Source organism: Lepus europaeus, chromosome 5 (genome assembly GCF_033115175.1).
Source record: "Lepus europaeus isolate LE1 chromosome 5, mLepTim1.pri, whole genome shotgun sequence".
Taxonomy (NCBI): domain Eukaryota; kingdom Metazoa; phylum Chordata; class Mammalia; order Lagomorpha; family Leporidae; genus Lepus; species Lepus europaeus.
This window is the reverse complement of record NC_084831.1, coordinates 32,361,778-32,644,890: the sequence shown is the minus strand read 5'-3', so window position 1 is coordinate 32,644,890 and position 283,113 is coordinate 32,361,778. Positions and strand designations below refer to the sequence as shown.

Below are 283,113 nucleotides of genomic sequence, written 5' to 3'. Positions count from 1 at the left end.
TTAAGGAGAAATAGGATACCTGAAGCCTCAAAGCAGCTTCGAATGACTACCATGCTGGTTTTAGCAGATGTCCACACATTCTTTGACCCTTTTTCTTTGGGAAGGTAGAGCTTCATTCTCTTCACCGGAAAGGAACCGGACAGAGTGACTCACTTCCAGAATATGCAATGAAGACAAACATCAGAGAAGCCTGGCAGACATTACTGCACCCAGGTGATGAAGGCTAGCATCACCAGCAGCCAGTCCTGCTAATGTCAGCCGTCCCCTGATATGAGTCAAGAAGAGGGAGCGTCACCTCTGTGGTCTTCTTCCCCAGTCCCTAACGCCTTGTCTAATCACGAGGCTCATCCGACAAAGCCTCAGGGATGTTCCACAGAACACCTAACTGGTGCTCTCAAAGTGACCAAGTCGTGAGAAACAAGACTAAGAAATCGCCACCAGGTGGGCTCGTTCTGCCGCTCTGTGTGACAGGCTCCGTCTTTTGCGTCTTTCTGGGCTGCTTGCTTCTTCCCAGGCTCCCTTGCAGTAACCAGAGAGTTCCATGCTCCTTTTCCTGAGAGCCAAACACCGAAGAAGCACAACGACACTGTGGAGCCACTGCAAAAGCAGCACCCAGCCTTGACCCCAACGCCTTTTTGGATGCCCACGGGAGAAGATTCTGAGAATTCAGAAATGTTAACAAAGGGCCTCAATAAGTTGCCACTCAATCCTACTGCCGGATTCCCCTCTCCCGGACCAGGATATCCGCCCCAGCACACTAGCAGAAGTGTGAAGATGGTGCAGCAGAGGCCCGAGAGGAAGACGGGGTAAGGACATTGTTATCCGAGTGGAGACGAAGACTGGCTAAGCTGAGATACCTCTTTTTTTAAAAAAAAAAAATTATTTGAAAGGCAGAGTTAGAGAGAGAGAGAGAGGGAAACATCTTCCATCCGCTGGTTCACTCCTCAGATGGCTGCAATAGCCAGGGTTGGGCCAGGCTGAAGCCAGGATCCAGGAGCTTCTTCCGGGTCTCCCATGTGTGTACAGGGGCCCAAGCACTTGGGCCATCTTCTGCATTAACAGGGCGCTGGATCGGAAGTGGAGCAGCCAGGACTCTAACAGGCACCCATATGAGATGCCGGCACTGCAGGCCCACTATGCCACGGCACCAGCCCCGCTGAGACACATCCTAACACACCAATATTCTCAGCTTAAAGGAGAACGCAGACAGTGATCTTAATGGAGTTCAGAGTGAATCGAGAAGTGTGCCGTTTAGATGTTGCTGCCGCTACTGCCTATTTCATGGTTGGGATCCTTTGGAGAATGCTAAGAGAGGAATGGATTATGACCAAGAGTCAATTTAGGTAGAATCCTTATTTTACTGTTTTTGCTAGTAACTATAGTAGCAATCAGAGAAAACTATTCTATGCTGAGATAGACTCATATACCAATAATTTTGATAACGTGTTATATTAGATGTGATGGCTTTCTCTTCCTACCTTGAGACCAGTAATTTGTAACGAATCTGTAGTTTGAATGTATTTGAATGACTTCCAATATAATTTAGTTCTTTTTGTCTGTTTGATTTGACCTAGAGAATCACCAAAAAGTTTCAAGTATTCCCAGGTGTTCTCGAAGACTGAAGTCAGTGAGAGGAAACCCAGCACCAAGAACTGACATGCAGAGTGACTTGTGGGAAAGGAATGCAGAGAAAACATTGGGTGTTTTGTCTGGGGAATAACAGTTAGGGCAATGATGATATATCCTGGTTTTCAAGTGTTGGAACTGCAATAAAAGGACATTTTGATGTACTATTTCAATTTTCAGTGGTAGATAAATAGAGAACATATGAAAATATACGCATATGGTTAAAAACCATAGACGGGACAACAATAAGAGACACGATGACTAAATGCAACTTGGAACCCTGGGACAGAAAAAGGACCTGAGTGGACAGACCACGGGACCCAGATGGAGATGGTAGCCTACCTAACACTGTGTGTCAGCACCAATGTCTCAGACCGATATGCCTCGGCTACGCAACATTAAGGGAAGTTGGGTGAAGGTACACGGGGACTGTCTCTCTGTGCCATCTTTATTAGTCTTCTGTAAATCTGAAATCATTTCAAGATAATACGCCAAAGATATTAACAAGAATAGTAAAGCCATCAAGGCATCAACATTTCTCACTTAGGGGCGAATAAGCAGTTAAGATGCCACCCGGGACGCCCAAGTGCCATATCAGAGTGCCTGGTTCTTGTCGTCCACTCTCTGCTAGTGTGCACCCTGGGAGGTGGCAGGTGATGGCTCAAGCACGTGGGTCCCTGCTGCACACGTAGAGACTTGGTTGATGTTCTTGGTCTTGGTTTCTTCCAGGACCAGTCCTGACTATTGCAGCCATTTGGCAAATGAACCAGTGGATTTCTCCCATGGTCCCAGAGCAGCCTCTTCAGTAGATGTCCCAGCCCCAGCCCCAGCCCCAGGCCCAGGCTTGCCTTCCTGGGGTCTCTGTGCTTCTCCAGTTGTCAAATACTGTCTAGCCAATTCTTTCTACTAAATCCTTTCTCTCAGAACAACCAGTATGGGACTGTCTCTGTTTCTCTGTCTCTCTGCTTTTCAAATAAAATGAAAATTAACACTTTTTTTTAAAAAAAAAAATCCATTTAAAAAGTGTTCTCTTTTTAAAAAAATATTTGTTTATTTGAAAGGGAGAGAGAGAGAGAGAGAGAGAGAGAGAGAGAGAGCTCTTCCCAAATGGTTGTGAAGCTAGGAACGCCATCCAAGACTCCCATGTGGGTGGCAGGAACTCCAGGTACTTGAGCCACCATTCGCTGCTTCCCAGGCACATGAGCTGAGAGCTGGATGGGAAGTGGTGTAGCCAGTACTCAAACCAGCACTCTGATAGGAGAAGCAGGCATTCCAGGTGGCAGCTTAACCTGCTGCACCATAATGCCAGCCCAAAGCAATCCCGTTCAGAGGTTGGGAGCAGCATTTCTATAATACTGGGTGTTATATAAATATAATAATATATTATATATAATATATCATAACCGGGTGACAGACACCAACAATACTAACCGAAAGTGATTAGCCACACAGATGTTTCCAATCACCCCGACAAATGCACAGCCTGGTATAATGTGTGTCCTCTGAGATGGCATGGTTCCCTCTCAGAGCTGTCACCTGTGGGAGTGGCATGGGGCTGGGTGGGAAGGCTCCAGCATGAATGGAGGGAGACGGCAGGGTTAACACAGAACACACACGTTGAGCGGAGCCCTGTGCCTGATGGTGTAACCACTCAATAAGCATTCATTAAGCTTAGCAGTGGCAGCAGTTCCATTTATCAAATACCTATTATTTCCCAGGCACTGTGCCAAAAACCTCCCATCCATTATCTCAAATCTTCACAACGTCCCTGTTTTATATAAAGTGAGCTTAAGTGACTTGCTCAGTGCTGGGCAGAGTATAGACCACAGGAAAAAGCTTCTTCAGGATTTCAAAGTCTTCTCTTTAAATACAAAGACATGAAACTGGGAGGACCCAGGGAACCAAAGTCTTACCGAAGTCGGCAGTTTCTCCCATCAGACATGAGCCCTCCTGCCGGTTGAGACTAAGAGGGAACAGGAGCCTGGGATTCGAGTCTGGGGTCTGCTGCTGAACCCTCTGCCAGGTGAAGGCAGAGAGGAGACCCCAGGGCAAAGGGCGGAGTCGCCCTTTCTCTGGTGCTGGAGTGGAGGCCACCCTGGAGGCGGAACAGCAGCGAGGCTCACTGAGGGCCAGAGGGAACCTGGCATTCTCTCAGCCCAGCCCCTCCCTCTGTGCACTTAGCCCCAGCCCACCCCCTACACTGTGTCTGCTGAGGCTGGGGCACGCACTGGGCCACTCCATCTCTGTTTTGCCGACAGGGGGCGCTAGAGAGCGCACCACCGGCTCCAGGAAGCAAGGACTTGCTCCTTTCAGGTTGCTGTTCTAGCAATGGCCCTTCAGCTCAGCGGTGGCAGTTGGTCCAAGTTTCCAGGATTTGACCCCACAGCCCCAGAGCCAGCCTCTTCATCAGATGCCCCAGCACCGCCCCAGGCTTGCCTTCCTAGGGTCTCCGGCCGCAGCTGCAAAGTTCCACTGACCTGGCTTCTTGCCTTTGTCCTCCCATTCGGAGGGCTGGCGTCAGTTTCATGTAGTTTCTACCTCTGATTCTCACTGTTTGCTTCTCCAGTTGTCAAACACTATTAACCAATTCTTTATACTAAATTCTTTCTCTTAAAACAATCAGTATGGCACTGGCATTGTGGTGCAGGGGGTAAACCATTGCCTGCAACTCAGGCATCCCATGTCGAAGCACTGGTTCAAGTCCCAGCTACTCAGCTTCTTTTTGTTTTCTTTTTAGAGATTTTATTTACTGGGCCAGCACTGTGACATAGTGAGTAAAGCCAATGCCTCCAGTGAGAGCATCCCATATAGGTGCTGGTTTGACTTCCAGCTGCTCTACTTCCAATCCCGCTCTCTGCTATGGTCTGGGAAAGCAGTAGAAGATGATTCCAGTCCTTGGGCCCCTGCACCCACATAGGAGACTCAGAAGAGGCTCCTGGCTCCTGGCTTCGGATCAACACAACTCTTGCTGTTGTGGCCAACTGGGGAGTAAACCAGCAGATGGAAGACTTTCTCTGTTTCTCTGTCTCTCTGTCTGTCTGTCTGTCTGTCTCTCTCTCTGCCTCTCCTCTCTCTGTGTAACTCTGACTTTCAAATAAATAAATAAATCTTTTAAAAAAGATTTCATTCATTATGTAAGGCAGAGTTACAGACAGAGAGGAAGAGACAGAGAGAAAGGTGTTCCATCTGCTGGTTCACTCCCCAAATAGCTGCAACACCCATTGGGCTGATCTGAAGCCAGGATCCAGAAGCTTCTTCCGGTCCACATGGGTGCAGGGGCCCAAGCACTTGGGCCATCTTCCATTGCTTTCCCAGGCCACAAACAGAGAACTAGATTGGAAGTAGAAGAGCTGGGACATGAGCCAGTACCCATATGGGATGCTGGTGCCACAGGCAGAGGCTTAGCCCACTATACCACAGCGCTGGCTCTTTTTCCTCTTCCTCTTCCTCCTCCTCTTTCTCCTCTTCTTCCTCCCCTTCTTCTTCTCCTCCTTCTGCTTCTTCTTCTTCTTCTTTAAGATTTATTTATTTGAAAGGCAAAGTTACAGAGAGGCAGAGGCAGAGAGAGAGAGAGGTCTTCCGCCTTTTGGTTCCCTCCCCCAAAATGGCAACAACAGCCAGGGCTCGGCCAGGCTACAACCAGGAGCCAGGAGCTTCTTCCAGATCTCCCATGTGGGTGCAGGGGCCCAAGGACTTGGGCCATCCTCCACTGCCTTCCCAGGCCACAGCATAGAGCTGGATAGGGAGTGAAGCAACCAGGACTTGAACTGGCACTGCAGGTGGTGGCTCTACCAGCTGGTCACCCTGCTCCAGCTGTCTGCTAATGCATGTGGGAGAGCAGCAGATGATGGCCCAAGTATTTGGGTTCCTGTACCCATGTGGGAGATACGGATGGAATTCCTGATTCTCAGCTCTAGCTTGGCCCAGCCCTGGCTGTGGCAGCCATTTGGGAAGTGAACCAGTGGACGGAAGATCTTTCTCTTTCTTTTACTCCCCCAACCTCTATAACTTTGCCTTTCAAATAAATAAAGTAAATCATTTTTTAAAAATCCCATTTTTCTGGTGGGACTGACTCATTCAGGCACCCAATCCCCCCAAGGCCTCTGTGGTCGAGGCTAAGCATCAGAAGTTTCCAGTGGGGCCTGTATCTCAGTACTGAAAAGACAGCACTGGTGAGAGGCTTGTGGTCAGGAGGAGGAGGCCCAGGGTCACAGCCTTGACAGCAGACACTATGACTGTGAACTTTAGGAGCGAGGCATGCCCAGGCCCAAAGCTGGGCCAGGCAGCTACACCCACAGAGACACAATGGGGAGAGACGTCAACACAGAAGCCCAGGGAGGGTGGGATGGCCAGCAGGCCACCAAGCCCCAGAACGTAGGCCCAAGACGGTGGATGTTATCAGGGTCCTCTGCTACTGGTGTCACCCTGGGCCTGGGTGTGGGCGCCACCGAGAGACTCTGATACGAAGCTCAGATCCTGAGGTGACCATTTTCTCACTCAAGAGTACATTTATAACACTTCTTCTGCCGTAATTTCAGATTCACAGCAAAGTTGCAAGAATAGTGCAGAAAATCCCAAGATACCCTTTATCCAAATCACCAAATGTTAACATTTTGCAGGAGCTGGCACTGTGGCGTAGCTGCTGCCTGCAGTACCAGCATCCCATATGCGCACTGGTTCGAGACTCAGCTGCTCCATTTTGGATCCAGCTCTCTGCTATGGCCTGGGAAAGCAGTAGAAGATGGCTCAAGTCCTTGGGCCCCTGCACCTGCGTGGGAGTCCTGGAAGAAGCTCCTGGCTCCTGGCTTCGAATCGGTGCAGCTCTGGCTGTTGCAGCCAACTGGGGAGTGAACCAGCGGATGGAAGACCTCTCTCTCTGCCTCTCCTTCTCTCTCTGTGTAACTCTGACTTTCAAATAAATAAATAAATCTTTAAAAAAAAAAAAACACTTTGCTACATTTGCTTTGGTGTTCTACATGTGTTGGACCTCTCAGTTGTAGAGATGCCCACTTGCTCGAGAGGACGCCCAAAAATCCAGACTCCAGACCAGTTGATGCAAAAAGCATGAGGTATTTATTGTACGTTTGCGCAAACGGGCCCCCACCTAAGGCGGTGAGGAGCCCTGAGCGGCAGTTTCACACAGGTTATATAGAGGGATAATTAGCATACCGGAGAATGCTGAGGAGAGTGCTGAGGGAACCAGCTGAAGAGAATGCTGAGGAGAGTGCTGAGGGAACCAGCTGAAGAGAATGCTGAGGAGAGTACTGAGACTCTCCGAAGGGGGAGTGGCAGCTCTGCTCTGGGCATGCCTAGAGGTTCTCTAAAGGGGATAGACTTTTCCTTCCCAGAGAACGTGCCCGCTGGACCCTGGGGAACATCTAACCTCTTAAGAAGCCCCTGATATCTGCCCAGGCCTAGTTTCTTGTCCCTCTCCCCCATAAGGGTCCTTCACATGTGGGTGCCCATATGTGCATTTCCCCCTGAAATGTTTAAAAGTGGTGGACATGACCCCCCACCCCTAAGTCCTGCAGAGCCCATTCCAAAAAGAAGGCTGTGTGCCTACACCACAGTGCTGATATCAAAATTGGAGAAACAGCTTTATACGATTCTACCTTCTATTCTACAGACTTACTCCAGTCATGTCAGTAGTCCCCAACTGTCACTTGTCACAAAGAAAATGCAGGGTCGCCCACTGCATCCAGTTGTCACAAAGAGAATACACTTAACTCTGGGGATAAGCCAGCAGAAGGGGAACCGTGATCCAACTGAGTTCAATCGCAGAAGAAAAGTTTTGTTTCCACACATCTGAGCCATCCAGTGTAAATGCGGACCGTGCTAACTTAGCAATTGATGATACTATTAAGGATAATAACAACGATGTTCATGGTCCTTTCCATCTTCTGTCTTTATCTCTCTGAGACACACGTGTGAGCCATTTGGTATCAGCCAGGTCCATGAGAATGGCTTCTGTTGAGACAGTGTAGCAGAGTGGGAAGGGCAGCCTCGGAGTCAGCCCAGGGTTGGGGAGCTTCCACGCGTGCTGAGGGTGTGACCTCGGGCACGGCTCAAACCTTTCTGAGTCTCTGCTCCATCGCATTTAGTGTGGAGGGGAGGTTGTCGGCTCAGTGGAACCAGGAGCTGAACAGATCCAGGCTCACTCTTGGTTCCTCACCGACTCATTCTGGGACCTTAGGCAGGTGCTTTCTTGCGTGTGCGTTTGGAGCACCTTGCTGGGTATGATTCTTGCTAGCAATGGGCTTGGCTCAGAGCAGGTTCTCGGTAAAAGGTTCATTCCTTGCCGTCAGCCCTTCTGAGAGTGGGTGATAGTTTCCACATCTGTGGGTCCTCAGTTTCCACATTTTTTTTTTTTTGACTGGCAGACTGGACAGTGAGAGAGAGAGACAGAGAGAAAGGTCTTCCTTTTTCCGTTGGTTCACAACCCCCCCCCCCAAAAATGGCCGCTGTGGCCAGTGCACTGTGCTGATCCGAAGCAAGGAACCAGATGCTTCTCCTGGTCTCCCACATGGACTTGGGCCATCCTTCACTGCACTCCCAGGCCACAGCAGAGAGCTGGACTGGAAGAGGAGCAACTGGGACAGAATCCGGCACCCCGACCGGGACTAAAACCCGGGGTGCCGGCGCCGCAGGCGGAGGATTAGCCTATTGAGCCACCGTGGCCAGTTACCACATTTGTAAAAGAGGCAGGAGTATCCCCCTCTCAGGGTTGGGAAGAGGAGCCGGACCAGCATCCCATATGGGTGCTGGTCCAAGTCCCCAGCTGCTCCACTTGTGGTCCAGCTCCCTGCTAATGCCCCTGGGAACACAGAAGAGGAAGGCCTGAGTGTCTGCATCCCTGCCACCCATGTAGGAGACACCTGCAGGGAGTTCTGGGCCATTGAGGCCATTTGGGGAGTGAAGCCATGAGTGGATGAGCGCTCTCTCTCTCTCGCTCTCTCTCTTTCTTTCTACTCTCTTTCTCTTTCTGTAACTCTGCCTTTCAAATAAATAAGCAAATCTTAAAATAAATAAATAAGTAAATAAATATGGGGAGCCTGGTGCACTTGGACTTTGGCCTTGGTAGAGTATGTGACTGGCAGGACAGTGACAAAAACAGAAAGTGCTTTGGAATCCCAGGGTCTGCCAAGAATGCGGACCAACCCGTTCCTGCCACTGGCCCAGCGCCAGACCCTTCCATCTCTCAGCCCAGCCAGGTTCCTCCACTCCCTGGGCGGGCGCGTCTGACGCTCTGCGGCCTGTCCCCAACTGCCTCCCTCTAGGATGCCACTCAGCCCCATCTCCAAGAAGGAATGAAGGAAGGGCATCACCTTGTCTGGAGCAACTTGTCAAGAACGACAGTGCAGCCCCAGAGCTGCCCCGCTGCTGGGAAGAGGGAGGGACCTGCGGCCCAGGCAGGCTTTGCCCAGAGGAGCCCCAGCCAGGCTGCAGCCCCAGTGAGTTCCTCCCCAGTTCACTGGGAGATCAGAAGAGCTGACAGGCATCGTGGGAAGGGCCATGGGGAGGAAAGTCCACCGTGGCCTTCACAGGGTCAAGGGAAGGCTCGAGGCCACGGGGCCAGCCGAGGGCGGCGAGACACCGGTGTGCTTCCGGAGAGGACAGACAGCCACGCCTCTGCCTCCTGCCTCCATGTTGGATGTGCCAGATCTCGGGTCACGCTCTTGACATTATCTTCCAGAACCTTCTTAAGTCCTGGGAGCCTGGGGGCCCTCTCCTCTCTTAGTAACCGAGGAAACCAAAGCCCAGAGAGTGAAGCTGTTCAGGGACCTGCCTGGCTCCAAAGCTCACGTGTGCTGGTTTTCTGTGGGGTGGAGGAAGGCGCTGGGGCTGGGCCCAGGGCTGCTCTTACCTTCCAGGACCAACGCCTTTCTGAATGCCGCCCCATAACCCTCCCAAGTCACTCACGTACTCCTCTCCCTGGACTGACAGCTGCTGGGGGTCCCAGATGGGGCAGGGACTGTCCATGTCACGTGGCACTTATCACACCTGTTCGTCGCTACATGCGCTTCTCTCCGCCCACCCCGCAGTCTGTGGATTATCCCAGGACAGGGTCCAATTCTTCCATCTGCCCATATGCCAGGCAGATGCCAGGAAGGTGGTAGGGACTCAGCCCTGAATGAACTCATGGATGAGGTGGAGTTAAACCCTCTTGTTCATCAGAGGAAGCACTGAGACCCAGCGAAGGAGGGAAGGGACTTGCCCAAGGTCACTTAGGGCCGTCTAGCTTCTGCCCAGGGTGCTTTCCCCACATTACTCACTCCCAGCTTGGACCCAGGGTTTTGCCAAAAAGGAAAGCTGCATTTGGGGATCCCCACGGCAAACCAAAGACACCCTGTGGGCCCTCAAGCCCTTCCTCTCTGTAAGCTTAGGGTCAAGGGCAGAGCCAGTCAAAGGAGGCAGGGCAACCAGACCCGAGACGCTCAGCTGGAAAGACGGACTCTACCCAGCGGCAAGAATTTGCTGACCTGGACGAAAGAGAACTGCCTGGCAAACAGTCTTTGTCCCACCCACAGGGCCTGTGCAGGTGGGGCGGGTGAGGCAGGTGTGTCGTGGCGCTGATAACTCTCTGGCTTGCAATGAGAGGACTGGGGAACAATTGTGGATCAGTGAGGACGCAAATCCCGAGTCCCCCCGTCGGCCCTGAGCTGTCCATTTCTCCACAATCCTTTCACTCCCCCACCCGTTCACCGGTGCAGTGTCCCGGGTGTCGCTCCTACTGAGTGCTTCATGAGGCTTATCTGGTGCACCCTGTGAGGCTTTCTTACTCCATGCTTCTCTTCATTTGATGACTTCACTTACCCAAACGTAGCCTCCATCTCAGCCATAGCGCAGTTTGTTTCAAAATAGCTGTTACAGCGCTGATGGGGGTCTCTCTATGTGCCACACAGGACCCTCTCCTGCGCCCACGCGTCTCCCCTCTGCCTGGGACAGAGTGCTGGACGCAGTGCCCTTCCACTCCCCACCTCCTGGAAGTCTGGGACTCAGCATGACAAGGCAAGCACGGAGCCCAGATGCAATCGATGGAAAGGCGGCTGGTCAGAAATGACGCATTTGTCTGCCACGTGTCCACGGCTGAGCAGTGGCTCGGAGAGGCCACACAGGAAATCTCTCAGGGCTGGTTTGTAACAAACCACCCTCAAGGGACTAAGGAAAAGGAGAAGCAAGTCCACCAGGAGCCTCTACCAGCCTCCACCCCCAAAGCGTGAGCTACATATACTCTACAAGACTGGCTCAGAATCTTCTAGAGTTTCTGGAGGCCCTCGGCATTCAGCAGCCAGATTAAAGGCATGTTCTCCCTGCAGAAGCCCAGCACTGAGAAATGACAGGGCAGAAAAAGCACACAACCGGCCTCCTCCAAGTCCCCAGGGCCGGGCAAACTGAAGTAGGCTCCTCCTTGGGTACCTCCAAGCCCCTCTCCTGACCCCATCCAACAGGCTCGGGGGCCCCTGTGTGTTCTCCGCAGCCCAGAGCCACTTGGGCCAGCTGTCTGGGTCGGAGGTGGGCACCGGGACCTGGGAAGTAGGGTGAGGAGAGCCCAGACAGCCAGCTGCAGGTGCAGGGTTTGCCGAGGGCACCTGTGTGGGCCTCCCGTTTGAAGGAGATGGACGAAGGCAGTATTGTGAGAGACGCACAGGGAAAGGTGGGCGTTTCCAGATCCTTCTGTCCTCGGAGCACTTGCCAGTACTGGGAGCAAGGTCCTTGTGTGCCTTGCCTGTCCTTGAGATCTGTGACGTTAGCCCTGATTCCTTATATTGAATTTCCCTTTTTGCTTAAACCAGCTGGCGTGGCCTTCTGTATCGTGCAACCAAATCGATCACTACTGACGCAGTGAAGCCCTCCCTTCAAATCCCCTGAAGCAGACTTGGCAAAGCCAGGTGACAGGAGCAACGGCAAGGACGTCTCCTTACATTGGCTGGGTGCTGTATAATTTATAAGGGCCTAGCACGGGGGCCAGCCCTCCAGCCTGGGGTGACTTGTGCCAGACCCGTGCCTGCTCAGGACTCCCTGCGAGGCCTCCATCTCCCGAGAGCAGAGGAGGAATGGCCCAACCTTGGGGCCAGGTAGACCTGGGTCCACATCCTCGTGTATCCATCACTTGCTGCCCGTGTGACCTTGGCGAGTTGTTATCCTCTCGGAGGCTCACTTCCGCAGGACCATGCGGACCCTGAAGCCACCTCCCGGCTCTGCCGCCTGCTAGCTGGTGCTCTTGGGAAATGATGGCGCTCCTAAATGCCTGGGTGTCTTCAGCAATAAATTGGGGCTAATGAAGCCTGTTTTAATGGTTGTGGCAAAGCTTGAATAGAGCATGCAAAGTGCTCAGCACGTAGTAAAAGAGCTCAGTCTGTGGAGGCCAGAACAGTAATTCATTACGTAAAGTATCTAGCGTGAGGCTAGACACGTAATTACTACTCAAAAACAGCGTGGCATAAAGTGCACCCTGGTCAGTGCAGAGGGTTCCGCTCCACCTGGCTTAGCAGGGTTGCTTGGAAAACAGACAAAGCAGTCAACAGTGATCACTAACGTGATCTAGGCCATGTTAAGAGAAGTATGGTCTTGAGAAGATGGGAGGGGTTAGTGTGGTTCCCCCCCCCTCCCCAGCCCTCATCAGATAGCACAGCTGGAGGTGGGGAAGAGAGGGGGCCTGGTAATGTGACCCCTGAATTTCCAAGGGAAATAACATTTCTTGATAAGTGTGCTTACTTCAAAAGAAAAACGTCTCTAGGCAAAAACGTCTCTTTTCCTTCTTTCTCTGTGAGAGTAGACTGCAGTAATCCAGCCTGGTATTGGCAGAAAGATAAAGTAGGCAAGCACCGCAGTGGCACAGAACACTCTAGAAATACACACAGACCTTTTTAACAAGTGACTTTTGACAAAGATGCAAAGGTGTGGCCATGGAGAAAGGCGAGAGAAGACAACTGCTTGTCTCTACATCAAAAATGTAAAATAATGATAGCAACAAAAGCAAAAACCAAAGTTCAATCACTCATCACATGATATCGAATGTATGGATTTCAAAACTTTTTACATCAAAATAAACCTTTCAATTCCATTTTCCATGACGTTTTGAAGTACTCTTGCATAAAACCGAACTTGAATTCATCAAGCTTCACGTCAAACCTAAACCCATAAAACTTCCAGAAGAAAATATTTGTTGCCCTGGGTTAAGCAAAGTTTTCTTAAATATATCACTGAAAGTATGATCCTTTAGGCAGCAGGGGGCGCACACCAAGTCACCTCTGCTGGCCTGGCTCCTCCTGGGGGCCCGGGCGGTCCTGTGTGACTGAGAGGGAAAGAGTCTGAGGGGCGGCCCTGACCCCCTGGCTGAGGTCCTGGAGCCTCCCTCCTCTCAGGATTCCGTACACCGGAGCGCCCCAGTGCCCTGGCCCAGCCAATGGAATGGTTGCGAGGCCCGGGGTGGTGGGCGTCCGGGTACCATGTGAAGGGACTGGGGAGATTTGAGCGACCCCTGCCCCTACTCCAGGCACAAAAGCCCCTGCCCGGCAAATATGCAGTGTCAGTATGTCTGTGTCTGCTGACGCTGCTGTAAGCGCCTCCCAGACCCCAGCCTCGGAGCAAGCGACCCTGGCTAGACCACAGCCACTGCTTCTGAAGCTGTGTAAGTCAGCTGGTGCACAGAAAGACACCTGGGCCCTGAAAGAGGACTCCTTGGGCGTGCATGAGTTCCCAGGTTAAGAACTCTGCACCAGCGATACGAGTACAATACAATCTTTCTAGGGTAGAGGTCATCTTTTATCTTGGCCAGTGCATTATGACTGAAGGATTCTATGATGAGAAGCAACAGCATATTGTATATCGTGCACATGATCTGCTTGGGGGTTTACTTGGATCCCACGCTTCTCTGTGACAGAGCACAGGGAAATCGACACAATGATCTACAGAGCTTGGTAGCAGTCAACCAGCAGGAGCGTCAGATGCGGGTACACCTGCGAGTGAAAACAGAGCTGTGGGCAGAGACGCCTGCATCTTGAAGCTTGGTGTCCAGACTATCTGCCTCACCTGGAAGGAGAGCAGTCAGTGAGACAGAAGAAAATTCAGATGAATGGCTGGTGAGCACACAGAAAGCATCTGATAGCGCTCCCCTTGCCTCTGATGAAAGCCCGGCTATGTGGGCGACGTTGTAAAAGGAGCAGTGGCAGTGAAGCGACAGAGACGCCATGGAATCCGGACCTTGACGACGGTGGAGGTGAACCTGCGGGACACTAGCTGGCTCGGGAATCGCTCTCGGGTCCCTCGAGTGCAGAATTTGAAGCTGAGTGTCTAGACTCAGCAGGTTACAGCCTTGGTGAGGAAGGACGGCACTCCCAGATGAAGACGCCGAGGTGCACCGAGTTGCTGGGTGTCAGGCAGCGGAGAGGGATACAGATTCATTCGAAGATCCTGGATTGCTCAGCTGACTACTGAGCGTGTACTGCCTGCAGAGGAACGAGCCCTCCCCCTCCACCACGGTGCAGCTGATGTGGGCCCTTGCTGAGAATGGGCTTTCTGGGGATACAGGAGGAATCCCTGAGGAAGCCAACCAGAAAACTCAACACACGCCGAAGGCGTTAATGCTCCTGACTGTAAAAACAAAAACAAAACAAAAGCTATGGTGGGGATTCCAAAGAGGCCTGTGTTGAGGAAAATGAAGATAAAAGCCCCCAGACCTCTCAATGACAAGAAAGTGAGGCCTCTTCTCGGCCTCCAACCTCTAATACCATCATTTATAGCAGCCAAGAAGATGTCAGAGAGTCTGAGAGGGAAGAAACACAAGACAAAGAAGAAAGGCTGGAATCCGATTTCCCCCAAATGCCAGTGAGCCTTGTGTGATTTGCCAAGGTCGACCTAAAAATGGCTGCCTTGTTCATGGCAAGACAGGACACCTGATGTCACGCCGCACATGTGCCAGGAAGCTAAACACAGGAACAAGTCGTGCCAGCGTGTAGGCAACCAAGCAGGCGATCGTGCTAACTTACTTCAACTACTCGACCTGTCTGTAGAAGTGGAATTAAATATTTCTAACTACAAAGCCCTAAAAATGTTGACAACATGGAATCTATTTTTATGTCCATTTATCGAAGTGAGGCATTGGCTCAGTCTATGTAGATTTTCCCTTTACGGTGTAATTTAACTTTGGGAAGGGGAAAGTGAATATTTACTTTGTCAAAGAAAGATTTTACCTTATTTGATTTTATATTTGGGTTTTAATGTGATTTGTGTTGGATAAATGTCTGTAGCTCATCTTTTACTCTTACCCTTGACCTGAAATAGTTGCCACTTTCTCCTAAATGTAAATGAGAAGTATCTGATCTTAAAAATGCATATATAAGTAGGACATTGGAATGTAGATTTAGTACCTTTTGTGTAAGGAAAGAAAATATTTGTGAAAGATTGAATATTTAAATTTTTGATACTCTTTATTTTTTTTTTTAAGATTTATTTATTTATTTGAAAGTCAGAATTACACAGAGAGAAGGAGAGGCAGAGAGGCAGAGAGAGAGAGAGAGAGGTCCTCCATCCACTGGTTCACTCCCCAATTGGCCACAGTGGCCAGAGCTGTGCCAACCTGAAGCCAGGAGCCAGGAGCTTCCTCCAGGTCTCCCACGCGGGTGCAGGGGCCCAAAGACCTGGGCTATCCTCCACTGCCTTCCCAGGCCATAGCAGAGAGCTGGATCAGAAATGGAGCACTGCAGGTGGCAGCCCCACCCACCACACCACAGCACCAGCCCCAGGATACTCTTGAAAAAAAAGTTTTAAGGGGCTGGTGTTGTGGTGCAGTGGGTTAAGCTGCTACCTGCAATGCCAGCATACCATAGGGATGAGTCCCGGCTGCTCCACTTTCCATCCAGCTCCCTGCTAACGCGCCTGGGAAAGCAGCAGAAGATGGCCCAAGTCCTTGGGCCCCTGCACCCATGTGGGAGGCCTGGATGGAGTTATGGGCTCCTGGGTTTGGCCTGGCCCAGCCCTGGCCATTGCAGCCATTTGGGGACTGAACCAGCAGATCTCTCTCTGTTTCTCCCTGTCTCTCTATAACTCTGCCTTTCAAATAAATAAATAATTTTTTATAAATCTTTTTTAAAATTTAAATGTCAGGGTCAGCACTGTGGTATAGTAGGTTAAGCATCCACCTATGGGTGCCAGTTCAAGTCCTGGCTGCTCCACTTCTGATCCAGCTCCCTGCTATGGCCTGGGAAAGCATCATCTGATGGCCTAGGAAAGCTGGGGAATGAACCAGTGGATGGAAGATCTCTTCCTCCCTCCCTCTCCCCCTCCCTCCCTCCTTCCCTCCCTCCCTGTCTTTCTCTAGGAAAGCAGTAGAAGATGGCCCAAGCCATTGCACCTGCATGGGAGACCCAGAAGAAGCTCCTGGCTCCTGGCTTCAGATGGCCCCAGCTCCAGCCATTGAGGCCATTTGGGGAGTGAACCAGCAGATGGAAGACCTCTCTCTCTGGCTCTCCCTCTCTCTGTCTATAACTATTCCTCTCAAGTAAATAAATAAATCTTAAAAAAATTTAAATGTCTGCTCTTTGAAAGTCTGTTATGAGAATGAAAAGATGATCTGCAGATAGGCAGGAAGTATTTTTAAGTGATGTATCTGATAAAAGATGTGTATTAGGACATATAAAGAACTCAAAATAATTGAAAAATAATTGTAAAAATGGGCAAAATATCTGAACAGACACTTTACCAGAGAAGATTTATGAATGGTGAATAAGCACATTAAAATGTGCTCAACATCATTAGTCATTAGTTAATGCAAATTAAAACCACAAAAGATGGCACCATATGTCCATTAGAGTGGTGAAGATGAAAAAGACTGACCATATTAAGTGTTGGTGAGGACATGGAGGTCTGGAACTCTCATACGTTGCTGGTAGGGATGTAAAATGACACAACTTCTTTGAAAAAAATTTGGAAATTTCTGAAAAACTAATAATATCTATTATATGACCTGGTCATTGCAATACTAGGAATTTTCTCAAGAGAAAAGAAAGCATGTGTCTGTAGGTTGACTTGTGCATGCATATTTTTCTGCAGCTGTATTTGTAATGGCCAAAAGTTGGAAATTCACTTTTCCATCAGTAGGTGAATTCATTAACAAATTCCGCTCTAGCCATATAATGCATAGTACTCAGCAATAAGGTAAAGATGAACTGTTGATAGATGCAATAAGATGGATAAATCTTAACATAATTATGTTGAGTGGGAAAAAGAAACAGACTAGAAAAGTATATGAAAATATCCCAAAATTTGGTGGTGGTGATGGAGGTGGGGCAGGGGTGTTTAGCCTAGTGGTTAAGACACCTCATACCATATGGGATGCTGGCGCTGTAGACGGTGGCTTAACCTGTTTGCGAGTGGCAATGGCTTCACACACACATATATTTTAAATGCATGTAGTTTATTATATCAGCATATAGTGCCTCAAAATGTCTTTATTAGAGAAAACCAGGAGGGCAGGCAATCTGACACAGCAGGTCGAGCTGCTGCTCTGGTTACCCTCACCCCACACCTCCACTTCCAGTCCAGCTTGCTGCTAACCACACCCTGAGAGGCACAGGTGACGGCTCAAATACTTGGGTCCCCGCCACCCACGTGGGAGACCAGGATGGAGTTCTAGGCCCCTGGCATCAGCCTGACCCAGCCCCAGCTCCGGGCATGTGGGGAACGCACCAATGGATCGAAGCGCGCGCGCTCTCTCTCTCTTTTCTTTCTCTCATTATCACTCTAAATAAAGCTTAAAAAGAAAAACAGTTGCAGATTTCATCCCCTCAAGTCTGGGACAGAAAAGAGGAGCCCCTCCCTGGGCTGGCACTGTCCTAAGAACTCTGTGGACAGTGTCTCTTTTCACCCCTGCACCTCCCTGGCCTGGGGAAGGGAGCTGTGATTGCTCCCCCATTTTACAGATAAAACACCTGAGGCTCAGGCAGGGGCAGAGACCTGCTTGGATCCCACGGCTCGGGGAGCCCTGGGCACTTCCGCTGCTGCCTGATTCCTCACTTCCTCCAGAATACAGCATCTGGGCTTCAGGGAGGCTGCAGTTGGAGGCGGGAGCTGTAGCGGATGGGGTGACTGTCCTGGTCGCATGAGAGCTGGGCACCCCCAGAAGCCACCCTGCCAGAGAAGGCGTCCGTTGGCAGGGATCCCCACAGAAGGCGCCCCTGTCTGGGAGCTGCCGAGTCACCGGCCCCGGAAAAGCTTGCGCTCATTCCATCTGCTGAGCTGAGCCGGGTTCCAGAACTCGCAGACCCACACAGCAGCTGCCAGTTAGCCAACACTCGCGCACTACGGCAAAGATTTCAGCGGGTGTGTGCTCCACGCAGCAAGCAAGGGGGCTGGCGTTTGGCAGCAGGAAATTAGCTGCTTGGGCCTCGGGTGTGCTGTCCCGGAGTCCCTGGGTCCGAGTCCTGCGTCTGCTTGTGCCGGTTCCAGCTCCCTGAGAAAGCACGCTCTGGGAAGCAGCGGTGATGGCTCCAGTACCTGAGTCCCTGCCACCCACCGAGGACACAGACTGAGCCCCCATCTCCTGGCCTGGGCCCGAGAAGTCCCTGCTCTCGAGAGGATTTAGAAAGGGAACCAGCAGACAGGAGATTGTGTGTGTGTGTGTGTGCGCGCGCGCGTTGGTCTGTCTCTGTCAGTACGCCTTTCAAATAATTAAAAAATAAATGAATTTTTTTTTTTGACAGGCAGAGTGGACAGTGAGAGAGAGAGAGACAGAGAGAAAGGTCTTCCTTTGCCGTTGGTTCACCCTCCAATGGCCGCCGTGGTAGGCGCGCTGTGGCCGGCGCACTGAGCTGATCCGAAGCCAGGAGCCAGGTGCTTCTCCTGGTCTCCCATGGGGTGCAGGGCCCAAGCACTTGGGCCATCCTCCACTGCACTCCCTGGCCACAGCAGAGAGCTGGTCTGGAAGAGGAGCAACCGGGACAGGATCGGTGCCCCGACCAGGACTAGAACCCGGTATGCCGGCGCCGCAAGGCGGAGGATTAGCCTAGTGAGCCACGGCGCCGGCAAAATAAATGAATTTTAAAAAGCAATAGCCAGGAAATGGGATAGAGAGCCCCAGGTAGGGGATGAAGGAGGATTGTTACTTAAATGCCGTGGTTGGGGAGGGTTCTGCCATGAGGGTGACCGGGATCAAAGAAAACGGAGATCGGGAGAGGGACCTCCAGACAGAGCGAGTGGCACGTGTGGGACTTCTGAGGCTGCTGGGGACTTGGTGCGTCAGGGGGTGGCAGAGGACAGGGAGGCTGGCGTGGAGGGAGAGGAAGAGCGTGGAAGAGGAGCCCCAGCGAGAGGCTGGGCAGAGGGCCGAGGCTGTACAGGAACCCTCCTGCTGCTGCCAGGCCCCAGGCAGGTCTGAGCAGAGCCGGGGACCTCAAGGGACATCATACTTCCTGCCCTGTGAAGACTGGACAGAAGAGGCAGAGGCGGGAAGGGGGTCAGTCAGAGTGGGGAGCAGAGGGAGCCGGGCCCAGCTGGCGGCCGCAGGTAGGCAGAAGCGGGGAGAGTACACGCCCTATCAGAGCGCCTCATTCAAAGTCCCAGCTACTCCGCTTCTGATGCAGCTTCCTTTTAATGCACACCCTGGGAGGCAGCAGATGTTGGCCCAAGTACCTGGGTCCTTGCCACCCGTGTGAGAGGTCCAGACTGAGTTCTGGGCTCCTGGCCTCAGCCTGACTCAGCCCCGGATGTTGTAGGTATTGGGGGAGTGCACCAAACAGACGGGGAGATGTCTCTCTCTGTCTTTCAAAGGAAATAAATGAATAAACATTCTTAAATAAATAAATCAGTAGAAGATCATGAGAATTCCAAGTTTGAACGCCTCCCGTGAGGATCAAGGGCGTTCAAACGCTTGCTCACGTATTTCAGCGGGACCTGGCAGGTAGCAGCACGCCAAGGTTAGCGCTCATCAACGTCCTTTATGTCACTCGGGCTCCCGGCTAGTTTCCTGCATGGTCAGCTTCATGCCATTGTCCGAGTGGTTGGCCAGACTGATCCTTCTAAGGCACAAACCCAGCCATTTCACCCTGCTCAAAGCAGGCCCTGGCTCCCCGGGCCTACAGGGAACAGTGCCCCCTTGGTAGACTGCCCCCAAAGCCTCTCCTGATGCAGTCATGACCACCCTCACCTGCCCCGAGTGCTGCCCCTCCCCCACCTCCCACTGTGTCCACCTCCCACTTTCTCCTCCAGCAATCATAGGGAACCCTTTGTTCGCAGCTTGGTGTCTTTGAACTTGTGGCTGCCTCTGCCTTGACTTGTCCAGCAGCAAACCCCAGGTGATTCTCACGTCTGCTCAGAAGTCTCCCCAGCCGGGGGCTGTCCCCCTGCCCTGCAGCTCAGCCTCCCCCCTTCGCTGGTGTCCCTTCTGCCCTCACTCCTGCAGCACGGAGCCCTGAGCCGGCACAGTGAGGTGCTGGCTCGGGGAGGGAAAATGAACGAGAGTGGTTCTCCACGTCGTTTTATCATCATTAGCATGCTGTAGCTCACAGAGGCCCAGGTGAAGGCACTTGCCTGCATCACTCAGCTGGAAAACACTGTTGGCAGGAGCGGATCCCAGGCTCATCTGCTTCCAAGCTCTGGTCTCAGCTACCCATGCACAGATGTGCATGCCCGTGTGTGCGTGCACACACACACACACGCAACTGACAATCTTGGGGGGAAGGGTCCTTGGCCCCTGTTCTCTACTTAGGAAGATATCTGGGAAGAGGGCAAGAATTTAGGCTCAGGGCAGGTGTTGTGGCATAGCGGATAAAGCAGCCACCTGCAGTGCCGGCATCCCATATGGGTGCCGATTCAAGTAACAGTTGCTCTACTTCCAATCCAGCTCTCTGCTATGGCCTGGGAAAGCAGTAGAAGATGGCCCAAGTCCTTGGGCCCCTGCACCCATGTGGGAGACCCAGAGGAAGCTCCTGGCTCCTGGCTTCAGATTGGCGCTACCCCAGCCATTGCAGCCATCTGGGGAGTGAACCAGTGGATGGAAGACACCTCTTTCTCTCTCTCTCTCTCTCTCTCTCTCTCTCTCTCTCTGTCTCCCTAAAACTCTGCCTTTTTAATAAATAATTATTTTTAAAAATTAATCCATTCATTTCATTTGTGACTAGGGATCTGGGATTAGGATTAGGCCTGCAAAAACCCTAAGGATCAGATTATCAGGTTGGGATTCAAGGAACAGTAAAAGCCAGCTACTCAAAGGAGCAGAACCAGCACCTGCTGGGCTTTGGGTCTTGTTTTCCTTTCTGTAGCCAGATGTGCTGGGTTACTAAAGTCATATAACCCTCTGGGCCTCCTAATGCATGCATACTTTGTTCATGATACACATTTTCCATGACTTTCCTGAACACTTTGCCTAGGCACGGATTTTTAATTATTTTGCACCAAAATAAATTTCCCGTTTAATTCCATTTTCCCACAAGCTTTATGAAGTGCTCTCACTTTCTGTATTTTGAGCATCCCTGTGGGCCAGGTGCCACGGAACAGTCCAGGTATTCTCTGCTCCCGATAGGAACGGGACAGCCCAGCCCACCCCCTGGCCTACAGCGTGCAGCAGGTGCACCCGGCGCAGGCCGTCTCCCCTCCAGTAGTTCCCACACGGCCTGCTCCAGGAGCCCCTTCCCGGCGGAGGCGGCGCAGGGGTGCTGACTCACGTTTCTGGAGGAGCGGGCTGCCCCCTGCCCCTAACCCCGCCCCCCGCCCCCCAAGGCCAGCGCCGCGCAGCCGGGGTCCTGAGCCGCCCCAGGCAGGGAGCAACGCAATTACCCTAATTACAGCCCAGCCTCAGCGGCGGTGGCGAGCGCGGCCACGCCGTCCCGAAAACACCCTCGGCCCCGGGCCCGAGCGTGGGAACCGCCGTGCCCTCTGCCCGGGGCGGCGGCGGCAGCCGCGTCGCGGACCCGCCCGCGAGGCCAGGGCCGGCGATAAGCCCGCCCCGCCGCGCACTACGGCCGCTAATTACTGGGCGGCTCGGCGCGCTCGCGGCCCCTTTCATCTGCAGATCTCCTCGCGCCCCGCGCCGGGTGACTCCTTGTCCCCACACCTGGGTGGGGAACAGCGCCCGGCCCTCTGCCCCGGTTGCCAGGGGAAGCTGAGGGACCGAGCGCCGCCAGAGGTTCCCACGCGCCTGGGGTGCAGAGGAGAGAAGTTCTGGGCCCCCCGCCTGGCTCTCCATTCATTCGTTCCTCCATGCACCCTCTCACTCATCACTCATTTATTCACTAGCCAGTCTTTCTTTCTGTTTCTTTCTCTCTCTCTCTCTTTCTTTCTTTTTCTTTCTCTTTTTTCCTTCCTTCCTTCCTTCCTTCCTTCCTTCCTTCCTTTCTTTCTTTCTTACAAAGATTTATTTACATACTCTAAAGGCAGAGTTAGAGAGAGAAAGGGAGAGAGAGAGAGAGAGATCTCCCATCAGCTGGTTCACTTCCCAAACAGCAGCAACAGCCTGAGCTGGAACAGTCAGAAGCCAGGAGCCAGGAGCTTCCTCCAGGTCTTCCACTTGGGTGCAGGGGCCCAAGCACCTGGGCCCTCCTCCACCACCTTCCCAGGCTCACGCATTAGCAGGGAGCTGGATCAGAAGAGGCGCAGGCGGGACTGGAACTGGCAGCCACATGTGATGCCGCAGCTTTACCCTCGACCACGGTGCCGGCCCCTGAGTGTTTTCTGAGTACCTTCTCACTACTGTTTCCTTTTCTGTGAGATGAGAGTAATAATCTCATGCGCGGGTTCAACTTGTCTTTGAATTCCATGTTCCAGGAGCTTTCTGCAGCCCTGCGGGTGTCTCGGAGGGTGAAGGTGGGTCTGCGGAGGACGGAGGACGGAGATGGCTCATTTGTTCAGCACCAGCCCCCTGGAGTTGGTTCTCACGAGGACCCTGAGCGGGGTGAAACTCAGGTCATGGGCGTGCAGACCCGGCCCAAGGAGCACTGAGTTTGCCAAGGTCTCGCAGTATCAGGTGGCAGGCTTTTGTCCTCCTTGGCAGCTCTGTTGCCCTGCCACACCACAGCAAGTGCACAATGTCTGTGGCACCAAACAGAGAAGTGGTAGCGGCTGACGTTCCCGGGGCACCTCCGCAGCGCCGGCTCTACGCCAAGGGCTTTTGGTGCATACCTCATTTAATCCTTGCCACGGCCTCAGGAGCTGGCGGCATTATTGCAGTCCCATTTCACAGATGAGGAGACTGAAGCTGAGAGCCCGTCACTTGCTCCAGACCACACAGCCAGCAGTGGCCAGAGGGAGGTTGCAAACCCCCAAGAGAGAGGGCCTGGGAGGGTCTTCGCCACAGGGTTGAGCTTGAGCATCCCCCTCTCTCCCCCTCTCCCAGGATCCTTTCCAGTCTCAAGCTTAGGATTAGCAAAGATCCACCCAATGTCATCTCTTTGCCCAGTGGCTTCTCACCCCAGTGACCAGCTCAGAATACCCAGGTGACAGTTTTGAGATTTGGTGGCAAGGAAAGGCACGAGATACAGAACGACCTGAGTGGATGCTCAGTGCTTTGGCTCCTCATCTATGTTACTTGTGGGTTCTTTTTTTTTTTTTTAAGATTTATGTATTTATTTGAAATTCAGAATTACATAGAGAGAGAAGGAAAGGCAGAGAGAGAAGTCTTCCATCTGCTGGTTCACTCTCCAATTGGCCGCAACAGCTGGAGCTATGCTGATCTGAAGCCAGGAGCCAGGAGCTTCTTCCAGGTCTCCCACGCAGGTGCAGGAGTCCAAACAGTTGGGCCATCTTCTACTGCTTTCCCAGACCATAGCAGAGAGCTGGATCAGAAGAGGAGCAGTCGGGACTCGAAGCAGGGCCTGTATGGGATGCTGGCACTGCAAGCAGCGGCTTTACCCACTACGCCACAGCACCGGCCCTCATGCATTCTTTAGTTCCCTGATTTCATTCATTCACTTAGAACATGACTGAACTGACCAGGCATCAGGTTGGCCTCAGACTGAGAGGTTCCCAGTAGGCACGACTTGGGGTACCAAAGCTGAGATGGTCCAGAGCAAACCAGATCAGCCAGGCGCCCTGCCTGTGCCGGGTGCTGGGGATTTGAGCCCCATCAGAGCCTGGCCTGGCCCCTCGGGGGACTGGTAAGACTCTCGCCCAGCTGTTGGCACTGGGAACAGGGGGAGGGCGAGGTACCCTGGCGATGTGCTGTGCTCAGCTTTTTCCCAGCCTCCTGGCTCCAGGCCCAGGTGGATATGCTAAGGCAACCCTACCCATTGCCTGGCTGGGAAAGTCAAGGCAGAAAGACTGGCAGTGGCTTTCCCACAGCAGCTGCCATGAGTCAGCGCCCAGGGGCAGAGTAGTGAATCCTGCCCACCTGTAGCCACCCACGCCCTGTGACCTTGAATGCCACCTGACCTCTGAGGGCCTCCTGGGCAACGGGGTCCTGGGTGGCCGAGGGGCGTGGCGGCTGTCCTCCACCAGGGCGACTTTCCAAGGAACCTCTGCTTGGCCATGAACCCCCAAAGGCAAGGGCACCTACCAAGAGCGTGGTCACTGCTGGGTGCTTGGTGGTAGCCAGGTGGGGACATGCCAAGAAGCATCTAGAAAAATTGACCTTTGGAATCAGATAGTGTGCATCTTAACCCACGCGGGTCACCGAACCTCCACACACCTCATTTTCCCCAGCTGTAGGAAGGGGAAGGGTGGGGGGCCACCCACCTCCCGCTAGTGGGGAGTGAGAGAGGTTCCCAAGATGAGGGGACCAGCCAGTGCTCAGGACACACCAGCCGCTCTCCCCCCTCACCACGTGCCCCCAGCTGGCCTGGCTCAGCCCCCACGTGCTCTGCATCTGTTTCCCTCATTCCCCTCCTCTCAGGGGCTTCCCGCCATGTGCGTGACTCGGAGGTCAGGTGCGGCAGATGAGAAAAATGGAATCTCCCTTCCTTCAGAGGAAGCCATGGGGCCCCTGTGTGGGGGTGGGGAGGAGGAAGAGCAGCAGCAGTCACCGCCCATGGGAAAATGGGAGATCTGCTCTGTCCTTCTGTCCTTCTGTCCATTGCTCCTTCCTCTGTTCAGACAATGTCTCCAGCAAGGAGCCTGCCCTCAGGCAGAGCTAACTCCCCCCCCCCCAGGAATTCTGAGCTCCTGTGCCTTCCCCCCAGGGTCTTCCAGCTTTACAGCCTGCTTCAGCCAGACACAGGGTCTCACTGGTTGTAGGAACCATGGAGAAAGGGCAACCCAAGGGAGGGCTGCCTGAGTCCACCCGCATTCAGGTTTGGGAGTTCCCAAAAGATCCATTCTATGCCCAAGCTGAGATGCTCCGTTCAGGAAGGGAGAGGGGAGAGGGTGTCGGCTGGCGGCTGGCGCAGGTCCTTCTACCTCCCTCCAGCGTCTTTCTGCCTTCTCTCTTGGCCCAGCCCAGTTACACCTTGATGGTGGCTGGCAGGGGGCCGCTGGTTTAGGGAAGTTACCTCGGACACACAGGTGCCATGGATCTCCTTGAGGAAAGTCATTTCCTTGTGTTCAAGGGACTTGGCCAGCCTTGAAGTCCTTCCAAAGGCAATCTTAAGAGCGGAAATTCTGTGACTCCTCATAACCAGAATCCCTGGTCTGAAATTGCCCTAAGATGTAGCCACTGGCCACACATGGCTATTGAGCACTTGATATGGAGCTAATCAAAATTGTAGTGTAAGTATAAAATGTATGTCATATTTCAAAGAAAAGAACATGAAATTGCTCATTAATAATTTTTATACTGATTACTGTTTCCAATTATGCTAGTTTGGATATATTAAGTTAAATAGAATTTCTTATTAAACTAATATCAGACAGCCATTTGATATAGCAGTTAAGACACCACTTTAGATGGCCGTATCATATCAGAATGCCCGGGTTCAAGTCCCAGTTTGGTTCCGAATTCCAGCTGCCTGGTAACACAGACCCTGAGAGGCAGCAGGTGGTGGCTCAAGTACTTGGGTCCCTGCCACTCATGTGGGAGGCCTGGATTGAGTTCTTGTTTCCTGGCTTTGGCTTGGCCCAGTCCTGGCTGCTATGGGCATTTTTTTAAAGATTTATTTTATTTATTTGAAAGACAGAGATACAGAGAGAGGCAGAGACAGAGAGAGAGAGGTCTTCCATCCACTGGTTCACTCCTCAGATGGCCGCAACGGCCGAAGCTGCGCAGATCTGAAGCCAGGAACCAGGAGCTTCTTCTGGGTCTCCCATACAGGTGCAGGGGCCCAAAGACTTGGGCCATCTTCTACTGCTATCCCAGGCCATGTTATGGGCATTTTTTAAAAAAGATTTATTTTATTTATTTGAAAGGCAGAGTTTTAGAGAGATAGAGAGAGGGAAACACAGAGAGAGGATCTTCCATCTGCTGGTTCACTCCCCCTAAAGGTTGCAACAGCCAGGGCTGGGCCAAGCCAAAGCCAGAAGCCAGGAGCTTCTTCTGGGTCTCCCACCAGGGTGCGGGTGTCCAAGCACTTGGGACATCCTCTGCTGCTTTCCCAGACACAGTAGCAAGGAGCTGGATCAGAAGTGGAGTAGCCTGGACTTGAACCGGTGCCCAGATGGGATGCTGGCACTGCGGGCAGCAGCTTAACCTGCTATGCCTGCTGTGGGCATTTAAGGAGTGAACCAGTGGATGGGGAATTTCTCTTTCCCTCTTTGCCTTTGAAATAAGTTTAAAAAATAAGCACATGCTTTAAATTATTGTTTAAAAAAGCTGAATTCCCTTCATTTCTCTTACTGTTTGGATTATCACAACTGGAACATTTCCAGCTTCGTGTGTGACTCCCATTTACTTGTGGTGTCTTCAAAAAGTTTATCGAAGGAGGGGCTTAGCCTTGTCCCAGGATGCTTTACGAGAAAGTTCTGCTTCTTCCCCCCTCCACCAAACAGCAGCAACCCCATCTGCCTCTTCCCCCTTGAGCAGCTCATTGCCAGGCTGTGAGGTGCAGAGGGGATCTTCAAGGCTGGAATTCCAGGAATTCCAGCCCGACTAGAGCCAGGCTGTCCCACTCAGGGAATCCCAGCTGCACCTTCCTGCCTGGCCCAACTCTGTCTCCCAAATGTAAGCTCGGCTTGGGGAAGCGCAGACAGCTCCTCCCACACACACCCTATAGACCCCAGCCAGGCTGGCACTAAGCTGGGCACTTAAAGGGGCGTGTGACTCCCCCTGGGGATCCACACAGCAGCCAGGGCGGCGGTCACAGCCACAGGGACACTGGAGACGAGCACGCCATACCTCTGCATTCTGGGAAACAGCAGGTCTCCCAGGAGATAAGGGCAGATGTGGGCCCTGTTTTTTTCCCCATTTTGAGAAGGAAGTGATGATGAGGCGCAGTAGTTAACAGCAAGGCCTTGACCTTGACCTGGCTCAGTTCAGACAGTTGCTTGCTGTAGGAGCTTGAACTTGAGCCTCCCTGACTTAGAAGAAGTTCCGTCCATTGAGTTGAACCCTCGGCCTGGTGATGTCCACCCACTGGGCCTGCATTCCTTTGTAGAGGTCACCCAGAACTTGCTGCTGCCATTGCCTGGTGACTGCCATTGAGAGACCTGTGAGCCCCCGGAAGCTTCTCTGCTCTCTACCCACACTCCCCTCCGTCTGTGGGGTCTCCCCAGGAACTCCAGGTGAGACGCAAGCAGTGTGGCCGCTGAGAGCATGGACGCTGAGCCAGCCATGCTGTGGCTCCCGGTTGCTCCTCTCACTAGCTCTGTGACTCTGGGCAAATTACTTGGCCTCTCCATGCCCCAGTCTTCAGTTTCTGCATGTTGAGGCGGACATAATGACAGCTCTGGCAGGGCTGTTGTGAAGGTGGAGTTGGGTAACACCTGTTAAGCCTTAGGACAGCACGTGGCACGTGGCTGTGCTCAGTGTGTGCCACCTCGTGTGTGTGTGTGTCGGGGGGAATCCTGCCTTCCCCACCCCATCACCGGTCACTGGCCCAGAGGTGAGTCTATTCCCCAGGATTTTTAGGCCTGGGGTGCAGAGAGAAGGAGTCAGTGTTACTCTGTTAGCTGAGGTGCAAGGTACAAATCTGCCACGCTCCCTGCCTCACGAAAGAGCAGGAAGCCAAACATGCAAAAAACAGCACAGGTGAGGCAGAGCAAGAGTCCTGGGCCAGTGACTCCTGACAACCAGCCCCACCCCCTTCCTATAACTTCGTGGTTTACGTCAGTTACCTTTTGCTGGGGAACCAAACTTAGGGCTCAGCGCAGGAGTGACTTATGAGCTCGTGCGTCTCTGCGAGGCAGATTGGCTGAGATCAGCTGGGCGATTCTTCTGCCGCTATCTCCTGCACTTGTGCATGCAGCCGCAGTCAGGATCCGGGGTGGCCCAAAGGTGACCTGGCATCTGCTGAATGTCTGTCATGCGCCAGCCACTATGGGAAGTGCCAGAATGGAGAAGAGTTAAACTCACTCATCTACCTTACTGTAGGTCAGCGATAGCAACCTTAGATGTGATATCTCACTTAATCCTTGTCAGTACCTGGTCAGACAGTTGATGTGTTTATTCTTTTTTCTTGTTTTAAAGCTTTATTTATTTATTTGGAAATCAGAATTACACAGAGAGAGGAGAGGCAGAGAGAGAGAGAGAGAGAAGTCTTCCATCCACTGGTTTACTCCTCAATTGGCTGCGACGGCCAGAGCTGTGCCAATCCAAAGCCAGGGTCCAGTAGCTTCCTCCAGGTCTTCTCACACAGGTGTAGGGACCCAAGGACTTGGGCCATCTTCTACTGCTTTCCTGGGCCATAGCAGAGAGCTGGATCGGAAGTGGAGCAGCTGGGACTAGAATCGGTGCCCATCTGGGATGCCGGCATGCAGGTGGTGGCTTTACCTGCTATACCACGACTAGTTGATATTACGGCCACCCCCATTTTTACAGACATGGAAACTGAGACCAAGAGGAAGAATAACTGGCCTGAGATTTCAAGACCCTGAGAAGGCAGAGCTGGAATTCGAGGCCAGGACTCCCGAGTGTCTACAGAACCCACGCTCTTGCCCTGCCTCATCCTGACCCTTCCCTCATAGAAGAGGAAAACGTGGCTCTCTCCTCACACTGTTAGTGTTCTGAAGGGAACTGAGAGGACACGACACCCAGTGGTGTAAGACTCAATGGTATTCATTTGGCAAATGTTCCCTCCACAAGACACCTATTTTGTGCAAGGCACCATGGAAGGTACTGGGATGGGAGATGACTCAGCCCCAGAACGCAGCGGCAGCAGCGTGGAGGAGGAAATGATTAATGTGGCCTCGTCCGGGCCCAGCATTGACTCGCTCACCAGGCTGACTCCCAAGGGCTGGGTGATGCTGGTGAGGAAATGCAGTTCCCAGGAACTCCCCCTCCCACAGATGCACCAGGTCTCCGAGTGCCATTATTCAGCAATCGAAGGCCGAGGTCATCGCCAGAGGAGGGTTAAGGTTCTTGAGCCATCCTTTGAGCCTGGCTACAAAGATGGGCACAGGCATTTTCCATGGATGCCAGCAGAGGTGACACCTGTGCCATCCTCTGAGGCAGCTCGGGGATTCCCGGGTCCGAGGGAGAATTTGTGCCAGTCCAGAGCTGGGTGCTCGGAGAGGCAGCATCCCTACACCAGGAGCTCTGTCCCTGCGAGGGGCGGGGGCAGGGTGAGCCATGAGTTGAGCCTGACCTGTGGATGAGCCAGGCCTGCTGCCCCTGGCCTCCACCCCAGAATCCTGGAGGTGACCGCACCTCTTCCTGCTCCTGTTCTGGTTTCACTTTAGCTGTCTTGAGATGCACGGAAAGTGTGGCTAGATGGGGACGTTTTATCCCCATCTACCAGTGTTGAGGAGGCCCTCCAAGGCCTCACCTCCCCCAGTATTCTGGCTCCACCTAGCTACCCTGAACTTCACGCTGGGCGGTTCACACCTTGGTGCCATCACCCTGCATGGTTCACACTTGGTGCCATCACACCAAAGCTGTGCTCCTCGTTGAGAAAGCCCATTTCCCCGCCTAGTCCCAACTGTCCATGAGTCTTTCTCCTTTGCTATGTCTTCCCCACCCTCTGGGCTCGTCCACCTTAGAAGGCTGCCCTGGGGTGGGATGGCCTCCGTCCCTGCAGTCTCTGCCGATCCCCGCACTGTTTGCTGCAGATCAGGTCCTGCGCTGGGGCCTCAGCGTGCACTCAGACCCCAGCTCTACTTTCTCTTGGGATCAGAGCCCAAAAGCACTTGATCACACGCGCAGGCTAGAATCGAGTGGTTAGGTGCACCAGCCCTGAAGTCAGACACACCTGGCCTTCAATCTCAGAAAGCAAGGAACAGAAACCTAACTCTGGTGGATTAATAAATAATGTTATCCCCAGATAATTAAGAAGACCAAGGTGAGGATCCAGGACGCTGCTGAGATTCCATGGTACATGGAAGACCCTGGTTTGTTTTCTTTCTCTTTCTTTTTTCCTTCCTTCCTTCCTTCCTTCCTTCCTTCCTTCCTTCCTTCCTTCCTTTATTTTAAAGATTTATTTACAGAGTTACAGAGAGAGAGGGAGACACAGAGAGATGATCTCTCATCTGCTGGTTCACTCCTCAAATGGCCGCAACAGCCAGGGCTGGGCCAGGCTGGAGCTAGGAGCCAGGAGCTTCATCCAGGTCTCCCACATGGGTGCAGGGGCCCAGGGACTCAGGCCATCCTCTGTTGCTTTCCCAGACCATTAGAAAGGAGCTGAATTGGAAGTGGAGCAGCCAGGACTCGAACTGATGCCGATATGGGATGCCAGTGCTGCAGGCGGCAGGTTTACCAGCTGTACCACAGCATTGGGCCCCCTGGTTTCAACCAGATTCTGCTCTGCCACCCTGAGTGTGGGCCACCATTTTCTTCACTGCCCAAGTCTCCTTTACAAGAAAGGAATCACAGTACCAGCCTCATGGGGTCATTGTGAACATTAAATTAGTTGATGTGTGTCAGGAACTAGAATAGTATCTCACACATACTAAATGCTCTGTATGTATTAACTACTATGATGATGATGGTGATGATGATGGTGGTGATTTTGTCCTCATACTGAAAACATGGCTGCTGCTCCTCTAGGCATCACATCCTCATCCCTGGCAGGAAACGAGGAAAGACAAAGCACAACAGTGAGTGCTTTTTTTTTTTTTCAATCAAGATGAAATTTACATAATATAAAATGTTCCATTTTTAATTAGGTAACTCAGTGACATCTCCTCCCTTCACCAAGCTGCACAGCCACTAACTCTATCTAGTTTGAAAACATCTGTATCACCCCAAAAGGAGCCCTGCTCCCCATTCAACACTTGCTCCCCATTTTCCCCTCCCTCCAGGCCCTGGCAACAGCCAGTCTGTGTTCTGTCTCTCTGGATTTGCCTATTCTGGGTCATTCCACCTGTTTTTTTTTAAAGACTTATTTATTTAAAAGCCAGAGTTACAGAGAAGGAGAGGCAGAGGGAGGGAGGGAGGGGGAGAGAGAGAGAGAGAGAGAGAGAGAGAGAGAGAGAGACCTTCCATTCACTGGTTCACTCCCTAGGTGGCTGCAACGGTCAGGGCTAGGCCAGGTTGAAGCCAGGAGCCAGGAGCTTCCTCCTGGTCTCCCACATGGGTGCAGGGGCCCAAGCACTTGGGCCGCCTTCCACTGCTTTCTCAGGCCACAGCAGGAAGCTGGATGGGAGGTGAAAGCAGCCAGGACTCAAACGGGCGCCCACGTGGGATGCTGGCACGGCAGGCGGTGGCTTTACCTGCTGTGCCACAGCGTGGGCTCTCTGCCTAGTTTTTAAAGAGCTTGCCAGGAAGCCCTACCCAGCCTCTGGCACTCACAACTCCTCATCCAGGAATGTATCCGATTTGGGGCTGGGCACATTACAAGACCAGTGTGTGCTGCTCCACAGGCCGGTGCGCAGGGCACCTCGGTCGCACTTTACTGATTCTAAGGGCCACAAATTCTTCTTCACATTCTAACCTTTCCGAAATAAGGATCTCCTTAACTGCTAGTGTCTCCTATGCAGGGAAAGACAGCATGTGGCAGGCGCTGTCCTGGATGCCCAAAGGACAGAGCCCCTGGGGAGCTGACACCCGGGGTGTGTGTGTGTGTGTGTGCGCGGAGATTAACAATTCAACATAATAAAGACATGAATTGCTTGGCGTGTTAGAAGATGATAAGTGCTCAGAAAAAAAAAATTAAAAGTAGAGCAAAGTCAGGCCCATCTGGGCAATGGAAGAGACAGTTGCTGTACTCATGTACTAGTTATCAGTGTAACTAATTACCCAACACTCAGCCGCTTCAAATCACAAACGTTTCTCATCTCAGTCTCTGCGGGTCAGGAAGAGCCTGGCTCGGGCATCCTGGCACAGGGTCTCCCTCGGGGTTGCAACCAAGATGCTGGCCCGGGCTGCAGTCATCCAGAAGCTTGACCGGGGCTGGACCCTCTGCTTCCAAGATGGCGCCCACACACAGCTGTTGAGGGAGGCCCTAGGTCCTCTACTCAGGGCTGCTTGAGTATCCTCACAGCATGGCAGCCAACCTCCCCCCACCCCCACCCCCACCCCAACCCTGACCAAGTGGCGAGAGAGAGAGAGAGAGAGAGAGAGCAAGGAGGAACTCACAACACCTCTTAGGACCTGGTCGTGGCAGTGACACCACCTGTTCGGCCCTCTTCTGTTTGTTGGAAGTGAGTCACTGGGTCCATCCCGCAGCTCAGGGAGATGGGAACTGAAAGCAGGAGCATCACAGTTAGGATAAGGGAAAGGAAATATTTGAACAAAGACCTGCAGGAGGTGAAGGGCTTGGCCAAGCACACTGGGAAGCAGTGGAGCCGCGGGGCCAGGAGCTTCCCAGTCATGTGGCAAAGAGAAGGAGAGCGGCCACGGGAGGCTGCTACACTCCTTTCCTCCATCACTGCTGTGTGACCCTGGACAAGCCCCTCCCATCCTCCGTGGAATGGAAATGTCCCTGACCCGAGATGCTTGCGGCCGGAAGCGTTTCGGATTGCAGAGTTCGGACTGGGGATCTGGGGGCTGGGGAAGCTGTAATAAGTAGTCCCAGGTTTATTGGAAGTGTTGAGTGTGGGAACACCTGCAAAGCACCCAGCCCGTGTCTGGCGCTCTGGTCCACGCCAGATGCCCAGCACCTGTTATCCAACGCCTTTCTTGCAGTGAGCATCAGGGGCAGTGCCTCGTTCTTGTCATCTGGGCATCAGGCAGCAACAGAGCAGACCACTGGCCAGGGTCTCTTGGGGGACACGACCCTTAGGGGGTGTGGCAGAAACGTCGCCTTCCTTCTGCAACCCAGAGAAAAAGCAGCAGAGGGGACGGAATCTCTCTGAGTTGGATGGAATCTCTCAGTTCGTCTGGGCCTCAGTGTCACAGAGGCTGCCGAGTGGCTTGGATGGGGGGAGAAGAGGCTCAACCAGGGACCAGGGAGCCAGCTCAGAGGTTCTAGAGTGACGTCCTCCCCGGCACCGCCCCCGAGCACCCCCACGTGAGGTCATGGACAGTACTGGCTGAATGCTGTTTGAGCCTTGTCCCCCGCTGAGTGCTAGAAATGGGGCTGTCAGCAAGAGTAAACCCTGGGGCCCCACGCTCTGGCGTAGTGAGTAAAGCCGAAGCCTGCAGCACTGCAGCTCCAGCATCCCATATGGGTGCCGGTCCAAGCCCTGGCTGCTCCACTTCTGATCCAGCTCCCTACTGGTGCACTTGGGAAAGCAATGGAAAATGGACCAAGTGCTTGGGAGCCTGCACCTGTGTGGGAGACCCAGAGGAAGCTCCTGGCTCCTGGCTTTGGATTGGCCCAGTTCCTGCCATTGTGGCCATTTGGGGAGTAAACCAGCAGATGGAAGATATCTCTCTCTCTCTCTCTCTCTCTCTCTGTAACTCTGGACACAGAGAGGAGAGAAAAGGATTGCACCCCTACTTGGCAGCACACAATGACCCCAGGACCCCCAGTTCCTTCCATCACTTGGTGACCACATGGGCCAAGAGCTCTCAGGCCCTGTGAAGTCCTACATGCAAGGGTGTGGCTCAGGGTGAATGCAGTCCACCCCAGCAGAGGGGGCTGTGTTCTGAGGGCTGCAAGCCTCTCTTCCAATCCCAATTCTGTGCACACACACACCCACCTCGCAAGGGCCAGCCATTTTCTGGGCCTCAGTTTCCTCTTCCATCAAAGGATAATAGCTTGTTCTGTGCCTGATTTATTCACTCAGCAAAGACCCAGTCCCCACTACATGTCAAGCGCTGTTCTGCTGCCTTGGAAGGACCGTGCATCTCTAACGAGGAGCCTCTGTCCTTGCTGTGGCCTCGTGGGTGCTGCGCCAGGCTCCCCCTGCTCGGACCCCACCAGCCCGGACACCACGTGGCCCACGCCCTCTCGCTTCGGTCCTTAAGGTCTCAGTGAGGCTCACGCAGCCCATCCTGCGCAACCCCACAGCCCGCAGTCCCAGTCCCTCCCAACTCCATTTGTCCTTCTTCCCACAGCGCCTATCATTGCCAACACGGGGACCCTCGCTGTGCACCGTGACGTTCTCAAGATCCTACCGGGCTCCGCGGAGGCCTGAGCACTCCTGGAGCGCTCCTCCTTGCCGGATCTGTCAGCGCGCTGCGTTCATCTGCGGTCCAACTTGAGCACCCTTGACACGGCCATCTGAAATGCTCCTAAATCTGCAGCTTTGGGGGTGCCGCCCTGAGGCCACAAGGGGAAAATTACACACCGTGAAACTTTGTTTCATTCACAAAATTATAAAATTACCTCCAGGCTATGTGTATAAGGTGGATATGAATCATAAACAAATTCTGTATTTCGACTGGAGTCTCATCCGCAAGATATCTCATCGTGAACGTGCACAGATTCCAAAATCTGAGATCTGAAACACTCGGGTCCGTAGCTCTCCAGGCAAGGGATTCTCAACCTGTAGTTAGTGACCTTGGTATCTGTAACATTCGTTAGATTCTCAGAGAAGTGCGTGCCCTTGAAAGTTCAAAACCAACTAAATCAATGCCTGGCAAAGAATAGGTGCTTAATAAATACTTATTGACTAAATTAAAGAACTTTCAAAACGTTCTCTCTCTCTCTCCCTCTGTGTGTGTGTGTGTGAAGGAAATCTGGTGATGGAGCTGGTGTCCTTGAATCAACTCTATAAGAATGGCAGAATGACTTTTAAAAATTCAGATTTAGAACGTGCTTTTTTTTTTTTTTTTTTTTTGACAGGCAGAGTGGACAGTGAGAGAGAGAGAGAGAGAGAGAAAAGTCTTCCTTTTTGCCGTTGGTTCACCCTCCAATGGCCGCCGCGGCCAGCGCACTGAGCTGATCCAAAGCCAGGAGCCAGGTGCCTCTCCTGGTCTCCCATGCAGGTGCAGGGCCCAAGCACTTGGGCCATCCTCCACTGCCTTCCCGGGCCACAGCAGAGAGCTGGACTGGAAGAGGAGCAACCGGGACAGAATCCGGCGCCTCGACAGGGATTAGAACCTGGGGTGCCAGCACCGCAGGCGGAAGATTAGCCTATTGAGCCGCGGTGCCGGCCAGGATGTGCTTTTGGTACAGAGGTTAGGATGCCACTTCGGTTGCCCAAATCCCACATCAGAGCACCTGGGTTCAAGTCCCGGCTCTGTTCCTGATTCCAGCTTCCTGCTAAAACATACCTGGGCAGCAGTTGGTAATGGCTCAAGTACTTGGGTCTCTGCCACCCACGTGGGAGATCTGGATTGAGTTCTGGGCTCCTGGCTTCAGGCTGGCCCAGCCCCCGCTGTTGTGGCCATTTAGGGAGCAAACCAGTGGATGGAAGACCCCCTCTGTATATGTGTGTCTTATAAATAAAATGAAAATAAATTCTAAAAAAGAACAAGTTTGTGGAAATGGAATTATAACTTTATTCTATAAGAAATAGATAAATAAAAGCACAGATTTTGATGATTCAAAAGTACCCCAGAGTCTGAATGAGGATTCTGTGTTTTTCAAGCCCCAATGCAGGCGAGTCTGACATGCAGCCAAGGTGAGGGATTTCTGTGTGGGGCCTTAATTACAGACACAGGGGAGTCAGCCCTAGTGCGCAGCTCTCACACTTCGCAAAAGCAGGTGATCACACCCCGCAGTCATCTGTGACTTTCCCACCTGTGGTCCTCTGTGACCTTGCCCCGAGCTCTCAGGGTGGCTGGGCAGGGGTCTCTGTCTCACTTTCACGGAGCAGAAAGCTGAGGCCCTGCGGAATCAGGAGAAACCCCGCCCAACACCCCACAGTCACACGCCTGCCGGCGGTGGAGACAGCACTAGAACGCGGGCCCCTGGCCTCTCGCTCCAGTGTTCTCCCCTCTCCGCCAAATAGACAAACCCCCATTCCAGGAAGTTCCAAGGCCACGACAGGGGAGGGGGGCCGGAGAAGGGAGGGAAAGGATGGCAGGTGGTGGAGGGCAAGGTTCGAGGACTCGGAAAACACACTGTCCTCACACGCCGACTTGCTGCCTCTGACCCTGCACAGCTGCCTTCTTGTGGCGGGCCTCAGTCTTCTTATCTGTGAAATGGGACTGGTAATCCATGCTTGCAGAGTATAAGGCACTCTACAAAGCCAAGTTTTTGTTGCTATTAAAGGAAGGTGTGAAATGTCCCATGGGGGAGGTCTTCCAGGACAAAACCAAAGCCCGGCCTTCATTGGAAAGACACTTGTGGGCACCCACCACGTGCCAGGCACTACAGTGGGCACGGCACACACAGCCCTGATCTCACCCTCACAACACCTCAGCGGGGCAGGTGCTGCCGCTGCTGCCTCCTTGGACCCATGAAGAAGCCGCAGTTCCCGTGAATGGGTTGCAGTCCACGCCTGTTCATTCACTCAGCCTTGCCTAAAAGCCTGCTGGGGGCCAGGCTCTGGGCCAAGTGCTGAGGATAAGATGAACAAGTCCTCCAGGAGCCGTGCCCATAATTACTTTTAATAACAACTTGGTACATGCTTCGACAGCCCAAGCGCAGCGGGAAGCCAGAGGAGGGCTCACCGGTTCCCTCGCGGGTACAGGGACCCTGCGCTGCCTGCGTGCCTGTGCCTCGTGGATGTGGCCCTCACGAGGTCTGGGGTCCAGTCTAACTCCACCACGGCGCTGCTGTGTGTTTCCAAGAAACTTCTTCCACATCTGAGCCTGGATCTGGAGAATTACAAGGTTGAGTGGGCCTATGATCCTGCAACTCTGGGACCCTTAAGCTTCTGGCCCTCTCACCCCACCTTCTGGTCAGTCCAATGCCGGCGACGACCCAGCCTCGCGTCGGAGCCCCTCGAAGGTCCCTCACACCCCGCCCCAAGGTGGCACGCATCGTCTGGGGCGGGGCCTGGAGCCTAAGGGGCTGGGCTCCTGCCAGGGGCGGGGCCGAGACCTACAAGACGGCGCAGGGCCCGCCCAGAAGCCTCTGATCCAGCCAATGAGAGCCAGGGGGTGGGATGACCCCGCCTCTTGGTATAAGAGGTGGCCAAGCTCTGCGGAGCTGCGCGGAGCTCTGGAGTCCGACCCGGGTGTCTGTGCTGTGCGCTTGCTGTGCCGAGCAGCGGCCGCGGGGTTCGCAGGAGGGCGGAGCTCGGAGTGTCCAGGGCCAGACAGGGACACCGGTCGGGTTCCGTTTTCCTTCGCGCGGCTGAACTGCGGGGACTGCACCGGGCCCGACTATCTCGCCGCAGAGGAGCAGCTGGCCGGGGCCGGGGGGCGCCCGCGCTGATCCTCCGCCCGCCACCATGGCCGACCACTTGATGCTCGCCGAGGGCTACCGCCTGGTGCCGAAACCACCGCCCGCCGCGCCCGCCCACGGCGCCTACACGCTCCGGACTCTGCAGCCCTACGCGGGCCCAGGCTTGGACAGCGGGCTGCGGCCACGGGGGGCTCCGCTGGGACCGCCGCCGCCCCCGCCCGGGGCCCTGGCGTACGGGGCCTTCGGGCCGCCGCACTCCCTCCAGCCCTTTCCGGCCGGGCCGCCTCCGGCCGCCGGCGGCCCGCACCTGCACCAGGTGGCGGCGCTGTACCCAGGCCGCGGCCCCGCGCCCCCCGGCGTCCCGGGAGGCGCCCCTGGGCTGCAGCCGGCGTCCGGGGCCGGGGCCCCGCCACTGCCCGCGCACGCCCTGGGAGGCACGGACGCGGAGCTCATCGACGAGGAGGCGCTGACGTCGCTGGAGCTGGAGTTCGGGCTGCACCGCGTGCGTGAGCTGCCCGAGCTCTTCCTGGGCCAGAGCGAGTTCGACTGTGTCTCGGACTTGGGGGCGGCGCCGCCCGCCGGCCCGGTGAGCTGCTGAGCGCCGCCGGTCCCGCCGCCCCGCCCGGGTGCCGCGGCGGGGCCCACTCGCACCCTCCGTGAGGGTGCCCCTGCGGACGGCTGCGCGGACTCACGTCTCGGACCCGCGCCGCCGCCGTCCGTGAAGGAGTCTGGACCAGCTCTGGGACTCGCCCCACTTCCCTATCTGAGCCATGCCGGGCCTCTGCCTGACGACCCTGCTGCTGGATGGGTCCCCGGAGCTCGCTTGCAATGAGCGCCCACCCTCGCCGGGGGCGGGCCCAGCTCTGCGGCGTGCAGCAACGCCGCCCCGCCCGGCCAACGAAACCAAAATAAACTGGGTCACTTTACAGCCTTGCGTTTCGTTTCCTTATCGCTCCAACCCCCGACTACAGTGCGAGGGGGCCACAGTCCCCAGCGGCACCCAGGAGAGGAAACCGACAGTTCAGTTCGAAAATCTCTTCTGAGTTTTGCAACTGTGATATCCTGGAAGGCACAGGCTGCTGCCGGGTAGCAACCCAACCCGCTGGACTGCGGGGCTCCCTAGGGTGGGAGACCTGGCCCCAATGCCAGAGAGGAGTTGGGGGTACCTGAGATGCAGACCCTGGCTTTTTCTTGTGCAAGACACCATGCATTCAGATTTTTTTTTCCCTTCCTTCCTTCCTTCCTTCCTTCCTTCCTTCCTTCCTTCCTTCTTCTCTCTCCCTCTGTCTCTGTCTCTGTCTCTCTCTGTCTCTGTCTCTCTCTCTCATCTTTTAAGGTTTGTTTGAAAGGCGGAGTGACAGAGAGAGGGGAAGAGACAGAGATTTTCCATCTGTTGGTTCACTCCCCAAATGTCTGCAACAGCCCTGGCTGGGCCAGACCGAAGCCAGGAGCCTAGAATTCCGCTCTGGTCTCCCATGTGGGTGGCATGGATCCAAGATCTTAGGCCATCTTCAGTCACCTTCCCAGGCTCATTAGCAGGGAGCTGGACCGGAAGTGGAGCAGCCAGGATTCAAACTGCTGCTCCTGTGTGGGATGCCAGCATCCCAACGCCAGCCCCAGATTCAGATCTCAGGCTATGTCCTCAGAGCCAGCCAGTCCTCCGGTAGGGCTGCTGCCAGACACCCGGTGACAGTGGTGGGGGGTCTACAAATCAGTTGGAGCCTTATCCTCAGCTCTGGGCCAACCAGGTGCAGGTCCTCATGGCTTCACACAGCACAGGTGGCAGCAGGAGGGCAACAGACCTGGGAGTAAACCAATCTTGGTACAAACAAGAGAATGAGGAGGCCTAGGAAAGAGGTAGGAGGCCACCCGGAGGAGGGCGCTATTCCAGCTGACCAGGGTGGGGCTCCCGGAAGGCAGTGACATATGATGAGAGAGACAGAGTCTTGAAGGAAGACAGGTGTTTTATTTATTTATTTATTTGAAAGGCAGAGTTACAGACAGGCGAAGGCAGAGAGAGCGAGGTCTTCCATCCGCTGGTTCAATCCTCAAATGGCCGCAACAGCCAGAGCTGCGCCGATCCAAAGCCAGGAGCCAGGAGCTTCTTCTGGGTCTCCCACACAGGTACAGGTGTCCAAGGACTTGGGCCATCTTCTACTGCTCTGCCAGGCCATAGCAGAGAGCTGGATCAGAAGTAGGGCAGCCGGGACTTGAACTGGCACCCATATGGGATGCCGGCAGTGCAAGCAGCGGCTTTACCCGCTACACCACAGCTACAGCCACGGCCCCTAACGGTGTTTTTAGAGGCTGGAGAAGAGCCTGTTTAAAGGCGGGGGAGGGAGACATCCAGAGAGTGCTCAAGGAAGGCACACAGTGTCTGGAGGGACAAGAAAGGTCTAGAGGTTTTGCGACAATGTTGTGAGGAAAGCGTGGTCCTCACTCCACAGTGGGGGAGGTGCAGCTGGCCTTGCAGTCCTGGTCACCGGCACAAGTCCCTGGCCACCCTCTGCTGTTGGCTGTCCCTGGAACGGTCCTTCTAGGGGTGGGGGAGCAGAGCTGGAAACAGGGGGAAGCTGGGTCAGAGGCGCCGTGGACTGCGCTGGCACGGGCGGCAGGCGTTCTCTAGGTGAGAGCAGATTCCAGACGGTGGACAGGGACAGCCGCCAAGACCCTGCATCCCCTGAGGTTGTGCTGTACTCTGGCCCCAGGCTGCGTTCATGGACGGGACGTCACCAGCCTGGGGGTTCTCCCGGAGCGCTCTGTGCAGGGGCCCAGGGGGCCTCCTGGGGCAGCATGGAGGGAGCAAGGAAGAAAGTCTTCCGGGAAGGGACTGGCCTGAGCTCAGGGCTCAGTGAGGTCAGTGTTTGCTCCTGCTCTGCCTAGGACCCCAGGCTGGAGACAGAAGACAAGAGGCTGCAATGGAGTAGGAAGCTTTGACCCTAGGTTACACACTGCCTTGAGTTCCTTCTCTCTGGGCCTCAGTTTTCCTATCCATGAAATGGGGCTAATATCCTCGCCCTCCTACTTTACAAAGCATTAAGCCTCGTAACAAGCGAGGAGCCAAGTCAGGGGTAGGTTGCCAAGCAGTTGTTAAACCCTGGCAGGCCTGCCACATGGAATGGACCGCACTGAAAATCCGACACCTGCCCTTGGAGGGGGGTGGGAGAGCGGGCAGAGGAAGGAGCCCAGCTGCTGAGTTGGACAGCAGCCAGGAGGCCCACCGCCTGGATCCCCAGTTCCTTGACATTCTAGAAAATTCTGAAACCCCCCCCACACACACACACACTGGAGGGGAGGAGAGACTGTTGAGGCCTTGGACACAGAATCTAGTTCTGGAAGCAGCCCTCGAGTTGAGTCTCCTCACCGTCCCTGTCTTGGTTGTCCTAAGGCAACCACACCAGCTTCCTGAGTTTCGACAGGGCTGGCGGCTCGCTCTCTCTCTCTGTCTCTCTCTCCTCTCTCTCTCTCTCTCTCTGTCTCTCTCTCTCTCTTTCCCCTCTCTCCCCAGCCACCCTCCTGAGGCCACCTGCTGCCCCTTTGTCCTGTGGTTTTTATCCTCATACTTGGCCTGGGTCTGGTGGGGGGCAGTCAGGAACTGAGTCGCGGCCCAGACAAGACACTCTCCATCTTGTAACGGTTTCCGGTTCATCCGGACATTTCGCAGGCTGATGTTCTTTATTTTGAATCACCTTTTGGTTGACTGGGTTTTATCACCAACTTGGATTTTTTTCCCCAGGAAAGTGTAACATCCGTGAATCTTGTCTATAACACAGGGGTGCTGATGACAGCGCCCTCGCAGAGCTGCTGGGCAGTGGGGCAGGGCAGGGAGTGTGTGTTTGTAATGGGGACACTTTTGGGGAACACCTAAATAAATAAATATTTACCAAAAAAAAGTGCCACTCTGGCAAGTTGGGTCCCCCAGAAGCACTGTGAGACACATCCAGCTTGCAGGAGGCCTCTTGGGGCGCTGGGGATCCACACCTGTGAGAGGGAGGGCAGCAAAGCAGAATCCACAACTCAGACCCAGCGAGTGCCTCAGCTGGCCCCGAAAGGGCCCCTCATAGACCCCGTTAGACGCCTGCCCGTCAGTCACAGGATGTGGGCTGCCCGGGGCGAGAGCATGGGGTGGGACCGGGCTGAGCAGCTCTCCCAGCTGAGCCCACCCCTGGGAGTGCTGCGGGGAAGGCTGTCAGCCCTCGGCCATCCCGGCAGTGACCCCAGGGAAGGGGGCTCTGGGCGGTACATGGCAGTGTCGCCCCCTGCCCCCGGGGTGGGGCTCGGGCTGAGTGGTGTCATCCGAGTCCCAGCGGCAGGTGCCTCCTTGCATACATGCTCTGGGGGTCACATTCGCCTGCTGAGTCTCCGACCCCAGGAGCACCTTCCCTGTTACAGAACCAAAAGAGCTTGCAAAGGGACCTCAGCCCCGCTTATGGGCAGCTAGTTAGTGGCTGGTCCGTGGGAGATTCTTGGTAATGGAGCGCTGCCGTCACCAGGGTCGCTGTCACGCCAGCTCGGCTCAGCGTTCAGCAGATATTTGTTGGGTGAATTAATGAGCCTTCTGCTCATCGTCTTTTCCCAGGCAGCTTAAGAGGTTTAGCTGATTACTGAGTAATCCCCTTGAATTCCTTAATCCACCCCACCTAACTTCGCGCCACCCTGCTGCCGTTGGAAGTGCTGGGTCAGGCTGACGCCCGACTGCAGGACCAGGTCGGTCCTGGCCGAGTGCCTGCTGTGTGCAGGCATGGTGGGAGCTCACGGGGAGTACCCAGCAGGCGCTCTTCCTCTTCCAGCCTCTCGTTTCCTCACCACCCAGCCCGACAAAAAGCACCACTGGGTATATCTCCCCATTGCAGAGGTCAGAAAACTGGGGCGCACACAGCAAATGTCTGCAAGTCACACCCTCAAAAGTAGTGGGGTGATCATGCCCACCTTGGTCTCGCCAGGGACCCTCCTTTCCCCGGCTGGGTCTGGCCAAGGACCTGAGCCCCAGAGGAACAAGAGCAGCGGCCTGGCTCTGTTCTGCCACTTGGTGATGACATGCAGAAAGTAGGAGGCTCCTTGGGCCTCAGTTTCTCCTCCCAGACCATGGGGAGAACAACCCCAGGATCAGAAGTGTGCACGCAAGGATCTGGATGACCCTGGGTTTCTGAGAGCTCCTTTGCAAAGGGTGCAGTGCTACTCGGCTGGGGCGGGTGTGTTCACGGCCTCCACTCTGCACCTGACCTGGGGAGAGGAGACCTGCCCATGCTTTGGGACTTGAGATCTGGCAGGCGTGGTGCGTGCAACCTGAAGTCGCAAACCATGGGAGCTGCTGAGAAGGCCCTGAGAGGCAGTGGGATGGGCAGTGGGCGGGGTCAGCTGGGAGTCCAGATCAAAGGCCCAAGGCCCAGTGGGTGCCCTGAGAGACAGAAAAAACAAAGGAAGCTCCTCGGGGCTCAGTCTGGCAGGTGGAGGCAGCACAGGTGTCTCGTGAGCATGAGCCAAGGTGACCCAGGGGCCACCCTGTGAGCTGTTCCAATGGGTGCTGCTGGGGAACACGAGCTGGCGAGGAGGGGAGGCCTTGTCCCAGTCACCTCCAGGGCCTTCCCTGCCTCAGCTCCAGCCCCCCAGGCTGCAGAGGCTCTGCTGTGCCTGCTGTCTGTCTCTGGGCCTTGGCCTGCGCGTCCTCCCCAGGGCCTTTGCCACCCATGGAAGGCTTGTTTCGTCACATGTCAGGGTGGGTGGGGGTCTTCCCAGCAAAGTGTGAGGCTCTGAGCCAGAGCCTCGTTCACCCTCACCCCCTTCCACTCCAGAGGGGACACCGCGGGTGTCAGAGGTGCTGGAGCTGAGGCCGAAAGAGCGCCTGGACCTGCAGGTCGAGCTCTGAATTCCAGGCCCTGTGACCCTGATTTCTCCAAGCCTCGTGCCAGGAGGACTCCATTCCCTGGCCTCCCTACGTCATAGGCACTGGGAGGCAGCAAGGCTGGGCTGAGGGAGCCACGAGGCTTCCCCAGCACAGCGGGGACACACACGGGCAGAAGGCTTGGTGCACCTGCCTCTTCGGGGCTCACAGCCACTCCACGTGGTGGGTACAGCTATTGTGCCCATTCTAGGCAGCCGAGGCTCAGACAGGGTAAATGACCTATTCACCACCACACAGCCGGCAGGGAGGATGGACGTGGTGAGTGCTCGGGGCTCCTGGGGGACGGCCACTCTTATGTGGACGGTGTGGGAATTGTGGACATCTCGCAACAGAGGAGTGAACAGGCAGAAAGCTCCTCACGGGGGCCTCCCCAGGGGCTCATCCCTGTGCCTCTTCCTAGTGGGCAGCCCCGGTTGGGCTTTGCCATAATGGGCACACCCAGAGAACAGGACCCTCCCCTTTGCACACACACCCCCAGCCCATGCAGGCCCAGTGGAGGAAATGAGCCAGTCATTTCTTGAGTTTTTTTTTTTTTTTACATTAACACATGTTTTTTAGGCAAAAAGCATATATGCTTGAGGCTAAACAATTTGGAAAATATATAGTAAAAAATAACAAAGACCCCCAAGTTTTCCTTACTTGCATATAATGTATACAATTATTACATCTATGTTACATACAGGTTCCTAACACACATCACTTTTTTATGTAAAGATAGTCATAATATTTCATATTACTGAATTTTCCCCCTTAATATATTTTAAAAATCATCCCATATCAGTAAATGTGGTTCTACTTCATTCTTTTTTTTTTTTTTAGATTTATTTCTTTGAAAGTCAGTGTTACAGAGAGAAGGACAGAGAGGGAGAAAGAGAGAGAGAGAGAGAGAGAGAGAGAGAGAGATCTTCCATCTGCTGGTTCACTCCCCAGATGGCCACAATGGCTGGGGTTGGGCTAGGGTCAAGCAGGAGCCAGGAACCTGGAACTCCGTCTAGGTCTCCCATGTGGGCAGCAGAAACCTAAGGGCCTGGGCCATCTTTCACTGCTTTCCCAAGTGCACCAGCAGGGAGCTGGATCAGAAATGGAGCATCTGGGACTTGAACTGGCGCCCATTTGGGGTGCCGGCACTGCAGGCAGCGGTTTTACCAGATAGGCCACAGTGCCAGCCCCTCTACTTCATTCTTAATCACTGCATTGTTTATAGTAGTTAACCATTTCCTCTTGATGGGAACTTAGTTTCCCAAATGTCACTGTTACAGACGATGCTACCCGGAGTATCCTTATGTATTTACCCTGACCACTATGGGAACATCTCTGTGAATGAATTCCTAGAACGGGAATGACTGGCTCAGAAAAAACGAGTCAGTAAAACTGAGATAGCCACGGTCAAGGAGTTCCCTAATTGACCTCATTACCCTTCCTGCCCACACGGAATAGGAGAGCCTGCTGGCCCACACCCCGACGACACTGCACGCTGCAATGTTTGGTCAAATTGTGACCTCTCTGAATGGAGAAACAAACAGTCACTGAACACTGTCTATTTGTATTTCTTCTCCTGTGAATGAGGTGTTCGTATCTTTATCCTAGTCTCTATGGAGGTTTGTCATCTTAATAGTTTGTAAGAGCTCTTTATATATTGGACACAGCAAACTCTGTGTTGTGTGAACGTTCAGATGCTCTCTCCCCATCTGTTGCTGGTCATCTGCCTTTATACACAGTATCTTTTGGCCTTCAGAGGTCATAAATTTTCATGTCAGCAAATCTATTTGTTCCCTTAAGAGCTTCTGGGTTTATGCTCAGGACAGGGGTGGTGTGGTCTCCTTGGGCACAGCCAGACACCCTTGTGGGCTGCAGCCTCTGTCCAGGCTTTGCTCTGAGAGCAAGTCTATTCTTTTTTCTTTTTTGACAGGCAGAGTGGACAGTGAGAAAGAGAGAGAGAGAGAAAAGTCTTCCTTTGCTGTTTGTTCACCCTCCAATGGCCGCCGTGGCTGGTGCGCTGCAGCCGGCGCACTGTGCTGATCCGAAGGCAGGAGCCAGGTGCTTCTCCTGGTCTCCCATGCGGGTTCAGGGCCCAAGCACTTGGGCCATCCTCCACTGCACTCTCGGGCCATAGCAGAGAGCTGGCCTGGAAGAGGGGCAACTGGGACAGAATCCGGTGCCCCGACCGGGACTAGAACCCCGTGTACCGGTGCTGCAAGGCAGAGGATTAGCCTATTGAGCGGCAGCGTCAGCCAGCAAATCTATTCTTGCTTCTCTCTCTTCCTTTCTTCTTTCCTTCCTTCCTTCTTTCCTTCCTTCCTTCCTTCATTTTTTTCTTTTTTTCTTTCCTTTCTTTCTTCCTCTCTCTCTCTCTTTAAGATTTATTTATTTGAAAGGCAGAGTTACAGAGAGGCAGGGGCAGAGAGAAAGAGAGACATCTTCCATCTGCTGGTTCACTCCCCAGATGGCTGCAACAGCCGGAGCTGTGCCGATCTGAAGCCAGGAGCCAGGAGCTTCCTCTGGATTTCCTACACCAGTGTAGGGGCCCAAGCACTTGGGCCATCTTCTGCTGCTTTCCCAGGCCACAGCAGAGAGCAGGATTGGAAATGGAGCAGCCGGGACTCAAATCAGTGCCCATATGGGATGCCAGTGCTGCAGGCAGTGGCCTAACCCACTATGGCACGATGCTGACCCCTCTTGTTTATCTTTCTAATTCAAAATACACTCAAATGCCTACACAGCCAACTGACGGGACTAAGTGAGCTCATGGATGGCACAGGCTCAACACAGGGCCTGGCAAGCAGGGAGTGCGCGTGAGCAACGGCCATTTCCCTTTTGGTACGATGAGCGCTGAGGAGCAGTAGCTGCGGACACGTCCACGGAAGGGGTGATTTCAACCATGTCCCACGCAGGGGGCTGGAGTCCAGGACTCTTTGGCCTGCGGAGGAAGACCCTGGGGCAGGGGGCCACAGATGCTGGCTGGGCCTCCCGGGAGTCAGCCACCCTTCTCCTGGGGTGAGGTCTCCCCAAACTGCCTTTCAGGGAGCCGCTCCTCCCCTCCATAGAGCTCGTGTAGTTTGAGTAAGCTTATCTGTTCCCTTATACGCAGCTCAAAATAAGACTAATTGCAAAAGTAGTGCAAGGCAGCCCAAGACGTGTTTCCCATGGCTATTTTGAAATAGCAACCTTCTCTCCTCTGCTTCCTGTTCCTCCCATCAGAGTCAAATTCACGCCTCCTGCAAGCCAGAGAGGCACCTGTCCGTTGGGTCGCCCAGCGCTGCCTCACACTGTGTCACCTGAGCCGCAGGAATCCAACTGCTGCCCGTGAGTCCAGGGGAGTGGACGACGACGAGGGAGCTGAGGCTCACGGAGGTGAAGCCACTGCCCACCACCAGATAGCTCGCAACGTATCGAGTGGCTGTACTTCATGTACGTAGTACAATACCTTGCTCATGGAGATGTTTAAGTGTTAGCAACAGTAACAAAAAGAACCACAAAACTTTAAAAGTGGCTCTGAGAATAGAAAAGAATTCCAGTTCCATGGAGTCGTTTAAACCCACGTCGCTTCCTTCCCACTGCTCTGCTGCTCATGACCCCAGCCTCAGGAGCGAAGACGGCTGCTCGAAATCCGAGTCGGCTTTCTGTCTTCTTTTTTTAACTTTGTCTGCAGATACAAACTGGTCAAGGACACCTCCATGTCCCGCTCTTGGGGAGCAAATGCTCTCGCCAAGAGTGTAATCGCATGACCACATTTAGCGGCAAGGAGGGCTGGGAAATAGGGCGTCGATACCTCCGTTACTCTGGAAGAGCGGATGGACGGATTTTGGTGGACAACCGGCAGTCTCCACTATAGCCAATGATAATGAAAAGTGTCTCAGTTGAGATCAGAACCCCAGTCGTCTACACCCCATAGTACTTGGTGGAGGTGAGGAAGAAGCCAGAGGCTTGGCTCAATTCCAAGAGTCCATCAGGCATCACCTGGGCCATTCACTTTCCTGCTTTGGGTCTCAGTTTCCTTGTCTGTAAAATGGGGACAAGAAGGGGACTTACCCCTGGGCTGCTGCTGTGAAAGCACTTTCTCTCTGTCTCTCTCTCTCACTGTCCACTCTGCCTGTCAAAAAAAAAAAAAACACCAAAGGAACCAGGTGGTCCAGCACTGGTGTGGTTGTCCGTAGTGTTCATGTCCAGGCCCCTCCACCTTGGCACTTTGTCATTCATGGGTCAGACCGCATGATCCAAAAAGGCTGCATCAGCCACTGCATCAATCTTCCAGCCAGCAGGAGAGAGAAAAGAGAAGGGCACCTTCCAGAAGCTGCCGTGGCCACGTGGCACAAAGGGCTCCAACCTGTACTCTCTACGCTGGGCGTCGTACAGGCAAGAAGAAGCTGGAAGTCCTGCTGCCAAAGGAGACGGGGGTGGGGGCGACCGTGTCAGTAACGTCCTACTGAAGTGGGGCCACTGGAAGGGGACGAACTCTCCCCTTGGGTGGGACCCAGCAGGAAGATGAGGCTGTAGCGGGTAGGATCAGATCAGAGTGGACGCTGGGCTTCAAGTCTAGGAGACAGGTGGGCAAATGGGTCCAGAGCTCTGGAGTGACGTCTGAGCTGACAATGAGCATGTTTGGAGTAAGCATATCCATGGTTGCCATGGGAACAAGGATGCAGCGTGATGGAGGAAGATGGCCAAGGACAGAGCCGTGGGGGATGCACACTTAAGGGAAGGCTGGAGACTGAGAAGGAGCAGCAGGGGAAGTGGGAGGAGCAGCAGCAGGAAGGTGTGGAGGGAACTCAGGGAGACGTTTCTCAGAGGAGGGTGTGGTCAGAGGTGCCTGCCGCAGCTGACAGCTCAGGTAGAGCGTGGGCTGAAAGGAGGCCATTCAGTTTGGCAACCAGGAAGTCCAGAATCGCCAGGGAAGCTGAGAGACAGGCACCAGCTGCAGGGGGTCAGCAGGATGTGGGAGGAGGGCTCAGAAAGGCACACAGCTTGTTGAAGGCCTCTTCCCCACCTCGGTGCTTTCACAGGACAAATGAGCTGTGCCTGGCGCTCCATCGGAGTCTTCTGCTGGACGGGAAAGCATTGCAAAAGCTCTCTACCCGTTTGACTCCTAGGCACCTGCTTGAGGTGGGCTGCGACACCCCCTTTAGCCTGCAGGTGGCAGCACCACACCAAATGACACACCTGGACACGCCGTGCAGAGACTCCCCTAGTCAGGGAAACGAAGCTTAGCTCCCCCAAGGTCTGGGACTGAAGCCTGGAGTAGAGCGAAAGGAACAGGGGTTCTGGTTCAAATCCTGGTTCTGACTGGCTGTGCCTGCTGCCTGGTGGGCAAACTTGGGCCAAGCAGCCCAACCCTGCATCCCAGCCACGCTGGGTGTAAACAAGGGTGGCTGTGCCTGATGTCCTCACTGGCAGACTTGGGGCTGGGCTGGGCTAAGCGGGGCAGGCTCAGAAGCAGGAGGAAGGGATCCAGCCCAGCTGCGGGGGGTGCCTGGGTCCCAACTGGGACCGGACAAAGTCAGGGCGTTGGCATCCAGAAAGTCAGGTTCAGATTTTGCAGATGAGAGAACTCAAGTTCACGGACAAGGGGAAATGACTTTCCCAGGCAAACCAGAAGCATCAAAACCAAATTTTAGGGGAGCAGTGGACGTGTGTGATATTTTGAGGGTGGGTAGGAAAGCTTCCCAGTTGTATCATGGAAAAAATTACAACTTTGGGATTTCTATTTTTCTCTTTTTTGGAAATTAAGTAATTTATTTGAAAGGCAAAGTTACAGAGAGAGAGGGAGAGACAGAAAGACTTTCCATCCACTGGTTCACTCCTCAAATGGCCACCACGGCCAGGGCTGGGTCAGACTGAAACCAGGAACCTGAACTTCATTCAGATCTCCCAGGTGGGTGGCAGGGGCCTAAGCACTTGGGCCATCCTCTGCTGCTTCCCCAGGTGCATTAGCAGGGAGCTGGATTGGAAATGGAGCAGTCAGGACTTGAACGGGTGTTCATGTGGGATGCCGGCACCACAGGGAGTGGCTTAACCCGCTGCACCATGACGCTGGCCCCATCTGTTTTAATTTTCATTTCTTTGAGGGGCAGAGAGAGAGAGAGAGAGAGAGAGAGCTCTCATCTGCTGGCTCACTCCCCAAATGACCACAGTGGCCAAGTTGGGAGCCAGGAACTCAATCCAGGTCTCCCACGTGGGTGGCAGAGACCCAACGACTTGAGCCATCACCTGCTGCCTCCCAGGATCTGCGTTAGCAGGAAGCTGCCGTCAGAGGCCAGAGTTGGGAATCTAATGCAAGCAAGCCAATGTGGGACCTGGGCTTCTTAACCTCAGGCTAACGAGCAGCGCCTGTGGAACTTCCATGCCAAGCCTGTGTGGTTTTTGGCGTTTTCTGCACTTAGGACATCTGAAGGTTTTCCTCTCCCCTGGACTCTGTCTAGCACCCAGATCCAAGTGCACCCCCACATCTGTTCCTTCCTTGCAGGGGCTGAGCTGGCAAGGGGTGTAAGGGGACACCCAGGACAGGCCTGCTGTCGAGAGCTGCAGGCTCAGCTCTGGGCTCTGCCCTGGCTTGCTGGGCCTCAGTTTCCCCAGATGAGCACTGAGCTTCACCTTGACCTTCCCTGGCCACCCCTCCCAAGAGGCCACTCCCAGAACAGCTGTCACTCTCTCGTTCCTGTTTTATTTTCTTCTCAGAGCTTATTACCCTCTGAAATTATCTTGTTTTTTGTTTACTTCCTGTCTAGACGGTGGTCTACTGTCTACTCCGCGTGAGCAAGGACTTGGAGAGTTTGGGAGAAGCCGCAGTAGCCTCGGCAGAGCTTGACACACAATGGCAATGACCAAACAGCCGCAGAAGAAGTGAAGGCAAGCAGAGATCAGAGACCTCTCCAAGGCAAGTCCTGGAGCTCCGTGTGAACTGCTCGGTTCTGCCACCTCTCTCTCTCTCTCTCTCTCCCCCTCTCTCCCTCCCTCCCTCTCAGACATGCTGGGCCTAGCCAAAGGCCTTCATGGTGGGGTGTTCTGGCCACAAAAGTCCAGCCTGTTTCCTGGGTCTGGGCTGGTGCACCCACATCAGCCAGGGTCTTTACTGACGCCTTGTGGTGATGGGCACACATTGCAAGGGCCTGGAGGATTCGCAGGCGGAGCTGCCCAGCCCAGAGGGGGCCTTGCTTCCCTCCCTTCCAACGGGCATTTGTTGCTGGGGACCCTGATGACTACAGACAAGAAGCAGGTGTGTTTCTTGCCCTCCAGGAACTGAGGTCATCCTGGGGAAGGGGAGGGGTCGGGGGGCTAGGAGAGGAGCTAAGGGGAAGTCTGGCAGGAGTGGGGGGAGGTAAGGGCAGACTCCATCCCAGCCTGAGCAGGCAGGGCGGCCTGGGTGGCAGGCTCAGGCTCGTCCGCCCAGGGAGTGTTACCGGCCGTCTTCCCCACTTCCTTCGGGAAATCTGCCAGTCTCCACCCATTTTAGAGGGTGTTGGGGGGGGGGGGGAGTCTAGTGCCCAGAAATGGCATTTGGGACAAAACCAAAAACATTTAATGAAGATTTTAAAAATCCCTTGTCATGTACAATGTGAATCTTCCACCCCATCATCTCCAGTGAGATTCACCTCTCTAGCTGTGCCAGGTCTTGTGATTATGCATGAAACAAACCCCAAATCTCAGTGGCCTGTAAAACCATGATTAGTTCACACTCGGTGGCCTATAAAACCACAACTGTTGCCCTTCAGCTGACACTGGCCGGGCCGGGCCAGACGCTGAAATCCAGCCTGGTGCAGGGCTGCGGGGTGGACCCAGGAGAAGGCAGCAACAGCTACCTGAGCCTTTGCGTGGCTGCAGGAGGAAGCGGCGAGGCCTGGGAGAACTTGGCAGAACTTGGCATGCCTCTTCTGGCCTCAGTTTGCCACAAGCGCACTGTCTCTCCCCCTGCCCCCCGCCCCCTGCCCCGTCACATTCCATCGCCCAAAGTAGATCCCAGGGGCCAGGCCAAAGCCACTGGGGTGGTGGAGTGGCTGCTGTGGTGCCCCACCCAGATGCCCCTTCTGGGCCTACGAAGCCATTCCCCGGCAGCTGGAAGTCTGCCGCTGGCTCACAATGGGCTCTCTGGCTGGAGATTGCCCTTGCACACGGGAAACCTCTGCATCCAAAGTCACGGCCAAGGTCTACACTCTTCCCTCTGGCACAGCCCTGCTGGGCTCCCTGAGCTCTGCAGCACCGCGGCAGCACCAGCACCTCGCCGCTGACATCGCCTGATGCCCAGTCCTGCCTGCTGCGTTCCTGTGGATGAGTCTCACAAGCCCACCGCCCCCAGACCTTCTGCACACCACTCTCTGTCGAATCCGTTTCCAGAACCCCACTGTACGACAAGGGCAGCCGGGACAAGGGTGAGAAGGAAGACTGGGACAAAGGATACAATCTACTGCAAGAGTTCGATCACAATGCACCATGTGTGGCCTTTAGCCTATGCCTGTCCCACGTTGGAGTCCCAGCTCCAGCGCCCGACTCCAGCTTCCTGTTAACGCAGACTCTGGCGGGCAGCAGTGAGGGCTCAGCTAGCTAAGTTTCTGCTACTCACAGGGCAGACCTGCACTGGGCTCCCAGCTCCTGGCTTTGGCCTGGCCCAGCCCTGGAGCTCTGGACCTTGCAGCCATCTGGGAGTGAACCTGTGGATGGAAGCTTGTCTGTCTGTCTGTCTGTTTCACTGCCTTTCAAATAAATAGATAAATATTATAAAGTGCATAAGGGAAACAGATGTGACTTATTTTGGCTACAGCAAAGTGCTGGGCACATGCTCAGTGAGAATTGAGGCCACCTCTGGGAGGTCCCCATTTTTTATTGCATTGATGTTATTTCATATATTAGGTTTCCAAAGAGGTTATGTTATTGCAAAGGTCCTGAGGCTTTAAAAAAATTAGTTTCCAAGCCTCTGGGTTCCATGATGACTACACAGGTGTACACCTCTGCCCAGATGGGGTGGGGAGAGTCCATCATTCTTGGCCCCTGTCCCAGGTCATGATCGAACCCCCACCCCAGGTGCTATGGACAAATTGTGTGTATAGTGACTCTCAAACCCGAGTACCTCAAAGTGTGACTTACTTGGGGGTAGGGACCTTAAAGAGATCATTAAGCTTTCTCCTTTAGTATAGGGGTAACACACAGTGTTAAATGTGTAAGGTCTTCTCTATGTGGGAGTGGCCTCAGAAACTAAGAAAGGGTTCTCTTAGGAGAAAAAAAAAGAGGTAATTGAGTTAAAATGAGGCTGCTAGGCTGGGCCCTGTCTACCATGACTGGTGTCCCAGAGAAGCACCAGATGTGTGTGCACAGCGCACAGCTCAGTAACAGCCCTGGGAGATGACCCCCACAAGCCAAAGACAGAGGCCCCACAATGAAACCAAGCCTGCTGAGACTTTGGTCTCGAATTTCCAGCCTCCAGAACCGGGAGGAAATGAATGTGTGTGTGAGCCACCCGGTCTGCGGCATCTCCAGTGGCAGCCCCAGTGACTAAGGCCCAATGCAGCAGCTGCCGCAGCCCTGTTGTACACAAGAGGTAGATGGAAGGGAAGATGCGCCTTTAACGCTCAGAGGGAAAGCAACTCGAACTGTCAAATGGACACGAAATAAGTTGTCTGAATCATGAAACACAGAGCCTGGGTTTTCTTGGATCTGCAAAAGTGTGAAAACCACGGCGTGTTCAGAACACCCGTCCAAGTGAGCTGAGGCCAGGCAGCATCGTAGGTGCCAGCTGCTTGGCACAGCTTCTGAGCCTGGGCCCCCAGAAGCCCTGCAGCTCCTGCTCCTGCCCTCCTGCCACAGGAGGAAGCCCCGTCAAGTCTACTGGAGGATGAGCCGCTGATCCTGCCCGTGGACCAACCAGGGTGCTGCCAGCCCACAGTAAACGCCAGATACGTGAGTAAGGCTGGCTGAGACCACGAAACCCAGTCACGATGCCAGATGATTGCAACCACAGAAGTGATCCCAGATGAGCTCAGCAGAATTGCTCAGCCGAGTTCTGCCCAAGTTGCTGATCCGCAGAATTAACAGTGCATAAAATGGTGGTTGTTTTAAGCCATTAAGTTTAGGGTGAGTGTTCGCTTGGCGATAGACAAACGACACACCAAGCTAAAATCGTATTTGCTCTCAAGGCCATATTTGATGATAGTTTGGGGGCTTCATAGCCACCTGCAAGCCCTCTTGGCTGAGTGAGACAAACATCGGAGATTAACTGTGGCTTGTGCATCAGTTAATTGTGCATCATCTGTCTACCTCAGGGGCTGGATGACCTCGGGACCGTAACTTGTTCTCCTGTGTCTGTTCATCTTGTGTTTGTGCTGAGCCAGGGTCTGGCATACAGCAGGTGCTCCACAGACTCTACCTCAGCTAGCAAAATGCCATGGGACTCATTCAGGTTACCACATCCCCTGCAGTTTCTTACTGCAGCGGTCTCCTGTCTCCCCACTTGCTCGCTCAAATCCATCTTTCAGCCTAAGAAGAAAACTTTCTGAAATGTAAAGTAGTCCCAATGTGGCCCTGATCAAAATCCTGCACTGATAAGGGTGGCCATTGTGGCACCACTTGGAGTACCTGAATCCCAGCACAGAGCTCCGGTTGTAATCCTGGCCCCTTAGCTTCCAATCCAACTTCTCGCTGATAAGCCCGAGAGGCAGCAGAAGACGGTCCACATACTTGGATTCCTGACACCCATGTGGGTGACCTGGATGAAGCTCCTGGCTCCTGGCTTCAACCTGGCCCAGCCCTGGCTGTTGCAGGCATTTGGGGAGTGATCCAGTGGAGGGAGGCTGGTTCGTGGGCTCTCTCTCCCTCCTTCTCCCTCCCTCTCCCTCTCCCTCTTCCTCCCTCCCTCCCTCTCCCTCTCTTTCTGTCACTCAGCTCTGCAAATAGATAAATATAGAAAGAAATTGTTCACTGACTCACCACTGCCCTCACAGTTAAGTCCTCGCTCTCTGGACAGATTTATGAGATCCTGCAAACCTTGACCAGTAATTCTGAAGTCTCCTCTTGGACCACTCTCTCCCTTGTCTTCCGGACGCAGGGTTTTCTTTCCATTCCTTTTGTGTACCATGCTCTCTGGTGCCCCTGCACTTTTACACGTGCTATGCCCTCTAGCCGGAACATTCAGCACCTCAGTCTCCATGCCTGGCTAAATCCTACCCAAACGTTAGTACGTCTGGCTGCGCCTTTTGTCTGGCTTGAGAGGTGATAAGAAGTATGGGTCCCACATGGACCTATGGGCAGAAGCTAACGGTTTGGCTGGAGGGTCAGAGACACAGAGAGCACAGCACTGGAAAACTGGCACAGGAAAGCACAGAGATGTATTCGGATGGACTTTCAGAAATGGCCCAGGATGTGAAGACATCTGTATTCCAATTAAAACTTCACGCCGGCACCACGGCTCAATGCCAGTGCCGCGGCTCAATAGGCTAATCCTCCGCCTGCGGTGCTGGCACTCCGGGTTCTAGTCCCGGTCGGGGCACCAGATTCTGTCCCTGTTGCTCCTCTTCCTGGCCAGCTCTCTGCTGTGGCCCGGGAGTGTAGTGGAGGATGGCCCAGGTCCTTGGGCCCTGCACCTGCATGGGAGACCAGGAGAGGCACCTGGCTCCTGGCTTCGGATCAGCGAGATGCGCCGGCCGCAGCGGCCATTGGAGGGTGAACCAATGGCAAAGGAAGACCTTTCTCTCTGTCTCTCTCTCTCTCTCACTGTCCACTCTTCCTGTCAAAAACAAAACAAAACAAAACAAAAAAAACCCTTCACCAGCAGGGTGTCCATGGCAGAGGAGGCTTTTGCTGATCAGGGGGACAGATGGGCACATTCTGTGGGGTCAGCCAGCCTTCGTCTCCAGTTCTTCCAGGGCTTTCCCAGTAGGCTCATGTGTGACACAGTCATGGCGGCCAGAACAGATCCTTTATATGTTCAACAACATGAAATTACCTTGCCAAGGCTGATCTGGCTAATGCCACAGCAGGTGTCCAACCTGCCAACAGCAAGGACAAATACTTGATAGTTAACATGTCATCCCCCTGCAGGGGTCCCCCTAGCTGTCTGGTGGAGGGGGCAATTCTGCTGGCCCCTTTCCATCACGGAGGGGCACGGAGTATCCTCAGTGTCATAGCCAGAACACAAGGCCCCAGGAATCCAAGGAAGGGAGTGCGGGTGGCTTCTGTCACCATGACACCAGCTAACCCCCCAAGTCAGCTTCCTGTGGTGGCTGTAACAAATCCCCGTAAGCTTGGTGGCAATTCCCTCCCCGGTCTGTAGACCAGAAGTTCAGCATCCGTATTACCGGGCCTATGTCAAGGTGTGGCCAGGGCTGGATTCCCATTCTCTGACTTTTGGCTTCCAGGAGTTGCTGGCATTCCCTTGTTTGTGGCCACATCACTCCAATCTCTGCTTCTGTCAATCTAACCACCTTCTCTTCTATGTGGGTAATCTCCTTTTACTTCACTTAAAAAAAAAAAAAAATTTGTGATTGGATTCAGATCGCTGGGTGAGCTCCCTAGGCCATGACCATTAACTCAATCACATCTCAAACAACTCTTCCTTATAAACAGATAGGTTCCAGAGACCAGAACTTACTGTCTTGGAGAGGCCACAACTCAGCTGTCAGTACTCACTCACAAAGCTGGTTTCTGGCCCTTGCAATGTTGGGCTCTGTTTGAAGGTCTTGGTTTCCAAGAGAAGGGAGACAGCTGAGTTTTCCTTGAATTGGGAGCTAAAACGTCCTCGTGGTCATTTGGGGTGCTCCATGCCATGAAACTGACAGGCAAAGAAAGAGTTGACAGAGCGTAGACATGACTGATGCTGTCACCCGGGGTAATTCTCTAAGGTCCCTCCTCCTGCCTCCATGTACCACAGTAATCTCTGCAGAAAGCCATGGCACCCAAAGCCGTGCAGACCACCTAAGGACTCAGACCCCACACAAATGAGCATTTGGGTCATCCCGCCCTGTAGAGAACTTGATCTGGTTGCAGTTGACTGAGGGTGAAAGGAACATGGCAGGGCAGTGGAAGGAGGAGGTGGTGCCTGCCTGTGGTCACCGGGAAGGGAGCTAAAGCGGCCACGCTCACTTTCCTCCTCGCCTCTGTGTGTGTGTGTGTGTGTGTGTTGGGGAAGGCGGTGTCTAACTTAAGCAGTTTCCTTTTCCTTCCTTGTCCTTTTCTCTTGTTATTTTGCATAAAGACTGTAAGTGATCACTAACTAGTTTTGCAAGTAGGATTATGAATGCATTAGAGGAATAATTAACATCATCCAGGGGCCGGCGCCGCCATGGCTCACTTGGTTAATCCTCTGCCTGCGGTGTCAGCATCCCATATGGGCGCTGGGTTCTAGTCCTGGTTGCTCCTCTTCCAGTCCAGCTCTCTGCTGTGGCCTGGGAGGGCAGTGGAGGATGGCCCAGGTGCTTGGGCGCCTGTACTCATGTGGGAGATCAGGAGGAAACACCCAGCTCCTGGCTTCGGGTCAGCACAGCTCTGGCCATAGCGGCCATTTAGGGGGTGAACCAACGGAAGGAAGACCTTTCTCTCTCTCTCTCACTGTCTGTAACTCTACCTGTCAAATAAATAAATAAAACGTCAAAAAAATTATTAAAAAAAAAAAAACATCATCCAGATGTGGATTCAGTGCCTAACTCCTGGGACTGGATACAGCTGATAGCCCATGGGACCAGGTGTCTTCGGCATCCGAGGGGAGAGGGTTAGAGCATCATCATTTATATGAAGGATGCTTTTGTCCTATTAGCTGGGTGGATTGGAGTGTGTGGATCCTATCTGCACCCCTTTATTAGGCTATTTCCTTTCAGTTCCAAGTGTAGCCTCCCATACTCTGACACGTGCCTACAGCTCTGCAGACCACATTACCCCCTTGTCAGCTGGCTCTGACAGCGAGGGGCACTAGAGGGAGGTTGGAGGGCAGGAGAAGTGAAGGTTTCCTCCTCCCTGCACCTCCTAGGCTTACCAGCAACAGCCACGTGGCAACAATTGATCCCATCTCCAACTTCTTTTCTGCATCCCCAGCAAACCTCTAATAGGGCCCAGCCCCAGCCAAGGGCACCTCCTTTCCGATCTCTGAGACCCGACACCACAGGCTTCCTCCTCCACAAGCAGAGGGCTCTGATAACCCTGGTCTCTCTACTCTTATGATCGAATTATGCATGCATTTCAGGTTTTGGCACCAAAATAAACTCATACTACCTTGTTATGACATGTCTGAGTAGGATCTAGTCTAAGTACTTGGATGACAGCCATTTGAAAGGAGTGCCTATCAGAGCAACATGGATCCTGTTAATTTGACACGAAAACAAACATCAAATGTATACAAAGCTTTGGTGGAAGAATGGTGAAATCACTGACGCTTTATGAAGAGTTTCAGGGGCAGTGTCCAAAGAAATCCACAGGTGTCGAATGGATAACTCATTTTAAGAAGGGACTAGAGGAAGTCGAATATGAAACCTGCAGTGGCAGACCCAGCGCATCCATTTCTGAGAAAAAGATGAATCTGTTCCTTGCCCCAACTGGAGAGGACTGATGATTAACAACAGAGACAAAAGGTAAGCACCACAGGCATCTCGAGCGGCTCAGCGTATTCAATGCTGACTGCACACTTTAGGTACCGCACATTTTCCCTCAGTGGGCACCAAAACTGCTGCGCCCAACTCAACTGCACACAAGAGCAGAACTTCCCATGCATAGGAGTTTCAAACCAGCGGGATCAAGGTCCTGAAGCCTGTCTTCCGAGAATTGTTAACAGGAGAGGAAGCAGGGCTTTCTCAGTACAATCCTGACGATAAAGCACAACCAAAGTAACGGCTACTGGGAAGTGAAAATGGCTCAATCGAACGCAAAGGCTAGGGCCACAGATTATGGTTTTGGTTTTTGGTTTTCTTGGATGCTCAAAGCATTTTGCTTGTTGACTTTCTGAAAGGCCAAAGGGCAATACCATCTGCTTATAGAAGAGTGATATGAGAAAGTTAGCCAAAGCTTTATGGAGAAGTGCAGGGAAAGCTTCACCAGGGGGGCTTCTGCTCCTCCATGCTCCCGCTCGTTCCTCTCATCAGACAGGGACAACCTTCCAAGTTTCAACAGCAAGCCATCGGGCATCGACCTTACAGTCCCAATCTGCCTCCTTCTGACTTCTGTCTCCTAGTCTCAAAAGACCTCAAAAGGTCTCAAAAGGGCACTCACTGTCCCTCAGTTAATAATGTAAAATTCCCAGGACTCTCATTCTCCAGAAATGGACTAACTGCCTGGTAATGTTGCTGACAAAGGTGTCTTGAACTTGATGAAGCTTATATTGAGAAATAAGGTTTATCTTTTTTTATCTATCTATCTATTTATTTATTTATTTTTTGACAGGCAGAGTGGACAGTGAGAGAGAGAGAGGCAGAGAGAAAGGTCTTCCTTTTGCCGTTGGTTCACCCTCCAATGGCCGCCGCGGTAGGCGCACTGCGGCCGGCGCACCGCGCTGATCCGATGGCAGGAACCAGGTGCTTATCCTGGTCTCCCATGCAGGTGCAGGGCCCAAGGATTTGGGCCATCCTCCATCTGCACTCCCTGGCCACAGCAGAGAGCTGACCTGGAAGAGGGGCAACCGGGACAGAATCCGGTGCCCCGACCGGGACTAGAACCCGGTGTGCCGGCGCCGCAAGGTGGAGGATTAGCCTGTTGAGCCACAGCGCCGGCCTTCTATTTATTTTTTATTTGACAGGCAGAGATACAAGGAGACAGAGAGCACCCATCTGCTGGTTCACTCCCCAATTTCCTGCAGCAGCTGGGGTTAGGCCAAGCTGAAGCTAGGAGCTGGGAACTTCATCCAGGTCTCCCACATGGGTGGCAGGGATCCATGTACCTGAGCCATCACCTGCTGGCTCCCAGGGTGTGCGTTAATGAGAAGCTGGGACTTGAGCCCAGGCACTCCTAGGATGTAGATGGGATGCAGGCATCTTAATCCTTGGGCCAAACACCTGCCCCTATTTTTTTCCCTTTTAACTCCCTTTTCCATGACTTTTTGATGTCCTCCTGTATTCCTGCAGCTCTAGGAGTGGCAGCTGCTTCCTGCTGTCATTTTTTTCCCTCCAGGTCATCTCTATGTTTTCTGTTTGGTCTCTCAGCCCTCCTGCATCAACATAACCCCTTATCCCTAGCAAGTTCTCTTCGGCGAAAAACCTAGTGTTGTTTTTGTCATCCTTACTGGACCCTGACTGACACAAACTATCAGGAAAGTGGTAGTGACTTTGCACTGGTCATCATGAGAGGTCAACCTGCCTGCGAGGAAGACCCAACTAGGAGACGGATTCCTGGCTTTTTAGTACACTGGGCCAATAAGTTTCCTTTTTTGCCTAAACCACATGGGGTTTGCTATTTAAGACAAAGAGTTCTCATTAATCCAAATCTCCTTGTCTCCACTCCAAACCAGGAGCCTATGAAAAAAAAAAAAAAAACTGAGACCAACCAACCACTTCCTACTGAAAACTTTAATGAAACCAATAAGTTAATAAGTTAACAAAGTGAGGTACTTGCAATATCCAAGAACGGGGGGAGAGGGGAGGGAACCTTGATCATGGAAGGAGGGAGGGCTTCTTCCCAGGTCTCCTTTGGTCATAGGGTAACCCGAGTCTCCTGCCCCTCTCTGCAGCTCTGTCTCTGAGGGCATCCAGGGGTGGCTCTATGGGGACAGTGCAATGCAGATGAGGACAGCCAGGACAAGCGTCATCCAAGGCATGACGGTCACATGCAGAGGGCATATTGGGGCAGAGGCGGGGCACCATGGGGCTGAGCGAGATCCCACTCGAGCCCTGGCACTGTTGCATGCAAGTCCCCAGTGTGAGATGCAGGCAGTTTGGCCTCAGCCCCTTGATCCTGGGCACCTCCGAGAGGGTTACCATCCGTCCACTCCCCCTTACCCTCCTGCCACCCTCAATGGCTCTGCAGAAGAGGAGCAAAGAGGCAGGGATATGAGAATGGTGCTGGGGCCTTGGAGTGGATGGGGGCTTACACCAGTACAAGGGGCAGCCCGTGGCAAGGAAGTGGGCGTGAAGGAGGGAGACAGTGCATGCGCCTGCCGGCCTCTCTGTTGGTGTAGCTGCTGGACGCAGTATTGTTCTCTCCGAAGCCGGAGGCACTGCAGCAGTGGGGGCAAGCTCAGAGTCTGCGGTGGTGTGCAGACCCCAGAGGCCTAGCCTGAGTTGTGCTGTGGGGGGTGTTGAGGTGGGCTCTGGGGGGCAGCAGAGGCAGCAGTCCGGGCTCCTGGCCCAATGAGAAGAGCTTCTTGAAAAGAGGCACTGGGAGAGCTCTGGGGTGCGGTCTGGAGAGACAAGGGGTCGCTTCCAAGCTCCCTCTCCTGCCCAAACTGGTGGGGGGGGGGGCGTCTTCCTCTGAGTGGGTGTCACCTAAAAGGCCCGTCCCTGGCATCAGCTGCAGAGGCTGGGAGAGACTGCGCGGCTCTGTGCTCGGGTGGCCAAGGGTGTGACACGAGCATGAGGGGCTTTGTGCATGTCTGCCCGAGTGTGCCCATCCCTGGAGCATCGTGGGGGAGCTTAGGGGATAACACAGAAACTTGTGCTGTCGGTGGTATCTGGAGAGCCAGAGGGGAGTGGCCACCCAGCTGGAGGAGGGAGCCCCTAGGAGGCCACACCTGCAGAGGGGAAGAAAAGCCCAGGCACTGCCTTCCGCAGAGGGCGGGGAGAAACAGGCCCCATGCTGGGTGGGGGCGGGGTGATAAGCCAAAGAATGGGGCTGGGGGTCATGGCTGAGCAGCCTGAGACCAGCTACTGCTGGGGGCCCATCTCCCAGTGGGAGGGGCAGAGGGACCCCATGGGGGTCCTCAAAGTTGCATATTTAACATAGTTTGCATATATGGTGCCCACCTGCCACGCAGCAGGGTCCTGTGCTTTGTGGGTACCTGTGCGGGCACCTCGGGCCCACCCCCGGAGCGGGGTGGGGACTTGGCGGGAGGGCTTCCCTGCTCTGTCCAAAGGGCAGGCCGGAGACCTCACCTTGCATAGCTGGAAGCTGGGTCAGGGCCCAGGGCCCCCGGCGCCCTACTCCACTCCTGGGGCGGCGCCTCGGCCAGGCGAGCCGCGTCGGGCCTTGATGGAGGGGGCACTGGGGGGGCCCCCGAGGGCGCGCGGCGGCCGCGGCGCTGCCCTCCGTGCGGCCTGGCACCTCGCGCTCCTGAGGTGGGGGCATCTCGCCCACCCAGGCAGCTCAACACTGCGTGTGGCCTCTCCCCGCGGGGGAGCGAGTTCAAGTAAGAGAGGAGTCCGAGGCCTCGGGAGGCGGGCCCGGGAGCCGCCCCGCCCCCGAGCAGCCCCTCAGTCCATGTTGGTGCTGACCGAGCGGGAGATGCTGAGCGTCTGTGCCGAGACCGAGATGTCCTCGTGGTCCACAGGGCTGTGGTAGTCGGAGGTGATGTCGGGGTCGAAGAGCGGCACTTGCACGGTGCCCAGGCTGGCCGAGGTGCCAGAGCGCAGGCAGCGCGAGTAGAAGCCCAGCAGCAGGTCCAGCTTGTGCTCGATGGACTGCACCTGGGGGCGTGGCCGGACCAAGGCTCGGTCGGGGGCGGGGCCTGAGCGGGGCAGGACTTGTGGGCGGAGCGCAGAAAGCGGGCGGGGCCAGGGCAGGGCTCCTGGGGAGACCCGCGCCACTACAGAGCAGGGCGGAGCTTGGACCGAGCACTGGACGAAGCGGGGAAGCTGGGGCAGAGTCCCGGGGAGACCTTTACTTGTGATTGATCGGTCCGGGAGATAAGGAGATAACTGAGAGGCGCAACTGAAGGGTGTAACTGGGATTTAGGGGGGGTTTAGCTGAGACCAGGGCAGTGCGGGGGCGGGGCTTAGCGGGAGGGCCAGCCTTTGGGGGCGGGGCTTCTCTGCGGCTCGGGGCTCGTGGGCCCGCTGGGGCCTCCCGGGTGGGTGCTCTGGCCTGCGGCTCCGGGAAGCGCACCCTCGCCTTGTGTGGTCTCCGCGCCCCTCCAGAGCTTCTCGGCGGAGGGCCAGCTCCACGACCGCGGCGAGCAGCCGTCCTGCACTCACCTGCTTCTCCACCTTGACCACGCGCCCCATCATGCTGATTTCATCCACCGCCTCCGTGTCCGGGGGCCCCTTGTCGCCCTTTTCCCGGGCCTTCCGGTCCGCAGACCCCCGGCCCACAATCTGGTCCACCCTGCGGGCAGAGGGAACTGTGAAAGGGCGCGGACCACCAGAACGCTGGGCTGCCCGCTGAGGGGCCAGAGCCTGCGCTGGAGGAAGGGACCGGCTACGAGGCTGGGCTGGGCAGGAGCTGGCTGAGCAAAGGCAGGACACGGGAGCCTGACGGAGGAGAAGTGGGAAATGGGGAGACACGTGGGAACGTCCGTATAAGGTGCGCAAGTCTATAGCTGATCCCACCCCACTTTTCTGCTTTTCCCAAGGAAAAGTCTGGAAAGTGCTCTCTCCGCTCTACCTCCAGTTCCTTGCCCCTTTTCTCACCCGGGCTCCAGTCAGGATTCCACGGCCACCAGTTCACCGGGGCCACGGCGTCAGGCTCCCAGATGAACTCCATGTTGCTGTGGGCTGGAGCTCACCTCTCAGCTGTCATTTTACACGTCTGATTGCCCCTTATCCCGCAAACATTTTCTTCACTTGGATTCCCAAACCCACCCCCACCCCCACCCCAGTTCCCCTTCTCCCTCCCAGTCCCTTTGCTGGTTCCTCCTCTCTCTCCACAACTTCCAAACCCTGCAGACCCCAGTGCTCATGGCTGGACCTCTCTTCTCCAATTCCTTCCACCCACAAGGTCCTGTCTTCAGTGCCACGATTTTCAATTCCTCTCTGTACGGCTGATACCAAATCTTTCTCTTTAGCCCGTGCCTCTCCTCCGAACTCCACACTCCCGTATCTAGCTGCCAGGCCAGCCCTCCAGTTGGACGCTTGCATCACAAACCTAGCTGTATGAACGCTCCTGATGGACAACCACTCCGCTCACTGCCGTCTCCCTGTCACTATGTGGCAACTCCATTTGCATCTTGCTCTAGCTAAGGATGTCCAGGACTCCGTCCTTGGCTCTCTTGTGCTCCATCAGAAAGCACTGTTGGTCTAACATCAAAATGTATCTAGATCTGACCACTCTCCCACCTGGCCCTAGTGCCTATCACCTCTGGCCTGGAGGGCTGGAGGAGGCTCCTCACTGATCCACCTGCATCCACCATTCTCACCACAGCACTTGGGAGTGGTCCTTTTAAAACATAGCTCAGATCTTATCAGTCCTTTGCACAAAGCCCTCCAAAGCTTGCATCTCATCTTGGAGGAATGCCAAGGTCTCTGCAGTGGCCAATGGGGCTTTTATACAGTCTAAGTGCTGTTAGCCCTCTGACCTCATCTGCTGCCTCTCTCTCTGCCCAATACATCACCCTGGCCCACCTGCTGTTGCTAAAAGACTACTCCAGCACCTTGCTCAGCTCAAGCCCTTTGCACCTGCTGTTCCCCCTGGAAACTCTTCAAGCAGCCTCACATCTGGCTTCCTTTTTTTCTCACCCCTTTCCATTTTTCCTCAGATGTCAGCTCCCCATCTAAAATTACAAACCGTAATTTCTAACCTTTATTTCCCCCCTTAGCTGCACTCATCATCTGCGGGACAGCTGTTTTGCTCATCGTGTTCTGTTTCCACTGGAATGAAAGCCCCATCCTCTGTTTTACTCCCCTCCCCGTGCCCACCGTCTACAGACAGTGAAGGCTCAGTGACTCAATTTCTGGAGGGAATGAATGAATGAATGAATGGGTCGTGAAGATGCAGGCCTGCAGAGGAGAGGGGCAAGGTGTGACTGTGGTCATGGGGAGGGCCCCAGAGGCAAGAGCTGGCCACTGAGGACAGTATGTCTCTCCGCCTGGGACGTGGGAAGTCCGTGATTCCTTTAGGCGAATAACTTTAGGACCAGGACACAGGCATTCTAAAGCAAGCCCGCAGGCATGCGACCAACGGGGCTGGCACACAGGACCCACCTTGGGTGGCTGTTCAGCCTTAGCGGGGGACCTGCTCAGGCCGGAACCCCGAGTGCCGACAGTGGCCCCTAGGGGGCGCTCGGGACTCCGTCCAGGCGCCAGCTGCTCCGACCTCTCGTGCCTCCCTTTCCCCTCCCTGCCTGGGGCCGGCGCACGCACCGAGCCTGCAGACTCTTGATCCGGCCCAGCATATCCAGGTGCCCCGCCGAGTACTGCTCGATGACGTCCTTCACGTCGTACGGTCGCAGGGTCTCCTTGAATTTCCGTTTGGCCACCAGGAACTTCAGAATCCTGCCCCGGGGGGGGGGGGGGGGGAGGCGGGAGCGAGAGGAGGGGGAGGGGCGGCTCAGAGGGACCGGCGTCTTCAAGCAGGGGATCATTTCCCAGCTACCTGCTTGTCCAGCCCCAAAGCACCTCCTGCTTAGGCCATGGCACATTGCCTCTCTAGCTCCCACCAGGCTCCCCCGGCTCCCCATCGCCGCCAGAGGGAGGGAGGGAGGGAGGGAAGGGGGTGGGAGGGACGCAGGGAGGCTGGTTGGTTTTAAGGCGCCTGAAGGTGCCGTGGCATTAGCCCGGTAGCACAGGGGCTGTGAACTCTGATTGTTGGTGAGAGCTGCTAGGGGAGCAGGGCCTGCCCTCGCTCCCCAAATACTCGTTAGCACTGCTCTGCTGGCCCCTGGGTGGTGCTGACCACGCCCACTAAGTGGATTTCACTAAGCTGACTTCAGACTGTCTCGAGCTGCGGTCTGAAAAGCATTGCTCTAGAGAAAGTCCTGGGGAAGCAGACAGATGGAGGCCAAGACACCCAAGGAGGGAGAGAGGGAGAGGAAGAGAGAAAGAATGAGAGGCCCAGGAAGAAAAGGAAGAGGACACAGAGACCCTGAGATGCAGGGGAAAGCAAGTGAGGCGAGATGGGCAGATGCTGAACCACAGCTGGGGGGGGGGGTGGCGGGGCACACAGCGAGAGACAGCGGGGGGGGGGGGCAGCAGAGAGGCAGAGCAGGGAGGGGCTGGGAGGACACTGCACCTGTGAGGAGCCCAGCTGTGGGGCAGCCGCACCCACTGCCCAAGGGAGCCAGGCTCTCCAGACTGAGGCCTGCTGGCAGGGACAAGCCACCTGCTCCCCAGGCGGCCTTGGCCAGGAGAGCAGACCTGGATGGGGAGCAGCCATGGCCGACAGGCCGGCAGGGCCTCTCACCTGGGCCTGAGGCTCACCTGACGGAGCGGATGACCGTCTTCACCGCAGGCATGACGTCATCCACCGTGAGCTCGCACTGGAAGCTCTTCTCCTCTGCTGCCTCCTCCGAGGGGCCCTCTGAGAAAACAGGGTAGGCCAGGGGGTGGCAGCCGAAGGGCCGCCCCCAACCCCCACGCCCATCAGAGGGACTGATAGGAAGACAGAGGCCCAGAGGGGTCCCAGAACCTTCCTAGGGGGCACGGGCAGACCAGCCTCCTGCCTGGGGCAGCATGCCCTAGGGTACCGGGTGCCCATCTGCCCCTGGGGCCAGCAGGGCAAATATCTGCCTGGTGCCAGGTGCGCGGGAGCTGCTTCATAGCACTTCCGGTCTGTCCTGGGGCAAATGTGGTGCACACGGAGGCCCCAGGGGTCCCGTCACACAGGACAGTGGGGCCCCGGAGGAAAGCGGCTTGAGGCTCTGCACATCACCGTGCAGTCTTCCTCTTAAGCTCCAGTCCTGCTGCTGGGACCGGCCCATAAAATCAGCCATTCCTCCCCAGACGCCAGCAACTGCTCTGAGGCTGGCGCCCCGCCCTGCACAGCCTGGAGGCGCTCTCCCTGCCCCACAGGAGCAGGGGGCACGAGGCGGCAGCACACCAGGCTGCTTCCGGGAGAGGGAAAGGAGGTCCCGGGCACCAGCCATGCCCAGGCTCCTTTGGGCCAGCACCTCACAAAGACTGGTTCTTGGGCTTCTGTCCCTCTCCAGGAAAAGGCTGTCTGTGCTGTGAGCCAGTGGCATCTTGAGGGTAGTGTGGCTGGGTTCCCTCCCTCCAGGGCCAAAGGGGCTTCCTGTTCCCATCCCCCATCCTCATCCCCGCACCCCCACCTTTCCCCACCGAGGGCCCTGAAGCATGTCCAAGCTGGGAGAAGTCTTCCCAGGCCCTGGCTGATGCCCCCATTTTCCGGAAGAGGACAGTGAGACACAGAAGGGGGCAGTATCTTGCCCAAGTCCCCATGCTAGCGACAAGCAGAACTAGAACTCAAAAAATGATGTCTAACCGTTAATAAGCAGCACCTCCGTGCCCCCTACCCCAGGTCCACAGCCTCAAGTCAGAGGGCTGGGGGCTGGGGAGAGGGGGGAGGGCAGACAGCATGCACTGTGGGATACCAGCTCGGCCACGCCTGAGCTCAGAGATCTGTTTCCATGTCTCTAAAGCAGGGATAAAAACAAAAGCCACTTCCCCGCAGAAGCCAATGAAATAATCCAGTGGCCGGGTGCACAGTCAGGGCTCCTCGTGCGTGGACCCGAGCCCCTTCCAGAGCACCTCTGTAAGCAGCTCACTCGTGTCAAGCACTTGGCGTATTCCAGAACCTCTCCTGTCTGCTTCCTTTGGATTATTTCATTTGATCTTCACAGTAATCCTCTGACATAGATGCTATCGTTGCCCCCATTTCACAGATGGGGAGGAGGAGGCCCAGAGAGCTGAGGTCACTTGCCCAAGATAAGTCTCAGAGCCAGAATTCAAATCCAGGCAGCTTGGCTCCCAAGCCTGTGCCCCCAGCCACCACCAATGCCACCCTCCACACACGCACCAATGCCCATTTGACAGCAAAGCAAGTATTATGGCACCCATTCTACAGACCAGAAGACCAGTGCCCAAGGACAGTCAACCTGTTGCAGAGCTGGGAGCAGAGCCAGGTCTTTGTGTTCTGAGCCCAGGGTCGCCATCCCCGCCACCCCCAGCCAGTCCTGGGCCCCAGAGCTCCAGAAGCTCACCCTCAGCAGAGGTGCGGGGTTTGAGTCTCAGAGAAGCTCGGAAGCGGGTGCGGTCGTTGAAGCTCCAGCTCTTCTGTACCTTGGTGGGGCTGGTGGCCTCGCCCACCTGCTCGCTGCTGGGGGAGGTGGGCGTTGGCGGAGGGGCCAGGTGCTGCTTGGAAGGACCCGTCCGCCGCTGGGAGCTGCCCATGCGGATGCGGTCTTTGATGCCCATCCGGCTGCTGGCAGGGTAGGGCAGGTGGGGAGAGAGCCAAGTTAGCAGGAGCTGGGAGCAGGCGGGGGGAGGGAGGAGGCGGTGAGTGGGGACAGAGCTGACTTAGAGCTAGGGGTGGCTACGGGTCTCAATTCCCCACCGAGCAGAGACAGAACAAGGGTGTGGAGAGGGGGCCCCCCTCCTACAAGAAGTGATTCGGGGTCACCCAGAACACATTCCCTCCCCACCCACCCCCATCCCTCATTGCCCAGACAGATAAGAGGTGCACAGGAGACAGATGTCAGAGTGGAAGGAGTAACAGAAACCCAAGAAGGGGCTCAAAGAGACAGACAGCAGGGTGGAGATCCGGGCCTGGCCCAGGTGGGTGGGTGGAGGGTGGAGGTGGTGACCCCTTGGGCACAGGTCGCTGAGGGCCAGAGAAGCTCACCTGGCCATGTACACTGAGGTCAGCTGCAGTCTCCACTGCATGCAAGGGCAGACCGTGTGGAGTGAGGAGTGTGGTGTGCACGCTTGCATGGGTACCCTTGTGCACACGGATACTGGTGTGTGTGCATGTGTGCGTGTGTCCATCTTTACCTTCCTCCTTTCCCTAACTGCTGGAGCTCACCAACCTCACACTGGTCAAGTCAAGGCGTTAGTTAGTACCTGGTACAGCTGTGCAGGTAGTGGACTCTATCACACAGATGTCTGTGCAGGGTGACGGCCTGCTGAGGGCCTCTGGCTCCTGGGCTCACGTGGAGGCCATCACATGCCTGGTGCCTGCCCTCCCAGTGACAGCCATCACCTGATCACCTGTTCCGTGGTCTCCCCTGCCTGATCTCCGCCCACCTGGACCAATGTCCAGCCCATGTGGTCCCAGATCCTCCCTGGATCCAGGTCACTGAGCCCCCCGTTTAACAGACTGCATGCCTGTGAACACACACACACGTGTGTGTGTGTGTGCTCAGACCTCCCTTCTCACACCCAGCTCCCCACCACAGCCAACAACCCCCAGATGCAGACAAGTTGGGGGCTGTCGCAAGCTCCCCAGGACAGGCTCCAGTCAACCAATACCTGGGAGGGTAACTGTGTCCGAGGGTTCAAGGGCCATGTTATCGCTGCTTGGGGTGGGGGTGGGGGTGGGGATGTGGACCTATGCCCTGTGGTGGCACTGCTGCCTCCCCCAGCTGAGGTTTGCCACAGAGTTTGGGGATGGTCCCACCCCAGATGTCTGGAGTCCCGGCTCAGGAGAGCACCAGGCAGTCTCATAGGAGGCCCAGGTGGGGCAGGGGCTGGCAAAGGAGACTGTGTCGCCTATTCTCGGGGACATTCAGATCAACGGTTGAGCCGAGGACAGGTTCTGGTTTCAGGGTTGGGTGGGAGCCAGGGTCTCCCATGCCCAAGGCATGGGGTTGAGCCACAGTGCTGGAGTAGGGGTGATCACGAAACCAGGGGCACCTTCAGGAAGGCAGCCAGGATGCAGGGCCATCCTCAGGGGTGGGGCCTCTAGAGGGGAGAGGTTCTAGGTCAAGGCCTGGGACCCTAGGGACCTCTCAGAAGGGAAGGCCAGGGGCGGCTCCCGCAAACCTGCATGCTCTTTGCTGGCCCAGGCCCACCTTGATGAAGCCCCAAGATTCCAACCGAAGTCAGGGTAGCTTCCCAAACCTTCCTCTGCAGAGCCATTCCTGCGGGCTCGCCTCATGCTGGCAGGCACCCCGCACCCCACCGCCCACCCCGCCCAGGGCCGTGCAACCTTGCCCCTATCCTCCGCTCCCCAGGGGCAAGAGGAAGAGAGGGGCAGCCAAGGGCCTGGAACTCCGGATCACTGCACCCAGCACTCCTACAGTGGCTGCCCAGCAGGGAAAGGGGTGACCTCCCCGTCACGAGAAGTGTGCAAGCAGTGCTGAGCCTGCACTCAGCAGGACTTTGGGAAGAAGTTCGGGGGCTTGCTTGCATGGGAGGCCTTGAAAGGCCCCTTTTCAGCTCTCATTCTGCAATGGCTGAGGCTGCTTCCAGTTCCCGGGGCTCGGTAACCTTGCAGCCAGCCCCAGGCCCCACGTTCCTCTTGAACGCAAGGAGACACTGTTTTCCCAGGAGCGGCCCTGGATTCCAGCTCCTTGGGCAGGGCCCAGAAAATGGCTCACCCCAGCCTCTCCGGAGCCTAAAAGCTTGAAGAAAATGGAAAGCAAGCTGGCACTCAGTGGGCAGCAAAGAGCTCGCTCCCTCCCCAGGCTCCTGAGCGCACTCGGGGGTGGCAGGCTCTGGCTTTGCCATCCGATTCTACAGGGGTGGAAAGAGGCGGCTCCCCTGAGGCCACAGAGCACTCCCGCAGGCGGAAGAGGATAGGGAAGCAGCTCTGTCTGACCTCAGAGACAGTTCTTCCTGGGCTGAGTACCTAAACAAGGACTAGGACTCTGGCTGTCAACTTGGGGCGTGGGCGCGGGGGGCTGACTTTGCCCCCAAGGGACATTTGGCCACCTCTAAGGCGCTTTGGCTGTCACCCTGGGTGGCACTCCTGGCGTCATCTGGACAGAAGTCGAGGGTGCTGTCCTACAAGGTGTGCACCAATCTCTCACCTCACGGACAAACCCAACCCAAAGCGTCAGTGGGGCCAAGGCTGAGAATCTGGCCCAAGAGGCCTGCTACCGCCTGGGAGGAGGACAGGGTGGGCTCGGCGGGGGCTGCTCTCTGGGGGAGAGGAGCTCTGGCACAGGCTGCTCTCTGACTGTCCTGCCAAGGCCAAGTGCAGGGGCTGGGGGGGCAGGCAGCCTTCCCCAGGGACCTGCACACAGGCCTTCTCTTTGGGGGCTGGCGGAGGCAGCCTCACTGCTGGCCTCTCTGCCCTGGCCTGGCCCCTCCTGTCCCTCGGGCCCACCACAGCCCACCCTGCGTCTCCTCAGCCTCCCCCACAGGGAACGCCCCTTCCCTGCAGCCTGGTTGGTTCCCTAGTGATCTGGGTGATCTCACTGCCCAGCATGCCACACTGAGTGCAGCCCGCATTCCTGGGGCCAGGCACAGTGTTAGTGGGCACAGGTCCCACTGTCATCTGCATCTGACGTAAGGAAACCGGGGCAGTGGAGCTTTTCTCTGATTTGCTCAAGAACCCGTGGGAGGTGGGTGGCGGCCAGACGTGATCCAGAACGCACACTGCTGAGCAAGGTTGTCTCTCGGCAGAAGCACGGATGGATGGCCCGGAGCCCTGCCCCTCATCTCCTGCCATGGGTCTCTAACCCACAAAGCTCCAGAGGTGGCTCTGCAGAGTACAGCGCTCCTGATCCCAGAAAATGCCAACAGCCTGAGGCTTACACTGGGTTTCCGGGTTCTTCCTGACCCAACTCAGCTCCCAGTCTCAGCCCGATGCCCATCCCGGACCTGGTAGGCCAGGGCTGCAAGCTCACGGCCATGGCTCTTCTCCCACTGCCTGGCCTTGGCCTGTGCTGCTTCCAGGACTCCTCCAGGGTCCCTCTGGGCTAAGTGCCTGCCTCAGCCCCACAGCCCCTCCGTGTCCTCCTCTTGTTGCATCACACAGCATGGCAGTTACTCTCTGCAGCTCTCCAGACACCATGTTTAATTCATCCCTGGGTCCCTAGTGCATAGAGCAGGCCCTGGCCCGGGGCAGGTACCAAGGAATGCTGGTGATGCAGCTAAAAGAGCCAGGGCTCCCAAGCTAACGAGGAGCTGCCCTTCCCAGAGGCTCCCGGGTGGGCAGTGGGGAAGACTGGAAGCTAAGCGCAAGGCCCAGCAAAGGTCAAAGTGGGAGGGACACTCAGAGCGCCTCTAGTTCAATCTGCCCATCCCACGGAAGGGAAGCAGTAACTGGGCCCAGATCACACAGGGAGTCATGGCAGAGCCAGCGCACATCCCCAAGGCTCCTGCAAGTGTCCCTCGTGGCCCACCAGGCCGGCGCCCCACACTCGGCAGAGGCTTCCCCAGGAGGGCGAGGGGCTTGCCAGGGCCCCAAGGCAGACGGCAGGCGGCAGGCACATGCACCTTGTCCTTGGCCATCCTGTCCCCGTCTCTGGCCCCGGAACTGAGGGGGGCCAAGGACGAGCGGGGACAGGAGGAGCAGGTGAGGGGGTACCTCGGTCTCCAGCTGGCGTGGATCCGAAAGAAACTCCGTTTATTACTAAACATCTGGCTGGAAAGTTGAGAACAAGACACGAACAGAGGTTAGTGGGAAAGGGGCAGGTGGGCGGAGCCTGGGGAGCTGCCGGGATGGGCCGGCCTCCTATGGCTGGTGGCAGAGAAGACCCTCACCCCAGTCATCCTCTAGCCCCATCTCCAGAACGCAGAGGGCCTCACGCTCGGCACAAGGCTCTCTGGAGAGCGAGGCAAATACACAGCTTCCCAGATGTCTTCTCCAGAGAGGCTCCGCCTGTGCGCCCAGGGAGACGCCCGGGCACCGGCATTTTGAACAATGCCCCTGGCTCAGGAGGCCAGGCTTTGAGAACCTCGTTGCAAAACCCTAAAGAGCGCAGGTGCTGGCTCTGGCGATGGCAGCCCCTGGAAGCCTTGGCCTTTAGCTCTGCGTCCTGGGAACAGGCTCAGTCTGGATCCACCGCCAAGCGCCACCAGAGGCTTGGCCAGCCAGGTGTGTGTGTGTGTGTATGAGTGTGTGTGTGCTGGGGTGGCACCCTGACTGGGGCACTCACCCCACTGGGCCCAGACAGCCAGGATTAAGGACACAGCCATCTGGCCTGAGCCTGGTGACTGATGTGGATGTCACAGCTGAGCCTCCTGGGTCCCCGGGGAAGAAGGGACCCTCCACCACCATCACCGCAGTCCACCTCTGCTCCAGTGCCTGCCACCCAGGCAAGGAGGGACCAGAGCCAACTGGAAGCTCCGAGAGGCCCGGCTCCGGCCTTCAGGGCAGAACCTGCTGGATTTGTGCTGTGCGCTGTGGCGTGCTAGGGACAGGGTGGCTATAAGGGGCTTTAGGGGTGGAGCCACACCAGGAACGCCCCTTCCAGGGGGCTCCCAGCCCAGCTGGGTCAGTCATGCTTCCCTCAGCCAAGCCCCAGACCTTTCCACCCACTCCCTGTGCAGCCTCACTGAGAACGGGGAGGGGCGCTGCTCCCTGCGCCCCCTGTACCCCCTGCACCAGAAGTCCCCTCCCCAGGCCCCCAGCCCCTAGGCCTTTTCAACGCAGAAACTCTGAGGAGCGGGGCCCCCGACTGGCCTCACACACTGATTTTCCAACAGGACAGAATCCAGAGTGACCTGCTGACGCTCTCAAGGCCACACCACGCCTCCTCCTCGCTCGCCCCTCCTCCCTGGGTCTGGGCCTGGGGCTCAGAATGGCGCTTGAGGCTCCAGGCCAGGGGTCCCCTGGTTGGTTCAGGGATGAGGTGTGAAAATGAGACAAAGAGATGAGGAAAGGATGGGGAGGAAGGAGGACACCTGGCCCCTGGACCTCAAAGCTAAATCCCTCCAGGAACAGCCCCTGCACGGGGCGGGTGGGCTTCCTTCTCCACACATGCCTAAGACCCCACCATTCGCCTGGGAGGAAGCATTGTTCCTTTGTTCTTCTTTCAAGACGGGAATCATCCAGGAGAGACAGCTCAAGGGGACAAGGACTTCTGGGAGCAGCAGAGTGCACCTCAGCAAGGAGCAAGGGCTCTCCCAGGAGGCCCCTGGGGGCTGAGCAAAGCTGGGGACTGCGGCTGTCTGAGACCAGAGCGCTCATCACCCGGCGAGCTCATGTAGGGCCCACAGCAGGCTCGGTCACAGAGCTCTCTTCCCAGCTGGCATCTCGCTCCCCAGAGGCGAGTTCAGGGCCAAGGCCCTTCCAGAGCCACATGCCGGGGGTGGGGGGATCCCTGCCCTCACACCCCAGGATGGTGCCCACGATTACCTGAGCCGTAAGCACCTGTGGCCAGCGGCCTCCTCCTCTCTCCAGCTTCCCGGAGGGATGGGGGTGCAGGGATGGAAGAGTGAGAGGGACGTGGAAACAGAGAAAGAAACAGGACAATGGCATGAACGGAGGAGGTGGTGGGAAGGGATGGAGTGGACCTCTCTCCCGCACGGACCCTGGGAACCCCAGCCCGGCCTCTCCAGAGAGACCCTCGGTCTGTACCTGTCTGAGCATCTGAGGTCACCTGCCCAGGCCTCATCACAAGGCCTGGGCATCCCCCAAACAGGCCCAGACACCCACGTAGTGGCTGAAGGCAGGTCTAAGAGAGGATGAGACAAAGAATGGAAGAAGAGGAGGAGAAGCAAGAGGAGGTGGCGGCCTCGGGGGCCCCTACCTTTCCCCAGGGCAGAAGGAGGTGCTGCCTGGCCGATGGCAGGTGGCAACAGGCGGGTAACGGGAGGGCGCTCCGTCGGGGACCGGCGCCCGCCGCACCTCCAGGGGCCGGAGGCCCCCATTGCGGGCCCGTTGCACGTGCTCAAACAAGAGGGCCAGCTCTCTGCAGGGGAGGGCGCCGTCAGCAGCAGGCAGGGCCCGGGCACCACCCCTCGCCTGGTGGGCCGTGAACCCCAGAACTCAGATCCTGCCAGGCCTTGCCTCCCTACAGGGGCCCACAAACCCTGCTGGCCAGGCCAGGTGGGGTGGAGTGGGGGTGAGGGTGAGGGGAGGGAGACTCGTCTTTCCTCCTGCCTGTTCTTTACTCAGGCTTTGGAAACTCCCCGGGGGCGCCAGGTATGGTTGTGCAGGCTGAGCACAATTCAAGGGCACCTGCACAAGGCTGCAAGTGGGAGCTCAAATCCAGCTCATCTGTGCTCATGCAGCCAGCAGCCTGGACATGGGGCTGTGCTGCCTGTGGCAGCCCCGAAACCCTTCCCTCCCAGTGCAGTGCGGCTCCGGAGCTCGGGCAGAGACAGAAGCCGAGGGGGTGGCGGGCCCAGCTTCCTTCTCCCGTGGCGTTCACTCTGCCACCAGCTTTTCAGAGTGGCCCTGGAGCCAGAGACTCTCCCTAGCTCCCAGGCCCGGTCCTGTTGCTGTAAGCCAGAGCACCCCTTCTCTCGCCTGCTGCCTCCCCATTATATGGATGAGGAAACTGGGGTCCAGGGAGCAGGAGGCACAGTGGACCCAGAATCTCCAGACCAGGCTCTGTCCCTCTTACGGGGACCCAGACCCCACCCTGTCCCACCCCTTGTCTTCCCTCCCCCTCCCACCCACCCATCCCGTTCCTAACAAGCCAGCCCCCACCCCACTCCTCTGGCCTTGACACCTCCGGGTTGCTCCTGGCAAAGGAGGCTTCTTCCAAGGTAGCCACCCCCGGCTGTGCCAGGTGGAGAGATGGGGGGGCTGATCCTGGGAGCACCCCTCCTGCCCCTCCCTCCTGCTCCTCCCCAGGAGGGAGCAGGGAGGGGGGCCAGGTGCAGGGGCGGCAGGATCACCCAACACCTGCTCCTGGAGAACTAATGAGGTGAAGAAGGCGCCCGCAGAAGCGCTGAGCACAGCAGCCTGGCCCCGCAGCGCTCACTGCTGCCCGCCCGCCCGCCCGCCTGCGGGACTGAACAGGGCTCCGCCATCCTCACTGCTGCCTGAGGGGCTGGCGGGCCAGGCACCTGGCCACATGCAACTCTGAGGCTATTAATAATCCCCTGCGTGCAGCCACCCCCATGCGGTCACAGCCTGGCCCGGGCCAGTGGGCCAGACCCTCTTCTGGGCTGCAAGGCTGTGGCCTGGCCCAGGAAAAGTGGGTGCACATTCGTGCACAGGGATTCTGGGGCGGGCCCTGGCACCCGGGCCTGGTGCACGTGTTCCTGCCCATTCTGCACCCTCCGCCCTGCTGTAACAAGTCAGGCTGTCCCCAAGAAAAGATCCAGAGAGGTGCTGGCTGTGCCCCCGCCCTGGGGGCACCACCTAGCGGTGGGCATGAAGACTGCAGTGCTCCAGGAGCCAGGGCCCAGCCAGTGGGGCAGGGCTGCTCCCCTGTTTGTGTCCAGGTACAACACAGTGGGGAAGAGACACTCGGGCTTGGGCTCAAGCACAGCCAGTCCCAGACGCTCCCTTGGGAGCTGTGCTCCGCTCCGCACTCTCCAGGGCAGAGTCCCTTGTCCTCACTTGTCCCCCACCCCACTCCACCCCACCCCCAGCAGGGCCTACCTGAAGGACGGCAGGAGGCTGTCGTAGTAGTACCAGGTGGCCGTCAGGTAGGCCCGGCTTGAGTCGGTGGAGTACAGGCGCCATGCAGCCTGGTGGGCAGGGGAGTGTGGGGGCGACATGAGGCCTCCCGACCCCCCGCCAGCCCTCTGCCCTGAGAGAGCCCAGGCCTCGGGCCAGCTGAGGGTCCTGCAGAGCCACAGGCCGGTTTCAATTCCATCACCGTGGGCAGAGCCAGCCAGGAAATTCAGGCCTTAGGAGAAGTGACTTCCCCAGGGCCACAGAGCAGACACAGCATCAGAGCCAGGGCCCTCAGAGGGGTAGGAACCGGCAGGCCAGACGTGGGCTTCTGACCCCAGCTCTGCCCTTTGTTAATGCGGGCAACGTAAGTAAAGCTTCAACACCTCAGTTTCTCCAGCGGTAAAATGGGTCTAATACTACTTATCCAACATGGTGTTATGCACATTAATTAAATGGACAAATGTAAATCAAATGCTAAGCTCAGTGCCTGGCACACAAGAGGTACCTAATGCCAGATTCCCCCCTTACACATGCACGCTTATCTCCCTTATCACATTTGATAGCTATTTGACAAATATCATTGCGTGTTTGATGAACATCTTTCTCTCCCCTAGATCGCAAGCTAGGTCTTGGTCACTCTGTGTCAGTGTGTACAGTGTCCAGGGAATGAGTGGTGACTGAAGGGATTATTATTACTAATAACATCCCTACTCCTTCTTTCCCAGCTGCCCACCACTGCCCATGGGCATACTGTACTAAAAACCTCTGGAGCAGGATGGAAGCAGGTCAGACGAGAGGAAGGACTGACCCTTTCCCTCCAGGTAAGGAGAAGAGCTGGGAGGCCCTATGAGTGGAGCCATCAGCAGGGGCAGGGAGACTTGGAGGCTGTTAGGCAGGGCAAAGCAAAACTGGGCCCTGGATGTCTCCCCTTCCTTGGGTGCCCCTTGTCCTTATGGGGCTGCCACTGCTGACCTCACCGGCCAGGCGCCTGCCTTAGACAAGAATATTTTTACTTCCTGCTTGCCTAGGCCCCTGGCACGGGCTGGGGAGCAGCTGCCAGAGCTGTCTCATTAATTATGGGCACCACAATACCAGCTGTCTCTCGGCATGGACAGTGCCAACCGCCTGCCCCTACAATGCCCCCTTGGAAGGCCAGCTCCCAGGGGACAGTGGCCATTGTGCCCCAAGGGACACTTAGAAGAAAAGACTGGGCTGGTCGGCTGGAGATAGCAGGGATGGAGAGGGGAGCTCCATGCTGGGGAGGGCAGATAAGGAGGGCTGGACTCAGGCTTGGACTTGGGGGTTAGGCGGTGCTGTGCAGGGGAGCCGGCAGAGGTGGGCTGTGCCAGCGCTCCCAGAATCACCTCCTGCCCACACTGCCGACCCGTCACAGGGTCTCAGAAAACCAAGCCCTGGCGTTACAGTCAGCATGCCCCCCACCCCAGGGAACCTGAGACCACCCACTCCTGGCTTTCCAGCCACCCCTCTGCTGCTCCTTCTCCGCCTCCTTGGCCAGCTCCACTAAGCCTACCCAGCTGTCCCTGGGCCGGCTCTGCCTACGTGCCTGTGCTCATGAGACTAAGGACTTAGGGCGCTGGGAGTGGCACAGGCTGAGTGACCACCACACAGGTGACGGCTGGCAGATGCCTCCTGTGCAGGTTCCACTGTGACCCAGGTCCTGTAGAGTTGGGGCTGGAGTCGGCAATCGAGCAGCTCTGCCTCGCCCCCAGCAGGGCACCTGGTACAGGGGAGTCTCTGACCATCTTGGCCAGCAGCCTAGCTCTGTCTGTGGGGTCACACCTGTTCCGTCACACTGCCCCGCTCTGCGGCGCTTCCTGGGCGTACCTGGATGAGGTTGGCTGCTGGCATCCTCCGCTTCTCAAAGTGCTTTTGCCGGTGCTGTTCCTGGACCTTCAGGGCAAAGCCGGAGCCTAGGATGCCCTAGGGCAATAGGGCGTGATTGGGGGTGGGGGTGGGGGCAGGGAGCAAAGGCTGCCAGGGTGTCCCCATCACTGCCCATCAAAGACACCCACGCGGCCTCCCCCCTCCAACCCGGTAAAGGGGGACTCACGGCTGGCAGGGCGAAGAAGGAGATGCCCAGTAAGGCGAAGCCAGCGGCCAAGACCCTGCCCAGCCATGTGTGTGGGGTCTTGTCACCATAGCCGATGGTCGTCAGCGTGATCTGGAGACACAACTGCCTTTACCTGCAGGACTGGTCACGGGACCACCCCCAGAGCTGAACCGTTACAGGAGCTGGTGCAGGGACACAGACGGGTTCCCCTCTGGTCGGTCAGGGGAAAGGGCTACAAGCCACAAGGGCTTGAGTGGGAACAAGAGGTCTACTCCAGCAGGTTGGGGGCTAGCAGGGGCACTGGCCAAAGGGGACCCCTGGTATGACGGACAGAGACAGGCCTGCTCAGCCCCGAGTCAGCAGTCACGCAGGCAGACCTCAAGAGCTCCCCGGGGAGGGTCCCAGGGAGAAGGGTGGCCCCTGTGGACCCTCACGCACCGTTCCCCACCACAGCGAATCGGCGTAGGAGGAGAAGTCGGAGTTGGCGTCCTTCTCGGCCAGGTAGACCAGGAAGGAGGCGAAGATGAGCACCAGGAACCCGATGTACCAGGCGGTGATCAGCTCCTGCAGGGACCGCGGAGGGAGGGCTTGAGGGACTTGCGGCTCTGGAGGGGATCAAAGAGGCCCACCCCTCGGAGCTCCCGGGCGCCTCAGCCCGCCTGGCTCTCTCGGCTCCTCCCTCCAATGAGACCCTGCCCCTGGCCTTCGCGAACCCCGGCCCTTCCTTTGCTGGACTCTCCAGGGTCCAGGCTCGGGTTCCCACAGGCCCCGATTCCCGCTGTGTTATGCCTTCAAGCTCCGCCTCTCCGGCCCCGCCCCAGGGGAACCTTCAAGCTCCGCCTCCCAGGCCCCGCCCCTCTCCCTAGACCCCGCCTCCGGTTTTGGCCCTATCCGGAGGCCGCGGCCCTTCCCAACCCCACGGAGCCGCCGCGGCCAGAGGCGCTCCTCCCCGGGCAGCCCGCGCCCCCAGCCCCGCGGCGCACCTTGCTGTGCGCGTAGACCACGGAGCCCAGCAGCTTCCAGGTGCCGCCGCGGCGGTCCATGCGCACCATGCGCAGGATCTGCAGAAAGCGCATGCTGCGCAGCGCCGACGTGGCGAAGATGTTGCCCTGGGTGCCCGCGGCGATGACGGCCACCGAGGCTACGAACACGATGAAGTCTGCAGGGCCGGGGGTGGCGCGGTCACAGCCGGCCCCGGAGCCCGGGCCACCCCGCGTCGGGACCCGGGTCGGGGCGCTCCCGGAGGAGGGGCGGGGACGGGCTGGGGAGGTCCGCGGAAGGTGTGTCGCCGGGGTCAGATCGGGAGTCCGCGGATTACCGATGACACAGAAGGGTTTCCTGGCGAAGCGGAAGCGGCCCTGCCATCCTCGGTAGCGGCAGCAGCACCCTGCCGACCACACCCGCACGATGTACTCCAGGCCGAAGACCACGATCATCACGAATTCCTGCGGGACAGCGCCGAGCTCCGGTCCCCACCCCGGCCAGGGCCCAGGGCGCAGCGCACTCACCTCGCCAGGAGGTCTCTACTACACTTGGATAGAGCCGAGGCGGCTTGCAGAAGGCAGGTGCGCCCCCCCCCCCCCCCCCAAGGAGGCTGAGAACTCAGGTCTGTCTGTTCTTTCCTCTCCCCAGGAGTCGTCTGGTTTTCCAGTTCCTCATCCCAGACTCCCTCCCTCTGGGGGACCGAAGGGCTGGCTGCCAGCCATTCCCCTCCAAGGGGCTTTTATTTGGTGGTGCTTTGTTGTTGTTGTTTAAGGACAAAGATAAAATCAAAACAAAAATAAACTCAGCATTGTGGCACAGGGGGTTCAGCCATGCAAGCCAGCATCCAATACTTAAGTGCTGGGAGTGCCAGTTCAAGTCCCAGCTGCTCCGTTTCTGACCCAACTCCCTGCTAATGCACCTTGGAAGACAGCGTAGAATGGCTCAAGTATTTGGGTCCCTGCCACCCAAGACCAGGATGGAGTTCCTGGCTCCTGGTTTCAGCCTGGCCCAACCAGGGCTGTTGTAGACATTTGGGGAGTAAACCAGCAGGTGAAGATCAATCCTCTCTCCCTCTCTCTGCTTCTCCCCCTCTGTCACTCTGCCTTTATTTGAAAGATAGAGTGACACACAGAGAGAAGACAGAAAGAGAGATATTCCATCTGCTGGTTCACTCCCCAAATGGTACAAAGGCCAAAGTGGGATGACCAGAAGCCAGGAGCCAGGAGCTTCTTCAGGTCTCCCAACAGGGTGCAGGGGCCCAAACACCTGGACCATGCTCCATTGCTTTTCCCAGGTACATTAGCAGGGAGGTGGATTGGAAGTGGAGCAGCTGGGACTTGAATCAGCTGCCTACATGGGATGCCAGTGCCATAGGCGGCCTACCTACAGGCTTTACCTACTACACCACAGCAAAGGCCCCAGTAAATAAATCTTTTAAACTAAATAAATAACCCTCACCAGGCCAGGGGCAGTGTTGGCAGTTTTTGTCCTGAGAAGGGGTGGAGCTGACTCACTTCGATCCTGGGTCACCCTGAGCCCCATATTGTGGCAGGAGCACCCTCAGTACTTTCTATAAAGCAGGGCTGATGCCCAGAGGGACCAGCACAGCCAGGCGCTCTCTGAACCACGGGAGAAGTCACCCTCTACCTGCAGCCCTTGCTGCAGAGGTACTGCCTCACACAGGCCCCCTCCGACCTGGGCCCCCGCCCTCACCAAGATGAGGAGACACTCATTGGCAAGTTCCTGGTGTTCCTGGATAGTGGACAGCACGGACAGCACCAGGCAGCTGAAGACCAGCAAAAATCTGCAATTGCAACGGAAGGAGAGGTTTAAATTGCTGGAGGAACGGGACAGCCCAGGAGTCTCTGGCAGGGGCTGCACTGTTGGGGGAGAGACGGGGCATTATTTGGGGGAGACTTCTTTCGCAAGCAGAGCTGGGGTCCAAGTTCCCTGGAGTCGTGGCTCTGTGCTGGCCACCAAAGACAGCAGCTCCCAGTCGTAGGCTGCTGCACTCACAGAAACCTCACGACCCTCACAGCTGCCCTGGCCGCAGTGGAACATGTGGGCTCAAGATGCCTGGTGGACCCTCACTGGCTGACCTCTGGGGCTCAGGGAAGGTCAGCGGCGGAGGGAGGGACCCCCTTCCCAATGCATTCTACAGTGGCAGGAGGGGACCCCTGCCCCCCGCTGCCCGCAGGGGCTCTTCCGGAAGTGAATATTGAGACCGCTGTGGAAGGAACGGGGATAGGAAACACACACATACAAAGCGAAAGCTGCAGAGGCGTGAGGCAAGCTGGTGGAGCTGGCCCTCGGCCTGAGTGCCCCCACCGACAGGGGGAGACCTAGACGCTCAGGAGGGAACCTTGGTCTCGAACCCTTCCCTCATTTCCAGTTGTGAACACGAAGAAACTGGGGCCCAGAGAAGGAAAAGGATTCACCCCCGGTGGCCCAGTGTGATCAGGACAGAGCAGAGACTAGAGCCAGGGTCCCGAGTTTCCCAATGAATGGGAAGAGGGAGAGGGCGTGAGCTGACGCCTTGGAGAGTACTGCGAGTGTGGGGAGGGCAGAGTGGGGCCCAGGCTGCAGACTCAGCGCGGGGAGTGGGGCTGGGCCCCCGGAGCAGAGGCGTGGTGAGCACACACCTGGCCTGGAAGGGACCTCAGCAGGAGCGGGCTTCCCTGGACTCCGTCCCCTGTGGCCTGACCCGCCTGTCCCTGGGCTTCTGCCCTGCTGCTGACACTGCACGCCGCCCCCCACACCCCACCGCCCGAGCTTTTGAGACTCCGCTCATCTTTCACTCCCACCCCCCATTGCCTCCCTGGATGCGGCTGGAGTCACTGTCTACATGGCTTTCCATGGTACCAAGGGCACAGACTCAAGGTCAGACAGGGCGGGGTTTGTGTCCCAGGCCTGCTGACATCTGTGGTTCTGGGAAAGCCACCTGCTCTCCAGACCAGTCTCCCGGTCAGTAAAGTGGGCTGGGCAAGAAGAAAGATGGGTAGGGTCAAGCTCTGCTCCGGGCCCAGTGGCAGCTGTCCATCGGCCCCGGGTGTTGAATGGATGCGTGAGGAAGAGGCCTCCTTGGCCAGGTCCAGCCAAGAGCCGAGTCAGCAAACACCAGCCATGGGGAGAGGCGGGGAGCAGAGCCCCAGGTCCTCAGACTCACTAATGAACCATAGGGGAGGGGGCTTGCGCCTGGAGGCCCCTGAGGTCACCGCACCCTGCCGGCTCCTCCAGGAAGAGCCTTCCCAGCCCACTGAGAAACCCGTGTCAGAGATCCTTCAGCCTCATGCCATTCCCCAGCTCCCAGCTGCTGGGCTTCCTACCAGGTGCTTCCAGAATAGTTCTCCTTAACACTCGCCAGCCACAGGTCTGTGAACACCCATTTCACAACAGGTCAAGGGAAACACAGCCGAGGACAAAATTGGAAGGCTGAGGGGACGCAGGTGTGGGGAGGAGGGACTTTTCACACATGTGCCACATCAGCAGCAAGTTCTCTGGGCGGTACATGAACAGACCGGCTTCCGTTTCACTTTCCACTTGTCTGTGTTCCCTAAGGTTGTTTAGAATACACATGGGTTGCTTGGGTAACTAAAAACTAATAGAAATATTTATTTACCTATCTATTGATTTTTAATGTTTTTCAAATTGATGCATAAAAACGCTGCCTATGTCCGGGATGCCATGCGGTGCCTCGTGTCCATGTCTGTCTGTCGTGTCCATGTCTGTCTGTGTCAAGTTCAAGTCAGGGTCACACATGTGCCTCCTCAAACGTTTCTCAGAACCGTGGACACCTCGCAAGTCCGCACGTTGCTCCTGGCCCAGGGCCACGCTCTGTGTAGTTCCGATTTGGGTCTGCGTGCCGCCAAGGTGAGCACTAACTGAAACTTCGACGTGTGTTTCCCTAAGACCACAAACTGGAAAAAGCCACTTTCAGTCCTCTGCCAGCCCCAACTGCAACCTTTGCTGCAGCAAGTGTGAGCATGCCACAGCTCTCCAGGGAGCGCAGCTCATGTGTCCACCGGGCTACTCCGTGCCTCTTCTTCAACATCCAGAAACAAACTCAGTTCACCTCCCAGACTCCCTTCCCTCTGCTCTGCCCATCTGTGGGCACTGCCGTTCCCCAGGATCTCAGGCTGAGGACCAGTCTTATCCTGAGTCTTCCTTTCTCTCACCCTCCACGTTTCATCCCATAGCACGTTCCACCATCTCCACCTTCAGAACACGTCCCTCTAGAGACCAGGTCTCACCATCCTGACCAAGCCAGCAGCATCCCATAGGCCTAAGGATCTCCCAGCCTCTACCCTCGCCTTACCGGAACCCGCTGTCTCCAAAGCAGCCGGAGAGCCCTCACTGCAATGCAAAGCTCCCCTTAAAATTCTCCACAGTCCTCCCAGCCCACCTGGGGAAGGCAGGGCAAATGCCTCAGCGCACCCAGCAAGGCCCTCGAGCTCTGCTCCCTTCCCCCACCCTCGGCCGCCCCTGCCCATGGTGCAGTGCACTTCCATCCCCCACCCCCTTAGCATATCAGCCCCCAGTATTCCCATCACAAGACTTTGCACCTCTGCCTTTTGCCTCCTTACTCATCCAGGTCTCTGTTCCAGTATCACTTCCTTGAAGGGGCTTCCCCAGCCATTCTGTCTCTAAAATATTAGCCCCCAGGGAGGCCTCTGGCACAGTGGTTAAGATGCCTTGGGTCCCGTGCGGGCAGGGCCTGGGGTTTGACGTCCAGCTCCACTCCCAACTCCAGCCTGCTGGTGCACACCCTGGGAGGCAGCAGGTGACCGCTTGAATGTTGAGTCTGGCACTCACGTGGGGGACCTGGACTGAGTTTGTTCCTAGGCATTTGGGGAATGAGCTGACAGATGAGAGGGTGGAGTGGGGGACACAAAGTCATTTGGTTTGGCCCTGCCAAGGTAACCGCAGGCAGGACTTGGAATTCAATACATCTACAGCAGGCTAAATTTTAAATTGATAACAAATGATGTTATAAATACCCAAATAGCCCTTGGCAGAAAAAAAGGTTCCCCACCCCTGCCCACCAACAGCAAAACACCAGGTCACCAAGCCAAAGTCCCACTGAGGAGGCTCAGAGAGCTCTAAGCAGATGCATCTCTGATCCATGGGGTTCCCTTAGGAAGAGGCTGCTTATAAATCCCCTGAACTCCACCTAGCCCTGCTGGGGAGTTGTCTCACCCTGGAGGCTGAATGCATTTGAAGGGACATTGCCAGCCAGGTTGACCCACTGCCTGCAACGCCAGTGCAGCACCAGTATCCTGTATGGGTGCTGGTTGATGTCCCAGCTGCTCCACTTACGGTCCAGGTTCCTGCTAATGCACCTGGGAAGGCAGTGGAAGATGGCCCAAGTGCCTGGGCCCCTGCACCCACTTGGGAGACCAGGAAGAAGCTCCTGGCTCCTGGCTTCTGCTTGGCCCAGCTCTGGCTGTTGCAGCCATTTGGAGAGTGAATCAGTGCATGGAAGACCTCTCTCTGTGTCTCTCCTTCTCTTTCTGTGACTCTACCTTTCAAATAAATAAATAAATGTTTTAAAAGCTGGGGTAGGTTTCATACGTGGTCAGAGGACACCCTGTATTCTGTCTTCCAGGGGAAGAATCAGAGCCTAGGGAGGGCCAGACTTGGGATCATGATCAGGGAATCAGAGGCAGGGCTGGGGCGAGAACTCCAGAGCAGGCTGACCCCACGCGGCCTTGGCCTGTCCGAGAAGTCCTCACACAGAGAGCACCGTCTGGAGAAGGTGCTCTGTGGCTGGGGTCCGGTTGTACCTGCCAGAACCGGGGTGGAGCTTCAGTCACTCAACAAATAAGTCCTGAGGTTTGCCTCCGTTTCTCCTGCTAGACACGCATCTGTGGTCCCCAGGAGCCGGCTGGGTTGGGTCCCTGCAACTTCCCTGCAGAGAGGCCAGACCGGCAGCTGCTCTGAGAGCATCTCTGCCCATTGTGTCTGGCTGCAGTCAGGGGCTCAGGCCTGCGACAGGTGCATGCTGCCTGGCTGCCTCTCCTGGGCTGGGGCTTATCATGCGGCTTATCATAATCTTTCCCATTTCCACCCCCCCCCCCATTCTGTGCCATTCTGTTACTATCCCATTCATTCATTCAAGAAAGCAGTAAGAAGATTAGGGATGACCAAGGGAAGGGTTTGCTTAGATCCCTGGTTCTGACTCTATTGGGTGTCAGAATCATCTGCTAAAATACTTGGGACCCACTTGTGGATCTGGTCCAGTAAGTAGGGGGTGAGCTCAGAGAGTCTGGGCTTCGACACAGCTCCCTGGTAATCCTCACACTCACGTTTCAGGGGCCATGGTTTGGGAATCGCTGGATTAGCTGATGGTAGTGGCCATGGCTGACTCAATCAGGCCAACCCAGGGCTTTCCCAAACAACCACCGTCCCTGCCTTCTCTCCGCCTTCTCCTCCAGTCCCGGCCCAGAGGAGCAGGGCAGAGGTGAGGCCCTGCTCGGGACGCGGCTCTCACGCTAACAGCAGCTTCACCCTCGGTGGCAATCAGAAACGCTCCTGCTGGCCACGGGCTTCCCATCAGCCAGGCCCTGTGGTGAGCTATCTGCACGTATGCTCCCCGCTCTCCCAACAGCCCCCACGGCAGCAGCGCCATCACCCAAGGCTTACAAAGGAGGAAACAGAGGCTCAGAGGGTAGGGGTGTGCGGGCCGAACATGGCAGAGCTCAAAAAGATTCAGATTTTGGAAGACTTCAGACTTAAGATGTGCAAATCAGAACAGCTCAACCAGGGAAGTCTACAGAAATCTCCCTGAATACGCAACACTCTGAAATCAGGAACGTGTCAGTCCCAAGCATTTTGGATAAGGCAAATCTGTGAACACACTGAAAACCACGGCACTGTACTTAGCTGTACATCGTCAGAGGGGGACGTCTATGGTATGTGAATTGTATCTCAAGAAAGCTGTTACTTAAAATACAAAAGAAAAGTATATCAACTTTTAAAAAATCCCGTAGGCCTGTTTTTTAAAGTATATTTATTATTATTTATTTGAAAGGCGGGGGCCGGCACCTTGGCTCACTAGGCTAATCCTCCGCCTGCGGCACCGGCACTCTGGGTTCTAGTCCCGGTCAGGGTGCCGGATTCTCTCCCGGTTGCTCCTCTTCCAGTCCAGCTCTCTGCTGTGGCCCGGGAAGGCAGTGGAGGATGGCCCAAGTCCTTGGGCCCTGCACCCCATGGGAGACCAGGAGGAAGCACCTGGCTCCTGGCTTCGGATCGGCGCAGTGCACCGGCTGTAGCGGCCATTTGGGGGATGAACCAATGGAAAAGGAAGACCTTTCTCTCTGTCTCTCTCTCTCACTGTCCACTCTGCCTGTAAAAAAAAAAAAGAAAGAAAGAAAGAAAGAAAGAGAGAGAGAAAGAAAGGCGGGGCAACGGAGAGATGTGTTCCATCCGCTGAGTCACTCGCCAAATGCCTCTAGCAGCTGGAGCTGGGCCAGACCAAAGCCAGGAGCCTGGAACTCCATCCGGGTCTCCCACACGGTTGGGAGGGACCCAAGCACTTGAGCCATCACTGCTGCCTCCCAGGATGCACATTAGCAGGAAGCAGGCTCAGAAGCAGAGGTGGGGCTCCAGCCCTGGCACTCCTGTACGGAATGTGGATGTCGCAAGTGGTGGCTTGACCTGCGGTGCCACAACACCTGCCCCAGGTCTCTTAACTTGTCCGAACTCCTAAGGGTGGGACCTGAACCCAAGACCACCTGGACGACCAGACCATACCACCTCTCTAGGACCCAATGTCCCCATCTACACACAAAGGTGGGGACAGCTCGACGATGACTAACGTCCCATCAGCCTTGAGACTCCTCAGAGGTGGAGTGTACAAGGGCCGGGTTCGGCCATCAGCTGGCCCGAGCTTCCCTGGGGATGTCTCTGGAAGAGCAGATGTGGGGTGCTGCAGGCATGGGGAAGGGGGAGCAGCGAGAAGCTCACAGCAGAAAAGAGGAGCCTCTCTGAGCCTCACGCACTTCAGAAGTATTGATTATCCTCATTCCCAGCCAGGCTATTGTAAAGTCAGAAATGAACAACCCAGGTCCCAAGAAACTAACAAGTGTAACAGCGGTGACCTGATAGACAAGGTGCCTGGGAAGGCCCAAGAAGGTTTCAACACAAAGAGGAGAGATCAATGAGAACTTCTTGGAGGAGGTGTCTACACAGGGAAGCAACAGGGATGTGGGAGTCTAGGGGCAGCCTGAGATGGCCAGTAGTTCTGGATGGAGGGCACCTAAAATGAAGGGGGGGATGGAGGAGCCAGAGAGGCCTGCTTGTTAAGTGGTACCCTAGGGCCTTTGAGAGTTAACAGACAGGAAGCAGGGAGCCAAGGAGGAGCTGAGAGAGAGAAAGGCAGAGCTGAGCTGTGTTTCAGGATCACCACTCAGGGGCCCTACAGCTCGTTCAATAGCAAAGTAGAAGGCTGGGGCCGGCTTGTAGCAGGTTAAGCTGCCTTCGCATCCAATGTGGGCTCCAGTTGGAGTCCTGGCTGCTCCACTTCTGACTCAACTCCCTGCTAATGCACCTGGGAAAGAAGCAGAAGATGGCCCAATTACGTGGGTTCCTGCACCCAGGTGGGAGACCTAGAAGAAGCTCCTGGCTTCTGGCTTTGGATTGGCCCAGCTCCAGCCTTTGAGGCCATTTGGGGAGTGAACCAGCAAATGGAAAAGACCTTTCTCTCTCTCTCTCTCTCTCTCTCTCTCTCTCTGTAACTCTGTCTGCCTTTCAAATAAATAAATAAATCTCTTTAAGGTTTGTTTATTTAAGACAGAGTTACAGAGAGAGGTTTTCCATCCACTGGTTCACTCCCCATATGGCCCCAGGAGCCAGAGCCTGGGCCACCCTCTGCTGCTTCCCCTGGTGTGTCAGCAGGGAGCTTGATCAGAAGTGGAGCAGCGGGGACTCAAACTGGCATCCATATGGGGTGCCAGTGCAGCAGGCTGGGGCTTTAACCTGTTGTGCCATACAGTGCCGGCCCCAGTAAATAAATCTTTGAAAAAGAAAAGCAGAAAGCTCCACAGCAATTCAGCTGAGAGCTCAGGGTGGCCTGGACCCAGCTGGTGGCAGCAGGGACTGAACGCTGGAGGAAGTGGACTTGAGGATGCTTGGGGACATCTGTGCTTCTGGCTTGGGCACTGGATGGACATGGAGGTGAGAGGTCCCTAGGGAGGAGCAGGTGCACAAGCACGAGTTCCCTTTTGGACATGCTAAGAGGGACAGGGCTGTGTGGCACTTGGCAGACACACAGTGGGGATGAAGAGAGAGACCTTGTGGGAAATGCAGAGGTGAGGAACATCTGGTGGAGGTGGTGACTGAGACAGAGCCAAGGGCCCCAGGGAGCCCCGGCAGGCAGAGGGAGGAAAGCAGTGCCGGCCCCAGCTGGAGAGACGGGCGGAAAACCAGACGAGGCCCAGGGAAGCTATGTTTTGGGAAGGCTTGGACAACACTGTGGAGGTCAAGGGGGATGGGCCAGCCAAATGCTCACCCAGTTTGGTGACATGTTGGTCGCTGGGCCCCTTGGTCGGGCAGCCTAAGAGAGTGCACTAGGGTGGTGGAGGGTTGTTGTTAAGATGAGAGCCGGAGTGGAAGGAGCCAGGAGGGCAGGAGAGAAGCCAAAGATGCGGGGAATGAAGTCCCCAGGGCGCTGGGAGGCAGCGCTGGGCTGGTGCTGAGCAGCAGGGCCCCTGTGGCTCTCCTGGAATCCACAGGAAGAGGATGAGGAGGGGTCGGGATGGAGGAGGGAAAGGAGGCTCCGCCCACACCCACAGGCTCTGGAGAGGTAAGACCAGAGCTGAAGAGCAGAGGTCTGAAACAGCCTGGCCTGTGCAGACCGGGCTGACCAGGCCCCGAGGAGCGCTCCCTCGCTCCCTCGCTCCCTCGCTCCCTCCCGGGTTGGGGTGGGGGGCGTTCCTCCGTCTGCTCTGTCGGGGCTCCCTGGGGCCCTCTCCATTGCCCACATGCTCATTGTCCTCAACAGCGAGGATGGAGGAGCGGGTAAAGACCGAGACGTCCCAGCGCCCAACACTAGCATTTAAGATGCTGCTTAGTGCTTGCTGTGGCTGTTTTTCAGCCACCTGCCTCCTCAGGACCACAGGCGAGGGCAGATGGGGCCCGGCCCCCCTCTCTCTCTCTCCAGGCCCCGCCAATGGGGCTTCTGGGTTTCCACTGCTGGCTTGGAGGGGCGTGACTCCCGCCCTGCTCCTCACACCAGGCCCCAAGGCAGGGGCTCTCTTCCCTCTGCTGGGGTACTTTGGGGCTAGCCTGACCCCATTCAGCCAAGCTTCCTAAGGGGTAGAGGCCATGACCCCACCACCTTCCAGCAGAATAGGGGTTCACTAAACCCCAAACGAGAGCCGAGCCTGCAGAAGAGACTTCCGTTGGACTTCATAGGCCCTTCCTGGCCAAGGCGGGCCATGGGGCCTGGGGGTCCCCCAGACTCCTCCAGGCAAAGCAGGCACTTGCTGGCACTCCAGGGGGATAGAGGGGAGGGGCAGGAAGCCAGGCCTCAGAGCGAGGTTCTTTCCAAGAATCCTTCCCCTGGTCCAGCGATTCTAAATTTGGCAAAAGGAGCCAGAGCACGTGACCCAGGGCCCCACGTCACGGCTGCCACCAGCGCTGCTGCTTCCCGGGCTGGAGGCCTGTGCTGGGGCTCAGGGCTAGGGCTGAGGTCTTGACCGAGTGCCCATTTCCCTGGCCACAACCTGAAGGTGGGGGACAAGTCGCCGGCGGCTCGAGTCCCTTCTGCCTCTGCCTCTCCAGCAGAGGGCTGGGAAGGCAAGAAGACTTGGCCTTTAGCTCAGTTCTAGCTTCCCTGCGTCTGTCCCCAGAGGCACAGCAGTTGCCAGCACACAGCACAAACTATGAAAAAAATGCCCCCTCTTGGAAGGCCAATTAGAAAAAGGCATTCCCCTAGGCTGACAAGTTACAAAAACCCGACCCCTCTAGATGACCCCATTACAAACAGGCGTCCCTCTCCTCTGGGCCCAGCCCAGCTGGATTCTCGCGCTCTCCAGCCCTTTCAGCTGGGGCCTTCACACTGTGGGCGGTTCCATGCCCCTCTCCTGGCCGCCGCGTATCTGTCTGGAGTGGGAGGCTGACCCCAGAAGCAACCGCCACGGATCGGCCGAGCTCATAGGGCTGTGTTTTTCAAGAACGGAGCTAAGGACTATGGAGGAAAGTTGGCAGAGGTGCAAAGCGAAGTGGCAGAGACCCGGCCTGCCCTGGAATGTCACTCCTCGTTTTCTACCCCATGAATCCCGGATGCGTTTCCTGCCACGAAGCCTCTGCAGAACCTTTCCCTTTCCCCACCATCGGCGTCCTCCACCTGCACAGGCCAACTGATCTTGAGCTGGTCTGAAAGGTCTCAGTCCCGCTAGCGAATGGAAATGGTGTTTCCTGGTCAAGGCACTGACGGAGTTAAGGTCTGCAGGTCCTTTGCCCCGAGCCATTCACGAGCTAGAGGCCTGTGTGGTCAAGAGGCGCTGGCACCTTCAGCGGGTGGATCTTAGTGGGAGGCTGTTGGGCGGGGGTTAACTTAGCTCTCTGTGGACTAGGCTGGTGATTGGCCTCGTCGTAAAGACTGCGTGTCTCCTGTCAAAGTAAGGAGTACTGGGGCTGGGGTGAGTCCTGGCTCTGCTTTCTGTTCCAGTTTCCTGCTAATGCAGACCCTGGGAGACAGGGGTCATGGCTCAAGAACTAGGATTCCTACCAACCACCTGAGAGCCCCAGCTTGAATTCTTGGCTCTCAGCTATGGCCTGGCTCGGCTGCTGCCATTGAGGGCAGTGGATGGGAGATTTTCCTCTATTTGTCTGTCTGTCTGTCTGTGTGTCAGCCTCTCAAACAAAATGTAAAAACCCAGCTCCTTCAGGGCCCCAGTCTCTCTTGGCTTCCTGTCTCCCCCTGGGATTTCTCATCTCCCAGGAGGCCTTCCCCAGGGCCAAGCCAACGCCAGCGCCGTGTCCTTGAACCTCTGGAACTGTGACCTAGGCAGGCCTTCTTTCTTTATAAAGTATCCAGCCTCAGGTGCTCATGACCGTAATGGAAAACAGACTAATATGATGAGTAATAGCTTCCTGCTCTTCCCCTGGACTAGCCCCAAGCCCTCGAACTGCCTGCTGCACCAGGGAAGGGGCTGAGCCAAGGGTGGACCAGGAGGGAGCAGGGCCATTCACCTGCTAGGGGCTGGCTGGGCAGCGCTGACTTCTCAGATCGGGACCTGCAGCTCCCCCTGGGCCAGGCCAAAGTTGGGATCCAGAAGCTTCATCCAGGTCTCTCATGTGGGTGCAGGGGCCCAAGGACCTGGGCCATTCGCCACTGCTCTTAGCAGGGAGTAGGATTGGAAGTGGAGGAGCAGGACTCGAACCCCGGGCCCATATGGGACGTGGGCATTGCAGGTGGCAGCTTTACCCGCTATGCCACAGCGCTGACCTCAGAGGGGCAAGCATTTGTAACAGCAGTTAAGACACCATCTGGGACAACCACATTCCGTATCAGAGTTCCTGGGTTCTACTCTCCGATCTGCTCCCGATTCTAGCTTCCTGATAATACACACCCTGGCAAGCAGCAGATGATGGCTCAAGTATTTGAGTCCCTGCCTCTCATTTGGGAACTCCTTTAGGAAATCCAGATTATGTTCCTGGCTCCTGGCTCCAGCCTGGCCCAGCCCCAGATACTGTGGGCATCTGGGGAGTAAACGAGCAGACGCAAAATATCTCTCTGTCTGTCTGACTGTCTGTCTGTCTCTCTCTCTGCCTTTCAAATAAACAAAATGAATATATTAAATAAATAAACAAGCAAAAGTTCAAAACTCAGATGATGATGGAGGAAGTTAAATGGGCAAAGAGACAGGAAACCACCAGTTTGGGATTAGAGGACTATTTTGATAGAGGGTGGTGAGAGTAAACAGCTCTGAGAAGGGAATTTTAAGCAAAGATCAAAGAGGGAAGGAGCCATGCGGACATCTGGGAGACAAGGGGTCTGGGAAGAGGGAAAAGCAAGTGTAAAAACCTGAGCCGGGGTGGTGGTGTGGCAGAGTGGCTAAAGCCACCGCCTGTGAGGCTAGCACCCTATATGGGTACCGGTTTGTGTCCTGGCTGCTCCACTACCGATCAAGCTCCCCACTAAAGGCCTGGGGAAAGCAGCAGACAATGATCCAAGTGTTTGGGTCCCTGCCATCCCCATGGGAGACCCAGATGAAGCTCCTGGCTCCCGGCCTCCGCCTGGCCCAGCCCTAACCATTGTGGCCATCTGAGGAGTGAGCCAGTGGATGGAAGATCTCTCATCTCTCTCTCTTTCTGGAACTCGACTTTCAAAATAAATAAATAAATCTTAAAAAAAAAAAAGAAGACCTGAGCCAGAAGAGTGCCAGGTATATCCCAGGGCCATCCAGAACGGAGAGGGGGTTGGGGAGAGTGGGGGGGAGGGAGGGCAGAGAGGCAGCGGGGGTGGGAAGCAGACCCTCTGCTGGCTGTTGTGAGGATCTGGGCCTCTCCTCTCAGTGATAAGGGGAGTTAGGGCAGAGAGTGGCATGAGCTGACTATGGAGCAGGCTACGGAGTAGAGATGGTAGAATCCTAGCAAGAGATGACAGTGACTAGCACAGGGGAAGTGGAGGTAGTGATCAGATACTGAAAGAGCTCTTACGGATCCACCCTCTCATTTAGAGATGGGGAAACAGTCCCAGCGCGGGGCTCTGCCTACCCAAGATCGCACGGTAAGTCAGAGACACAGCTGGGCTGGCACCCAGGCTCCCTGAGTCCTAAGGTAATGTTCTTTCAATTTCTCTTCTGTGGCAGGACCCAAGCCCCTGCCCCTCCCTCACTCCAAACCCCCTTGGTCCAGGGGCTGACAGGATCTGCAGAATGTGAAAGGGTGGCCCTGGGTTCAAGGATTTCCCAGCTCCCCAGCTGCTTGAGCCTGGCAGGGGTCAGGGTCTGCCGCTGAATCAGCAGAACCCGAGCTAAGAGGCGGGGGGGATTCCAAAACGGGGGCAAGAGCCTGGTTCCCACCACTTGGTTCTCAATGCTCCCAGAGCAGGCACTGCACCAACAAGAGCTGACAGGGTAGAACAGGAACGTTGAGGAGGGCAGAAGCCTCTGGGGAGCTCAAGTGCCACGACTAAGCCCAGTCTGGGAGTTTTGCAGACTCAGCCATTGAGGACCCACCCAGTGGGAGGTTCAAGGGCATTGTGGGGGAGGGGAGTTTCAATGCCCTTGCTGCTATGCTACCACTACTAAGCAAAGCAACATGCAAACGACCAGCTGCCCTGAGAGCCATGCTCCCAGTGGGGACCCCAAATCCAGGAGCAGCCAGACTGAATGCAGGGGGCCCTAGGAGCTGGAGCTGGGAAAGGCCCGCCGTGTGACCCCGAGTCAAGAGCTCAGCTCCTCTGGGTCTGTTCCACAACGTGGAAGGGCCATTGGTAGGATCTTCAGCTCGCACTCTCTGGTTTCCTCTGCCTCTGAAGGGAAAGGTGCTCAGCTTGCATTTCCTACAGATCCAAGGTCTTCCGACGGTGGAGGAGGGAGGAGGCCAGGGGCCTGGGTCGCCGAGGCTTCCACCCTGACACTGCCGCCAGCCAGCCCAAGAGTTGGGAAACTGCTTCTGTGGCCCAGTCCATCCAGGAAGGGATTGGGGAGGGTCTCGGAGGGCCCCGTTTTTCAAGGATGGATGGGGAGCTGGTGATGCCAGCTTCTCCAAAAGGAAGTACACCCCTGCTGCCAGTCCTGGGGGACTTCACTGCTCTGGAAAGAGAACACCTTTTACATGTCATTTGCATGGGGAGTGCAGAGGGACCAGCTGGCCCATAGTGAATGGTGACAGCAAGGAGGAGTCAGGGTAGGCTCAGGCAGCGGGAGCACTCACCACAGACACACAGCTGAAGACGGGGCAAGCAGACAACTGGCACCTCTTGGTCCCGAAGTCCCCTCCTTTTACTTAGGAAAACAGATCCTGCATGCCTCACAGCCTAAACAGGAACTAGGGGCCGGCGCTGTGGCGTAGCAGATAAAGTTACTGCCTGCAGCACTGGCATCCTATATGGGCACTGGTTCAAGTCCCGGCTGCTCCACTTCTGATCCAGCTCCCTGCTGATGTGCCTGGGAAAGTGATGGAGGATGGCCCAAGTGCTTGGGCCCTGCGCCCACGTGGGAGACCCAGAGGAAGCTCCTGGCTCTTAGTTTCAGTCTGGTCCAGCTTTGGCAGTTGGAGCCATTTGGGGAGTGAACCAGCAGATGGGAGATCTCTCTCTCTCTCTGTAACTCTGCCTTCCAAATAAATAAATATTTAAGAAAATAAACAAAATAAAGAACAGGAACTGAATTCAGAATCTGCCTTGGCTGCCCGGTCTTCGGCCTGCGTAACGTCCCTCTCTGGGACTCAGTTTCTTTGCGTGTCTAATGAGGTCAGTGACCCCTTCCGGCAGCCTGGGGACGGGGGTCTCACGGCATGAGGCCCCGTAGAGGGGTTGCAGACAGGCTTGGGGTCACCTCGGGACACGGCAGGCCGACACCGGGCGGGGCTCCTCGGAGAAGGAGGGGTCGTGGAGGAGGGCTCCCGAGGGACTCCTCCCCCTCGCCGCCGAGTGCCCGGCTCCCCTCCAGGTCCCCGCGCTGACCCCGCCCCGGCGTGGGAGGGGCGGGCGCGGGGCGGGGCGGGGGCCTCTTCGGCTCGTGTTACCACTCCACGGCTCCGCGCCCGGCCGGCTTCTTTTTCCGTTTCCAAATTAACAATTGAAAACGCAGCGGCCTGAAAGGCGAGCAGCGGGCCAAGCGGAAAGTGTGAAGGTGCCGCCGCGTCCCCGAGGCCAGGCCGGAGACCGGGGACGCGACACCCCGACCGCCAGGGCCGCGTCCACTCCACCCCCCGACGCCAGGGGCGGGGACTGAGCGCCTCGGGACGCCAAGGTGCCAAGGCCCCTGGGCCGAGTTCTGGGCAGATCGGGTCCCTGGTCCCGCCTTAGCCAGGGTCGCAGGACCCAGTACCAGGCTCGGGGCAGTGCCAGCCTGGAGGGGGCGCTAGGGCTGGGTTTCCACTCTCTAGGCTGAGTGCCCAGGAGGGGCAGGTGCCAGGCAGCACCCCTCAGCACCCGTCCGTGAGGGCTCCCAGTGTCAGATCGTGTCACGTGTGACCTCATGCACACTACTGCGACTCAGTTCCCCTTGGGGAAAACGAGGGAAGGCGCCCACCGGACAGAGCTGCTGGCCAGGGCCAAGCTGAGACAGTGGAACAGAACAGGTAGCTGTTGTTGTCAACTTGCGTGGAGGAGTTGTGAGCACCGCCTCCCTCCATAGCCAGAGGAAGGGGCCACTCATAGACCACACTGGAAGCCCTCCCCTAAAAGCCCACTTGACAGAGAAACCTAAGCCCAGGTCCCTGTAAGGGGCCCAGGCTCCCCCTCTCTGATGGAGAGCTGGCTGCCGGCCAAGGGCAGCTGGAGCAAATGAGTGCCTAAGGGGGTCCCTGTCCCCAGGACCAGAGAGTGGCCCTAGCACAGCAGTCCTGCCCCCCTGACATGCACCCCCAGAATCAGGGCCTTTATCTCGCTCTCTCCACATCTAGGACAGGCCTTGGTGCCGTGGGGGGAGGGTCTCAAGAAACCATGAATGAATGAATGAATGAATGAATGACTTCAGTTGTCGGGGGGGAAGCTCCCACACAAGCCTGCAGGCCGTCATGCAGCATATCTACAGGGAGGTGGGCTTAGGGGGTCATGCCCCTCTCCCCACCCTCGAGACCCAGGGCAGGGGAGGGAAGGAGGAGACAGAACTGAGAGAAGACGAGGAGGTGGGAGATGCGCTCCCAGAGGGCAGAGTTAAGATTGATTAGTTCTTCCTAGCCCCCCTACTTCCAACCCCTGGCCAGACCCACCCCCCCTCTGCCACCTGCTCCCTGACCCCGGCCCCCAGGGCCACTTACTTCCCAGTCTGTGCCCCCTTCCTCAGCCCTCCCCCACTTACAACACCACAAGGGCTTTGCCACATCTGCCCCAAGCTCCTTAGCAGGCCCCCGCACACACCCCCAAGGATCACCAGCTCTGCCTCCCTGGATCGCTTGGTGACATTCACACTCCTCTCCTTGGGATGTCCCCCTTCTGCCCCAAGAACCTCTCTCTGCCTTGGGGAAAAAGCACTCCTACAGTCTCTGGTTGGGCCCCCTCAGAATCCCCTGTCTCTGTCCTGAGAGGGTCCCTGTGCCAAGGCCATTCCTGCCGCTGCCTCCCGCCTCCGCCACCCCCACCCCCCCACCCCCGCCACCGAGGTCCATCCCTGTAGAGCACAGCCTGCCTAACTCCCCCACTCCTGCAGCTGCCCAGTCTCTGGGGAGTGAACTGGAGAAGAGGGGGGCTGTGAGTCCTAGAAGCCTGCCCACTCGGGGGTGGGGGGTCTTAAGGCTGCAGCACAGGCGTGTAGGAGGAGGGAGCGCCCAAGCAGGCTCACCCCTGACCCTGGCAGGGCTGAGGAAAGGGTACAGAGACCTGCATCGCCTAAATAGTAAAAAGTGTGAATCAAATTAACAAGCTGTTAAATCAAATAGGTGCTGTCCTTCCTAACACATGTATCTTCATAGTGACCCGGGAGGCCAAGTCTGAATTTAAATTCTTGGAGTCCCAAGCTGGAATCTGGCAGGGAGGGGACAGATAGCCCTGCTACCCTCTGGTCCTCGTTCTTTTCCCCCAGGGCCCGTCTCTCACTCGAGGGGCCTGGCTGCACCCCTATGGCTGCCTCAGCCCTCACAGGCCTGGGGTGTTCACAGCCCCCGGCTGCAACGAGCCCTTGGCGGGGTGAGCGAGGGGAGAGGCCTGGCCCTGGAAGCAGGCATAAATATTTGGCCAGGGAATCCCAGGGTTACCTGGAATGTGTCCTGGAGTGAAGAGGGCCGCATGTAGGCTGCAGGTTGCTATTCAGGGCCCTGTGCGCCGAGTGGGCAGAAATGTGGGCCGAACTGTGGGCCCCCACTCCCGGCTCCACACACAGCATCTCTGCTTTGTTCTGTTTTGTGTTCCACGTGGGCTGCCCCACAGTGTCAGGTTTCATTTAAAGAACTAGATTTAGGGACCAACACTGTGGTGCTGTGGCGTGGTGGGTAAAGCCGCCGCCTGCCGTGCTGGCATCTCATATGGACACCAGTTCGAGTCTCAGCTGCTCTATTTCTGATCCAGCTCCCTGTTATGGCCTGGGAAAGCAGTGGAAGATGGCCCAAGTCCTTGGGCCCCTGCACCCACGTGAGAGACCTGGAAGAAACTCCTGGTTTCTGGCTTCAGATTGGCTCAGCTCTGGCGGTTGCGGCCATTTGGGGAGTGAACCAGCAGATAGAAGATCTCTCTCTCCCTCTCTCTGCCTTTCAAATAAAAAATAAATATTTAAAAAAAAAAACAAAAAAACAAAAAACCAGCCGGCGCCGCGGCTCACTAGGCTAATCCTCCGCCTGTGGCGCCGGCACACCGGGTTCTAGTCCCGGTCGGGGCACCGATCCTGTCCCGGTTGCCCCTCTTCCAGGCCAGCTCTCTGCTGTGGCCAGGGAGTGCAGTGGAGGATTGCCCAAGTCCTTGGGCCCTGCACCCCATGGGAGACCAGGATAAGCACCTGGCTCCTGCCATCGGATCAGCGCGGTGCGCCAGCCGCAGCGCGCTTACCGCGGCAGCCATTGGAGGGTGAACCAATGGCAAAAGGAAGACCTTTCTCTCTGTCTCTCTCTCACTGTCCACTCTGCCTGTTAAAAAAAAAAACCTAGGGGCTGGCGCCGTGGTTCACTAGGTTAATCCTCCGCCGGCGGTGCCGGCATCCCATCTGGGCGCCGGGTTCTAGTCCTGGTTGCTCCTCTTCCAGTCCAGCTCTCTGTTGTGGCCCGGGAAGGCAGTGAAGGATGGCCCAAGTGCTTGGGCCCCTGCACCTGCATGGGAGACCAGGAAGAAGCATCTGGCTCCTGGCTTTGGATCGGCGCAGCGCCGACCGTGGCAGACATTTAGGGGGTGAACCAACGGAAGGAAGACCTTTCTCTCTGTCTCTCTCTCTCACTGTCTATAACTCTACCTGTCAAAAAAAAAAAAACACAAAAAATAAACAAACAAACAAACAAACAAAAAAAACCACAACTAGATTTACTGCTTAAAACAGCTGGAAAAGCTGTCACTGAGACCGCCACCCTCCTGAACACAGGACACCGAAGTGTCTAGGGTGCCCATAACCCCAGTCACGCAGCAGGGGTCCGGTCCCCAGGTGCCTGCCTCCTTCCCAGCCTTGGCCGCCAGGAGCTGAGTAACCCAAGCCCCAAAGCTGGGCCCTCCCCTGGGACAGGCCATTGGGAGGGGGCAGGTACCAGGCTCCTACTCCTGGGGTCTCCTGTCTTGATAGGGGCTGGACCCTCAACTCAGGTCCGGACTCAGGAGTGGGCTGAGAAGCCAGACTGGCCAGAGAAGGAGAGGGAGTCCTGGTATAAATAACCGTGGGGGGCCGGGGTGTTTGGGCCCGTCTCCCTGGCGACGGCCGTGTTTACTGCCCAGCGAGGGGGGGCACAGCCCACACATTTGCCTCCCTGACTTGTAGCCAAATTTCTCCAGGAAGAGGTGGCCCACGACTAGCCCCAAACACTCCAGCTCTGCACCCCAACCGATCCTCCAGCAACTCTGCCCAAGCCTCCCTGCTGTGGCCCCGTCTTCCCCAGAGAGGCCTGGCCTGCAGCTTCAGATGTCCCTGCATTTGCCTGAGTCCGAATTCGGTTCTGATAGTGGGGGGAGCGGGGGCACAAGCAGGGTAGGGGAAGGCCCCACGCAGAGCTGGGTGTGTGCCAGGGATCTGCACTGGGGCCACTGGGCATGGGGCAAGGACAAACCTCTCCCACGGCCCTGGCCAAGACAGAGCGGGGGCTGCAGCCCCGGGATTAGCAGAGCGCAAATCCCGCTCCCCAGCCTGGGGCTCACCCCATGCCTGTCATGTGAAGGGGAAGCACTGGCAGGTGCCCCAGTGGTCACGTCACCAGCAGCTCCCTCTGCAGCCCACCAGACCAAGGGGAGGAACCCTTGGTGCAGGAGGGTGAGTGGAAGGTTCCCCTTCCCTGCAGGCCAGCAGCTGCAGCCAGGCCCAGGCACGGGGGCACGGGGCTTGGCATGAGCCAACTTCTGGCCAGCAGGCCCGCCCAGGCTGCTACACCCATGCACACACACCCTGCCCAGCTGACTGGTGTGTCTCTCGGGGCACCGGCTGGCTGATTTGTGCTGACGGCACAGATGCAGAACCGGGGCTGTCTTTCGGGGGTCCTCAGTGGGCACGCAGACTCCAGGGCTCCAGGCCTGTCTCAGCCGCTTCTCAGGGGACCGACCTTGGGCAAGCCTCTGGGTAAACTGGTGTAATTATAGCTTCCTCCAGGGTTACCGTGAGAACTCAGTGGGATTCATTAAGCAAACAATCATGAAACCCCACAACGGCCGCACCTCGCTTAAAGAGCTTTGTGGAGCATCAAGTGGGAGAGAGGACCTCCTTCTAGGGTGGGGCTGAGGCTCAGAAGGGTGAAGAGACCCACCCAGGACCACTAGGCAGGGACCTGAGCCCCGGCCACCCACGTGAGGCTCTGCAGAAAGGTGGCCGCTGCTTATCCTAGCTAGGGACAACGAAGACTCTTTGCACTGAGCCTGGCTTCTGCTCGGGACTCCACTGCTGACTGAGTGTAGTCCCTGCCCCGTGCTGAGCTCCCACTGTGGAGCTTGGAGAAGCCGAGCGGGAGGAGCTGGGCCTGGGAACCACCTGGGCTCTGTCCCGTCACAGAGCCCCCTGCGCCCACTACCTCAGCCAAATCCCTGGGTGCACTATGGGACTGTTGGAGGGAGGGACACCCAACGGAGCCCAATCTCATGTTTCCCCTTCCAGCCTCAGGACCCGCACCCACCTCCTCTGCTTCCATCGCACCCCCGCTCAGCCACACACCTCCCCCAGGTCAAGGTTTGCATAAGCAGCTGAACTTTCCCTACAGGCAAAGTCCTGGGCTGGGGCCCTGTGGAGGTAGCCGGGCCCAGGGCAGGTTAGCAGACGGCCCTGAACGAGGCACTCAGAGGGCTGGGCCCCGGGGAAGGAAAAAGGCGGCATCCCCGGGGCTCCCTGCCCATCCTTTCTCCTCCACCCTCCTCCTGGCCAGTGCCAAAGAGGAATTCCTAAAATACAAATTGGCCTGAGTGCTCCCAGCCTCACTTTCTTCCCATCTCCTCGGCCGGGAATGGAAGTGGCTGCGCCTCAGCAGGGTGCTGGCCCCAAACCTGGCCCTGCTCACACCCGCCTTCGTCCCTGGGCCCCTCCTGCCCCCTGGAGGCCTCTGGTCTTCTGACTTCTTGCTGTTCTTTGCAAATGCCGTGTATGGCCTCACCTCTGGGTCTGGGTCTTTGCATGTGCTGGTCCCTCTTGCCCACAACACTTGTCCTTGCTCCTCTTTGCCCAATAGACTTTTTCTGCTCTTAATCGGCTTTCAGATTGCCAGCGAAGTCTCTCTCTGGGAGGCCTTCCCAGCCTCGGGCCAGGCCCCGGCAGGGTTCTGTGCTGCCTGGGGGCAGTGGCACTTACCACCCTGCCTGCCTCCCGCCCATCTTCCCCCAGGGAGCAGGGGAGGGTCTGATTTACTGCTCTGCTCCCAGATCTGGCACAGGGCCTGGTCCCAGGGGACTGCCAGTGAACGCTTCCCAAGTTAGAGAGCAAGAGACAAGGGGGACAAGTCCCCAGTGGACAGCTGGGGTGGTAGCAGGACCTTGAACTCCAAAGCTCAACTGATCCTTATGTTAGCCTCCCAGTGGCTGGCAGGTCAGAGTGGGTAAAGACTCCTGGGGTCCTAGCCTGTGTCCTTCACCCAGAGGAGTTACCTGACCTCTTGGTGCCTCAGCTTCCTCATCCCAAAAATGGGCACAACAACAGTACCCACCTCCTAGGGCGGTTTGGAAGGAAAAGTGAGAGCAGGCCGGGCAGGTCCCCAGAGCAGCACCTGGCACCCAGCGAAGTGCTCAGAACCCACTTGCTATTATTGAGAGGCAGAGCAGAGGGAGAGGCTGTGGCCGAGGGCGGTGAGCGGGCAGGGCCGCTTCCCGCCCACACCCCCTGCAGCCCCGGCAAGCCCCAGCTCCTTCGTGTCCAAGCTTCCCGGGCACTCACTGGTCTGCACTGAGCCCAGAAAACCCCCATTCTCCTGCACACTCACCCTGGCTGCGTGACAGGGCACGTGCCTCCCTCCCAGCTCCAGCGTCCTCACCCCTCACGACCCGCGGGGCCAGGGACAGCCCCAAACTCCCAGGGCTCTCGGGAGGATTAAATGAAGTCAGATATGAAAAATACATAGCACAATACCCAGTGTAGACAAGACTATGAATCTTATTACTAAATGACAATCTCTGCGTTTACAGTCTGAGCCTGGGGGCCAGTGTTGTGTCACAGTGGGTTATACAGGCACCAGTTCAAGTCCCAGCTGCTCCACTTCCGATCCAGCTCCCTGCTAGTGTACCTGGGAAAGCAGTGGAAGATGGCTCAAGTGCTTGGGCCCCTGCACCAGTGTGGGAGAACAGGAAGAAGCTCCTGGCTCCTGGCTTTGGCCTGGCCCAGCCCTGGCTGTTGCGGCCATTTGGGGGAGTGAACCAGTGGATGGAAGACCTCTCTGTCTCTCTCCTCTCTATAACTCTGCCTTTGAAATAAATAAATAAACCTTAAAAAAAGAAAAGAAAATATTCTGGGCCTGGCTCCCGGCAGGTGCGCCTCCATCTCCCAGGGGTCCCCTGAGCCTCCGGCGAGCCTGCGTCTCCGCACTGCCTTCCAAGGCTCCCTGTGGCTAGGAACGGCCACTCTGGCTGCCCCGCTCCTCCAGGCCTTCACAATCTTCCTCAGGGGGTTAGCATTCTACAGGCGAGGAAGCTGGCATCTCAGAGAGCCTGGGGCACCTGTCTGGCATCACACAGGCACCAGGAAGCAGAGGTGGGAGCCGAACCCCAGCCTGCCGACTCTTGGTCTAGTGCTCCTGACGCCAGCCAACCCTGACCGCCCCAGCCCAGTCTTGGGCCTCGTGCAGGGCAGGGCCTGAGGCTCCGCCATCTGCAGCCAGACTCCCGCTCTCTGGCCCCACAGCTCTGGAGGGAGGAGCCAGCACGCAGCCCCGAGGCGGGGACTTCACGCACCGGTACAATTTCCAAAAACACTTCAGGGACCGCGTAAGGTTGTCCACTTTTTATTTCGCCAAGTAAGGACATTTTTGACAAACTCCCAGCCCACCATTTCATAAAAGAAAGGACATAATCTCAGACTGAGAGACAGCCCTTTAAATGGAATACAATCGGCTCCATGGAAGAGTCCGCACTGGCCGCACTTTCCTCGCTGTCGCCTCAGGCCACGGAAAGCGTGGTGTCTGAGAGCCCTCTGCAGCAGGGCTTGGGAGTCACAGAGACTCAGGTTCAGGCCCCAGCCCTGCCACGGACACACTGTGTAACCTGCTGCGCCTGGTTTCCCTCCTCTGAGCCTCGGTTTCCCATCTGCAGAATGGGAACAGTAACTGCCTGCCACCCCACAGGCGCGCCATGGCTGCACAGTGCCTGCTCAGGAAGAGGTCTCGCCAGCCCTGGTTCCCACCCAGATGCTTTGCCCTGCCCTGCCCTGCCCATGGCTCCCTGTGGCCCACAGCACAAGGTACAGTCTAAGGATCAAGACCCCACCCCCAGGGCCTAGGACTCTAGAGACCCTGTGACACAGGGCGCAGGGGACGAGGGTCCCACCCCAAGCCATCGCCCCTGCTGTTCCCTACACGTGGGGTGCACTCAAGGCAAAACCCCGAGAACCTCTAGCTCAGCACCCATGCACAGAGGACCGAGGGCTCTGTTCCACCTGCTCTCTGGCTGGCAAACCCTTCTCCGCACAACCCAGCCTCACCAGCGCCTCCCTTTCCTCATTCAGCGAACATTCACTAATTTCTCACCATGTGCCAAGCCCTGTGCTCAACCCTGCAGCCCCATCCCGCAGCCCAGTGCAGAAGAGTGGAGAACACGCAGGTTGCGCGAGCCAAGCTCTGGGGGCACTGAAGGGTTGGGTGGGCAAGGGAGTGCGCCCAAGGAGCCGTGGTGCTCATGTTGAGATTTGAAGCATGAATCCAATCAGAGTTAGCCAGATGGTGGGAGGGGGTGGAGGAGGGGGCGTGGCAGCAGAGAAGCTGAGGGTCAGCAGCACTACAGCACTACAACCTTTGAGGTGTTTTCTCAGGTGAGGAGCAAAGGATGCTTGTGGGAGGGGGTTTGCCTTGGGACCCAGGGCTGAGCTTGAGGTGCCCTGGGCTAAGGACTCTGCCACACAGGGATGAATGGGGGGAGGAGGAGGAGGAAGTAGCTGTCATCCTGGAGGTGGCCCCCGATGATGCAGGAGCACATGAGATGACCCCCAAGTGTGTACATGGGGGAGGACCCGTGACGGAAGCCCCAGCATCCACAGGGCTGAAACACGAGTCAGAGCTGCTGACAACACTGAGAAGGAGGGACCAGGGAGGCAGGGGTGAGGCGAAACCAGGGACGGGTGTGCTCCAGATGGAGAGGCCCAAGGCAGCATGGGAAAGCAGCGGGCACTTTGACCTTGGGTAAGTCGTTTATCCTTGCTATGCCTTCCTCAATCCCCTATCTGTAAAACAGGGCAAATGTTGTTTTTTGTTTGTTTGTTTTTAAAAAGTATATTTATTTATGGGGCCAGCATTGTGGCATTGAAGGTTAAGCTGATGCCTACAATGCCAGCATCCCATATGGGCACTGGTTCAAGTCCTAGCTGCTCCATTTCCAATCCAGCTCCCTACTAACGCACCTGGGAAAGCAGCAGAAGATGGCCCAAGTGCTTCTGTCTTTCAAATAAATAAAATAAATATTTTTTTTTGTAAAGAGTTACAGAGAGAAGGAGAGACAGAGAGAGAGAGATCTTCCATCTACTGGTTCACTTCCAATGTGGTCACAGTGGCTGAGACTGAGCCAGACCAAAGCCAAGAGCCAGGAGCTTCTTCCAGGTCTCTCATGTGAGTGCAGGGGCCCAAGCACTTAGGCAATCTTCTGCACTGGGCTATGAGGTTGAGCACAGGGCTTGGCATGTGGCGAGAAATCACTGCTGTTCCCAGGTGCATTAGCAGGGAGCTGGATAAGAAGTGGAGCAGCCAGGACTTGAATCTGCGCCCATATGGGATGCAGGCATCACAGGCAGCAGCTTTACCTGCTATGCCACAACACCAGCCCCATAATATGGGTATTCTTAAAAGGATAAAAAGCCTGTATGTGTTGTCACATACAGGGTTAGACTGCCACCTATGATGCTGGCATCCCATATGGGTGCTGGTTCGAGTCCTGGCTGCTCCAGTTCCGATCTAACTCCCTGCTAAGGGTCTGGGAAAGCAGTGGAAGATGGTCCAAGTGTTTGGATCCCTGCCACACACATGTGAGACCCAATGAAGCTCCTGGCTCCTGGCTTCAGCCTGGCCCAGTCCTGAGAATTGTGGCCATTTGGGGAGTGGACCAGAGGATGGAAGAGCTTTCTCTCGCTCTGTCCCTCCCCACCTCTCTGTGACTTTGCCTTTCAAATAAATAAATAAATAAATATTTAAGGGGGAGGGGGAGGCATGGGGAGGGGCCCATGTGGAAGACCAGGATGGAGTTCCTGGCTCCTGGCTTTGGCCTAGCCCAGTCTGGCTGTTGGGGCCATTTGGGGAGTGAACTAGTGAACAGAGGCTCTCTCTGTCTTTTCCCCTCTCTCCAACACTTCGCCTTTCAAATAAATGAATAAATAACCTTTACAAGGCCCGATAAGCCTGCTCAGCCTTCCTGCATCCTAAGTTGTACCTCCTCCTCTCTGCTGGGCCACAGCTCACACTCTTCTCCCCACCCCCATCTCTCCCGCCAGACCGTCCCAGGAGGTTAGCAGAAGAGCTGAAAACGAATTTGGAGTTGCTCCCTTCCTCTGGAGGACAGAAGCAGCAGCAAGCAGCACCCCCCCCACACACACACACACCTGCCACCCCAATATAATGCCCATCTGCTGAGGAGGGGAAGTGGAAAAGGTCCCCAGGTAGCTGTGCCCCTGGGCAATCAGTTCCTCTTCCTGGCCTCAGTTTCCCCATCTGTGAAATGGAGCCATAGATGTGTGCAGGCTCAGAGACTGTGCCTCTGATGTTCCATAGCAGAGACAGGCAGAGAGAGGATAAGGGTGGAGAGGCTCATCCCAACCTCTGACCTTGCCCCCACGGAAGGAGGTCCCAGGGGGGCTGGGTACCCGCTGTGCCCAGGAACTGGTTCCTCCGGTGGAGGGTGGCAGCCGGGCCAAGAGGGGCAGAAGCAGAGGCACCGGGATTTGTGCTGACAAAGCTGTTCCTCCTCTCCTTCCTCCCCTCCCCACCCCCTCCTCTCCCGGGGGACAGCCGAGCCCGGCAAAAAATAAACCCAAAGACAGTGACCTGGACTGAGGCTCCCAGAGAGCAGCAGCATGGAAGGAGGGGTGGAGGAGTGGTGGCCCGTGAGCCGCTGGGCACCTGGTCTCCCCCCAACCCCAAAGGAGGCTCAGAGGGGCCAAGCTCCGACCCCCACCGTTCCCTGGCGTGACCAGCACAGTCAGAGTCAGTCTTGCCCAGCTGGACAGGGCCTCCAGGTTTTGGAACAAGCACCCCACAGAATCTCACTCTGCCTCCTAGGAATGGGCAGTCCTTCCTGCTGTCTGACCTCCAGCCCCTCAGCTTCAATGGGAGCCAAGCTCCATTTGTCCCCAGCAAGCTTTCTGCTCTGCTCCATGCTTCTGGCCTGGACGAGGTATCCGAGGGGTCACAGGAGAATGGACCTTAAGATTTCCCCCGGGCCCTGAGGCCAGAGACACCCCCCCTCGACCCACTGCTCCCCAGATCTCCAAGGGGGAAGGAAGTCTGAGCTCCCCGCTCTCTCGGGCACTGCCCACGATTCCCAGCCCAATTAGTCTGCCGCCTGCGGCTCCCGTCCTGCTCCTCGCTGCTCCTGGGTGCCAACCCCCAGGGCATACAAATCCTGCCCTAGGGACAGTGCTGCCCAGACAGCCTGGAGTCCTGGGGGGCTTGGGGGTCTGCTCGGCGCTGAGGGAGCTTCCTTGTCCCGCCTCTGTGTTGCCCTGTCCTCTGCCGGGCTCAGGGGGAGGTGCTGGGAGACAAGCTCCCCACCTGACCAAAGCCAAGGTCCCGAGACAGCACTTCTTATCCACCCAGCATTACGGGCTGCCTGGCATCCCCGAGCCATCCACTTGCCCGTTAGGCCCATTTTACAGGAGAGGACACTGAGGCCCAGGGACCAGGCCAGAAGTGCTAGACCGAGCTCTAAATCTCCCTCGAAACTCCTGGCCCTCATTGGCTGAGATCTTTGGCTCAGAGAGTGGGAGATGGTCCTCTCTCCCAGGGGTGCCTGGCTGCCTCCCTGTCCTGTGGCTCTCCCTCCCACTCCCTGGGCCAGGCCAGCTTCCGGGGTCTGACCAGGAGACCCAACTCTGGGCACAGTAACATCTGCGCCATGCCCTTCTCACAGCAGAGACACACTCACACCGACACACAGCCCCGAGTCCCCGGGAGCGAGGCAGCAGAGGCCAGTGATCCCGCAGCTGCAGGCTGGACTGTCCCCACCCGAGGCTGGCGCAGGCACGGTCCACTTCCCTGGGTCCCCAGGCCTGCACGGAGGTGGGCATTTAACACACAGAGGAAGAACCAAACCGACGGGCACTCCCCAGGGTGGAGTCTGGGCCTCACTGCGCGGGCTGCGTGATGTCCCCTTACCCTGCCTCACGCGGTTGAGAAGTGAGGGTGACAGCGCCCACCTGATGGGCTTCCTGGAAGAGGCAAGCAAGAGAACGGAAGCCGAAGGCGCAGGGGGCTCTGCGGGATGCTGCCTAGGGGACGGCAAGACGGCCTCAGGCTCCCGCGGAGGGCATCGCAGCTGTCACAGGCGGGCACGGCCAGACACGCTCACCAGGAGCCAGGGACACTTGTCTACCTCCACCCAGAAGACAAAGCCACCATCGCGGGAATGAGGACAGCGGCTCACCTGGGAGCCCAGCGGCGTTTTGTGCCTGACTCACTGGGCCTGGGCCGACCTGCAGGCCAGTGTGCTCGCTCCCACTTCTCAGATGGGCAAAATGAGGCTCAGGCAGGGCAAGTCCTTGCCAAGGATGCATGACTGACTGCTAAGGGTGGACCCGGACAGGAACCTAAATCTGGTGGCCTCAGAGCCCCTTCTCCAGGCAGGCTCCCCTGACTTCCCCTCACATGGGTATGTGGGGGGAGAAGCAGGCAGGGCAGGAGGGGTGTTAGAGACCTTGCATGGCCCCCTTTGGGGCTAGGCCCCTTCTGCAGAGCCTACCCCTCCCTGGCTGCTCCCAGGCACTCAGCTCCTTTGAGTGGCTCTGATCACCTGCTCCGAGCACGGCCACCTGAAACACTCCTGGCTCCTGCAGCAGGCGGGATCCGAGGGAGACCACCCTACCCCCCAGCCAGGCCTTCCTCAGTGGGAAGAGGGAGTGTCCTGCAGGGCTGGGGTGGAGGCCGGTGGGCACAGAGAGCTCTAACCTCCTCCCGAGACCCCAAAGGAAGACTGGGACAGGGGGAGCACAAGGGGGTGGGAGCGCGAGCAGGGGAAGAGGACCGACTCTCTGCCGCCTGCTCACAGAGACCCAGCACCAGGGCTGGGCGGGACAGCAGTAGCGCGAGAAATGTGGGTCACACTCCAAGGCCTCCCCAGCACGAAGCAAAGCTCCTGGGGCATGATCCCTGCGCCTGGTGGGGGCGAGGGCAGCTCTGGAAGGCAGAGGGCCTAGGGTCCCAGCGCAGCCCCACCACTGTTGCGCTGGGGTGGCCTGGAGGAGGATCGGCCCCTTTCTGTGCCTCGGCGTCCCCAGCAGTAGACAGGGGTGGGACTGGGGCTCTCACAGACGCCAGCCACATTCTAGGAAGTCATCCTGCTCCACCGGGGCTCCAAGGTGGGTGCACAGAGCCACACACCGACCTTCCGCTCCGGGTAAGCCGCAGGGAAGGACTCAAGCCCGCCCCGTCCCGTCCCGTCCCGTCCTGTCCTCTGGGTCCAGGCTGCTTGTGTTTCTGTGACATCCATGAGAAGCCTGACGCTCTTTCTGGCAGGTGCGTGCTGCGCGGGTGTGGGGGCCATCGTCAGCATGTGTGGCACACGTGTGTGATGAGGTAGCAGCCAGTGTGCACGGGACAACCCGACAGGCACGCAAGCAAAGTGTAACAGCACGGGGACACTAGGCAGTTCCACAACACCCTCTTGCTGCCTGGGTGCTGGGTGCTGACGACAGAGAGCGGGATGATGGGAGGAGTGCTCTGAGCAGCCGGGGTCGGGGTGCGGGCTGAGGCCCTAACCCGTGAACTAACCGGGTGATGCTCCTGAGTCTCGGTTTCCTTATCTGTCACCCGGGGGGAGCAGGGCCGCCTCCCAAGGTTACCGAGGGACACAGTGACAGTGGCTTAGAGAGGGTACTAGTGCAGCGCCCTGCACACATCCGGTCAGAAATCCCAGCTCAAACTCCAAGAGCCCAGGCAGGCAGCCACAGGGAGTCCAGAGTCAGGAGTGCCAAGTGACTTGGGCTCAGAGCCTTAGTTTTCCCATCAGCAAAGTGGGGCCGTTGAAACGTGAGGACCGCCCGGGGCCGGGAGCCCTGAGTACTCTGGGTCACCCGGGCTGGTCGGCTGGTCGGGGCCAGAGGCTGGGGCTTGGGGTTAGGAGTTTGAGGGCCCAGGAGCGGCAGCCGCCTCCCTCCCTCCCCATTCCCACAGCTTCTGACCCCAGGGACAGGCTGAGGGAGGATGTTTACAAAATCATAAACCTGCACTTAGAGCGGGGCGGCCGCCTTGGGGCTGGGAGCAGCAGGCCGCAGAGGCTGGGGGGCTGCGGCCCGAGCTCTGCACCTGCCCCTTCCAGGCCAGCCCCCTGCAGCGAGGGGGCCTCGAAGGCAGGCGGGGCTGTGTCGGGGTATCCACACCAGCAGGGCCTGCGTGGGGTGGAGGGCTCCTCTGAGGGCCGGGGGCATGGGGTGCACGGTGGGGCTTGGAGGCAGGACTGGGACCCAAAGACAGAGCAGGGCTCCGAGGGACCCAGCGCCAGCCGGCCGGAGCTACTGGCTGGTGGGAGAGGCAATCCTGTCCCAGGCGCCTGAAAAGGTGCGGGTGCTGCCTCCGGGCCCTGCCCTCCCTTCCCCAGGAGCTCACTGAACTCACTGGGGCAGCCTCTGAGGGAGCCTGGGAGTGACCCCAAGTGCAGCGGGAGAGCGAGATGTCCCACAGCAGAAGCAGGTCCCAGCAAGAACACGCAAGACCCTGCGGGGAGCCAGGGACCCTTCGGCCTGGGCTCCCCCAGCCCAGAGCAGCCACCGAGCCTCAGGCCCCGACAGGCCCTGGCTCTCCAGCTGCTTGCCCGCCCCGGGCCTCGCGCCAGAGGCAGGCTCACAGGTTGGGCTTTCTACCCACGTGGATGACCTAGAGATGGAGCGCTCGGAGAGGCCCAGCGATGACCCAAGGGGCTCAGGGAGCACACAGGGGTGGGGCCCTCGACCCTGCAGCCGCCCTGGGCTTGGCAGACAGATGCCCAGTGCCTTGAGATCCCTAAACACGCGGATGTTGTCACACCACCTGTTCCCCCCTCCCGGACCTCCTAAGAAGCGCCTCCTCTCTGGATGCCCAGGCACAAGTGGTCAGGACGAGCATGCCCCTGGCCAGGGCATTCCTGGCATCCGGAAAGGGCAGGATGTGGGGCAAAGGTTCCACGGATTTAGCTCCTGGGAAGGAAGGGAGGCCCTTCCACAGGAGGTGACAACAGTGGCCGGCCAGGGGAGAGGCAGCGGGTCCTTCACCTCCAGTGACCCTCGTGGGGACTGAGAAGCCAGGTCTAGGGGACGAAGGACCCCAACCCGGGAGCTGGGTTGGCCAGCGCAGCTGCTGCCTGCAGAACGTCCCACCCTCCATGAGCACCCAGGGGCCACGCAGCCTCTCCGGGAGCAGCCCTTGTCCCGCACCCCCAAGTCCAGCAGCACAGAACCGTCATCACTCCAAAAAGACTCTCTGTGGTGACAAAAGATTCATCCCAGGCCTCCCAGTGGACACTGGGGGCTGGGCTACTCCTAACCCTTGACCCTGCCCCCAAGCCCGACCTCACATCCTGAGCGATCTCAAGTCGGCTTCTCTACAGGGAGTCAGGGCTGCTACCCCTGGCACTTCGGCTGGCGGCAGTTCTCTTCCTCTACCTCTCCCTACACCAGCATGCACCTTCCCCTCACCTCGGGACCGCTGGGCGCCCAGATCAGATGGGGCAGGGGCAGGCAGCAGAGGGCCAGGCAGGGAGACAGGCTGAAGGAGAGGACAAGCAGAGGAAGGGGCACAGGTGGGGATACACAGACAGACAGACACAAACAGTTAATAGGACCGGCCCGAGGAGGGAAGGACACGGATGAGCGGAGGCACGCTGGCCAGGCGGTGGCGAGGCGTGTGCACCCCTCTCCACCTGCACGCATGTGGAGACTCAGTCTGGGAGAGGCACAGTCAGCCAGGTGGACAGACAAGTTGGCCACCCAGGAGACCCCGGGAGCGACTCCCAGAGACACATTTCCCGGGGACCAGAGGTCTCCCTCAAGCACCTGCGAGCGTCCCAGCGCCAGGCCCAGCCCTTCAACTGATATCCGCCGGGCCTCTCATGTTCCCAGCTGGGCCAGGCCGTCCCCCAAGACGGAGCTCGGAGCTGCCAAAATTCACTCTTTGCATCCAAGAAGGGTCAGTGTGTTTGAAAGCTGTAGGAGCCTGGCGAGGGGGAGGCGGGGGCCTACAGCATCAGTGTTTCCAAACCTCCCCCTCTCCTCTTTCTTTTTCCCCTGGTGCCCAGAGCCAGGCCGGTGCAGCAGGCCAGCAGGCAGGCGAGCTGGGCCTGGCGGCCGGGGCAGGGCAGGACAAGCTGGGCCGCCACGGCTGCCCCCAGTGCTGAAAAAGTTGAGGGTGGTGTGGAAGGCCAGGAGAGGACTGATGAAGTGGACACGGAGCATGGGGCTGGGGGCGGGAGGGCCAGCCCTGGGCTGGGGGCAGGGGCATCTGTGCAGAGGAGCAAGGTCCAAGGGGAGCTCAGGTGGGAGCTCCTCGGAACTACAGAGTAGGAGGAGGTGACAAAGTGTGGGGCCACGGGACAGAGCTGAGGAAGGGGGGAGGCCATCCCAGTTCAGAGGCTGGGATTGAGCTCAAAGTGGGGAGCACCTGGGCCAGAGGAGCGGCGCTCGGCGGCTGGGAGATGGAAGCCGTCCGAAGTGAGGGCAAGCAGGGGTCAGGGCGAGAGGTCAGGGTTAGAGTCAGGTTGGGAGCCTTGGAAATGGGACTCCCGGCCCGGGCGCGCGGAGACACGGACGAGGGTCGGCCGGGCGGCTGGGGGGTCGGGAGGCGGAGCCAGGGCGGGGCGGCCGGCCCGGGAGCCCAGGCTGGCTCCGGGGGCAGGCGAGGGGGCGCGGGTCGCAAACTCACATGAAGACGTGGTAGACGAAGGCCCAGCCGCGGGGTCGCTCCAGCACGTTGTAGACCCAGTTCTGCAGGCGGCGGTAGCGCTTGTGCGCGGCGGAGGAGCGCTGGCCGCAGGCGGAGCCCGAGCCGGAGCCCGGCCCAGGGAGGGGCGCGCCCGGCGGCAGGGGGCTGCCCAGGAGGCCGAGGCGGCGCGGGGAGCCGCCCCCGCCCGCCTCGCCCTGCTCGCTCTGCACCGCCGTGAGCGCCACCAGCTCGGCGCGGGGGGCGTCCCCGGGCGGGGGGCCCAGGCCGAGGCGGCGCGGGGGGGCCTCGGCCATGGGCGGCGCCGGGCGGCGGGGGGCCGGAGCCCGGGCACGGTCCGGGGCGGGGGCGCGCTCGGGGCCCGCTCAGCGGCGCATGGCTCGGACCCGGGGCCGGCGGGGCGGCCCGGGGTGGGCGCGGGCGGCGGGGGCTAGGGGCCGGGCCGGGGCCGCGCCGGGGCCGGGGGCGGGCGCTCGGAGCCTGGGGGCCGCCGGAGCCCGCACTGACCGCCCGCTTCCCCGGCGACTGGGGCGGCTCTTTCCGACTCCAACTCTCTTATTACGCGCTCCATGCCGCTCGCCTTTCCACCTGCCGCCGGGCGCCGCTCACATGTCACCCTCCCCCGCCCCGCCCGCCCGCCCCGCCGCCCCCGCCCGCCCCGCGGCCGCCTTCCCAAATCGGGAGGGAGCGAGCGAGCCGGCGGGCGAGGCGCAGGGAGGGCGGGAGCGCGCGCGAAGGCGGCGGGGCGGGCTGCACGGGCCGGGCGGGCTGCGAGCCGGGCCGTCCGGGGCGAGCGGCCGGGCGGCGCGCGGCGCCGGGAGGCTGGGCGCGTGCGAGCGGCGTGCACGTCTGCGTGGGCCAGGGTGGCCCTGAAGGCTCGCCCGGGGGTGGGACGCCCCGCGGGCGGCTGTGCCAAGCGGGGCGGGGCGAGGCGTGCGCGGCGGTGGCCGGCCGTGGATGGGCCACGGCGCGCCTCGTGGAGCCGAGGTGTGGCTGGGTCAAGTGTCCACCTGTGGACGCGGCTCGCGGCCCCGGTGCGGCCGGGTGTGAAGATGGAGGCGCAGGGGCCGGGCTGGCGGAGGCGCGTTAGAGAAGGGAGCGAGGAGTGTGTCCAGCGCCGCGTGTGGCTGTGCGGGCTGCGGGAGTCCCTGCCGCTGCCCCTGGCTCCAGGTGTGCCCTGAGCCACCGGGCTGCAACCGGGGCGTGGGCGCCGAAGCGCCGCGGGCCTCGGGTGTGCCCGCTCGTCACGACCCCCCCACCTCCACCGCGCCAGGCCCACCTGCGCACAAGAGGGGAACCCCCACCCCGATCTGGGGCTCGTCCCCGCCGTGGGAAACCCTCCTCGGCCTCACTCCCTGAGCCAGGAACGGGGTTGGAGCACAGGGGTTGTGGGCCGGACAGCCCTTTCCCCGAGGCTCACGCCATCCCACCCGGGCCGGGGGGAGGCGAGGCTTCCTCCCACAGCACCCCTTCTTGGGCGAAGTTCCTGAAGTGCCTGCTGCCCTCGCCGCCCTGCGGCTGCGGGGGCCGCCCTGGCCCTGCAGCCGGCCCAGCCCTGCGCAGGGTGGGCATTTGGGTCTCGCCATCCTCCTTCGCTCTTCGCCTGCGAAAGCTGCAGCCGCGCCAGCCGCTCCCTCCGCAGGCCCTGCCCCGGGGTGAAGCGCTTCCGCAGCAAACTCCCGGTTCCTCCGGGAGGATCTCGGGGGACAGCGCGCGGCGCGGGAGGGGCGAGGAGGGGGCGGGCAGGCGAGCTCGATTCTCAGCTGTCAGCAAAGGCAGCATTGATCTGCTGAGCGCTGCCGGGGCAGGCAGGGAGGGAGCCCGGGCTGTGGGCGGCCTGCAGGGACCCGGGGGGGGGGGGGCAATCCTCACACCTTCCCCAACAGCGACTCTTCTGCCCAGTGCCGGTACCCCCTGGGCTCTGACCTGAAACTCTCCAGCTGCTCCTGGCTCCAGGTGTGCCCAGGGCCGGCGCCTGGGGCCTCTGGGCAGGTTATGCCCCCAACATCTCCTCGTAGCTGGGGAAGGTTCTGGACTCCAGGAGTGCGCGCGCGCACACACACACACCCATGCATGCGATGCCCAGGCTGGGCCATCCCATCCTCTCCCTGTGAGCGGAAGCCAGGGCTCCCGAAACATGTGCACCGTCCTTCCTGTGGAACCGCCTGTCTGGGCGGCCTCAGTCGGAGCCCTGGGACAGGACTGGTGCAAAGGAAAGCAGTGGCAAGGGGCCTGGGGTGTTTGAAAAGCACTTCCGGGGTGGGAATGGAGCATGAATTCCAGCTGCCATCTCACTGCCCAGAACCCTGAGACTGGGGCTCGGCATCAGCTCTGGAGCCTGGGCCTGCCTTCTCGCTGGGCGGCTCCGAGCCCCCGGGCCTTCCTCTGTGGGTGCAGGGTCTCATCATCTTTCCCAACCCCAGCTCCACGTGACCCCCTGAAACTGCAGCAGGAAGAAAGAGACTAGGGAGTGGGATGGTAGTTAGACCTCAGGAAGGACTTCCATAGGGCACAGAGAGCTGTTTCGCCTGCAGGTGTAGGTGTCACAGAGGGACATGTCCACTGCTGCTGGGACTGGAGACACAGAAGTCCTCCTAAGAGCAGGAGGGATCCGAGAGAGAATTCCAGGAGACCGTAGGAAACTTCAGCTGTGTGTGTGTGTGTGTGTGTACATGGGAGAGTGGAGGAGCCGAAAGAGAAAGTCCAGAGAAGACAGGTGGCCAGTCCTAGGGTCACCCGGCAGCCCTCCTGCCCCCACCCGGATTCCCAGGCCATGATGGAGGATGGACTTCCCCTACCACCGCCTCTAATGACTAAGACACTTTTCTGAGCAAGCAGCTGTCTCAGGCTCCTCAATGGGTCCCTCTGCTGGAGAGGGGCTCTGTGTGGCTGTGGCTTCCCACCCTCCACCCTGCCGCCCTCTCCCCCACCTGTTCCCTCCTCCTCACCCTCCACAGCTTGCCTCCCACCCCAGGGCCCATCCTCCTCCCTGCCAAAGCCTCGGGGCTCTGCCCGGACCCACCCGTGAGCTTCGGCTCCACCATCTGCACGAGAAGCAGGGGGCAGGGCTCCAGGGCCTCCTGTAATTCATCACTGTCCCAGCATCCATCAATGAGCTGTATTGATTGGGGGGGGGGGTGCTCCTATTTGCTGAGCACCAACTATGTGCCAGGCCCTGTCCCTGTGGGCTGAAGAGCCGCCCTCCGCATGTGAAGAAGCTGAGGCTAAAGCCGCACTCACAGCCAGCTGGTGACCCTGCCCCAAACTCTCTCTGACCTGCGCTCTCCCCTTGCTGGCACCTGCCTGGGTCCTGGGTGCTGGGATCAGGGCTGGGCTGAAAGCACTGAGGTCTGCGAGTGGCTGGGACTCCGACCGTGGGGCAGGGCTCAAGCCCGCCACTGACTGCCACCGTGACCTCTGGCCAGCCAAGGGCTCAGATTGCCATCCTGGAGGGGGAGGGGTGGTCGAAGTCAGTGGCTCCCCCGACTTAGAATCCTTTTTCCAGACCACTAAGGTAGCGCCCCACGTATAAGAGGATTTTGCACACAGGTGATCTGGTTGAGGGGACGGGACCTGGGTTCCACCCACCTGCCCCGCTCTCTCTACTCCAGAAGCCTCCTGATGGGTTCCTTGTACCCCCAGAGGTTGCTGGAGGTCAGAACAGGGAACAGTGTGCACCCACAATGCGGCACCGGACTGGGGAGGACTTGGAGAGGCACGCAGACGTGTGGCCAATAATGCCTGCGGCTGCCGTGCTCAGCCTCGTGCAGGATGCTTACCTGCACTGCTTCAGCCTCCCAACAGCCCCGTGAGACACTCCTGCTCACACCCCACTGGAGAGTCAACAACACCGAGGCTCAGCGAAGGTAGCTCTTTACCCCTGTGCAGGGGAGGACAGAGCAAGAGGAGGCCTTGAGGCGCCGGCGCCGAGGCGTAGCGGGTAAAGCTACCGCCCCCAGCACTGGCATCCATATGGGCACTGTTTCCAGTCCTGATGGCTCCACTTTCAATCCAGCTCCCTGGGAAAAGCAGCAGAAGATGGCCCAAGTCCTTGGGCCCCTGTACCCATGTGGGAGACCCAGAGGAAGCTCCTGGCTTCTGCCTGGCCCAGTCCCAGCTGTTGCAGCCATTTGGGGAGTGAACCAGCGGATGGAAGATCTTCTCCCTCTGTAGCTGTGCCTTTCAAATAAATAAAATAAATCTTAAAAGAAAAAAAAAAAAAGAGGCCTTGAATGCCAGGTGGAAGGACTCAGTTTGGTTTGATGGGAAACAGGGATCCTGGCCAGGGCCCAAAAGCAGAAAGCCCAGGAGGGGTGGGGCGGGAAGGCCCAGACCCAGGGCGGTTGGCAGTGGCTGAGGCAGAAGGCGCCCTGAGCTACAAGTCACGGCTGGGCTTCCAGTCCTGGACTCGCTGGTGACCTTGGGCAATCTCCTCGCCACCTGCGGCTATTGTCAGGGATGCAATCATGCATGAGAAAGTCACAGGTCATCCAGGGAGCTGCGCAAACATGAACCATTCGTCTTTGGGTGCGTGTTCAGGGTGGACGGGGAGAGGCTGGGAGAATTCCCTGGTCCTCTCTGCTCTCGTCAACGCAAGAAGGCTTCCGGCAGAGGGGGAGCGCAGTGCAGGGGGTGCTCACGGGGTGATGGCATGGACAGTCCCCCTCCGCCCTTCCTCCTTTCCCTTTGCTCCCCCAGAAAGGACAAGGCATTTAAGCCGCCCAGCAGATGAGAGGCGGCCCAGGGCATTTCTCTTCCCGGGATCTGACCTGCCCCCACCCTGACAGAGCTGCAGGAAGTAGGGAGAGAGCAGTGCTGCTGAACTCCGCGAAAGCAGACCCCCATTGACCATGAGGGCTGGAGGGGGCCCCAGGGAGGGGACACAGAGGCAGAGGGGGCACGGGCATGAAGGTCAAAGCCATCACTCCTTGCGGGGTCGCTTCCCCCCTGCCTTCAGGATTGCCCCTCCTTGACCCCACTCCTTGGAGATCGTGCAGAGTCGCCAACAGTACTGTGGTCCCGCTGGAAGGCGCCATATTCCCAGCGAGAGCCACTGGAGCTGGCTGGGAAATGAGGAGGAGGGACTTTGCTGAGCTGCTGAGTGTGCAATGGAAAAGAACCTCCGTGCTCCCATGGTGGCAGCGGCTTGAGGGGCGCTAGGGAGGGAGATGCTGTGTGTTGGAGGGACTGGAGGGGCTTGGAAAAGGGAGATGGGGATTTAGGGAGAACGGGGCTCAGAAGAGAGGGAGGGGAGCTTCAGAGAGCAAGAATTCCACATCAAACTGGACCTCAGCTGTCTCCAGCTGAGACTTCCTTGTCTTGGATTCCAAACTTGATCAAACACCTATTGAAGTCCCTCCTCATTGAAATATTGCAAATGTCAGATAATGCTGAGTTGTTTATTTATTTGATAGGCAGAGAGATAAAGAGCGTGCACCCAACTGCTGGTTCAGTCTCCAAATGTCCATGATGGCCAGGACTGGGCTGAGGTTGAAGCCCGGGGCCAGGAACCCAATCCAGGTCTCTCACGTGGGTGGCAGGGACCCAATCACTTGAACCATCACCACTGCTTCCCAGGAGTTCTCTAGCAGGAAGCTGGAGTCAGGAGCCAGAGGTGGGTTGGATCCAGGAGCTGATATGGGATGGAGGCATCTTAGCTGCTAGGCCAGGTCCCTGCCTCAGCATGATTACAAACAGCAACAAAAACATATCCAAGGGGTTGGCACAACAGGTAAAGCACCTGCAGTGCTGACATCCCATATGGGTGCTGGTTCAAGACCTGGCTGCTCTACTTCTGATCCAGCTCTCTGCTATGGCCTGGGAAAGCAGTAGAAGATGGCCCAAGTCCTTGGGCCCCTGCGCCTGAGTGGGAGACCAGGAAGAAGCTCCTGGCTCCTGATCAGCACAGCTCCAGCCATTGCAACCATTTGGGGAGTGAGAACCAGTGTGATGGAATGAGAAGGCCATGCCAAGATGGCTGCTGGCAAGCAAGCGTGTTACTCAGGAATGGCTTCAGAAACCACATGGCAAAGGAGCCTGCCTGGCAACAGGCTGTGATTGGTTAGGGCATAAACTGTCCCTTGACCAGATTGGCTGCCTCAGCTATATAAGCTGCTGTACCAACTGAAATAAATGAGTCTGAAGGATGCTTGCCTCTGGCCTTTCACCTGACTCCTGGTGTCTGTGTGGTGACTGAGCCTCTTGCCCCCACCACGCTCCTCCTCTCAGAACAAATCCATCTCAACAAACCAGCAGATGGAAGGCCTCTCTCTGCCTCTGCATCTCTGTAACTCTGCCTTCCAAATAAATAAATCAATTTTAAAAAGATAAAAAAAAAAAATCCAAGTTCAAAAGCACAAATGAAAAATCTTGGCCATAAATGAAAGGAAATTGCTGGAGGTACACTGGAGTTGAAGGTGTCCCTCTGAGAGGGTACTCAGTGTTCCAGCAGGAATAGGGACATTGCAAGCCCCACCAGAGGGCAGGGCTGTCAGTCAGCTCCCTGCAGAAAGCTGGGTCTGGGAAGGCGCTGCCTGCTGTGCAGAGGGCTAAACTGCCTCTGGCTGCTAACCACTAGGCCCTGGCTTTTGGCAGGAAGAGTGCCCATGTGAGAATAGCATCTCAGCCATGCTCTCAAAACTCCCGAGTGAAGCCACCCACGTAAGAGCTGACTTGAGGCTGGTGCACTTCCACGCCGAGACACTTGAGGAATCAGTCCTTAAGAGTGACCTCCACATTCCAGGACACAGTGCAGGAAATGTGCTGAAGATAATCTCAAGGATGGACTTCCCAACATAACAGAAATACAGCACCGTGAGAGAGAGAACACTCAGGGGAGAACTCATACCTACAGACCTAGAGATAATGCAGCAATAAGAAAGGAAGTTCAATATAGTTAAAACCTTCAAGATGATAAAGGGAGAAACAGCACCCATAAAACAAGAACAGCTATCAAACAGGAACATTCATCAGAAGTACACAGAACTTGAGAACTTTTAGAAATGAAAACTAAAGTCACTAATATTGGGTAAAAGTAACCAATAGATGGGTTAGTGTACTAAACACAGCTAAAGAGAGAATTAATGAACTAGAAGCTAGAACTGAGGAAATTCTCCAGACTGAAGCACAGAAGCATATGAAAGAAAAGAGATGTAGAAGATTGAGAAACTTGACCCAACGTATTGTTAGCTTCAGAAAGGGAGACTGGAAAGAGGATTAAGCTCTTTCCAGAAATAAGACATGAATTTCTAGATTTAAAAGGCCCACAGACTACCTAGGAAGACATCTTTCAAAACAAAACCAAAACTACATCTAGACAACTTATAGTCAGAAGTGTAGAACATCAAGAATAAAGAGGAAATTCTAAAAGCCACCAGAGAGAAAAGAGAGCTTATCTACAAAGGTCCAATAATTGAATTGACAGTAAACTTCTCATCAGCAACAACAGATGCCAAAAGACAATGGAATCACATCTTCAGAGTGCTGAGGGCAAATAACTGCGAGTCTACAATTCCATACCTTGCCAAACCATCCTTTAAATGAAAGGACAAAATAATGACATTTGACACATGCAAGATCTTAGAAAGCTTCTGTCCCACAGACCTTTGCTGAGAGACAGAGAGGTATGGGGAGCTTGGTGGAAGGTCAGGAGCTCAGTGGAGGCTGGCCTTCTAAGGAGCGCAGAGGCTCAGGGCTGTGAGGGAGGCTGGGCTGTCCAGCTGGGGCCCAGCTCAGGTTCTTCCCTTGAGGGCCAGCCTTGCTGTCCTCCTGCCCCTCTCCCCGAGCTGTAGCCATAGCACAGTCCCCAAGCCCGGGTGATGCCAGGCCCCAGCTCTGGGGGCCTTAAGGAGGCCATGGCCAAGTTGCTTTTGTTCCTGGACACTTGACCTCCACCCTAGGGTCCTTTCCATGAGGAAGGTCAGCTGCCACCTTACAAAGGCCCATTGGATGGCTGGAGCTGTGGGACAGAGGCCCCTGCCCAGAAGTTGGTGGGAGGGGGGACTTTTCTCCTCTGTAGGGAAAGTATCACAGAGGACAGAACAATGTGGACTGCGTTGGGTGGGCCACTTGGGAGAGGAGGCTTCTGGGAGCATCTGGCTCTACTCCCCCTTGGGTAGTATCTTAATCTCCTTGAGCCTCACTTTCTTGCCTATAAAATGGAGAGAACAGTATCCATGTCATGAGGGTGTGGAGATGAAATGGCAATCCACCTGGGTACCAAGCTTTAGAATGCATTTTACAACAGAGAAATTTCTTAAAAGGCTCATCTCCATGTAACAGCCCTGCCCAGCACATTATCAGCTCCCCACTTAAAAGAAAAACCCTTACTCAGGCAAGTGTGCTGATGGGTGCTGAGGGCAGTGGTGATTGCTGTGTGGCAGGTGCGCCGCAGGAGTGGTGCCACCCCCTCACTTACCAGTAACCACTGCCCTTTCGGTGCCAGGCACTGTGCTAGGCTCTGAAAGCGCAGCATCGACCCTGACCAGGTGGACGCCCACCTCTGAGGAAGACCCCCCCCTGCTGGAAAATTCTAAGAGGGCCAGGGGGTTTCTCCACAGCCCAACTTGGGGTGGCATTTATTGTCTCTCTCCCCTACTCACATCCCAACCCAATTTTCCACATTAACTCCATGACAGCAGAACCCCCACCTGGCTTTCTCGAAGTTGTCCTCAAGACATCTGAAGCGTCTGCCCCGCACGAGGTGTGGAAGCAGTGTTTGCTCAGTTGACTGGCTCTGAGCTCTAACAGAGGGTGTAGAAGTTGCTGGGGGAGGACATACGAGGTCTTCGCTGACTCGGCCTCAGGAATTAGCCATTTCTCAGCGAGGGCCATTTAAATTGGGCCTTGATGGCTATATAGGAGATCAATAAGTGAGAAAGGGAGTAAAAGGGCATTCCAGGAATTAGGGCCAGCACATTCTGAAAACATGGAGGTGAGTTCGGAAACCAGGGGTAATTGGGTGTGACAGGAGCATAGAGTGCAGGGGTGGAAAGCAAGCTGGACAGATCCGCAGGACCTTGAATGAACTTGGGCCAGCAGAAAGTCCTTATTAAAACCTCACCACCCACCCTGATGCAATGCTCTGGAAAGGGTGCCGTCTCTCTCATGTGGGGGAGGTCTTATCAGGAAGGGGGCTGAGGATCTGGATCTTGTCCCACTGAGAAAGGGGAGTCATACCACTGCTAGCTCCTAGAACTGTCTCAAGGCTGGACCAGTGGGCCAGGGCCCCTCCCAGATTCTCAGGAAAGAGCTGCATGCTGCCCCCTTGTGGCCTGTGCAGATCCAAGCATCCAGGAAGCCAGCAGCCGGCTGGAAGGTGACCCCAGGGGTCTCCAACCTCCAACATCCCAGCCTCCTGGTAAATTATCCCAACCTCTAGCTGTCCCCAGATGAGACCCAACTGCTTTTTTCACTCCACAGATACTTGAGGCTGGACCAGCGGCTAGGCGAGGTGGAGCACAAGGGTACGACTCCTTCCTAAACAACATACATGCCACCTATGGCCACAGAGCAACGATGTTCCCGCAGAGGGACAGGAGACCAGCGTTTTGGTTTCCACCCCAGCCCTGATCCATGGTGTGACCTTGAGCGAGTTACTACACTTCGCTAGGCCTCCCATGCCTGCATCTGTAACACAGGTATCATGATCCCTCTTCCTGTCTCCCCTGCAGGGTCACTGTGAAGATCATTAGGAGGCTGGATGCTGCAAATGCTAGAAAAAATGTGTAAAGAGTGCTCCGGATGTAAGGGGATCTTGCTGGGTATTAGATAGGGGCTCTTGGGCTGCACCAAAGGGTTTGTTTACACTGCGATGGGCCTTGTTGGCAGGGCAATTTAAAGGGAACGTGCTCAGCAGGGCAGCTGGCTTGCCAATCACAACCAACTGAACCGGCTCCAAGAATGGAAGTCCATGGGACACAGGGACCCCTGGACAGGTATGCAACTCCAGTCTCACCTGGAGGAGCAAGGTGGGACACGGGGTGCCCACTCTTCCTCACTCTGAGCCCAGGGCCCCCTGCTCACTTGCTCTTTCCCTCTTGCTTTCTCTGCACGTGGGGCTGGGCACAGCTATCAGTGAAAACTTGATCCCAGGAAGGGACTGCAAAGTTTGTGGTACATGCATATTCTGGGGAAAAAAAAAAAACAACAACAACAACAGTAGGCACGGATTTCAAAGCATGTGGGGCTGTCCCAGACTGTTTCGGGAGTGCCAGAAGGGTACCCATAAGGGTACCATCTACTCAAAACCTTCACACTAGGAACATCCCTCGGTTTTGCAAAGCAGTGTTGGTTTTTCCTTTTACAGTGTGAGTCCCTAACCTCATCTTACCATTTTTACTCTGGTTGCCAGGAAGCTCAGCATCAAATCATTCTAATAACTATGTAGATCTCTACAGCCGTATTTGGGTTTTTATTTTCTGCAATTCTAATTTCCTATTCAATTACACTTTACCTAATTTTAACTTTTCATTATAAGCCACGACAATTTTTCTTGTGGAAATGAGGTAAGGTACACCTAAGTAAATTAATTAAAATGACATAGATGGCACAGAAACCACCAGCATTGAGGACCACCTCCCCCCAACACCCTGGAGAACAGTAAGGGCACAGTCGGCCAGAGCTGAATCCAGGTAAGACACCTGACGGTTCCAAGCTGCCGGGGATCTCTTGGGAAGGATGACAAATGTGGGGCGGAATTACTCGGCTCGTTTCTGACTCTTAGAGCAACTCTTGCACTACCCCGTGGTTTCCAATGGGGGATACATAGCGAGGGAATCAGTAAGAGAACCAGAAGCCACCTGCTGCTCCTCTGCCTCTTCCCCACCCCCACCTCAGCCCTGACCTGGCTCCCAAGGCAGGGAAGTTACCCAGGTTTGTTTTTTTTTTTTTTTTTGACAGGCAGAGTGGACAGTGAGAGAGAGACAGAAAGAAAGGTCTTCCTTTGCCGTTGGTTTACCCTCCAATGGCTGCCGCGGTAGGCGCGCTGCGGCCGGTGCACCGCACTGATCCGATGGCAGGAGCCAGGTGCTTCTCCTGGTCTCCCATGGGGTGCAGGGCCCAAGCACTTGAGCCATCCTCCACTGCACTCCCTAGCCACAGCAGAGAGCTGGCCTGGAAGAGGGGCACGGGACAGGATCGGTGCCCCGACTGGGACTAGAACCCGGTGTGCCGGCGCCGCAAGGCAGAGGATTAGCCTAGTGAGCCGCGGCGCCGGCCCCAGGTTTTATGGCAAATTAATACCTACTCTCCCTGGCACTCGGTCTCTGCTCTTCCCGTGATGAGGCCCCTGCTGTAAGGATGGCATGGTGGAGGCAAGAAAGATGGTTCAGCACTGGCCCTCCGGGTCTCCCCGCTGCACAGAACAGACCTCCATCCACTGGTCTGGGCTGCTCTCCACGGCAGATGTCAGAGGGATGGGCACGGCCACAGCAGGCGCCTTGCAGGACTGGAGGGGTTGCTCTGGCCCTTGTCTGCAGGAGGGAGCCAGCCTTCTCTCTGAGATGCCCCCAGCCCTCAGCCACATCAGCCACGGTTACATGAGGCAGGCAGGTGGGCACCCCCTGAGCAGCAGATGCACTTGTACTGTAATGAAGTTCCCTTTGAGAGCATGGCTCAGGGCCTCAGTCTGCATCAGATATGCAGTGCCAGTTCCCTCGGCTTGGGACACCCCTCTTCAAGACCCCCGGCCTGAGGATGACTTTCTTGAGCAAAGTAGATCCATGAATGCCCCCAGACAGAGAAATCCAGACTCTAAATTATCTAAAATGAGGTTTTATTGCATTTCATGCAGTTTGAAGTCCATGCAAAGGAGACTAGCACAATTTTGAATGCAAGTAAAACATAAAATAAAGGGGGAGGCAGCAAAAGCACAGAGTTCGTCTCCATGGGTCCCCACCAGAGGGGTGTGTGGGAATGACACCACCCACTCTCCATGGGGAACGAGTTCACCTCCTAAATGCAGGCACTGCCTGCACGGCTCCGGACGTGAACACACAGAGCCTGGGGCAAGAACAGGGGCAAGGGCAGAGGAACACCGACCAGAGATGCTACATGTGTCCACCTAATTCAATCCGAGGGCAAGCAGGTGGCAAATCTGAGGGGCAGCGGCTGTTCCAAGAGTGAGGAAATGCTGCCACCCCTGGGAAGATCTGCTCCTAGAGAGAAGTGGCAATAAGAACAAAAAAAAAAAAAAAAAAAAAAAAAAGAAAAAGAAAAAAAAAAGAAAAGAAAGAAAACAAAAAGAGAAATATTTCTTCAACCACACTCTTCAAGAAAATGCCATAAATATGTTATTTAATATTTTCATTTCATAGCATCGGACACACAGCTCAACATAATGAAATATTGATTCCTTGGAGAAAACAATGGCAAAAGAGGAAATAAAAAATATTGCATCTTTCTGCTGGAGAATTCGGCCCCAGCCGTGGGGCGCAGTGCACCAGTGTCCCAGCCTGCAGGAGGCGCTGAGGTCTGCCGGTCCTCTGGGGAGGGAGGCTGTGCCCATGGCCTGGGGCTGTATGGCCAGAATCGTGTCGGGTGTCCTCGGCTTTGTCAGCTGAGGCCCTCAGTCGCCGGTCACCTGGGGGGCCTGCCCGTCGGCAGGCTGGCTGGCTGACTGGATGAACATGGGCTGGGCGAGGTCCTGGCCCGCGGGCATGGTGACTTGCTGGATCTGGTAGAGCTGCTGCGGAGGGGGAGAGGACAGAGTGAGGTCACCCCTGGGAGAGGGGCACGCAGCTCCCTATGGGCCTCCAGCTGGCTGGGGGCCCCAGACACTTCCACTACAGTGAGTGCACAGCATCACCAGGAGGAAGGGTGCGTAGTGGGCAGGGCAAGGCGCAGGGCGAGGCAGTCCTGCGGCTTTCACGTCTCTGGGCTCTGCCTCTCCTGTTAGTTAGCTCAGAGCTTCGAGCTTGCACCCTGGTGCTCTGTGACAAACACAAGCAATTGAACCATGGCACTGGCAGCATGGCGGCCAGAGTGCCCTGACTCAGTGCTGCTCACCGGCAGGAGCAGGAAGGTTCCCCCACTCTCCTGTTCTCTGGCTCCAGCTTCTGAAGCTACACTGAGCTTGCCTCTCCCACATGGGCCCTGCCCAAAAGGTGCCCTGGAGTTAGGTACCACCACAGCCAAGGCCAGGACGGCGTGGAGAAGACACTCATGGAGTCACACGGGAAGGTCAGGGCAAACCCACCACCTGGTTTCTCAGGTGGCCCCCAAAACCAGAGCCAAGACCCCCACAGGAAGTCTAGCACCCAATGCTGGTGGATCCTGACACCAGCACTCCCTTTCGGGCAACAGAGTGAAAGTTTGAGAATGTCACCCTGTGATGTCCTCCAGGTCTCTGTGCAGGGAAAGTAGGGGGAGAAGGGAAAATCTCTACTTTGTATGGGATCAGAACTGCTGTATTCTGGGTACCAAGAGAGCTCAAGAGGTCACATGTTCCCTGCATTTCAACTCATCTGGCTATTAAAAAGCACCATGGTTGGGGGGGGGGGGCAGTGCTGAAGGAAACAGCAGGCTCTGCATTTAGCCCTGCCCTGAGTGAGCATGTGCAAGGCACTTCTTTCCTCTAGGGCTCAGTTTACCCATCTGTAAAACGACAATTTGGATTATACCATGTCTAAGATTATTTTTAACTCCCATAGCCTGTAAATCCAAAGGACAAGTGCCCTGATTTAAAGCTACTCCTTGTTTTATTTTTTTATTTTTATTTTTTTGACAGGCAGAGTGGACAGTGAGAGAGAGAGACAGAGAGAAAGGTCTTCCTTTTGCCGTTGGTTCACCCTCCAATGGCCGCTGTGGCCAGCGCATCACACTGATCCGAAGCCAGGAGCCAGGTGCTTCTCCTGGTCTCCCATGCGGGTGCAGGGCCCATGCACTTGGGCCATCCTCCACTGCCTTCCCGGGCCATAGCAGAGAGCTGGCCTGGAAGAGGGGCAACCGGGACAGAATCCGGCGCCCCGACCAGGACTAGAACCCGGTGTGCTGGCACCGCAGGCGGAGGATTAGCCTATTGAGTCACGGCGCTGGCCAACTACTCCTTATTTTAACAACTTGAATCCACTCACTGTTAGTAAAGGATATGACAGCTGCCCTAACTGCCGAAACCCAGATTCCCACAGCTTCCCGGGGAACCACCCAGCCCCACCCAGGCTGTGCACCCTACCTGTCCATCTGTGAACTGGCTGAACTGCTGTTGTCCTTGCTGGACCTCTGTCTGTGTGATCTGTGGGAAGCAAGATGGCAGGGGAGGCATGTCAGCCACAGGGCCTGCCCAGGACCGCCCAGGAGGAGGTCATGAAGATCAAAGACACCGATGCATATAAAGCATCCAGAAGGAGCCCTGGCTCAGAACCGGTGCTCCACGAGGAGTAGGAAAGCAAGGGTCTCCTCCTGGTGGCTGCTGGGAGCTGGCACCACACAGTACACAAGAACCCTGGAGCACATAACAACCCCCACCCGCACCGCACTTAATGTCTACCCACCCCTGCCCCACGGCCCGTCACCTCCAGGTCTGAGGTTCACAGAGAACACCTCGCTCTCCCAGGTGCTAACATGAGGAGGCATACAATTTCTGGTTTGGGTAGGAGCCCTAAGAGTCTGTGTGACTGTCAGCCAGCAAAGGCACCGCACAAAATGCAGGGCAGAGTGCTGAGCAGTCTCTTCCATGTTTGGAAGGTGGGCTCCAAACCAAACCCTTATCGCCCAGATTATCTGACGGGAATATGAAACACCCTGGCCGACGAGCGGCCCTGGCCCTGGCAGTCCTCGTGGCAAAGCTATGAAGCACTTTTTCCGAGAGAGGCAACACGCAGCCCTCTGGGCCAAGCGTGGGGGGGGGGGGGGGGGAGGGAGGGCGGGGAGGCCAGGAAGACAATGATCACATGCACTAAAATCCTTTGTGGGGACTGTAAAATACACTCATAGACATGCAGAACTGCACCCTCTGATGACAACTGGGCACACAGCTTGGAGACCTGAAAGAAGCCTGGAAGTTGTGTGTATCTACAGAACATTCGACTAGCCATGTCTTCTGTGTACTGTCTCTTGGGATCAACACATCAATCTGCAAGGTAAGGACTGTTCTCAAATGTCTTTACGATGGCCAGAAGCAACCCTGCAGGCCCACCTACGAGGCTACGAGGAGCGAGGGGAGGGACAGGTGTGGAAGGGCTACACGTGGGCCTCTGACTACCGCTCCTTATTTTTGTTTCCCTTCCTTCTACCATTCTACAAGCTGCTTGTGGGAAGGAGCTACATTCTGTTCCCAGTCCTCCTCCGAGTACACAGTACTTCCCAGTCACAAAGAAAACGTCTGCAGAATAAATGAATGAGCCTGGGACAAATGGAACACGCTTCTCACAGACAAGAAGGCTAACCACGTCCTGTGGCCAGCGGGACTGCGATTCACGTGAGCTGAGACAAAGCTCCATTCATCTTTAAATCCATCGACATCTGCCGAGTTTTAGAAAGTTCATGCAAAATGTCTATTTATGAAAAAGCTAAGCACGGATTTTACAAATTTTTTGCACCAAAATAAACTCATCTTTTAATTCTACTTTCCACAAACTTTTCAAGGTACCCATGTAGTACTCAAACATTTACTGAGCACCTACTAGGAGTCAGGCTGCCACCATTACAAGTGGCTGTTAGCGAGATTTGTGACTGCCCCAAGCACCCCTTTTGGCTTCTCCTCCACTTTCCGGCTTTAGTTCTATGTCTAAAACTGACCTCTGCAGAATCAAGAATCCTTCCTTCTCATTTCCTCCTACTGCCACGCTGGAATGTTTTCTGGATCCCAAGAAGAATCTTCTAAGGTTTAAAAAAGGGGGGCAGAAGGAAGGCCCCAAGAAGGTGGCACAGTCTTGCGGCGGGAATCAGTGTCATTGCACCCCGAAGAAACCACATAAAAGCCCAAGTGCTCGGAAGAGCCCAGAGTGGGCCTGGAAAGAGCCCTTTAGCAGCCCCAGAGACTGCACGGAACTCAGACGCCTGCTTTTGGCTCATGCCTCCTATTTCCCAAATGAGATCTTTGGAGACCTGCTCTACAAACTCAGCTCTGTCACCACTGTCAATAGATACATCACCAGAAATGCAACTGGGCCAGACGGGTCCAGCTCTTAAACGATCGCTGCTTTTTTTGGGTCTGAGGCAGAAGAATCCATTAACAGTGCCTCCCCTTGACCAGCGACTGCCACCCTCTGCAAACGACACCCACGTCCCTCAGCCCCAGGCCGGGGGAGCCGCCCCTCAGCATCTGTGATTTGCAGCCTTCAATACTGCAGGGCACAGGAGAAGAGCAGCGGGGCAGTTTTTCTGGCTAGGGATGCAGAGGGCTCCGGAACACACATTCTGGGCTCGAACATGGAGACTCAGTCTGCTGACCAGACAGCAGCAAATGCTTGCTCCACTCTGACGTACGCACATACAGCAGGCTTCTTTGCATTACCCTGATGCTTCTGCCTTCCATTTCTTCGCCCCTCCAGAACAAGCAGGTAAGAGACACACTTTGAATCCAGCCTTTCAATTGCTCCCATCTGTCCGTGGGGTACAGACGAGATAAAGAGGGTGCAGGATGGGGCTCTTGCTGAAGGAGGGGTGCCAGGACAACTGTGTATGGAATATTCCTCTCTAGCCAGAAGGGAGCTGCAGCCCTGTGTCCCTGAGTACATACCTGCTGGGCGTTGGTGGCAAGTGTCTGGATCTGTCCCTGTACAACCTGGGTGCCAGACACAGGCTGGGCTAAGCGGATATACTGCAGCTGGCCGGCATTCAGCTGTACCTAGGGCAGGGCAGAGACAAGGAGACCACAGGAAGCTGAGTGTCATCTGGAACAGGCAGCCTCCCCACGATCAGAGATGGCGATTGTCCCCCACCCTTCAAGCCCTCCAAAGGCCTACCCTGAAAAAGTCCCTTTGAAACAGAAGTCAAAACAAGCAAGACTACAACATCCCCACAAGTTACACAACACAAAAGAGGGTATTTTCCCAGACCTTGTCACACACGTGCAACGGCACAGCTACAGGCTCATCGGTCGCTGGCTCTGGCTGTTTGATCACAGCTCATGGAAGGGATTTACCTCGAAGACTGCTGACGTTATGAAAACACCTGTACCTTCAGCACAGGCCTCCTTTCCCTCCAACTCCACACTTCCCAGTACTGTGAAGGCTTCTAGTGTCTAGCAGGAGCCAAAGCAGATGGCCACCATTCCACACCACTGCCCGAGTACTGCCCATTGCCACACTGCACTCTCAGAGGGAAAGGCTGGCCTGCCTCACAATCTCTGTTCCCAAGAGCCAGGTCCAAGGAGGGGGGTGGGGGTGGGGGTGGGGTCTGTGGGACTTTGAGGATCCTTAGTGTTCAGCACTACTTCTGGCCAAACGTCTCCCAAGGGGAAGCAGAATCAATAAACCTTTCACAGAAAACCCCATCATGGGAAACCAAAGCTACAAAAGCGCCCTCAGAGTCCCTCATGCTTACGATTAAGTCTCAGATAATACAATAATACCACATGCTGCATTTAATTGTGTGCTAAAAGCCTTAACTCAGGCTCTTAACGCTCCAGTGTACCATGAAAGTATCAGTGTTTGAGCCAGGGCACAAAGAGAAGACACACGGCTATGACGGGAGAGGGGCTGGTTCAGCATGGCAGACATTCACAACGATTCAGGGGATCAAAGCGGTTCTGGGAGCACAGAAACCCCCTCCCTGGCTACCCAGTATGCTTGGCTGAAAGGCAGAGGCGCTTCCTGAGGCTGATGGGCAAAGCCCTCCTGGCCCCGGAACAAACTGGCCCGGCCTCGGGAGCTCACTTCCGCGAGGATAACGCGGATGATGAAGCTGTACTCTTGCAGGCAGCGTACACTGACTGCTTCCTGAGACTGCAAGCCTCAAAGGATCCGAGCCACCAGGAAAAACTCCCTCTGAAGTTCTTGGTAGACTGCAGCCGAACTGTCTGCTTGAAGCAAGAAAGAGGGACACAAAAACTAAACTCTTAAGAATCTGGCTCAGGGGTATGTGTTGGCAGAGAGGGGTTAAGATGTTGCTTGGGATGCCTGCATCTCACAACAGGGTGCCTGAGTTCAAGTCTCTGCTCTACCAATTCTGGTTTCCTGCTAATGTGCACCCTGAGAGGCCTGGGTCTCTGCCACCCACATAGGACACCCAGACTGAGGTTCTGGCTCCTGGCTTTAGCCTGGCCTCGTCCCAGCTGCTGGCGAGCATTTGGGGGATGGAAGATCTGTCTGTCCATCTATTTCTGCCTTTCAAATAAATAAAATGAGTAACAACAGCAATAATAACAGTAATAAAATCCAATCTGGTTCAGAGGAGATAGGGCAAGAGTCTTCTTTCCTGAGAGCATGCCAAGAAATGCTGTGGGGAAGCTGTGGAGCCAGGCTTCAAGTCCCCACCTAAATGTTGTAACACAGCTCTCCGGCACCTGAAGCTGCTGGTGGGGATACAGGGAGCCGGGTGGAGACTCAGGAAATCTCATCTGCTGAAACTGACAGTGGCTGGTCCCAGGAGTCCCCAGACCTGCAGCCGAGGATCACAGGATGGAAGCCCAAAGCCTTGACCTATGAATGGGGGAAGATGCACTGACAGTCACAGGGATTTTGAATTTTCTAGCTGGGGAGAGAAATATGATTGGAAAGCTATGAGCCAAATGGTTCCCAGCCATTCTCACACAAAAGCAAGCTTTTCTTTTGGGCTTGGACATCTCAATCCTCTAAGGCAGAGCAGGGCTGGGGAACAGCATTGTGTTTATGCTAATCACAGCTAATAAGCCTACCCCTGGGGCTTTCAAAAGGGACGAATGGGTTCCTTCCAGAAGGTCTTCACAACTAAGCTCTCCCTTTCTGGGGAGCTGCTGGAGGAGTCCAGAAACACGGCCTCATACAGGGGGTCTCTGAGACCAGTGATGACGAGGCTGTGAATTCTGCAACAACCCTGGGCTAATGCTCTGTGCCCCAGAGGGTTAAAGCTGGTCAGTGTAAGGTTGCAACTTTTTGAGCTTTTCTTTTTTTCTTTTTTTGAAGAGGTGGTAGTTAACCAGGCCCAAATGAGTTCCCACACCTGTCCATATTTCATTCTCAACAGGAGGAGCAAGCGGCAGGCAACGGGATCGCGGTGTGTCACGTACTTCCCAATTTCTGGTGGTAAAATGACCAATGTATAGATTCCAAGTGTTAAGACAAGGACATTCTTCCAAAAGAACAAGTACAGGTAAAAAAGCCAACACATCTACAAAATGAAATCCCTCAAGGCACTCAGGAAGTAGCAGTGCACAGTGAAGGAAGGAGTAAGTTAAATGAAAGCCAAAAATACACTTTGCTGCAGGCTCCACTGGGACTGACTCATGAATATGCAACAAGTGTATTTCTGGCCTTCCCTATGCACCTCCTCCTTCTCTGCTAATCAAGACAGGACTGCCTCACCGGCTGCTGGGCCTTGCATGGGCACAGCCGCGATGACTTCTCTGCACAGGTGAAGAAAGAGGAGGGGAAATCAAGAGGAGCTGTTCCAGAGTGGTGAGCCTGAACCTCCATCAAAGGAAAGCAGAGAGCAAACTCAACAAGCTGCGCTTGGGGAGGCGGTGGGTGACGGGAATACAGGCCAAACAAACATACACACATGGATGACTAGAAAAGCTTTAAGTACTTCCTGTCCCCCAGCTGAGAACAGAGCCATGCAGACCTGTAACGCAGAGCTCACCGGGATCTGCTGGATCTCTCCTGTGTTGGTGATGATCTGTTGCATCACCTGCATGGTCTGTCCGGTGCCACTCTGAGCCTGCTGAGCTTGACTCTGTGGCTGGGCCTGAACAATCTGCACCTGCTGACCTTCTCCAACCTGCATCGTCACAGGTGTGGTCTGGAAAGAAAAGTCAAGAGAAAGCAGCCTGAGCTCTGGCTCTGAGACCAATAATGAGCAATTACCTGGAAGTAAATCCCCTCCAGCAACGCCTAAACTCATCTCATCTCAACACTAACAACACTACTGAACCCACAGAGTCTTCTGGGTTTAGAGCATTGTGAAGTTAGTCCTCAAAACAAAATATGGGGACGTCAACCAATTTTTAGGCTCCTAGTGCAACAATGCTTAGCTGGGCCTCAAACATAAATTCTATGCTTCCAACATTGCAACTTTTCATAGTATGTACAATATGGTAAGATACATACAGTACACAGAAAATAAAAATCATGACAGTTTACTTGAGAAATGGCCAAAGTCAAGTCTGGAACAGGTGAATCCAAAGCGCAAACTAAACGGAAAGTGGGATCAGCATAAATTTATGAAGTCCAGGGCCCCAGGCACCTTCTTAGGCCTGCAAGACACTGACAGAAGAACAGAGCACTTAGGCTCGTCTCTGAGGCGGGGCCTAGTGCTCACAGACTTTCGCCCCTGTTCAAGCAGCAGAGTGACTTGCCCACGCTAGCCAGGTGGCTGCTCTGGACCACCGTATGCTTTCTCACACAGAGGTGAATGCTGTTAGGACACTAACACTGTCAAGACCAGGAATCCTATCTGAGCCTACCCCTAGTTAACAAAATTCAATAGAGCAAGAACTTAAACTTTCTAGAAATGACAGCATCAGACTAAAGAAATTTCCATCTAATGCACATGACTTGGCAGATTTTGTGTCTCTCATACACACTTCCAGAAAATTTATTCTTTTCAGAGATGGTAAAGAAATGAACTGCCAAAGGGCCAATCATTCCTTCAAATCTCACAGCTCTGACCTAGATGGGATCTTTACAGACTACCTAGAGCAGCAAGCCCCACAAATCTGGCTTGTCTGGTGGTAGGTGGTAAATTACATCCGTACTGCCCTGAGTTCTGCCCCAGTTGGGACATGGGGCCTCTCCAACTCTGAATTAAGAATCACCTCAACAGGGGCTGGTGCTGTGGCACAGCAGGTAAAGTCACCGCCTGCAATGGATGCATCCCATGTGGGCGCTACTTCGTGTCCCAGCTGCTCCACTTCCCATTCAGCTCCCTGCTAATGGCTCGGAAAAGCAGTGGAAGATGGCCCAAGTGCTTGGGCCCCTGGGAGACCTGGATGAAGCTCCTGGCTCCTGTCTTTAGCCTTACCCACCCCAGCTGTTGAGGGTATCTGGGGAGTGAACCAGAAGGTGAAAGACTTTGCTCTCTCTGTAGCTCTTCCAGATAAATACATCTTTAAAAGAAAAAAAAAAATCACCTCAATAAAGTCTCTAGGAGTCAGTGAATCATGGGGCTTCAACTGATGTTCTTAATTCTTACTGCAGAGGTCAACTGGACAATACAACTACACATTTAGTCACTAGGAGGGTGCCGGCACTGTAGCGTAGCAGGTAAAGCTGCCGCCTGCAGTGCCGACATCTGATATGGGCGCTGGTTCAAGACCCAGCTGCTCCACTTCAATCCAACTCTCTGTGATGGCCTGGGAAAGCAGCAGTCCTTGGGTCCCTGCATCCATGTGGGAGACCAGAAGAAGCTCCTGGCTCCTGGCTTTGGATCAGCACAGCTCTGGCCACTGCAGTCATCAGGGGAGTGAACCAGAGGATGGAAGACACCTCTCTCTCTGCCTCTGCCTCTCTGTAACTCTGTCTTTCAAATAAATAAATCTTAAAATAAATAAATAGATAAAAAATAAAGCCACTAGGGAAGGGGATATGTTCTGGGAATCACAGATGAGACTTGAGGTATTACTAGGTAAGGAGAAATTACCATAAACTGGGTAGGGAAGAAAGGTGACAGTTCTAAGAAAAATTCACACAGTGGGCTAGGACAATAGACAACATCTCTTCTATTCTTAGTTCAGATTTTCAACTCAGCCTAGCCCAAAACCTCCAAAAGTAATTGAAAACACAGGATGCGCTTCACCACAATACGCATTCCTGTCCAGTCTGCTGTGATATGTATTCTGTACTGCAAAGAACATTTGTACTCATCTTGAAACAGCCATCACTACTGGTCCAGGGAAGTGTGACACAGCGCAAGGCCACCCTGAAGCAGCAGGATAGCGCAACAACAGCTTGGAGATGCTAGGAAAAACCAACTTCACCATCCTCACAACCCTTATCAGCTCCAAGCTGAGCAGGTCTGGACTGGCAGAAGAGATGAGATTCTCGCTGACTAAAAAATAAAATAAAATAAAATGTGTGCTGCCAACTCATCAGTGTTCTGTGTCAACCCCGTTTTCCCAAGAGGATTTCTAAGGTATTTCTGCATCATTTCAGGAAAATGAGGGCTTATGTTAGCATGGCAGCTGTCAAATTACGTATGGTGTACCCTGCTGTTAGGGCACAACAGCCATGAGTTTCTTAGGATGATCCACCAATCAGAGCCAGCCTTTGACAGATTCCCTTGAAGCTCACAGTATAAAGGGATACAGACTACCTAGAGCAGCAAGCCCCACAAATCTGGCTTGTCTGGTGGTAGGTGGTAAATTACATCCGTACTGCCCTTTGGCAGGTAAAGCTCTCGCCACTGCGAACGCACAAGAATCAGCCACACACGGTCCCTTAGGCATAAGGGTGCAGCCAAGACCTTAAGGCAGGGACTGGGTTTGTGATCATGTTTGAACCCCTCCCGCCTAGCATAGTGTCTGGCACAGAGCAAGCATTCTTATCGATTTTTGTTATGTGGATAAATGAACGAGCAAGGAATAAATCCCAAAATCATAATCAATGTTCAAATCCTCCATCCCCTTGGGGCCAATGTTTTGGCATAATGGGTTAAGCCACTACCTGTGATGCCAGTATCCCATATGGGTGCCAGTTTGAGTCCCTCAGCTGCTCCACTTCTGCTCCAGCTCCCTGCTATTGGCCTGGGCAAGCAGTGGAAAATGGCTCAGGTGCTTGGGCCCCTGCACCTGTTTGAGGGACCTAGAAGAAGCTCCTGGTTCCGGACTTTAGCCTGGCCTAGGTTTAGCCATTGTGGCCATCTGGGGAGTGAACCAGAGGATGGAAGATCTAACTCTGCCTTTCAAATAAGTATGTCTTTTAAGAACAAAATCCTCTACCATCTATTTTTGTCTTCTGGGCAGGCCTAGCTCCTGGCTGGAATACACAAGGCTATCCAGGATGTGTTCCCTGCCTGTCTTTTCTAACCTGCAGGAATGCTTCCCGATCCTGACTGCACCTTCGCACCACCCCTGTGCTGTTTCTCCCCTCAGCGTCCACTGTACCCTCTAATACTCTCACTAGTCCCCTCAGGAACCTTCTCTGACCACCTCTTCTTCAACCATCCCCCTCATATCTTTGTTAGGTATTGCTTCTGATGTGTTCCCATAACACCCAGGAGAGTTTTAAGAATGTTATATTTGTCCCACAGGGTGGTGTAAACCTAAGTATTTGTATGGCCAACTAGTTTGTGAATTCCTTGAAAATAAGGACTATTTTATCCATGCTTACATGCCCAATTCATAGCACAGGACTTTACCTACAGAGGATGCTCAATGTTTGATGAATAAATAAATGACTGACAGGATTTGGATTCAGAAGTCCTAGTACAGAGTTCTCTGTGGCCTCATGAGCCACAGTAAACACGGAAGATACTGTTCTCAGCAGTACTGGTGGGAAGGGAAAGACTCCTCTGGTTACCACCGTAAAGGAAATATGGTGAGACAGAGATGAGGGGAAGACAGAGGAAAGGCTGGCAGGAGGGCGATGACGCTGATCTCCCCCCTCTTAAAGGCATAAAGTCCAGTTCTGAAGAGACGCACACACACACACTGTGGGAATGGAGGCCGCTGCAAGTACCTTCTACAGAGACTTCACTACTCTTCACAAGGACAATACAGAGAGCGTTTTTCCTTCTGAGATTTCTGAGGTCACAGGGATCCGGGAGTACACCCTGACCGCTGTACTTTCCTCTGTTGAACCATGAAGAAAACAGGGTCCAGTGAGATCAAGGCGACACTTCAGCTCTGTAGCCTGAATCTAGGAAAAGCCCAGGTTTCCAGACTTCAAATCCAGTGCTCCATGATGCTCTAGCTCCCTCTCTCTACTGGTCAAACATTCCCCAATCCACACTTAAAGAGGCATTGCTTGCTGGGTCCATGCCCTGGACAGTTCACAGACCTGGCCCTGCTGAGGCTGCGCGATGATGATCTGCCCAGGCTGGATGGTGGTCGTGGAGCTGGTGGTCTGCTGGCCTTGCTGCTGCCCCTGGACCTGGACGGCTGTGGGCTGCTGAGCCAGCGTGAAGTAGTACTGGACGGGCTCGGCAGGCGTCACAGACTGGCGCACCTCCTCCTGTGGGGTGGAAGGAGAGGCAGGTAAGAGGAAAAGAACTGACTCAGCAGCCGCCACAGTGAATTTCCACTCTTCCCCCAAAACAGGCTATGTGCGGTAGCCTCCTGAATGCTGAGCAGTCCACATTTGAAGCCAAAGGAAAGGGGAATTTGAAGAGACCAGTTGTGCGAAATCAAACTAAAAATAACAGATTTCTATAGGCTTCACAAAACATACAGCCAATTTTCTAAAGTACTGAGTAATCACCCACTGCGTGAACTGCAAATGGGCAAATAATTGCTGTAACTAAAAACCACACAGCAGCAGTGCTCATCATGAATGGTGTCAAGGCCCACGGTCTGAGAACAGTGTTAACTCTGAGTGTTGGGAAGATGTTACCCAAACATCAAGCTTCTCAGGTGGCCCCCAGTTCCCAAACAGGCAATATTCCTCTTCCTTCGGTCCCACTACCTGCGGAGGGCAGGCAGGGTGAAGGCAAATAGCACTTCTCCTGGGCTACAGTTTCAGAATCAAATATCAGGTTCCAGAGCGCCGGTAGACAAGTGTCCAGGTTTTCAAAGCACACCAAAAGCTCTGTGGTCACAGAGGACCTGTCTCGCCAGCATCACATCTGGTTCTAGCTGAATGTAGCCACAGAAGCACAGCCCAGGGGTGTGCAGACAGCCCCCGGCCAGGGCGCCGCTGTGGCTGACTAGTGAAGCCGCGTGCTGTCCGACCCGCCGAGTGAAGAGACTGCTCCTTCTTCCGCTGACGGTTTCCATGGCAGAAGGAGTAAACAACCCTCTCCCAGCCACCTTGAGCTCACAGCTGAGAGTGTAGGATGTTTACACACACTACAGCATGGGTACAGCCCAGTCTGGGGTCGGTCAGCCCCTGACCGCTGACAGAGATTGGCATCTGATCCGGAGAGACCTGTGACACACGGTGCCCCTGCCTGGGACAACAAAAACAAATGCCCACAACCACTCAGGCTGCCTAAGTAAAAATATTAGCTCAGTTTACTCACTTCCTTGTTCTGGGCCAAATGTGTCAGATCCAGAAAACACATTTCTTCAAGATGCAGAGTCCCTGTGGCCTGCCTCAGAGCTCTCAGATGTTGCTCACCCCACCTCCTCCCTAGGTTAGGTGCCCCAAACCATGCTTCCATAGTACTGTCATTACACACGTCCAGCTCACTGCTCATGCTACTGAAACGCAAACCCAGCCCCCTCTGGTTCCCTACCATCCCTCCGATTCCTGCAAAGGCACTCAGAGACTGCTTGCTGAGTCAGGGATTTATACAGAGGCAGGAGCGTACTTCTCTGGATCCAAGCTGGTGGTACGACAAAGTCTCTTGAACCACAGCTCTCTCTTAGAAGAAAAGAGCCCCTGCCCTCCCCATTGCCACTTGTATTCTGCAGCCAAGGGAGGGGCAGAAACTGGTGTTCCCAGCAGAATGGGACTGCATATTCTTTTGCCTGCCTGGTAACTGGAGGCCTTGGATGCTAAGACTAGGATGGCTGACATTTTGTTTCTGGGACACCTGGATCTCTGCATAACAGTGTTCCCTGATGGCCAAGCACTCAGCCTAGAGACAACACTTCCAAATCGTTTTTACCCTCGACACAACCATGCTGAAGCAGAAGAAAAAAGGAGATTCCCCTTTTATTTTCATGTAGGTCTCAAAATTTCCAGAGCAACTTAACGGTAATAAGACCAGATTCATTTCAACACTGTCTCAGCATTATAAAGAAAGGTCACCCTGCAGGAGGGATACAATACTGACACCTTCTTCAACCAAGCAGCTGTAGCCAACTTTTCAAAACTGTTTAAACAGGTACAATATATTTATTTTCCGCTGACAGCTCCCTTTCTATTTTATAAAAAACACAAATCACTAAAGTCCAGACTGAATTTGGAAAAGCCCTTGGGTGACAAGAAGGTAAAGGAGAACCAGCCTGTAGCAAGTCAGGGGGTGGGGAGACACCTGCATTTCCCAGCCCCGAACAGTGACTTTTCTGTCTCCAGTTATCTCTGCTATGCAGTCTAGCACCAAATACGGCCTTTTTACCAGACAAAAAGCAAACACTTCAAATACCCTTCGCCAAAAGCTGTGAAGGCAGGAAAAGAGCTTCTCCTCTCTGCTTGCTACAGCCTCTCTGGCTGTGAATGCATGGGGCACATCTGGAACGCTGCGGGTACCCAGCAGGGATGCCTAAGGGCTTCATCCGCTGCTACGATGAAGCGTGACTGTTCTCAAATCACTGCAACAGAAAGAAGCATACTTCAAGTCCTTCTGATCAGTAACACTTGCTACTCTGCCAGAGGTCAGGCTAGCAAGGAAATGATGATGCTTGATTTAAAGAGATGAGTGAAAAGCTAAGGACATTACAATGGGCAAGGAACTTTCAAGTTATAGCTTTAGTAGGGCAGAAGTCAGGCCTCAACTACTTTCTTTTCTTTTCTTTTTTTTTTTTTTGACAGGCAGAGTGGACAGTGAGAGAGAGAGATAGAGAAGAAGGTCTTCCTTTTCTGTTGGGTCACTCTCAGTGGCCGCTGTGGCTGGTGCGTTGCGGCTGGCGCACCGCACTGATCCGAAGCCAGGAGCCAGGTGCTTCTCCTGGTCTCCCATGGGGTGCAGGGGCCCAAGGACTTGGGCCATCCTCCACTGCCTTCCCGGGCCACAGCAGAGAGCTGGACTGGAAGAGGAGCCACCGGGACAGAATCCGGCGCCCCGACCGGGACTAGAACCTGGTGTGCCAGCGCTGCAGGCGGAGGATTAGCCTAGTGAGCTGCAGCGCCGGCCTCAACTACTTTCAACAAACTTTTACTTTCCTCTGAAGAACAAGTGCAATTTCCAGACACCTCTGCGAAGTCAAGGGCCTCACAGCCACAACTCAACGTTTTTGGCTAGCTCCTTTTTTTAGCAGTAGGAGATAGGCCAAGTGCAAGAATAATCCCTGCAAGACTGGATCAATCCAGAGCAGTGCACCTGCTCAGCTTCAGTAGTGGCCTCCCCAACACTGGGTCTGCTCTTGAAAGCTTTTCAGAAGTTCAAATTGACAAACAGGGCCAGACAATGAGCAGCATCACATCTCAGGGCCATCGCTACAGTGTTATGTAGCCAGTCCCAGATTGGAAAAAAAAAAAAGTACATTCGTTTTAGTAGCAAGAGTGAATTGCTGTCTCCTTCAAAGGGATGCATTTTGGAGAGTAGGCACTTTTAAAGGACTTTAGGAGGTGCCAGCCAATTTGGAACTTGGGAAAACTTCATGTCTACAGAGGATTAAAAATGCTATCTTAGAATTTCAGGCCAGCCTTCAGCAATCTCTACTTCTCCAAGCCCAGGCAGTGGCTGTCCCAAAAAAGATGCCAACCAATAGCTCGGACACCTACAAAAAAGTAAATCCAGGCAGCAAGCAGTGCTTCAGTAGACGCCCTTTCCAAGAAGCTGGGTAACAGCCCTTTGAGTGCAGCGAGGATGGAGCAAGGAGCTGATGCTGAGAGGGCCAGAGGCACAGAGGGCACTGAGGAAGGGACAGGACGGGACCTTTCTCTCCAGCCAGTCTGTTCAGCAGGCAGCCCACAGAGAACAGGAGTTAAGCACGCTGAGAGTGCAAGGCCTCATTTCATCACAGAACTCATCACCTTGTTTGTAAAGGGGGCTTCTGGGACAGACTTGGGGAGGGGGAGGGTCTGCCAGGAAAGCAGATGTGTGGCATTATTTGCTCTGAAGGAAGAGAAGCCGTCTGAGTTCTTGTTGTTGTGACTTCTCAGCGAGGAGGGAAGCACTCCAAGAGGAGGAGCAAGCCCACGGGCACAAACCTGCAATGATTCAAAGGCGATGAGCAGCCGGGGACGACCGTGGCAGCCTGCCGCTGTAAACATCCGACTGAAAGCTCCTTTGAACACCTTACAGCTTCCAGTCAAGGATGTTTACAGTAGCAAAGACTGCCCAGGGAGAGCGGAGCTGCAGTGCGGCGCACGGTGCTCCAGTGAAGACATCACGGAGGACTTGCCAACCCCAAGGCCCACACACAGGGTCAGAATTACAAATGTCAGTGACGATGTCCCCTTCTACACTAGTTATTAAATGGACCAGCATGGGGAGAGTGGCTGTTGCTGGATGACTCTGTTTCTACAGGTAATATACTATAAATAATTTGTTAAAAACACTTAAAATTATATTAGTAAAAGCAAGGAGATCAAGGCACAGCTTTGCTCCTGTGAGGGCTCTGCCATTACTACACTTAGTGAGTCACGCCAGTCCTGTGCCTGAAACAACCACCACACAGGACAGGGGTCTACTGTAATCACAATTAATGGCTATGCACATCCAAAGTGCTGGAGAGAAAAAACAAAAAAAAACAAAAAAAACTAGCTGTTGTGAACTTTGGAGAAGGGCAAGCAGAAAAGAGGGGAAGACTGACCCACTCTTTCTTGTGATTGCTTAATAAACAGTTTAAATGGTGGTTAGCATATTTGGCTGCACATTCAAAGCATCTAGGGTGCTTTACAAAGTACTAATGCGTGGGCCCCACAATCACAGAATCCAATTCAGTAGCTATGCGGTGGAGCCCAGGCAATGGCATTTTTAAGCCCTAAAGGGTGATTCTAATGTGCAGCCAGGACACTCTACAGAGATCTACAATACAGGGTAAGAGAAAACAAAGTCCATGCACCCCAAATGCTACTGCACACACAAGAGGATGTTTTTTTTTAAAAATCTAAAACCTGTAATGCCCTGGAAATGTTCTCCTAGCCCAGATTAAGAGCTCTGACAGAACCAAGTCACTTTACTGCTTGTACTAATTTTCAATTCTCACTGAAATACCACCTCAAAGGTGTCAAGTTAAAAATCTCCACAAGGGAGAAACAGAATGCAAAGTGTTCTTCTCCCAGCAGCAACTGTGACACCTTCCCAGCTCACCTGACGCTTTGGAGGTTTCAGTTCATCTCTTGGAACAATATCGATGAGAAAGTCAAACTGATCAAATTTGGTAATTGCCATGGCAATATCATTTCGCTGTAACAAAGAAAAACAGAATGAAAAGTTAGCCTGAAGAAAGACAAGTTCAGCTGCCTTCCTACCTTCCAAATAAGATAAAGACAACTTCTAAGTAAAAATAAACACCTATGGCCAAGTCCATAGCAGAAATAAGGACAGTAAAACTCTTAAAAACTTCAGAGGGACAGATATGAACAAAGAAGAAAAAGATATACGAGGCAGCTCAGGCTCTAAAATCTAGCAATGTCAACTGGCAGGATTCTGGCCATTCCATGGTTAGCAAGATTGGGCTATCATTAAAACATACATCTTTCATAGGCCCTAAATAACATTTTTGTTTCTAGTTCACAAGTAGTTGTAATCTAGTCACTGGAGGTATGTTAGTTTCCATGAGATTATAATTTTTATTTGTTTGTTTTTTTAAAGATTTATTTATTTTTTTGAAAGAGTTACACAGAGAGAGGAGGCAGAGAGAGAGAGAGAGAGAGTCTGTCTTCCATCTGCTGGTTCACTCCCCAAATTGCCGCAACAGCTGGAGTTGTGCCGATCTGAAGCCAAGGAGCCAGGAGTTTCTTCTGGGTCTCCCATGTGTGTGCAGGGGCCCAAGGACTTGGGCCATCTTCTACTGCTTTCCCAGGCCATAGCAGAGAGCTGGATGGGAAGTGGAACAGCCGGAACATGAACTGGCACCCATATGGGATACCAGCACTGTAGGTGGCGGCTTTACCTGCTACGCCACAGCGCCGGCCCCTTGTTTTGTTTTTAAGATTTATTTATTTGAAGGTGAGAGGGGGAGGGAGAGAGAGAGAGAGACAGACAGACAGACAGAGACAGAGACAGAGACAATATGAATCATTTATCTGCTGGTTCACTCCCTAGACATTCCCCAAGACCAGGGCTGGGCCAAGCTGAAGCCAGGAACCAGGAGCTTCATTCAGGTCTCTCACATGGGCAGCAGGGGCCCGAGCATTTGGGCCATCTTCCATTGCTTTTCCCAGACCATTTGCAGGGAGCTGGATCGAAGTAAAGCAGATGGGACACAAACCCATATGGGATGCTGGTGTTGCTACACCACAATGCAGGTCCCATAATTTTTTTAAAAGATTTATTATTTATTTAAAAGGCAAAGTGACAGAGAGAGAGAGAGAGAGAGAGAGAAAGAGAGACTCTTCCACCTGCTGGTTCACTCCCCAAATGGCTACAACAGCCAGAGCTGGATGGATCCGAAGTAGTAGCTAGGAGAACCTGGTCCCCGATGTGGGTGCAGGGGCCCAAGTACGGACCATATTCCACTGCTTTGTCAGGCACCTTAGCAGGGAGCTGGATTCAAAGTGAAGCAGCTAGGATTTGAACTGGCGCCCATATGAGCTGTTGGCACTGAAGATGGCAGCTTAACCCCCTATGCCACAGTGCTGGCCTCTGATCTTTGTTTTTGACAAACAAAATTGCCGTAACAAATCCGTGGTCTACATCTGGTTGAATGTGACATGAATACTAAAGTCTGAAGTTACTAGAATAGAGGCAGGGATGTAGAAAGGACAAAGGAGTCAGCTCACTAATGATACCGAAAATAAGGTCTGCTCTGATGAAGTTTTCTCTACACATATGACACTCCCTTTTTTTGGGTAGTAAAATGAAAAAGATCTTTTAAATTAAAAACTAACATAATATACTTAAGATTTGTGTACTTTATTGAAAATTTTAAAGAAAAAAGCAGGAAAAAACAATGACTCCTAGTGAATGACAGAATCCGAAATGTACTTAAAAACAGATGACTTGATGGATGGGTAAAGGAACAGGCAGATATGGAGACAAAACGAGTATAGTAAATGCTAATGGTAGAATCTGGGTGGTTAAGTATAAGATGCTCACTATAAAGTCTGCTTATAGTTGAAATTTTCATAATCCAATGTGTGTGTGGGGGGAGTTAACAGAAATTCTAGCAACCTCTGTATACCACACTTTAAGAGAAGGTGACTTGTCAAACAGGAGAGGATGGAAATTTTCTGCTTTTTCCTTTCCTTGTATCTGTGTTGGCCCCAAGCCACTGAAATGCAAACCTCTAATCCACCTTTCTTGCCAACCCTTCCAACCAAAGCAGAACATGTTAAGACTGCCAGGGCTCATTTAAGATGAGTACAACAGGGTGTCACATTCCTGATGATGTCACCTACTCAAGCTATCTAAATAGATGACAATCATCATCTCCAAACATAAACCAAAATGTTCTAGAGTATTCCAGAAACAGATAAACTGGTCTAAAATTTTTATTTTGTCTTTGTTATTGCTTATGTTTTATCAAGTTAATACTAGTCTTCAGTAAAATACACAAATCTTTTTTTTTTAAGTATTTTTTTTAAGATTTATTTATTTACTTGAAAGTCAGAGTTACACATAGAGAGGAGAGGAGAGGAGAGGGAGGGAGGGAGGGAGGGAGGGAGAGAGAGAGAGGTCTTCCATCCAATTGTTCACTCCCCAGATGGCCACAATGGCTGGAGCTGTGCCGATCCAAAGCCAGGAGCCAGGAGCTTTTTCCCGGTCTCCAATGTGGGTGCAGGAGTCCAAGGACTTGGGCCATCCTCTACTGCTTTCCCAGGCCATAGCAGAGAGCTGGACCGGAAGTGGAGTGGCTGGGTTTCGAACTGGCACCCATATGGGATGCTGGTGCTTCAGGCCAGGGCATTAACCCACTGGGCCACAGCACCGGCCCCAAAATATACAAATCTTAAGTACACAGTTTGATAGATTTTGATAAATACATGCACCCAGGTGTGTAACATCCACATAAGAATATAGAAAGTTCCCTTCTAATTCTTTCTAGTCAATACTCAACTCCCTTACCCCCTTATATGAGACAAGCACAACTCTGATTTCCATCATCACAGGTGGCAGACAGTATACAGTATCATGCATTACATATTTTTCCCTCTGGTTTCTTTTACTTAACATATCTTTGAGATCCATCCATAGTATATGAAACAATCACTTGCTTCTATTTATTCCTGAGTAGTAATCTATTTCATGAATATATCAGAATCTGCTTATTACTATATTGAGTTGGATGGATACTTGGGTTGCTTCCAGTTTTTAGCTACTATACATAGCTTAATATGAACCTTAGCTACTATACATAAGCTTAATATTTTTATACAAAAACGTCCATATTTCTTTTGGGTGCATACCTGAAGAATGGCTGCACTGGGACACATATTAGGAATATGTTTAGGGCCTGGCGCTGTAGCACAGCAGGTTAATGCCTTGGCTTGAAGTGCTAGCATCCCATATGGGTGCCGGTTTGAGACCCAGCTGCTCCACTTCCGGTTCAGCTCTCTGTTATGGCCTGGGAAGCAGTAGAAGATGACCCAAGTCCTTGGGCCCCTGCACACATGTGGGAGACCCAGAAGAAAGCTCCTGTCTCCTGGTTTGGATTGGTGCAGTTCTGGCCATTGCGGTCATTTGGGGAGCGAACCATCGAATGGAAGAGCACGCGCTCTCTCTCTGCCACTCTTCTTTCCGTGTAACTCTTTCAAATAAACAAATAAAACTTAAAAAAAAAAGGAATATGTTTATTAGAAAATGACAGATAGTTTTTCAAAGTGATCATCCACTTTATATTCTGACCAGCAATATGTAAGTTTCAGACAACCCACTTCCTCATCAACACTTGGTATTATCAATAGCCTTTTTATTTCAGTCATCTAATGGATATAAACCAGTATGTCATTGTGAACGTAATTTGTACTGACCAGATGACTAACGATACTGCACATCTTCTCACGCACTTACTGGTCATTTGGATATCTGCTTTTTGAAGAGCTGTTTAAGTGCCTTGTCCATTTTATATTTTAATCTGAACTAATCTTGAAGGCAGCTTTAGTTAGATGGCTCTAGATCCACCGACTTACTTCAAAGTAGGATGTTTTAACACTTTAGCACACATACCCGTGCACTAAATTTCAATAACTATTATTATTTTAGAGATTTATTCAAGTATTTTTTTTTCTTTCTTTTTTTTTTTTTTTTGGACAGGCAGAGTGGACAGTGAGAGAGAGACAGAAAGAAAGGTCTTCCTCTTGCCGTTGGTTCACCCTCCAGTGGCCGCCGTGGTAGGCGTGATGTGGCCGGCGCACCGCGCTGATCCGATGGCAGAAGCCAGGTGCTTCTCCTGGTCTCCCATGGGGTGCAGGGCCCAAGCACTTGGGCCATCCTCCACTGCACTCCCTGGCCACAGCAGAGAGCTGGCCTGGAAGAGGGGCAACCGGGACAGGACCGGTGCCCCGACCGGGACTAGAACCCGGTGTGCCGGCGCCGCAAGGCGGAGGATTAGCCTAGTGAGCCGCGGCGCCGGCCTATTCAAGTATTTTGAAAGGCAGAGTTACGGGGGGTGGGGGGAGGAGAGCGAGAAAGCGTGTGAGTGAGCACACCAACCACTGGTTTACTCCCCAAATGGCCAAAATGGCTGGCAATGGGCCAGGTTGAAGTCAGGAGCCAGGAACTCCATCTGGGACTATCACATGGGTGGCAGGGCCCAAGTACTTGGGCCATCTTCCAGTTTTCCCAGGTGCATTGGCAAGATGCTGGATGGAAAGTGGAGCAGCTGGGACTTGAACCAGTGCCCACATGGTTGGTGTTGCAGGCAGCTGCTTAACCCACTGCACCATAACATTAGCTCCAATATTATCTTTTGTGTATTTTTAATCCCCTAAGCCTGGAACAGTACTTGGCACACTGTGGCGTTCAATAATTATTTACAGAATAAATTAATAAACTCTTATATTTTCAATTTTGCAGGTAAAAGAAATAAGATAAACGAGTTTACTTTCTTGTTAAAATGCTGTCACTGTTTTGTACCTATGACATCCCTTCTCTCATACGTAGGAAACTTCTCCAAGAGCTAAGGCCTGGCTGCTGAAGGGAGGACTTCTCAAGCCAGTCACCAAGGGCTCTACATAAAACATGCTGGGTTAAAACAGAAAAAAGAGAAAGCATTCCCAGAAAGGCAGGCAAGAAACAGAAAGGCTAATGAAGTTAATGAGACTGCTGTCTTCTTGGCATTGCCTCTTCTGAGTCTCTGAAGGCTGTTCACATCTGGAAACAGAGAATACTCTATCATTTAAGCCTATGTTTACAGCTAGGGTTCACGAAGTGAACAGTTCAGTTACTGAGCTGTGAAAGCCATGAGAGACCGGGAAATTAAGATGCTTGGTGGGGAAACTCTATCACCATGGCTATAAAGTCAGGCTGCCTCCCAGCAGTGGAGGAAGATGTCAATTACACAGACAGAGGTTAAAAAAAGAACAATCTTTGCTTAGAGCATGCAAGAGAAGCAAGCAAAGGCAGCCCGTTTTCTCCATGTGAGCCTGCGGTTATTACCTGTAGAGTCCGGCGCTTGTTGTCCTCCGTGTGGATCCAGGCTCGAAGAGTCAACTCCGTGATAAAGATCTGGGCTGCCTTGGCAAAGAGCACAGGGGCTTCTGCACTGATCATCTGCAACAGATGCAGGCCCTCCCTGTCAATCACCAGCAAGTCATTCAAACCAGGCATTTTGTCTCTTGCCTCATGGCCTGCCATGGGACCACTCAAAAAAAAAAAAAAAAAAAAAAAAAAAAAAAAAAAAAAAAAAAAAAAGAGAGAGAGAGGTGGTAGCTTCAAGAGATTTCAAGGTAAAATAAATCCATGAGTAGGGACAAAATTAATAACAAGGAGAACTGGGAGAGAAGAGGGAGAAAGAATGCTTACTTACTTAGTACCTATCATATGCCAGGCTGTGCAAGGTGTTTTCTTACTTTCAGAAACACTAAGTATGGGAGGAGTGAAGGGACTTTCCTAGGGCCACAGAGCCAGTAATTGACATGTGTTAGGTTCTAACTGAAGAAGAGACAATGAGGAGAAAGTAACGAGCTTGATGTAAAATTTCAAGTCTTTTCATCTATAGGCTTGGCTTCTCATATACTGAAAAAGAATATAACCTCCCAGAGTTACTGTGAGAATCAAATGAGATGTGCCCAACATAAGCCTTACATGTAATATGTGTTCAAGCAACATAAGCTGTCCAATATGCCTGACTTTAAAGTTCAAGCTCAGGATGGGCATTTGGCTTAGTGGTGAAGAAACTACTTGGGATGCCTGCATCCCATTATCAGAGTACATGCGTTTGAGTCCTAGCTCTGCTCCCAATTCATACTAATGTGCATTCTGGGAGGCAGCAGGTGATGGCTCAAGTAGTTGGGTCCCTACCACCCAGAAGGGAGACCAGGAGTGAGTTCCTTGCTCTTGGCTTCAATTTGGTTTAGCCCTGGCTACTGAAGGCATTTGAGGGGGTGAATCAGTGGATGGGAGCTCTTTCAGTATGTCTCTCTCTATCTGGATAGTATATTTGTCTTTCTCTGCTTTCAAATAAATTAAATATATTTTTTAAAAATGAAAAGGTTAAAACAAAGCTGTAAACCCTTGGTGAAGTGGTCTGTGAGAGACAGAACCACAGGAAGTGCTCCACAGTTAAGGAAGCAGGAATTGGGGCCGGCACTGTGGCATAGCAGGTTAAAGCCTTGGCCTGCAGTGCTGGCATCCTATATGGGCACCGGTTCTAGTCCTGGCTGCTCCTCTTCTGATCCAGCTCTCTGCTATGGCCTGGGAAAGCAGTGGAAGATGGCCCAAGTCCTTGGGCCCCTGTACACGTGTGGGAGACAAGGAGGAAGCTCCTGGCTCCTGGCTTTGGATTGGTGCAGCTCCAGCCGTTGTGGCCATCTGGGGAGTGAACCAGCAGATGGAAGACCTCTCTCTCTGTCTCTACCTCTCTCTGTAACTCTTTCAAATAAATAACATAAATCTTAAAAAAAAAAAAAAAAAAAAAAAAAGGAAGCAGGAGTTGAGAACTGGGATCTTGGTTCTAATACTGAGTGAGTCACTTAACCGTTTTGTGTCTATTTCCATGATTATAAAATGGAACTAATTCTTATCCTATCAAATCTCACAGGGTTACTGTGAGGTAGAGGGAGGGAAAATTGCTGTGAACTGTTAGCTTCCTGTACAAACATAAGCAATTATTAATTCTAAGTGGTAAAGAGACAGAGCTGTTCTTTCTCTGAGAATCTTAACAGGAGGTGGACTTTTAGGAAAGCAGAAATGGCCGGCACCGTGGCTCAACAGGCTAATCCTCCGCCTTGCGGCGCCGGCACACCGGGTTCTAGTCCCAGTTGGGGCACTGGATTCTATCCCGGTTGCCCCTCTTCCAGGCCAGCTCTCTGCTATGGCCCAGGAAGGCAGTGGAGGATGGCCCAAGTGCTTGGGCCCTGCACCCACATGGGAGACCAGGAGAAGCACCTGGCTCCTGGCTTCGGATCAGCGTGATGCACCAGCCGCAGCGGCCATTGGAGGGTGAACCAACGGCAAAAAGGAAGACCTTTCTCTCTGTCTCTCTCTCTCTCTCACTATCCACTCTGTCAAAAAAAAAAAAAAGAAGAAGAAGAAGAAGAAGAAAAAAAAAAGGAAAGCAGAAATGGTCAACCTCGAGCAAACTCTTTCACAAGTATAATTCACTCACGTAAAACATTCACACATCAAAGGTTAGAACAGGTGTAACAGCTTTATCAGAACCTTCCTGGAGCTCTGATCAACTAGAGACTGCAGCAAGCTGCATTGCCCTGTTGACCTGATGACATGCATCTATACATACTGAAAAGAACCGGGCGATAGCATCTGCTTTAAAAAACACTCAGCATCTTTTCAACAGTTGGAAAAAATCAGGACATCCTTAATTTTCAGATAAGCACCATATGATAAATCAAAAGCATTCAATTTCAGCTCTTTTAATTTCAGACAAGACAATAACAGCATCTTACTTATCGTTTAATTAAACTCTGAGCTCCAGAAAAGTGAACAATAACCTACTCATCATTCCAACTTGAATATGCAAAATAAAAATCACTGTGAATTCACCTTCACATCTTCATCCAGCTTCATAATCTTCTTGATACGAGCCAGTGGGAGTTCCTGCACTCGGAAATCTTTCTGAAACAAGCAACAAGAGCTACATAAATGGTGGGACAGTCCAGAGCACAGAGCACTGGTTGGTTTAGACCTTCCTTTCAGCAGGGGAGGAGGAACGGATAAAATAAGGAAAACGCGAGCTCTAGCACAAAATTCTTCTTTACCTAAGCCATAGAGAAGTTCAAACGATTACAGAAAGGGTTTCAGGGAAAACTCAGGCTGGCCTCTCTAGAGCTCTCAGGAGAGGTAGCCCCAACGTGACCAGGCTCTTTGGCTCAGCACAGTGCAGCAGCACACTACAAATGCTTCACCGCTTCTCAGGAAGTGTCCCAGTCTGCAGTGCAGATTAAAACGAGCCTTCTGCCCCAGAAGCAGTCCTCTCCACTGCCAGCTCTTTGTTCTCCTCGGAGGCTAGAAGGGGAAAGAGCAGCGAGCTCCTGACCACAGTGACCCACAGTTCTCTTCAGCTAGTGTGGTCCTGGCCACTCGTGACCTCTGCACAAGCCTGGCAACAGAAAGCGGGGAGCAGCTCCTTTCACACTACAGCTGCAGAGACCTTGTCTCCAAAACGTGCTTCAGGGCGGGCTGGAGAGGTTTGGGGAAAAGGTGAGGGTGAAGTGCCCAGCTGCCTTTTAGGGCCAGTCCTGCTATTTTTCGTAACAAGTAAGACTGGTGAGGGGGGGAAACATGAAACTTCACTGTGGATGGGATTCAGGAAAGGGCTTTTTATGATCTTTACTACTCAATTATGTGTGACGTAAGACCTTTCTGTTGTATTTTGAAACGAATGGTATTTAAACACATGCCCAGTAATGGATGCAATTCTAGAAACAAAAATCAATTTTGAGTTGCAGAGAAGGGAAAGGCACAAAGACAAAGACTACAATCAGCAGGAGCTCTCCTGTGACTAGGGGGTCAACAGTCTGATTCTGCTGAGTGGTCAAGACATGACTCACCCAACTCCACACACTCACCTGGGAACCTCTACCATCACATTATGGAAGGGACAGCAGCTATTATTTGAGATTTGATATAATTAACAAGGGTAAGTAAACTTTTCCACCAGACCAAAAGAAAACCTCAAATTTATGTCAAATAATGCATTTTGGAAAAACAGCACCAGTCTTCTCCGAATCCATCTAATATTCCAGAAGAAAGAACAAGTTAGGGTCAGCATATACCACACATCTGATTTTTCCATACAAATCCAACCAGAGGCTCGCTACCACTCAGCTCTACAAACTTCACACACTAATTTTTCATCTTTTTTTTTTTTTTAATAAAGATTTATTTATTTATTTGAAAGGCAGAGTTACAGAGAGAGAGAGCTTCCAGCTGCTAATTCACTCCTCAAATGGCCGCAATGGCTGGAATTGGGCCAATCCAAAGTCAGGAACCAGGAGCTTCTTCCGGATTTCCAACCTGAGTGCAGAGGCCCCAGTACTTGGGCCATCCTCTGCTGCTTTCCCAGGAGCATTCACAGGGAGCTGTATCAGAAGAGGAGCAGGCAGGACTCGAACCAGTGTCCATATGGCATGCAGGCAGCGGCTTAACCTGCTATGACACAGACTAGCCCCCAAATACCAATTTTTAATGTTTTCCTTTTCCAAGATGGGTATCAAGATTTTCCATGAGCCTCTACTAAAACTAACCCCGGAGTGACAGAGGCACACTAGTCTAGTTCATTAAAATATCACCTTAAGGAGACAGGACATGTTTTTCTAGTCTTATTTTTCTGTTCCCCTTTCGTTTACTTTATTCATGAAATTCAATTAATAGTGAATGTATGATACCTACTACTATGTAAAAGATGCAAATCTAGGGCCAGGGTTGTGGCACAACATATTAAACAGCCACCTGCAATGCCAGCATCCCATTATCGGAGTGCTGGTTCAAGTCCCAGCAGCTCTGCTGTAGTCCCAGCTCTCTTGTAATACTCCTGGGAAAGCAGTGGAAGACGGCCCAAGTACTTGGGCCCCTGCCACCCATGCAGGAGGCCAGGATGGGGTTCCTGGTTCTAGGTTTCAGCCTCGCCCAGACCTAGCTATTATAGTCATTTGGGGAGTGACCTGGCAGATGAACATCTCTCTCTCTTCCTCCCTCTCTGTTGCTATGCCTTTAAAATAAATAAATAAATAAAAGATGCAAATAGATGCTGTAGTTTGTTAGAGACAGTCACATAAAAACATTACGGTCAGGGAAGGTATTGTGCTGCAGTGGATTAAGCCATGGCTTGGAACATGCATGTTCTATACTGGAGTGCCTGGTTCGAATCTCAGCAGCTCCACTTCTGATCCAGCACCCTGCAAATGCATCTGGGAAGCAGCAAATGATGGCTCAGATACTTGCCTCCCAATTGGGAAACCCATATGGAGTGACAGGCTCCTAGTTTCAGTCTGACTCAGCATGGCTGTTGTGGCCATTTGGGGAGTGAAACAATAGATGGAAGATCTCTCTCTCTCTCTTCCTTTCTCTCCTGCGTTTCAAATAAATATCTTTTTTTTTTTCTTTTTTAAAGATTTATTTATTTACTTGAGAGGCAGTTACAAAGAGAGGGAGGGACAGAGAAGTCTTCCATATGCTGGTTCATTACCCAAATGGCCGCAATGGCCAGAGCTGTGCCGATCCGAAGCCAGGAGCCAGAAGTTTCTTTCTGGTCCCCCATTCTGGTGCAGGGGCCCAAGCACTTGAGCCATCTTCCACTACATTCTTAGACCATCAGCAGGGAGCTGGATCAGAGGTGGAACAGCCAGGACTCAAACCGGTGCCAGCACCTATATGAGCAGATGCTTAACCTACTACACCACAGTGCCAGCCCCATTAAATAAGTACACCTTAGAAGAAAAAAAACCAAAAACAAACAAACAAAACAAAATGAAACAAAACACAACATTACAGTCTCTAGCCTATACTAGAGGGAAGGATGTGAAACCCTACAGGTGACACAAAGAAGGAAATAAGTGCAAGCACTATGGGGTCGGAGAGAGGGAAATGTTCACAGAAAGGAGGACATCAGAACTCTAAGGGATGCTGAGAATCTGTTGAAAAAGTATAAGTGCTGGTGCTGTGGTGCAGTGGCTTAAAGCCCTGGCCTGAAGCACCAGCATCCCATATGGGCGCTGGTTCGAGTCCTGGCTGTTCCACTTCCGACTCGGCTCTCTGCTGTCGCCTGGGAAAGCAGTGGAGGATGACCCAAGTCCTTGGGCCCTTGTGCCCACGTGGGAGATCCGGAAGAAGCTCCTGGCTCCTGGCTTTGGATTGGCGCAGCTCTGGCTGTTGTGGCCACCTGGGGAGTGAACCAGCGGATGGAAGACCTCTCTCTGTCTCTACTTCTCTCTGTAACTCTTTCAAATAAATAAAATAAATCTTAAAAAAAGAAAAAGTATGAAAACACTGGGCCAGTGTCATGATCTAATAGGTTAGGATGCTGCCTGCAACACTGGCATCCCATATGAGCACCGGTTCTTTTCCTGGCTGCTCCACATCTGATCTAGCTTCCTGTTAATGTGCCTGGGAAAGTAGTGGAAGATGGCCCAAGTGCTTAGGCCCCTGCACCTACTTGGGAGACCTGAATGAGGCTCCTAACTTTAGCCTGACCCAGTTCCCGCTATTATGGCCATTTGGGGAGTGAACCAGTAGATGGAAGACCTTTCCCTCTCTCTCTTTCTCTCTGTAACTCTACCCTTCAAATAAATAAAATAAATCTTAAAAAAGTAAGAAAAGATTATTCTGATAGAGAAACAGCACAGACACACACACAAAAACTACATGGTCTACTGAAATTTTAGACACATGGCCTGAATGCAAATGGGAGCAGTAGGAAACAGGATGCTGGGTTGGGGCCAGACCCTGAGGGGATTTAGAGGAAAGTTTAATCATAGAAATCAATCACTTCTTCCTTCTTGTGTGGGATATCACATAAGATGATGATGCTACACAGAAATGCCAAAGAGAATGTTAGGGATAATTCCTTTGGAAGGCCTCCCAAGATGATACACAGCACAAGATCTGCTTGGTTGTTTCCTATAATTTCTACAAGATTAATCCATGATTACTTAACCAAGGTCCAAAGCTGATAAAAAAAAAAAAATCCTTCCCCATACTGAAAGGGTAAAGCAAAACATTATTAGTTCTACGAGACTATTCTTTAATCAAAAGCAAGAACAAAGGGTGAAGGAGAAAGAAACTCAACCTTGTAGAACTCTAAAATGAGGCAGAAACTTATAAAAAGCTGTGCTTTAAACTCCCTAACTCCCTTCTGAGTGAAATGTTACAGAAGATATTTTAAAATACTTGAGGTAGACCTGTGATTTTATTAATAATGTTTTTGCTTTAGAATCTTATTCCTTAAAATTAAAAAATTATGTAACAGCAAATAAATAACTAAATAAAATAAACCCCCTAAATCAAACTTTTTCTTTTTGTGAACAATTACTTTTTCATGATCCCCAAACTGAGATCTCAAGGGTTAGTGTGTGAAACACAGATCTTGAGATATGTGTGGCGCTCATCGCTTCTGAGAGTAGCCCAGTTTCCGAGGCCCACTAAGTTGGATATCTATTCCTTGCTTGCCAGGTCACTGGCAACCATGCAACTGATGTGGGTAACATTGACTCCTTCTCCTGATGCTGATTCAAGTGGAAGAACAACTGACATATACTGACTTTTTTCTTACTTTTGGGAGTGATAGCAGTAAGACATTGAGCAAATTCTCTCTCAAAATAGCCTCATGCTCCTGACCACAACCAAAGAACTACATTTAAAATGCTGCCATCTGAAACTGCCAACTTTCAAGAAATTTTGAATTCATTCAGTGAGAGTTTAGAGCCAAAAAAAGTCAATGGGTCTCAGGTTACACTAAAAAACATCTAGAGTTTCAAATAATGTTACAATATCTTTTCCAGGCTTACCCAGTCAGGCACTTAGGCAAACTAAAGATTTTAATTCTCCTGAAAGCAATGACTCTCAGCAGCTGGCTGCATGTTAAAAACACCTGGAAAGCTTTTGAAAAACAAGATTCTTAGGCTCTCCCACAGATCAACTAAGCGAGGAACCCCAGGGAGTACAGTCCCTTAGTGACCATGACCCACCATGAGGATTAAGGACTACTGCTTTAACCTTGCTATGGAAAGTGAGGTCCTTATACCAGCAACAAATCACCCAGGAACTAAAAAAAATTCAGTCTCCTGCTCCATGCCAAATCTACTAAATCTTCAACACCAGTATTTCATTTTAAAAAATTTTGCTTCATTTTTATAAAGATTTATTAGGCAGATCAACAGAGAGACATACCGAGAGAAAGAGACAGAGAGAGATTCCATCTACTGGTTCACTCCCCAAATGGATGCAATGGTCAGGGCTACAACAGACCAAAGTTGGAAGCCAGGAATTCCATCCAGGTCTTCCACATGGGTGACAGGGGCCCAAGGAGTTGGATCATCTTCCAATGCCTTCCCAGGCACATTAGCAGGGAGCTAAATCAGAAGCAGAGAAGCCAGAGGCAAACTGGTCCTCCGGTATGGGATGCTGGTGTTGCAAGCAAAGGCTTAACTCACTGTGCCACAATGCTGGTATTTTAACAAGATCCTCCCACATGTGGTCCAGGCAGACAGGAAAGTCTGAGATCACTGTTCTATAGGAGGGGCTCACCCAGCACAGGACCTGTTCAGTTAACAGTCCACCAACCTTCACCACCAAGTTCTTGTTTAAATGGTCATCTGATTTGACTGTAATGTTAGAAATGTCATCCCTCAATCTGGAGGCACTGAGGAATGAAAAGATGAAACTGCCGATTAAAAGAAAGTGACTTAGGGCCAGTGCCGCGGCTCAATAGGCTAATCCTCTGCCTGCGGCGCCGGCACACCGGGTTCTGGTTGGGGCACCGGATTCTACCCCGGTTGCCCCTCTTCCAGGCCAGCCCTCTGCTATGGCCCGGGAGTGCAGTGGAGGATGGCCCAAGTGCTTGGGCCCTGCACCCCATGGGAGACCAGGAGAAGCACCTGGCTCCTGGCTTCGAATCAGTGGTCGCGGCAGCCATTGGAGGGTGAAACAACGGCAAAAAGGAAGACCTTTCTCTCTCTCTCACTGTCCACTCTGCCTGTCAAAAATAAAAAAAATAAAAATAAAAAGGAAAAGAAAGTGACTTAGGTACTAAATTACAGCTAATTCATGGCTGATCAAGGTGTAGGGAATAAGTTAGGGAAGAATTGGATTTTTAAAGATTCAGAATAGTTACCGCCCGCTTCTCAAATCTCTAAGACAGTTAGCTTTCTCTTCCCCACTTTCAAAGAGGTCCAGAGGGATAAAACTCAAAGCACGTGCACACATGAGGGATGGGGGAGGCAGATGCTACTGTGGCTCAGTGGGTAAAGCTGCCGCCTGAAGTGCAGCATCCCATATGGGTGCCGGTTCGAGACCTGGTGGCTCCATTTCTGATCCAGCTCTCTCCTATGGCCTGGAAAAGCAGTAGAAGATGGCCCACGTCTTTGGACCCCTGCACCCGGGTGGGAGACCCGGAAGAAGCTCCTGGCTCCTGGCTTTGGATCAGCTCAGCTCCAGCCAGTGCAGCCATCTGGGGAGTAAACCAGTGGATGGAAGACCTCTCTTTCTCTCTGCCTCTCCTTCTCTAACTCTTTCAAATAAGTAAATAAATCTTTAAAAAAAGAAAAACTTCAATGCCAGGATGCCTATTATATTTGTTTTCAGAGCTCTGCTGGATACAAGGTACTTCAAAAAATTTGTGGAAAGATGGAATTAAAAGATGAGCTTATTTTAGTATGAAAAACTTTTGAAATTAATAGTTCATTAATAAGCATTTTTAAAAACAATTTACTTACTTAAAGGCAGAGTAACACAGAGGGAAAGACACAAAAAGGGGAGAAATCTTCCATCCACTGGCTCATTCCTCAAATGGCTGCAACAGCCAAGACTGGGCCAGGCCGAAGACAGGAGCCAAAAACTCATCCTGGTCTCCCACATAGGTGGCAGGGGCCCAAGTACTTGGGCTGTCTTCTGCTGCCTTCCCAGGCGCATTAGCTGGGAAGCTGGATCAGAAGCAGAGTAGCTGGGACATGAGCCAGTACCCTAATCTGTGATATGGTATGATGTATGATGGTGTCAAAAGCGGTGGCCTGACCCACTGCACAAGACTGGTCCCTCACAAGACACATTTTCGAAAACTTGTATTTCACAAAATCACTCTGGTGCATAATCATCTGGTATGGTTTTTATTTATTTATTTAGAGGCAGAGGCAGAGGCAGAGGCAGAGAGAGAGAGAGAGAGAGAGAGAGAGAGAGGTCTTCCATCTGCTGGTTCACTCCCCAGATGGCTGCAAGGCCGGAGCTGAGCCAATCAGAAGCCAGGAGCCAGGAACTTCTTCCAGGTCTCCCATGCGGGTGCAGGGGCCCAAGACTTGGACTATCTTCTACTGCTTTCCCAGGCCATAGCAGAGAACTGGAATGGAAGTGGAGCAGCAGGGTCTCGAACCGGCGCCCATGTGGGATGCCAGCACTACAGCCAGCGGCTATTACCCGCTACGCCACAGGACTGGCCCCCATCGGTACAGTTGTTAACCAACTTTAATCTCAGCTGAATGCACCCTGGGATTTTTGGACAGTTACAGAACTTGTAACAGTGACAGCCAAAGATGAAAAGATGAGAAGCTAGTGCTGTGTCTTAGCAGGTGAGGCTGCCGCTTGCAGTGCTGGCACCTCGTATGGGTGCCGGTTCGAGTCCTGGATACTCTACTTCTCATCCAGCTCTCTGCTATGGACTGGGAAAGCAGAAGATAGCCAAGTCCTTGGGCCCCTGCACCCATGTGGGAGACCCAGAAGAAGCTCCTGGCTCTGGATCGGCCCAGCTCTGGCTGGTGCGGCTGTCTGAGGAGTGAACCAGCAGATGGAGGACCTCTCTTCTCTCTCTCTCTCTGCCTCTGCCTCTCTGTAACTCTGCCTTTCAAGTAAGTATAAGTAAGTAAGTAAGTAAGTAAATAAATAAATCAAGGAAGAAAGGAGGGAGGGAGGGAGGGAGGGAAGGAAGGAAAGAAGGACAGATGGACAGAAGGAAGGAAAGAGAGATGAGATGAGATGAGATGAGATGAGATGAGATGAGATGAGATATCAATTGCTTTTACAATATTCAGACCAAAAATGACTGAGGCCAGTGTTTCTGAAACATCATGAAATATATCATCTAGCAAACCTCAATTACTTGTTTTTGAAACAATCTATGTCCCAGTCTTAAAGAGACCACAACACTTTATGAATACTCTCACAAGTTTTATTTATGTTTGGATAGCTTAAGCATAATGGATTTTAAGAAAATCTGTTAGATATTTTGAGATGTCAACCCAAGAGGCTTTGACATATCTGAGGAAATCTGGTTTTACGTACTGTTGAGTTCTGGAAAGGCACTAAATGTCTGGCCACACAACAGACAGAGGTACAGTTAGGGAAGCAGCTGCCTTCATGTGTTGTAGGCACAGTGCTGAGCAGAGAGGAAAATTAGGAATCTTTCAAAGCGAAAAATTATCCCAACTTTAGTGGATGGATTCCATTCTCACTCAGACTTGGAACTGATGTTGTTTTCCACTAAATCTGAAGTGGAAGAATTGGATTTATTCAAATATTTATTTTGTATGTACTACATGCCTGACATTATTTTAAGCATACGATGTAAAAGATACATAGCATAGGAGAGGTCTAGGAATTTTCTTCAAGGATAAGCAGGAGAAAATTTTCAGCAAGTCACCAGAAGAGGAATGCTTAAAAATATCTTCCTCCTTACTCTTCTTTCTCTTTACCCACAATACCGAAAACAAAATGGAATCTCTGAAAATTGAATGTCTGGGAGACTAATGTCTCAGTACCAAAACCCCATCAACACTACAATCTGCTTGATTGGCAAACAAACTTGAAAAGTAAACCATGTAGGCTAAAAACCAAACCTAGGGGCAGGGGTTGTACACAGAGGGTGCAGCTGCCATTTGGATGTCTGTACCTGTCCCAGAGTGCCTAGGATCAAGTTCCAGCTCCTTCGCCACCCATGTGGAAGACCCTGATGGAGTTCCTGGCTCCTGGCTTTAGCGTGGCTGTTGCAAGCATATGGAGAGTAAACCAGTGGATGGAAGACCACTTGATCACTTGCTCCCTTGTGCTCTCTCTGACACTCTGCCCCTCAAATACGTACATTTTTTTTTTTTTAATCAAAACCCTTGGTTTCAAAGAAGTATCTGCACACCCATGTACATACCAGCACCATTCAAGAGCCAAGAGGTGGAAGTAATTCAAATGTCCACTGACAGGCAATAAACAAAATGTGGCACACATACACATACATATAATCAGATAGTATTCAGCCTTAAAAAGGATAGTCTGACATATGCTACAATGTGGACTGAGAGCATTATGCCAAGCCAGTCATACGAAAAACACACACTGTATGATCCCACTTATATGTGGTATCTACACTTGATTTAGCCAAAAGGCCAAGAAGCAATTATATGTGGTATCTAAAGTAGTCAAATTCATAGAAACATAAAGCAGAATAACAGCTGCCAGGCTGAGGAGACAGGAGTTGCTGTTCTGTAAAATTGAAAGTTCTGGAGATGTGTTTCATAGTATGAATGCACTAATATCAGCAATCTGAACATTGAAAAACAGTTATTTAAGTTTTTTTTATATATTTCCCATCACAGCTTAGGCACACACACTCCAACAAAACCTGGTAGTAAATCAGTGCTGGGCTCAAACCCCCAGAGTTCATGTTCATGTGGCTACACACATGGTCCTTCCTACATCCATTTTCTGAGCTCCTGATGCCGTGCAGACTGGCAGCACTGGCCCTGTTCAACCACACCCCAGGAGGACACTAGTCTTACACCAGGTTCACTTAAATGCCAAAACCTGATGAGCTTAACCATGAGTTTATCACCCTGAAATATCAATGAACAAAACTTTTGACTACGCCTTGCGGCGCCGGCACACCGGGTTCTAGTCCTGGTTGGGGCGCCAGATTCTATCCCGGTTGCCCCTCTTCCAGGCCAGCTCTCTGCTGTGGCCCAGGAGTGCAGTGGAGGATGGCCCAGGTGCTTGGGCCCTGCACCCACATGGGAGACCAGGAAAAGCACCCAGCTCCTGCCTTCAGATCAGCGCGGTGCGCCGGCCGCGGCGGCCATTGGAGGGTGAACCAACAGCAAAGGAAGATTTCTCTCTGTCTCTCTCTCTCTCTCTCACTATCCACTCTGCCTGTCAAAAAAAAAAAAAAAAAAAAAAAAAAACTTTTGACTACTTCACTTTTTTCCTCCTGTGTATGTTATATCTGAGATAGTACAGATAACTACCACCTCTAGTAATAAGAAAAACACTGTGAACATGTCCTTCTGAAAAGGCCAAACTAAGCTCAACTGCTGAAATCCTTCCATCTAAACAAACACAATCCACAGGTACATCTGAAATATTAATTAGTCTTTTCCCCCTGCACCTGCGTGGGAGACCCAGAAGAAGCTCCTGGCTTTGGATTGGCAGAGCTCAGGCCATTGTAGCCATCTGGGGAGTGAACCAGCAGGTGGAAGATCTCTCTCTCTCTGCTTCTCTGTAACTCTGCCTTTCAAATAAATAAATTGGGGGGGAGAGGGGGTGAAGATGCTACTTGGAATATCCACATCCCATATCAGGTTACCTAGGTTCAAGTCCCAGCTTTGTTCCTGATTCCAGTTTCCTGCTAATGCACACTCTTGGAGGCAGCAGGTGATAGTTCAAGCGATTGGGTCCCTGCTAGTCATTTAGGAAACCTCGACTGAGTCCCAGTTCTGGGTTACAGCCTAGCCCAGCCTTAGCTGTTGCAGACATTTGGGGAGTGAACTAGCAGATGGGAGATCTCTGTCTCTGTCTCTCTGTCTCTCTGTGTCTTTTAAATAAATAAATAGGGACTACCATTGTGGCACAGTGGGTTAAGCTGCTGCTTGCAATGCCAGCATCCCATACTGGAGTGCTGGTTCAAATGCTGGCTGCTCCCATTCTGATCCAGCGTCCTACTAATGCACCTGGGAAAGCAGTGGATATTGGTACAAGTACTTGGGCATCTGTCATCCATGTGGGAAGACCTGGAAGGAGTTCCAGGCTCTGGATTTCTGCCTGGCTCAGCCTTGGCCATTGCAGCCATTTGAGAGTGAACCAGTGGATGGAAGATCTGTCTCTGCCTCTCTTTTTGTCACATGTCCTTTAAAAATAAGTAATAAAAATTTAGACTGACTTGCATATCAGAGGATAAAGGCCACCGCAATACTAGTTCTACATCAGGAAGGAATCTGGTATCTGTACTGCCAGGATGCTAACGTTTCCAGGGCAGGAAAGACACATACAACACAAGGAAGCTCCTGCAGAATTTGCTTAAATGACACCAAATGGAACATTGTTCCTTAAGGATATGGCACTATATTCTGAAAATATTCTCATTATAACTTGCTTCACCTTTTGCTACCACTCTCCTACCTGATACTTTGCTTCTACGCCAACCTCCACTACCCAGTGATCTCCAGCCATTCTGAACTTCTTGTTGTCCCTCTAAACATAAGGTGCCCCGCTCTGAGTCTCTACACCTTTACGCAGGCCCCGCTCTCTGCCCAAGATATACTTTCCATTCCCGTCCATCTACTGAATGCTTACTCATGTTTTAAGATCCAACAAAAATGTTCCTTTTACTTAAAGCATCCTTAACTCAACCAGAGAGAAACAAGTATTTTGTCCTCTGTGCTCAAGTATTTTGACTGTTTCACACTCACTGCTGTACCTGACTTAATAAATTATTTAATACATACTGACTAAATGACTTTGCTGTAATTTCTAGATGGTAAGCTCCTCAAGGGCCAGGGTTAGATTTGATTATTTTATAATAGTGGTTCCCAACAGGAGATGTCAAGAGGGGACATCTGCCAATGTCCGAAGACATTTTTTGTCATCACATCTGGGGCAAGCACTGCTCCCGGCACTGAGTGGGCAGAGGTCAGGGATGCTGCTGAACACCCTTCAGCTCACCACAGGACAGATCTCACAATTATCTGGTCTCAAATGTCAGTAATACTGCAGTGAAAAACCCTGTTCCAAGTGTGCCTTTTACCCACAGAAACAGTGCCTGGCTCACAAAGTGGTTTCCATCAGGTTCTAGAAATTCAGTAGGGCCACTAAATCAGGTCTAAGAAAAGAGCTATGGCTATTAAGGAAAGGTGAGATCTCTGCTTTCCTGCATTCCTTAAAAGATACACCCCACACTAAACTACCTCCCATTCAAAGCACGTACAAGCTTAAGGAAAATCACTAAGATATAAAGGACACCCTTGTAAAGACCACACTTAAACTAAATTGTATTTTCATTCTCCTGTCTGTAGGTTGCGGATGAACTACAACTTATTTGCAAATGTGCTTAAAATTGAAAAATCTTTTAGTCTTAAGGTCTGGCTAAACGCCCTATAGCCTTTTACACACTGAAGTTTCTCATTCTTCCTTACCACTGTTAAATTCCGGATTTCTTCCATGACACGAGGCCAGAAGGACTGCAGGCTTTGCTGGGCATCGCTGCCACTAGTACCACCAAATCCTCCTTCTGTGGACATTTCTACAACTGTAAACAAACACATACATGAGATATAGGAGAAATAATAAAGTCAAACTTTCTGTCTAGGGTAATCATTTATCTTTCTTTGGGTATGTTGTCTTTAATTTATCCAACATGGCAAGGTACCTGATTGTGCTGAAAAGATTTTTACCACAATGTAGCAAACACTTGAAGAGAGAAGGCTTTCTCTTCCATCTAGCTGATGTCATGAAGACTATCAAGGAGCACCAACTACAAAATGAAAAGTTGCTAAGAATCCGACTTATGGGGGTGGGGAAAGCACTTTGTTGCCCTCGTCTAGTCCAGAATTTTAAATATCATTCCTTCTAAAGCTTTGTCAAAGTTCACGGCTTCTCATACTCCATATCAAAGCCTGCAGCAGATACATGAAGGGACCCTGGGACTAATACTGGACAGCTAGGTAAACTCAAAGTCTTAAAAAATGACAGCCAAGTTCATTCTCTTGTTTTAGACACTGTAGCCCAGTTCTCTGGAGCTATCAATGATTATTCCTTCTAAACTCAGGCAAATCTGCCTCAAAAGACATAAAATTGATTAAGACTAGGTCAATAATTGAGTGGGTGGCATGAAGTCTGAACTGAAATTACATACATGCCAAAACTTTCCTTCCCTAAACATTGCTTTTAGGCACAAAGCCAAACACAGCACACCAGCAACCGGAAGCATTAAAGACAGTTGAAAACAATGCGAAATTAAAATCAAGATAGAGAACACAGGGCCAGAACCTGCACTTGATCGACCGACTGCTTTCTGATGGAGGAAGGAAGATGAACAAGGATCCCCACATCAGCTATAACTACAGATAATAAAATGCCTTAGTAGACTTCCAGGGGGGAAGTAAAAAACACCAAATGGCTTAAATACTTTTCAGGCAAATACTTAAATACATGAAATAGTTTAATTAGACATAAAGAATGAGAAACTTGGTGATCTCCTAAGAATTTCTATTCTGGGGAATTATTTGAAAAGGTTTAAGGTGCCATTGACGGGATGCTGGAGAAGAGCTATGAAGGTCATTATGAACTGATTCTGAGGAGCTGAAAGAAAGGCACCAGAACCAGGTGTCCCATGACCAGACATGTTTTGTTTTGGTTTTGGTTTTGCTTGTTGGTTTTTCAGCGCCATGCACATGAGTGCAAGGCAGAATACTTTCTACAGTCGGGTGGAATAACACTGATAAACCTAGGTTTAGCCTGTGAGGATGTTAAATTTGCTCTTAAACATTTGCCTGGGATTGTTTCAGAAATCTGTAATTTTTTTTTTTTTCATTTTCCTTCAAAAGAAAATGCTAAGAGGAAAGAAATGGGAGACAAGAGTACAATCTTCAAGGCAGAATTCACCGGGGTGTCATGACATTAGTGGGTGATGATGTAATGGGAAAAGGTTTGGAGCCAACTTCTGGTGCTGGAGGCCTATAAACAGCTCTATACATCAGTAAGAACTCTTAAGACCCTGAAAAGCAGTATGATCTTGGAGTTCTGGAGGGAGTTAAAAGGAAGTGTTGAGTCACAGTTCAAAATGACTAGATAAAAACTTGAGTTGTAAATAACAAAATGAGGTTTCTCGCAGGCCCCATGACATTTTCACTTATAACCACATGTACAGAGCATATACATTACTCTCTTAGATATACTGAGAATAAAGAATCAAAGTAATCTAGAGAAATTTAATTATCTACTTTTATTAACAGCTTAATATAATATACTCAAAACAGTAAGACAACTCCTCAAGTAAGAAATAAGACAATTCAAGAAGTGCTTTCACAACCATCTGAAAAGCCTACTTTTAATTCTGAATTGCCCCAACTACAGATGTGCTGGTATGATCAGTTTGCTAACATCTGTGTAGTCAACAGACCATGAATAAATCTTTGGCAGGCTCACAGTCATAACCTGTTGTAGTAGCTGGGTATAAAACACAAATTACCATTCGGGGCACCGATCCTGTCCCGGTTGCCCCTCTTCCAGGCCAGCTCTCTACTGTGGCCAGGGAGTGCAGTGGAGGATGGCCCAAGTCCTTGGGCCCTGCACCCCATGGGAGACCAGGAGAAGCACCTGGCTCCTGCCATCGGATCAGCGCGGTGCGCAGGCCGCAGCGTGCCTACCGCGGCGGCCATTGGAGGGTGAACCAACGGCAAAAGGAAGACCTTTCTCTCTGTCTCTCTCTCACTGTCCACTCTGCCTGTCAAAAATTAAAAATATAAATAAATAAAAATTAAAAAAAACACAAATTACCAAATCTTTCTGTAAGTTTAAACGTATTCAACGTTAAGTTTTTAACTCAAGAATCCCAGCTGCATTAGAAAATAAACAAATAGATAACAAAAAATACAAGTCAATAATAACATTTTATTGCATCATAGAAGTATAGGACTCAGAAAAGACAGAGACACTCAGGCCCACACTTCCATATGATGTCCACAGAGCCTCTTCGCCTTGCAATGCTACCGTAAGTGGTCATCCAGCTCAAATCTGCCTGCCTCCCCTCCAGTTCTGGGAAGTGGCTTTCTGGTAAGGCATTCTTTTCCATCTTTGGATAGCTCTGACTGTTCTTCTTTACATTAAGTTTAATTTACAAGCAGGGTTCCATTTGGGCATTGGATTTAGAGTTAGAGCCTTTATGATTTTTCCACTCAGCAACCTCATTTTATAAATTCCAGATTTCAAAACACAAAGGTACTTTCCATACCAGGAACATAAGATCTTCTCATGAGGAAAAAGAGAAAAAGGTTTACAGTATGTTTTCCAACATCTTTGCACAGACAATTAGCAATATCTCTTGGAAGAACATAAACTGCTATTGTAAATTCCTGGAAAAGGTCAAACTTTTATTCAAAAGGTTTTCCTTAAAGCAGATCCATTCTTCACACAGAACTTTAAAAATCAGACCAAATCTCAAGCAACATATTTTATGAAAAATTAAATATTCCTGATGTTTTCTCACTGAAGCATTAAGTAAAACGACTTAATCACAAACACAAAAAGAATGTTGCTGGTCAAACACCTCAATAAGCTAAACAATACACAATCACCTTAGTTAATCATCACTTCTTATTTTAATGATTAAGATGTTAACTCAGCTGAATTGATTTTGCTACAAAAGTAGCTCATTTCTCTCTCTCTCTTAAAGATTTATTTATTTATTTGAGAATTATGGGGGGGAGGGGTGGAAGGGGAGAGAGTGTGATCTTTTGTCTGCTGGTTCACTCCCCAAATGGCCACAATGGCCAGGTTTGGGCTAGGCCAAAGCCAAGAGCCAGAAGCTTCTTCCTGATCTCCCATGTGGGTGCAGGGACCTAAGTACTTATGCCATCTTCCTCTACTTTTCCAAGCACATTAACAGGGAGCTGGATTGGAAGTGGAGCAGCCGGGACTGGAACCGGTGCCCATATGGGATGCTGGCACTGCAGATGGCAGCTTAACCCACTACACCACAAAAGTAGCTCATCTCTAACATTTACAGTTTGTGGAAAATGTGCCGGATCCATCTTCTAGGGAAATGAGAGCAGGGATGTATTTAAAGGAGAAGAAATTTATTCCAGGATTCTCTTCATTTGACGTTAGATTGCTATATCTATCACTGGATAAAGCTAATTATGTGAAGCTGACAAGAACAAATTTGTCTGAAGACAAAGCCATTTTAGCTCACATCACCTTATGAAAAGTACAATGAAGATTTTTCTCAGATTTAATTATTAACATTACATTTATTATTCATGTTTATTAATTTTATAAATACTTGAAAAAGAGTGTTTATTTAATAAAGACATAAGGACAAGTCGAAGTATTAGCAGCTGTTGCTGGCAATAATCTCAATTCTCAGTATCTATTAAATATTAAATGTATCTTGCTGTAATTAATCTGTTTTTTAAAAGATGTACTTATTTATTTGCAAGTCCGAGTTACACAGAGAGGAGAGGCAGAGAGAGAGGGGGGTCTTTCATCTGCTGGTTCACTCCCCAGTTGGCCACAACAGCCGGAGCTGCACCAATCCAAAGCCAGGAGCTCCTTCCAGGTCTCCCACGCAGGTGCAGGGGCCCAAGGACTTGGGCCATCTTCCACTGCTTTCCCAGGCCATAGCAGAGAGCTGGATGGGAAGTGGAACAGCCAGGACTAGAACCAGTGCCCATATGGGATGTCGGCACTTCAGGCCAGGGCATTAACCCGCTGTGCCACAGCACCGGCCCCAATTAATCTATTTTTTAAAACAGTTTGCTTTCCAAAGCTAGAAAGGGAAGAATTCAAGCTTATTGTGAGAGGGTGGTTTCTCTGACACTCAGCTCAACTGCACTCTATCCAGTCTTCTCTAAATTTCCCCATCGGAAGTGGTCTCTCCTTCTCACGACTCCTCCGAGCCTTCGGTGTGCACCTGGCTTTCAGCCCTCAAGAACACTGCCTGGGGCCGGCACCTTGGCTCACTTGGTTAATCCTCCACCTGTGGTGCTGGCATCCCTTATGGGCACCAGGTTCCAGTCCTGGTTGCTCCTCTTCCAGTCCAGCTCTCTGCTGTGGCCCGGGAGGGCAGTGGAGGATGGCCCAAGTGCTTGGGCCCTGTACCCACGTGGGAGACCAGGAGGAGGCACCTGGCTCCTGGCTTCGGATCGGCGTAGTTCTGGCAATAGCGGCCATTTGGGGAGTGAACCAACGAAAGGAAGACCTTTCTCTCTCTCTATCTAACTCTATCTGTCAAAAAAAAAAAAAAAAGAACAATGCCTGGAATCATCATACCCATGTGCATGTCTTATGTCTTGTCTTGTTTCCCCTCTCACACAGCCACCCTCACACAACCAGCACACACACAGTCTGATAACTACTCCAGAGTGAAAAGCAGGTGAGTCGCTGGACACCGCCTCTCTGAGCAAAGGGAATCTCAGGGAGCCCAACCCTGAAGAATGCCCATTGGAATCTCCTGACCAACCAAAGGATGTGCCTGTACAAACTATTCTGGGACTCTCAAGACAAAATGAGAGGGCCGGCACTGTGGCGTAGCAGGTAAAGGGGCTGCCTACAGTGCAGGCTTCCCAAATGGGTGCTGGTTCCACTTCCGATCCAGCTCTCTGCTATGGCCTGGGTAAAGCAGAAGATAGCCCAAGTCCTTGGGCCCCTGCACCCACGTGGGAGAGCAGGAAGAAGCTCCTGGCTCCTGGCTTAGAATCTGCACAGCTCCGGCCGTTGTGGCCATCTGTGGAATGAACCAGTGGATGGAAGACCTCTCTCTGCCTTTCCTTCTCTCTTTGTAACTTTGACTTTCAAATAAATAAATCTCTTTTTAAAAAAAAAAAAAAAGAATAAATGAGGCTTCCATGAGTCTTTAAAAGTTAATAACTACAATCAGAAATCTATCCAGGCCGGCACCGCAGCTCACTAGGCTAATCCTCTGCCTGCAGCGCAGGCACCCCAGGTTCTAGTCCCGGTTGGGGCGCCGGATTCTGTCCCAGTTGCTCCTCTTCCAGTCCAGCTCTCTGCTGTGGCCCGGAAAGGCAGTGGAGGATGGCCCAAGTCCCTGGGCCCTGCACCCGCATGGGAGACCAGGAGGAAGCACCTGGCTCCTAGCTTTGGATTGGCGCAGCAAGCTGGCCGCAAGGTGCTGGCCGTAGTGGCCACTTGGGGGGTGAACCAATGGAAAAAGGAAGACCTTTCTCTCTGTCTCTCTCTCTCTCTCTCTCACTAACTCTGCCTGTCCAAAAAGAAAAAGAAAAAGAAAATCTATCTGAAGCTGACTTACTAAAAGGTTAAGATTTAAGAGAAATAGAATGGTAAAAGCGAAGTATGCATGTGCATGTGTGCACATACAGCCAAAGCAGTCCAAGGAGCTGAAAGCAGGCTAGGAAGCTAGAAACATGAAGGCACACTATTACCAGTGTAAACCTTTTCAAAGTCAGAACCTCTTCCAAAAAGTAACCAATTCAGATGAGCAAAGCTTATGAATTAATAAATTGAATAAAATATATTAAATTTTAATTAATAAAATATGGGTAAGAGGAGGAGGAGGAGGGAAAATACTCTTGTATGGCTATCCTTTAGAAAGGACGGCACTGTGGCACAGCAGGTAAGCTGCCACTACAACACTGGCATCCCATATGGGTGTCAGTTTTGTATCCTGGCTGCCCCACTTCTGATCCAGTTTCCTACTGGGAAAGCAGCAGAGATGGCCCAAGTATTTGGGCCCCTGCATCCAGCTGGCAGATGCAGATGAAGCTCCTGGTTCCTGGCTTTGGCTTGGCTCAGCCCTGGCCTGTTGCAGTCATTTCAGGGAGTGAACCAGCAGATGGAGAGCCCCCCACCCCTCTGCAATTCTGCCTTTCAAATAAATAAATAAATAAAACATTTTTAAAAGGAAAAAGACAATAGATAAGAAAATTGTAAAGCAACATGACTAAATCAGAACACTTCATAGTGGGCAATCAACCCATCATTTTAATATCTAGTTACTCTTATCATTCTTGAAGAAAGAGAGACCTAAACAGCTTTCAAAGCATCCCAAAAACAGAGTGCTCCTCTTTTAAGATTCCCTTGGAAGTCTTTCAAGCTGTTGCTCTTGATCAAGCACCATGCTTGCCAAATCTTCCCTTAGGGATATTCCTGGGTGAGGAATAGGATGTATCAAAACTACCAAAACAAAGAAATGTAAGGCTTTACTACCCTATTATCTGGCTTCTAAAATTCTGTACCTTTAGGCTTTAGCTCTCTCTTCTTTATATCAAAGTCTTTTATAATATGCCTTAAAATACAATATAGCCCTTTTTAAAAAATTTTTTTAATTATTATTTATTTGAGACAGTAAGGTCTTCCATCCACAGGTTCACTCCCCAAATGGCCACAACAGCAGGAGCTGGGCTGATCTGAAGCCAGGAGTTTCCTTGGGGTCTCACGTGAGTACAGGGCCCCGAGCACTTGGGCCATCTTCACTGCCTTCCCAGGCCTTAACAGAGAGCTGGATTGAAAGAGAAGCAGTCAGGACACGAACCAGCACCCATATAGGATGCTGGTGCCACAGGCAGAGGCTTAGCCCACTACACGACAGCACCAGCCCCACAATATAGCCCTTTGCAGTAACTAAACTCAAACAGATGTTGCTGGGAGATAACGCCTAAATGTCTGTCACAACTGTTAAAGGAAATAAGACATTATAGGAAGCTGTCCTAAAATGAAACAAAATTCTTAACTGATGCTGCTTGTTATTGAAGTACGAAAAGTGATCCATCCCGGGCAGTTAAGTTTTATCTAAAAATGATGACCTTGTTGTCAAATATATCTTGACTTAGTACTGTCAGAAATAAATCTAAATGTTGGTACTATCATTTCCCTAATGGTCTCCAATCTAACTTGCAGCCTTTAAGGTCTTTTGGTCTAAGAGTGTTCCCAACTATTTCTGTTTCCAACTTAACACCTGCTATGTCTACAGGTCTCTCTCAATGTTCAGAGCATATACCTCTTCATTCCCTTTGACCTTCCTTTTGCTCATGTCTTCCATTGTCAGGAGATCATGTGCTGTTGTTTTGGCCTGCAGGCAGTGCTGTCACCAGTACTTAATGTTCCCATACTGCTCAGGTATTTATTGAATTTAGTTCCAGGTTTCTTCATTTGAATCAGCTGGTTGGGAAGTGTTATATTTAAAATGATGAGTGAGAGATTAAAAAGAAAGGAGGAATGCAAATATGAATAAACAGATGGATGAGGAAGAAAGGGAGCAGCATTTAGATAATTTGTGCTTGCTATTTTAGATACTCTTCCAAACTACAAAGAAAAGTGAAAACTAAATTTGAGGACTGAGACTTTCAAAACAAAACAATTCCACCAACAGATAATTTGGCTCCCATGTTTATATAGACTGACCTTAGAACATATGCTATTATCAATCAAAGTAGCTAAAAAGCATTTTAAACCATAAAGGAGCTTATGTTCTCCATAATAAAGTCAATCTCAAATTGACAATTTCAGAAGAAAAACAGCACTGCTCTGGAAATTAAAAAACCTGTCTGTGCACTGACCTGCTGCCTACTTGCTGATGGCCTTAGACTGCTCACTCCACACAGCCACTCCTGGAGTGATGTATGTTAAATACATGTTAGTGGTCTCATACAGAAGGGGTCTCTGGTGGTCCAGTACAGAAGCCCTACAGTTCACCACTTAAGGACACAACAAATGAATTCAAAGGAAGGCAGGATGACTAGAGAAAAAACTGTTTTCAATGGTCTTTAAGTTCATCTAAGGTTTCCTCTTAAGTAAGAAAGCACTAAGCTAGGTGCCAGAAACCTTACGACTTAAGTTCTAAACCCTTAGGTAGTTGTACTTCCTGGCAGATTATTATACAATAGCCCCCCACTTCAACAAGAACAAATAATATAGCCCTACCTCCCCCAACTCTGATTAATGCCAAGTTCAGTGTTTGAGGATGTGTCTATATCTCTAATTCCAAGAGGCTAAGCATGAAGCTGCTTTTCAAAATGCCCACTAGAAAGTCATGCTTCCTAAAAGACTACGGGTTGACAATGGCTATACATTATTCTCTTTAAAAATCTGCTCACAAGGACACAGTTTCAAACTGGAGAAGAGCCACTTTTTCTTCAAAAACAAAAGCTGCTTCCGTTTGCTATCTACTATTATATGATGTTTGAAACAGGCTTGACCATAACATGTTTGTAGTATAACTGTTTAAAAAAAAAAAAAAAAGAAGGTGGAACGGAAGTGATGGAACACAATATTTTAAAACTTATTTTGTGGAATAGAAAATGGTTTTTTAAGCATCTAACTTCACAGACTTCCTTCCTCATTCCTTCCTTAATGCTAAAACTTAAATATCCCTGTATATTTGACAGCAATAAAACACTAACAGTATTTTGTACTACAGAGAAAAAGGACCAAACAGTGAAGTATTCTAAAGCAAAGGTCTGAAAACTACAGCCCACAGGCAAATCTGGCTACACGCCTGTTTCCGCAGGCAATGTTTCACTGGAAGACAGCAACCCTCGTTAATTTGTCTAAGGCAACTTTCACACAGAGTTGAGAGTTACAACAGAAACCAAAGCCTAAAATATTAACTGGCCCTTTAGTAATAATTTTTTTAAAAATATTTAGAGCACAGCTGTAAAGCACGGTGAAGTGTTTTATTTCTCCCTGATTTCCTGATAGGGAAACTGAGCACCACGGTTGAGAAGCTTGCCCTGGCTCACACTGCTATGTGGCTCCCTTGTTCAGCCTCCATGAAGAGGAAGCTGGGGCAGCCCTCTCTGCCCCACAGAAATACTTTGATAATCTCACTGACCCTCTACCTTTATGAGAGTAAATAAACTCCTGCAAAGGAATGATGAGTAACTGGTTTTTCAGGACTCATCCTGAAAGGCAATTCTGACATGAGTTGGAGTAAAAACAGTGCCTGTAGCCCATGCTAAGTTATATCCTAGAACAAAGAGCTGTTTGATTTACTGGGTCTCTTCTGAGATTCACAAATAACCACACGCTCAGTTTTTAGTGAGATGCTGTGTTTGTGTGTGTGCAGGAGAGGTGTGATTCTGAAGAATGCACCAAAGATGCCAACTTAAGGAGTCTGGAGTTTACAAACTACTTACCACACACATTATCCCCAACTGACCTTCACTTAGCTAATGCTAAGTTTATCAATACTATCCCAGTTTTACATGGTGTGCTGACGACCGGATATATTTTATTAAAAACTTTTTTGATTAACATGCAGTATCTGCATGAATTTTATGAAGTATAGTCAAACATTTAAACATACACAAAATGTAAACCAATCAAACCAGGCAACTAGCTTTTCTATACTTTATCTTTGTTTTTTTGGCATTTGGAGCCTATGCACTCCTCTCTTCCAGTGTTATTATATATGTACATACAAACATACACACACACACACACACATAATGGTGAATTTGAGTAAAGGATTTTGCAACCTTACTTCCTCAAGGTCATAATACAGTAAATGGTGGAATCAGAAATACTAAAGTGGAGTGGGTGTTCAGCCTAAAGGTTAAGATACCCAAATCCCATATACAGAGTACCTGGGTTCAATAAGCAGCTCCAGTTCCTGAATCCAGCTTCCTGCTTATGTGAACCCTAAGAGACAATGATGGTGGCCCTAGTGATGGAGTTCTTGCCACTATGTGGGTGACCTGGATTGAGTTCTTAGCTCCCAGCTTTGGTCAGGCCAGTCGCAGCCATTGGGGGCATTTGGGGAAGTGAACCAGTAGATGGGAGCATTGTATATCTGTCTATCTCCTTCAAATAAGCAAATAAATAAAAATTAAAATGCAAAGGCTCAGAGTCTACATTGTGGTGCAGTGGGTTAGGCTGCCATCTGCAACACCAAAATCCCAAATAGGAGCCCCCGTTCAAGCCCTCACTGCTCCACTTCCAAGCCAGCTCCCTGCTAATGTGCTTGGGAAAGCAACAGATGGCCCAAGTGCTTGGGGCCCTGCACCTACATGGGAGACCCAGATGGAGTTCTAGGCTCCTGGCTTTGTCCTGGCCCAGGCTCAGCCCATACAACCATTTGGGGAGCAAACCAGGGGCTAAAAGATTTCTCTCTCTCCCCCTCACTTTCTCCCTCTCTGACCATCCTGTCACTGCCAAATAAAAAATTTTTTAAAATACAAAAGCCCTAAAATTATGAATTGTGATCTTGATTTATTACAGCTTATTCACTCACAATTTTTGCACTGTTTTAATGTTGTGTGTGTGTGCACACGCACGTTCAGACTGTTGAAACAAATAAGCAATTTTGGCTTAGAACACTGACTCAAATCCTTAGCTCAGGAGATGTTTAACTACTTGATCCTGAGTATCTGTGGCAAAGAAGAGAAGATGCTTATACACTGCTATCTCCTACCATACAGGCATTTTTCTGTTTTCTCTTACTCTTTTTTTATTTTTTAAGATTTATTTACCTATCTGAAAAGCAGAGTAACAGAGAGAGAGAAAGAGGGAGACACAGAAAGAGAAAGATCTTCCATTCACTTGTCCACTTCCCAAATGGCCACAACAACTGGAGCTGGGCCTATCTCAAGCCCTGAGTCAAAAGCTTCTTTCTGGCCTCCCACATGGGTGCAGGGACCCAAGCACTTGGGCCATCTTCCACTGTTTTCCTAGGAGTATTAGTAGGAAGCTGGATCAGAAGTGGAGCAGCCAGGACTCAACAGGAGCCCACTTGGGATGCTGGCACCGCAGGTACCAGCTATGCCACAGGGCTGGTGCCTTTTTCATTTTATCCTTCCCCCGAGCTGTCTCTAGGGGAGTCAGAAGCACCTAGGTATACTCAGTTGCAAACAATGGGGGCCAGTAAAATACAAGGTAAAACAGAAATAAAATGTAGCAGACCTGAGGGTTCTTGCTCTCAGGATACTAACCTGCTGTCCATTTATGATCTTGGGGAAATCACTTAACTTCTTGGGGCCATTGTTCACTTACAGTAAGTAGCACCTTATAGGGCAGTTAACATACAAATGGGATCACACATGTAAGAAAGCCTAAAAAACCCTGGGCACCATACCAATGCCAGATAGTATCATATTATCATATGTCAGAGCTAGGCAAAAAAACTACCCCTGGCCTGAATAGTCCCAGACACAGTACGGAGCCTACAGATCAATCCCCATTATGTATTATAGCTAGTGACCCAGCTTGCTTCTTTCTCTCCCTAATCTGGACTACTTACTTTGTTCTTATCATATTTCTTAAAAAAAAGAAAAAAAGTTTCAGATGAATGGAAATATGTATTAAAACGGAGAAAGATCTTCTCCATCTCTTTTATAAATATGAAATTATTTTAAAGCCCTTCAAATTACTAAATTTAGAATGAATCTATTAGTCCCAAGCATGTTAAGAATCCAGCTGAAAATGACTAGAAATGCTCCAAATTTAAATCCCTGGGAATGTCTATGATCAGTGACTACACAGGTTTTTACTCCAGACTAATCCAAAAACATTTAAACTTAATACTTTAGAAATCTACCAACTAGCAGTATGTGGCTGTTTCGTCTCCTGGGAGGAATCTTACCTAAGTTAGAAGGCAGAGGAAACCCAGAGTCCAGGCAGCACTCCATGCCACTTGACCCCACCTGGCCCCAACACCCAAGAGAAAGATTATGTTTTGAGTTCTGGAGAGCTCTGGCTGGCTCTTCATCTCTATCCAGGATCCTGGAGAAAAGGAAACATGTTCTGGAAAGCAGGAATTCTGAGACCATTTCATAGATTGAAACCAAAGTTTAAGGTAAGGAAATTAAGTTAAATATACACATTCACTAGTCAGTGATGACTAAATGCTTTTTCTCCCCCCAAAAACCATTCTCAGTACATCATGCAATCTATTTCTACAATTAGCATTCTAAGACTTGCTTGTGCAGTGTATTTTTTTTGTATATTATTTTTAAGCCTAAAATTTCCACATTCCTATTATCTTCCCAATTCTTACATAATTATCTTTGGTTTTGGCACATCCTAAGGCAAACAGGCCTAATACACAGTGGGGATTTGATACCCGTTTACTGAATGAACAAACAGAAGCTTCTCAAGAACTATTTTAAGACCCTAAGAATCCTTGGGCTCACTGTGGGTTCCTTTCTTTCAAATTTGCATATGGAGAAATTCCTTCTCAAGTATTTGTACTCAGTTGTACAGTAACCTTTGTGTAGCAGTTCAATAAAAGAGTCAAGAAAAATGGGGCTGGAGAGAAATCTGTTCTATTTTAGAAAATGTAGCATAAATGTAGACAATTATCTAATCATAGGCTCCACTGGAAAATGGAAAATTGTGCCAGTAAATTAATCTATCTAAAAACTAGGGGGAGCAGGGAGCAGAGAATTCTCAATTAAAAACCTGGTGGGTGTTATAAGAATGTCAATATGAGCTTGGCGGTATTGATTTGGCTATGGATTCTGCTGACTCACAGACACACTGTGAATTCTGTCTGCCCTCTGCTTAGCGTCTTTTATCACTGATTTAAATGTTTAAAGAAAGAAGAAAAAGAGCATGAAAAGAAACAAATCACCCAAGCCAATCAAACCTTAAATCTCCCCCTTCCATGTATACAGCTGTCAGGAATGGAAAATGTAAAGACCACTTCAAAGAGTGCAACATAAGTGAGATGGTTATGCTAATCCCTTACATGTGTACACACTTCACACTTTTTAAAGTAGCTTCACATTATCTCATTTGTTTCTGGCTATGAACACATAAGACAGGCAGCAGAGATAAAAATATTAGCATCTGACAAATAAACTTTATTCACGGAGACTGAGGGACCTAGCTAAGGTCACAAGACAAGTACACGCCAGAACTGGAATTAAAAGTATGTCCCCTGATTCTGAGCTCATCCACCAAATGTTTTCTTCCATCTTTACAACCGGTAACTCAACAGAGGACCAAAATCCTATAGATTTTCTCAGCCTGGCACATAAATCCACCAAGGCTTTTACTTTTAGTTTTCCTGATCATTCTCCTGAAAAAAAAAGTACTTGAAAATGCCAAGATGCCATATTCACACATATTTCAAAGTGGAAAGTATAAACAAGAAAGCCTAAATTTTTCAGGCCTGTTAAGCTGTAGTTCCCAGCAAACAGTGAGGACTAGACCATCTGGTCACCAACCAACAGGGAGATGGAAAGACCTGGCAGATCAAGTTCACTGTGTGTGGAGGTGGGGGTGGGGGAATGCCTGCTAATGAGAAGTCACTATCTTCTCAATATAGTTCATTTTTTTTTTTAAAGATTTGTTTTTTGTTTATCTGAAAGGCAGAATTAGAGAGAAAGAGAGGGAAAGGCAAAGAGAGAGAAAGAATCTTCCATACACAAGTTCACTCCCCAAATGGCAGCAACGGCCAGGGCTGGACCAGATCGAAGCCAGGAGCCAGAAGCTTCTTCCAGGTCTCCAACATGAGTGCAGGGTCCCAAAGACCTGGGCCATCTTCCATTGCTTTTCCAGGCACATTAGCAGGGAGCTGGATCAGATGTAGAGCAGCTAGGACTCAGAACCAGTGCCCAAATGTGATGCAAGTGTCGCAGGCAGCTGTTTAACACACTACACTGCAACACTGGCCCCTTCACTATAGTTCAGAAGAACAACCTTAGCCTTGTTGGAAATGCACACTTAGAAGAGGAATCATCAGGCTAAATTCTATGCAGTGCTTCAAAATTAAAGCTACTGCTACATTGTGAACAAAGTGATAACATTATTTTTAATTATGCAGCCATCACTCCAAAAAATCAGAATTCCTTTGTTCTAACTACCCTACTAGGGGTGAAATAAGGATTATAAATCAGAGCTAGGAAATCTAAAGCAACTGATTATTTAAGAACACCATGACTCATCTAAAAATACCAATCTCTGTGGTTCAACTCAAGAACCCAAACTTGGGATTTGTTCAGTATATACCACAAAGTGTGAACCTGCAGAGCTAAGAAATACCATAGAACACCTGACACAACTCTAACCACGTATTTCTTTGAAAAAGGTCCTTCAACTACTTATCTGACCTTAGTGAATTTGAGATTCACCAAAGACAATTTCCTAAAAACATGAGAGTGCTCAATAGGATGTATTTGTATTATGCCTTGTTCTAAGAAGAAAAATGGCTTTTTATCTTTTTGGACGAAAACTTTTAGAAACAATCTATTTCCTTTTTGGTTTAAATTGTTAAGTATAAAGATTCTGTGAGAACTCTGAGGAAACTGATTTTTTTTCTTTTTTCTTTTTTAATTTACTTTGGAAGTGTTGTGGCGCAGTAGCAGGGTAAAGCACAGCTTAGGATGCCTGCATCCCACGTCAGAGTGCCTGGGTTGACTCCCTGCTACTCTGCACTTCAGATTCAGCTTCCTGTTAATGTACAACCTGCAGGACAGCAGATGATGGCTGAAGTACGTGGGTCCCTATCAACCACATGGGAGACCTGGATGGAGTGCCCGGTATCTGGCTTTGGCCTGGCCCAGCCCTAGCTGTTGTAGGCATTTGGAAAATGAACAAGTGGATGGAAGGTCTCTTTCTCCCTCTCTGTCACCCTGGGTTTCAAATAAACAAATCATTTAAAATTTTTATTTGTATTTATTTGAAAGGCAGAGGTGGGGGGGAGATATGGATAGAGGATCTTCCATTTGCTAGTTCACTCCCCAAATGCCCACAACAGGTAGGGCTGGGCCAGGTCAAAACCAGGCCCTGTAACTCAAGTCAGATTTCCCATGTGGGTGGCAGGAATCCAAGTTACTTCAACCATCTTCTGCTGCCTCCCAGGTTGCACGTTTGCAAGAAGCTGGAATTGGAAGCAGAGCTGGGACTCAAATGCAGACACTCTGACATGGGATACAGGGTCCCAAGTGTCTTGATCTGTGAGCCAAATGCCCACCTTTCTCTTTTTTTTTTTTAATGTGTGACTTTTAGGGGAGGAGCAAGTACCAAAAAAAAAAAAAAAAAGGGAAAATGGGAGGCAGAATCAGTTCCATCAGATAGACACAGCCATAGATAGTTTTTTTTTTTTTTTTTTTTTTTTTGACAGGCAGAGTGGACAGTGAGAGAGAGAGGCAGAGAGAAAGGTCTTCCTTTTGCCGAGATAGGTTTTTTAATAAACAGCAACAAGGCACAATGCAAAGAGCACAGGGCTTGTGGCATTAGGCCCTCCCTCTTGCTTCCAAATCCCCAAAATGGGATAATGATCTTCTGTCCTTCCTATAACAAGTAAATACTAAGTCAGAGAATGAGTGTGAAATCACTTCATTAACTCTAAGGTACTATGTTTCCTATAAACACTGCATACTATTACACCTTCAAGGGTAGCTTCGTGGGTAGCTGCCCAGTTAATCACCAGGAGAAAAATAATCGTGGAATTTAAGATATAAAAAAACCACGTAAGGTAGGTGGAGATTTACCACTATTTCTCTAATGAAATATTTGTTACTGCCTTTATTTTTGATGGAGGATAATTACAATATGCATAGCCTAGAAACTAATTATAGGTGCTTTACATTGAAAATTCTGTTAAATCCTAGTCCCATTTCTGGTAATTGTGTGTGCTGCCTACTGATGTTATCATGATCATGTGGCTATCAATTACTGGTTAACCAAATGCTGCCAAACTCCCATATACATACTTTTGATTGGCTGCACGTAGGATGCTGCTATCTGAGACTTTACAAAGCTAACATCAATAAGAGTTAAGCTCAAGTCAACTTGGAAAGCAAAAGCTAGTCTCTGCACTCAATGAAGATATGTTGTGTGTATGTGAGGAGATACAGAGAGAGAAAGAGACCTTCCATCCATCCACTGGTTCACTCCCTGAATATCTGCAACAGTAAGGACTGCATCAGGACAAACCCAGGAGCCCAGAACTCCATCTGGGTCTCCCATGTGGGTGGCAGGGACCCAAGCACTTGAGTCATCATCTGCTGCCTCTCAGGATGCACTAGCAGGAAGCAGAGTAGTCAGGACTCAAACTGCCATTTTGATACAGGATGCCGGTGTCCCAAGCAGTTGTTTAACCTACTAGTGAAGCATTTCTAATCTTTCACACATTATGGCACACAGAGAAAAAGTTAATACTAGCTTTTTGAATATTTAACCTATGAGCTGATACTGACGTCCTCACTCAATTCAACCTGTCACAAGAACAGGTATCACACACACATGGTGCTCAAAGTATTCTGAGGAAGATGTGAGCTAACAATGGTATCTGTACTTCCTGATGCATGCCTGAATAGGGAGTTATATGCTCTAGTTTTTTTTTTTAATTGTGCTTTTTTTTTTTAAAGACAGAGTTATAGAGAGAGGTAGAGACAGAGAGAAGTCTTCCATCCGATGGTTCACTCCGCAATGGCCACAACAGCCGGAACTGTGCCGATCCAAAGCCAGGAGCCAGGAGCTTCTTCCAGGTCTCCCACGTGGGTGCAGGGGTCCAAGGACTTAGGCCAACTTCCACAAATTTCCCAGGCCATAGCAGAGAGCTGGATTGGAAGTGGAGCAACCGGGACTAGAACCGGCGTCCATACGGAATGTCAGTGCTTCAGGCCAGGGCTTTTTTTTTTTTTTTTTTTTTTTACCCACTGTGCCACAGCGCCAGCCCCAATATTCTCCAGTTTTTTTAAAAAGTGTTTTTTTTTTTAATTATTTATTATTTATTTGAAAGGCAGAGTTCGAGAGAGAGAGCGAGAGATAAAAATAGAGATTGATTTCTTCCATGCACCAGTTCACTCCCCAGATGGCTGCAACAGCCAGTCTTGGCCAGGATGAAGCCAGCAGCCTGGAATTCCATCCGGGTCTCCCATATGGGTGACAGGGGCCCAAGCATTAGGACCATTCTCTGCTGCCTTCCCAGGAGCATTAGCAGGGCGCTGGATTGAAAGTGTAGCAGGGACCGGCGCTGCGTCGAAGTGGGTAAAGCCAGCAGTGCCAGCACCCCATAAGGGCACCGGTTCAAATCCCAGCTTCTCCACTTCCAGACCCAGCTCTCTGCTATGGCTTGGAAAAGCAGAGGAAGATGGCCCAAGTCCTTGGGCCTCTGCATCCATGTGGAAGACCCAAAAGAAGCTATAACCTCCCGGCTTTGGATTGGCATAGCTCTAGCTATTTTGGCCACCTGGGGAGTGAACCAGCAGATGGAAGACTTCTCCCTCCCCCCCCCCCCCTGTAACTTTGCCTTTCAAATAAATAAATATTTAAATAAAAAGAAGAAGAAGAAAAAAAAAAGTGTAGCAGCCAGAACTCGAACCAGTGCTCATATGGGATGCTGGTATCACAGGCTGTGGCTTAAACCTCTGAGCCACAAAGCCAGCCCCATTTTCTAATTTTAAACTAAAATAACACTCAAAAATGAACATCAGCATTTTAGAATAAAGAATAGTAACTCATACATGGTTGGTCCACACTCAGATAATAGGAGTATCAAGCCTCACAGGATACTCACCTAGGATTCCATGTTCATTCCTGGATCTATCAACTTTACATCTTTGACATGAAACTACCCTTATGTCCATTCTTTCCTTTGATTCTCTTTCATTCAACTCCCAAACTCAGCTATAACCTCTAAGAGTTTAAATTCTAAAGACACATTACCGATTTTGGTATTTCTCCAAAGCTCCAGTCCCACATGTACAAACTGCCTGCTGGATATCTCCAAACGTAAAACTAAGCAGAACTGAAACTCCACACATCGAAACCTGCTCCTTAGAGTTTATTATGCATCAGTCACACAGGCTTGAAATGGGAGTTATCCCAGTTACCCTCCTTCTCCTCTGGTTCTCAGTTTTAACCAACTGCTAAATTCTGCAGTAACATGTCCAACAGCAGCCATCTCCTGACTTTTCTTCATATTGTCAGTATTTCTGTTGAGGCCCTCATCACCTCCATATAATAATAAAGATGAAGATGATAACAGCTAGTAATTACTGTATGATTCTAAGTTGTTTACATTACTACGTATTTTAACTCCTACAATCTGTAAGGGCTGCAAACCTGCTATGTGAACTGACTGCACTCTTCATGATTTTGTGTCTTCTATTCAAGCTCATTCTATAACAAACTCCATAAAAGCACAGTTCTAATAATATCACATCAATTTACTACCCCACAATCGTCAATGGTCACCAGTGTTAAGGGGAGTACCATTCAAATTTCTAAGCCTGGCAATCAAAGCTGTTTTGCATCCAACTCCAACTTACTTTTCCAGACTTCTTTCTTTTACTGCTCCCTCCTATCCTTAGCTCACCTCCTTATGCTCTAAGCAGTGCAGCCCAACTGTGCTTTCTGAATTATGATCTTGCTCCTGCTGTTCCCCACGCCTGGAATGCCCGTTGCTACCTCCCTGAGTACAACACCCGGCTCAACTGCCTTCCTTCACTCCTGACCCAAGGTTTCCCCTCCTCTGAATTCTGTGTTCTTTGCTCACATTTTTCACATCCATTTCTACAGCTGATAGACACTATCAATCTCTCCTACCAGACTCTCAGAGCCTAACATTTTATTTGTACACATTTTTTGTCTCCACAGAAAGGACATGCATGCATGGGAAATCAGTGAAAAGAAGTGTAAAGCATCTAACTTCAGCATTTCCTCAAAGGTAAGCACTATGTAGCTTAGGCAGATAAAGGGAAAATTCATTTTATCTGGATATTTCCAGTCAAGCCGTTCTTCCCATTAGTTTTCTATGTAACTGAAACTATGGAGACAGACCAAAACAATAGTACTTTCAAGAAAAAAAAAAATGATAACCCAGTGAACCAGCACTGCTATTCGCTGTGGTTATTTTAGTATTTCTTTGAACAAAGGAACACAAGGTTACAACCTATGTTATGCCACTTTAAAGTTAAACATTGACTAGGTGTTCTTGTTCCTCTAGTTCTTCCTTACACTGTAATTTACCTTTATTTCTTATCCTTCAGCTGCCCTTTTTCACTGCAGGGTACTGAACTGTAATTTAATTTATAACAAATACTCCAAGTAAAAAAATCTTTGGGTCCATTATTGAACAGTAGGGTCTGTCTGTCTTCAGGATGTGGAGGGGAGAGACAGGAAGGTAAGGTAAGGGAGATAATACAAATAGAATTTGACCAGGCTCTAAACTGGGCCCAATATTAAAGCAGAAGGAAGAATAGATTAAAAAAAATTTCTGGGAAATGCACACATGAGATATTTTCTATCCAGATGTGTCTACTATAATTATATATCCGAGATATATAATTATAATCCGAAGCCAGAAGCCAGGAGTTTCTTTCAGGTCTTCCATGTGGGTACAGGAGTCCAAGCACTTGGGCCATCTTCCACTGCTTTCCCAGGCAATTATCAGGGAACTAGATTGGAAGTGGAGCAACTGGGACTTGATCTGGCACCCATATGGGATGCCTGCACCACAGGCAGAAGTTTAACCACTATGCCACAGCGCTAACTCCAATATGAAAAATAAAAATTTGGAGGGGGGAGGGCGGAGTTGTGGCATAGTGGGTCAATCTGTCACCTGTGATGTTGGCATCCTATGTGAACACAGATTGCTATCCTGGCTGCTCCACTTCTGATCCAGCTCCCTGCTAATGTACCTGGGAAAGCAGTGGAAGATGGTTCAAGCACCTGGGCCCCTGCCACTCACATGGGAGACCCAGATGGAGTTCTCCTGGCTTCTACTTGGCACAGCCCTGGCTGTTATGGCCACTTGGGGAGTGAAGAAGCAGATGGAAGATCTTTCTCTTGGTCTCTTCCTCCCTCTATAACTTTGTCTTTCAAACAAATAAATATTTAAAAAAACTTTTTTTTCAGGGGGCTGGCACTGTGGTGTAGCAGTAACGCTGCTGCCTACAGTGCCGGCATCCCATATGGGCACCAGTTCAAGTCCTGGCTGCTCCACTTCCGATCCAGCTCTCTGCTATGGCCTGGGAAAGCAGTAGAAGATGGCCCAAGTCCTTGGGCCCCTGCACCTGCACGAGAAACCCGGAAGAAGCTCCCGGCTTCAGATCAATGCAGCTCCAGCCATTGCGGCCAACTGGGGAGTGAACCAGCGGATGGAAAAGCTCTCTGCCTCTCTCTCTGCCTCTCTTTCTCCCTCTGTGTAACTCTTTCAAATAAAAATAAATCTTTAAAATTTTTTTTCAATTTACAATATCATCTGTCAGAGAACAAGCAAAGCAATAACAAAAGCCAAATCCCAAACTACCCAAAGCCACATGGGCACACACAACAATACCACTTTGCTGGAAGAATAAAGTAAAATCAGCATAGTTAAAATGTGACTTTGATAATGATTTCTATTTTAGTCTTGTCAAACAAAGTGACTCTAGAATTTCCTATTAAATACAGGTTGGCTTAAGGACTGACTTGAAGAATGAAACCCAAACCCGGTTGGGAATTAGCTTGTTCTTCAAATACATTACTGAAAAACAAAAACAAAACACACTACCTGGCATGCAGGTGTTGTTTAGATACCTTAGTTTACACTTCCTTGTAATGCATAAAAGTAACCCAGCCCTGTAGGACATCTCAGCCAGGTGGGCACCATTACTTTCCTAGCTGATTCTCAGTTTTCTGGCTGAGGCAAGAGATCCCAAAAGTAATGCTAAGTCTGCTGCCACAGCAGATTTCTAACCAACAGACTCTACCTGGAGACTTCTGAATCTCTTCCATTGCCCACTTTCCTTCTGTGTCCAAATAGAAAACCCGTACAGATGCATCCAAAGGAAGACAAACATGAGAAACAAAGAGTCAAAACAACCTAGAATAATAAAAGGAACATGCAATGAATTGGCTGGGAGTCAATTCCTGAACTTGCATAGGCCAGTCACTAAAAAATGAAAGACCTTGACTAGGGGACTTCAACACTCTGGGCCTCAATTTCCTCTTGTATGCTAAGGGATCTAAACTAGATTCCTAAATGACTCCCATTAGCTTCATTCAAAAGTACTGAAACTCTGTATGCATTTATTTTTTTAACTTTTATTTAATAAATATAAATTTCCAAAGTACAGCTTTTGGATTACAGTGGCTCCCCCCCCCCCATAACTTCCCTCCCACCCACAACTCTCAACTCTGTAAGCATTTATTATTGAAGATAAGGATGGTCAGCTTTAAGGATCATTTTGGAACACTGAAACCCCCACAACATCATAGTTTCTTAAAGAGAAGAACTCATCTTGTTTCAGGAACAAACACCCACAATAACCATGACTACTATTTTCTCCCCCAAAAATACATATCCTTGTGGGCACCTGGAAGTTAGACAGCAGTTAGGGGCTGGCACCGTGGCTCACTAGACTAATCCTCTGCCTGCAGCACCGGCACCCTGGGTTCTAGTCCCAGTTGGGGCGCCCGATTCTGTCCCGGTTGCTCCTCTTCCAGTCCAGCTCTCTGCTGTGGCCCGGGAAGGCAGTGGAGGATGGCCCAAGTGCTTGGGCCCTGCACCCATGGGGGACCAGGAGGAAGCACCTGGCTCCTGGCTTCGGATTGGCGCAGTGCTCCGGCCGTAGTGGCCATTTGGGGAGTGAACCAACAGGAAAGGAAGACCTTTCTCTCTCTCTCTCTCTCTGTCTAACTCTGTCAAAAAAAAAAAAAAAAAAAAAAAGACAGCAGTTAGGAAGCCTGTGGCCTATGTCTGAGTACCTGGGTTCAATTCTCAGTTCCGTTCCTAATCCAGTTTCCTGCTAAGTACAGCGTGAAAGGCACAGATGATGCCTCAAGTACTTGGGTCCCTGCCACCCACATGGGAGATCTGGATTGAGTTTTCAGCTCCTGGTTTTGGCTTGACCCACCCAGAGCAGCTGTGTACATTTAGGGAGTGAACAAGTGGTGGAAGGTATCTCTCCCTCTCTCTCCGTCAAATAAATTTTAGGGGCCAGCAGGTAAAGCCGCTGCCTGCAGTGCCGGCATCCCACTTGGGCACCAGTTCAGTTCAAGTTCTGGCTGCTCCACTTCAGATCCAGCTCTCCGCTATGGCCTGGGAAAGCAGTAGAAGATGGCCCAAGTCCTTGGGCCCCTGCACCCGCCTGAGCAACCCGAAGAAGCTCCAGGCTCCTGGCTTCGGGTCCGCGCAGCTCCAGCTCCGGCCATTGCAGTCAATTGGGGAGTGAACCATTGGATAGAAGACCTCTCTCTTTCTCTGCCTCTCCTCTCTCTGTGTAACTCTCTCAAGTAAATAATAAATAAATCTTTAAAAAAATAAATTTTAAAAACAAACCCATATCCCTGGAACTGGGACTTTATTTGGAAAAGCCAATGCCAATATTGCCAAATCTCACCCTGTCTGAATATGACTCAATGCACAGAAAAGAGTTGACGTCAATACTGACTGACCATGCCTGAGAGGAAGTGACTTAATAGGACAGGAAATTAAATAGATCACAAAATATCAACCCCACCCCTGGAGAAAAAAAAAAAAAAAAAAAGGAAGTCCTAAAAATAGATGACACTAGCCATGGAAAATTGGTAAAGAAATCCCTACGGGCTTCTACCATTTATGTTAGAGGTATCTTACAGTAGGTATCAATGAGATGAAATGTAAACTAGTATTTATGTAAAAAAGAAAGTCTTCATCTCAACATTTACTTGCTTGCTAGGACACTGCAAGCTGAAGACTGACAGAAAGGAGATCATATGACCTCAAAGCAAATAAAAAAGGGCTACAGTTTACTTTATAAATATTTGGTGCACAAACTGAAAATGTAACTCTGCTTAGCAAACATCTGCAATGATTACCACTCATTGCCTTATAATGCAAATTTCAATATCTAATCAGAACAGACTCCCAGCTTTCACTCGGAGACCCCTCAGTCTAATCTAATCAGCATCCCCCTTTCACCTTATTCAAAGAGGTCCTTAATTTTTGACAAAAGAGTTAAAATTCTTTCATAGGAATCTTAATGGATGAAGGTTTGATGAACTTAACATATGCATCAAATGGGTCACGCCAGCATAAACAGGAATATGCAGGTGAATGCATGCAGAACTAGTTTAAAAAGAGATGTGTCAGATTTTTAAAAAATCTGTAAATATGTTAAAATACTGGCATTTTTTCCCTCTGATGTTATACCTATCTTCATAAACATTTAATCTCCCAACAGTTTGGATTCAGTCTGATATTAGTAACAATATTTATGCAGTACTTCACAATTTCTAAACCACAAATACACACGATCTCATTGAAGACTCAGCACTAAGTAAGAGGGCACTGTTTTGGGGTCCCATTTTTATACATGAGGAAGCTGACGCTAAATGGCTGACTTGTCCAAGCTCACAAAGCTGGCAATCGACCTGGATGGAACTTGAACACCATCTCCTGACTTTAAAAGGCTTGTGCTGTGCTGCCTCAAAATATTTTAATCAAAGTAAATAAATATCCAAATCTTAGACCCCATCTAAGGCCCCGTACCCACCCATACAGTCACCTCAGTTAAGTTACAGTTAGCTCTAGAAGAGCTCTGATCTTTCTAGAAGTAAAGTTTTTATTTCTCTGGAAAACACTTATCTGGCTAAAGTGTTTGATGAGGCTATCATATAAATGCCGTTCAACATACACTAGAAATATCTTAACTACCAGAAGATTTGCATAGGCATGCCTATATTCATTTTTCTCCAGATGGTAGGTCAGATTATCAAAGAGTCCCTGACCCTGAAAGGTAAAAAATCTAGGCTAGACAGCTTTCCAAGAAGCTAAATTCATAAAGTTCTCAAGTCAATAGTTTTACCTAGGCCTCATACGGTACCCCAACTTTAACTTTTTCTTCCTATGCTCCAGGCCTTCTAATCCAGAGCCAGTGGGGTCACTCAGCATCTACAACAGTTTTTTAAATCATATTAAAAAAAAACCTGAAACCAACAGATAACATATAAATCAAGGACTTCTAAAAAGTAAGCTTCAATGAAAATAATTATTCCTTAAAATGTAATTTTTAACACAGTCCTTTCTCTTAGGACTTACATTCCCAAAATGAACATTTTCTTACCATAAGCACACCAATCTCCCAAAAGAAGTTTGATAAATACAACATTGAACTCCTGAAATACCACTTTTCACCAAGCACCCCCTAGATCACAAAGATGACAAGTGGCATGATAGTTCCCTCAACTATCATACCAAAATGATTGAGAGTTTTTTTTTATTCTGTTGTTCTTGCGGGGGTGGGGACAGAAAAAAGTGGAAGAGGGAATGAATGCAGCCTTATTGTCTTACTGCTTGAAAACTCCTAATATGAATCTGTAATATATTCCTACTAAACACTCAAGTTGAACATCAGAAGTAGTCTCGTTTCATCTTAAATAGAGCTTTTTGGTCCAAATCTGTACAAACTTTGTCCTTCAATCTTTTAACTGCTCGGCAGTTTTTCAAGGTCACTTTTGTGAGCAACGACAGAGGCCTGCATCCAGGAACTTTGACTTCTACACCATTCCAACAACCAGAGCCCAAATCTAACCCCCTACCGATACTCTAGGTAAACCCTTTACTAGAGGGGAGGCCAGGGAAGGCAAATCAACACCCTGCAAACTTCTCTAACAGGGCCTGCTCATTTTCCCTGCCCAGAGAACGAGGGCTGCTGGCTCACTGCTTCACCCTGAGTCTGCTGCAGAAATGTTCCAATGACCTTCATTCCGTATTTGCAAATAAAAAGAAAACAAAGAGCTGCCTTTTAAAATCAGGTATATTGCAGACCTCAACACAAGGGACTGAAGATTTCACTATTCAAAAGAACTGGCTAGTTACTGATTATCAACCTACTTTAGCTTCATATCACTAAAGAGGGGGGGGGGGTATCAAGGGCAAGACAGAGTGCTTGCACTCTTAACTTCCCTATTCACAAACTGCAGGTAAATTACCATTTTAAATACTCCACAGAGAAAATGAAAAGCATTTAGCTAACATTATTTTAAAGAACCAAATCAACACCTGACAAAGTATGTGAAATTGATGGAAAAAGACTTGCTCTTGTCACTGCAAAGATACCTGGAGCAGGATGTTTCTAAATAGCATTCCAAGCTAAAATGTGCATTTTACAACAAAGACTGTTAATAAATTAATTAATGGTAATTAGACTCCAGAAGACAACAGGTAAATCAAGAAAGTTATGGGAGAATCTCACATTAACATGTGGGCCTTCGCCAGGAGAACCTGCATCAGTGCAAATTATATTTTCACACAAATTTCGAAAGCAATAGTGTTCTTCCACCTCTGGTAACACAGATGTCAACAAAGCACATGGAAATAGAAAAACTCTAACAACAACTCAGCTTATTCTGTAGGAAAGCTTCAGTGCACTTGAACAAAGGAAAATTATTTGGAAAACAGTTAAGTTTACCCAAGGCAAAGAGAAAGTGCTTTGCTTCTGTGTGCCCCTGAAAAATGATTAGCCTTTCTTCATGTACGTGATCTTGTCAAAACTCAACTAGGAAAAGAAACCCCAGTTGAAGGACATGCAACATCTAAACAGAGCAAGGTATTCTAGGTGCACCAAAAGGTATGCATGGAATGTAAAGTGGCCATTTTCTGAAACAGTGCAACTTGTCCACACTCTCTGAAGCTAAACAGTTTCTATCATTTCAACACAAAACAAAGAATTAAACTTACCGGGAACTGCATTAATTTTACATGTAGTTATTTATATCTCCTCGGACTGGGAGAATTTAAGTCACTCCTATCCCTCCCCCCCAAAAGGACGGAGGAAACAAAAGGCAGCAGGAGATGCAGAAACCTGAGTCTGGAATGTCCACTCCAGTGAAAGCCCGAACAGCTGTCCCTCCACCCCCCAGCAAACTATTCGCCATTTTTCTTTGTCTTTCAGCTGACCCCTGCCTCAGTGAAAAACTCCGAGGCTCCAATGAAGCCCTGCAGCCTCCTTCCACTTTAACAGTCAAAGGCATTCAATCTAGCATGCTATTTGACACCAAACCTTGCCTCCAGAGTAGTCCCATTGGCTGAGCTGCTTTATCGGCTAAGAACACAAAGACACGATTGGCTGTTCACGTCATCAGTTACCTCCTTTGTACACTTCCTGTTTTAAAGTTACCTTGAGAAGCAGAACAGGGGTCAGATTCAGACTTCAAACTACAGGGAACTTAAATGCTGGAAATGCTCAGCAAATGCACATAGCAGATGCACTACAGTCTCATGTGCTTCCAAAACAGGATACTGCAAATTTAGAATTGTTCTGAAAATCAAGCGAAAGGGCTGTTACAGTTCCCACCCAAGGGATTTCTTATTGGCTGTCAGAGTTCCATTTAAAAAATTTAAGGTAATTTAACTGCTTCTGATTGGTCATCAAAGATGTCTGTAAGACACTGCTACAGTATCCTATGGCAGTAAACCAGAGAAGCAATGTGCACAAGGTCGGAAAGTTATAACCACCTTCAGTTTTCTGTGGAGCATTAAACAGAAAGGAAAAAAAAAAAGAAAACTGATAAGAGCTAACTGCCCTCCCCCACCCAATACCTCAGCAGCTCTAACAATAACAAGCAGTGAGGCCAGTGGCCATAGAATAATTTGCAGGATTTCTAACAGGTATCTATCATATGTTCATAGTAATTTTAAAAGCACAGATTAGTACCAGGGCAAAGCACTTTATCTTAAAACACAAACTGTAGGAAAATCTGGGGATAATATATGACAGTGGCAGGGGCAGCGGCATTCCCAAAAAGCCAACCAGGAACCAAGAGGGAAATACAATGAAAAAGGTAGAAAAAACTGGCAAAGAATACAGAGTGTCAGTGACTGTATTGTTAAAAGTTGATTATAGTTTGATGGATTAATTTATTTAGGGGGTCACAAAATGTTGCTGGTTAATTTTCCTTCTTTTTCTCTCCCTCTCTTTCACTTTGAAAGGCAGAGAGACAGAGATCTCTTATCCTCTGGTTTACTCCCAAAGACTACAACAGCCAAGGCTTGGCCAATCTAAAGCCACAGGGCCCAGGAATCAACCCAGATCACCTACAAGGGTGGCAGGGACCTAACTACTTGGGTCACCTCCTGCTTCCTCTCAGGATGCTAATTAGTAGGGAGCTGGAATTGGAAGCAGAGCTAGGACTGACCCATTCCAAAACGTCCCCAGCAGCAGCTTAACAGATGCACCAACCGCCTGCCCCAATTTAGCTTTTAGGATTACTTCTACTGCTGTGGTGTAGTGGCCCAAGCATCCGCTTGCGGCACCAGCATCCCATATGGGCACCGGTTAGGGCCCCGGCTTCTCCTCTTCTGATCAGCTCTCTGCTTATGGCCAGAGAAAGCAGTAGAAGATGGCCTAACTGCTTGGGCCCCTGCACCCGCGTGGGAGACCCAGAAGAAGCTCCAGGCTCCTGGCTTCAGATCGGCTGTTGCGGCCATTTGGGGAGTGAACCAGCAGATGAGAGACATGTCTCTCTGTCTCACCCTCTATCTGTAACTCTACCTCTCAAATAAATAAATAAAATCTTTTTTTTTTTTTTTTGACAGGCAGAGTGGACAGTGAGAGACAGAGACAGAGACAAAGGTCTTCCTTTGCCATTGGTTTACCTTCCAATGGCCACCGCGGCCGGCGCGCTGCGGCAGGCACACCGCACTGATCCGAAGGCAGGAGCCAGGTGCTTCCTCCTGGTCTCCCATGCGGGTGCAGGGCCCAAGCACTTGGGCCATCCTCCACTGCACTCCCGGGCCATAGCAGAGAGCTGGCCTGGAAGAGGGGCAACCGGGACAGAATCCGGTGCCCCAACTGGGACTAGAACCTGGTGTGCCGGTGCCGCAAGGCGGAGGATTAGCCTATTGAGCCACGGCGCCGGCCTAAATAAAATCTTAAAAAAAAAAAGTTACTTCTACATTTTCAAGAATAAGCAGCAGGACTGTCTCAGGACAAATATTATGAGTATCCTTATTTGATTCAATGTGGTTACTAAAGACATCATGGGGGACTGAAGTTCAACAGCGGTGATCACATTTGCTCATGGATTTTGGGACCAACTGCTTAGGTTTTAAGAGGAGGCTCCTAATATGGTGAAAATCAATGAACATGTCTTTTTTTTTTTTTTTTTTTTTGTTAAGTAAGACATCAGATTGAAACATCACACCAATTTCTAAGTTATTTAATAATTTCCTTAGATCTGCTTTCTCCCTTCAAAGCTAAATATCCTAGACTCCACAGAGTTGTTTCACTACATAGGTAAGTAAGATCTTTTCTAGACAAGTGAGGTTCAGAGAAGTTAAATAATCGGTCCCTAGCCATACATCTAGATGCAAACCCAGATCCTTCCTAGAATGGTATTCTTTCCTTCGCACCACACTGCTAAAACCAAGAGATGGAGCACCTAAAGGCATATCCAAGGAAAGTTTAGGTGCCACATATATGTGCATAAAGCACAAATCAAATTACAAATCTGACTAATATTAAATTTGACCTGACGGCTACAGACCTAGCCAAATATCTGACAAAACAGTGCCCTGTAAGTCAAAAGAAATTTTATTACTAAGACTTGAAACAAATAACAACTAAACCATTAACTGTAAACATTAAAATACTAAGGGACTGGGGCCGGCACTGTGGCACAGTGGGTAAGGCCGCCCCCTGCAGTGCCCGGCATCCCATATGGGCGCTGGTTTGAGTCCCGGCTTCTGATCCAGCTCTCTGCTGTGACCTGGGAAAGCAGTACAAGATGGCCCAAGTCCTTGGGTCCCTGCACCTGCTTGGGAGACCTGGAGGAAGCTCCCAACTCCTGGCTTCAGATGGGCTCAGCTCTGGCTGTTGTGGCTAATTGGAGAGTGAACCAGTGGATGGAGGACCTCTCTCCCTCTCTCTTTGCCTCTCCTTCTCTCTCTGTGTAACTCTGACTTTCAAATAAATAAATCAATATTAAAAAAAATACTAAGGGACTGTGAGTTGATCTGGCAACTAAACAAGCATTTGGTTTTGCTAAGAGGATGCATTACAGGGCAGTTCCTGAAGCAACCCAGAATTAACAGTTACTGTACATTTTTTCTAATATGTTTGCATCACAGATTTGGAATAGCTGTTCTCCACCCGGCAGGAGAAAGCAGAAGGCCGACAGTGTGCCTGAACCATCCCAAGGTCTCTCTTAACCCCACAACAAGGAGCGCCAAATCAGCTGCAAGGAAGCAAGTAGCTCAGCTGAGGGTTGCAGCAGTCGGGCAGAACACGTTCCCTGCTCCACTGTCTTATGTTAGTACGGCAAGACAACCTGGAGGCAGGCAGAGCTGGCTTCAAATTCTGACTCCTCCACGTATTCATAAGGTGATACTGGACTAAGTGAGATACTAAACGTAAAGTATATTGTCCTGTGCCTAAATAAGCTTTGAAACAATGGAAAATGCTAAATGTCATCCAATCCAATTTCCCTACAATACAGAGTGGCTAAGTCTCCAAGAGGGACAGATCCAACTGGATTTTTTTTTTTTTTTTTTGACAGGCAGAGTTAGACAGTGAGAGAGAGACAGACAGAGAGAAAGGTCTTCCTTCTGTTGGTTCACCCCCAATCCGAAGCCAGGAGCCAGGTGCTTCCTCCTGGTCTCCCATGGGTGCAGGGCCCAAGCACTTGGGCCATCCTCCACTGCCTTCCCGGGCCACAGCAGAGAGCTGGCCTGGAAGAGAAGCAACCGGGACAGAATCCAGCGCCCCGACTGGGACTAGAACCCAGGGTGCGGGCGCCACAGGCAGAGGATTAGCCTAGTGAGCTGCAGCACCGGCCTAACTGGATCTTAACTCCCTTACTCCCTACTTTGAAGGAATCTCTCTTCTATCTCCAAAATACCTTTCAGCCTTGCAGCAACCAGCTCCTTAGCCATAAAGGGCTGTGTGAGAAGATTACCAGTTGCTACTAAAAATCTTCTCCAGTTTTTATGTCTTTCACCACCAACCCTGGCCAAGGTCTGGCTGTTATTCCAAAGTCTGCCCTTCAACTCTGCTTTTGATGTACCAGATTAAACCAATGATATTCTCTGGCACCAATTTTATTAGTTCTTGGTAGTTTACAAGAAAAACAATTCCAATTTCTCATCAACCATCACCTTGATAGAATTCAAGCCACAGAGGGAAGAGAACTCAAATTATCCTTGAATTTCCATCTGGCGCCGGTTCCATTCACTTACTCCAGAGCTTTCTCTCCTCTAGCCTGTCATTACTGCAGGCTAACAGCCTCATGGGAACTCTGGAATTCCGATGTACATTCTTCCCTGGCCTGGGATCTCAGCAGCCTCTGCATCAGACAACTGCATCTTCGCACGCTATAAAGCACTGAGATCACACTGCGAGACAAACATGGTGACTGGTGACTGATAACACAGTTCGAGCTTCAAAGCTCACAAAGGCGGTAGGGGAGAAATGATGCTCTTAGTCAGAAGAACGACCTTTGAATCACAGCTACCTGTCTACTTACTAGATGCCTCATCTTGACCAAGTTACTTAAGCGTTTCTGGCCTCATTTCTTCACTGGTAAAATGAAAAAACAACATTAACTCAGCCGGCACCGCGGCTCAATAGGCTAATCCTCCGCCTTGTTCTAGTCCCTGTTGGGGCGCCAGATTCTGTCCCGGTTGCCCCTCTTCCAGGCCAGTTCTCTGCTGCGGCCAGGGAGTGCAGTGGAGGATGGCCCAAGTGCTTGGGCCCTGCACCCCATGGGAGACCAGGAGAAGCACCTGGCTCCTGCCTTCGGATCAGCGCGGTGCACTGGCCGCAGTGCGCCGGCCGGGGCGGCCACTGGAGGGTAAACCTACAGCAAAGGGAAGACCTTTCTCTCTGTCTCTCTCTCTCACTGTCCACTCTGTCTGTCAAAAAAAAAAAAAAAGAAAGAAAAAAGAAAAAATTAACTCAAAGGAGCACTGGGGCTTCAGAGAAATAATTGAAAACATTCAATGGGATACCTGGAATATGGGAGGTGCTCCACTGGTATCTAACTACACACTTAACGATAGCGTTGACACGTTATAATTTTTTTTAACATATCTCTATTAGCAGAAAACAGTTTTTGAAGAGAGCAATTGCATAAATAAGAGCCGCATTTATCCCCAGTGCTCAGCAAAGATATAAAATTTTTAAAGATTATTTATTTATTTGAAGGCAGAATTACAGAGAGGTAGAGGCGGAGAGAGAGGTCTTCCATCCATCCACTGGTTCACTCCCCAGATGGCTGCACAAGCTGGAGCTGCATTGATCTGAAGCCAGGAGCCAGGAGCTTCTTCTGGGTCTCCCAGGTGGCTACAGGGGCCCAAGGACTTGGGCCATCTTCCACTTCCATCTTCCACTGCTTTCCCAGGCCATGGCAGAGAGTGGAATTGGAAGTGGAACAGCTGGGATTCAAACTGGTGCCCATACGGGATGCCAACAGTGCAGGTGGGCTTTACCCGCTTTGATACAGCACCAGCCCCCACAAAGATATAAATTAAACCTGGCTTTAGCCACAATGTCAATGAAAAAAATAGGGTACAATGGGGATTGAGGAAAACGAGAGTGTATGTCCTATACAAGGGCAAACAGCACTCAGCTCCAACTGATAATGGCCAAGGAACACTGGTCCACTGAAGTAAGACCTTCAGAGCCTTTAGAAGAAGCTAAAGTCAGATTGTTCTAATGACAAATCCTTCCATTTTAAATTCTGGTTCCAACTTTGTTAAGCCATTACAAGCAAATCAAAGAAAATCGAGGGCTGCCAAAAGGTAACTTTTGACCTCTGTACTGCACCTTACTTGGTCCTAACCAACCATTAGCTATTTCCAAAATTAAGTCATCTTCTAGGTTAAAAACAAAATAAATTCTGTTGACATATTTTTAAGGGAATCTGAAAGAAGTTCTGAAGATAATCCTCAAAGAAAGCCCAGAAACTTTCTGAGCAGTAACATTATTCAAATAAAGGAACACAGCACTGGCACAAGGTAAATGTTATCCAAAAAAAGAAAGAATCAAATAAAAATATAAATGGGAATTTAAATAGCATATAAATTCTGAATTTGAAAAAAATAATAATAATAAAATTAAGACCAACAGGTAGGGGCCGGAGCTGTGGTGTAGCAGGTAAAGCTGCCGCCTGCAGTGCCAGCATCCCATGTGGGTGCCAGTTTGAGTCCCAGCTGCTCCACTTCCTATCCAGCTCTCTGCTATGGCCTGGGAAAGCAGTTTAAGATGGGCCAAGTCCTTGTGCTCCTGCACCCATGTGGAAGACCCAGAAGAAGCTCTTGGCTCCTGCCTTCAGATCGGCCCAGCTCTGCCCACTGCGACCACTTGGGGAGTAGACCAAGAAATGGAAGATCTCTCTCTCTCCCTCCCCCTGCCTCTGCCTCTCTTTAACTCCACCTTTCAAATAGTCTTTCAAAAAAAAAAAAATAAATAAAGACCAATAGATAGAAAACTCTTCTAGAGAGACCTTATTTCAGTTCTTAGAGCTGTCTAAAGATGACACCAGCTGCCTCAAAAAACATCGATGAAGGCCGGCACCATGGCTCAATAGGCTAATCCTCCGCCTGCGGTGCTGGCACATCAGGTCCTAGTCCCGGTTGGGGCGCCAGATTCTGTCCTGGTTGCCCCTCTTCCAGGCCAGCTCTCTGCTGTGGCCCGGGAGTGCAGTGGAGGATGGCCCAAGTGCTTGGGCCCTGCACCCGCATGGGAGACCAGGAGAAGCACCTGGCTCCTGGCTTCGGATCGGCGCAGCTCCAGCCGTTGTGACCATTTGGAGGGTGAACCAACGGAAGGAAGACTTTTCTCTCTGTCTCTCACTGTCTATAACTCTACCTATCAAATAAAATTTTTAAAAAAATTTTAATTATAAAAAAAATGGATGGAGTGATCAGGCACAGGCTGTTTGAATGCTTGACAGGATACGTAAAAGCAAGATGAGAAAGAGCAGCCACATGGAATAGCAGAGTAAAAAGCCCAGTCATTGGGGCTGATGTCGTGGTGTAGTGGGTTAGGATGCTGCCTGTGGCACCAGCATTCCATATGTGTGCCAGTTCAATTTCCAGCTGCTCCACTTCCTATCCAGCCCCTGGGGTTGGGGAAAGCAGTAAAAGATGGCCCAAGTGCCTGCCTGGTCCTCTGCACCCACATGGGAGACCCAGAAGCTCCTGGCTTCAGCCTGGCCCAACCGTGGCAGGTACAGCCATCTGGGAAGTGAACCAGCAGACACAAGATCTCTTCACCTCTCTAATTCTGCCTTTCAAATAAATAATAAATAAATCTTCAAAACAAAACAAAGCCCAGTCGTTACAGCTAGATAGATTTAAGACTCTAATCCCTTCTCACCACTTTTCAGCTGAGGAACCTTGTGCTAGTTACTTAACTACACTGAGGCAAATGTGCCATACTGGAAAACATCTTTGTGCCGGCGCCATGGCTCAATAGGCCAATCCTCCGCCTTGCGGCGCCGGCACACCGGGTTCTAGTCCCGGTCGGGGCACCGGATTCTGTCCCGGTTGCCCCTCTTCCAGGCCAGCTCTCTGCTGTGGCCCGGGAGTGCAGTGGAGGATGGCCCAAGTGCTTGGGCCCTGCACCCCATGGGAGACCAGGAGAAGCACCTGGCTCCTGCCTTCGGATCAGTGCGGTGCGCCGGCCGCAGCACGCCAGCCGTGGTGGCCATTGGAGGGTGAACCAACGGCAAAGGAAGACCTTTCTCTCTCTCTCTCTCTCTCACTGTCCACTCTGCCTGTCCAAAAAAAAAAAAAAAAAAAAAGTAAGGATTAGGATAATTTTATTTGTCCAATACTAACAAGCATAGACACTGTACTAATTAAGCCCTGGATCCTAAACAAAACAATCCCTGTTCTCAAGAAAATTAAAATATTTTCTAAGGAAAAAAAAAAGTTAAAATAGCAAATCATAATGCTAGGTGTTAAAGAGTTAAAATAGGGAGAAACTCATTAATATGATAGAAGAACTAAGTACAGCACCTAACCCAGAACCTGTCTAAGTTTCAGACTGTCAGAAAAGGCTTCTGGGGAAATTCAAATTCTAATGGGAGCCTAATACGACAGACAAAGCAAACTGCCATGCTCAAAGGCTAGAGCTCACAGGAAGCATACCATAGTTTGGTATGGCAGCAACCCAGAGACAAAGGGTTAGAAGTCAGAAAGGTAAACAGAGTTGGACATTGAGGCCAGTGGTAATGCAGTCTTTTTTTTTTTTTTTTTTCCCCGACAGGCAGAGTTAGACAGTGAGAGAGAGAGACAGAGAGAAAGGTCTTCCTTCTGTTGGTTCACCCCTCAAAATGGCCGCTACGGCCGGTGCGCTGCGCTGATCCAAAGCAAGGAGCCAGGTACTTCCTCCTGGTCTCCCATGTGGGTACAGGGTCCAAGGACCTGGGTCATCTTCAACTGCCCTCCTGGAGCCACAGCAGAGAGCTGGACTGGAAGAGGGGCAACTGGGACAGAATCCGGAACCCCGACCAGGACTAGAACCCGGAATGCTGGCGCCGCAGGTGGAGGATTAGCCAAGTGAGCCACGGCGCCGGCCAATGCAGTTTTAAGCATGCAACTTGAAGTATCCTTTCAGAAGCTCAGTTTGGGTTGAGTGTGAAGAGCAAGCTGGAGAAGGGCACAGGGTAGGAGGATGGCTGCATTTAGACCAGTAACAGGGAAAAGAGGACACTGCAGTTGTCCAAATACTGGAAAATGTAGTAGCAATGTTGAACAGCAGATGAACAGGAAACAGTACGAAGATAAAAGCTCAGTAAGACCCAGTGGTTAATAACACTCGTAGATTAATGAATACTGGACCTGATACATGACAAATGCTCAAACAATGACAGCTGCCATTATTATTGCTGTTAATATAACTAGATTATATGACCTTTGACATTCATCCCTAAGAGTCTATGTTACTTTCAAGATGTACTTTTTGCAGATGACACTATGGCATGGTTAAGCCACCATCCATTCCACAGTACAGCACCAGTTCAAGTCCTGGATACTCTCTGCTTCTGATCCAGCTTCCTATTAATAATACTTGGAAAGACAACGAAGATGGCCCAAATACTTGGTTCCTAATCATCTGTGTGGTAGACCATGATGGAGTTCCTGGCTCCTGGCTTCAGCCTGGCCCAGACCTGGCTGTTCACCCAACTGGGAACTGAATCAGTAGATGGAAGATATCTAGGTGACTGTCTCTCACTCTTTCAAATAAATAAATAAACAAAACTTAAAAAAAGAAAAACATGGAGGGGGGAGGGGACATGACATATCTTTCCCCCAGCAAAGTCCTTTCCCATTACTGGCCAAGCTATCGCTTCATTTTTAACTCATGGACCATACTAGAACTGCTCAACTGGGTTAAACTACACACCAGTCATGATACGAAATGTTTACCAGATGTTCTCACAAATGGAGTTCCATGACCAAGTCAGTTCAAATAACACTGCATAATACACCTTTCACCTTCATGGGGCATAGGCCCATGAATGCAAAGGCTCTGAATGATAATTCTGTGATAAAGAAATGCATCTCAACTTGGCCATTACTTTATCAAGGATCCAGTTCTCAAGCCCAAAGGATAGTCTAGTAATTCAAAGAACTAATGTTCAATGGAACAGCTTAGGAAATCCTGCTCTAAGCTAACTTAGAAATTTTAGTGGGATGAAAAGATGACTATAGAGAACTCTGTTCTGGAAAACATTCCCAAATAGTTAGTTTTACCCACTTTATGGTGTCTTCCTTTTTAATTTTGTATTAATGAAAATGACATTAGGGGCCGGCACTCTGGCACAATGGGTTAATGCCCTGGCCTGAAGCACCAGCATCCCATATGGGGTATTTTCTTTTTTTTTTTTTTTTCCATTCTTTTTTTTTTTTTCATTTATTAAACTTTTATTTAATGAATATAAATTTCCAAAGTACAGCTTATGGGTTACAATGGCTTCCCCCCTCCCATAACTTCCCTCCCGCCCGCAACCCTCCCCTTTCCCGCTCCCTCTCCCCTTCCATTCACATCAAGATTCATTTTCAATTCTCTTTATATACAGAAGATCAGTTTAGTATATATTAGGTAAAGGTTTCAACAGTTTGCCCCATATAGCAACACAAAGTGAAAAAACTACCGTTGGAGTACTAGTTATAGCATTAAATAACAGTGTACAGCACATTAAAGACAGAGATCCTACATAATATTTTTTTAATTAATTTTCTATGCCATTTCCAATTTAACACCAGGTTGTTTTTTTTCATTTCCAATTATCTTTATATACAGAAGATCGATTCAGTATATAATTAGTAAAGACCTCATCAGTTTGTACCCACACAGAAACACAAAGTATAAAAATACTGTTTCAGTACTAATTATAGCATCACTTCACATTAGACAACACATTAAGGACAGATCCCACATGGGGTGTAAGTACACAGTGACTCCTGTTGCTGACTTAACAATCTGACACTCCTGTTCATGGCGTCAGTAATCTCCCTAGGCTCTAGTCATGAGTTGTAAGGGCTATGGAAGCCTTTAGAGTTCGCTGACTTTGATCTTATTCCGATAGGGTCATAGTCAAAGTGGAAGTTCTCTCCTCCCTTTGGAGAAAGGTACCTCCTTCTTTGATGGCCCCGTTCTTTCCACTGGGATCTCACTCACAGAGATCTTTCATTTAGGTCTTTTTTTTTTCCATGGTATCTTGGCTTTCCATGCCTACAATACTCTCATGGGCTCTTCCGCCAGATCCGAATGCCTTGAGGGCTGATTCTGAGGCCAGAGTGTTGTTTAGGACATCTGCCATTCTATCAGTCTGCTGTGTATCCCGCTTCCCATGTTGGATCCTTCTCTCCCTTTTTGATTCTATCAGTTAGTATTAGCAGACACTTGTCTTGTTTGTGTGATCCCTTTGACTCTTAGACCTATCAATTAATTGTGAGCTGAAATTGATCACTTGGACTAGTGAGATGGCATTGGTACATGCCACCTTGATGGGATTGTGTTGGAATCCCCTGGACCTGGCTGCTCCACTTCAGATCCAGCTCTCTGCTATGGCCTGGGAAAGCAGTAGAAGATGGCCCAAGTCCTTGGGCCCCTGCACCCACGTGGGAGACCCAGAAGAAGCTCCTGGCTCCTGGTTTCAGATCGGCACAGCTCTGGCCATTGCAGCCAATTAGGAAGTAAACCATCAATAGAAGACCTCTCTCTCTCTCTCTCTGCCTCTCCTCTCTCTGTGTAACTCTGACTTTGAAATAAGCAAACAAATCTTTTTTAAAAAAAATGACATTAAATATCACCATAAATGGCAATCCTCTGCCTCCAAAACTACTACCAACCAAGCATGCTTTGCCCCTTAAAAAGGCCCCAACTTTACCCTTTTAAGCAAATTCTATGTTACTTACCTTTGAGATATAATAATTTTTAAAACAGTTAAAAATGACAATGATGTTCAACTGTGCAGCTGGTAAGCTACTTTATTAGCTCTTTCTCTTTTCTATTTTAAAATGGAAAGATCATCCCAGCACGGAGGACATATGAGTATATTTCTTAACACTAGGGAAAGAATCTCACTTCTTATAGGTTGCTGGATGATACACAGCTTTTGAGAACAGGAATAACAGTAATTAGGAACTGTTAAAACCTTTAGTAGCTCACAGATTTAAACCAATGACATTATACAAAATATTCTATAAACTAATGTAATTTCCTATGAGTCATTCTATTCCCCTTATTGAAGCACTGTTCAACATCTCTATTTATGGTTCACACCCATTCATGTATTTAAGGATGGAATAATTCTTGAATCTAATTTTATTTATTTATTTATTTGAGAGGTAGAGTTACAGACAGAGAGAAAGGTCCTCCATCTGGTGGTTCACTTCTCAAATGGCCATAGTGGGTACAGCTGGGCTCATCCGAAGCCAGGAGTCAGGAGCTTCTTCTGGGTCTCCCACGCGGGTGCAAGGGCCCAAGCTCTTGGGCCATCTTCTACTGCTTTCCTAGGTCATAGCAGAGAGCTGGATCAGAAGAGGAGTAGCCAGGACCCAAACCAGTGCCCATATGGGATGCTGGTGCTATAGGCAGATCCCAGTCCACTACACCCAGCGCTGGCCCCTTGAATCTAATTTTTAAGGATATACAAATGTAAGTACTGCTGACTTTAAATGCAACATACTAATTTAAATAGGGCACTTGGGATGGGCGTTTGGCCTAGTGGCTAAGATGTCAGCTGGGTCATCCAAATAAATGTAAAATAAATAGGATACTTTATATATCTTGGACATGGAGATTTGAACTGTAAATTTAAACCGATTTTACTGTAGCTAGCGTTATGGCCAGTGGATTAAGCTGCCACCTGTGACATCAGCATCCCATATGAGCACTGTTCAACTTCTGGCTGCTCCGCTTCCAATTCAGCTCTCTGCTAATGTGCCTGGGGAGGCAGTGGATATTGGCCAACTGCTAGGGCTACTGCCACCCACACGGGACACCTAAATGAAGCTCCAGGTTGCTGGCTTTGGCCTGGCTCAGCCCCAGCTGCTGTGGCTGTTTGAAGAGCAAACCAGTGAGTGGAAGATCTGTTTCTCCCGCTCCGTAACGCTGCCTTTCAAATAAATAAATCTTTTAAAAATATTAAAAATTACAATAAAAAACACCGAAAATGTTTTTAGAATTAAAAAAAAAATCTATTCTGCTACAGGCATTCAAATGCAAAAATGAGACTAAGGTCCATCTCTCTAAACCTCATCCGATTACCCACTAGAAAGCTCTCACCATATAAAAGAAAATACACTGGATTATAATCTGTCTGCAGATTGGAAAAACACCAAAATGGGAACTACAACCCCCATACTGAAAAGTCAGTTGCTGTCTCCTCGCTATCAGGTACATCACTGCTAAAACATGGAGCAGTGTGGGAAGAATGCAGCAAATCTTGCAACCTGGCAAAAAATTCTGCACGCAGAGAGATTTTTTTCTGAATCATTCCACAATGTTATCTTCCTGCTTGCTTCGAAGAAAATGTCACCCAGGTAACTACAAATCACATAAACCAAACCAACCGTCCTACTTCAACTGCATTTTTATAGTTAGAAAAACTTAAAAATTGCTATAATGCAATTCCGTCCTTTTGGATAGAAGGTAATACTGATTGTTCTGACTTTAATAATCACTGCTATTTGACAAATACAAAAAGTCTCCATCTCATCAGAATCATTACCACTTAGTACCTGGGGAATAACAGAGGCCAGGAGACAGTTCTTCACTGAAACAAAAGTTTAGGACTGGCCTTACAGCGGACCACTGAAAATCAGCTCCCAAACCACACAGCACAATTAACCTAGGTTCTTTCTTTTCCATTACATGGCTGTTCTCCATATGGAACTCTTACTGTACATAACAGAGCAGATAATTACAAAAGACTTCTTATTCAGGGAAGCTCTGACTGGCTGCCAGGACAGATCTTACAGCGTTTCAAAAAGAAAATGTGTCTCTCATTTAGTAAGGTCCACTCTGTCACGGCATCCACCAAATGCTATGGACTCCCTGTAAGATAGGTATCATTACTGATACTTTCCAGAAGAAGAAAATAAGGCTCAGACAAGTTAAAAACCCACTCCAAGGGGCCAACGCTGTGGCACAACAGGTTTAGACTCCGCCTACATCACCAGCATCCCATACGGGTGCTGTTTCAAGGTCCGGCTGTCCCACTGCGACTCCAGCTCCCTACTAATGGCCTGGCAAAATCAGTGGAAGATGGCTCAAGTGCTTGGGTACCTTCTACCCACATGGGAGACTTAGAAGCAGCTCCGAGCTCCTGGCTTTGGCCTGGCCCTAGCTGTTGGCAGCCATTTGGGGAGTGAACCAGGGGATGGAAAATTCTGTCTCTCCTCCTCTCTAACTCTGCCTTTCAAATAAATAAAAAATAAAAATAAAAAAAAAAAAGGACCCCACTTCAGCATACACAGAGTAAATGTGTTGCTCACTTTCCTCAGAGACAGAATTCTTTTATTGGTCTCAGTCCAAAATCAGCTACTAAACTGCCTCCTCCCCAAGGCACTTTCTGGTCAAAGTTTTTAAAATCCATTTCCTCCTGCAATTAATCTGCTTAAATTATGTGGGGTGCTCTGAGTCTCTGTGGGAAAAGTACTAAAATTACCTATAACCTTCCTAACTTGTCACAGTACATGCATGAAAAACTGAATAAACAAAATGGAAAAAAAGAGACTGTAAGACATCAGATAACTCACAACCCCTTTCCTCCAAGAACAAGAAACAGAGTGGAAAAGAACAACTTGCTGGCTAAGGAATGTTCCTCCTAGGCTGCCTGAGGCTGGAATAAGCCTCAAGAAGGTCATCTGTGACCCTCATAATGTCCTCTGCCATTCCCCCTTCTGTGAATGAGGCAAACTTGTCACAGTACCATCAACCCATGCTTCCACAGGAAAAGCAATGCTGGCCAGTGACTGAGCATCTGCTGTCATCAAGGGGTCAGGGCTAGACCTGGCTCTGTATTTGCAAAACTAAAGGACACTCTCAAGGTCATCTCACTCTTTAGGGCCTCAAAACAAAGGACATTCCTGAAAGAACTGAAGGTCACTTCCTAAGCAAAGATGCAAGGATTTTTATTTTTCTTTTTGTCAAGATAACAGTGTTTAAAAGTTTAGAGCGCCAGCTTGCACTGTGGCATAGTGGGTAAAGCCACCTCCTACAATGCTGCCATCCCCTATGACTGCTCCACTTTAATCCTGCTACCCGCTAATGTGCCTGGGAAAGCAGAGGAGGATGGTCCAAGTCCTCGGGCACCTGCACCCACATGGGAGACCTGGAAGCAGCTCCTGGCTCCTGGCTTCGGCCTGGCCCAGCCCCTGCTGCTGCAGCTACTTGGGGTGTGAACCAGAGGATGGAAGATCTCACCCTGTTTCTTTTACAAAAAATAAATCTTAAAAAAAAAAAAAAGTAAGAGCTGTACAAACCATGTAGGAAGTAAAGAGTTACACACCTGTGTGTGCATCTAGGTCCTGCCACTTTCTGGCTATGAGATCCTCAGAAAATTAGTTAACTGCTTGGTTTCCTCACACTGACAGTGTTAATAGTACCTACCTCATGTCATGTGAGGATAATATATAAAACACATTTATATCCTAGCTGGTACAGACAATAAAAGGCAGTAACTGTGATATTATTCCTAAGTTTGATTAATAGAGCCTTAGTGGCTTAGTATCTCCGAACTAAAACAGATTGAGAATTTCAAATTGTCTCAGAAAGACATCTAGCATGGCCCTTCTTTTCATTTTGCTTCTATTTCTCTGTAAATAAAACGATGATAAAAATACTTTAGGGGCCAGCACTATGGTGTAGCAGGTAAAGCTGCCACCTGCAGTGCAAGCATCCCATATAGGTGCCGGTTCAAGTCCCGGCTGCTCCACTTCCGATCCAGCTCTCTGCTATGGCCTGGGAAAGTGGTGGAAGATCGTCCAAGTCCTTGGGCCCCTGCACCTGCATGGTAGACCCAGAAGAAGCTGCTGGCTCCTGGTTTTGGATTGGCTCAGCTCAGGCTATTGCAGCCATCTGGGGTGTGAACAAGCGGTTGGAAGACCTCTCTTTCTCTCTCTGCCTCTCTGTAACTTTGCCTTTCAAGCAAATAAATAAATCTTTAAAAAATTTTTTAAATAAATAAAAAAGTACTTCCTATCTTCTATGAATCAGTTTTGACCAAATGAAAAATATGTAAGCTTAAGTGAGATAATTATTTGATACAAACATCTAAAGATGGTATGGACACAATGTATAAAGAATTAGTGTGACTTCTGCTTAGAAGACAAAGTTAAAGTTCACAAGTTGTTAACATAAATTCAAACTCAGGTTCTGAGGAGTTCAAGACCGCTAGGGTGGTCAACTTCAGGCAACAACAAGGTCTAGCAGCTGAATATGAAACTTGTACATACTCACATGTGCCTGTTTTTATAACTGTCTAGACGTACTGAAAAAGAAACTAACGGGCAGGTACTTGGTTAAGATGCCTGAACTCCATACAGCAGTGCCTGAGTTCAAGTCCTGCCTCTAATTCCCAATTCCAGCTCCTTGCCAATGCAGACCCTAGGACGCAGCAGGTGATGGCTCAAGTGGCTGAGTCCTGTGACCCAGGCTGGGAGAAGGATCTAGTTCCTGTTGGTTCTTGGCTCCAGCCCTGGCCATTATAGGCTTTGTGAGTTCCCCTTAAACAATTTTTAAAAAGAAAGTAACAGGTGCTATAACATTCTTTATATTTGGTTAACCTAACTGAACCAAATGAGTCTGGTATGATCAATGTACAAAACACTCAGTAGTTCCTCACTGTCTGGCCTAAATTACACACTTAAAGACTATATCAGCAATACCCTGAAGCCTAGTTTTAAAGACTATGCACTTTCCACGTTTCTGTACATATTTTTCCCCATCACCTACATGGGTTCAGAAAAATTTCAGCAATCTATTTTGTAAATCTTCCCTTTCACAACAGAAACCAAGAGGGTATGATTTAAACACCCACTTGAAGAACCTATATTCTATACAATTAGATTCTAGGGTCTAAAACCTTCAAACAGTACAACAAATTCTTAATTATATTCACTAATATATTTTATTTAGAAAAAAATTATTTATTTGAAAGGCAGAGTGACAGAGATAGACGGAATGAAAAAGAAATTTTCCATCGACTGGTTTACTCTCCCAATGGCTACAACAGCCAGGGCTCAGCAAGGCCAAAGCCAGGAGCTCCCTCTAGGTCTTCCACAAGATGACAGGGGCCCAAGTCCTTGGGCCTTCCTGGGCCTTCTTGCACGGACTTCCCACATCCATCGGAAGGAAGCTGGACAGGAAGCAGAGCAGCTGGTACTTGAACCAGCACTCTGATATGGGATGCAGCGTCACAGCCAGTAGCTTAACCTGCTGTGCCACAATGGCGGCGGCCTGACAATACACTTTCTTTTTTTCTTTTTTTTTTTAATTTTTATTATTTGAAAGTCAGAGTTAGAGAGAGAGAGAGAGAGATCTTCCAATAGCTGTTTCACTCCCTAAATGGTCCCAATAAGTGGGGCTGGCTCAGGCCAAAGCCAGGAGCCTCTTCTGGGTCTCCCATGTGGGTACAGGGGCCCAAGCACTAGGGTCATCCTCCACTGCTTTCCCAGGCCATTAGCAGGGAGCTGAATGGAAAGTGGAGCCCATATGGGATGCTGGCATCACAGGTAGAGGCTTAATCCACTACACCACAATGCCAGCCCTCATAACACATTCTTCTAGACAGCAAAGTAAGATGATCTGTTTAAAAATATAAAACTACCCAAGAATTTTACTAGTCAGGTTTCACTGTATTATGCACCAGACGAAAACTCCAGGCTTTGACATCAGGCACTTCAGGTCTGAATTCCAGCTTAAGCACTTACAGAGTAACACTGGACAAACTAAGTCCTTAGTCTCTCTGACTCTCAATGCCTTCATCTGAAATACGGGAGTGATAATGCCAGTTTAATAAGGAAGAGATATTAAATGTGTCCACAAAGCATCAATTCTCATCCTCTACCACTTTCCCCTTGTCTCTTGAAAATTTAGTTCCATTCTCATAAAATGGATCAAATTTGAAAACCACATGAGTTTCTTGAAGTTGGTATAAAAACAGAAGTGCAAACATACATCTAAAGGTAAAACAGCTACCTAACAAAGCCAAGTAAAAGCAAATTAGGTAAACATGGAGGCTCCCAGAGTTCCCAAACTTTGGGAGGAGCGAAATGTGAAGCGATACGAGTCACATTTGGCAGAACTGGAACGTACCCTCCACAACTGCTGCTAAGACCAGAAGTCTTCTGAAATATGAACCAGAAAGTGCTGGCAAACCCCATTACTTAAGAGAAGACGCAAGAAGCTACACACTTATTTATTTTCATTTGGAGCTGCTACCGAAAAAAAGAAAAAGCTCATATTGATATCAGTGTATTTTTAAGCATATAAAAAAGGAAATAAATGAGTGAAAATCCAGAATCTCTAGTTAGCTCCTTCCCTCTTAAAAAGCAATCCAACAATATACATATTACTGCCAAGTACTGAATGTCTGCTAGAAATGTAACTTTGGAAACTCGGTCCTGAGGTGTATGGATCTAGAGCAGAACATTTCACACACATCATCTCAACACAGCTGCAAGGTTCTGGGACCCAATAATCTATTACTGCTCTCTAATATACTGCCCAAGTCTGAAAGTGTCCCCAAAGACGCTTCCTGTACCTTTGTCAATTTTAAATCTACCCCTACTTAAGACCTAGACCCTCCTAGACCCGGCATCTAATTATTAGCACCGGGCGGGCACACCTATCCAGTAGGACCCACCTCTACCTGCTCCTCCTAGCACGACCCAGGACCAACAACTCTGGATTCTAGGGCTTAATCAAAAAGCTCCCTCTCCCCAGCAAAATCCCTAGCTGGATTCCATTGTCCGGACGTGTGCCTACAGGCCGGATACCCTTTAAATGTCCTGCACTCAGACCAGGGACTGCAGGGTCACTCTCAAACTGTGTCACATTCCCCGTCTACACCCCTGGATCTTAAAGAGGCTCTCAGCCAGTAACCGCGGTTTCGGTGTTTTCCAAGGCTGAGTCCCTAGGGGCTTACCCACTCCCCATCCTGGGCACTCAGGCAGCAGAGGGGGGCCTCTCTGGAATTAGGTGGACCCCCCGCCCCAATTCCAACCCAGGCTCCAGGCTCCATCCAAAGTACTCGCCAGGCCAGCACCCTCTCTCGCCCCCCCCCCACCCCCACTAAGGGTTCTAGGCTCGCCCGCAGCCTCCACCCCAGGCCTGAGCCACAGGGGGTCCTCGCCCCCGCCGCCCGAACCCCAGACGCTCGCATCCCGGCAGCCTCCGATCCCTTCATCACCCCCCAGGCCGGAGTCGGCGCGACCAATAAGGCGCCAGGTCCGCGGCCTCCCCGCCACCGACCAATCACGAGCGAGCCCCCCCGCCGTCGCCTTCCGCCAATGGGAGAAAGCCCGCGGGCCGGGCCGACGAGGCGCACGGACCCCACGAGCGCGGCGGCGACAGCGGCGAGCCCGGCGAGCACACAACATGGCGGCGGGCGGGCCGGACCCAACTACAGCAGCGGCCGTGCGAGGGAAGCGAGGCCTCCGCCAAGGGCGGGAAGCGCTGCCCCTCCCCCCGCCGCCGCCGCTACCCTCGCACGCTCCCTCCCGCAGGAGCCCCCGCACACTCACACGCTTCTGTTCGGAAGTCCAGGGAAGAGCAGGAGCCGCCCCCGCGCTCCAGCGGCGTCGGGCAGTGCAGAGGCCCGGGCACAGCGGAGGGGAGGGGGAAGCGTGCGTCACGGAGAACGGAGCGCGCACGAAGCGGGGGCACAAACAAGATGGCGGCCGCGCCGTTTGCCTCGTCTCCCCCACCCCTCCCCCTCCCCTGGCGCCCGGGCTCCCCGTAGCCTGTAGTGCGCAGAAGCTGAGTTGCCTGAAGTCTCGCGAGACTTCTGAAGGGGCGCCCACGAGGCAGAAGCGAAAGATTTTACGGATCCAGTCTCTTTCCGGGGAGTCGGAGGCGTTACCTGGTGCCCTCTCCAGGGCATTCTTTCCTTGTGGGTCCTCTCTGCGGCATGCATGTCCTTTAAATTTTAGGGAATATGTAGGTTTGTGTTGTTATTTTTAATTTGGGGAGAAAGAAAGCTGGTGGACCAAGGACTACGTGGGGAGCCCAGATTAAGCACGCCATTGGAGCCACCAACACCGTGAATTCATGAAAGAGGGCCTTGAACACCAAGCTGGGGAGTGAGGTACTCCAGAACAAAGGGCAGTACTGACCAAGGGTTGTTTTTCTCATGTGAACGAAGGGTGAAAAAAAAAAGATTGGAAGCTACAGTATACAAGCACAGTGAGCGTGTGCTCACCCCATCCTTTATTATCTCCACAACCACCTAGCCCAAAGGCATGCGTATTTTTTTAAGTTGATTTATTTATTTGAAAGTATGGAAAGGGATAGAGAAAGAAGTCTTACATCCCCAAATGTCCCTAACTTCCCAGCTGGGCCAGGAGCTGCTTCTGGGTCTCCCTTGCAGGTGCAGGGGCCCAGGAACTTGGGCCATCTTCTGCTTTCCCAGGCCATAGCAGGGAGGGGGTTCAGAAGGGACACAGCCAAATGGGACGCTCTGCCACAGCCCTGCTCCCAGGCGTACATACTGTTTCCATCGTGATAAAACCGAAGCTTAGATGGATCGGTCACTTTATCAAAACCCCACAGCTAATGAGTGACAAAACCCAATCTGAATAACTTCAGAGTCTATAGCCTCATTTATCAAATGGGTATGGAATGGAATTGTCCACAATAGGTGCATTAACCAGCCAGTGCAGAGAGGAATAGAACTGCCTCTGCTGATCGTAACCTTGAATTTCACAAATGACCTTGGAAGCTTTTTGAGACTTCCTGTTGCTGGGGTTCTCAACTGTGAAGACGAAGGGACTGGTGTTGGGGCGGGTAGGGGTAAGCCAGCACTTGAGATGCCAGCATCCCTTGTCATAGCCCCAGTTCTAGTTCTGGGCGCTCTACTTCAGATGCAGCTCCCTGCCAACGTGCCTCAGAAAGCAGGGGAAGGTGGCCCAAGTGCTTGGGCCCCTGACACCCATGCAGGAAGTCCAGATGTAATTCTGGCTCCTGGCTTTGGCCTGGCACAGCCTTGGCTGTTGAGGACATTTGGGGAATGAACCAGAGATGGAAGATCTCTCTCTCTCTCTCTTTCTCCCCCTCTTTCTGTAACTCTGCCTTTCAAATAAATAAAAATGTATTGGGACATTTGGTGCAGTGGTTAGGACACTGGTGGGAACACAGGCATCCCATATCAGAGTGCCGAGGTTGAAGCCCCAGCTCTGCCTCCCCACGCTTCTGTGCTTCTGATACAGCTGTCTGCTGATGTACACTCTGGGTGGCAGCAGATGGCTCAGGCTCTTGGGTCTCTGCCATTCATGTGGGAGACCTAGACTGCATTTTTGGCTCCTGGCTTCAGTCTAGCCCAACCCTGGCTGTTGCAGATATTTAGGAAGAAAACTGGTGGATGAGAAAACTCTTGTATCTATCAAATGAAAATAAATTTAAAAAAATTTAAAACAACAGGCTGGCGCCGCAGCTCACTAGGCTAATCCTCCACCTGCATCGCCGGCACCCCGAGTTCTAGTCCCTGTTCGGGCACTGGTCCTGTCTCGGTTGCCCCTCTTCCAGGCCAGCTAGCTCTCTGCCGTGGCCCGGGAGTGCAGTGGAGGATAGCCCAGGTCCTTGGGCCCTGCACCTGCATGGGAGACCAGGAGGAAGCACCTGGCTCCTGGCTTTGGATTGGCGCAGCGCGCAGGCCATAGCAGGTGAACCAACAGAGGGAAGACCTTTCTCTCTCTCTCTGTCTCTCTCTCACTGTCTAACTCTACCTGTCAAAAAAAAAAAAAATTAAAACAACGGTATTTTCTTTCAGTTTATGACCCTGTTGGTAAAGTAATTGAGAATAGTGGAATAAACGCTTGTGTGAATTCAGGAGAATTGTTTCCATATCCAATGTCAATAAATCCACTTTAGGCACTCAATAAAGATTTGATAAATGAACAAAAAAACCCCTCACTACCTATGAGACACCTGACTTCTCTGGGTTTTAATTTATTCATCTGTAAAGTGATCTAATTCTTACCTTCTGGGAATGTTGGGGAAATTGGATGAAATAATGTGAGGTTTGCAAATTGCAAAAATGTTCTTCAAAAGTTGATAACATTTTCAAACATGAGAAATGGACTAAAAAATTAAAAACGGAGATCTGAAATGAGAAATGTGTTGAGATTGTAGAGCGGTAAACTTAGCTAATTGGGGAAAGTAAGTACAAATATTTCTTGAGCAACTATGCATATACTGTGTGAAAAATTAAAAAGTGTAGGAAGCAACACAAATCAGTGTCATTAGTAATGATTGTTATTTTGTAATTAAGTATCAACCCCACATAGGGGCTGCTGTCAGTTTCCTCCAAGAGCCTGGAAATCAGAATTAAACTAATTCAGATTTACACAGTAGAGGAAATTAGCCAAACCAAGCAGATTAGAAGGCCGTGTTGTGTCCTAGAGACGCCTCTCCATGCTGTTAACCATTCAGTTAACAGTTAATCCCCACTGCCAGCAGAGGGGAGCCACTGGGAGGCTTGGCTTAACAGCAGTTTACCAGATGGTACTAAAGCATTTCAGTGTTTCAGTGGTCAATATTATAACAGTCACACAATGCATAAAAACTGAATACTAGCCGTTGCTCTGGACCATATTACCATCATCAATATCCTTTGCCTCTCCCTTTCTAAAACACTATCTGGCCTATCCTAGGGAATTATACACCTCACCCTAATGTCATCAAGTTTGGCCTTGTTTTCATCAACCAAAAGTGAGTAGAAATGGCATGAGCCATCCCAGGACTCTGTCATAATTCTTTTTCTCTGTCACAAGAGCAGCATGTCCCAAATAGAGCTGCTTCTCCAACTTTGGCCCCAGAATGAAGATGTGCAAGGCCACAAGTGGGTGCACATGCAATGGAAGAGATAAGCCTTTGTTGTATGTAGTAAGCCGCTGGGATGGTTTTGGTTGTTGCTGCAGAATAACCTAGCTAGAGTAAGGTGGCTAAGACTGATTTTTAGCTATCTGTGGAAGTAAGCAAAGAGCATGCCTACAAACATGATCAGAAACCAAACCCTTCGATCTTGGTTGACTGGGGAATTTCCAGAAGGTAGGTGTGATTGTAATTTAATCAATGGAAGCCAAGTCCATCTTGTCCTCCAGTCAATCTATATCCTGTTTGGAGAGAGACTTTGAACCAAAGGGCTTGATGGGTCATGGCAGTCTGAAACAAGGCAATCACGGAAGCTAGCGCTGGTGTTCTCACTGCAAGCCCTTCTCAGTCCAGCTAACCTGAGCATTAGGATTTCCCTGTAGTGAACGAGAATAGCTAAGATTCCCTCAGCTAAGAAATGCTTTCTTAAAAAAAAAAAAAAGATTTACTTATTTGAAAGCAGCTTAGGGAGAGACAGACCATCAGGTAGTTTACCCCCAAAATGGCTGCAATGGCCAGGGCTGGGCCAGGCCAAAACCAGGAGCTTCATCCAGGTCTCCCATGTGAGTGGCAGGGGCCCAATTACTTAGACATCTTCTGCTGCCTTCCTAGGCGCCTTAACAGGAAGCCGGATCAGAAGTGGAGTAGCCAGCACTCTAAACAGTGCCCATATGGGATGCCAGTATCGCAGGTGCTGGCTTAACCTGCTGTGCCACAATGCTCACCCCCAAAGTGCTTAGAATCAACATGCTTTCCTCATGTGATACAATGCTCACCCAGCAGATGTCTTGCTGATAGCAACAATATTCAGTGATCTGGCACCTAGAAGATTCTAGTTATTTTTTAAGATTTATTAATTTTTTGAAAGGCAGAGGCAGAGAGAGGTCTTCCATCCACTGGTTCACTCCCCAATTGGCCGCAATGACCAGAGCTGTGCCGATCTGAAGCCAGGATCCAGTAGCTTCTTCCAGGTCTCTCACATGGGTGCAGGGACCCAAGGACTTGGGCCATCTTCTACTGTTTTCCCAGGCCATAGCAGAGAGCTGGATCGGAAGTGGAGCAGCCAGGATTTGAACCAGCACCCATATGGGATGCCGGCACTGCAGGTATGCCACAGTGCTGGCCCTCTAGTTATTTTTTATTAACTTTTATTTAATAAATATAAATTTCCAAAGTACAGCTTATGGATTACAATGGCTCCCCCCCCCCATAATTTCCCTCCCACCCGCAGCCCTCCCATCTCCCACTCCCTCTCCCATTCCATTCACATCAAGATTCATTTTCAATTTTATATACAGATCAATTTAGTATATATTAAGTAAAGATTTCAACAGTTTGCACCCACACAGAAACATCAAGTATAAAATACTGTTTAAGTACTAGTTATAGCATTAATTCACATTGAGCAACACATTAAGGACAGAGATCCTACATGAGGAGTAAGTGCACAGTGAATCCTGTTGTTGGCTTAACAAATTGACACTCTTGTTTATGGCGTCAGTAATCTCCCTAGGCTCTTGTCATGAGTTACCAAGGCTATGGAAGCCTTTGAGTTCGCCGACTCTGTCTTATTTAGACAAGATCATAGTCAAAGTGGAAGTTCTCACCTCACTTCAGAGAAAGGTACCTCCTTCTTTGATGGCCCCGTTCTTTCCACTGGGATATCACTCACAGAGATCTTTCATTTAGGGTGTTTGTTTGTTTGTTTGTTTGTTTTGCCAGAGTGTCTTTGCTTTCCATGCTTGCAATACTCTCATGGGCTCTTCAGCCAGATCCGAATGCCTTAAGGGCTGATTCTGAGGCCAGAGTGCTGTTTAGGACATCTGCGATTCTATGAGTCTGCTGTGTGTCCCGATTCCCATGTTGGATTGTTCTCTCCCTTTTTAATTCTATCAGTTAGTATTAACAGACACTAGTCTTGTTTATGTGATCCCTTTGACTCTTAGACCTATCATTCTGATCAACTATGAACTGAAGTTGATCAGTTGGACTAGTGAGATGGCATTGGTACATGCCACTTTGATGGGATTGAATTGGAATCCCCTGGCACGTTTCTTTTCTTTTTTTTTTTTTTTTTTTGACAGGCAGAGTGGATAGTGAGAGAGAGAGACAGAGAGAAAGGTCTTCCTCTTTGCCGTTGGTTCACCCCCCAATGGCCGCTGCGGCCGGCGCATCTCACTGATCCGAAGCCAGGAGCCAGGTGCTTCTCCTGGTCTCCCATGCGGGTGCAGGGCCCAAAGACTTGGGCCATCCTTCACTGCACTCCCGGGCCATAGCAGAGAGCTGGCCTGGAAGAGGAGCAATCAGGATAGAATCCGGTGCCCCAACCGGGACTAGAACCCAGTGTGCCGGCACTGCAAGGCGGAGGATTAGCCTGTTAAGCCATGGCGCCGGCCCCCTGGCACGTTTCTAACTATCATTTGGGGCAAGTCAGCTTGAGCATGTCCCAAATTGTACATCTTCTCCCTCTCTTATTCCCATTCTTATATTTAACAGGGATCACTTTTCAGTTAAATTTATTTTTATTTTATTTTTATTTTTGACAGGCAGAGTGGACAGTGAGAGAGAGAGACAGAGAGAAAGGTCTTCCTTTGCCGTTGGTTCACCCCCCAATGGCCGCTGCGGCCGGCGCATCTCGCTGATCCGAAGCCAGGAGCCAGGTGCTTCTCCTGGTCTCCCATGCGGGTACAGGGCCCAAGCACTTGGGCCATCCTCCACTACACTCCCAGGCCATAGCAGAGAGCTGGCCTGGAAGAGGGGCAACCGGGACAGAATCCGGCGCCCCAACCGGGACTAGAACCCAGGATGCCGGCGCCACAAGGTGGAGGATTAGCATGTTGAGCCACGGCACCGGCTTCAGTTAAATTTAAACACCTAAGAATAATTGTGTGTTAATTACAGAGTCCAACCAATAGTATTAAGTAGAACAAAAAATAATAATAAAAGGGATAAAGTATTAAGTTGTACATCAACAGTCAGGACAAGGGCTGATCAAGTCACTGTTTCTCATAGTGTCCATTTCACTTCAACAGGTTTCCTCTGCCATACAACCCAGCCATCCCATTCCTTGGAATTTACCCAAAGGAAATTAAATTGGCAAACAAAAAAGCTGTCTGCACCTTAATGTTTATTGCAGCTCAATTCACAATAGCTAAGACCTGGAAGTAACCTAAATGCCCATCAACAGTAGACTGGATAAAGAAGTTATGGGACATGTACTCTATAGAATACTATACAGCAGTAAAAAACAATGAAACCCGGTCATTTGCAACAAAATGGAGGAATCTGGAAAACATCATGCTGAGTGAAATAAGCCAGTCCCAAAGGGACAAATATCATATGTTCTCCCTGATCAGTGACAACTAACCCTCTAGTTATTTTAATAATTGTATTTTTGTTGTAATTAATCAGTTGAATTCTGGTATTATAAAAATACATTTCTGGAGGCTGGTGCTGTGGTATACCAGGTTAAGCTGCCATTTGCAGTACTGGCATTCCATATGGGCACTGGTTTGAGTCCCAGCTGCTCCACTTCCCATCCAGCTCCCTGCTATTGTGCCTGGGAAAGCAACAGAGGATGGCCCAAGTGCTTGGGCCCCTGCACCCACGTGGGAGACCTGAAAGAAGCTCCTGGCTCCTGGCTTTGGCCTGGCCCAGCCCCAACTATTGCAGCCATTGGGGAGTGAACCAGCGGATGGAAGATTGTGTCTGTCTTTCCCTCTCTCTGTCTCTGTAACTCAGCCTTTCAAATAAATTAAATAATTTTTTTAAAAAAGTTTCTTTTTTATTTTATTTAAGGTATATGGATTCTGTGTATTTCATATACACAGTTTTGGGAACATGGTGATACTCCCACTTACGCTCCCCACTTCTTCCTCCTATTCCCACTCTTAATTTTTACAAAGATCTATTTTCAGTTTACTCATAACATTAACCTTACACTAAGTAAAAAGTTCAACAAATAGTATGAAGAAAAAAAACACTGCTCCCCAACAGTAGAGACAACGACTGTAAAGTTACGTTTCTGGGGTGGGCATTTACCTTAGCGGTTAAGATACCCATGTCCCATACTGAGTACCTGAGCTTGATCCCTAACTCAGGCTCATGACTCCAGCTTCCTACTAATGCAGACGGAGGAGCAGCCGTGATGCCACAGGTGACTGAGGTACTGCCACCTATGTGGAGGCCTATGTTGTATTCCCAGCCCCAGATGTCATCGGCATCTGAAGAGTAAACCAATGAATGGGAGCTCTGGCTATCATTCAAATAGAATTTAAAAATCCATCTCAGTTTCTGTGAGCTAAGTGAATACAAGAGCCCTCTGGGATATGACATCATCCTGTTCACTGTACAATTGAGTTTGCAAGTTTTGGAATGATGGTAAATTCTGTAAAGTTATAGCGTTGTAGAGGGACCTGTCTAAAAGGCCAGTGGGGCTTCTTTAAGCCATACCCATCTCTCTCATTGTGCTCCTTCTTTGCTCTAAAAGGAAAGCAGTTAGGGCCAAAGACAGGTACAGTTCATGCACTGCTGGAGTTCAAAGTATGAATAACAGGGAGTGTTAAGGAAAGATTCACAAGGATGTGACATTTTAACTAGTTCTTGAAAAACAAATGGAAGTGGGCAAGAGCATGCCCTGTGTAGGTGGCCACTAGAACAAATAGAGGAAACAAGCAAACGGCCGAGGAAATTCAGAGTACGAGGGAAAGGAGGAAGACTCATATGGAAAGATGTAATAGAGTAACACTCTTGGGTTTTGTTTTCTGCTGTGGAGGAATAGTGTGGAAGGTACTTCGCTTCTAAACAGTTTAAAATCATTTTTAGAAATATTTGTATATTTAAAAGCGTGAGAGAGACAGAAAGAGATCTTCAATCCACTGGTTCACTCCCCATATGCCTACAACAGCTGGAGCTGGACCAGGCTGAAGCCAGGAGCCAGGAGCTCCATCAGTTCTCCCATGTGGACGGCAGGGACCCCGGTACGTGGGCATCATCATTTGCTGCCTCCCAGGTGCATTAGCAGAAACCTGAATCATGAGTGTGGAGTAGCTGGGATACGGGCACAAAAGCAGCAGCTTAAGCCACTATGCCACAGTACCTGGCCCAATTTTAATCATTTGAAGTGTATAGTCCAGTGGCATTAAATGCATTCACATTGTTTTGCAACCATCACCAGAAGTTTTCATCCTTCCATACTGAAACATTAAACACTAGCTCTGCATTCCCCACTGCCCCAGCTCCTGTACCACCATTCTACTTCTGTGTCTATGAATTTGGCTACTCTAGGTACCTTGTGTAAGGAGAGCCACATACTATGTGTCCTTTTCCTTTTTTTTTTTTTTTTTAAGATTTATGTATTTGAAAGACAGAGAGTCAGAGAGAGGGAGCTCTTCTACCCACTGGTTCACTCCCCAAATGGCCATACAAAGCCAGAGGAGGACCAGGCTAAAGCAGGAACTAAGAACTGCATCCAGGTCTGCCATGTGGGTGGCCCCAAGTACTTAGACCATCTTCTCTTGCCTTCCCAGGTGTATTAGTGGGGAGCTGGGTCAGAAGTTGAGTAGCTGGGACTCAAATTAGCCCTCACATAGGTTGCTGGCATTGCAAGCAGCAGCTTAACCGGCTGTGCCACACACTGGCCCTGTTGTGTGTCCTGTTTCTAGGTTATTTCACTGAGTGTAATGTCCTTGAGGTTTATCAACATGGTAGCATATACAACAATTTCATTTCTTTTTATGACAATACTGTTCTATTGTGTGTATAGTACATTTTATTTATTGATATCAATGGATATTTGAGTTATTTCCACTTTCTGGCTACTATGATTATTGCTGCTGTAAACACTGGTGCACACATATCTGCTGGACTCTGTGCTCAGTTTTTTTGTTTTTGGTAGTTGCTTCTATGTTTTATTATTATTTTGAGGAACAGCCATACCATTTTTTACTGTGGCAGCACCATTTCACATCCCCCAGTGGTAGGAATATTTACATAAGAGAGTGACAAAGTCACAACTGTGTTCAGAGGGGCTGGTGCTGTGGCTCAGCGAGTTAATGCCCTAACCTTGCAGTGCCAGCATCCCATATGGATGCCGGTTCAAGTCCCAGCTGCTCCACTTCTAATCCAGCTCCCTACTAATGGCCCAAGTACTTGGGCCCCTGCATCCACATGTGAGACCCAAAAGAATCTCCTGGCTCCTGGATTTGGATTGGCTCAGCTCTGGGCATTGTATCCATCTGGGGAAAGAACCAGTGGATGGAAGACCCCTCTCTCTTTGTACTTCTCCCTGTAACTCTGTCTTTCAAATAAATAAAATAAATCTTAAAAAATATGCTTAGAGATAAACTGGAAAAGAGGAGGATGGGACTTCGGTGCAGAATGATGAGCTGGAGTTCCACAGCAGTTCAGGCAATACGTGATGAGAGCACCAATGACATCAGAGTGGAGGGACGAGGTACAAACGCAGAGGTGTTGCAGCCAACATGTTCGAAAGGGCTTGGCCAGGGACTGGCGCCACCTGCAGCACAGGCATCAATCCAGCTCCATGCTAATGCACTTGGGAAAGCAGCAGACGATCACTCAAGGGCTTGGGCCCCTGCCACCAATGTGAGAGATCCAGCTCCTGGCTCCGGGCTTCAGCCTGGCCCAGCCCTGGCTGTTGCGGCCATTTGGGGAGTGAACCAGCAGGTGGAAGACCTATCTCCCCATCTCTGTCTCTCTCTAACTCTGTCTTTCAAATAAATTAAATATATCTAAAAGAAAGAGACATGACCACTGATTAGCTGTTGATGGGGTGGGAATTAAAAAAAAGTGCAGGGTCGGCGCTGTGGTGCAGCGGGTTAAAGACCTGGCCTGAAGCGCCAGCATCCCATATGGGTGCCGGTTCTAGTACCGGCTGCTCCTGTTCTGATCCAGCTCTCTGCTATGCCCTGGGATAGAAGTAGAAGACGGCCCAAGTCCTTGGGCCCCTGCACCCGCATGGGAGACCCAGAAAAAGCTCCTGGCTCCTGGCTTCGGATTGGCGCAGCTCCAGCTGTTGCAGCCATCTGGGGAGTGAACCAGCAGATGGAAGACCTCTTTCTCTGTCTCTACCTCTCTCTGTAACTCTGTCTTTCAAATAAATAAAATAAATTTTGAAAAGTGCATGTTCAGTATAACTTCCAGGGGCCGGCACTGTGGCCCGGTGGGTTAAGCCACTACCTGCAACACTCCACGCCAGCATCCCATATCAGAGTGCTGGTTGGAGTCCCAGCTGTGCTGCTTTCAATCCAGCTCCCTGCTAAAGAACCTGGGAAAGCAGTGGAAGATGGCCCAAATGGTGGGCCCCTGCCACCTACATGGGAGACCAGGATGGGCTTCCTGACTCCTGGGTTTGGCCTTCCTCAGCCCTGGCCATTGCAGCTAATCCAAACCCAGGAGCCAGGAGATTCTTCCGGATCTCACACATGGGTGCAGGTGCCCAAGCACTTGGGCCACTGAGGTGTGAACCACTGAATAGAAAGTGTCTCTCTTTCTCTCTCCCTCTCTCTCTCCCTCTCTCTCCCTCTCCTTCACTCTCTCTCTTTCTCCTTACTTACTCTCCCCCGTATTCAAATAAATAAAAATAAATCTTTAAAAACATAAGATTTCCAGGTTTCAAGCCTGGGAAGATAATAGTCTCTGGATGAATAGTTGGACCACAAAGAAATCCCGAGTTCAAGTTTGCATGTGTGCCCTTTGAAATTACAAAATGAGACACTGAAAGCCAGGAGGGGGGACATTTGTGTTCTTGCCTGATCAATACCCCTTGCCCTTTCAACTGGTAATGGCAACTCAACTTTTATTTTTTTCTCCTTTATAGATTATAGACTCATCCTTCTTTATCTCTGTGTAGTCTCGGGCTAGGAGGGAGCTTGGCCTGAGGTCTCTGACTGAGGGAATTGTAATTCATCAATAGTCCACCTGCTGAGCTTTGAAATTTGTTGCCCTTTGCCCTGAGTCTTACTTCTCACAGGCTGCTCCCAACAATGACATGGAGCACAATAGCAGTTCTAGGACAGGCCTCTTCTTTTTAAAAAATTTATTTATTTATTTATTGACAGGCAGAGTGGACAGTAGAGAAAGAGACACAGAGAGAAAGGTCTTCCTTTTGCTGTTGGTTCACCCTCCAATGGCCGCCGCGGCCAGCGCACTGTGGCCGGTGCATTGCGCTGACCCGAAGCCAGGAGCCAGGCGCCTCTCCTGGTCTCCCATGCGGGTGCAGGGCCCAAGGACTTGGGCCATCCTCCACTGCACTCCCGGGCCATAGCAGAGAGCTGGCCTGGAAGAGGGACTACCGGGACAGAATCCGGCGCCCCAACCGGGACTAGAACCCGGTGTGCCAGCGCCGCAGGTGGAGGATTAGCCTATTGAGCTGTGGCGCCAGCCAAAAATTATTTATTTATTTGAAAGTCAGAATTACAGAGAGAGAAGGGGAGGCAGAGAGAGAGAGCGAGAGAGAGAATCTTCCATCCTCTGGTTCACTCCCCAGGTGACTGGAATGGCCAGGACTGAGCCAAGCCAAAGCCAGGAACGAGGAGCTCCATCTAGGTCTTCCACATGGGTGGCAGGGGCCCAAGCACTGGGGCATCTTCTTCTGCTTCCCCAGGCCATCAGCAGGAAGCTGCATTGGAAGCAGAGCAGCCAGGACTCAAACTGGCACCTATATGGGATGCCAGTGTCGCAGGCAGCAGCTCTACCTGCTACACTACAGCACTGGCCCCAGTGGTTCCCTGATGGACAAGTTCAACTCGGGGCCTCCTCTGTGGCCTTGCTACCTGCACCCTAGAGCTTCGCTGCAGGGGCAGGTGCTTGGCCAGGTTGTTAGGGAATGCCGCATCAGAGTGCCTAGATTTGATACCTGGCTCCAGCTCTTGGCTCCAGCCTTCTGCTTGTGTAGACACTGGCTCTCTGCTACCGACGTGGGAGACTTGGATTGATTTCAGTCTGGCTGTTATGGGCATTTGGGGAGTAAATCAGTGAATGGGAGCTCTCTGTCTCACTCCCTGTGTCTCAAATAAACGATGTTTTTTAAAAACGTATTTTAGAAAAGAACTTATTGCAGTATAAGATGCTTCCATGGCCAGCACCGTGGCTTAACAGCTAATCCTCTACCTTGCGGCACTGGCACACTGGGTTCTAGTCCGGTTTGGGGCACCGGATTCTATCCCGGTTGCCCCTCTTCCAGGCCAGCTCTCTGCTATGGCCCGGGAAGGCAGTGGAGGATGGCCCAAGTCCTTGGGCCCTGCACTCCATGGGAGACCAGGAGAAGCACCTGGCTCCTGGCTTCGGATCAGCGCGCTGCGCCGGCCGCAGCGGCCATTGGAGGGTGAACCAACGGCAAAAAGGAAGACCTTTCTGTCTTTCTCTCTCACTATCCACTCTGCCTGTAAAAAAAAAAAAAAAAAGATGCTTCCACCTAGAACTCCTTCCTTCCCTCTCTCTCCAGACCTACTTCACTGTCTTCCCTGGATCTTGCCTATTTTCATAATAAATTTCTTGCATTTTATCTTGTCTCCGTGTCTGACTGCCTGAGGATCTGAACTGACATGGGAGAGGGAGGCTGGGGCGCATCCTCCCATATTACCTCTCCCCTGCCCTGTCTGCCATGGGTTGGCACATGAACAAGTCTGACCAATCATCATGATCCCCACATCTTGACCAAGTGCCTCCTCAGTCTCTCAGCATCGTTAGGCTCCCAGGGCATTGACCACGTGGTACACCTAAACCACGAATGTGGCTGACCACGGCTGAGCAAGGCTTCACCATTCTGCCGCCCAGGGCCAATTAGTGTCAAACAAGGAGTCCATGGCTTCTGTGACAACCGATGACAAGCATTACCACCTCCTAGACTGCCGTATCTGGCTTCCTGAGCAAAAACAATGGAATACAGGGGATTTAGCAAACTTTGGGGCAAACTGTTAATGGGAGACGAGTGACAGGAAGACACAGGATGAGACAGTTCCCTGTCCTTTCCTTCCTCTGTAACTTCTCCATACAACCTTCCTGGCCAGGTGGGGAAGACACTTGTCAAAAGACCAGTACACATTTATTGCATTGCTTCTCATCTTTTTCTGCCTTCCATTCTCCCTCATTTTTTAAAATGAATTATTTATTATTTGAAAAGCAGAGTTACAGAGAGGCAGAGGCAAAGGCAGAGAAAGAGAGAGAGAGAGAGAGAGAGAGAGAGAGAGAGAGAGAAAGTCTTTCATCCACTGGTTTACTCTCCAAATGGCTGCAATGGCTGGAGCTGAGCCAATACAAAGCCAGGAGCCAGGAGCTTCTTTAGGATCTCCCATGTGGGTGCAGGGGCCCAAGGACCTGGGTCCTCTTCTATGGCTTTCCCAAGCCATAGTGGAGAGCTGGATCAGAAGTAGAGCATCCAGGACTTGAACCGGCACCCATAAGAGATGCTGGCACTGCAGGCGGTGGCTTTACCTGCTTCACCACAGCGCCGGCCCCTCTCCCTCATTTTTATGGCCCCAGGATTGTGCCACCCACAAAGTGTTAGCACCTAATTCCTTCTTCTGGCTTTGTTTTCTAGGAAACTTTGCTGACAGGTCATGGTTTCTTTTTCTTTTCTTTTTTTTTTAACTTTTATTTAATGAATATAAATTTTCAATGTACAGCTTATGGATTACAATGTCTTCCCCCTCCCATAACTTCCCTCCCACCCGCAACCCTCCCCTCTCCCGCTCCCTCTCCCGCTTCCATTTGCATCAAGATTCATTTTCAATTCTCTTTATATACAGAAGATCAATTTAGTATAAAGATTTCAACAGTTTGCACCCACATAGAAACACAAAGTGAAACATACTGTTTGAGTACTAGTTATAGCATTAAATCAAAATGTACAGCACATTAAGGACAGAGATCCCACATGAGGAGCAAGTGCACAGTGACTCCTGTTGTTGACCCAACAAATTGACACTCTAGTTTATGGCGCCAGTAACCACCCTAGGCTCTCGTCATGAGTTGCCAAGGCTATGGAAGCCTTCCAAGTTAGCCAACTCTGATCATATTGAGACAAGGTCATAAAAGACAGAGTGAGGATAGTAACTAATGATCCTAAGAGTGGCATTTACCAGGTTTGAACAATTATACAGCATTAAGTGGGGAAGAGGACCATCAGTATACACAGGTTGGGAGTAGAGCCATTGGTGGTAGAGTAGAGGTTATGATTACGAAGCAATGAGGCCCAAGTGCGCTAGACAGGGTCTAGAACAAAGGACAGAGTCATTATTAGAGGAGCTAAGAAAGGTGCTGTCTAAGCTACAATTAAGTTTTCTGATTGAGAGGCAAATAGAACCTGATAGAAGGGGCTTGATAATAATCTGTTGGGCTTTAGGCCTTGTAAGTTAAGAGGCCCAGACCTATCTATCTCTTCACATGGGGTATATCCTAAGGGAGGTGTGAACCTCCTAGGGAAAGGCACTCTATTGACTTTCATTACTTGGCTGACCTGGGAGGAGAGCTGGCCAGGTAAAGGCAGGTGGCATCTCTAACAAGAAATTTATAGTTCTGCCTGCAATGTTGCTGACCCTACTTGACCATCCCCTCAGCTGCAGTGGTCACTTTGGAAGTTGGGCTGAGTGAAGGGCTTTTCAGCTTAGAGCCAACCAACCAACCAACCGACGTGGTTGTGGAGCAGGGGGAATGGGGTCATGTACATACATGACTACGTACTCTGAAACCCTTGAAAACAGGTGTTCTAGAGGGCAGGAGATAGAGTCTTCTTCTTCTTCTTCTTTTTTTTTTTTTTTTTTTGACAGGCAGAGTGGACAGTGAGAGAGACAGAGAGAAAGGTCTTCCTTTTGCCATTGGTTCACCCTCCAATGGCCGCCGCGGTAGGCGCGCTGCGGCCGGCACACCGCGCTGATCTGATGGCAGGAGCCAGGTGCTTCTCCTGGTCTCCCATGGGGTGCAGGGCCCAAGCACTTGGGCCATCCTCCACTGCACTCCCTGGCCACAGCAGAGAGCTGGCCTGGAAGAGAGGCAACCGGGAAAGGATTGGTGCCCCGACCGGGACTAGAACCCAGTGTGCCGGCGCCACAAGGCAGAGGATTAGCCTAGTGAGCCGCGGCGCCGGCCGAGTCTTCTTTTTTAAAAAAGATTTATTTATTTGAAAGACAGAGTTGCAGAGAGAGGAAGAGACAGAGAGAAGTCTTCCATCCACTGGTTCACTCCCCAAGTGGCCACAACAGCTGGAGCTGGACTGATCTGATGCCAGGAGCCAGGAGCTTTCTTCCGGGTCTCCCACGTGGATGCAGGGGCCCAAGGATGTGGACCATCCTCCGCTGCTTTCTCAGGCCATAGTAGAGAGCTGGATTAGAAGTGGAGCAGCCAGGACTCGAACTGGTGCCCATATGGGATGCCAGTGCTACAGATTCTTAGACTCAATTCCAAATTCATGCAAGGAAGAGCTGTTTGAACCGGCTTTGGTCCCTAGATTCTTCTTTTAAATTGCGCAGACCAAAAGATGGCTAACGATTTCCTCAGAGCAGGTGGGACAGAGGGTGAGGAGAAGAGGTCAGAGGGCGGAACCTTTCCTAAGTCAGCACTAGCCAGTGCATCTTTCTGGAATGGGAGAAATGCTTTCTATCTGCGCTGTTCAGTGCCGTAGCCCCTAGCATTAGGTGGCTATTGAGCACTTGAAAAAAGGTTCCTGCAGCAGAAACACTGAATTTTAAATTTAGTTTTTATTAAATTTAAATGTATGTAGCTACACGTAGCTAATGGCTACATATTAGACAGCACAGATCTAGACTCTTGGCCCGCTTTGGGAGGCAGCATGAAGTACTGGCTATAGAATGTGCTTTGGAGTCAGCCTGAACTGGGTTGGAGCCCCAGCTCCACTTATTCAACCTCTCTGAGCTGGAGAAGTGACAGATGCAAAGAGCAGGCAATGGTGTGTGATACCACAGAGAGAGAATGGTACAAAAGATCCACAAAGGGCCCGGGAGTCCGTGGGACTTGCAACTGGGAGACTATGAGTGAGTGAAGACAGAGAGTGTTGAAAGTGTGACAGGGGCCAGCACCATGGCTCACTAGGACAATCTTCTGCCTGCGGCACTGGCACACCGGGTTCTAGTCCCGATTAGGGCGCTGGTTCTGTCCTGGTTGCTCCTCTTCCAGTCCAGCTCTCTGCTGTGGCCCGGGAAGGCAGTGGAGGATGGCCCAAGTGCTTGGGCCCTGCACCCGCATGGGAGACCAGGAGAAGCACCTGGCTCCTGGCTTTGGATCAGCGCGGCGTGCTGGCCATGGCAGCCATTTTGGGGGTGAACCAATGGAAGGAAGACCTTTCTCTCTGCCTCTCTCTCTCACTGTCTAACTCTGCCTGTCACAAAAAAAAAAAAAAAAAAAAAAAAAGTGTGACAGGATAAACTCCAGGCTCTTCATCTCCCTTCAGACGTTTGCGGAGTTCCTTTCCTCTGGAGGACAATCGCAGGGAGGGAGATATTGGGAATGCAAACTTGATCTCTTAATCCTGGTGGCCACACTGGGAGCTGAGAACTCAGACGGCTTCTGAAGATAGGGCATCAAGGTCAAGCCAGAGAAGACAGAATCAGAAACATTGTTAGCTCTGGAGTCTGGAGACAAAGGTGGGGTTGCCTGGACCAAGGAAGCCACAGGGAAGAACCCCTCATATACCTACCCTCGTTACATAGCACTTACTGTGCATCCTTCCAGTCCAGGGCTACCTGCATCATGGTACTTCCAGTATCTAGTAAGTGCCTGGCATCATAGGAGGTACTTAATCAACATCTGTAGAATCCATGCATGCAAGTAAGCCAGTCTACTCTCTGGTGCATGGTAAACGCTGCATGGTACACTAAGTTCCCCCAGGGAGAAAGCTGTGGTGAGAAGGTGCCAAACAATCCTTCTGGGATTGGAAACTCTGTAAGGGCTGTGGTATATTGCCCGGCACAGAGGAACTGCTCAAGAAGTGATCACTCTGGTCATTACCATTGGTCAGAGAGTAAGATTTTGTATAAGGCTGGGGAAGGCCTTGATGATAACACCTAACGTGTGTTGATCTCACTGAGTCCTTGAAGCAGTTCAATGAGAGTTCATGGAGTGCAGACGTCCCCAAGTGTCTTTACACAGCCCTCGATGGGATAAATCAATTACTCAACATGGCCTCCAGATGTGATCGAGAGATGTGGTAAACAGGAGACGATGAGGTTGGGCCGGCCCGACGGAGCATACCACCCGACAGTCAACTTCCAGTTTTGTAAGTGGGAGGAAGACACTCCAACGCAATGACAACAAATATCATAGAGCAAAGACATAAGCCAGTAGCATGCCTCTTATCGTTGTCAAGTGTTCTATACTCCACAGCTACAGGTGCTGTACTCTTCCACAGCTGACAGTGCAGGTCTGTTTGCACCAGCATCACCACAAGCACATGATTAGTGCTTGCACTGCAACTTTACAAAGACTACAGCGTCTCGAGGGCACAGAAATTATTCAGCTCCATTATAGTCTTTTGGGATCACCGTCATCTACACAGTCTGCTGTTGACCACAATGTTATTTGACACATGGCTGTTAACATTTTTTCTTATTGAGGGTAAGCAAAAATATTCAAAAGCCACCATCTAGGATGTGACCATGGAGAAAGTGATTTTTTCTAGAATGTTCTTTCTCTCCCAATTTTCTTGTTGTATGTTTTTTCATTTTTTTAGAGATTTTTAAAAGATTTTATTTATTTATTTGAGAGGTAGAATTACAGTGAGAGGAAGAGACAGAGAAAAAAGGTCTTCCTTCTGTTGGTTCACTCCCCAAATATATTGCCACAACAGCCGGAGCTGCGCCAATCCAAAGCCAGGAACCAGGAGCTTCTTCCCGGTCTCCCACGTGGGTGAAGGGGGCCCAAGCACTTGGGCCATCTTCTACTGCTTTCCCAGGCCATAGCAGAGAGCTGGATTGGAAGAGGAGCAACCGAGACTAGAACCGGCGCCCATATGGGATGCCCTTGCCGCAGGCAGAGGATTAACCTACTGTGCCATAGCGCCGGCCCCTAAAGATTTTATTTTTAAAGATTTATTTATTAGCCGGCGCCGTGGCTTAACAGGCTAATCCTCCGCCTTGCGGCGCCGGCACACCGGGTTCTAGTCCCGGTCCGGGCACTGATCCTATCCCGGTTGCCCCTCTTCCAGGCCAGCTCTCTGCTGTGGCCAGGGAGTGCAGTGGAGGATGGCCCAAGTTCTTGGGCCCTGCACCCGCATGGGAGACCAGGAGAAGCACCTGGCTCCTGCCATCGGATCAGCAGCGCGGTGCACCGGCCGCAGCGCGCCTACTGCGGCGGCCATTGGAGGGTGAACCAACGGCAAAAGGAAGACCTTTCTCTCTGCCTCTCTCTACTGTCCACTCTGCCTGTCAAAAAAAAAAAAAAAAAAGAAAGAAAGAAAGAAAAAGATTTAAAAAATAAAAATAAAATAAAGATTTATTTATTTATTTGCAAGTCAGAGTTACATAGAGAGAGGAGAGGCAGAGAGAGAGAGAGAGAGAGAGAGAGAGAGAAAGGTCTTCCATCTGATGGTTCACTCTCCAGATGGCCGCCAACAGCCAGAGCTGCACCAATCCAAAGCCAGGAGCCAGGAGCTTCTTCCAAGTCTCCCACATGGGTGCAGTGGCCCAAGGACTTGGGCCATCTTCTACTGCTTTCCCAGGGCACAGCAGAGAGCTGGATCAGAAGTGGAGCAGCTGGGTCTTGAACCGGCGCCCATATGGGATGCCCACACTTTAGGTCAGGGCATTAACCCACTGCACCACAGTGCTGGCCCCAAAAGACTTTATTTATTTATTTGAGAGGTAGCGTTAGAGAGAGAGAGAGAGAGGGAGGTCTTCTATCCTCTGGTTTGCTCCACAAATGGCCACAACAGCCGGAGCTGAGCTGATCTAAAGTCAGGAGCCAGGAACTTCCTCCTGGTCTCCCACATGGGTGCAGGGGCCCAAGGTCTTGGACCATCCTCTGCTGCTTTCTCAGGCACATTAGCTGGGAGCTGGACCTGAAGTGGAGCAGCCAGGACTTGAACCAGTGCCCATATGGGATGCCTATGTTGCAGGCAATAGCCTTACCCACTGCACCACAACACCAGCCCCTAAGTTTTATTTTTGAAATTTAAGTTCTTAAAATATTTTTGTAAAGATTTATTTATTTATTTATTTATTTGAAAGGCAGAGTTACAGAGAGGCAGAAGCAGAGAGAGAAAGAGAGAGACAGAGACAGAGAGACAGAGAGGACTTCCATCCGCTGGTTCACCCCCTCAAATGGCCACAATGGCCGGAGATGGGCCAGGAGGCCAAAGCCAGGAGCCAGGAGCCAGGAGCTTCCTCTGGATCTCCCATGTGGGTTCAGGGGCCCAAGCACTTGGGCCATCTTCCACTGCTTTCCCAGGGCATAGCAGAGAGCTGGTTTGGAAGTGGAGCAGCTGGGACACAAAGCAGCGCCCACATGGGATGCTGGCAGCACAGGCAGTGTCTTTACCCACTATGCCACAGCACCGGCCCTAAAGTATTTGTGTGTGTGTGTGCGTTTAAAGATTTATTTACACAGAGAGAAAAGGAGAGGCAGAGGGAGAGGTCTTCCATCTGCTGGTTCACTCCCCAAACGACTGCGATGGCTGGAGCTGGGCCAATCTGAAGCCAGGAGCCAGGAGCTTTTTTCAGGTCTTCCACGTGGGTGGAGGGGCCAAGGACTTGGGCCATCCTCTACTGCTTTCCCCGGCACATTAGCAGGGAGCTGGATGGGAAGTGGAGCAGCTGGGACTCAAACCAGCACCCACATGGGATGCTGGCACTGCAGGCAGCGGCTTTACCTGCTACACCACAGCACCGGCCCCCATGGGTTTTTTTTTTTTTTTTTTTTTTTTTGTAACATTGTGTAGGGAGAGTGGCTTTTAGATTGTTGGAAGCTGAGTCTGGTGTCAGTTACAGAATGCTCCCGACATCCTGGCTCCCGAAATAGCTTGGTGGCTGGTTAAAGAGCCTGTCAGAGGATCCAGCGCACACCTGGCTTTGAACTTGAGCCTGGCTGATAGGATCTGCCTCCTCCTTCCAGGGTCTCCTGTCTCCTTTGTTGGCGCACAAGGGACCAGAGGAGCCGGGCTGGTGGTTCTCCTGTGTCTTTGCTACAGAGTGCCCAGCCTGCCCCCTCCCCATTTTCTGGGCCCCTTCAGCACTTCAGAGGATTCAGTGCCACTGCGGGAAGAACTGGAACAAAGAAATTGCCCTTTTTTGGTGCTAAGATCTCCTGCCTTCTGGCTGTTTGGCTCTCGGCCTGTGCCCTGCCTTCACGCTCCTAAGCTGACGACTGTGTTGATAACACTTTCTTGCCTTTGTGTGGTGCTTTGTACTTTTTCAGAGCATTTTTATGCTTCTCATCTTTTGTTTTTTTTCTTAATTAGAGGGTCACATTTTAGTTCCTGAATTTTACAGTTCAGCTTTAATATCACCACAAATGGTGTGAAACAAGTATGGTGGTATTTTAATACAAAATAATAATCATCTTTTTGTGCAGAAACTATACTTCATTTCTACACAGACAGGCCTCTTTTCCAAACAATAGTCCAAATTAAAATTAACTAAAGGCCTGCACAACAGAGGAAGCTGCCGGAGTGTAAGTCAGTCCAGGAAACGTGGGCCCACAAGGCGATCTGAAGACCGAAGCTGGAGTTCTTATTTTTTTCAATGAAATAAATGGTTGCCTGGGGACATTACTTCAGCATGGTCTCAGATCACAGAGGAGTAAACCAACATTAAAATATTTGAAGTTGGGGCCGGCACTGTGGCTTAGCGGGTAAAGCCGCTGTGCGCCAAAGCCTGCCCCATCACAATGTTCAACCTTTACCCCCTCCCCAAGAGACTCAGCTACCTCACCGTGGTCTGGGCTGCGCCAGGAGGCCACAGAAGCAAAGTAGGTTGGCTGAATGGGTTTCCTCAGTTCCTCTGCTGTTGGCAAGGCGAAAGCTGTTGGAAGACTCCGCTTCCTTGCGCTGGTTACAGAGTACTTGGTGCGAGGTAGGACGGAAAAGGCGGAGAAGCACCATTCTGTCCCCCCACAAGCACCCCTAGAAAAGCAGGGCCAGGCACTGGGCGCAGCAGTTAAGGTGCTCGGCGTGACTGCATCCATATCAGAGGGCCTGGGTTCAAGTCCAGCTCCACTCTTGATTCCAGCTTCCTGCTGATACACACCTTGGGAGGCAGCAGGTGATGGCTCGGGTACTTGGGTCCTGGCTTAGCAACACTCTTGGCTGTTGTAGGCATTTGGGAAGTGGATGAACAGATTGATAGAGCTCTGTCTCTCTCTCTCTCTGCCTTTCAAATAAGTTAAATCAATAAATAATAAACAGATAAATAATAAGTTTAAAAGCAGCAGTGGAGGTAATAGCCTCTGCTCTTTGTCCTTCCTAAATTCTGCTCCGTGGCGAGGACATCCTTTGCTGGCTCCTCTGGTTTGGGCCCTTTTGCCAACTATGCCCATTGCTGCCCTCCCACCTGGTCCTGCCAGAGCCCACCCCTTCCAGCCACAACCCAGAGACAGGTGACCCTGGGAGACAAGCAGGAAGCTCTCCGCAGCACAATGCTACTAGGTGTGGGTAGGTGAGGAGGGAGGAGAGAGTCGGAGCTTCAAGACCTGTGCTTGCTCCACATCCTGCCCTCACTACCTTCCCAAGGCCCCGGCTGAGAGCTCAGTGTCTGCTCTCACGGCCTCTCCCAGCCCAGCTGCCGCACACAGCACTACCAAGGAAGGACTCCATGGCAGTCCACCTGACGATGGCCAGGGCAACACTGCGTCAGCCGGGTGAAGACAATGGAAGGGAAGATGCCCTGGCAATTGCACACTGAGAGGGCTACTTCAGAGGAGCAGAAAGGGCAGGTACACATTAGTACTGCAGGAGGCTTCTACCGCCCCAAGGCCAGGAAGATCGAACAGTGTGGTGTTCTGACCTAGAAGTGCACCTGTTGCTCATGCCATGGGACACAGGAGTGCCAGAGGTCACTGAAAGCTACAGCTGCTCCTTGCTACCCCTCTGTATTGCCAGCCCTGCTGGGACCCCTGGCCATGGCCACCACCACAACAGCTGGAAATGCAGAAGGCCCTCGAGCCCAGAACCGGCAGCTGTGACCAGAGACTGCAGCAGAGGCTGAGAAAACAATGGTCCCACCGCTCCTCCCACATGCCTTTTCTAGACTATCAGTTTCCCACTTCTACTTCCCATTGTTGGAATTGGATAGGAGTTCGTTGGAAAGAGAAGGCCAGGAAATGTAGTTTGCAGGGAGAAGGATCCTTTGACACAAAGCAGAGCATAGCATAGTAGCCTGGGCCTCTGCCTGCGGCACCAGCATCCCATATAGGCACCGGTTCAAGTCCCGGCTGCTCCTCTTCTGATCCAGCTCTCTGCTATGGCCTGGGAAAGCAGTAGAAGGCCCAAGACCTTGGGCCCCTGCACCTGCATGGGAGACCCAGCAGAAGCTCCTGGCTCCTGGCTTTGGATTGGCACAGTTCCGGCTGTGATGGCCATTTGGGGAGTGAACTAGCAGATGAAAGACCTCTCTCTGTCTCTCCCTCTCTCTGTCTGTAGCTCTACCTCTCAAATAAATAAATAAATATTTTTTAAGAAAAGATACAAGAGGTGGCTGGCACCGCAGCTCAATAGGCTAATCCTCTGCCTGCAGCGCCAGCACACCGGGTTCTAGTCCCGGTCGTGACACCGGATTCTGTCCTGGTTGCCTCTCTTCCAGGCCAGCTCTCTGCTGTGGCCCGGGAGTGCAGTGGAGGATGGCCCAAGTCCTTGGGCACTGCACCCACATGGGAGACCAGGAGAAGCACCTGGCTCCTGCCTTCAAATCAGCGTGGTGCGCCGGCCAAAGTGCACCGGCTGCAGCAGCCATTGGAGGGTGAACCAACGGCAAAGGAAGACCTTTCTCTCTCTGTCTCTCTTTCTCATTGTCCACTCTGCCTGTGGAAAAAAAAAAAAGAGGGTGGGTGTGGGGTGCAGTGGTTTAGACACTGTTAGGGATGCCTGCACTCTGTATTGAAGGACCTGGGTTCAAGTCCTGGCTCCACTCCTGATTACAGCTGCCTGTTAATGTTCACTGTGGGAGGCAACAGATGAGGGCTCAAATACTTGCCCTGCCACGCACACAGGAGACACAAGCTGCATTACGGACTCTTGGTTTTGGCTTAGTCCAGCCCTGACTGTTGCAGACACTTGGGGAGTGAGCCAGTAGTTTGGCTAACTCTTTCTCTCCTGTAAATAAAAATAATTTTTAAAAAGTTAAACATGCATGCAAATATTCCTACTGTGCCATCTTGTAAGGGACTTGATCATCCCAGAGTTTGGTGCCCCTGGAGCATCCTGGAGCCATCCTCCCCCGACACCAATCTGTGACGGGGTTTTCAGTAGGAGAGGAATTGTGGTCAGGTTTCCGGAAGGTTTCTATTCTGTGGATTTGAGGTGGTGAGATGGAGCCCCTGACAGCAGCTGAGTAGGGGATGGCGAGGCGGCAGGGGTGGGTGGGGGCTGGGCTGGAAAGCAGCAGATAGCCTGGAAGGTGTTTGGGAGGCAGATGGGCAGGCCCTGGTCATTAAGCGGGTGGAGATGAGGGAGGGGCCAAGAGTGACTCCTGGGTTCTGGCTTGCACAATTAGCCAGTATCTTGTACTGGAGCCGGAGTGTCTGGGAGCAGGCAGAGAGCCCCTGACCAAGTCGATGGAAACATGGAAAAGTCTCCCCAAATCTTCACACTCAAACTCCTTAGCTGTGTCCTGGGTCACTTTATCCACCCTCACCCCCATTTGCCTGAACTCTGGGCACAGAGATCGCCGCCCCGCCACTGAGCTGCCCTCCTCCCCAGTCCTCAGTGCCCCCTACCCCTTCATCCTGCCCTCAGACTCCGAGGACATCGCTCCGGGGTCCCTCCTGCTCCCCCCACACCTTCCTTTGCAGGATTCACCATTCCAGACATGTTTCTCTGCCTGTCTCCTTTAATAACCGCTCTCAATTCTGAATCCCCAGTGCCTGGCACATGGCCCAAGTCAAAGTAAACCTCAAAAAAAGTTTTATTGAATTTCCCCCAAGGACTCGGCTTTATCATATCAAGAACTAGGGCCAGGAACGGGACGTTAAATCCAGGTGCCAGCACTTAGAAATTGGATGCCACTTCTCTCAAGCTTCAGTTTGTTTCCCCGACTGTCAAATGGAGATGTTAGCCCAGTGGATCTACCGGAAGAGTTGTTTTGAGCATAAAAAGAAATACTCTGTGTTAGGAATTGGACGTAATTCCTGGAACGTCGTTCGCTTCCTCAAAAAATTGGCTGTTATTTAAGAAAAAAAAAATTCAACTTCATGCCAAGAACGAGTGTGAGCAGGAACCGAAGATTGCAGTTCCCAAGATGGCCACGCGAGGGAAGTGGTGAGCAGTCTCCGGGCGGGTTCTGGCTCCATCGTGCTAAGGCACCTGCTGTGGACCCAGATGGCCTGGCTGGGATTTCCGGGGCTTCCCAGCCTCTGAACAGGTGGGCGCCAGCCAGGGCGCCGTGGGAGGAGCCAGCGTAACTGTCTCTCCTGCTTCTCCCCTTTTTGGCTTGATGGAAGGGCTGGACAATGGGGATGGAGGTGGGTTTAGGGGGTTGGGGGGAATACAGGAGGAAACCTGGATTCACTTCCAGTTTGTCATTTGTCTTCAAACTTGGTTATGATAATTTCCTCTGTATAGAAATTTTTATAGTCAAATTTAAAATTTGATTTATTTATTGAGAGAGTGCCCACCAACTGGCTTAGTCCCCAAATGCACCCTTAACAGCCTGCTCTGGGCCAGCCCCAACCCAGGAGCCTAGAACTCAATTCAGGTATCTGCTTCCTCCTTGGGCACATGATCAGGAAGATGGAAGCAGGAGCAGAGAGGAGACTTGAACCCAGGCACTCTGATGTGGAGCACAGGCATCCCGAGTGGGGTCCTCACTGCTAAGTCAGAACATTCACCCTTATGGTCAAATTTATTGATACTTTCCCCTAGGACTTATGGGTTTCAGCATGCTAGTCTTCTCCATCTCCAAGGTTATTAAAAAATTCACTCATGTTTTCTAGGGGTACATTATGGTGTTATTATTTAAACATGGTGCTCCAACTGCAATTTATTTCAGTGTAGGATAAAGACACAGTTTTCTTCTATTTCCCCAAATGACTTGCCAATTCTTTCTTTCTTTCTTTCTTTCTTTCTTTCTTTCTTTTTTTTTTTTTTTTTTGACAGGCAGAGTGGACAGTGAGAGAGATCTTCCTTTGCCGTTGGTTCACCCTCCAATGGCCGCTGCAGCCGGCGCATCTCGCTGATCCGAAGCCAGGAGCCAGGTGCTTCTCCTGGCTCCCATGGCGTGCAGGGCCCAAGCACTTGGGCCATCCTCCACTGCACTCCCAGGCCACAGCAGAGAGCTGGCCTGGAAGAGGGGCAACCGGGACAGAATCTGGCACCCTGACTGAGACTAGAACCCAATGTGCCAGCGCTGCTAGGCAGAGGATTAGCCTGTTGAGCCACAGTGCCAGCCTGCCAATTATTTCATCCACTTACAGAAAGCCCTATCTCCTCCCCCATTTATGTGAAGTTCTGTCTTTATCACACACTGAATCCCCCTGTGTGGCTCGATCCATCCACGGCTCTGTCCAGTCCTGCTTCAATGCCATATTGTTTTCACTGTGTTGACTTTAGAGTATGTTTTAATATCAAGTAAGGCGAATCCCTTTTCATCATTGTTTTCTAGAGTCTTTCCTCTGCGTGTTTATTCTTCTATATGCACTTAACCTCCCTCCCCATCATTCTGGAAGCCAAGTTGGAGCTTTGGAGTCCCTGAAATTAGAAGCACAAGGTACATTTTCACATTTCTCCAGAGAGAAAGTTCAACATTTTCATCAGATGTGCAAAGGGACCATAATTCCAAAGGAACAGGGCCAAGGCTGGAGTGCAGAGGGAACCCAGAAACTCTCTCGTCTCCCACGTCCTCCCAGGCTCTGCCCTGTCCACCTCCACCTGGACGTCCCTGGCCTGGTCCGGCCTCCCTGCTGCCCTGGCCCCAGTGCCAAGCTAGGCGCGCTGTTGACTGCAATTGAAGATTTTAACAAATAAACTGTGTCCAGTTATGGGGCCCGGCTTCAGTTCTTCATGTTGCAGGGCCTCAGTTCATCCTTCTTACAGGCCGCGAGGGAAGGGATGAGCTAGGATGAGGACCACAGAAGACACAGCCAGCTGTCCCCAGGAGCCTCTTCAATCCCAGTAATTCCCCCTCCCCCATTCATATTTAAATCAGTGCCCTCAGGGGCTCTCTGCCAGGGCCCGGGAAAGCAGTAGAAGATGGCCCAAGTCTTGTGGGAGATCTAGAAGAAGCTCCCGGCTCCTGGACCAGCCGGTGCGGCCATTTGGGGAGTGAACCAGCGAATGGAAGACCTCTCTCTGTTTCTTCCTCTCTGTAACTCTACTTCTCAAATAAATAAAATCTATAATAAATAAATAAATAAACGCATGCCCTCAGAAGGGAGACTACTGCGTTCCTTTCTTCAATGAGTATTAACAAGACCAGACCTTGCCAGAAGCGAGTGGAATTGATGGCACTGAGCAGGGTTACCCACAGCAAGCTGGGGGCAGGCAGGGCCCGAGGGGAGACTTTGTGCTCACATGGTGTCCCCCACAAGTCCCAGGTGCAGAGGAACCCGGCACACAAGGTGTTCCTGCGGAGGTGCACGGAGGCAGGTGCCAGGCGCGATTCTTGGGTGGGGGGACTGTCCTGTACCCTGCGAGGTGCTCAGCGGCAGCCAAGGTCTCTTCTCACCAGATGCCAGGAGCAACCCCCCAACCATGAACACCAAAAATGTCTCCAGACACTGTCGAATGTCCCCTGGGGCCCCAAGCCTCTGTAGGTTGACAATCACTGTCCCAGGAGAAGCCCTGGTCTCAGCGCAGGACACTGGTGGATTGCCTGGCCCTCGGTCTAAAAGACATGGAAAAGTCTGGGTTCATAGCGCACCCTGGAGCAAGCCTTTGCCATCTCAGAGCTTGCTGGTTCCTCTGTGAAACTCGGTGTTGGTGAGTTACCCCCTGCTCTCCTGGGTGTGGTGCGGGGCAGGGCAAGGGGGCACCGCGCTTGTCCCTGAGGTCTTGGGGGTGCCCCAAGGGGAGGAAGAATGAGAAAGAACAGGTGGAGAGGGAACAGAGGAAGCGGGGGACGGGCGGGCCCAAGAGCACTCTAGGGACAAGGAGCGGATTCGGGCTTCCCAAGGGCCACTTCTGCAAGGCCTCACTCCTATAAGTCGCCCCTGGCCAGACAAATCCAGACTCTTCCGACTCTTCCAGGCCCCGCCCACCACAAAGTCTCGGCCCCATTGGCCCCGCCCCAGACCCGCCCACCGCCAGAGGCCCCGCCCCCGCCAGGCCCCGCCTCCCTCCTCGCCTCCCGCCAGCCTCGGGCTTGGGCTTTGCACCCGGCGGCGACTGAGACCGGTGGCGGCTGCGGAGCCGGCAGCGCAGGCGGGCGGAGCGGAGCTGCCCGGCGCGGTGGCGGGCGATGCCCCCGTGAGCTTCTCTCGCCGCCCCTCCCCGCCCCGCGTCCCTACCCCCTTAGAGTCCGCGCCCGCCTGGGGCCGGGCCGCGCCTACCGCCGGGTCCGCGGGGCGGGGTCCCGGGGCAGCACCTGCCCCGCCTTGCGGAGCCGCCTCGGCCTGTGAGCCCCCCTCCCTGTCTGGACCCCGGCCTCACCTCCGGGTAAGTCAGTAGGCCTTGCCCGCCTGGGAGTGGACGTGGGGAGGGGGCTGCAGAGGTCCGGGGGTCCACGGGGGGAGGGGGACTTGGGTGTGAAGCGCGGGGTGGGGATGCGAGTGTGCAGGGTCTGGGGCGGGGGCAGGGGGCCGGGGCCGGGGAAGGGCGCAGTGTGTGGGATGGCTCGGGGACAGGGGCTAAGGTGGGAGAGGGGGGCTTGGGGGAGGGCCTGGAAAATGGGGTATGGGCCTCCCAGTCTTGAGTTCTTTGCTGATGCTCAGAGCACCTGGGGCCCTGGCTTCAACAGCATTGCCTCGCATGGCCTTTTTGGAAAGTGCTTAAAATCCCTCCTGGAAAGGGAGCTGGAAGGCAGCCTGCCTTCCTCCCTCCTGCCTGTGCCCTGGCTGGGAAGCGGCCACTTTTTCCAGCCAACCTGACACCACCGTGGTGCCCAGAGGACCTCCCCAGCCCACGAAAGAAAAGGGATGGTGTCGCTCCAGCCCGAGGGTGGGAGCGAGGGGCATCTGCGAAGCTGGGAAAGGCAGCCTCTCAGTAGCATGGTGGGGAGTTCGAGGTGCAGGGAGGACCCCTGGTGGGAGACTTGGGCGTCTTCTCTGCCCCTGGCTCTCTGGACCAAAGGAGGTGATGGGGCGTGGGGTGCAGGTGGCCGGGAGGCTGGGGGATCTGTCCTCCTGGTGAGCAAGAGGATGTCCAAGTCTCCCACCACGGCCGCCCCCATGCGCACATCACGCACTGTACATCACCAGCCCTGAGCACTGGGTTTGTTTTTTCCCCCACAGTGTCCTGGGCCTGAGAGGGTCCATGTTCTCCTGGCCCTGGAGGGGGTGGCAATGCCATACCCAAGGCCAGAGAACAAGGGGCACTGGCTGGCCCTGCCCCTTGGGAGCTGTTTGAATGTGGCTCTTTGGGCCTGCTTGGGGGTCTGGGTGAATGGCAGTGTGGAGCCCTGATTGCACGGCCTTGTCTGGGAGTGGGGAGGAAGGTCCAGTGCTCTACCCATGACGACTTCTTCAGCCTGGGGTCCTTGGGTTTGGGGTCTGAAGTGGTGGCAAGTGGGTTTTTCTGGGTTGAGCCTGGTCACAGTTAACAGGCCATCCTCAGAGTCACTGCCAGCCACCAATTAGTCTGTAATCCGGCAGCTGCCAACTGTCCCTGGGGGTATGTGGCAGCCTAAGGGGACATTCTCAGGTTGGGCGTGGGGATGGAACCTGTCCTGAATCCAAGCACCACGTCTTCAGAGTTTGCTTAGGGCCCAGAGACCCCTGCAATGCCCTTTGTGCCACGCTGCCTGCATTAGGGTCTTGCAGCCCTGGGGTTCCACAATTACCTGGCTCTTTGCAGGGTTGGCTACACTTGGCATCAAACTTAGGCTCTGCCACTTTCTGGCTGTGTGATATTCAGGAAGTCACTTCCCCTCTCTGAGTATCTTTCAGTAAAACAGCCGCACCGGCTAGGCCTGCTGGGAGCAGTCGGTGAAATGGTGGATCTGAGCTGCTGAGGTTGGTGCCTGGCACAGAGCAGAGCTCCCTGGGCAACTGCTGACCTCAGGAGCCAAGCACTTGCTGGGGCAGGCAGGCCGGGAGGCAGGTGCTGGGGACCCAGCAGGGAACACAGTCCCTTCCCTCGGGGCATGTGGTCTGTGTCACTGTCTTAACTATTCTCTCTCCCTCCTTCCTTGCTCACCCCGGGGCCTCTGCTCTCTGGACATTAATTGGATTTTACTCTGTGGAGCCCAGGCCCGAAGCTGCCACCCTCTGGACTCCTCCTCCCCCTGCCCAGGTGCTGAGCTCTGTGGGGTCTGTCAGGGGCCTGGGCCATGTCTGCAGCTGCAATAGCAGCTGGCCCTTTAAGGAGGGAAGAAAACAATTACTGGGCCTGGGCATTGCATCAGCTGGAGCCTGGAGGGTCCCTGGGGAAGGGGGGCAGGCTGGTGGTTGATTTCATTAGCACCATGCAGGAACTCTCACCTGAGTCTGCCCCCAGGCAACCGCAGCCCCAGTGCCTCCTCCCACCTGGGAGCACCACCTTGGAGGACGGACTGGCTCTCTGGGCATCCCCTGCCCATGTCATGGGCCCAGGCGGAGGTGGGCGTAGGGAAGCATCTCTCACTTGGCCTTTTGCTGGCTACAAGGGTATCTCCTGCTAGCATTCTGCTGGCGTACTGGCGTTTTGCTCCGTGTCTGGCTGACTTGGGGGTGTTTCTCCCACACTGGTGGTGACCCAGGGGAGGGGTGGTCTGCACTGGTCTCTCTCCAGCAGTGGGGTCTGCTACAATGGCAAACTGCTTACCCAAGGGGGACTGCGCCCGCTGGGGTGTCAGTAGACTGAGGGTGGCGGCTAGAAAGAATGGCACTCTGGTTGCAGGTGAACAGTGAGTCCCAGGGACTGGGTGGCCTGGGGCAGAGAAGAGACCAGGCACTTGGCCATCAGACAGCCCAGGGTTCAAATGCCGTGTGTTTCACTTCTAGCCTGTTAGCACTGCAGGCGGATGGCCTCCGCACCAGAGCCTCTTGTTCTGGAAGAACAGAAACGACTGACATGAGCACTGCCCCACCCCAGGAAGGTGGCATGGAAAGGCCTCGGAGGAGGCGGCAGTGCAGCACCTGCCAAGGTGGCTCTCTTCCCTTTGCAGGCTTGGGCTCCGCAGACCTTGACTGTAAGATGCATGGACAAGGAAAAGAGAGTTGGGGAGGAACGGAGAGAAGGGGGAAAGAACGCCCCGCCCCTGCCTCTGTTGCAGGAGGGGGCAGTCAGTCCCTGGGTCCCTCCCCTAGACCAAGCGCTGGGAGCCGTCGCCCTCGGCCCCCGGGGAGCTGGCATCCTGGCGGGGGCGTGACCCAGAGCAGGTAATGACACCTGTGACAAGTGTGGAAAGGGAAACTCCAAAACCTGTCCCTGGCGGTGCTCTCCTGGCTGGTGACCTCTCCGTCTCCGCTGAGGTGTGAGAGGTGCCATGCCGTTGTGGGAGGACAGAAGCAGAGGGGGAGAGGGGAGGACAGGGCAAGCCCGGACAGCCAGGCCAGGCCAGTCTGTTCTAGCTGGGTGCTGAAGGCCGGAGTTTATACCGAGGCCAACAGCAGCCCCCACAGGGCTTTAAGCAGAGGAGGCCAGGCCAGGTTTCCAGAGTATGGGCTGGGGCCTGTGGCCCTCTGGCTGAGGTTTCTCCCCAGCGACTTCTGCCTTCTCCTACCCCCTCCCCCGTGCACAGCAGCCTTGGCGCCCAGGGATCGGTTGTTTACATGGCTCAGCCCGGGAGGGAAAGGGGCCAGTCCTAGTCCCTCCAGCTCCTTCTCCCGGGGCTGAACGGCATCTCAGCACGGCCCCTGGGACCAGGTTCTCCCAACCTCCCTGGGGAAGCCACAGGGCGAGAGACAGGGCCTTGGCCCCAGGCTGGCCCGTGTGCACATCCCAGTTCTGCTGTACCTGTGCTGGGTGACCTTTGGCAAGGCACAGCGTCGCTGACCATGGCGGTGATGGTTTCTCCCTCTTTGGGAAGGACAAAGTGAAGTTCTGATTGGGAATCAAAGCCGCAGTGCAATGCCCACAGCATTTTGGCTACTGCATGCAGGTGGCACTGACCCTGCATCAGGCCTAGGGCTTCAAGACTGTGGTCACACGGGGTCCTGTGCCTAGAAGGATCCACGCTTGGTGGAATGTTCTGCTGTCACCATCTTGAAATTCTTGATACTTTGAAACACGGGGTCCTGCGTTTTCCCTTGCACACTGGGCCCTTGCGCATTATGTAACCCACAAATCGGGAAGGGAAGGAAAAGGCACGGAGGGCCTGAGAGGAGGACGCACAAGGTGGAGGGCATGACTAACTGTCCCGAGGTGGGTGGATGTTAATAATAGCAACATTTATTTAGTGCTTACTGTGTGCTAGTTTAAGCACTTTACATACACATCTTCAGCCAGCCCTGTGAGGTAGGTACTATCATCATCTCTACTGTAGAGATGGGGACACGGAAGTTATGTGGCCGGTCACGCAGCTGTCAAGAGGCTGGGCTTCAACTGCGGAGTGCAGGCCCGGACCAGGGCATCTCCTGGGAGGCGGTGCCTGGAGGACCAGGTGCAGTTTCCCCGGAGGGAACAAAGGTGCAGAGCAGAAGGGAGCAGTGTCTTCTCTGTGAGTGGGTGATGCTTGGCCAGGAGACAGGGAGCCAAAGCCAGTTGTTCTGGGGCTGAGAGAAGCTGACCTTTGGATTTCGTGGTTCTGATTTTCCAAGCTCAGAGCTCCTGGGCACTCAGTCTTCGGGTCTCGCTGTGGCCGTGGCTCCTCAGGGCTGCCTGAACCCCACCCTCCTCTTTTCAGGGTAGTCCCTGCTTCTTCCGCACCCCCAGGTCATCTCATTCACCTTCTTGACTTTAATGATCTCTTCTGAAGGTCCGAGTGCTCCCTGGACCACCCTCAGATGTCTCACACAAGGCGATCAGCCTTAGGTGCAGAGCCCAGGCTCCCCCCGCCCACCTCTGCTGTGCCTCCAGGTCCCCGGCTCCTCTCCGGCACCATCATCCGCCCACTTGCTCAAGCTGGGAAGCTGCAAGTTCTCCTGGACACCTCCCTCTCCCTCACCCCCACATCCTACAGCCAATCCTTAGCCAGTCCTGCTGGTTCTCTTTGGAGTCTGTGGGCTCCTCCTGCCCGCTGCCCCCCGCCAGGCCCCTGTGGGCTCTCACCCGGCCTGCTACCTCTGCCTCCTACCTGTCTTTTGTACTCCTGCCCTACTTCATGCCATTTGCACACTGTAGCCAGATGATCTAATAAAGCTAAACATTTGATTGTGTCATATCCCTGCTTAAAACATCCAGGACTTCTTAGAATAAACTCCAGACTCACTGACGTCGTCTCCAAGGCTCTGCGTGATCTGGTCCTTGCCTACCTTTTTGTAGCATCTTGTACCCTTCTCCCTCTCCCTCAGCTGCTGGACTCCACACATGTTGTCCCCAATCCTGAAACGCACGCCCCCTCCTCGGCCCTGCCAACTCCTACTTATCCTCAGGCAGACACCAGCTCAGCACCAGCTTGTACGTTGCTTCCACCGGGAAGCCTAAAAACCAGCAACTAAACCGCCCGCCTCCCCCCACCTCCGTGGGACCTGGCCCTCCTTCAGGGCACTGAAATTGCTTTACGATTGCTCGCTTACCTGCTGGACTGCGCGCTCTGTGAGGTCGGGCAGGCTGTTCCGCCCAGTCCTGGCACACAGTAGGTGCGCAGTGAGCTGTCTAGTGAATGAAGGAAGGGACCAGCCATTGCTGCCGTGCAATGTCTTTGCTGGGCTCTCTGCCTCCGGACCTTCCTTTCCCAGTCCTCCCTGCGCACAGCCCAAAGCTATCCTTCCAAAACAGAACTGACCCTGTCACCCCCTGCTACTTAAAATACTTCAATAGCTCCCCATTGCTGCCAGGAAAAGGCCTCGGCTTCTTATCATGATATTCAAAGCCCGTTGTGATCCTGCCCCATCTCATCTCCCCTGCTTCCCCGCCACTCTTTGAACTCTCGGCAGTTCCTGTAGCACGCCAGGCTGTTTTGCGCCTCTGTACTTGCTGTTCCCTCTGCTCGGGATGCCTCCCCACCCTGGCTTTGTCTCCCTGGAAAATGTCCTGTATTCCGCAGGGTGGGCTCAGCTGCCACCTTCCCCCGGAAGCGCCTTCCACCACTCCCTGGTCAGTCGCCCGCCCGCCCATGGCCACGCCCCTTCAGGGGTCTACCTCTCTTCCTTGCTGGTTCCTCTAGTGCAAGCACAGTAACTTTTTTTTTTTTTCCAAGATTGTTTATTTTGTACCTCTAGCTCCCAATTTCTCTCCTGTCTTAATTAGGTCTTTGCTTATATACAGAAACCCAGTCAAACCAGCTTCCGTAGTAAAGAAGATTTTTGTTTTGCTTTGTTTTGTTTTTTAATGAGGACAAGGATTCCTGGGAACTGAGAAGCTAGGGTTTGGAAAGCCAGAAGAACTTGAAGCAGCCATTCGGTGCCCTCCTGGCCACTCTTGCCTTTCTGTCACCGCAGACTGGATTTCTCTGCTTTTCTGGTCCTAGGCCACCTGTGGTTCCTGTATTGCGTCCCTTGGTTCTAGTCAAATTCAAAAATGGAACTCAGGGCATGACTGATGCAATCTCAGACTCCCAGAAGAGGATCCGATTGGCTGTGAGAGGGTCAGGTGCCCACCTTAGTCCAATCAGCTGTAGCCTGTGGGAAAGGATCACAGTCAGCCATGCAAACACGACTACTGGGGCAACCTCAGAGAAAGGGCGTCTCTGTCAGCTGGCCAAGTATGCCAAGACTCTGCTGGAGTCCCTAAGGTGCCAGGTGGGCGCAGCATTCTGGGTCTGAGCCCCAGTCTTTCATCTGGAGAAAGGGGACCTGGAGTTGTGACTAAACCGGGAGTCTTCCTGGGGCAGGCTCTGAAGAACCTGTCACAGGGAACTCAGAGGCCTGAGCAGGGGGGGAGAGAGAGAGAGAGAGAGAGCGAGCGAGCCTGAACTTCCTTACCTCGCTTTGGAATGGGGAGGGGAGAGGGAGGCTTGAGTGGTCAGAGCTTTTCCTTAGCAAACTTATTCATTCTCTAAACTTCAGTCATTTCCTTTCCTCAGTGAAAACCCATCGCACACCTACCCCGGTTTCCCCAGCCAGGCATTCTATACCCATACTGACTTCGTACATCCCAAGTACTAGACAGTTTCGATCACTTACCCTGTGCCGTGTTCATGCATCATCTCATTTAATCCTCACACCCTGTAACATGGGCATGTCCACTGTCCCCATTTAACAGACAAGGAAACTGAGGTTCAGAGAGGTGGCATCCATAGGCCAGGAGCGCACAGCACAGTGACTCCAGAATGAAAGCTCCTCATGGCTTTTACCCTCAGCTACCTACTCACTTGCCCGTCGGGGTTAGGAGGGCCTCATGGGCACCACTCTTCCTCTGGCCCCACTGCTCTGCCAGCCCAGAGCAAGGGCTCCCGACAGCGAGGCAAGGGGATGCGGGTAGAATAGAAAAGGCAGGTGGGTGGGGGTCAAGATTCTCCTCCTCGTGGATCCACCCTCCTTGTGGAAGATGCCAGCTGAGCCCACCCTGCAGAATATGGAACTTTGTCTGCAGGGAGACAAAGCCAGGGTGGGGAGGCATCCCAAGCTGAGGGAACAGCAAGTGCATGGTCCTGTGGCCTTGAACACATCTCTTCCACCTTTGAGCCTCACTTTTCTCATTCAAAAATGGGGATGACAACTCCTGCTGTGAGGCTCATACTGGATGGGGGCTCTGATGCCAGTTTGTCACTAAGAACTGAGCAGTTTTCCAAGGATGGTTATTACCAGATGGGCTGTGGCAACCGGGTAGTAGCTGGCCAGGGGGCCCAGGCTTCAGCAAGAGGCAGGCAGGCCCACAGCTCCCCGGAGTGTACACTGCTACCCTCAGCAGGACCGCAGTGACGGTCAGTGACTCATGTTGCGTGACACTGGCTCGCATGGTGAGGAAGCTCGTTCTTTTCAGCTCTGTCAAGTCCAAGATTGGCCCAGGGAAAAATGTCAGTGTAGTTGCTAGTGTGTCTTGAACAACTTACTAACACTTTCTGTCCCCACTTTCTAACCGAGAAAGATCTCGGACGAGGCTGGCAGCTTTGGCTGGCCACGCCACACAGCTAAGGTTTCATAGCATAGCTTTCTTTTTCACTGTATTTCTCTTACTGCCCCTTTCTATTTATTAAAATGTGATATTGGCTTTTCACTTACAGTAGCAATACCATTTCTATTAAAAATAGATGTGTTTAAGTTAAAAGTAGCCATGGCAGAAATTGTTGAGTGGCATGCGGTGTTGCGTGGGTGAGTCGTAAGTGGGGTGTGGTCTGGGTTGTCAGAGATGTGGACTGTGGCCTAGATTAGATCCTGAAGGTTCCTTCCACCCACCTGATGAGTTTGGGGGCCTCTCCTCTGCTCACACAAGCCCAAGCCTGTACCCTGGTGTGATTGTCCTGAAGGAAGGAGAATTTGTGCCACTGTTCCTATAACCTGCTTGAGAAGGGTGCTCCTGGAGTTGGGGTGCATGGGTGGGGGGCAGGATGCCCCCTTATCTCTGAGGCCAATTATTGTTTGGTGTATGTCATGGTCTTTGCACAGCTCCTGGGGTGGCTGGAGCTACAGACTCCGTGGTTCCTCTGGTCCCCAGGCACAGCTGGGCCTCAGGCTTCCTAGATGCCCAGAGACCCAGAGAGCAGGGAGCTTCGGGAGCTGCAGGTGAGGGCCAGGCTGTCCCTGGAGCTTCATGCCCCAGGCTCTGAAGTCTCAAAAGGCCCTGTTCCTGCTTTCCCCACCTCTTGGTGCCCTGCCTGCCTGCCCCTGGACACTGGGCGCAGATCCCAGGAGCCCTAGTGGACACAGTGGATTCAGCCACAGGGCTGGGGACCAGGGCCAAGGCCGAGATGGGAGGGAGAGAGTCCCATCTGCCCTTTCCCCAGCGCATTGTTCACTGTGAGGATGTGGCCTGGGCACTGGGACAGTGCCTGGGGTGGGGGTGGGGGCGTCCTGGACAGAGTGGATCCTGTATCCTTGCTGAGTGTCTGAGGTCTGTGTGTGTGTGTGTGTGGGGGGGTGCTGAAAGTATCGTCACATGAGGTGTGTGTGGTCTCTATAACACAGTTCCTGTGACTGCATGTGCAGGGTGTCTCCTGGATGTGTGTGTGTGTGGGGGGGACCTCAGGGGTCTACATCTCCATGTGGTGTGACTGTGACGTGCACTTGTGTGTCTGTGTATCTGTGTCTGCCTGCCTGTCTGGTGCCTTGCTTGCTTGGGTGTGGGGTGTGTCTGTTGCTTTGTGTGTGTCATTTGTACAGCTTATGTCTGGCTCCCTGGTGTGTCTCAGGGGCAAAGGGGAGGTGTGTGGCATGCACACGGGTCTGTAGCTGGAAAGGGTACACGGAATGCAGTGGCCTTCCAAGGGGTGGTGTCTGCGTGGGGGTGGGGAAGTCGCTGTGCTGGGTTCTCAAAGAGGGTCTCTAGGGCAGAGCGCGGGCGCGGCGGCGCCTTCCGGCCCAGCGCGGGGCTGGTAACCGGAGCCCTTTCCCCGATGAAATATTGATCAGGGCCGCAGGCGGCCGGGCTAGAGGCGGGGTGTCAGGCAGTGCGCCGGCCGCTGTCCGTGGTGCTGCCGCGCCTACCGGGAGTCGGTGATCAGGCCCTCCCACCGGCACCCTCAGCCAGGCCTCTGCCTCTCAGCATGAGCTTGCGTGTCCCTTCTCACCTGGCAAGGGAAGCAGAGGAACCAGATGGGCGTCTTATTGGATCCAGTATCCCCCGTGGCTGGGGTGACCATATGGCTGGGTTGGCCTGGGACAGTCCTAACTCATAACTGTGGTATGGTGTGATTGTTAGTTGTGCCCCTGCTCGCTCTCCAAAGAGTCTCAGTGGAAGGATAAATTGTGTGCTGAGCAGCAATCTGGCTTCCATCCTTTGACTTCTCCCCTACCGTCTCAGCTCTGCCCTGGGAGTTCCGTAGCCACTCTGGTGTGCAGGTGCATGTGTGTATGTGTGTGCGTGTGTGTGGGTGTTGGGGCAGTGCCCTTCCTGTGCTAGGACTGAGCTGGAATAAGGCACTAGGGATCCTGTTGCAGCCCAGACCTTCCCCAGGGGTTCCAGCCCCATTTCCCCCACTACAACTTCTGCTTCCCTTTCAATTCCCTTTCAAACTGTGCTCCTTCTCAGCCTTGGGCTTCCCCTGCCCCTAGAGAGTCAGGGTATCTCCTGGCCTCCCTCCTGCATCCTGGACTGGGAGGCCTCTCCTTGGTCTGAACATCAGGGTGTTGTAGAGTCGCCAAGTTGGCCATCTGTTCACTTATGGCATCTTCTCTGGCCTACTTTTTTTTTTTTTTTTAAGGCAAACAGACAAATAGACAGAGCTCCCATTCATCTGTTGGTTCACTTTCCAAATGCCCACAATAGCCAGGACTGGACTAGTCCAATGCTTGGAGCTGGAATTCAGTCTAGGTTCCCCCACTGTGGGTGACAAGGTCCCAGTTACTTGAACCACCATAACTGCCCCCTAGGGTATGCATTAGGTGGAAACTGGAGTCCAGGTCCAGAGCCAGGCACTCCAATGTGGGACGGGTCTTCACAGTGTTTTAACCACTAGGCTAAAAGCCCACTTCTCCCCTACTTTTAACCACTGCTCCTCCCTTCTTGAGTCCATCCACTTTCCTCCTACCTGTAATTGTAGGTATTGCACCTTACAGCTTTCCTCATCTGTCTTCCCCTCTGGGCATTCCCCTCCCACTCTGCCTCACCCTGCTTTGGGAAACACACCCAAATCCTGCCTGCTTGTGTTGCCCCGCTGAGCTCCAATGGCTCTGCCTGCCTGCGCAGCGCCTCTATGTGGGAGCACCACAGGTATCTCCAGCTCCCGGGACTAAAGTAGGGGATTCCTGTTCCTCTTAAGCCAGGTTTTTTTTTTTTTTCCCCCTCTGGGACCTCAGGCTCTGCTGGTGGTGCCTCCAAACCCCTACTCATCGTGTATGTGATCTTGGATTCCATTTTTCCCCTCTTGCCTACTTTATCCCTTCAATAACCCTAGGCAACCGCTGACGCCACCATGACTCCCGGCCACCCCTTTCCGCTCGTCACAGGCAGGCCTGGTCGGAAGCAGCACGGCCCTCTTACCTGCAGGGCTACAGCAGCCTCCTGGGCTCTCCCTGCTGCCGGGCTTTCTTCTGGTTATGCGCTCAGTGTCAGATGAGCTCTGGGAGACATCACATCTAAATCATGTAAGGCTTCACTTTTCCTGCAGGATTAAAGCCAAGCTTCTCAGCTCCACGTCCAGAGCCTTTCATCGACTGTTCCCAGCCTCCCTTCCCAGGCCCCTCCTCCACATCCGTACCTGCCTCCTGCTCCAGCTGCTCCGCTCAGCTCACCAGCCTCTGACACGTGTTCTTGCTGCACAGTCCCAGGAGTGCCCATCTCTTTCCTTAGAGCTACGTCTGCCTCTCCATATATATACATATAAAGATTTATTTATTTATTTGAAAGGCAGTTATGGGGCGGAGAGATCTTCTTTCCACTGGGTTCACTCCTCAAAAGGCTGCAATGACCATTTGCAAGGGTTGACCCAGGCTGAAGCCAGGAGTCTGGAACTCCATCTGGGTCTCCCGCATGAGTGGCTGGGGCCCAGGGACTGGGGCCATCTTCTGCTGCCTTCCCAGGTGCATTAGCAGGGAGGTAGATCAGAAGCAGAGCAGCTGGGACTTGAACCAGCACTCATATGGGATGCCAGTGTCACAGGTGGTGGCTTAACCTGCTGCACTACAATACCAACTCCCCACCCCACCCCATCTTTTGAGGTCCTTGGGGGACCTCTGATCACTCATGTGCTGAAGTGTTTGCTCTCGCAGAACAAAGTATTTTATCTTTGCCTCTCGGTGCCTCGTGTGGTGCACGGACCTGCAGCTCGGGCATCACCTGGGAGCCTGCTGGAACTGTAGGTGCTGAGGTTCCACCTGTGAGCCCTGGGGTCAGAATCTGCATTTCCACAAGACCCTCTGATCATTCGTGTGAACAGCTGAGTTTGAGGAGATCTGGATGGTGGTTCATGGGGGCAGGGTCTTGCTTTTGTTTAGGGGTGGCCTTGGGCCAGGGCTGGTGGTATTCCCAAGTATCAAGTTTAGCAGCTAACAGGTGCCACACAACTATGGGATGGGGTGAGTGGTGGAGATGGCCAAGGGGATGTGTTCCCTGCCTGGGATCCTCCCCTCCTGGAATCCATACCCCAAGGGGCCCCAGAGCGCCAGCTCTGTGAATCTGATGCCGGAAAGTCCTCTAGCGATGTGTGTAGCAATCAGTTCATCATCCAAAAAGCAATTATTAAGCAGATAGCAGAACTTTTCCCACTTTACAAAACACAAGCTGGTGGAAATGTCTGCTATTTTCATATAAAATAAAACATGCTTGAAAAGAAAAATATGTATTTTTGTTTTTTCATTATAGCATTAATATAGTTTCTAAAGTAGTAACTTTAGAAAACACAATATGTCACATGAAGAAAATAAAAATGACTCAGAGTTCTGCTCTCCAGCTCTACATGCTAGTGATACCGCCGTGCAGATTGCCACTCTCATTCGGCAATGATGTCCAGAGTCCCTGGCAGGCTTGGTCAGGGACGAGGTGTTGGGGTGTGGGAGCCGACATGGCTCCCGTGGTTCAGAGCCCACAGCCAGCAGGTGGGGTTTGGAAGGTGGGCACAGAACAGGTTAAGGACAGCAAGCCTTCATTCTCAGGGCAGTTGTAACAAAGTGTCACAAACTGGGCTTAAAAGAACAGAAACTTTATTCTCTCGCCTTTCTAGAGGCTGGAAGTCAGAGACCAAGGTGAGGGCTGTGATGGCAGATCTGGTCCAGGCCTGGTGACAGCTGGCATTCCTTGGCCTGTGGACACATCACTCCACTCTCTGCCTCCATTGTCACATGCTGTTCCCCCATGGCTCTGTCTCCCATGGCCGTCTTTCTCTAAGGACACTGGTCACGTGGATTAGGGACCTACCCCACTCCGGCCTGTCCCCCTCTCACCTAACCACATCTGCAGCCGCTCGCTTCCCAAACAAGGCCACATGCTGAGGTGCTGGAGTCCACCTCAGCCCATAGCAGGCAGGGCCGCGCTGGAGTGCTGGGCTGCACCACGGGGACCCCAACCTCATTGGGAAAACTCTCCTTGGAAATGGCCTCCACCCAGGGAACGGGCAGGTGAAGGCCCAGGGGCAGACGAAGGTGGGGCCTCAGGGCACAGGAGTGGGCATGGGCTGGAGAGCAGGGTTCTGCGCAGACAGAAGGCAAAGTGGCACTTTTTTTTTTAAATTTTTTATTTATTTATTTATTTATTTTTATTTTTTATTTTATTTTATTTATTTTTTTATTTTTTTTTATTTTTGACAGGCAGAGTGGACAGTGAGAGAGAGAGAGACAGAGAGAAAGGTCTTCCTTTGCCGTTGGTTCACCCTCCAATGGCCGCCGCGGTAGCGCGCTGCGGCCGGCGCACCGCGCTGTTCCGATGGCAGGAGCCAGGTGCTTATCCTGGTCTCCCATGGGGTGCAGAGCCCAAACACTTGGGCCATCCTCCACTGCACTCCCTGGCCACAGCAGAGAGCTGGCCTGGAAGAGGGGCAACCGGGACAGGATCGGTGCCCCGACCGGGACTAGAACCCGGTGTGCCGGCGCCGCAAGGCGGAGGATTAGCCTGTTGAGCCACGGCGCCGGCCTATTTATTTATTTTAAAGTCAGAGTTACACAGAGAGATAAGGAGAGGCAGAGAGTAAGAGAGAGAGAGAAAGAGAGAGAGAGAGAGGTCTTCCATTCGTTGGTTCATTCCCCAGTTGGCCGCAATGGCCAGAACTGGGCCGATCTGAAGCCAGGAGCCAGGAGCTTCTTCCGGGTCTTCCACACGGGTGCAGGGGCCCAAGGACTTGGACCATCTTCTACTGCTTTCCCAGGCCATAGCAGAGAGCTGTATCAAAAGTGGAGTAGCCGGCTGGCGCCGTGGCTCAATAGGCTAATCCTTCGCCTGTGGCGCTGGCACCCCAGGTTCTAGTCCCCACTGGGGCACCGGATTCTGTCCCAGCTTCGGATTGGCACAGCGCACCGGCCACAAAGTGCTGGCCATAGTGGCCACTTGGAAGGTGAACCAACGGAAAAAGGAAGACCTTTCTTTCTTTCTATCTCTCTCTCTCTCTCTCACTGTCTGACTCTTCCTGTTTAAAAAAAAAAAAAAAAAAAGTGGAGTAGCCAGGACTTGAACCAGCACCCATATGGGATTCTGGCACTATAGGCAGTGGTTTTATCTGCTAAAGCCACAGCGCCGGCCCCAAAGTGGCACTTCTGAGGAATGAAAAGAAACAAATGCGGCCGGAATACAGAGCGAGTGCAAGAGGCCTGGGACAAGCTGGGAGCTGGAAGAGGAAGACAGGAGCCAGGTGACACAGGCTGTGGGCCTTGCAAAGGGGTTTCTCCTTCAGAAGGAAGGAGACGGGGAGCTACAGGGCGGGGTCAAGCAGGAGAGATTCACTCTGTTTGTAAGCTTCTTCCAAGGTGGGATTGTCCATGCTGCATTGTTTCTCTAAGTCCCTGACCACGTCCTTGGGAGCCCCCTGGCTGAGGGAGGCCTGGCCATGACCCCTGGGGGTCAGCTTTGACTTCAGGAGCCTTGTTCTGAACAGGGGCCAGGGCTCACCCAGCCATGGGTGTGCCTTACTCTTGGGTGTCCTGAGCCCTTGCAGTCTGGAGACACAGGTTGGGACCTGGCCACACCAGCCCTCGCACTGCAGTGAACATTGTGCCTAGGGATGCATCCAGGGTCCCATGTTTCCCTGAGGCCAGAGATCCTGGTGCTGGAGCAAGCCCGGGGTTGGGTTTACAGGGGCTGTGTCTTCAGCAGCCTGCTCCCCTGAGGGCTGTGCTCAAGGCATCCCTTACCAAAGCCTCAGATGGGAGAGGGCCCACCTGCCCGAAGCTGCCCGAGCCTGCCTTGCCCGGGCTGGGTGGGCCAGGCTGGGTGAAGGAGAAGTGGGTCAGCTTGGTAGCCATGGTGACAGCAGCTGCTCCCTGCCAGCCTTCTCGTCTCCTCGCCACAGACCTCACCGATGAGCTCCTTTGTCCAGGGTGGCAGAGACGGGGGCCTGTGGGGTGAGATTGCGGGCTGCCGCGTGTCTGAGTGCGTGAGTGTTCAAGCTGGCGCAGCTGCCTGCTCCAAGCTGGTGCGTGTGCCTTCGCCGAAGCAGCCCGCGCTCAGGGTGAGACGTGTCCTGCTGCCCTGCCTTGGGGCCCTCACCGAAGCGGTGCCTCTCTGGGCAGGGGCTGTGGGGGTGAGTGTGTGCATTTGGGAACGCACTTGTGAGTGTGTGGGCGCCGCTAGCCGCTTCTCTGTGCCTCTCTGTGAGTGGGTAGCTAGGAGAGAGGTGAGTATCTGCACGTGTGTGATGGACACATGTCGTGTGTCACATGTGTGGCTGTGTGTGATGTGCCCTGTGGTGGCTCTCCCCGTGTGTGTGTGTGTGTGTGTGAATGTGTAAGCCTGGACTGGGGTGACAAAGGTCCACACAATCGGGGTGCTGCCTACTCTGGCTGGGTGTGCTTCCATGGCCCAGCCCACTCCTTCTGACCCCCACTGACCCCCATTACTCCCATCTCTCACCGGGTGAGGAAGGGAAGCATTAGAGCCCAGAGGTCCCCCGCTCCCCTTCTCTGGATGCAGGCCCTGGTCTCTGACACTACCCGTGGGGGATGTGGGAGGTAGGCTGGTGCTGGCTTAGGGGTGGGGCAGGAGTGTCAAATGCCAGACCCAGCATCCAGTGAGGGATCTAGAGCTGAGAGGCTGGCACAGCTTCATGGCTCTCCTCCTCAACTGAGGCCAGCAGGACCCTAGTCCCACACTGACCCGGCAGCACCTGGGGCTTTAGTGGAAGGCTGTCCTCTTAGTCTCTGGACCCTCCCCTAACATGGCTGCACCTGGCGTGGGCTTCAGGCCAGTAAGAGCTAACAACTGGACAGTCTTTTACCTTGTGTAGGCTCATGGAGTTTGTTACAGAAACCCTCTGTCACGGCTTGTCAATGGCTGATCTAGGTTTTCTTTATTTCTTTTTTAAGAAGCAGAGAGCAAGAGAGAGAGAGACAGACAGACAGACTTCTCATCCATTAGTTCACTCCCCAGAAGAGTGCAATGACCCAGATTGGGCCAAAGCCAGGAGCCAGGCCAGGAACTTCACCCAGATTTTCCACATGGGTGGCAGGAACCCAGTCCCTTAGCCATCACTGCTGGCTCCCTGGATCTGTGTTAGTAGTAGGCTGGAATCAGGAGCTGCAGCCGGGCTTCAAAGCCGGGCACCCTGATATGGGATGCAGGAGTCCGAATGGCGTCTTAACTGCTAGGCCAGTGCTGGCCCCAGATCTAGGTGTTTGACCCTGTCTGCTTCCGGAGCAGGTGTTCTTATCTCCTCGCTGGCCCGCCTGATCCTGAGTCCAGCCTGGGAGGGTTGGGCACGAGGTGGTGGTTGTCATCTGATAGACCAGGAAATGGAAGTTCAGAGAAGTTGAAACCTTACTGGGGGCAGAGCCAGGAGTGTCCCCTGCCCCCACTGCTGGGCATGTCACAGAGCCTCTGGGTAGAGACACGGACCTCACTAATCGGGGGGATGCACGAAGGAAGAACCGGGTCTGGAGCCCCTTGGGGATTGGTCCTAAGTTCTTCCTGTGGAGTTCAGCAGTCTGACGCTAAAGTGCTGGCAGGGAGACGGCGTTGTGGCACAGTGAGTTTAGCCACCACCTGCGATGATCCTGCCAGCATCCCGCGTGAGTGCCACCAGGTTCCAGTCCCAGCTGCTCCACTCCCAGTCCTTGGGCCCCTGCCACACACATGGGAGACCTGGATGAAGCTCCTGGCTCCTGGTGTCAGCCTGGCCCAGCCCTAGCCATTGTGGCCATTTGGGGAGTGAACCAGTGGAGAAAGATCACTCTCTCTGTCTCTCTAAGGAACTCTGCCTTTCAAATAATAAATAAATAAATTTTTGAACAAAAAACTAAAGTGCCTAAAGGCAGATTGGGAGGGCCCAGATTTTAGACCCCTTCCTTTCGCAAAGGAGGAAAGAGAGAATCAGACACTTTAAATGATTTGCCCAGGGCCCCACAGCTATCTCCAGAATCCATCATTCCACCCTGCAAGCTACTAGAAACCCCTCAGGACAAATGTCTTCCCTAGCCTTTCCTCTGAGCTCTACTCTTCCCTTCTAGACCCTTTTATCAGATCACCTCCTCCTGGGAGCCTGCCCTGACTGCCCTCACCCTGTTTCTTGAAGTGGGAGTTAATTGAAGCTTTGTGCAAATGCCTTCGTGGTGTGCTGTTGGGAGGGGCACAGCCCCCGTGGTGTAGAACACACTCTCGGGCTCCTCATTTCGGTGGTTTGAGCTGTCTTCCAGGTGAGGGGTGTGGAGGGAGCACCGGACAGGTGACATGGGACCTGGGAGTCAGGGGACTTGGGTTGAAGCTCTGATTTTGCCACCAACTTCCTGTGCAATCCTGAAAGCATCTCTTTCCCATTCTGGGCCTTGGTTTTCTTATTTGTTTTTATTGTTATTATTTATTTATTATTTATATTATATTATATATTATAATACTATATAGTATATTATAATATGTACTATATATTATATTGTTTATTATTTATATGCAAATCAGAGTTACAAAGGAGAGGCAGAGGCAGAGAGAGAGAGAAAGATCTTCCATCTGCTGATTCACTCCCCAAATGGCCCCAATGGCCAGGGCTGGGCCAGGTCGAAACCAGTAGGGGGCTTGGAGCTTCATCTGGGTCTCCCATGTGGGTGAAGGGGCCCAAGGACTTGGGTCATCTTCCGCTGCTTTCCCAGGCACGTTAGTAGGGAGTTGGATTGGAAGTGGAGCAGCTGGGACTCAAACCAGAGCTCATATGGGATGCTGGCGTTGCAGGCAGCAGCTGAACCCATTGTGCCACAGGGCTGGCCCTGGCAGAGCGATTGTTGAAGTGACTTTCCTGGAAAGGTTGTGGTTCATTGAGCAATGGTTAGAACCACTAGCAGGTGACAGGCTGTATCCTCCGTCCTGCGGCCCTCTCCCCACTGTGTGCCCACCCCTGCCTCCTCGCTTCCCCCTGCCCGTGGTCTCACAGCTTGGGAGTGACTGCACGGCTGATTTGCTCTTCCTGAGCTCAACTGGCTGCCAGAAAAGGCGCTGGAGCACCCTTCCGGAGCGTCCCCTGCAGCACGAGTTCACACTCAGCCTTCCGGCCTAAAGGACTGAATCCAACTCCTTATAGCACACGGCTGAGGCAGCTGAGGCCCAGAGAAGCCCCCTTTGGGGAAGTGGCCTGCAGGCTGGGCTCCCACAAGCACTCTGGAGTGCTCCAGGCCCCCTGCGTGATCCCCGGGTGTTTGAAGAGGCGCACACAGCGCCGGATGGTGCAGAGTCCTGGATGGCAAGCTGTCTGTTGTCAGTTGCATCCATTATTCATGAGGAAACACGAGCCCCCGGGCTGGCAGCCTTGGGAATTTTGTCCCTTTAGCTTCTCACCCTCTGGGGGTGGTGCGCTCAGGCTGCCAGGAGGCTGTGCAGGAAGCACTTGCCTCTCCAGCTGTGACCTGGGAGGGCTTTCTGCTGCCCTGGGATGCTCACCCCAGCGGTGGGAACCTGGCCCACGGCGGGGGGCTTCTCATGGTAGATAGACCCTTCCCTTGCAGTTTTCTCAAATAGCGCACAGACAGCGGGCAGAGTGTGAGTGTCAGGAAATGAGCCCTTTGGATAAAGCCCTGGGTTGGGGGACAGGGGCTGCTGAGGGTGTTGGTCTGTGGAAACAGGAGACCTGGGTTTGAGTCCAGGCCTTCTCGCTTCTTGGCTGAGCAGAATGGGCAAGTCCTTTGTTCTTGGAGAGGCAGCTTGCTCGTCTACAGCGTGGTGGGAACTGTATGCCCCACAGAAATACCGGGAGGAGCCAGCTGGGTGTCTGCTATGGCAGGTGCACGGTATCAGACCCCCCGTCCCACCTTCTACCAAAGGGCCATGCAGACACCCAAGAAAGCACACGGACTGGCACTCGAACTGGAAACTACAGAAAAGAGATTATCCCAGGCCAAGGTCCAGGGGCACGTTCCATTCGTGGTGAGTCTGCTGGGGGACGGGTGCAGAAATACAATCCGGGTCTCTGCACACGGCACAGGCTGAGCAGGAACAGTCAGTCGGCTTTGACTCATCTCCTCTGTCAGCCCTAATTTGCCAGGCCTGCGGGAGCCAGGCTGACCTGGAGGCCAGGTGACCGCTCTCAGCTGCCTGGGGGCTGTCTTGCTCCTCAGCAAGAGTGGTGCCCTCCTCCCACCCCCACCCCTGCCCCCGCCCCTGCCCCCAGCTTTCCTCTCTTGCTGTGTCCTTTGAAAAGTCAGACTCCCTCGGGGTGACAGGCCTGATGGCAGAGGGTCGAGCAGTGCCCATAGCCATGGGATGGGCAGCTGCCCTGGGAGGAGCACTGGGGGGCCGAGATGCAGCCTGGACGGTGCAGGGCGCAGTGCTCGCCTGAGCGGCTGGCTCTCCTCTTTGCTCTGTCCAGACAGCTATGGACCCTGCTGTGGCACAAAACAGCCAGAGACACTTGCTTCCCTTCTCCGTAGTGTTCTCAGAGGCCTCCGTCCTCCTCTTCCTGTACTTAGGGTAGCCACCATGAGATACTTGGCTGTATAATTAGTTATTTACTGTCTGTCTCCAGACTGGAGCCTTTGGGAAGGCAGGACCGGGTCAGCCTGGTTCACTATCGTGACCTTGGCACTCAGCATTGGTCTTGGGATTTTGGGGGCTTAAATATTTGTTGCTGAGGCTAATGGGAAGAGTACGCCTCTATACTCTGGAAAGGAATCGGGAAATATGTTCCAAGAGCCCAAAGACCACTTAAGCCCTGGTTCCAGGCAAGATGCTTTTGCATGTATCTGCTTCAAACTGGCCTAAGCAATGGAAAATAAATTATCTCTCAAAACTGGAGCTCAGAGAAAGGCAGACTCCCGGGATGGCCTCTGGCCCCTTCTGTCTGGGTGCTGTGCTGTCCTCAGCCTTACTGTATTGATCCTAGGGATGGGTCATCTCTTTGGGGAGGGCTCTTGGGGGAGAAAGAGGAGGAGGTAGGCAGAAAGACCCTCCCCCCTCCTTTAGGCATCGGATTTGAATCTTCCCCTAAGTCCAACTGAGCCAACGTGGTCATCTCTCCACCCTTGGACCCCAGGTGAATGCCATCCATTGACTGCCTTAAATTCATTAGGCTGGATCACTACAACAAGTCAGGGGCTGGCATCTGGGCAAAGCCAGTGCTCCACCAGGAAGCAGGTGGGGGCTGGATGTGCAGGGGAGGCTCCCAGTGGTACCCATGCCTTCAACTCAGCCATTCCATTTCTAGAAATCAGTCCCAAGGACATAAGCAGACAAAACCAGTGTGGAAAGATGTTTATTGACATGTGTGTTTAAAAGAGAGAGAGAGAACTTGTGTCTGATTCAGGAGATAACTATATTGAAATAGTTAAGTCAATTGTGCTACCTCTGTACAATGGACTACTAGGGTGGCCTTAAATCATTTATACCAAGTGTTAATGACATTGGGGAATGCTTAGGACATAGCAGCAGATGCAGTGTGCTGGGATATAAAACTGTTTTTCAGTACGATTGTTTTCATTTGAGTGAAAATTTTTTTTAAGCCTGCAGGAGGAAGATTGGGGAAAGCGTGTTAAAAGGCTTATATGAGGTGGCTGTCTCAGTGGCATTGGGAAGGGTGGGTGACTTTTCTAGACCATTCTTTCAGGTGGAAGGACCCCTTCCACCATCTGCACAGGCTGGGGCAGGTTTTGTCCTCCCTGTTGTCTTTCTTTCTTATTCTTTTTTCAATATTTTTTTTTTATTTGAAAGCACAATGATAGAGAGATGGAAAAACAGAGAGATCTTCCATCCACTGGTTCACTCCCTTGGTCACAGCAGCCAGGGCTGGGCCAACCCAAAGCCAGGAGCCAGGGACCAAGAATTCCATCCTGGTCTCCCACGTAGGTTGCAGGGGTCCAAGTACTTGGGCCATCTTGCACTGCCTTGCCAGCTACATTAGCAGGGAGCTGGATCAGAGGAACCCAGAACTTGAACTATTGCTCTGATATGGGATGCTGGTATCGCAAGCGGTGGCTTAGCCTGCTGCACTGCTATGCTGGCCCCACTGGCTGTTCTGATGGCCTGCTGTGAAGATGGCCATCCCTGGCACTTGCTGGGTACTTATTTTACCTGCGTGGGTCCCAGCACGCTCCATGCACCGTCTCATCTAATCCTCACAACTCTTCGAGGAGGAAGTGGTTGGAGTTCTCATTTTTCTGACATATTCGCTGCAACCGCAAAATGTCCCGTCACAAGGAAGCTTGTGGCCAGCACGTGGAGGTCCTGGGCGTTCAAGGCCTGACCACCTGACTCCACAGCTGTGGTCCTCACTGCCAGACCAGGTCACCTGCCAGGCCCTCCCAGCCATGCAAGAACAAGGGCAGTCCCATTTATTGAGGCCGACCCTGTGCCCACCCTTGGCATGGCTTCATTGCTTGAAGCATTTCAGCTTCAAATAGGCTCAGTGACTTGCCCAAGTTCACACAGCTAGGAAGTGGTGGGGCTGCCCTAGAGTCTCTGGGTCTGATGTGGGATCCTTTTGTCTCCCTCCTACCTTCAGGGTTGCCTGGGGCCCCGCCACCTGGGGGACCATGTTTAACGGGGAGCCGGGTCCGGCCTCGGCTGGGACCTCCAGGAACGTGGTGCGGAGTTCCAGCATCAGCGGCGAAATCGGATCCCAGCAAGCTGGGGCCGGGGCTGGGACCACCACCGCCAAGAAGCGGCGCAGCAGCCTGGGCGCCAAGATGGTGGCCATCGTGGGTCTGACGCAGTGGAGCAAGAGCACTCTCCAGCTCCCCCAGCCTGGTGAGGGCGTGGACACTGGGGCTTGGGGTTGGGGGCACTTGGCAGTGACAGAACGCACAGGGATTGTCCTGCGCACTTGATCCTCACGGGGCTCAGAGAAGGAAGTCAGAAGCCCTAGAGCGCACAGCCAGGAGGTGGATCCGGGCTCCGACCCTAGCATTTGGGCATCCTCATTCTCCTGCCAACCCTCACGCTGGGCTGCTTCCACACACAGACTCACATTCGCTGGGAACCACGTTAACAGTTTTGTGTTCCTGGCGGTGTGCGCAGTGACACCACAGTTTTCAGATACACAGCCCTTCCCCCTCAAAGTTGTCTTTCTTTTTAAAAAAGATTTATTTGAAAGGCAGAGTTACAGAGAGAGAAGGGGAGACAGAGAGAGAGAGAGATCTTCCATCCACTGGCTCACTCCCTAAATGGCCACAATGGCTGGGGCTGGGCCAAGCTGAAATCAGTAGCCCAGAACTCCATCTGGGTCTCCCACATGGGTGCAGGGCTCCAAGCACTTGGGCCATCTTCTGCTGATTTCCCAGACATATTAACAGGGAGCTGGATCCGAAGCAGAGCAGCTGGAACTCAAACAGGCATTCATATGGGATGTAGGTGGCAGCTTAACCCGCTGTGCCACAACACCATCCTCCAAAAGTTCTCTTACCTGTGATCGCTCAGCCTCCTAAGTGCCAACAGTCTCATGGATACTGTGACAGTCACATGTGCGCATTCTAAAGTCAAAGGGAGAGTCCCATGGAGACTCATGGCTCACACAATAACATCAGTGAGTGTTCTGCTGCTCTCGCTGGCCACTCGCATTGCCAGGGAAGCACAGTTGTCATTCACACTGTCCATGGTTGCAAAACCATGTCATGCCAGTCACACAAGCACAGCTCCCACAGTACAGACACATACCTCCAGATCGGAGACACGTCACACATGTGTACACATGTGTGTTCTCACACACCTTAACAGTCACATCCTGAGAAATGGCTGTGTACCTTCTCAGACACCTGGCGATGGAATCCCAGTTGTGCCAGGCACCACCCACGCTGTCACTCAGCCACCTTGGACCTCTCACCACGGAGGAGCCAGCCTTCCCCACCAAGCCCTTCTCACTGGGCGGCTTCCGCCCAGACACCAGCTGGTTTTGCTCTAAAATCTCTTCCTGCATGTTTTGCTCAGAGTAACAACTTCCTCAAGAAACCTTCAAAGAGGAAGCTGGGAGGGGGTGAGGGGGCACCAGAGGATCCAGAGAGAATGGGCATTAAGACTTGCAGTTGGGGCTGGGGGTGGGGGACTTCCAGGCCTTAAAATAGATGATCACGGAAGCCTGGGGGGAGCACAGGGGATGGTCTTCTCCAGCAATCAAACTGTGGTGTAGTTTGTGGCTAAGGGAAAGGCTACATGGGGAAGCGCCCTGGGGTGGGCATGGCCCCTGTGAATGGGCAAATGGGGATATGGATGTGGCTCCTGGAGTTGAGCCAGGACAAGGAGAGCTGAATTAGGGGTAGGGGATAAAGATCAGGAGGCTGAGGAGGTGTTGAACAGCAAGAGCCCAGCTCCAGGAGACTCGGCCCTGGAATCCAGCTGATGCAGCTCCAGACCCGAAGCCGTTGTGCCCTGCAGTGATCTGGAGGGGCCGTCTCTCTTCCAAGGCCAAGGCAGGGGCTGAGTCCTTGGGAGACATCGTGGTGATTTGCTGAGACTTCACAGCCAGCAGGCAGGGCCTGGAGCAGACACCAGGAAGACCTTTTGCCTCAAGAGGAGATGGGTGACGCTGGTGCTTCTGGATTGCTTGTCTCTGTGGACCGGAAGGGCACGGCTGAGGGTCTGGAGCCTGAGCAGGGGACTCTGCCGAGGCCTGTGAATCATCCCATCACTGACTGTCCGAGCAGGAAGGGCCCCTTGAGATCCTCTGTGCAAGGTTCTCATCTGATCAATAACCCTCCAAAGCCTGGAGAGAAAACGCTTTCCCAGAAAATGACCTCATGGTGGCCCCCTGAGCCACACCCTGTGCCCTGGTCTCTCCTAGCTGGAGGACTCAGGCTGGTCACTTTGCCCCTCTGAGCCTCCTTCTGTGTTTGCGAATGATGATGATAATGCATGCCTTGCAGAGCTGCCCAGGGTACACAGTGGCACCTGGCCCTATGCCTGGCATGTGACCAACACTGGGCAAAGTGTCAGTGCCATGACTGTTACCCCCGTCACAACTGAGCCCAAACAGAAGTGAGTTCTCTGGCCTCTAGCCCCTCCCCTTCTCTGTGGCATGCTCCTCTCCCATCTGTCCCTGGAGGACACCAGTGTCCTATCTTAGAGGTCCCTCCTGGGCGGGAGAGTCTGACACCAGAGGGATGTGGTGGATTCACCATGGGAAGCTCTTCCTGGCAAAGATCCTGGAAGAGTGCCCCCTGCTGCCCCCAGGCGGGATGGCTCCATTCCCTGCAGGGCTGGGAAGTGAGAGACTGGCCTCTGGTCCTTCTTTCTCCTGCTTTTTATGTACCTTCCCTTAGCCAGAGCCCTGCCATCTCTCTTTATTGAAGGGCCTCTGTCCTGGGTCCAGCCAGGGCAAGTCCTGGCTCTGTAACTCTCCATGGGACCTTGAGAAAATTACTTTCCTACGGGAGTCTCAGTTTCAACATCTGTATAATGGAGCTAAAAATGTTCTGTCCCAGCTACCTCCTAAATCCAATATTCTCCAAATTGTGGGGCCAGTGGGGAGGGTGAGGTCAGAGCTCTGGGGCACAAGTGAATGCTGCCCAGGCATTAGGCAGGGCCGACATAGGACCCCTGGGGGCTGTAGTAGCCTTTGCCGATGTGGAGCTCATCTTTTCAGCACCAGGGACAGCAGCTTTCTCCTGTGGACCCTGGGTGAGGGTGGGCAGAATGTTCTGGACCATTCCAGAAGATGTTATGGTGACTGCTGCCACAGGCTGTGTCCAGTCCTCTCATATGCGAAGGGGCAGATGGAATGGTTCCTGGAGTCTTGCAGTCCCTAGGGACTACAGAATGCAAGCAACTTGGCCTGGCTCCCAAGAGAGAAGCTACATACAGTTATTCCCCAGATCAATGGGGGTTGAGACTGGACAAGCGAGAAGCCAGCAGAGGAATTTTACTCAAGCTTGCAAGACCTTTCTCTTCGCCCTGAAGACACGGAACACTCTGCTGAGTCACATCTCACATAGATGGGGTGCAGGGAGGGGTCTGAGAAGCAGTGTGTCATAGATGGAGTCTGTGGACCTGGGGTCTTGGTCTCAGTTCTATTATTAGTCAGAGCTCAGGCTCCCCATCTGTGAAATGGGGGGGCAAGTGGAGGTACCTCTAGCATTTCAGCATGCTGTGACTCCCCAACTCCAGGACTCATGTTGGGTTGGGCAAGTCTTATCTAAGAAGTCTGTTTGCTTCCAAATGGGTCAAAACTGCCCTTAGCTCTAGAAGAATGAGGGAGGGAGGGGGTGGCTGCTCGCTTGGGCCTCTAACCGGTGACAGCCAGTAGCTTCTTGGATACTTCCCGTGTGAGTGCCACCCCTCCAGCAGCCAAGCCACAGCTAGGGGAAGAACCTGCAAACCCTCACCCCGCCCCCCACCCCCACCCGGGCCTCAACGAGTCTGGAGGGACCGCAAAGCAATGCCGAGGAAGTTGCTATGGAAACCCAGGCAGTATGGTGATGCTTAGAGAAGGAAGAGCTCTGGGTTCCCTACAAGGCTGGGGAGGGGTCCTCCTCACAGGAGTGGGTGCTCTCTGCACCGCTGAAATCAGTTTAGGTCAAGCTCGCGGACCCTCTCCTCAGCCTTGCTTCCCTAATGGCCCTTCCAGCTCCCCAGTCACAAGCCCTCCACCCCCGCCCCCATGTTCAGACCCACCTGAAGGAGGCAGGGTTGAGAGTGGCCAGCCTTCGGGGAGGGGTATTGATAGGGTCTATCTGAGAAGGTGTCAGAGAGGTGGGAGTGTAACTGGAAGAAGGGCTGCAAAACTTTCCAGAAGAGAGAGGCAGAAAGAGCACTTAACCGCTGGGGCCAAGGAGGAGTGGGAGGGTGGCCTCATGGGAGCCCGGGGAGGACGAGGGTGAGGGCCGTGGGGCTGCAGGTCTGGGGCTCTGGCGACTCCCGCCGTCCCCAGCCCTACCATGCCATCAGTGAGTCCAGAACCCCGGATGAGGGTGCTCTGCGCGGCTGGTCTAGGCGGGGGAGGGGGGCAGGCTGCAGAGCAGCTTTGAGCCCCTGCAGCAATGCCCCTGCCCTCCCGAGACGGTGACTTTGGCATTGCTCTCCGAGAAGCCTCCTCTGTGACCTGACCTTGTTTCCTCTCTGTGCTTGGTGCCGGGCTCACAGAAGGGGCCACCAAGAAGCTGCGCAGCAACATCCGCCGGAGCACGGAGACGGGCATCGCCGTGGAGATGCGCAGCCGGGTCACGCGCCAGGGCAGCCGCGAGTCCACGGACGGCAGCACTAACAGCAACAGCTCGGACGGCACGTGCGTGCAGCCGCGCCCTTCCCTGGGCCCGCTCACACAGCCTGCAGCTCAGATGTATCGGTTCCTCTGTGTCTCCCCAGGGCCCGGGTCTTCCAGTTGTTCCCATAAGAGCACCCCCAGAGAGTCAGGAACGGCGAAGTCCCCCTGCACGCTCTGGAAGGACCCCTGATCCCTGCCTGCCACCACCTACACGCAGCCCCGCCCTGGAGGGCTGGAAAGGGAACGTGACCCTCAAATCCTTTCAGGTCCAAAACCGCTGTCAGGGCTCAGAGGAGCCGGGTTTTCGCCAGCAGCCTTGTTTGGGGCTTGAGGAAGGAGACTGGACTGGATCTGTGGTTTGCAAACTGGGTGGTGACTCAGGGGCAGGAAGTAAAGTCGGTGCAGTGGCTCAAAACCAGCAGCAGGAAAAGAAGTAGACAACTTAGACCTGCCCCAGGAAGACACCATGCAGCCCCTTGCGAACTTGGATTTCAGTTTTTTAAAAGCCTTATTTAATTGAAAGGCAGAGTGACGGTGGGGGGAGGAGGGAGACAGAGACAGAGAGATCTTCCATCTGTGAGTTCACTCTCCAAATGTCTGCAATGGCTGGGACTGGCCCAGGCTGAAGTCAGGAGCCCAGAACTCCATCCAGGTCTCCCATGTGAGTGGCAGGGCCCAAGTACTTGAGCCATCTTCCATTGCCTTCCCAGGCACATGGCAGGCAGCTGGATGGGAAACAAAGTAGCCAGGACTTGAACTGGCACTCGGATAGGGGATACCAGGGTCTCACACAGCGGCTTAACCCACTGCACCACACCGCCAGCCCTGTTGCAGTGTTTCTATGTCTAGCTGCACACCGGTCTGTAACTGGGACATGGTGTTAGGCCTTCTTACACGAGGGCTGCAGCAAAAGATTTGAAAGTCACTAGTGGGAGATTCCCCCAGGTCTCTAAATCTATGAGATTCTAGTTCGCGACTACGATTTTCTGCTTCTGTGTCGTCAAGGCCCCACAACCTCTAGTCCCAAGGTTCTGTGACTCCCTTACTTAAGATCCAGTGATCGTGCATCCCACTCCCACCCAGCTGACCCCAGGGTCTGCCGGGGATTGTTTCCAGGACCCCCTGAGGATACAGAAGTCCTCAGAGGCTCAAGCTCCTTCCTTTAAAATGGCAAAGTATACGCTTATAACCTATGCACATCCTCCTGCAGACTTTAGATCATCCCTAGCTGACTTCTGATACCGAACACCATGTAAATGAAATGTAAACAGCCCAGGGAACCGTGACAAGAAGAAAAGACCAGTACATGTTGGGTACAGACACGGTTGTTCTGAAGCGTATCTTGGATCTGCAGCTGGTTGAGTGTTCAGGGCGGAAGCGCAGGATCCGAAGGCCACCGGCACTCGCTACATCCCACCCCGCACAGGGCCTCACCCCGTACCTGAGAGCTGAGATTCCCATGCTGGGATCCCAGGCTGAGACCCAAGCTGCAACCATGATCATTCAATGCTTCCGCCACCCTGAGGGGTGTGGACACTGCTGCTCTACATTCTAGGTGGAGAGACTGAGCATGGGAGGAGGGAGAACTTACCCAAAGTCACAGCTATTACCCACAGTGGAGTTGGGATTTGAATGAAGGCCACCCAACTCTAACCTTTGTTCATGGTCTCTGCACTCCATCCATACCAACTCCTAACATTCTGTGACTTTATGAGTTTAAGTTTCTTTACCTTTCTCAGATCTTAAGAATCTGATGTCTGGGGCTGGCTGTTGTGGTACAGCAGGTAAAGCCACGACCTGCAGTGCTGGCATCCCATATGGGCACAGGCTTCAGTCTCAGCTGCTCTATTTCCAGTCTAGCTCCTTGCTATTGGCCTGAGAAATCAGTGGAAGATGGCCCAAGTGCTTGGGCCCCTGCACCCACATGGGAGACCTGGAGGAAGCTCCTGCTCCTGGCTTTGGCCCGCCCCAGCCCTGGTTGTTGTGGCCTTCTGGGGAGTGAACCAATGGATGGAAGTGCTCTCTCTCTCTCTCTCAAATAAATAAGTGAATCTTTAAAAAAAATTATTGCAGACCATGACCAATAAAATTGGCCTGGGCGTTGAAGCCCATTCCTGGGTAGAGAGGCTGGGCCTAGTGGAGGAGAGCACACTCGGCCTCTTCTTCCCTCCTTGCCTGTCCTTGGCCAAGGGAAACTCAATGCCAACCTTGTCTAACAGGGATTTCTTGCTTGGACAGCCTTTTGTCTCTAGCCGGAGTGTGCACCATCCTAGGAGACCTGAGAATTTGGTTTGGTCCCTTGTAGCCCTGAGCAGACCTGGGGCAAACCTCCCCCATATGTCCTTTCTCTGCTGGCCACACCCAAACCACCTAGGCTGGAGGAGAACATCGGAAAATAGCAGTCTCCCTTGAGGACAGCAGCAGCCGCAACCCCCACCACCAGGCATTGTTTCCTGCTTGCCCAGAACCCACCCTGCATCCCGTGCCCCAGTCCTCACCCTACCCCTCGGGACTGGGCATGGTCTCTGTTTTGCAAGCGAGACACATGGCTTACCTCTCCCAGCCTCTGTCTCCTCATGTGTCATGTTGGGCATTGGCTCCCAGCACGCACAGTGGTTAAGGATGGAAGGATGCAATGCAGGCGGAGCTGCTGTTGGCGTTGTCGGCCCCTGGCCGGCTTTCAATCACTGTCAGCCTGTTCTGTCACTATCCCCAGGCCCCGCCCACCCTCACCTGCCGTTCACCTCAGCCCTGTAATTGTGCTATTTCAGTCTCAGCTGCTGTTTTAGGCACCTTTCATGTGACTGACTGGGATCTCAAATTCATGGTCAGCCCAAACCTCAGTTCTTGGAGCTTCCTCCAGGCGTTGAACCGTCTGGACTTTGTCTCTGGGTCTCGGCACTGCTGTCCCCTAGGGAGGACACAGTCCAGCAAGCCCCACCTTTTAAGGGTCACCTCTGAAATCCCTGTATTGTGGATTTTATTATTATTAATTTCTCTAAGGACAGCGAAATAGTTTTCTCCAGTGTGCAGGAATGAATAGTTCTGTTTGTCCCATGCCCGAGTAGTGAGCTCAGACCAGCAGGGGAGAAACTGAGGCACAGAAAGACGGTCCAGGGCCCCAGTCTCAGAGTCCCTACGTCGGACCTCGTCCCCTGACCGCACCCATGGCCGCCTGAGCGCTGCTGGTCACGCGCCTCTCTGCCCCTCCTGCAGGTTCATCTTCCCCACCACCCGGCTTGGGGCCGAAAGCCAGTTCAGCGACTTCCTGGATGGGCTGGGACCAGCCCAGATTGTGGGGCGACAGACGCTGGCAACGCCACCCATGGGTGAGTCTGCAGGGCAGGGTGAGCGAGGGAGGTAAGGGCAGCCGCCCGGCGGGAGGGGCGCCCAGGGCCCTCGGGGGGTGTGGTAGAGGAGTTACAGGAGCACCGCCTCCCTGCGTGGCCGCGTTCACTGCACATTCCTCCCCGCGCTGCGGTACAAACAGCAGCCATGCAGCCCCGGCCGCCAGGGAGCTCATTCTGTCAGGGACTCTCTGAACGTGCGCAAGTCACACCCTCTCCTTGCACCTCAGTTTCCCTATCTGTAAGATGGGAATATTAGAATGTCAGTTCTGCAACCTAACAGCAGGACTCCCATTTACTGCTTAGGAGCTGTGGCTGGTTTGAACTTGCTGCTCCCAGCAGCGCGTGGCGGCTCTCAGCTGCGGCCTGGCTCAGACCCGCCCTCCCCCTCCCCAAGGGGCTCCGGGCGCCGCTCCCTTCCCCATCAGTCTGCCCTGAACAGGATCTGCCCCGGGGGTCGCCCGCAGCTCCCCACCTTGAACCCTCCCAGCCAAAGAGCGAGCTGCTGCGAGCCGCGACTGCCTTCTGGAAAGTGGCCGCCCAGGAGCCCCTGTGTGCTGGAAGAGAGGTCCGTGGGGACCCTCGGCGGGGAGGGCGCTCCCCTGGCTCCTGGGCCGGATTTGGTCAATTACCAGCTCTTGCTTTCAGGCTCTAAAGCGCCCGGGGAGCCGGCTTCTCCCAGCCCTAGACACAGCCTCGGGTGGGAGGCAGGGAGAGGAGCCAGCCGCTGGCCCCGGGCGAAGGCGCCACGGCAGCCTCCAACACTTGTGTGTTGCGCCCCCTCGTGTCTAAAACTGGGGAGGACAGGCTTGTGCCTGCTCACCTTGAGGGCGGGGATGGAGTGACTGGCGGCGCACAAGGACCCCCGCGCCTTCGACCGGGCCTAGAAATCGCTTAGCCAGCCGTGACCCCACGCCTGCACTTCCGCAGCGGGGCGCTGTACTTTGTGGGAGCACTGCAAGTTCTCAGGCCGTGGCAGCCAGGAGGTCTGGGGCCTTCCCTGCCCCCATTGCCCAGGGGTGTGCGGGCCCTCACCCCTGGGCAGCGCCTTCTGTCCTGGGCCAGCCCGCAGCTCTCTGGCTAGTCGCACCTCTTCTCTGTCAACATTTGTCCCACATACATTTGGGCAGGTGGCAGGGACAAGTTAGGGACAGCAGAGCCCCCCCCACCCCCCCCACCCCCCGCCTTCCTGACCCAGGAAGCTCTGTCCTGGACCTGCCTTTTCTGCCCAGCAAGGCAGAGGCTGTCAGTGAGCCGCCATCCATGGGTGTTTGGCAGCCATGTGTGGTGACCGAAGCATGCCCTTGAGCGTCTTGTCCCCAGCCCACGCCCAGGGACCCTCCATGTATTTCTCAGCGGGTTGGACGCGGACGCCTGGGAGCAGCCGGGGCACGTGCAGTTTGCCACACCTGTTCCCGCTCCAGGGGTGTGGCAGCAGCCTCTGCAGACCGGCCTGTCCCTTGGCCTGGCTCTGCCTGGACTGTCCCCCTTCTCTCTTCAGGAGACGTGCACATCGGCATCATGGACCGGAGTGGCCAGCTGGAGGTGGAGGTGATCGAAGCTCGGGGCCTGACTCCCAAACCAGGCTCCAAATCCCTTCCAGGTGGGGCCAAGCGCCTGGGAGGAGAATTTTGGAGATGGGGGTCCAGTGGGAGAGGGGGAGGTACACAGCTGAGCCCTGAGCCTAGCAGGTTCTCAGCCCCAGTGGCCTAAATCAGAATTATTGATAGTGGAGCGACAGCCTGCCTGGAAGGCCGGCGGATGGGGCAGGGCAGGGCAGGGCAGGGCAGGGGCAGGGCCGGGTGACTGGAGGAGGCAGCGTTTGCTCTCCTGCTCTGCTCACTTCTAGGGTCACCTGGAGTTTGGGGGACCGGGAAGGCCGTGGCAGCCCCTCCCGACCCCTGCTCACCACACTCTCCCTCATCCCGCAGCCACCTATGTCAAGGCTTACCTGCTTGAGAATGGAGCCTGCCTGGCCAAGAAGAAGACCAAGATGGCCAAAAAGACCTGTGACCCCCTGTACCAGCAGGCTCTGCTCTTTGATGAGGGGCCCCAGGGCAGGGTGCTGCAGGTGAGTGTGATGGGCGAGCGGGCAGGCCCGAACCAAGCCCCAGGCCAGGGGCATTAGTACGCACTCTGTCTGTCGTATGAGTGCGTTTCTCATTCCCGTAACAAAACACTTGGGGCTGGCTAACTGTAGGAAAAAGGGGTTTATCCCAACCATAGTTCTGGGGCTTCAAGGGTTCGCTTCTAGTGTCAGCCGTCTTACTGGCAGAGTCCCAACACACCATGAGGCATTCCATGGCCGGAGACAGGGAGCACCTGTGTGTCTGTGGCCGCCAGGATTCAGTCCTGGGGGCCACATCCTGATGACGTCATCTTACTTCAGTCACCTCCCAAAGGCCTCGCCTTGAGCTCCCAGAGTCCATTAGGTTTCCGCCCCTGTAGAACCTCAGGCCGGGGGTCAGATTTCAACACAGGAACCCTCGGGGGACACACTCAAACCTCAGCACCCACTTATTTCCGCGGCTCAGGGAGGTGTTTCTGCTCCCAGCTGCTTCTCCAGGAGCGCAGGGCCCAGAGGGTGGCAGAATCGTTTCCCAGCTGGCACAGCTGGCACAGGGCCACCCTGTCCTCCTACCTAGCACCACTGCTAATTGCACATCGATCCGGGACCAGGCTTTGCGTTAGCTGCTTTCCAGACGTGACCTCGTTCTCCCCACTTTGCAACCGAGAAAGTCTCAGAGAGATGAGGCCACTGGCTTGAGCTGTCAGCTGGTGACCAGCAGAGCTGAACTGAGCCCGAGTCCAGGTGGCTGCCCTTCCAGTGACCCGAGTGGCAGAGCCCCTCCACACACTGTGTTGACTTCACTGCAGGCCTGGAGGGGAGGGATCGTTGTGCCCATTTCACAGATGAAGACCCTGAGGTCATGTGGGAATATAGCACAGTGGCGAACCCCTGAGTTCAAACTCCAGCTTGACACTCACTAGTGATGGGTCGTATGTGGTGAGGGTTAACCGAGAGTGTACACGTCGCACGTATGGATGCCTGGCACATAGATACCCAGGGTTAACAGTGTCGGCCTCGCCTGAGGCCCCATAGGTAGCAGGGAAGAGGCGAGAGCCAGGGCCCGCCAGGGTGGCTCCTCTGGCCTGTGCAGGTTCATGGCGAGGTCCCTTGGAGTTGCAAACTTGAACCTCAGCACCCTAGCTTAGAAAAGGCCCCAGCGATGAAAACACAAGTTTGAAAACCACCAAGCAATCTCTTCCCCTCTCGCAGTGGGTGGAGAGGAACACCGAGAGGCCGGGGGGGTAGGGGGTGGGGGGGCGAGGGACTCATGTGAGCGCCAGGCGGGCCAGCAGCAGGGCCGGCTCCTTCCTGGGGAAGGCTGTTACGTGGGATGCCGGGACGTTCTCCCGTTCAGATCCCAGCTCAGCTACAAGTTCCCGTGTATCTTTACAATGGTGAACTTGCCTTTGTGCGCTGCACGGTCCTCTGTGTGGGCATAGCAGCCCCACCTCCATGATGTGTTACAACAGTTGACATCATGCACCTTGAGTCCCTGGGCTAAAGTCTGGCCCCTCTTACCTTACTCAGTAACTGTTGCCCCAGATCGGCCTGAGTTTGGTTCCCTCTGTCGCATCTGTAGCCTGGTGAAGCCTGGAGGCTCCCGGGCCCAGGGAAGTGGCTCAGTTCCTCATCCTGCCTCCCCTCCGCCAGGTGATCGTCTGGGGCGACTATGGCCGCATGGACCACAAGTGCTTCATGGGCATGGCCCAGATCATGCTGGACGAGCTGGACCTGAGTGCGCCGGTCACCGGCTGGTACAAACTCTTCCCCACCTCCTCCGTGGCAGACTCCACACTCGGCTCCCTCACCAGGCGCCTGTCCCAGTCCTCCCTGGAGAGTGCCACCAGTCCCTCGTGTTCCTAAGGACCTCAGGAAAGGAGGCCGGGATGGCAGTGGGGGAAGGGGTGCCAACGGGCCCCGCCTCCCCTCCTGTACATAATCTCCATGTCTTTCTGGACCCTAGCCCTGCTGCATGCCTGTTGGCTCCTGGGCTCGTCCCAGCTGGCAGTGGACACCATAGTGTGTGTGTCTGTGTGTCTCTGTGTGTGTGTCTGTCTGTGTGTGTGTTTGTGACCATGTTGTATCTGTTCATTTGTCTGGGTACACAGTCGGTCCAGGAGGGTGCCCAGGCTGAAATCCTTGTCTCTTTGTATCTTGTTGAAGAGAAACTCAGAAGCGTGTTGGGTGGCCACGACTCACCCTGAGGAGTCTCCTGGGCTGAAGTGCGGGACACGGCCCCTGGTGGAGCCTGCCCGGTTGCGTGCCTGTGCCTCCTCTTGGTGGTCTCTGGTTGGTTTTCTGTCTTGTCTTTTGTCCCACCTTTTGCCTCTCCCAGCACTGCTGCTCTTTCTTGAGGAATGTAGCATCCACTGCAGCTGGCCACACAGAGGCCCAGAGGGGCCCCTGTCCACCTGCCCCAGCCCCTGGCCGCTTGGCAGCTGTACCCGCGGAAAGCGCTCTGTGCGTGTAGCACGCCCTTCCAGCACCCTGGCCGGGGCCGGGGAGCCCAGGGCTCAGAGAGGGTCCTCCTGGGGGCAGGAGCCACTGCCTCCTCCTCCTCCCAGCAGAGCACATGGAGTTTTGGTTCCCAGTGTTGCTGGCCAGATCCTCAGAGGGAGGCGCCAGGGGCTTCCCTGGGCTCTTGCTCTTCCCCACCCGCCTCCCCGCCTCCTCCCTGCCAGCGCCGCCAAAGGGGCTATGCAGTGGGCTCAGGGGTGTGGCCCAGATGGGCTGCTCTCAACCCTCCAGGGGCCATCCCTGCGCCGAGGCGCTGGGGCTAGGGCTGTGGGCTGGAGGGAGGGGGCGGTGTGGACAGCCCTCCCCGACTTTCGGGGACTCGCTGCATGCTCTCGTTCCTTCGGGGCTCTAGTTTTTGCTCATTTCCAGACCTGGGTCCCTGCGTGGGGGCTCAGACTCAGTCTGGCGCCCACTGCTGGCTCCACGGGCAGCCTGGCCCTGGGCTCACGTCCCTGCAGTCACCAGCCGTGCACAGCAATACTTCGTGCTCTCGCCCCCTGCCTTCGCTGCAGCCTGGCCTGCACCAGGCCTTCCCCTGCCTCTGCTCTTTCCCACTCTTGTCCTGTTGACGCTTCTCCCAGCCACTGTGACCCCGACTTGACAGCTGGGACCTATTGGTGGGGACCAGTGCCTGGACTGGACCCTGGCAGATGTATGCTGGGAACCTGAAAACTGGCTCAGGAATGCCCTCCCTGTCCCTCTCCCATCTCGGCTCTGGGGTAGAGGGTGACGGGTCTCCCAGGAGAGAGACAAAGCAGCCTCCGGTTCCTGGGTGGCAGGGAGGAACGAGGCAGTGGAGTGGTCAGGGCATGGGGAAGGCTGTCTCTCAGCCTGTTTCACAGACATTGCCCCCCCCCCCCCAAATGCTGCCGCGGCTCCCACGCAAATGCCCGAGGCAGGGAGAGCTCCCTGGGCAGCAGTGGAGAGGTCTCAGGCCTCAATGCTTAGGCTTCGTTTGTAAGCGAACCTGGAGGGGCACAGGAGGGACAGCTCCGTGACGCTCAGGCCACCAGTCCGAAGGGGCTGGAGCCAGAGTCCTGGGACCTCCCTCCTGTGGAAACCAGGGGAAGCCGCCAGGACCCCAGCACACCTGCACACAGACAGAATGGTTAGGGGGCAGCAAGGAAGGGAGCAGAGCCTGCACCTGGGCTCCTGTCTGGCCCGAGCCTCCATCCTCGTCTTAGAGGAGGGAGCATCCCTGGGCACGGGGAACGGGGAGGTGGTGGCCAGGACGGGCTTCCTCTTGGGGCAGCAATGCTCTCCTAGTCCGTTGCTTGGACTGGGCAATGTGTACATGTCTGGTGTTCCTAAAAACAGGGCAAAGGGCTCTGTACCCTTTGCCCTTAGCAGGGAGATGGAAAGGAATTTTCAAAACGGCATGTTTCTCCCCGGCTGCTGATGGACTCCCCTCTAGTGCGGCCACAGAGGGTGGTGTGAATTTGACCGCTTTGGAGTGGTGGGGTTCTGAGTGACCCACAGGCGAGACCCAGACCCTGCAGCCAACCCCTGGATGCAGGGTTTCTGGGCACCCTCCCTCCTCTAGGGGTCCAGGAAAGTGGTGGGAGAAGGGCGGGAATGACCAGCAGGGACGGGCAGCTGGCTAGCCTCTGGGCGAGGCTAGCACAGGCAGTTCCGGCCCAAGGAGGAGCCTGCTTTGCTGGGACATGGGCTGCTTGCCTCTAACCCCAGCTATCCAAACTGCCCACGAGGTGGGCAGTTCCATGGAAGATCATTCCTTCCAAGTTGGCCTTGGGGAATTACTGTTTTTAACCTGGGTTCCCCCCAGGTTTCCCCCGAGCAGGAAGTTGTTAGAGGCTGCTGGATGTGAGCTGGGGAGTGGCTGGATCTCAGGTCTGTGTCTCAGCATCCTGGGAGCATATTTCTTGGGGTTGGGGCAAGGGGAATCTGCCCTTTGTGGAGAGAATGGTGGGGGTGGGGGAGGTGGAGGAAGGAAACCATCCTCCAGGGTTCCCCCTACCCTGAGTCCAACTCACTGCCAGGTGCAGTGTCCCGGCTCCAAGCGCCCCTCGCCCCAGATGGACCCAGGTGGAGGTTGCCAGCTGGGGGTCTGTGGCCTCCCCTCTCTTCCGGTCAGGCAGGACTCCCTGGGGATGCGATAGAGACCAGAGTGGCCTGGCAGTGAGCTGGGCCACGGCAGGCCAGGATGGGTGACTCAGAACGTCTGTCTGCACGGTTCTGTGCTGTTTGGTTTGTGCCGCTTTTGTCAGACTCCTTCCCTACGGGGAAGCTGGCCGTGGGCCTTAGGTAGGAACCAGGCTCCAGCGGAGGGGACCACGTCTGGGTCTGATAAGGGTGACTGGATCCTCCAGGGAAGTGTCATCTCCGAAAGGACTTCCCACTCGGTCTCCTCCACCACCCGGTTCCGCCAGGAAAAGAGCACACGGGAGGCTCTCGAGGCCCAGCAAGTCCAAGACAATGCCAGCATCCACGGGGCTGCGCAAGACCTAGGGGAGCTCCCCGCTCACTCGTGGCACCGCTGCTTGCGGCTGCAACACTGAGGTCCAGCCAACTCTCCCCAGGGCCGTGACCCTCACAGGGAAGCGACCCGAGCTCTCCTCCACTGCCAGCCCTGAGGAGAGTGGAAGCCTCTGTTTTTAAAGACAATTGAGTCCTCCACGGGCACTTCTTTGGAAATGAAATGTAGCGCAACCTCAGACTGCGTTACCAGGAGCCCTGATGCGTGCCCGGGGTCCTTCCTCCACACCCTGCGGCCGGGAGCTGCAGCACCCTCTTCCCCTGGGCTTCTGAGCTCCTGATACCTCATACTCCCCAAGCATCCTGGGCCCAGAGAGCAGCGCGGCTTCGGTACGGCTGCTCTTCTGTGTCTCTCCAATTGCTCCCACACTGTGCAAACCCTGTGCAAGAGATTGCTGCCTTTTGCCGCCGCCGTAGTGGAGGTGCTGTCTGCCCGGGTGGGGAGCGGTGGCACTTCGTTCAGGGCCCGGAGGTCGGCCAGCGCTGTTTCTGCAGTGGCTGCGGGAGCTAGAAAGGCCTGCTCCCTGCCTCCTCCCACCTTCCTCTCCCCCTCCTCCGAGTTTTCCTCTCCGATATCCTGACACGTACAGAGGTTCTTTCATGTGCTGCTTCCTCTATTGGATCGTCTCTCACTGAGTGATCAGGGAAGAGATGGAAATGTAGACTCGCCTCCTGCTTTCTCCCTCCAGTCTGCTTCTCGCTCAGAAGAGACGGGGGGGCAAAGCAATCATGACTGGAGAACGGGGGAGCCCCCTGCCATCGGGCCCAGCCTGATGGGGGGCTGGGCTGGCCTGGTCTGCCTGGGAAATGGTTATTTTGAGAGTGCCTGAGCATCTCAGCGCAATGTCAGTGATGCCAAAGAGAGTGACTCGGCCTCCCCGGGCACCGGCCCTGCTGGCCGAGCTGCACACGTGTGGCTCAGATGCTGGCATGGCCTGTGGGGGGGCCTGGTTCTCTGACAAAGGGCTTAATCTTTCCATGTAGCAAAGCACCCCCTCCCCCACCCCACCCCGAGCTCGGGTTCCTCCGCTCCAAGCAGGCTGTGCCTGTGAGGGTAGCCTGCATTCTCTTGGGCGCCTCGACTGGTTTGGGCCATGAGTGTTACTGCTCCAGGAAAACCTTCCGGGGCTCTGGTTGGGAACTTGCTCAGAAAGGCAGGGCCTTGGGCCTCCGTGAGTTCACATCAAACCCTGAGACTGGGTTCCAGACAGCTTGGCAAACAGAAATGGGGCCTAAGAATTCCAGGGACAATGGTGCACCTGTCCCACTAACCACCGACCTGGACAGCTGTCTACAGGGACTCGTGGGACCTGCTGCAAGTCTCTTCACTCATCTGCAACACCTGATCATTAGCTCATTGCCCCGTGGTCCCCTCCAGGCTCTCGGAGTCTTTGCTGTGGGGCTGCTGAGGTTGTGAGCCTGGAGTAGCTGACACCCAGCTCCCCCGGGGCCCCAGCAGGCACAGGTCCACATCTGCTCGTGCCCAGCTGCTGCTGCAGACAGGAACTCTAGGAATCCTAAGAGACTCGGCTTTCACCTCTTTGTGGTTTGTTCCCCTCCTTTATTCTTGTGAGAAGTAATTAAGGGTCGCGTACAATGGACAATTTTCAAGGTGCTGATGTGATGTCACAACTTCAGCTGTTTCCGAGTGAGCGTGCGGTTCCTCATTTCTAATATAGATGACTCCAGTGGTGGGCTGAAGACGGCAGGCGAGAGGGAACTCACGCCCCTTCCAAGTATTTTGCTTCTCAAAACCACTCGTCCCTGCAGAAGGTCTTTTACCAGCACCGTCTCGGAAGGCAGAGTGGCTGTTTCCATAGGGAAAGCAGACTTGATGGTTCTATCCACTCCTTAGCGTGGCAGCTCACGGGAGGCAGGAACCCCTTGTTCAGAATTTCCAAATGCGTCCTGCAAAGACAGAGATCGCTGATAGGGGCTGACAAGCACACTGTTTAGATAAGAAGCAATTAGCCTTTTCTATCTGTGCTCTCTACATTTTCTATGTGCAGCATCTTTCTGTGGTTCCTGGGTGGCAGGTGCACAGCTGGGAGGCACTGCCGGCTGTTTTGTACAACGTTCTTGCCAATTCCTTTGAGGAGAAAATTCTTCACATGGCTTCTGCATGTACAGTATTTGGGCAGCAAAAAAATGATTAAAGTCAGTTTGAAAATGGTCCCCTGTGTTTCATTCTCTAGAGGGTTCTTAGTTCTGGGAGAGAAACAATAGGGTTCCAACTTTTAATTATTATTAATATGCAAATTAAAGCAGTCATGAGACATCACTTTATAACCATAAGAGATGGGCACAAATGACCAAGTTGGACATTGTCAAATAATGGTAGGGACATGGAGATAAAGGGACCTCAGATTCTGCTGTTGAGAAGTAGATTGATGGAGCCATTTTAGAGTACAATCTAACGCTACCTGTTCTAATTATATGCAGACCCCAAGCCCACGAAATATGCATAGAGGTCCATTAAAGGGATACATAGAAGGACGTCTATTGAAGCATTATTTGTGGTGATGGGATGGTTGGCAGAATAATGTCCCCCTGAAGACGTCCACATTCTAATCCCAAACTTGTGGATAATGAATTTACATGGCAAAAGAGATAGATATGAGGGGTATGTGGGTTTTATCAGGGATATTACTGGGGCATTAAGATAAGATCCAGTCTAATGCCATGGGTCTTTAGGAGTGTGCTCAGAGGGCCATGTGATTGCACAAGACTGGTCAGACCGATGTGGCTTTGAGGACAAGTTGGGGAGGGACATGAGCTAAGGAATGTGGGAAGCTTCTAGGAGCTACAAGGCAAGGAAGCAGATTCTCCCCTGTTGGCCTCCGTAAAGAACTCTTACAACTCACTCATAAACAACCCAATTTAACAATGGGCAGGGGTGGGGATTGGATGTAGTGGAAGGACGCTGCTTCGGTGCCTGCCTGCCGTATCAGAGTTCCTGGGTTCCAGTCCCAGCTCCACTCCTGATTCAAGCTTCCTGCTAACATGCGCCCTGCAAGGCGGCAGGCAGTAGTCCAAAGAGTTGGGTCCCTGCCACCCATGTAGGAAACCTGGGTTGAGCTCCTGGCTCCTGGTTTCAGCCTGGCCCAGCCCTAGCCATCATGGCATTTGCAGAATGAATCAGCAGACCGGAACTTTCTGTTTTTCTCTGTGTTTCTCTCTGCCTCTCAAATGAATACCTAGAATTTTTAAACAAATAGGCAAAGGCTCTGAAGTGACTTTTCTCCAAAGGTATACAGATGAGCAATAAGCACATAAAAAGGTATTTATTAGCCATCAGGAAATGCAAACCAAAACCATAACGAGATACTACAGGAAAAATGGAAGGTACTGTGTACATTTTTCATTATACTGGCTGTAGTACAATATTATTTGAAGGTAGACTGTGATTACAGCTGCATGGAGGATGGGTAGGTTTGGGCACAGAGATTAAGACACCAGTTAGGGTGCCTGCATCCCACATCCAAATGCCCGGGCTTGAGTCCCGGCTCTGTTCCCACTTGTTCATGTGTACCCTGGGAAGCAGAGAGTGATGGTTCAAATCGTTGGGTCCCTGCCACTCACGTGGGAGATCTGGATTGTTTTCAGCTCTTGGCTTTGGTCTGACTCAGCCCCAGCCATTGCAGGCATCTCTCTCATTCTCAAGGAAAGAAAGAAAGATGTAAAATAAGACACAGAGCGTGTAAACACTAGAAATAAAAGAAATTAAATTAGCTAATAAACTAATGATGATAAGGTACAATACTGAAAATAAAGGATCCAAAACAAGGTAAGGAAAGGCTAGAAAAGGAACAAAGAATAATAAGACATACAGAAAACCATATAATCGTCAAAAACGCATAAAAATAATTTGAACAAATTCAATAGTCATTTACAACAACAACTAAATACTCTCAGCCAATTAGGAAGTTCATCATAGTGGAGAGAGAGAGACAGTCTGGCTGTCCGTCTGTCACTGGGGAAATGGACGAGCGTGATGTGGAAGAGACCAAACCTGCAGTGCAGAAGGTAGAAACACAGGTGAGCACTATACTCCCAGAGACAGATCTTCACCATAGAACACTGGGTGGGGAGGTGGAAAACATAATAAAGCCTCCCACACAATGGTGTGGACAACAATTCAAAACACCGTCCTCACAATAACACCGCATTTTACAAGAACACATGGACACACATCAACATGTGTTAAGGGGTAGTAGTATGAGGGGAGTGAAAGTGGGGTATGCTATTGAGAAAAAAAAAAAAAAAGAAAGAAAAAGAAAAAACAGCAGGAGAGGGCCTTGCCCAGGGAATGACCAGAGCAAGCTGCGAGCTGAGGGGTATGCTTAGCTCACTCCTCTGCTCCCGAGGTTAAAAACGTTTCCTTGTCCCAAGATTACCTGTATGCATGGCTAAATGAGCTCAACTGATAAATACGATATGGAAGCAAACAAGCAGATCTAAATCATTTTGTTTGGGCTATATAAGAAGGCAGGGAGGAGGAGGGTGTATGTGTAGCGATCAAGACCTTACTTGGGAGATCGGCGTTGTGGCACAGTGGGTTAAGCTGCCACCTGTAACACAGGCATCCCATATTGAAATCCAGCCTCTTGCTAATGTGCCCTGGGAAGCTGCAGGTGAGAGTGCAAGCTGTTGGGTCCCTGCTACCCACGTAAGACCCCCCAGCTCCTGGCTTCTGGCCTGGCCCAGCTCCAGCCACTGAGAGCATTTGGGAGAGTAAACCAGCACATGGAAGTTTTCTGTTTGTCGCTCTTCTCTCTTTGCCTTTAAAATCATAGAAAAGAAAATAACAAAATGAAATTAATAAAACAGGCAGGGGAAAACAGAACTCGGTAGGAGCGTTCCATCCACATCATCACCAGGCTAAAGCTGATCAGGGTTATGGTATCCGTGAATGTTGTGTGGGGTGGGGTCTGTGTGTGCATAAGGCTGTCTACATCTGATGCAGTGAGGTTAACAGGGATAATCAGAATCCAGAGTCCACTTGTAGTTTTTCTGTGTCTTACTCCCTACGGAATCTCCTATGGAAAAACAACAGAATCTTCATTAACAGGTTTTCTTAGATTTATTTTTTATTTATTTGAAAGAGTTACAAAGAGACGTAGAGATATATATATATAGAGAGGTCTTTCACCCACTGTCCCACTCCCCCAAATGGCCACAATGGCTGGAGCTGAGCTGATCTGAAGTCAGGAGTCAGGAGCTTCCTCCAGGTCCCCCACATGGGTGCAGTGACCCAAGGACTTGAGCCATCTACTGCTCTCCCAGGCTATAGTAGAGAGCTAGTGTGGAAGAGGAGCAGCCAGGACTAGAAACGGTGCCCATTCCGATAACATTTGATGTAAGGAGTAGGAATGGAGTCACACGCTGAACTTAGTAAGAAAACAAAAACATGTTGGCGGCTGACAACCCAATATTGGTAAAAAGGTCCTTACCTGAGGGAGGTGGCCCTCTGGGTTGTATGCTCGCTGGTCACCATCCAGTGTGCACCATGTCCATCAGGTCACCAGGAGCTCTGGAATGTCCTGGGTGACTCACAGGTAGGGACATGGGACCGCCATGACTGAGTGTGGCAATCGTCAGGTGTGCTGGGAGCTGGCTGGGGCGGGTGCCCTTGCAGGAACAGGGACAGCCTATCTGGGCCCAAGGTCCATACAGCCAGGGGAAGAAGTGGGATGAGGAGAGGGGGGAGGGGCACAGGGAGGCGAGTGGGAGAAGAGGGGAGCAAGTCGGAAAGGGCGCCGGATGGAAGGGAGAGGGGGAGGGGGAAGGTAGGTGGGGGGACGGGCGAGGGTGGAGGTGACCCAGGTGGGGAGACGTGCAGACGGGAGGGTGGGAAGAGGTGGGAGACGGTTGGGGCAGGAAGTGGGAGGAGGACCGGGTAGGTCTGAACGACTGGTGATGAAGGCCGGCCCAGGGCGAAGAGGCCGAGAAGTCAGAGGGACATCAGGCAGGACGGGAGGAAGGGAGGGAGCCGAAGGCCCAGCCGGAGCCACAGGAGAAGCGGAATGAAGAAGGTGAGCGGGAACAAGGCGAGCCAGCTTCTTCTGCATGGCTCTCAGCGGAGCAGTGAGGCTCTGGTTGACGGGTTCAGGGTTCTGCATTCTTTCTTCTCTTGGTTCCATTATGACTTAGATTCTGGTCAGAGTCCAAGATTTTAGGGCATCTTGAGTTGGAAGAGACCTCTGAAATCCTCCAGTACACCTCTCTCCATCTTATAAACTAAGATGGAGCGGCCTAGAGGGCTGTCTACGATCACCCACCCATTGGATGCAGTTTGGACAGAGCCCACAAAAACAATGCCAGGCTGCCGAGCAGTGGTCAGAGGAGTAAGCTCTGCAGGGAAGGGGGGGACCAGGCAAAGGAGACGACTCACCTGTCATCCCGGAAGTAGCCTTCAAAGGCACCTGCTGTCCCTGTGTGGACGTTTCCCACTGGGGGAAACCCACTGCAGAGGCATAGGAGAGAGAGTGAATATGAAGAAAACACTAATACTGACCTCCTCACCAAGAAATCATTGAACCCAAACCCAGGCCTGGGGTTAAGGAACTTCTGGAGCAGGTGAAGGGGTTAAGGAGGGTTGACAGTATCCTCCTACTGATTGCATTGGACACTCCCACATGGTTCTCATTGTTGTCTCATTAGAAGTTCACAGGGGCTGGCGCCGTGGCTTAACAGGCTAATCCTCCGCCTTGCGGCACTGGCACACTGGGTTCTAGTCCCGGTTGGGGTGCCAGATTCTATCCCGGTTGCCCCTCTTCCAGGCCAGCTCTCTGCTGTGGCCTGGGAAGGCAGTGGAGGATGGCCCAAGTGCTTGGGCCCTGCACCCGCATGGGAGACCAGGAAAAGCACCTGGCTCCTGGCTTCGGATCAGCGAGATGCGCCAGCCGCAGCGGCCATTGGAGGGTGAACCAACGGCAAAAAGGAAGACCTTTCTCTCTGTCTCTCTCTCACTATTCACTCTGCCTGTCAAAAAAAAAAAAAAAGTTCACAGAGCAGGGATATTACCTCCATTTCAAGAAAAAAAATAATAAAGCTATTAAGTTGTATGTTAAAAATATGAGCCCATATGTGTGCGTGTGCATGTGTGTATGTGTGTGTGATCCGTTCTGACAGGGGAAGCACTGGGTGCTATGGAGGAACACAGGGGGTTCCCACACCACAGGTGGTGGATCAGGAAAGAGAGAGAGACTTCTCAGCTGGCAGGTATAAGAATGGGAATTCACTGAGCTAATTGACAAAGCCAGTGGGAAGAACGAACACTGCACAAGACTTGACAGGATGGAGTGGTGGAGGCTGTAACTGAGTTGACACATTCATGAGGAGTGGAGTTTTAGGAGCTGAGGTCGGGGCAGCATTCCCTCCGTAAGCTCCCTTTGAGAGAACTGCCGTCACTCCGCGGAAGCTCTTAAGGAGAAAGACGTGCCGAGAACCATGCTTTAGAAACACCACACTGACTCCGGTGTGCGGAATATGTTAAAGGAGGAGGCAGGAGCTCGGGGAAGAAGCAGCTGCTCCACATCAGGAGAGAAAGGTTGTAGAGTGACCTCAACTGAACCAGTCAGAGGCATGAAAGGGACAATTTGAGACCAAGTAGGAGGTAGAGCTGGCAGGATTTGCCGACTTATTTGATGTGGGAGTGAAGAACAGGGAAAAGTCCAGCCTAAAACCCAAGTTTCTGGCTTAGGAAACAAGATGGACGGGGAGAGAGTGGAGGAGCAGGTCTGTTTGAGGGGAGAAGGGACGAGAAGGTGAAGGGTCTGGTCATGACTTATTAGAGTCGCGTGCTTTGTGGGGCATCAGTTAGCCTTTGGGGTCTTCAGCTGGGAGCTCAGGAGAGAGACTTGAGAGGCATCTGCAGAAATAAAACCCTCAAAAGCAAGCTGAATGGGAAACAATAGCACCTAGGACCGAGCAACAGCATCCATGGCCCAGGACAGACCAAGAGGAACCCACAAAGGAAGCAGGAAATGAGGAGCCCAATGGCAGGAGGAGACCAGGAGCATGGACTGTCATGGAACCCAAGGGGAGAGAGCCCAGAAACAAGCTCTCCTCCATTCAGTGGAGAAAGGACTTTCCAACAAATGGGGCTGAAACGTTGGATCCTTCTCCAACACCACATATACAAATTAACTCAGAATGGGTCAAAGGCCCAACACTATAAAACCTTAGAGGAAAACACAGGGAAGAATCTTCAGGACATTGGGGTTTGGCAAAGAGTTCATGAATACGACACCAAAGGCATAAGCATTAAAAAGAAAAATAGACAAATTGAACTTCATCAAAATTTAAAAAGTTTTATGCACTAAAAGAATTATCAACAGAGTATAAAGGCAGTGTGTGGAATGGGCAAAAATATTTGCAAATACTATGTATGATAAGGGATTAATATCCACGTTATATAGTGAGCTGAAATTGAACAACAAAGAAACAAAACAATTTAAAAATGACAAAACACTTGAATAGACCTTCCTCTAAAGGAGATATTCAAAAGGCTAATAAACCCATGAAGAGATGCTCAGTATATCAGGAAATGCAAGGCAAAATTACAATGAGGGCTTGACATTGTGTGCAGCTGGTTAAGCTGCTGTTTGCAACACGGGCATCCCATTGGCATGCTGCTTCGAGTCCAGCTACTTTGCTTCCATTTCAGTTTCCTGCTAAGGCATCTTGGAAGGCATCAGATGATGGCTCAGGTGCTTGGGGCCCTGCCACTCATGTGGGAGACCTGGATGGAACTCTGGGGTCCTGGCTTCAGCCCGTACAGTTGCAGGTATTTTGGGGAGTGACCCAGCAGATGGAAGATCTCTGTGACTACTCTGTATAATCTCTCTGTGACTACTTTGCTTCTTCAACTGGATGAAAATACATTTAAAACTAGAAATTAAACAAATCATCTCAACGAAGGGTTGGTGTTTGGTCGAGTGGTTAAGATGCTGCTTGGGATGCCTACATCCCATATCGGAATGCCTGGATTAGAATCCCAGTTCTCGGCTGGCACTGTGGCTTAACAGGCTAATCCTCCGCCTTGCGGCGCCAGCACACTGGGTTCTAGTCCCGGTTGGGGTGCCGGATTCTATCCCGGTTGCCCCTCTTCCAGGCCAGCTCTCTGCTATGGCCCGGGAAGGCAGTGGAGGATGGCCTGAGTCCTTGGGCCCTGCACCCGCATGGGAGACCAGGAGAAGCACCTGGCTCCTGGCTTCGGATCAGCGAGATGCACCTGCCGCAGAGGCCTTTGGAGGGTGAACCAACGGTAAAGGAAGACCTTTCTCTCTGTCTCTCTCTCTCACTGTCCACTCTGCCTGTCAAAAAAAAAAAAAAAAAAAGAATCCCAGTTCTCCAGATTCCAACTTCCTTCCAGAGCGTATCCTGCAAAGCAGCATATGATAGATCAAGTAGTTGGGTTCCTGCTACCCATGTGAGAGAGCTGCTTTCCCAGGCACATTAGCAGGGAGCTGGATCAGAAGTAGAGCAGCTCGGACTCGAACCAGTGCCTATATGCGATGCTGACACTGCAGGCAGCCGCTTAACCTGTTGTCACAGTGCTGGCCCCAGCTACAATGCTTTTGATTCAGCTTCCTGCCAATACACATTCTGGGAGGCAGATGATGGCTTGAGTACTTGTTTCTCTGCCATCCATGTGGGAGACCCAGATTGAGTCCAGATCCCTGGCTATGGCTTTGGCCCAGCCCTGGCTGTTAAGGGCAATAGCGGAGTGAACCTAAGGGCATTAGGGGAGTGAACCAGCAGATGGAAGACCTCTCTGTCTGTGTCTCTATTCTGTGGCTCTGCCTTTCAGATAAAGAAATTAATCTTCAGGGCCAGCATTCTGGTATAGCGGGTTAAGCTGCTGCCTGTGACGCCAGCATCCCTTACAGGTGCTGGTTTAAGTCCTGGCTGCTCCACTTTTGATCCAACTTCCTGCTCATGAGCTTGCAAAAGTTGTGGAAGGTGGCCCAAGTGTTTGAGCCCCTGCTACCCACATGGGAGACCAGTTTGAAGCTCCTGGCTTTGGTCTGGTCCTGACAGGGCCATCTGGGGAGTGAACCAGGAGATGGAAGATCGATATCTCTCTCTCTCTCGCTCTCTCTCTCTCTGTCTCTCCCTCTCTCTCTGTAATTCAGCATTTCAAATAAAGAAATAAATAAACTGTTACCTGTCATGCCACAACACCAGCCTGGTGTGACTGTAGCTTAAATTAAGTCCATACTTGTTGCCTAAAATATCTCTTTAAGAAGGTCCAATCCCTTTCAGCAAGCACAGAAATTAAAATTTGCAATAATAGCAGCAACAACAATGCTAATGTAGCTGTCCCCTGGCATCCAAGGAGGCATTTGTTCTAGGACTCCCTTCTGAAAACCCAAATCTTTAGATCTTCAAGTCCCATATATACAATATAGCCAAGTTTGTGTATAACCTATACACATCCTCCCTTATATTTTAAGTCACCTCCAAATTACTCACAATACCTAACAGTGTAAATGCTATGTAAGTAGATGTACTGTATTGCTTAGGGAATATCAACAGGAGAAATGTGTGTACATGTTCAGTATAGATGCATTTTTCTGAGTATTTTTGGTCGAAGGCTGGTTGAATCCTTAAATGTGGAAACCTAGACATGGAGGGCTGACTGTAATAGCCAACACTTCTGTGCTTGCTATAAGCCAGGTCTATGCTTAGGACTTGACATCATTTATTAGAAAACTTTGCCCCCAGCAATCCCACAAGGGAAATATGAAGCTCTCTTGTGTGTGTGCTCCCACCCTGTATCTCAGAGTTGACGAGAAATGTAGGGTTGAAGAAGAGTCTGGGTTCTTTGCTCTTGTTTAAAAAGATGTCTCCATGCTGTTAGGGGACAGGGCAGAGGGATTAATTATTCTGGAAAGAGAGTGAAATGAGGGAAATCCTGGAAGATGTACAGGATAGAGCCCTGAGCACAGGCTGGGGTGGAGGAATTGACCAAGACACTTTCATGGGCAAAGGATAGGAAGAATTTGGTACAGATGCATCTCTCTCTCTCTCTCTCTCTCTCTCTCTCTCTCATTTATTTATTTATTTGAAAGGCAGAATTACAGAGAGGCAGAGAGAGAGAAAGAGAGCTAGGAGCCTCCTCAGGGTCTCCTATGCAGGTGCAGGGCCCAAAGACTTGGGCCATCCTCCACGCCTTCCCAGGCCATAGCAGAGAGCTAGACCAGAAGTGGAGCAACCGGGCCTTGAACCGGTGCCCATATGGGATAGCAGTACCGCAGGCTGCAGCTTTATCTGATACACCACAGTGCTGGCCACCTGGCTCTCTTATTCTCTCAATAAAGTCCAAGGCAAAGTCATCAAACAAGAGTGAGGTGAGCTGCTGCTGCTTTACAGAAAGAGGAGAAATAAGAACAGCTCACGCCTACTGATTGCCAGCTGCCCAGACGTCAGGTTCTGTTCTAAGCATTTTGTTGGTGTCAACTCATTTAATCCTTAAGACTATTGTGTGAGTTAAGTCCCTTCTTGAGCCCATTACTCAGATAAGGAAATGAGGCACAGAGAAGTTCACTTGCCTGAGGTTACACAGTGAGCAGCGAGAAAGAAAGTAATGTAGACTCTGCAACTCCAGACACCAAAGTCCTGCCTTTCAAACATGTCTTGGAGAGCAGGTGGTAGGCTACTTAGTGAAACAGAATCCCTGGGTGATTTTGAGCATGCTATCCAAAGTGAAGGGAGTTGTTAAAACTGAAGGTTTAAGTGGGCAACAAGATACAACCAATGCAGAAAGAGACACAACAAGATACAACAGATGTGAAATCCCAGAGGGGCCCAATCTCCCTAAGAGGGTCTACAAAGAAAATGGTCTTAGCATCTCTTCCAGAGTCCCTCAAACCCTCAGCTAGATCAAGGATCTCAAAAAGGAGGAGAGAGAGGAAAGAGAGAGAGAAGTCAAAGGAGGAAGGGGTGATGGAGGAGGAAGTGGAGGTGGCCGTGGAGGGGGAGGAGGGGGCAGTGGTCAATGGAGATTCTTCTTTGGAGAAATGCAGTGGGTGCCAAGCCGAGACTCCTCCCTCCACTGTGGCGGTGTGCTGGGAGACCCTACCTTCCAACTCAAGGGTGCTGAGTCTTTAAACTGCCCGCAGGACAGCTTTCAGTTACATTCCTTCTTGGTGCCTGAGCAAGCCACCGAGACAGTGGACTTGAAATCTGGAGAGCTACAGGAGACAGACCGATCACCTGCTTTGCCCACATTGGGTCTCATTCTTTGAACGGTCCATGGCAAGGAGCTACACAATACATCCTGGGAGCCAGAGGCTGAGAAGGAACTGGCCGCAGTCATCTTGGGTCCTTTCCAACGCAGCCATCTGGAGGGGTGAGGGGA

General features: G+C 52.3%; 4 protein-coding genes and 1 pseudogene across 6 annotated transcripts; 3 read left to right on the top strand and 2 right to left on the bottom strand.

The window, feature by feature from the left end:
* Positions 1-9,138: 9,138 nt before the first annotated feature.
* Positions 9,139-14,585, top strand: LOC133759056 (E3 ubiquitin-protein ligase Mdm2-like; annotated as a pseudogene).
* Positions 14,586-37,022: 22,437 nt separating this feature from the next.
* CITED4 (Cbp/p300 interacting transactivator with Glu/Asp rich carboxy-terminal domain 4) lies at positions 37,023-37,800 on the top strand. Its single transcript, XM_062193283.1, has one exon. The coding sequence runs from the start codon at positions 37,249-37,251 to the stop codon at positions 37,798-37,800; it is 552 nt and encodes a 183-aa protein (XP_062049267.1). The 5' UTR covers positions 37,023-37,248.
* Positions 37,801-61,246: 23,446 nt separating this feature from the next.
* On the bottom strand, positions 61,247-111,159 carry KCNQ4 (potassium voltage-gated channel subfamily Q member 4). Of its 2 annotated transcripts, XM_062193281.1 has the most exons (14): positions 110,846-111,159; positions 80,057-80,147; positions 78,678-78,804; positions 78,343-78,518; positions 77,798-77,923; positions 77,360-77,470; positions 77,134-77,229; positions 75,271-75,359; positions 73,463-73,624; positions 67,022-67,242; positions 65,283-65,382; positions 64,227-64,358; positions 62,124-62,253; positions 61,247-61,616 (listed from the first exon to the last, which is right to left on the bottom strand). In XM_062193281.1, the coding sequence occupies exons 1-14, from the start codon at positions 111,157-111,159 to the stop codon at positions 61,404-61,406; spliced, it is 2,088 nt and encodes a 695-aa protein (XP_062049265.1). In that variant the 3' UTR covers positions 61,247-61,403. The 2 variants fall into 2 exon arrangements, with proteins under 2 accessions (XP_062049265.1, XP_062049266.1); XM_062193282.1 differs by lacking the exon at positions 73,463-73,624.
* Positions 111,160-122,635: 11,476 nt separating this feature from the next.
* Positions 122,636-206,441, bottom strand: NFYC (nuclear transcription factor Y subunit gamma). 2 transcript variants are annotated; one of them, XM_062191057.1, is made up of 10 exons: positions 206,274-206,441; positions 160,591-160,703; positions 148,037-148,108; positions 145,472-145,585; positions 140,021-140,116; positions 134,938-135,111; positions 130,583-130,741; positions 127,542-127,649; positions 125,034-125,093; positions 122,636-123,548 (listed from the first exon to the last, which is right to left on the bottom strand). In XM_062191057.1, the coding sequence occupies exons 2-10, from the start codon at positions 160,693-160,695 to the stop codon at positions 123,429-123,431; spliced, it is 1,008 nt and encodes a 335-aa protein (XP_062047041.1). In that variant the 5' UTR covers positions 160,696-160,703; positions 206,274-206,441; the 3' UTR covers positions 122,636-123,428. The 2 variants fall into 2 exon arrangements, with proteins under 2 accessions (XP_062047041.1, XP_062047042.1); XM_062191058.1 differs by lacking the exon at positions 206,274-206,441 and adding an exon at positions 186,747-186,961.
* Positions 206,442-255,654: 49,213 nt separating this feature from the next.
* RIMS3 (regulating synaptic membrane exocytosis 3) lies at positions 255,655-268,055 on the top strand. The gene is made up of 6 exons (XM_062193280.1): positions 255,655-255,868; positions 260,192-260,333; positions 263,529-263,641; positions 265,161-265,262; positions 265,591-265,730; positions 267,381-268,055. The coding sequence occupies exons 1-6, from the start codon at positions 255,655-255,657 to the stop codon at positions 267,591-267,593; spliced, it is 924 nt and encodes a 307-aa protein (XP_062049264.1). The 3' UTR covers positions 267,594-268,055.
* The last annotated feature ends 15,058 nt before the right edge of the window (positions 268,056-283,113 follow it).

Excerpts from the sequence above, each read along its gene's own strand:
- NFYC (XM_062191057.1), bottom strand. The coding sequence starts at position 160,695 with ATGTCCACAGAAGGAGGATTTGGTGGTACTAGTGGCAGCGATGCCCAG. Across the intron at positions 145,586-148,036 it reads AGCTGGATGAAGATGTGAAG|ATGATCAGTGCAGAAGCCCC; the intron begins GTGAATTCACAG and ends CATCTGTTGCAG. Across the intron at positions 140,117-145,471 it reads ACAAGCGCCGGACTCTACAG|CGAAATGATATTGCCATGGC; the intron begins GTAATAACCGCA and ends TCTTTGTTACAG.
- CITED4 (XM_062193283.1), top strand. The coding sequence starts at position 37,249 with ATGGCCGACCACTTGATGCTCGCCGAGGGCTACCGCCTGGTGCCGAAA.
- RIMS3 (XM_062193280.1), top strand. The coding sequence starts at position 255,655 with ATGTTTAACGGGGAGCCGGGTCCGGCCTCGGCTGGGACCTCCAGGAAC. Across the intron at positions 255,869-260,191 it reads TCTCCAGCTCCCCCAGCCTG|AAGGGGCCACCAAGAAGCTG; the intron begins GTGAGGGCGTGG and ends CCGGGCTCACAG. Across the intron at positions 260,334-263,528 it reads AGCAACAGCTCGGACGGCAC|GTTCATCTTCCCCACCACCC; the intron begins GTGCGTGCAGCC and ends CCCCTCCTGCAG.
- KCNQ4 (XM_062193281.1), bottom strand. The coding sequence starts at position 111,159 with ATGGCCGAGGCCCCCCCGCGCCGCCTCGGCCTGGGCCCCCCGCCCGGG. Across the intron at positions 80,148-110,845 it reads TTCGTCTACCACGTCTTCAT|ATTTTTGCTGGTCTTCAGCT; the intron begins GTGAGTTTGCGA and ends TTGCAATTGCAG. Across the intron at positions 64,359-65,282 it reads ACGGTCATCCGCTCCGTCAG|GATTCTGAAGTTCCTGGTGG; the intron begins GTGAGCCTCAGG and ends CCCCCGGGGCAG.